General features: G+C 42.9%; 2 protein-coding genes, 2 long non-coding RNA genes and 2 pseudogenes across 25 annotated transcripts; 3 read left to right on the top strand and 3 right to left on the bottom strand.

The window, feature by feature from the left end:
* Positions 1-54,862: 54,862 nt before the first annotated feature.
* On the bottom strand, positions 54,863-96,420 carry LOC100912066 (uncharacterized). 7 transcript variants are annotated; one of them, XR_015622838.1, is made up of 8 exons: positions 96,253-96,420; positions 82,533-82,676; positions 70,782-70,993; positions 63,534-63,679; positions 62,966-63,158; positions 61,728-61,780; positions 58,392-58,456; positions 54,863-57,945 (listed from the first exon to the last, which is right to left on the bottom strand). XR_015622838.1 is itself a non-coding variant. In XM_087555054.1 (6 exons), exons 3-6 carry the CDS (start codon positions 63,617-63,619, stop codon positions 61,345-61,347), a joined length of 324 nt encoding a protein of 107 aa, XP_087411180.1. In that variant the 5' UTR covers positions 63,620-63,679; positions 70,782-70,993; positions 96,253-96,420; the 3' UTR covers positions 60,995-61,344. The 7 variants fall into 7 exon arrangements, 1 of the variants encoding a protein (XP_087411180.1); XR_015622839.1 differs by lacking the exons at positions 54,863-57,945; positions 58,392-58,456 and adding an exon at positions 60,995-61,375; XR_015622835.1 differs by lacking the exons at positions 62,966-63,158; positions 82,533-82,676.
* Positions 96,421-96,513: 93 nt separating this feature from the next.
* On the top strand, positions 96,514-240,787 carry Lclat1 (lysocardiolipin acyltransferase 1). 16 transcript variants are annotated; one of them, XM_087553681.1, is made up of 8 exons: positions 96,542-96,651; positions 97,946-98,009; positions 113,410-113,515; positions 149,838-150,006; positions 155,056-155,254; positions 174,514-174,660; positions 181,679-181,795; positions 237,097-240,787. In XM_087553681.1, exons 4-8 carry the CDS (start codon positions 149,842-149,844, stop codon positions 237,597-237,599), a joined length of 1,131 nt encoding a protein of 376 aa, XP_087409807.1. In that variant the 5' UTR covers positions 96,542-96,651; positions 97,946-98,009; positions 113,410-113,515; positions 149,838-149,841; the 3' UTR covers positions 237,600-240,787. The 16 variants fall into 16 exon arrangements, with proteins under 16 accessions (NP_001418860.1, NP_001418861.1, NP_001418862.1 ...); XM_087553680.1 differs by having other exon boundaries at positions 96,542-96,672; NM_001431931.1 differs by lacking the exons at positions 97,946-98,009; positions 113,410-113,515 and adding an exon at positions 128,392-128,468 and having other exon boundaries at positions 96,514-96,651.
* LOC120093473 (small nucleolar RNA SNORA17) lies at positions 177,756-177,871 on the top strand (annotated as a pseudogene).
* A 10,024-nt stretch (positions 240,788-250,811) lies between the features above and the next one.
* Positions 250,812-255,598, top strand: LOC102547438 (uncharacterized). The gene is made up of 3 exons (XR_015622832.1): positions 250,812-251,079; positions 251,748-251,821; positions 254,817-255,598. It is a non-coding gene; the product is annotated as an uncharacterized LOC102547438 (long non-coding RNA).
* Positions 255,599-271,095: 15,497 nt separating this feature from the next.
* Positions 271,096-283,460, bottom strand: LOC134479330 (uncharacterized). Its single transcript, XR_015622833.1, has 3 exons — positions 283,164-283,460; positions 273,097-273,420; positions 271,096-272,588 (listed from the first exon to the last, which is right to left on the bottom strand). It is a non-coding gene; the product is annotated as an uncharacterized LOC134479330 (long non-coding RNA).
* Positions 285,491-286,517, bottom strand: Fam241b-ps1 (family with sequence similarity 241 member B, pseudogene 1; annotated as a pseudogene).

Below are 288,358 nucleotides of genomic sequence, written 5' to 3'. Positions count from 1 at the left end.
TTTCGATAAACCAGAGCACAGCTCAGCAGGTTTGAGTAGAAGGGCTGGGTGCAATGCTGAGGAAAAAAGTAGCAAGGAGGCAAAAAGTAAATGTGGGGAGTATGACTCCCCCAGCCAAAACATGTCTGGCTCCTCAGTGCTATTAGTCCCTTATAGTTTGATTGATTTTCTCTCTCAAGCCCTCACTGTGGCAAGTGCAGAAACACCAGCATGGGTCATTCGCAGCTAAAATCAGGCACATAGGTCTTGCTCCATCCTTTCAGATTTTAGCAGTATTAAGTTCAGTCAGGGTCGCTCCTTCCCTGACACTGAGGCTAAGGAAAGTTGTACCATTGCTCAATCTGCCCCTGATTCCTTTTGAGATGTGGCATGTCCCTGTTTGGCCCTCAAACATGACCCCTTTCCAGGCTGGTAGAGAATCCATTCTTACCCAACTCCTAACTGAACGGGCGGAGCGTCCTCTGCTCCATGCCCTGGCTCCTGCTGGAAGCCTTTGCAGACCTGTGCCTGTGTTAACATGCAGGAGGCTCGTGTGCACATTGTATCAATTCCCTTTCTCACTGAGGATGCGAGGAAATACTCTTGTGAAAGCAACTTAAGGAAGGGAGGGAGGATTTGTTTGAGCTCGCAGTTTATAAGGGCACAGTCTATCAACGAAAGCGTGGGGGGCAGCGGGTGAGGCGTTAGGTCACATGGGCAGTCAGGAAGCAGAGAAAGAGGAATACTGGTGCTCAGCTTTTCTCTCTCCCTTTTTAGTCTGGGACACTCACATTCAGGACGGGTCTGCCCACCTCAATTAACCTAATTTAGAAGATCCCTCCCAGATGTGCCCAGAGGTTAGCTTCCGTGGTAATTTTAAATCCTGTTGACAGTCTATTTTAAGCATCACATAGGCCCAAGAAAAGCCTACCTACCTCAAGAAGAGAGAAACCTACCTCAGAGGACAGGGATGGAGGCCAGGTGTCCTGTGCCTAGGCAAACTACAAGGCATCTACTACTTTGTAATTGCTGGGCCAGGGAGAACTCCCCACTGCTCTCCCAGAAGGGGCAAAGTTTCCCCCTTGCCTGAACTCCCTCCTCATAGGAATCTGTCTACCCTCCTTACCCCCAGAACACTCCAGATCAGTGGCTCTCAACCTTCCTAGCACTGAGACTCTTTTAATCAGTTCATCATGGATGGTGACCCACAACCATAAAATCATTTTTGTTGCTACTTCATAACTGTAGTTTTGCTACTGCTATGAATCATAATTTAAAGACCTGACTCCCAAGATATCTGATATGTGACCCCCCTCTCCAAGGAGGTCACGACCCACAGGTTGAGAACTGATGCTTTAGCTGCTCTAACTCTCTGAATTCAATCTCTCTTCTCCAGATGACAAAACATTGATCTGAGGGGACCAGGACATGGGGACAACTGCTTAAAGCTAAAATGTCACATAATGTACCCTTAATCATTCCTGTCTGTCCCTTGCATAGGAATCTTGGGTTTCTTGGGCCAAGTAGTTGCTGCCTTGGTTTCTGCCTCCTTTGATTAAGATGACACATTTGTTAATACTCTTCAAGCCAAAGGCCCTGGGAAAGGCTGGCTGATGGATCAGAACTGGTCCTGGGCTCTGAAAGGCCATTGATAACAATGACAAAATTGCCATAGTCCTATTATTTTAATCAAATAATCAAAATCTTCCGCAGTAAGTTCAGAGTACAAAGCCTTCCCCTAAACTTTAAAGCTTTCCTCCTTATGGCCCATCCCAATTCTCTTCTCCCCACCCGTCCCCTAGCTGTAACTTCCCAGGTCTTAAAGTGAACTTCTTCACTCAGCTGAGCCTTTGTGAGTATTTGTTCATGCGTGTGCTTCATATGTGTACATGTGTGAGTGTGCGTGTACGTGTGGAGGCCAACCTCAGTGTCCTTCTTCAGGCATTGATTGCCTTCTTTGGCTGGGTTTTTGTTTTGTGTTTTGAAACAGGATCTCTCGTTGCCCTAGAATTCAGTGAATAGGGAAGGAAGGCTTGCTGGCCAGTGAGCCCCAACAACCCTCTCTGTCTTTCTGGTACTATGATGGCAAGTATCCCCACCACCCAGATGTTTCCTTTTGTTGTTTGCTTGTTTTTGTTTTGTTTTGTCTGAGGCAGGGTTTCTCTGTGTCCTGGAACCCACTCTGTAGACCAGGCTGGCCTTGGACTCGGCTCCCAATGCTGGGACTAAAGGCGTACATCACATATTTCCTTTGTAAAATGTGGGTTCTGGGGTTTGAGTCAAGTCCTCATGCTTACAAGGAAAGAACTTTACTGCTTGAGCTGTGTTTCAGGTTCCCTGAGTCCCTGTACCCATTCCTCATAGTTCAGTGACGGGTACCCCAATTGCTCTAAGCAAATCTCCTTTAAGGAACGATCCCTTGGGAAATGAATTCTCATACAGAACCTAACACATCAGAGTAATAGGTCTTAGTTACCTCCCTTTCCCTGCCCCAGCCAGCTGGAACCCAGGCAGACTCCTGTGGATGGATGCCTTTTTCTCCACCAGAGCTCCCCCTCCCTTCTCACAGAATACCTGTCAATCACAACTGACCCATAGAGCTACAAGCTACCTATTGAAGCCAGCCTGAGCTACTCATAGATGCCCCTCTTTCCTGGCTCCAAAGCTGCACGTCAGCACCCTAGGCACCACCTAGGAGCCTCCTCACTTGATGCCGGCTCCCTTCTGCCTTGGTCCTGTACTACCTGACTCTTAGCTCAGTGGTTCTCAAATTTCCCAAAGCTGCATCCCTTTAATACAGTCCCTCATGCTGTGCTAACCCCCAACAATAAAATTGTTTTGATTGCTGCTTCAGAATTGTAATTCTGCAACTGTTATGAACTGTAATGTAAGTATCTATGTTTTCCGATGGTCTCGGGTGACCCCTGTGAAAGGAACATGACCCACAGGATGAGAACTGCTCTCTCAGCTGTTCCTATTTCTAGTATTCTGTCCGTTTCGGAGACACTGATCCCTGGCCTAGTGTCACATTCTCTATCATCTAGACCTTTGTAATCAATACTGTAATGGACATTCACGGAGTGCTCTATAGGTGTGCACACACGTCTGTGCATCCATGTTTGTGAATATCAAAGGGGGCCAGGATCATCTTCAATAAACTATGGCAGAGAAGTGAGGCTCTGTCAGAGCCAGCAGTTCTGGGCTTGGCTCAGTCGGAGAGGGCACACTCACCAGGAAAAAGAAAAAGCAGAGGCTTCCACACTGCACACTGGCTGAGTAAGGATGCTTGCCCAGACTCGGGGAAGGCAGAGGCCCATGGAATCCTAGAGTTCTCAGACTTTTCACAATGTGCTCTGTGAGACTTCGCATGGAGTATTTGAGCCTGTGAGAACCCACTCCAGGCTTAGTAAAAAGCTTCTGTGGGACCCCCTCCCCAGGGAGGGCATGAGGAGGCAGAAGTGTGGTCCCCCTACCCTGAAGTAGAAGTAGATAGTCAATAAAGGGTCCCTAAAATAGGCAAGCCACAAAGCCCAGACACTGTGGCTCCTCTGAGGGAGATGGTGCTTCTTTCTTCCCATTCCACCCTCTCACTGGGCTTCTATGTGAAAGCCAGACTCTGTGCTGAGCAAAACAGAAGGTGAATTGAGGACTGAGACAAAACGGCTGCTGAGGAGACATCCAGAGGAATGGTGGGCAGGAGAAAGGGCGACTGATGCCGTGACTCTGGGAACACTCAGGAGTCCAGGGACACTTAGGGAACTGGACTGTAAAAGTGTGATCATGACTAGTCAGCGGAGATTTCTCAGGAAAGTAAACACATGTGATTTAAATTTAGCATGTGCACATGTGTGTGTGCCTGTGTGTATGCATGTGTGTATGTGTGTGTGCATATGGGTATGTGTGTGTGTGCATGTGCATATGTGTATATGTGAGTGTGCATGTGTGTCTGGGCACATGTGTGTACATATGTGCATGTGCATGTACATGTGCATATGTATGTGCGTGTAGGTATATGTATGTATGTATGTGTGTGTGCATGTGTATATGTGTGTGTGCATGTGTGCCTGTGTATATGCATGTGTGCATGTGTGTGTGTGTGTGTGTGTGTGTGTGTGCATGTGCGTGTGTGTAGGACACGAAAGCAGAAAAGGAACTATGGAGAGAGAAAGAAGTCTAAAGTGAGGCAGGAGGCTAGGACAGGAGACAGGAACAGAATAGAGAGGACGTGAAAGCAGAAGTGGGAAAGAGGGGACCAGGGATGGAGGAGGAGGAGGGCGGGCAGGGGGTGGAGCCTTGAGGAAGAATGGCAAACTGGGTGTGCACCAGAATGTCATAATGAAACCTGTGGTTTTGTATGCTAACTGAAAACAATTTTTCAAAGGAGATATTTAAGGAGACCCTTGGGTTTTAAAGCCAAGGAAACAGTTTGGGGTGACCAATGACCACCAAAAGGACATCGTCAGCCAGAAGTGAGCAAGTTCTTGCTTGTGGGAGCACAAAGAGCCATGGGTAGAAGCATATGAGGTCACAGGCGGCAGAGGGTGTCAGTCACCGGGCACAGATTTGAGGGCTTCGCTGGGTACTCTTTTTTTCTCCTGTCTTTGGGGGGAGAACGGGGTCATTATCACGTCTTCCACAGAATACAGCTTTTCAGACCATAAGTCTGCTTTGGAGCACTTGACAAAGGACAAGGGTTAATAAAGGGTTAGGATGCTTTCTTCTACCTCAGAAAATTAAAGCACGTATTTCCGGTCACGTGGTCGGCTAGTTTACAGCCCTGCGGTTGCTATTTTATAAGTAGAATAAATACTCGTTAAGAATCGGAATGTCTAAAATCAGCATCGGCAGGCAGCAAAGCCGGGTTCCTGAAAACCTGCTCGTGTCCAAGGTCAAAACACGCTGGGAGTGGAAATGCAGAAGTCAAAAGTCACTTGCTCCTGGGAGCGAGACGCGGACTGACTCAGACCCGGATGAGCACACTGGAGCTACATGGGACAAAAGACACTTCGTGGCTCCGCAGGTTGTGTTCTGCCAGCTTTGATCCTTTGACAAATTCAAACACTGCAATGAGAAGCTGGAGAGGCAGCGAGGCCTAACTGGGGTCATTAGAGGAAAGGTGGAGGGCCCAGCCTTGGGCTCGCATTGAGCCACAGACAGGTTAGGGGAGACCAAGAACCCCAGCTTCTTCCAGGATGCTTTCCAGAAACCTACTGGCCTCTGGCCGCTTCCTCCAGTATGGGCATTGTCTTCTAGCACACCATGCTGCGCCTCAGTACACACACACACACACACACACACACACACACACACACACACACACACACACACCCTGGATCGACCATTCGACCCATAACCCTCTTTCCTGTACTCAATAGTTTTATCCATTAATGTCTTAGCTAACTAGAAATAATAGTTTCATCGCTTCTCGGCCTTTTGGCTAAGATCAAGTGTAGAAATAATAGTTTCAGGGGGGCTGGGGTGGATCTTGTCTTGTGGTTCAACAAGATGTTCGCATCTCTCCTGCTTTTGCCCCCCTCCATCTCCTCTCGGAGCTCCCTGCTTTGATCCCCTCTGTCCCTAGTGGGTTGTATTTGGGAGTCAACCGCCTCTTCCAGAGACGCGGCAATGAAATAAACTCCTCCGAGGCGATGCAACGAGTCATGTGAGCTATTCGTGACTGAAGGAGCCATAGGCCAGGAGACTTAAAGAATGCTGATCGTGAAGAGGGCAAATCCCAAGAGGCCAAGTTTTCCAGGGAGAAATTAGTATCGAATACGAAAGTGTTGAGGACTGTGAGATGCTGTAATCTGGCTGCCCCTGCCTCCCTTTTGGTGAGTCGGGTTTACTTAATGAAATACAATGATAAGTAACCAAAATATTGGAGAGCCATGGCTTTACTGAGGGGACCCAGCCAACAAACACAGTGGAAAAATGGGACCAGTACCTCTCGCTCTGGGAGGTTATTTTATGTTTTTCATTTTAAAATCTCCCTGGGTGTGAGAGAACAGACCGCAGAGCCTTGGAAAGTTCTAGCAGTCCAGGGATTCAGTGGGAAACATCGGACTTGCCTGAACTGGATGCAGATTTTAAGGAAGGGGGCAGGGAGGCTATTCTGCAGTTAGACATTCGTATTTGTGAAGTTTTGTCCCGTGTTAGACATGGAATTTAAAAAAAAAAACAATAAAAACGTACACTTTCATTTAAATGATTGGCTGGTGTGGAGCCTTTGCTGGGAGGCTGAAGAGAAAACTGTTTGGGGGTGACAAGATGGGGAAAACGGGTCCCCAGTGATCCTCAGAGCCTGTAAAACGTGGTTATGCTGGACTTTGATTTGTGGTCCAGCTGGGAAGAATCACAAACGAGGCCAAAGGGCAACCGAGGGTCTCAAGCAGGCTTTGCACAGTGACTGTGTCTCCCCACAATTCCCAAACCTGCCAGCCGTCTCGGGCCCTGAACGCCTCAGCGAGAACTTCCTCTTTGCCATCTTTCAGACGGTATCCTTGAGGACCTGTCTGTGTGGCCACATAGCCCGTGCTCTGCATCCTGGGAGATGGCATTAGGGTGAGCTCAGTGCTGGCTTTAGCATGTCCCCAGCTGGGGAGGAAAGTAAGAGCAAGGACCCGGGGACTGTAAGTTGGCACAGTTCTGCTTATTTCTCTGAATTCCAGACACACCCAAGCCCCAGCCCTACACACCATAATTAGTAACTACATCATTTTGTGCACCAAAGTATCCCGAGCTTCGTAGACCAGCCTAAACTGCCCTGGTTGAGCCTTCTGTCTTGAGGAGAAAGTGGGGTTCCTGTAGGAAGACGGTAGGGCCTAAGGAGAACAGAGGCCAAAGGTTGTGCCCACGTGTGAGCATAAGGGAGAAGCCCCCCAGCATTCTCACAGGGTAGGAAACCTTTCTAGAGCAAAGAATACCCTAAGCCAGAGCATGTGAAGGGAAGCTGAGGCCCAGGCAGGGCCTGCACAGAAGGGCAAAGGACAAGGGTTTGGACTTCAGGACAAACAGACTGACTCTGCTGTCTGTCAGTGTGAACCACTGGAGCACTGACTGAGAAGCCTCGAATTCTTCCCTCAGCCATGGAGGGGTGGAAACTGCATGGAGGGTGACTGTCCCGGGGTCTCATTGCTGGAAAACTTGAGGCCACAACCAATCTCTGGGTTTCTGTCTTTCATGGTCTGCTTTTCCTAGCTCTCCTCCAGCTACCAGCAAACCTGGAGGCCTCGAATGGTCCTAACTCAGCGCTGATGTGGTGGAATAAGAACGGAGCAGAGAAGGCCAGCCCAAACAAATACAGAGGGTGGCACATGGGGGAAAACACAGGTCCTTAAAGTTGGACTAAGACTTAGAGATCAACTCAAGAGCATTGTTCTGGTGACCATTGTTAGGACTCCAGTCCTCCCCACAGTGGGTGGGACCGACCTCAGACAGACAGGAAAAGACCTCCCAAGCTGAGGCTGAGAACAACTGAATGCCCTAAATAAAGGCCCCCTCGGTGGACGGTGGACGAGGCTTGTTCCAGGCTATAGAGTGGAACTTCGCTGTCAGCTAAGGACTGCCCCTTCCCGTCTATAGTGGTTTGAATGAGCAATGTGCCCAGGTGTTTGAACACTTGGTCCCCAGTTAGGCCTCAAATGGTCCTGGCCGTGCCATTCTGGAACCCACTCTGTAGGCCATGATGTCCTTGAACTCAGAGATCTGCCTCCCAAGTGCTGGGATTAGAACCACAGGCTAGTGTATTTTAAAACTGTACTCGCTAATGTGTATGAGTTGTACCTATTAGCACATTTTACTGTGTCGTTCCCACACACGACTAGACCATGAACTCATCGTAAAGCTATTTTCTTTATCCTCCGCTCTGGCTTTGCCATGTCCCTTGTGTTTTTCTAGGAGTTCCTCTATTTTCCAGGCATTTACTTGTTTTTTTTTTTTCTTTTTCTTTTGTTCTACAAAGGAAAGAAAGCACACTGGGTGGTTTCTTCCTGTATCTGCCAATCTTACCAAACGTAATGACCTCTACTTCCATCCACTGTCTTGTGACTGACAGGAGTTCATTCTTCTTTGTGATAGAATCACACCATTAAGCACATACAGCCCATTTACCTCATTCCTTCATGGGTCACACGCACTGAGGCTGACCCCATATCTTGGCCATTATGACAAGGGATGCTGCAAATATGGCTGCATGCGTTATTTCTATTCCCTGCTGGTTGAGGCAGCTTCGAGTATGTACCCAGGAGTGGCAGAGCTGAGTCATAGGCTCCTCCCATCATCCTTACTCTCTGAGGGACTTTCACACTGATTTCTGCAGTGCCTGAGCTAATTTACATCCATGCCAGCAACATGTAAGGTTCCCCTCCCCCACGTCCTCACCAGCACTCGTTACTTATTTTAGTCGTCATTTTGACAAGCATCCTGTGGAATCTCAAAATAGTGTTCCTTTCTGTTTCCTGGTGGCTAAAGATGTTGAGCATTTTGTCATTTGTCCTTTTGGCTATGATACATCTTCTAAGATGTGGCCCAGGTCATTAGCCCGTTTTGTCAGTTGGCCTGCTTCTTCTTTTGTCATTAATTTTTAAAGATATAATATAGTCTTAATGCTTGTCTTCAGTCAGATGATTGGCTGGCAGAGATTTCCTTCCGTTCTGCTGCTTTTCTCTTCAGAGATGCCTACTGATTGGTGCCCTGAACCTTCCGAACACTGTGTGTTCAATGTTAAACCCAACATCTTTTTCTTCCAACTATGATCCCTGTCTTAACTAATTCACCTGGTGCCCCAAGAAAGAAACCTGGTGTCCCTTCCTCTCTCACTTCTCACCTCTGACTGGTCTGCAAAACTGGCTAACTCCATATTTGAAACACTTTCCCACCACCCAATCTGACACTGTCCTCCTCCCTGTCCTCTGGTCAGTCACTGGTATTTCCTATGCACTGGTCAAAGCTACACACGTGTGCCTTTCTTTAAGCCTTACATTGACTCTCAGGATAGAGATAGAAGATCTAATCAGAACACTGGGGTCCTCCATCATAACCCATGACCCCCATCTCTTGCATTCTCTCCTTCTTCTTGATTCCCTATGGTGTCACTCTGCCATCGAAAGCACATTCTGCGTCCCCCCAAATGCCTCCTCACCCCTCCTCCCTCTCTCAGCTCTCTTCCTTCCTTGTATTTATCATAATGCAATAGTCTAATCGAATCTCTGTTTATTGACTGTCCTCTCACAAAAGCTCCATGGAAATAAGAATTTCTGAAGTTGTGTAAATTATGCATGGCATAAACGGCTCTGCTTTAGTCATTTTAAGTGTAAAATTCAGTAGTATTGAGCACATCTACTCAGCCATTACTATTATTTATCTGCAGATCCTCTCTAATGGGGACTCTGTACTCTTTAGATAGTAACTCATTACCCCTCCCTCCAGGCTTTGGTGGCCACTACTCATTTTCTCTGTGTGTAAATTTGCCCATTCTGAGCTCTCCATGCAAGTAGAATTATATATATTTCTTGTTTCGTGCCTAGCTTATTTTACTTAGCATAATGGTTTTAAGGTTCATTTACTATAGCATATATCAGAATTCCATCCCTTCTGTGGTCAATTAATATTTCATTTTATGCACACGCCACCCTTTATTTATCCACTCGTCTGTTAGTGTACATGTGGACTTTTTCCACATCTTGACTCTCATTAGCTCTTGTACTCCTGGTGTATAAGTATCCAAAAATAGAAGTCTGGTCATCAGTAGTAGTCAACAGTCTGGAATAATGCTGGCCCACAGGCCCCCAACCCAGTACTTGTCCTGTGCAGCTTTGCCTAAGTGTAGACTGTTTCCTCTGTCTAGAAATGCTTCCATTCTTGTCCTCGAAGAAACGCTTTTGTCGTACTGTGTACATTCCTTCCCCAAGAAGCATTTTCTGATAACTGACCACATACACACAAGTATATACGTTCTCTCTCCCTCCATCCCTCCTTCCCTCCCTCCCTTTCCTCCTCTCTCCCACACTGTTCCACAGACACTCTAGGAAACTGTTCTCCCTGCAGCTATGCACCAGACTGTCATTTAGTTAATGCACATGAAGAGATGAGAATATACATTAATCTGATACCTTCCACAAGCTTTGTTAAATGTCTATCCATGGAGCTGACACTCTGTCTTTTCCCTCAGTCATTTAAAACATTATAGAATCTGTTGACATAGAAACAAGCAGGACAAAGTTTACCTGTCTGGGTCACATCCCTACTTAAAGAGATTGAGAGACTACCTCCCTGACACACCTAGGATAGTCCATATTTATATCTGTACCCAGTTAGACATTGCCACTCATATCTAATACTTACACATACTTATGGGGTACAGAGTGATCATGTATCATGTATTCAGAGTGTTACACGTCAATCAGAGTAATTACTATTTCAGTCTCCCTAAATATTTATCATTTCTTCATGCTGGCAACCTGTGACTTCACCTCTAGTACTTGATAAAATATGTATTAACATACTGTGAATGGTGCTGATTCTACTATGTTAGAGAACATTGTAAGTCATTGCCCCTATAACAAATAAATGTATTTTGAACCCATGATCCAATCCCTATAGATCTTCTCCATCATAACCTCTGGTGATGTTTACGGTCTTCTGTGCCTTTATGAGGTCAGCATTTTCATATCTACATATGAGCTAGAGCATTGGTGTGATTCTCACCAGGGCCCCTTTTACAATGTGCTGAATTAAATAATATGACTGTGTGAGCACGCTACAAATGGGCAAAGCTAACTTTCATTGCCCCACCCTGAGAAATGTCAGCTCCCCTCGCCAGGTAGAAGACCCTGGACCTGAAACCTTAGACTTTATACTTCTCCAGATTTCCAGCTCCCAATAACTGCCTTTACTAACTGAGGGGAATTTCTGGAAGCTGCTATAGGCTACTGTGTTTATGTGCACACCAGACTGATAAGGGCATGGAATGGCTTCTCCTTTCACAGGTGACAAAACAGATCTGTGCGTTCACAGCTCATCAAGTGTTACCATGAAGAGCCACCTCTTCCACATGGGTCTTGGGTGTTTTCCAATATCTCCCCATACAGTTGCACTGGATTTGCTCCCGGCAGTAGTAGCCCAAAAGCCTGGCACAGCCCTGAAATTGATGCTGGGACCGCAGGCACACGCTCCTGGTAAGCTGCCTCACTTCCTTGTCCTGCTCTTGCCACACCAGCTCTTTGTTCATTTATCTTTGCCTTGGGATTATTTCTAAAAACAAAACAGAGACACTAAACTACCTTTTCTCTTTCTCGGGATTTAAGGCAGTGGTTCTCAACCTTCCTAATGCTGTGACCCTTTAATAGAGTTCTTCATGTTATGGTGACCCCCCAGCCATAAAATAGTTTCATTGCTACATCACAACTGTAATCTTTGCCTCTGTCATAAATCATAATGTAAACATCTGATAGGCAGGATTTCTGATATGTGACCCGCAGGCTGAGAAACACAGGGCTAAGGGCTATTGTTACTCATTGCCCTTTTCCTTTCTCGTGTCCTCCATTCCCAACCAACTCTGTCCCACAAGCCTCTGCCATCCTCCTGTCTATGTGCTTCTCCTGCCAGGACCTGATTCTTCGGAGTCATCACTAGTCTACAGTAGATGGCTTTACAGTTTGAATGAGTGGTGTCCCTTATGGGCCTCTCCATCACTTGGTCCACATGCAACGGTGCTGTTTAGAGAAGTTTATAGAACCTCTGGGATATGTAGCCTTGGTGGGTGTAGGCCACCAATGCTGGGCCTTCAACAGCCATAACTGCCTGCTTTAGTTGCTCTCTGCTTATTGCATGATAAATTTATGATGAGACACCAACCTATGCTGTAGCCATTTTGAAACTATCTTCCTCAGTGGTCATCATAGACTGTATCCCGCCCCAAACCTTGAGTTAAAATAAGTCTTTTCCCTCCTAAATTGTTCTGTCAAGGCATCTTGTCACAGTGAAAGAAAAATAGTAAATACAACTAGGATCGAGGTGTGAGGCTTGCTGTTGGCCACGCCTGGCTCAGAGCTGGCCACCCACATCTCAGACCTTAGGCTTGGCTCAGATTCTGCAGAAAGTCATACAGCAGAAGCAGCAGATCAAACCATCCGGAGATTTACTCCTGGGTCCACCTTCAATGGTCTCCTCTGTCTATTCTGCAAGGAACAGAAGCCACGGTGGTGATTAGAACAACAGGAGGAAGGAAATAACCATGTCCGAAAGCCTAAAGAAGTAGCAGTCTTAGGTCTCGTGGGGACTGGCTTTCCCATCTACAGGGAGCGAGTAGGATTTTCATCTGTATTTAGAACCAAATATATTATCTATAGTAATAGAAAGGAATGATCAGTATAAAAAGAGTGAGAGGGGGGTAGGGTGGTACTCATAATTCTCCTCTCTGGAAATCACCTGGAAGATGATGTTTTTCTCCCTGGTCCTCTCTGATGTGAACTCCCATGAACTCCCACTGGCTTCTTTTCCAGTCAGCAAGCATCTCTTTCCCATTCTTCAGACTTATAAAGATCATTGCTTCCTTGATCTTTTTCTGTGGGGGAGATAGCATCCCAAACCTCTAGGTATAAAAACCTCTAAAAACATTTGTGTGTATCTGTGTGAGCACGTGTGTGTGTGTGTGTGTGTGTGTGTGTGTGTGTGTGTGTGTGTGTGTGTGTGCATGTAGAATCCAGAGATCAACCTCAGGAGTTGTTCCTCATAAACTGTTTATTGTTCTTTTGAAACAGTGTCTTACAAGTCCATAGCTTAGTACAGACTTGGATGTCGACTGCGTTCCTCAGGCATCCCCCTATCTCCCACTCCCAGATGCTGAGATTTCAAGATACTTGTAATGTCAACTTTTTCCTTGTAGTTCTGAGGATCTTTGAGGTCTTTGTACTCAAGTATTTTACTGGCAGATGCATTATCTTGGCCCCAGAAGGACATTTTAATGTTATTATTTTGGATGGATTAAGGAAAATACCAAATATGAGCTAGATATTTAGAAAAAGAATAAAAGAAAGAAGAAAGCTAAATATTCAGCTAAGGGGGTGGAAAACAGTTGTCTCTGGAGAGTTCTCTCTGGAGAGGTATGGCTGGCAAACTCTTATTAATTTTTCCTAACCAGTCTGGTGACAGTAGCTGCATTTTAAGCCATATACAACTGTGATAAAATGAGGCATTAGCTTCCAAGAGGGAGAGAAGGCATGCCGTATTGATCCGACCGTAAACCCAGTTTATGTGCTGAACTTTGCAAACGTCATTTTTGAGGGTTCTATATTGCCCCAGCATGAAGAAATATCACACTTCCTGTTTTTATACTTCCCTGCTATGGAGCATGGTATTTTCCTATAAATTCTATTATTCGGGCAGCATTTTGATGAACAGCTGTGTGCAGGAGCCTCTTCCTTATCTGAGATTTGCTTTATGAGAAAGCAGAAATACTAGCTAGGCATGCTGGTAGTGGCCTAATATCCCAGTTCAGGAGGCAGAAAGATCACGAGTTTTAGGCTATCCTGGGCTACGCAAGTCTCTCTTACAAAATAATAGAAGAGAAAGGGAAAGAAAGAAAAAGACCTATGAGCTTGCTCATTCCCCCATATTCTAGCCAACTTTGATTAAGCGCTTTGTTTAAAATCCCAAGTGATGTAGCAGTTCTGAAGATGGGAGCAGAGAGACTACAGGATCCTCAGCACACACAGGGTAATTAACAGGTGAAGGGGGCTGCTATTAAGCCTATCTGTCTGAAGGCCAAATACTAGTCACAGCACATCCCGTCTGGAAGAAGAACTCATTATTGACAGAGCTGGGTTCTAATCCAACCCTTCCCACTAGATCAAGTTCCTTGTCCATGAAACACAAGTAACTCACTACCGCTCACACGCTGTGAGAACATGCTGTGGGAACGAAGGCTGAAAATTCTAGAACGTTTCATCTGGTTGCAGACTTTAAAAAAAAATCCTAGGTCCAATAGTCTGTAGATGACACTTATCTAGAACTTACCTGTGGCAGTTGTTCTACATTAAATGTTCTGCAGGGATGATCTCATTCAATTTAATTCTGCCCACCACTTTCTGATGTGTGTGTGTGTGTGTGTGTGTGTGTGTGTGTGTGTGTGTGTGTGTGTGTGCTCGCGCACGCATGCACGCATGTCCGAGTATGTTAGTGTTGAGACAAAAAACTGTATCTATGGCTCAGGGAGTGGTTGATATGAATTTGAATACAGCAGTCCTGCCTCCAGAGTTTCAGGTCATGTTTTTAAATGGAGACCTTATTTTATTTTATTTTATTTTATTTATTTTATTGCTGAGCCCAATAGATTAGTGGACTGTTGACAGTGCAGTTTCAAAGAGGAAAGGGCCGTCAGAACCCTCAGGATCACGCAGGAAGCAACAGGGTTGGCCAGATGTGAGGAAAGGATGTTTGAAGGAAAAATGGTGAGAGGGTGAGCAGACCAGCCGGATGCTGCCCTGGCTGCTTTCTGTGATTTGCTGAGCCTCTGGGAGCATGAGAACTGCTCCTTGAGGCCTGCTTGCTGCCTTGCCGAGAGTGGTTTGGGCTTTACAAAGATAGCTGAAGCTGGGAGCTCTCAGGAGGATATTTTGGGTCCTTCTGGGCTCAGAGTTGGTTCATTTGTATGTAAGAGTTGGGCCCCCAGAGGGCTCCTTTGTTAGGTCTAGGATGTAGCTGAACTAGAGAAACCATCTCTCTGGCACCAGAAAACCTCCTTTTACCAGTACATTAAGAAGAAAGAATGGAAGATAAGAGTTGAAACACTTATAAACTAATCTGGACTTCCTGGTACTGGATGGCCCCCATCATCAAGAACTATCCTAACAATAAAGATTCCCATTCTTATCGAAATGTAAGGTATGTAAAGACAGGGATCGGAGGGGTTGGGGATTTAGCTCAGTGGTAGAGCACTTGCCTAGGAAGCGCAAGGCCCTGGGTTCGGTCCCCAGCTCCGAAAAAAAGAACCAAAAAAAAAAAAAAAAAAAAAAAAAAAAGACAGGGATCGGAAAACACACACGATGCCTGGCATACAGTAAGTAGCTCTTGAGGTGGAATTTTAGAATAAGTGAATGAATGAATGATGAATGAATGGATGAGTCTAGGCTTTCTATACTGTAAAGGACATACAGAGGTGGATGCCTGGTAAATGTATGCATGTATGTATGTATGTATGTATGTATGTATGTATTTATGTATGTATGTATTAAATCCGGTAAACCAGAGGGCTGAAAGGAGAATGCTAGAGAAACAGTTTCTGCACAACCATAATGGCCAGGACCTGGAGCTCTGTAATCATGATGAGCTCTTCCTTAGGGGAAGGGCATTCAGGTAGTGCCTAGTAGAGAGTCCCAGATGCCACAGTCACTGTTGGCTTCATCTTCTGAAAATCTATGCTGACCATTATTCCAATATTAGGGATCTCCCTAGGGACCAAATGGCTTCCATATTCAGCTGTCTTGAGAACACACTGAGCAGACTCTGGCTTTCCATCCTCACATGTCTGTTCCTGGTTCTGGGGTCATCCTACACATCTGCATTTTTCATTTACTGGACAGCATACCATGAGCACTATGATTGATGCTGATCCCTTCAGAGTTTGCAACTGTCTCCAAGTGGGAGAGTAGCACAGACTCCTGCTTAACAACTTCCAAGCATCTGTCAGAATTGGAGATGCTAAAAGTAAGCTGGAGGGGTGGGTATTAAGAAACCTGTAGTTTTGCAAAGAAGTCTGTGCACCTCCAAGAACTCTGCAAAAGGCTGGGAAAGAACCACAGAACTATGGAGACATTCAACAGAGAATTTGCTGACCTCAAGGGACATGAAACTAAGGGGCAGAGGCAAGGGACCCCTGGACTGCATTATGATAAATAATAATTTTAAGGGACTGAGGAGGTAGCTTAGTTTGTAAAGGGCTTGCTACACAACCATGGGGACCCAAGTTCAATCCCCAGAGCTCACATTAAAAAGTCAGGCATGGGCATGGTTCTTTGTGTCTACTTGTAATCCCAGTGCTGGGGAGGTAGAGAAAAGGCTATCTCAGGTTCAATGGTCAGCCAGTCTAACCTAACTGACAAGTCCCAAGCCAGTGGGAGCCCCTACCTAAAAAAAAAAAAAAAAGTGGACAGGTCCTAAAGAATAACACGAGAAGTTATCCACCAGACTCCATGTACGTATGTGTGGGTGTTTGGTGAGGGGGATACATACATACTCACTAAAAACAGATTAAACGTGTCTTATGATCATTAGGGACAAGCAAAATACAGACAACAGAATAGCACACTTCCCATTGGAACCCCTCCCTCCTCTGGAAGTCTCCAAGGTCCCCAAGCAGCCTAGCTTTATGGTGGGCTGTCCTGACTTCTCTTCTCCCCTCCCAGCCCATTGGAAAGGCACCAACTGACTCTACAAACTACACCCACAGAGAAAATAAAAACAAAATGACTAGAAATTAGAGAGCTGGGGAATAAGAGAGACAGAAGTGACTTCAACCCCAGGGAAGAGCAGAGAGGCTCACCTCTCACCCAGAGGCTGTCACATCCACTTCCTTTTCCAGCCCCATTCCAAAAACATCTCTCCACATTTGCTCAGGGATGGCTGTTGCCATGGCTACTGCATGACAGATGCTTTTTGAATCTGGTATGTGGAAAGCTCTTCCAATTTTGGACCCAACCTGAAACAGGTGGCTATTTTTAGTCACACGCTACTGTATGCCTTAGAAAAATCAATTATTTGCTTTGTATTTAAACATCACCTTTATCCCCACCCCCAGTCCCATTTCATTCTCTAGTGGCTTGAAGCATTTGGAGGAATTTTTTTGGTGATTACTACAACATCCTAATGCCTTGAAAGATGCCATGATGCAGAATATAAATGTCTTATTTCAGACACAGTGCCCTCTCCAGGGATCCAAGAGAAGACCCTAGGCAGCATGCATCATCTTCCTCTTCAACCACAAGGAGAATCTCTTCAATCAACAGCAACAACAGCAGTGACAACAATACCACATATGCACATGGGCACACATACACCACACAAACCACCCATGTGCGTGCACATGTGCCAGCGCCTTGTTGAAGCTTCCTGCTTTGGCCTTGACCTCTAGTTTTGTTAAGTTCATTCATGTGCCTGAATTGGCTCATTGGCAAAATGCCACTTTTGAGTTTCCCTGCCCAATCACATATTTGTGCCAACTCCTCCTGGTCTATAGTTTAAATAATCCAAGATCTCCTTCTTCTTAGACCTTACATTTAACAGCTGAGGCATGAGGGTGGTCATGGACCACACGGTTCAGTAGAGGTAAGACACCAAGAAGCACAATAATGACAGAATGGCAGAGTCCTGGGATGGTACAAGCTTTCTCGTGTGATAGCCAGGGTCGTATGGAAGTAATAGGTCTCTGAGTTCTTAGGAAGGAAAATCAGGTTGAGAAGGACCTTGTGCAATGCAGAAGAAATGGTGAGAGATGGACTGGGAAATGGAAATGTCACAAGAGATTTTTCATTCCTTTCTCGAGAAATACTGAGCTATGTTTCCCCAATGTAAGGGAATGCCAGGGCGTTGAGGTGGGAGTGGACGGGTGGGAGTGGGAGCATCTTCATAGAGGCAGGGGGATGGGAGCATAGGAGAGGGGGAAAAGAGGATAACATTTGAAAAAGAAATCATATAGTATCCAAGAAAAATAAAATTAAAAAATGAAAAAGAAAAAAAGAAATACTGAGGTAAATCCATTAAGGCAAAGAAAAACAAAGACTCATATTTGTCACTGGAATCTAAAATGCAGAAGGAGGAGAGCGGTGGTGGACATAAAGGATTGCAGAAAGTCTGAGAAACAAGGAAGAGGCAAGAGGAAATGTTAAAAAGAAAAGAAAGGCTAGAAAAGAAAAAAGAAATGTCAGTGGAGCAGAAGTTGAATGCATAGAATAGATAGCACAAATACTCAGAAGGCTAAGAATAACAACTAAATGTTGGTTGAATGTTTTTCCAAAGTCGAAGATGAGTAGAGTAATCCATTATTTATCAAGGCTAAGTTGACCCTTTCGGTTCAAGAACGGCAATCATGCACGAAAACAATTACACGGAGTGTATACCAACAGACTAGCTTCTTGACACTTGTTAAAAGAGAAACGGAGGTAACATGAAACGGAATGGCCAGTAGGACTCAAAAGCCTAAATAATACAGTAGCAGAACAGTGAAAAGCGGAGTCCGGACTGCGCTCTGGAGAGCCAAGTGGTCAGTGTGGACTCAGCCAGGAGATCTCAGGACCATGGATAGCTCTGAGCTGCTCTATGCCTGGGTCAAGCTGCCCCTTCCAGGATTTGTTTTTTCCATGTTATGGCTTATGTGTGTCTGAGTTAGGGTTTTCATTGTTGTGAAGAGACGCTCGGAGCAAGGCAATTCTTATAAGGACAACATTTAATTGAGGCCGGTTACAGGTTCACAGGTTTAGTCCATTATCATCATGGTGGGAGCATGGCAGTGTCCAGACAAGTATGGGGCAGGAGGAACTGAGAGCTCTGCATCTTGTTCTGAAGGCAAATAGAAGACTAGCTCCCAGGTAGCTAGGAGAAGGGTGACACGCTCCCTCTAACAAGGCCAAACCTACTCCAGCAAGACCACAACTCCTAATAATGCCAAGCATATGCAAGCCACTACAATTTGTATTCGGTATTTTGTCTGCATATAGAGGAGGCCAGAAGAGCACACCAGATGCCCTGGTACTGGTGTTACAGCATCATGTTGGTGCTGGGAACTGAGCCTAGAACTTCTTTAAAGAGCAGCCAGCGTTCTTAATCACTGAACCACTGAGTCATCCTCTCCAGTCCACTGCTGCCCTTTTGACATGATACTATCTTGAGTTTTCCTCCTTCCTGGTTACCATTTTGGGTGTTAAATGGACCCTGCTTTTATTCTGAATGATAATAATCATGTATCTGACAGCTCTGCTTGGGAGTAGTATTAAAGAGTAGAGAGGAAACCTCTGAGTTTGGAGGCACTAGCTAACTGTGTGGTCCTGCTGAAGGCAAGTGTGGGAAAGCCTAGTCTTGTCCTTTGCAAAATAAGGTTAATAAAGTTTTATCCACTTCCTGAAAAGACCAATTAGGGAAATTAAATAAATTATGCATGGGAAAGGATTTTAAGACTGTAACACGCCTGTTAATTGTGTCTGCTTACTAGAATTAGCTCCCTACAAAATGAGTACAAGACTTCCACAGAAACTCTGCGGAGTCAAGACACATGGTAGGAGAGGATAAATGTCCAACAATGTTACTGGTGTTTTTAGCATGAAGCGGGGCTCTGGTGGCCTCAACAAGTTCTGTTCAGTCATTCATTTATGGTAGGTCAATTAAAGAATCTATAATGGTGGAAAACAGAAAGGAGTCCTATACAATATGTCTGTTTTGGGAAGTTCAGTGACTGGTGTACTGACATGAACTCACATTTAAGTACAGGGCAAGAGGTATGTGTAATTAAAGAGTCTGGCCAAGGGAGCTACCACTCAACACAGCCCTTCATTATCTCACTCGGGTCTTTCAAGGTGAGCCAGTAAGATGTTAAGCTGCTAGTCCATTTGTTGCTGAGGTTGCAACATCCTTATCCAGGGAAGAGGTGGGGTCCGTTCTGCAACGTTTGCCCTCAGGGTGGAGAAGCAAGGATAAGTACTTGCCTCTGTGCCTTGAGCCAAAAAGTAGGCAATGAAACGGAGGCAGAACTGACAGACTTTCACCTGCTTTTACTTGGTTCGTTGGCCCAGGTAGAGCCAATGCTTTTTAGCCAAAGGATCTTCTAAATAAATGTCTGTTTCAATTGTTCTGTGTCTCCTAAGGCTGAAGTAAAACCCTGAGAGGAATGTGAATCTTGATCTGGGTGGAAAACTGAACAAATACGAAGAAGAAATAGAAGTCAAAAGAAGATTTGCAAATGGTAATGATTTTGCCACGACAGGAAAAAAATCGAAAGGAAAAAATTGATTAGCCTATGTAAATTAAGGGGTAAAACTTAAATAAACTTAAATAATTCCCGGAGTAGCACTCGTCTTTCTCAGTTTGTATAAGTGGGCTTTCTGATCAGTGCACAGTTCCTTTTTTTTAATTTTTAAAAATTTTAGTTGTAATTTTTGTGTTAAAAATAGGTGATCATTATAGGAAAATAGATAATATTTAATAAATAAAAGTATCAAATAATAAATTATATTAAGTAATAAAGTATTATTAAATAATGTTAAAGAATTTTTTTCAATCTACAAAACAAAAGACAATTAACCAAATATTTGTGCAGCTTTTCTTTTTCTTTTTCTTTTTTTCATTATTTCTGGCTTATTTGAAATTCTTTTTTTCCTTTTATTGGATTTTTTTATTTACATTTTAAATGTTATCCCCTTCCCTGCCTGTGCCTCCTGCCCCCATTTATATGAGGATGCTTCTTCACCCACCCAACCACTCCCTCCCACATACCCACCCTGACATTTCCCTACATTGGGGCATCAAGCTTTGACAGGACCAAGGGCCTCTCCTCCCACTGATGCCCAACAAGGCCATCCTCTGCTACATATGTGAATGGAGCCATAGGTCCATCCCTGTGTTCTCTTGGGATGGTGGTTTAGTCCCTGGGAGCTTAAGGGGTCTGGTTGGTTGTTGTTCTTCTTATGGGGTTGCAAACCCCTTCAGCTCCTTCAGTCCTTTCTCTAACTTCTCCACTGGGGACCCCAGTGTTCTCGGTTTAATGGTTGGCTGTGTGCATCGGCCTCTGTGTTTGTCAAGATCTGGTAGATCCTCTCAGAAGACAGGTATATCAGTCTCCTGTCAGCATGTGCTTCTTGGCATCCACAATATTGTCTGATTTGGTGACTGTATATGGGCTGGATCCCTAGGTGGGACAGTCCCTAGATGGCCTTTCCTTCAGTCTCTGCTCCATTCTTTGTCTCCATATTTCTTCCTGTGAGTATTTTTCCCCTTCTAAGAAGGACTGTAGCATCTACACTTTGGTCTTCCTTCTTCTTGAGTTTCATGTGGTCTGTGAATCGTATCTTGGGTACTCCTAGCTTCTGGGCTAATATCCATGTATCAGTGAGCACATACCATGTGTTTTCTTTTGTGACTGGATTACCTCACTCAGGATGATATTTTCTTGTTCCATCCATCTGCCTAAGAGTTTCATGGAGTCATTGTTTTTAATAGCTGAGTAGAATTACATTGTGTAAATGTACATTTTCTGTTTCCATTTCTCTGTTGAAGGACAACTGGGTTCTTCCCAGCTTCTGGCTATTATAAATAAGGCTGCTATGAACATAGTGGAGCCTGTGTACTTGTTATATGTTGTAGCATCTTTTGGGTATATGCCCAGGAGTGGTATAACTGGGAACTAAGGTATTCTCACTATGTCAGATTTTCTGAGGAACCACCAGAATGATTTCCACAATGGTTGTACCTGCTTACAATCCCAACAGCAATCAAGTAGTGTTCTTCTTTCTCTACATCCTCACCAGCATCGACTGTCACCTGAGTTCTTGACCTTAGCCATTAAGACTGCTGTGAGGTGGAATCTGAGGTTTGTTTTAATTTGCATTTCACTAATGACCAAGGATATTGAACATTTCTTTAGGTGCTCCTTGGCCATTCAATATTCCTCAGTTGAGAATTATTTTAGTTCTGTACTGCATTTTTTAAAAGGATTATTGGATTCTCTGGAGTCTAACTTCTCCAGTTCTTTGTATATATTGGATATTAGCCCTCTATCGAATATAGGATTGGTAAAGATCTTTTCCCAATCTGTTGGTTGCCATTATGTCCTATTGACAATGTCCTTTGCCTTACAGAAGCTTTGCAATTTTTTTTTTTATTAACTTGAGTATTTCTTATATACATTTCAAGTGTTATTCCCTTTCCCGGTTTCCGGACAAACATCACCCTCCCCCCTCCCCTTCCTTATGGGTGTTCCCCTCCCAAACCTCCCCCCATTGCCACCCTCCCCACATAGTCTAGTTCACTGGGGGTTCAGTCTTAGCAGGACCCAGGGCTTCCCCTTCCACTGGTGCTCTTACTAGGATATTCATTGCTACCTATGGGGACAGAGTCCAGGGTCAGTCCATGTATAGTCTTTAGGTAGTGGCTTAGTCCCTGGAAGCTCTGGTTGCTTGACATTGTTGTACTTTTGGGGTCTCGAGCACCTTCAAGCTCTTCCAGTTCTTTCTCTGATTCCTTCAACGGGGGACCTATTCTCAGTTCAGTGGTTTGCTGCTGGCATTCGCCTCTGTATTTGCTGTATTCTGGCTGTGTCTCTCAGGAGCGATCTACATCCGGCTCCTGTCGGTCTGCACTTCTTTGCTTCATCCATCTTGTCTAATTGGGTGGCTGTATATGTATGGGCCACCTGTGGGGCAGGCTCTGAATGGGTGTTCCTTCAGTCTCTGTTTTAATCTTTGCCTCTCCCTTCCCTGCCAAGGGTATTCTTTTTCCTCATTTAAAGAAGGAGTGAAGCATTCACATTTTGATCATCCGTCTTGAGTTTCCTTTGTTCTAGGGATCTAGGGTAGTTCAAGCATTTGGGCTAATAGCCACTTATCAATGAGTGCATACCATGTATGTCTTTCTCTGAGTGGGTTAGCTCACTCAGGATGATATTTTCCAGTTCCAACCATTTGCCTACGAATTTCATAAACTCGTTGTTTTTGATAGCTGAGTAATATTCCATTGTGTAGATGTACCACATTTTCTGTATCCATTCCTCTGTTGAAGGGCATCTGGGTTCTTTCCAGTTTCTGGCTATTATAAATAAGGCTGCGATGAACATAGTGGAGCACGTGTCTCTTTTATATGTTGAGGCATCTTTTGGGTATATGCCCAAGAGAGGTATGGCTGGATCCTCAGGCAGTTCAATGTCCAATTTTCTGAGGAACCTCCAGACTGATTTCCAGAATGGTTTTACCAGTCTGCAATCCCACCAACAATGGAGGAGTGTTCCTCTTTCTCCACATCCTCGCCAGCATCTGCTGTCACCTGAGTTTTTGATCTTAGCCATTCTCACTGGTGTGAGGTGAAATCTCAGGGTTGTTTTGATTTGCATTTCCCTTATGACTAAAGATGTTGAACATTTCTTTAGGTGTTTCTCAGCCATTCGGCATTCCTCAGCTGTGAATTCTTTGTTTAGCTCTGAACCCCATTTTTAATAGGGTTATTTGTTTCCCTGCGGTCTAACTTCTTGAGTTCTTTGTATATTTTGGATATAAGGCCTCTATCTGTTATAGGATTGGTAAAGATCTTTTCCCAATCTGTTGGTTGCCGTTTTGTCCTAACCACAGTGTCCTTTGCCTTACAGAAGCTTTGCAGTTTTATGAGATCCCATTTGTCGATTCTTGATCTTAGAGCATAAGCCATTGGTGTTTTGTTCAGGAAATTTTTTCCAGTGCCCATGTGTTCCAGATGCTTCCCTAGTTTTTCTTCTATTAGTTTGAGTGTGTCTGGTTTGATGTGGAGGTCCTTGATCCACTTGGACTTAAGCTTTGTACAGGGTGATAAGCATGGATCGATCTGCATTCTTCTACATGTTGCCCTCCAGTTGAACCAGCACCATTTGCTGAAAATGCTATCTTTTTTCCATTGGATGGTTTTGGCTCCTTTGTCAAAAATCAAGTGACCATAGGTGTGTGGGTTCATTTCTGGGTCTTCAATTCTATTCCATTGGTCTATCTGTCTGTCTCTGTACCAATACCATGCAGTTTTTATCACTATTGCTCTGTAATACTGCTTGAGTTCAGGGATAGTGATTCCCCCTGAAGTCCTCTTATTGTTGAGGATAGCTTTAGCTATCCTGGGTTTTTTGTTATTCCAGATGAATTTGCAAATTGTTCTGTCTAACTCTTTGAAGAATTGGATTGGTATTTTGATGGGGATTGCATTGAATCTGTAGATTGCTTTTGGTAAAATGGCCATTTTTACTATATTAATCCTGCCAATCCATGAGCATGGGAGATCTTTCCATCTTCTGAGGTCTTCTTCAATTTCTTTCCTCAGTGTCTTGAAGTTCTTATTGTACAGATCTTTTACTTGCTTGGTTAAAGTCACACCGAGGTACTTTATATTATTTGGGTCTATTATGAAGGGTGTCGTTTCCCTAATTTCTTTCTCGGCTTGTTTCTCTTTTGTATAGAGGAAGGCAACTGATTTATTTGAGTTAATTTTATACCCAGCCACTTTGCTGAAGTTGTTTATCAGCTTTAGTAGTTCTCTGGTGGAACTTTTGGGATCACTTAAATATACTATCATGTCGTCTGCAAATAGTGATATTTTGACCTCTTCTTTTCCGATCTGTATCCCCTTGATCTCCTTTTGTTGTCTGATTGCTCTGGCTAGAACTTCAAGAACTATATTGAATAAGTAGGGAGAGAGTGGGCAGCCTTGTCTAGTCCCTGATTTTAGTGGGATTGCTTCAAGTTTCTCTCCATTTAGTTTAATGTTAGCAACTGGTTTGCTGTATATGGCTTTTACTATGTTTAGGTATGGGCCTTGAATACCTATTCTTTCCAGGACTTTTATCATGAAGGGGTGTTGAATTTTGTCAAATGCTTTCTCAGCATCTAATGAAATGATCATGTGGTTCTGTTCTTTCAGTTTGTTTATATGATGGATCACGTTGATGGTTTTCCTTATATTAAACCATCCCTGCATGCCTGGGATGAAGCCTACCTGATCATGGTGGATGATTGTTTTGATGTGCTCTTGAATTCGGTTTGCCAGAATTTTATTGAGTATTTTTGCGTCGATATTCATAAGGGAAATTGGTCTGAAGTTCTCTTTCTTTGTTGGGTCTTTGTGTGGTTTAGGTATAAGAGTAATTGTGGCTTCATAGAAGGAATTCGGTAGGGCTCCATCTGTTTCAATTTTGTGGAATAGTTTGGATAATATTGGTATAAGGTCTTCTATGAAGGTTTGATAGAATTCTGCACTAAACCCGTCTGGACCTGGGCTCTTTTTGGTTGGGAGACCTTTAATGACTGCTTCTATTTCCTTAGGAGTTATGGGGTTGTTTAACTGGTTTATCTGTTCCTGATTTAACTTCGATACCTGGTATCTGTCTAGGAAATTGTCCATTTCCTGAAGATTTTCAAGTTTTGTTGAATATAGGTTTTTATAGTAAGATCTGATGATTTTTTGAATTTCCTCTGAATCTGTAGTTATGTCTCCCTTTTCATTTCTGATTTTGTTAATTTGGACGCACTCTCTGTGTCCTCTCGTTAGTCTGGCTAAGGGTTTATCTATCTTGTTGATTTTCTCAAAGAACCAACTTTTGGTTCTGTTGATTCTTTCTATGGTCCTTTTTGTTTCTACTTGGTTGATTTCAGCTCTGAGTTTGATTATTTCCTGCCTTCTACTCCTCCTGGGTGTGTTTGCTTCTTTTTGTTCTAGAGCTTTTAGGTGTGCTGTCAAGCTGCTGACATATGCTCTTTCCTGTTTCTTTCTGCAGGCACTCAGCGCTATGAGTTTTCCTCTTAGCACAGCTTTCATTGTGTCCCATAAGTTTGGGTATGTTGTACCTTCATTTTCATTAAATTCTAAAAAGTTTTTAATTTCTTTCTTTATTTCTTCCTTGACCAGGTTATCATTGAGTAGGGAATTGTTCAATTTCCACGTATATGTGGGCATTCTTCCCTTATTGTTATTGAAGACCAGTTTTAGGCTGTGGTGGTCCGATAGCACGCATGGGATTATTTCTATCTTTCTGTACCTGTTGAGGCACGTTTTTTGACCAATTATATGGTCAATTTTGGAGAAAGTACCATGAGGAGCTGAGAAGAAGGTATATCCTTTTGCTTTAGGATAGAATGTTCTATAAATATCCGTTAAGTCCATTTGGCTCATGACTTCTCTTAGTCTGTCTACATCTCTGTTTAATTTCTGTTTCCATGATCTGTCCATTGATGAGAGTGGGGTGTTGAAATCTCCCACTATTATTGTGTGAGGTGCAATGTGTGTTTTGAGCTTTAGTAAGGTTTCTTTTACATATGTAGGTGCCCTTGTATTTGGGGCATAGATATTTAGGATTGAGACTTCATCTTGGTGGATTTTTCCTTTGATGAATATGAAGTGTCCTTCCTTATCTTTTTTGATGACTTTTAGTTGAAAATTGATTTTATTTGATATTAGAATGGCTACTCCAGCTTTCTTCTTCTGACCATTTGCTTGGAAAATTGTTTTCCAGCCTTTCACTCTGAGGTAATGTCTGTCTTTGTCTCTGAGGTGTGTTTCCTGTAGGCAGCAGAATGCAGGGTCCTCGTTGCGTATCCAGTTTGTTAATCTATGTCTTTTTATTGGGGAGTTGAGGCCATTGATATTGAGAGATATTAAGGAATAGTGATTATTGCTTCCCGTTATATTCATATTTGGAAGTGAGGTTATGATTGTGTGCTTTCATTCTCTTTGTTTTGTTGCCAAGATGATTAGTTTCTTGCTTCTAGGGTATAGCTTGCCTCCTTATGTTGGGCTTTACCCTTTATTATCCTTTGTAGTGCTGGATTTGTAGAAAGATATTGTGTAAATTTGGTTTTGTCATGGAATATCTTGGTTTCTCCATCTATGTTAATTGAGAGTTTTGCAGGATACAGTAACCTGGGCTGGCATTTGTGTTTTCTTAGGGTCTGTATGACATCTGTCCAGGATCTTCTGGCCTTCATAGTTTCTGGCGAAAAGTCTGGTGTGATTCTGATAGGTCTCCCTTTATATGTTATTTGACCTTTTTCCCTTACTGCTTTTAATATTCTTTCTTTATTTTGTGCGTTTGGTGTTTTGACAATTATGTGACGGGAGGTGTTTCTTTTCTGGTCCAATCTATTTGGAGTTCTGTAGGCTTCTTGTATGCCTATGGGTATCTCTTTTTTTAGGTTAGGGAAGTTTTCTTCTATGATTTTGTTGAAGATATTTACTGGTCCTTTGAGCTGGGAGTCTTCACTCTCTTCTATACCTATTATCCTTAGGTTTGATCTTCTCATTGAGTCCTGGATTTCCTGTATGTTTTGGACCAGTAGCTTTTTCCGCTTTACATTATCTTTGACAGTTGAGTCAATGATTTCTATGGAATCTTCTGCTCCCGAGATTCTCTCTTCCATCTCTTGAATTCTGTTGGTGAAGCTTGTATCTACAGCTCCTTGTCTTTTCTTTTGATTTTCTATGTCCAGGGTTGTTTCCATGTGTTCTTTCTTGATTGCTTCTATTTCCATTTTTAATTCCTTCAACTGTTTGATTGTGTTTTCCTGGAATTCTTTCAGGGATTTTTGCGATTCCTCTCTGTAGGCTTCTACTTGTTCTCTAAGGGAGTTCTTTATGTCTTTCTTGAAGTCCTCCAGCATCATGATCAAATATGATTTTGAAACTAGGTCTTGCTTTTCTGGTGTGTTTGGATATTCCGTGTTTGCTTTGGTGGGAGAATTGGGCTCCGATGATGCTATGTAGTCTTGGTTTCTGTTGCTTGGGTTCCTGTGCTTGCCTCTCACCATCAGATTATCTCTAGTGTTACTTTGTTCTGCTATTTCTGACTGTGGCTAGACTGTCCTATAACCTGTGTGTCAGGAGTGCTGTAGACCTGTTTTCCTGTTTTCTTTCAGCCAGTTATGGGGACAGAGTGTTCTGCTTTCGGGCGTGTAGTTTTTCCTCTCTACAGGTCTTCAGCTGTTCCTGTGGGCCTGTGTCTTGAGTTCACCAGGCAGGTTTCTTGCAGGGGAAAAATTGGTCTTACCTGTGGTTCCAAGGCTCAAGTTTGCTCGTGGGGTACTGCCTAAGTCCTCTCCGCTGTGGCAGCAACCGGGAAGATCTGCGCCGCTCTTTCCAGGAGCCTCCGTGCACCAGGGTTCCAGATGGCGTTTGGTGTTTTCCTCTGGCGCCTGGATGTGCACAGAGTGCAGTCTCTTCTGGTTTCCCAGGCGTGTCCGCCTCTCTGAAGGTTTAGCTCTCCCTCCCACGGGATTTGGGTGCAGAGAACTGTTTATCCTGTCTGTTTCCTTCAGGTTCCGGCAGTGTCTCAGGCGCAGGGGTCCTGCCGCTCCCGGGCCCTCCCCTACGGGAACCCAGAGGCCTTATACAGTTGCCTCTTGGGCCAGGGATGTGGGCAGGGGTGGGCAGTGTTGGTGGTCTCCTCCGCTCTGCAGCCTCAGGAGTGCCCACCTGATCAGGCGGTGGGGTCTCTCTCCCACGGGGTTTGGGAGCAGAGAGCTGCTGCGGTCCGGGATCCGCCGGTGTGGGACTTCCGATAAACACAGGAAGTGCCCGGCCTTAGAGGAATTTTGCCTCTGTGTGTCCTGAGTTCACCAGGCAGGTTTCTTGCAAGGGAAAAGTTGGTCCTACCTGCAGTTCCAAGGCTCAAGTTTGCTCGTGGGGTACTGCCTAAGTCCTCTCCGCTGTGGCAGCAACCGGGAAGATCTGCGCCACTCTTTCCAGGAGCCTCCGTGCACCAGGGTTCCAGATGGCGTTTGGTGTTTTCCTCTGGCGCCTGGATGTGCACAGAGTGCAGTCTCTTCTGGTTTCCCAGGCGTGTCCGCCTCTCTGAAGGTTCAGCTCTCCCTCCCCGAAGCTTTGCAATTTTATGAGGTTCGATTTGTTGATTCTTGATCTTGGAGCATAAGCCATTGGTGTTCTGTTCAGGAAATTTTCTCCTGTGCCCATGTGTTCCAGGCTCTTCCCCACTTTTTTTTTCTATTAGTTTCAGTGTGTCTGGTTCTATTTAAGTGGAGGTCCTTGATCCACTTGGACTTGATCTTTGTACAAGGCAATAAGAATGGATCGATTTGCATTCTTCTACATGCTGACCACCAATTGAACCAACACCATTTTGTACTGGATGGTTTTATCTCCTTTGTCAAAGATCAAGTGACCATAGGTGTGTGGGTTCCTTGCTGGGTCTTCAATTCTATTCCGTTGATGTACCTGCCTGTCTCTGTACCACTACCATGCAGTTTTTATCACTATTGCTCTGTAATACAGCTGGAGGTTAGAGATGGGGATTTCCCCAGAAGTTCTTTCATTGTTGAGGATAGTTTTCGCTATCCTGGGTATTTTGTTATTCCAGATGAATTTGCAAATTGCTGTTTCAAACTTTATGAAGAATTGAGTTGGAATGTTGATGGGGATTGCATTGAATCTGTAGATTGCTTTTGGCAAAAATGGCCATTTTTACTATATTAATCCTGCCAATCCATGAGCATGGGAGATCTTTCCATCTTCTGAGATCTTCTTCAATTTCTTTCTTCGGAGACTTGAAGTTCTTGTCATACAGAGTTTCACTTGCTCAGTTAAAGTCACCCTAAAGTATTTTATGTTATCTGTGACTATTGTGAAGGGTGTCCTTTCTGTAATTTCTTTCTCAGCTTATTTATTCTTTGAGTAGAGGAAGGCTACTGATTTGTTTGAGTTAATTTTATATCCAGCCACTTGGCTGAAGGTGTTTATCAGCTTTAGTAGTTCTCTGGTGGAACTTTTGAGGTTACTTAAGTATACTATCATATCATCTGCAAATAGTGACTTTTTTACTTCTCCTTTGACTTCTTTTTGTTGTCTAATCGCTCTGGCTAGGACTTCAAGTACTATATTGAATAGGTAGAGAGTGGGTACCTTGTCTACTCCTGGATTTTAGTGGGATTGCTTCAAGTTTCTCTCCATTTAGTTTAATGTTGGCTACTGGTTTGCTGTATATTGCTTTTACTATGTTTAGGTATGGGCCATGAATTCCTGATCTGTCCAAGTCTTTTATCATCAAGGGGTGTTAAATTTTGTTAAATGTCTTCTCAGTGACTAATGAGATGATCATGTGTTTGTTTGTTTGTTTACTTTGTTTATATAGTGAATTACATTGATGGATTTCCATATACTGAATCACTCCTGCATCCCTGGGATGAAGCCTACTTGATCATGATGGATGATCATTTTGATGTGTTCTTGGATTTAGTTTGTGAGAATTTTATTGAGTATTTTGGCATCGATACTCATAAGGGAAATTGGTTCTCTTTTCCTTATTGGGTCGTTGTGTAATTTAGGTACAAGTGTGATTGAGGCTTCATAGAATGAATTGGGTAGTATTCCTTCTGTTTCTATTTTGTGGAATAGTTTGGACAGTATTTGTATTAGGTCTTCTATGAAGGTCTGATAGATTTTATCACTAAACCCATCTGGTCTTGGCCTTTTTTTAGTGGGGGTACTTTTAATGACTGCTTTTATTTCGTTAGGAGTTATTGGACTGTTGACATGGTTTATCTGATCTTGATTTAACTTTGGTACCTGATATCTGTCTAAAAAAAATTGTCCATTTCATCCAGATTTTCAAGTTTTGCTGAATATAGGCTTTTATAGTGGGATCTGATGATTTTTTGGATTCCCTCAGTTTCTGTTGTTATGTCTCCTTTTTCATTTCTGATTTTGTTAATTTAGATACTGTTTCTGTACCCTCTGATTAGTCTGGGTAAGGGTTTATCTATCTTGTTGATTTCCTCAAAGAACCAGACCCTGGTTTTGTTGATGCTTTGTATGGTTCTTATTGTTTCTACTTGGTTAATTTCAACCCTGAGTTGATTATTTCCTGACTTCTACTCTTCTTGGGTAAATTGCTTTTTTTTGTTCTAGAGCTTTCAAGTGTGCTGTCAAGCTGCTAGTGTATGCCCTCTCCAGTTTTTTTTTAGAGGCACTCAGAGATGAGTTTTCCTCTTAGTACTGCTTTCATTGTGTCCCAAAAGTTTTGAGTAAGTTGTGCCTTCATTTTTATTAAATTCTAAAAAGTCTTTAATTTCTTTCTTTATTTCTACCATGACCACTATCATTGAGTAGAGCATTGTTCAGCTTCCATGTGTATGTGGGCTTTCTGTCCTTTCTTTTGCTACTGAAGACCAGCCTTAATCCATGGTGATCTGATAGGATGCATGGGATTATTTCTATCTTCTTGTATCTGTTGAGGTCTGTTTTGTGACAGATTATATGGTCAATTTTCAAGAAGGTACCATGAGGTGCTGAGAAGTTATATTCTTTTGTTTTAGGATAGAATTATGTATGTATTTATACATATATAATTACATACATATATATATATATATGTTAAATCCATTTGGTTCATAACTTCTGTTAGTTTCAATGTGTCTCTGTTTAGTTTCTGTTTCCATGATCTGTCCGTTGATGAAAGTGTGGTGTTGAAGTCACCCACTATTATTGTGTGAGGTGCTATTTGTGCTTTGAGCTTTAGTAAAGTTTCTTTTATGAATATGGGTGCCCTTGCATTTGGAGCCAGATATTCAGAATTGAGAGTTCATCTTGGTGGATTTTTCCTTTGACATGTATGAAGTGTCCTGCCTTATCTTTTTTGATAACTTTTGGTTGAAAGTCGATTTTATTCAACATTAGAATGGCTACTCCAGCTTGTTTCTTGGGACCATTTGCTTGGAGAATTGTTTTCCAGCCTTTTACTCTGAGGTAGTGACTGTCTTTGTCACTGAAGTGTGTTCCCTGTATGCAGCAAAATGCTGGGTCCTCTTTACATATCCAGTCTGTTAGTCTATGTATTTTTATAGGGGATGAGAGATATTAGGAACCAATGATTGTTGTTTATATTATTTTTGTTGTTAGAGGTGGAATTCTGTTTGTGTAGCTATCTTCTTTTGGGTTAGTTGAAAGAAGATTGCTTTCTTCCTTTTTCTAGGGTGTAGTTTCCCTCCTTGTGTTGTTTTTCCATCTATTATCCTTTGTAGGGTTGGATTTGTGGAAATATGTTGTATAAATTTTGTTTTTCCATGGAGTATCTTGGTTTTTCCATCTGTGGTAATTGAGAGTTTTGCTAGGTATTGTAGTCTGGGCTGGCATTTGTGTTCTCTTATTGTCTGTATGACATCTGCCCAGGATCTTCTAGCTTTCATAGTCTCTGATGAAAAGTCTGGCTTAATTCTGATACATCTCCCTTTATATGTTACTTGATCTTTTTTCCTTACTGCTTTTAATATTCTTTCTTTATTTAGTGAATTTGGTGTTTTGACTATTATGTGATGGGAGGAATTACCTTTCTAGGCCAATCGATTTGGAGTTCTGTAGGCTTCTTGTATGGTTTAGAGAAGTTTTCTTCTATAATTTTGTTGAAGATATTTACTGGCCCTTTAAGTTGGGAATCTTTGCTCTTTTCTATATCTATTATCCTTAGGTTTGACCTTCTCATTGTGTCCTGGATTTCCTGGATGTTTTGGGTTGGGATCTTTTTGTGTTTTCCATTTTCTTTGACTGTTATATCAATGTTTTCTATGTTATCTTCTGCACCTGAGATTCTCCCTTCTATCTCTTGTAGTCTGTTGGTGATGTTTGCCTCTATGACTCTTGATTTCTTTCCTAGGTTTTCTATCTCCAGGGTTGTCTCCCTTTGTGATTTCTTTATTGTTTCTATTTCCATTTTTAAATCCTGGATGGTTTTGTTCAACTCTTTCACTTGTTTGTTTATGTTTTCCTGTAATTCTGTAAGGGATTTTTGTGTTTCCTATTTAAGGGCTTCTACCTGTTTATCTGTGTTGTCCTATATTTCTTTATGGGAGTTATTTATGTCCTTCTTAAAGTCATCTAACATCATTATGAGATGTGATTTTAAATCAGAATCTTACTTTTCTGTGTTGAGGTATCTAGGACTTGCTGTGGTTTGGGAGAACTGGGTTCTGATGATGCCAAGAGCTTTGGTTTCTGTTGCACTTGCCTCTTACCATCTGGTTATCTGTGGTGCTAACTGGTCTTGCTGTCTCTGACAGTAGCTTGTCTCTCCTGTGCTCTCAGGTGTGTCAGCACTCTTGGGAGACCAGCTCTCTCCTGGGGAGACCTGGGTACAGAGAACTGTGTCACAGTGTCAGCTGTGGGTGCAGATGGAAAATGGAAGGATCTCTTAGCTTTTCAATACCCGTGAAAAGAACTAGCTTCATCAAGTTCTTTAAAAAGCAGGTATGGGATCATCACACTCATGCTCTGCTGTTTTCTAAAATACCTAAGAGGTCAGAAATATCTCATCATGTAGGCAACAATAAATAAATCTAGGGGAAAAATTGTAATATTTATCTATAAGATGAATTGTGTAAATATATCATACTATTTGTCCATTCCCCTAATGTTAGATATTTTAGGTCATAACTAATATTTCCTTATTGTTATTACAAGGAGTGAGTGAACCTGTGAATTATACTAGGTAAAGAGAAACCCTATTCATTGCTGGAAGGAAAGTAGGCTGGTGTGGCCACTGTGGAAATCGGTATGGAAATTTCTCAAAAAACTGAAAGTGAAACCACCATGTTATCCAGCTGTACTGCTCGCGGGTCAACAGCTAAGAAATAGAATGATCCTAGACGTGCACCAATCAATGAACGGATAAAGAACCATGGTATACCTGCATAAAATTATGGACTTTAATTCGGTCATAAAAGAAAATGGAATTATGACCTTTGCAAGACTATGAATGCAACTGAAGATCATTATGTTACTCAAAATAAGCCAGCCTTAAAAAGGACAAATTCTGTGTGCTTGCTTTCATATATAGGCTATAGATTTACATTTCTCCCCCGCCTCAACCCACGTATGTGAGAGTGGTGGTAAAAGGGGGACCATAAGAGAGGAGGAAGAGACTTAAAGAAAGAGGGGAAAGACAAAAAATAACATAATGAAATAATGTTTTGACTGAAAGGAGGGGATTATGTCGGGGGTGTAGGAATCAACCAAAGTTGGGAAAGAAGGTTAAGGGAGCAATGGTGAAGCAGAATGACCAATAGCAAACAGTGACATGTGTGTATGAAATGTCATAATGAAACCCATTATTCTGTATGCGAAATTTTAAAAAAGTAAACATAAAAAAAAAACTTGAAAAGAGGAAAAGGTTTAAACTGAATATATAAACTCAATGAGTCCCTGCTAAAAATATTACATGGAAAAGTGTAAGAATCCGCAAGAGACATTGCACGACCGCAGTGCGCATGTGAATATTTAAAGGCCCTGGGATCGGGTTGTTTAGTTAGGTGCACCGGCTATGGAGCCGACCCAATAAAGCCTGTGAACGTATAATACGGAACAATGAAACCCAGATGGTTTTTATCCTGATAATCTAGCATAAAATTTGCAAAAGGTGGTGGAGAAACAGGCTAATAAAAAAGGACAAGCTATTCATGAACTAGAGTTGGTTACAAAACATATCTTTCTGATCAGGGAGTCCAGGTGCCAGAGCGACAAAGATGCGGAGAATTACCACAGCCAGCACTCGGTCTTTGCGTAGCGTATGTTTCTCTTTGTATGAGATGAGGAACTGGAGACACAAAGCTAAGCAACCGACGCTCGTGTCTCACAGGGCCTTGGAGTAGAGTGATGACCAAGAGGTTTCTCTCCTGATGAACAGGAAAGCATTTCCACAATCTTGGTAACTTGGCAAGATCAACTAGAGACTGTGCGAGTTCCTATGAATCAGGAAGAAATTAAAAATTATTAAAGGAATCATTAAAGGTATCACAGCCCCTCCTCTTTCAAGATAACTTGAAGAAGTGGGGCATGTTAAAAGAGCTCAAAGGGAGGCATCGAGCCAAGGACTTTAAATAACAGAATAGCTCTTCCCTTCCACAGAAGTGATCAATGCAGACCATTTTCTCCCATATAAAGATGAAGAAAATGGAACAAAAATAGCAAAAAAAAAAAAAAATCAAAGGACAAGTGAAGGATGTTTCCATAAACAGAGTTTTGGGGATGGACAAAGAGCAAAAATGGTGAACAAGAGAAAAGGCATTGGCTACAGATATTCAGGACACAGCTTCTTTAAAAAGATAAGTTTCTTTGTTCTTTTATTTGTATAAGTATTTTGCCTGCTTGTATGCATGTGTGCAATGGGTATGCCTGGTGCTTACAGAAGCCAGAAGAGGGGATTGAATCCCTGGAGCTGAAGTTAAGGATGGCTGTGAATTGCTATCTGCATCCTGAGACCCAAACCCAGGGCCTCAGGAAGAGCAGTGGGTGCTCTCAACTACTGGGCCATCTCTCTAGCTGGTCCCCAGGGCTCCTTTCTTAAAATTGGATAGCTTTTATTTTGTTATTGTCAACTGCATACCTGTAAACAATGCATCTTGATCATATGCGTCCCCGATTCCCCAGCCACTCCTCCAGGCACAGGAACTCATACCTCTCTCTACTTTGTCTTCTCCTTTCTTGTACATAACCCAGGGAATCTAGCTAGTGCTGCCCACTGGAATGTTGAGTGGGTCTTGCTAACTCCATAGTTGTAGAAGGTGAGTGAAGCTGCTTACAGAAAGTTCATGAGTGCAATGGCTATGTCGTGTCCAGAAGACAGGATTTCCCAATGTTCTTCGGTTCTTCAACTCTTCTATTTTTTCTGGCCCCTTTTCACTGGTGGTCTTGTACCTTAGGCAGAGGATTGATACAGATGTCCCACTTAAGGCTGAGCACTCAGAAGTCACTTATCTTCAGCATTTGGACCAGGCATGATTCTCTTAGATATGATTTGTCCCTCGAGGATACATGCATTGGAAACTTGGCTGTCCACTATGATGGCATTAAGAGACAGTAGGAACTTTAAGAGGTAGGATGCATTGGGAGAGCTAACCAGTGGCTAATAATGCTGCATCTAGGAGTACTTAAGGTGGTCCTTGGGGCACCCTGAACTCTCACAAGAGCAAAACTGGTCCCTGAATCATCCTCTGGCTTCCCATTCAACCATCTGACTCTTGTGTGACTTTTCCTAGGGAGATATAAACAAATGTCAACTTACCCATAACTGGGTACCAATGACAGACCCAAGAAATCACTCCCCCCAACTCTAGCTTAGTGAACAAGCAAATGTCTTAGGACTACTTACAGGAATATGGGTGAGACTTACTTACAGGAGTTTCACCAGAACATCCACCCTAGCATCCCTGCCTGGAGCTCCCTGTATGACTTTTAGGCAACTTGGCTGATTGGAGAGTTTCTTCTCCTCAGCAATTGTTCCTGTTTTTATAACTCTGGAGATATGCTGTATGAATCTTGGGGACTTCTTAAGCCATTTAAGTTTTATTTCCTGATTCCTAAGCCTTCCTCTGGAAGCAAGCATTCACTTAGTGTTATAAACCACTGCTCACAAAAGCTCTCACTGTGGCCGTCTGCCCCAGTGGAATGAAGCCATTTTAAGGGCCCTGTCAGCATGAGTACTATGCTATTCAAACTTTCCATCTTCAAAACTGTGAGCTAAGTAGAACTCATTTCCTTATAGGTCCTGAGCTTCATGCATTTCATTATAGCAAGGGAAAATGAACTCGCACAGAAGCAAACCACTGGTCCAAGAACTTGTGACTCCTCTAAGTGGGCATAGCTTCTCTGTGGTCTTTCTGCCCTTTGAGGCATGAGCCATTTTTACCACTCTGGAGTTGTAAGGACCTGCTCTTTATAATGAATGTGCATAACTCCAGAAGCCAAATGCTAACTCTGCTGTGGCAATGGTGTCAGGAAAGGAGAGTTTTCCTATGGAGAAAATGTAGCACAGGGGAAACTCATGAGCCCATCCCTGGGTAACTCTAAAACAGCCCTCAGCTGCATGGGCCAGCTCAATGACCTGCCTCAGACTTAGAAGACAGGGTCTCAGAGGATCTCAGAGCTCACACCTTAGAGGCTGGTTTTATACATTAGGCAGTCTCTTCAGTTTTCACAAGATAAAAGTTTTCTACTGATTGGTTATGCAGTAATGTAATAATATAGATACATGCATTACTAAGCTACACTAAAGTTGGTTAAGATGGTACATTTTACATGCATGTTCTACTGCTTTAACGGTGTCTTTAAGAAGGTACAGAAACTTTTGCAGTGAAATAGGAACTACAGCCCTGACCAGGAAAGCTGTCTTGGTAGATCTCCATAGACTCTACAGAGTACCTTTACCTGTCTTTCCTTTGATTCCTGGCCACTTTCATCATTCCAGTTTCTGTTCTTGTTAAATGAGACAAAGATGAGTGTCGAGTCCAAGGAGGTGAGAGGCTGGGATGATCACAGAGCTTGTCATTCCACAGCCAAGGGTTCGCCTTAGGATTCTAAATGAGGTGAAAGTGCCAACGGAGAGACCGGCAGATGACAGCCAGGGGCGCTCACGCCATGGCAGATACAAGGCTCTAGGGTAGTCATGCATTTTCTTTTGACAAGGTTTCATATAGCCTGGGATAGTTTCAAACTCACACTGTATCCGAGGATGGAGGGCCTGATCCTCCTGCTTCTGCTTCATCAGTATTGGGATTACAAGCAAGAGTCACCATTTCCAGTCTGTGTGGTGCTGAGGATGAGGCACGTAAGGCAAGCACTCTGACAGCTGAACTGTGTCCCACGCCTCCTCTCTAACGTTTAATCACACGCCTATAAAGTGAGCTGGACTCTACTGTGGTATTACCATTGTGGGAACATCTGCTAAGAGAGGTTCACTAACTTCTAATGTTACCCAGTTCCGTGAAGAGAGAGCTTGCTCCAAACAATAAAACACGGGGCATGAAAGAACAGCTGCAGGCTGAGGACCAGAGGGAGAGTTGACCAGGTAACAATTGTTGTGCCTCTCATAGTCCTTGGGTACTGAAGAACCTGGTGACAATTGGAGGAGGGAAAAGGGGCAAGCCACAGGTGCAAGGGACAAACTGCTTTCTCAAAGGGAAGTGGAAAGGGAACAAAGAATTGCCACCCCTGAGACACAGACAGGAAAACAAAGTTGCAAAAACCTGTAATTACAGTGTCAAGAGAAGTGGCCAGAGGAGAGAAAGGGCTGCTTTGCCGGGGGGGGGGGGGGGGGGGGGGGGGGGGGGGGGGGGGATGCAAAGGCATTTTTTCCTCCTGTGCTACATTTATAAGAAAGCATCAGACAACATTTGTGCAAACTATGTAGGTCAAGTGGGGGGAGGTTATAAATACATTTGACATTTAGCTAATTTTAAAACAATTTTAAATGCAAAGGGATCAAATGAAACAATGCATGGGAAATGCTTAAATTATAAAGTGTTTTTGCAAAAGGAGAGTGGTACTTATTTTTATGAGTGTATTTATAATAAAACTGCAAGGACAAAGAAAACTCAGGCCAAGAGCTTGGGCCGTAGTTCTGCAGGCCTCAACTCGTGCTGTGAGTCCCTGGCCCCTGAGCTTTCTCTTTATCTTGCTGAATTACAGCTCCACTCCACCTCTGTCTCAGAGGGCTGATGTGGGACAGCTGTTCAACAGCTGGCCTGCACTTACCCCAGGTGGTGGCATCTTAGGAATCAGTTGAGCAATTGCTTTGCTATGTGTTGTTTGAGATTTGCAAAAACCCATCACAATCTTGAAAGTTTCATGTCAGCCCTGAATTAGGTGGTGAAAACTGATGTCGTGAGCAGGAACAATGGGTGCAGGCTCCAGAGGAGCACTGAGCTGGTGCTGGAGGAGGATTGGGAGACAGCTGGACCATGGAGGGACCTTCATCACACTGGGAGGAAAAGCACTGTGTTCTCTTCCTGGGAGGTTCTATAATAATTCACTTTGCTGTATCTGTATCATAGCCCTCTGTTTTCTGGTTCTTTCTTCTCCCTTTTCTGTTCTGATTTCATCCTTCCTCCTTCATTGACATCCCTCTTATGCTCTTTTCTCTGCCTTTCATTATCTTAGCGTTTCATTGCTGTGAACAGACACCATGACCAAAGCAACTCTTATAAGGGACAGCATTTAATTGGAGCTGGCTTACAGGTTCAGAGGTTCAGTCCATTATTATCAAGGTAGGAACATGACAGCATCCAGGCAAGTATGGTACAGGAGAACTGAAGGCTGCTAGGAGAAGATTGGCTCCCATGTGGTTACCCTACAGTGACACACTCCATCTAAGAAGGCCACACCTCCTCCAACAAGGCCACGCCTCTTAATAGTACCATTCATTTCCTTGGCCAAGTATATTCAAACCACCACATTCATTATTGATGTTTACTTTCTTTCTCACTCTGTCTTCCTCTCATCACTTACTCTTCTTATTCTGGCCAATGAATATTCATAGGCATATGTAACGTGAGGCTGAGAGATGGGTTGGGGTGGGGCAGGGCATGGATTTGAAGTAATGAGTTTCCTTTAAGCCAAGTGTCTTATAGACAGCTTCTCCTGCCTGCTAGAGGTCAAGCTGAGTGATGCAGGCCTGTGGAAGCAACGGGGCATGGAACATTCAGCTATCACTTCCTTCCAACAAAACCTGTTCACTCAGTCCCAGGCTTTAAACAGCACACAGCACCCAGGCTTTAGTGAACTAGCAGGAAGCAGGCCAGCTCTGTGGAGTCTTCTGTTCAGCCTTACCTGTTGTCCTCAGAATCCCTGGCTCTGGGATCCGAGTGATGAAAGGGTTCATTAGGACAAAGAAAATCGGAAGGAGGAGATTTCCAGGGTCCTCACTGCCAAAGGAGTCTATTGAAACACTTACTTTGTAAAGGTTTGGGGGGCAAGCAGTGAAAGGACTTTTAAAAGTTAAAATAATCCTGTTTCTCCATGAATATGTCTGCCAGTCAGGCATCTGATGGCATGAGGGCCCAACGTCCCCTCCCATCTGAGTTGGTACCTTGCAGACTGCTCGAAGCCAGTTGACATTTCAAATGACCTTTAAGGTTGGCTGGGTAAATATGCTTCTTCCCCCTGAGCTTTCCCAGGTATTTGAACCTGGAAGCCTAAGACATCATTCTTCCCTCCTGGCGAGCAGTGCTTTGAAGCACTTTGTGGATGAAAACCACAAAGGAGAGAGACAGCTCGTCTGGGATAAAGAAGTAAGAAGCTCTCCACTGGGAATGACTGCACTGGTTTGGTGTGGTTTTCATTGTTGTTGTTGTTGGTGGTGGTGGTGGTGGTGGTGGTGGTGGCGTCTGCTGGTGGTGGTTTTGATGAAGGTAGACTTAACAAAAAGGTGAGAAAATTACAAATGCAAAATTCAGGTGGAGCCTCACTGAGATCCTCTGGATTGAAACAGTCCCTCCTAGGAGAAATGAGGTTCTTAGGAACCTGGAAGGAAGTTCACGACATTTACAGGGCTCAGGAAGCAGAGAAAATGTCATAAATCTCAAAAAATTCCTGAAATGAGATATTCAAAGCCCTTCTCCAAGGTTATGAAGGCAGGAACAACTGCTGGGGAGACATGACTCGACCACCAGCTGAGTTGCCTGCAAATCACACAGGAAGCTCCAAGAGACATAGGTATGTTGTATCAAGCTCTTCCATGAGGCAGATGGCTTGCAGTCATCCCTGCTGCTCTAAGTAACCACAGTGAAGTCACTGGTTTACTAAACTAGACTTACCTAGACTCCTTTCTTTGGCCTGAAGTTACATCAAGTAGATAACTCCTTGCTCACATGTCCCCCCCGGAAAAGTCACAGCAATGGGTCCTAAGGCCTTAGGTTACATTTTCCCCATAAACCTGCTCCAGCCTTGCAAAATACTGACTCCTTCTGGGGCACAGAACTTCTCAGGCCTAAAGCAGCTGAAATGAGCTCCCTGCTCCAGCCATCAGGCCCTTTCTACAGGACATCTGCAGTCAGCATAGTGCCAGACATCTTGGCTCAGAATTTGAACTCTGTGGCCCTTGTTTTTCCTGTCTGAAACATCTTTAGGCTTCATCCAATGCACCAAGACCGCCTCTTTACCTGGTGCCAGGCACTGGAGTTAGAAAATGGAATTTTGGGACTTAGCCTGTGAGGGATTTGTAAAATAATAAAGGTAGCAAGCAAACAAATGGAGATTAGAATTCAATACTTGGTTCATTCACAAAGGGCTTGAGAGACACCCCATAAAAGGTGACAAATTCCTTCTGGAATGGAAAGAAGGAAAACTGCCAAGGATTTTGGAAGGATAAGGAACAATTGATGACCTGTAGAATACATACATTTCTCTTATAGATACATAACTATAAAGCCCCGGCCTGGTGATATTCACCTGTAAGCTTAGCACATAGGAGCTAAAAGCAGGAAGATCACAGGTTCAAGGTCAGCTTGTGAAAGCTACCCAGTGAAAGCCTATCTCAAAATAAATGAACCAAATGTGACGATACTGGAGAGCTGTGGGACAGCTCTTGGGTGCCATCTTGGCGTGGTGGCTTCTTAGGTGACATGGGGGTGAGGTTTGTAAACTGTATAGAAAGCCTCGTCCAAAAGTGAGGATGGTTATAATATGCAAGCAGTTGCTCCAAGGATTAAATAAGAAAACGAACAGAAGCACTGCCGTCCGGCACTGAGTAAGGTGCGAATAATTGTTGACCATTAAATGTGTATACTGCTTTCAAGCAACTATACATATAAATTATCTCATATATGTCTATGGAAGGATATAGAATATGTTTCCATGACTGGCAGTTTTCTCTGTGTGGCTGGACCAGAGTATATTACCAGTTCATACTGATAGACGTGTCTAATGTTTCTACCTATTCTAACAAACAAACTTCATAGCTTTGTGCCTTTCTGTATAGGAACCTTCACAGTAGTAATTCCAGGGGCTTAAATTGCTGATTCCGTGGCTTTACCTCTTTAAGTTTTCCACAGATTTTGCCAATTGCTTTCCAGATAGGGCATTCCATTTTAAATGCCACCTGTAAATGAAACTGTTTCCCCACTAGTTACCGACACTAGGTACTGCCAGTCTTTAAGCCCTATGCATGCTGGCTTTATTAGAACAGAAAAGAACAGGAACCAACCCACAGAAAGTGAGGAGGCAAAAGATGTTTGCAAGGAAGCTGAGGAGATAAGTGCATTGGTAAAGTGCTTGCTTTGCAAACATGAGGACCTGCAGTTTGCTTGGAATCCCATTGAAGCAGAGACTGAAGGATCCCTGGGGCTCCCTGGCTAGCCACCCTAGCCTAACTGCTGAGCTTTAGTTCAATAAGAGACCCTGTCTCAAAGCAGTTGGGTAGGGAAGGATACCCAAGGTTGTCCTCTGACCTCCAGATATGCATGGCTAATGCATGTACACATACCCAAGCACACTCGTACCTGTGCGAATGAACACACATATACAAGTGAAAAGGTAAATAAATAGAGAGGTACATGAAAGAGGTCAAGACTTTCACGGAAGGTTGGGAAGCTGAGGGCACAAGTTTAACTGGATTCTGAGCATACTGACTAACGGTTTTGTGGGTCAACTTGACACAAGCTGGAATTATCACAGAGAAAGGAGCCTCAGTTGAGGAAATGCCTCCATGAAATCCAACTGTAAGGCATGTTCTCAACTAGTGATCACAGGAGGAGGACCCAGCCCACTGTGGGTGTTGCCATCCCTAGGCTGATAGTCTTGGGTTCTATAAGAAAGCAAGCTGAGCAAGCCAGGGGAAGCAAGCCAGTAAGTAACATCCCTCCACGGCCTCTGCATCAGCTCCTGCTTCCTGACCTGCTTGAGTTCCAGTCCTGACTTCCTTTGGTGATGAACAGCAATGTGGAAGTGTCCTCCCCAACTTGCTTCTTGGTCGTGATGTTTTGTGCAGGAATTCAAACCCTAAATAAGACACTGAACAGACAGCCCCATATCTAGGGTCAAATCTCCACAACCTGCCCCCTCAGGTACTAAGTATTTAAGACTGAGACAATAAATACCAGGATGGTTCTTGAGACATTCACTGCCATGACCTTGGAGGACGGGGGACTTTGAAATCAGGACATGCCACTGTTCCTTTGGCATCAGGCCATGATTAGAGTCTTTGCCAGACCTCCGGACTTGGAGCTTATGGCTGGCTGGATAGACAATCCAGGGATTCAGAGCTACATTTTGGAGACATAAACTTGGCAGTGCTTTCTCCCGTGTGGCTCCCGGGATATTAAAGAAGTTCAGATTCTGACTTCCTCCCTTCCTCCCTTCCTCCCTGCTTCATTGTGGAGCAGGCCTCTTTGGTCATCATCTATCCTCTGAAGCACTCTAGGGTAGGAGAATGGCCGTGAATTCAAACCAACTTGCTTTAAAATCTGTGGCTCTGCGGCATACCAGTCAGAGAGCTTTGAACCTCAGCTATTTCATTTAAGAAATGGATAAAATATCCTCTCGTATAGGGAGACCCTTCTTGAGATGATTGTGTGACAAATCTATGGCAAGGGCTAGGATCAGGAAGGAATGGATGGTCCCTAAGCCACAGGGATGATGTTCCCTGGTTTCTTACCAACAGTTGTGAGCTAGACTTTACTTTAAACAAGTCATTGTGTCTAAAGTAGATTTTCTCTAGAAAATAGATACGTGCACATGTAAACACGCACACATACGTCTATTTTCTGAAACTGTTACTCACAGCTAGGCTTGGGCATTCAGGAGGCCAAGGCGAGAGGGTTGCAGGTTCAAAGCCTGCCCAGATCTTAAACTGAGTTCAGGCCAGCCCGAATACAGATTCAGCTCAAGGCTATCCTGGGCAACATAGCAAGAGCCTGTCTCACGCAAAAGATAAAAGCAAGGGGGGCTGGAGAGATGGCTCAGCCGTTAAAGGCTAGGCTCACAACCAAAAATATAAGATAAAAGCAAGGGATGCAGAGCAGTGGTAGAGAGTCACTCTCCAGTAAAGCAAACAAATAAACAGGAAACAAACTGCAGTGTGCAGAACTGGGATAGCCCTGAGTGTGATTTCTAAAAACACTGACTTGTATGCTTCCAATGGGTGACATGTAGTATATGAAAATACAGCTTAATAAAATTGTTATGTTAAGCAAGAAATGCTATTTGTTGGGGTTAGTTCTCTACCATTGGTTTATTTTGCTACAAAGAATGAATGGAATTACGGGAAAAAAAATACATGTAATTATCCACTGAAACCTCAGTCTTTATATGCTTTCTTTTTTTCCAGTTCTTGCTCTTAATCCTCTTCGAGATAGCTGTCCTGTGGGGGAAATGTGGGATTATTCAAATCAGATTGCAATGGGAGAAAATGTCAATTTGTTTTGAGTCTTTTATCAGCTAAAATCCTTTACTCAGATTGTCTTGGCTTTCAACAAAAGACCTTTTGTCCCCCTATCCCAGGAATCTATGTTGGGCACCTCGCTTAGATATTGTGCTTCCATACACTCTCCCTGGCTGTAATAATGCCTGTATCTTTTAACTCCCAAGTTCAAAAACCAGTTTTGAAGCCAACGGATTTTTATACGAGGGCCGCAGAAGGGTTCTGAGCATGCGCAAAGGGCAGCCTCGAAGCAAATAAGACCAAGCAAACAAAACAGAGCTTAGGTTCCACACAGACTGGGAAGAGAGTAGGGGGAACCAAGCTGTCCGCTTTAGCTCTGACTCCAGGAAATCCAGACAAGGTACTTCTGAATCTGAAAGAGCGTGGAAACAGTGAAGGGTCCGATCCAGGGTCAGCTACCTGGGCGGAGCAAGATCAGCGTGCAGGGTCTTTGGGAATTTCTAAGAAAGAAAAAAATGGCGCAGCTGTGATCCAGAGAGGCTTCTCTGTTGACAGAGACTGAGGCTAGGAGACTATGCCAGGATGCGTCTGTCTTACTGGACCACACACAGCCTGTTGAACATGCGGAACAACTGTGTGGAGCGTGTCATTGTCCCATGAGAGACTTTCCCCCCTGCTGCCTGCTTGTCACCTCTCAATGAAATAAATGACATTTCTCCAAACCCCGAGACCTTGCTGGGCCTGTCCCAGATGCCCCAATTACCCAGCACCATTATTCTTACTTCAGAGGAATAGGCCCTAGGAAAAGAGGAGGATTCCAGCAAACGCTGGCTGCACATACCCTTTGAGCAGAACCCAGCTCTGCCCAGCCCCGAAGCCTTGTAGCTGTACACAGATCCATTGAGCACATCTAAATATTCTTTTTTTTTTTTGGTTCTTTTTTTTCGGAGCTGAGGACCGACTAAATATTCTTTGTGGGGATTCTGAGCTCAACTCCTGCTCTGTCCAATTCTTGCATCAGTTGCTGCTCTGTTCCTTGGCACCACATAGGAAGCATGAAGAACCATTCAGCTCATTCTTTGAATCACTTGATGTTTTCCAGACTCCCTCAGCCTAGGGGTAGCCAAGAGGGGGAGACACAGGAATGTGACCCCTACATGATTTGTCACCTCTGTCTTTGCTTTGTCAGGAGAGTTTCCAGCTCGAAGAGCAGAAGAATTGAAGGCGGAGGGGTAGAGGGTAGGGGTGCAAGGAAGGGCAGATTCTAATGTCTCCAGTGTGGAGAATGAACTCATAGCGATGACTTCTCAGTATGCCCCTTGCTTAGAAGAATGTCCCTCTCCTCCAAAAGCCTTTGGAAAGAAGGAAGGGGCCCTGAGATTAAGATCAAGGGACGGTGAACTCTCGGCAGTCAGGCTTCAGGGATTGAGCCGCTCTATGCTGGCATGTATGCCCAAGTCAGGCCTGGGCTCACCCAGCTGAGACAAGCTGGGCATTTTAAAAGTATAATGAAGTACTGTTATGATTATGGCCCGAGGAAGAGAAAGATGAGCAGAGTAAGACCGCTTTACATGCTCTTTCTTCATTCGGTCAAATATCCCCTGATGTTGGAAAGGGAGTGGAAGCAAACACTGAAGCTGTGAAAAGAGGGGACAGGGTGCCTGAAAGAAGGTCCCTGTGCAGAAGGCTAGGGGTATGTGGTGTGTGTGTCTGGTGTGTGTGTGTGTGTGTGTGTGTGTGTGTGTGTGTGTGTGTGTGTGTCTGAGTGTGGTGTTTGTGTGTGACTGTGTATGTGTGTGAGTGTATGTGTGTGAGTGTGTGTGAGTGTATGTATGTGTGTATGTGTGTGTGTTTGTGTCTGAGTGTGGTGTGTGTGTGAGTGTATGTATGTGTGTATGTGTGTGTGTGTTTGTGTCTGAGTGTGGTGTTTGTGTGTGTGTATGTGTGTGTGTGTGTGAATGTCTGTGTGTGTGTGTCTGTGAGTGTGTGTTACTGTGTATATGAGTGCATTGTATGTGTGTGAGTGTGTGTGTGTGTGTGTGTATGTGTGTGTGTGTGTTGGGAGTTGAGGGGCATTTTCTGCATGCCTGGCAGATGTGTTGGAGGCTGTGGAACACCTGCATTCCAGGCATGGGCGTTCCCTAACAGACAAGTCCTGACATAGAAATGGAGTTCCTTTGTCTGTGTTGCAGGTTGGCTCATGCCTGAAGTGTTGGGCTGAGCTTTGACAAAGGGGAGGTCTTCCAGCTGGCAGACACTCTCCGTTCATTGCCATTGGCAGCTCTTGCCTTCCAAGCCTGGTGCCCCCAGCTCCAGGGCTCATGGGCTGCAGGCTGGGATGTAGACATCTACCCTGTGTGCTTCACCAGGATCTGCCTGTTCCCCTGGGAACCCATCCTCCTTCATTCCATAGCTAGTCCTCTACTTCTGAGCTCCAGAAAGGCCTACCTGTCCCAATTCCGCAACCCTTTTCTTTCTGTCCTGTTTTAAGAATTCTTAGGAAGAAAGGGCTCACTTTCAGTTGAATTTAGAACTGGGAGAAAGTGAGCAGAAACTGCTGGAAGCTAGGACCTAGAAACATCTTCCTGAAAAGGAGATCAACTAGGAACCTAGCGATAGACAGTCACCAGGGCTTACCAGTTCCTGAAGAAAGAACTCCCTTTGGTGTCAATAACTGGGAGATTTATGAGCCAACAGATCGTCGTTGAGCCGTGAGTTGGCTGTTTGTACTTCAGAACAAGGAGAGCAGACAACGGACGCAAGACAAGGCTGAGCTGTTGACTTCAGTTTCTGTTAAAGTTTACAGTGAAATATCAGGCTTCAACCTGAGTTCCTCCACTTTGTTCTCTGAGCCCAATGTTTCTCCATTGTAACCGGACTCTCTACCTGCCTCATGTACCAGGCTGAGAGACACTTTAGCTCTGTCTAGCTGCAGATCCCACCATTCCTCTTTCCACACCATCCCAGGACATCTCTATATCATTTCCTTGAGTCTCACTCCATAGCCTCAGCTCCTCAAATTGCATTCTCAGATCAATGGGCTTTATCTGGGTTTGAACTTCCCTCAACTTTGCTCTGTTAGTGTCTGAACTGACGATGCACATATGGTTACCCCTGAAGTGTCTCTGTGCAGCCAGGTCCATTCTCCATCATAGGAACAGAATGAAGTTTTTCTCACTGAGCTTCACCCCTAAAAGCTCTTCTTGACTCAGACACACACCTGAGAGACTCTTTATGTGTTCTTATCTATAGAACCACCATATAACACCAAAGCCATTGGGTGACTGTCCCAGAGAGAGGAATTTTAGCCCATTCAGATTGCTTTTATGCATTTGAAAGTTGCCCTTAACTTTAGGAAGAACATTGTCTTAGAGTTTCTACTGCTACGAAGAGACATAATAACCACAACAGCTCTTATAAAGGAAAATATGTAACTAGGGCTGGCTAACAGTCTCAGAGGTTTGGTCTATTATCCTCATGGTGGGAAGCATGGCAGTGTGCAGGCAGACATGGTGCTGGAGAAGGAGCCAAGAGTTCTACATCTTGATTCACAGGCAGCAGGAAGAAAGAGTAACGCTGGGCCTGGCTCAAGCATCTGAAACCTCAAAGCCCACTCCCAGCAACACACTTTCCCCGACAAGGCCACACCCACTCCAACAAGGCCACACCCACTCCAACAAGGCCACACCTACTCCAACAAGGCCACACCTACTCCAACAAGGCCACACCTCCTAATAGTGCCACTCCTGCCGGCCAAACATTCAAACACATGAGTCTACAGGGGCTCTTCCTAGTCACACAACCACAAACAACTTTAACACCCCTCTAATGTCTCCAATAAGCGTAACTCTTCAGGTCGGCATACATCTATGAACGGATTCCTAAGAATGACAGCTAGGAGGAGTCTGAGTAGCTGGAGTAAATTTGGAGTGTACTTTAGGGAGGACACACACTGCCCAGGTCTGGAGCAAACTCCTGAACCTCAGAAGCCTGGGAACAAAAATCCTTGCTGACAAGCAAAACTGTTTTGAGGAGTTGAGATATTTCCTCACCGGGGGAGATTGTCTATTATGCCCAATCAGGAGGTGGCCATCTTTACAAGACTGGTAGAAAATGGGAAACCATATTTAATAATGGCAAATCTATCAAGAGCAAATGGACACAGTTCACATCCTGTGGGCAATAAACTTCCACAGGTGAAACGTTACGAGGTTTCAGGGGGAACTTTACGAGCTTTGAGTGAGCCCTAGTGTAAACTGAAGCCAGCCATGGAAAAACAATGTAATGTGGATGGTGTGAAGCAGCCTCTGAAAGTTCCTGCCACCGCTACCAATGCAAAGAAACCACTGAGGCAGGGGAGAGACGTGCTAGGCTTTCTACATTGCTAGTGATTTCAGGGACAGAAGAAACATCAGCCACATTTTTGCCTCCCTGAGACTAAGGATTATCAGAAGTCTCCCTTGTCTCTCCAAGTACCTAATACATTATAATTGTGCCTGTAAATATAGGGAATACATGTTGAAGGTATCTAGGTATGTAGGCCCACAGGCTTTCATTCTTCAGGAGACTTTTCAATGCCATAGTTAGAACAGGGACTCTGAGTGAGATGAAGTACTCCAAGGTCACATAACCAATAAACAACAAACTCAGATTTAAGGCTATGTTTCTCTGTCCCAGGAGCCCAAGTCCTTTCGACTACATTTGTGATTGCCAGCCTTGGGGATTTCATCAACCAGCAGTTTCAAAACACTCCAGAGGACTCTGAGTGAATTGCCAACATTTTATTGAGAGGATAATTTTAAAGTTTAGGAGTTGTTTAGGATAGGATATGACAGCGTGATGTCAAAGGGGGAGGGGGGAACTCATCTGAACTTTACGAAGTAACCCATCCCTTGAGATGTATGCCCTTGGTGTGCACCTGTAAAAATACCACCACCTCAGCCACCAGACTGGCTCTTAGACTGGCCACCCTGCCCTGCTCACCCTCTTGATTCCCTGTAACAGCAGTGCAACAGCAGGGCGCCCCACACGCAGTGGGTGTTTAGGACTTGCCATTGGCTAAGCAGCACGGGCTGCTCTTTTGTTAAGTCCTCTGGAAAGATTTCACAGGCACAACTTTTCACCTGTGTCACAGAACAAGATGACTTGCCTCCTCCTGTTGAGTCTTGTGTTTGTAGCTTAGCAAAATCTGGACTTAGTCAACACCTCTTCCTCACCTCTCCCTCTTAGACGGCAAGATCTCACGTCCTGGCCAACAAGCCTATGGGGACAGCTTCATTTCTTTCCACTATTGATATTGCACCACTGCCCCCTGGCCCACACACTCCCCCTCAGTGGTTCTTTAAGAGAACAGATAAAAGGACTCTGCAACCCTAAGAGGTGAGTGGGCGCCTTGCTCTAGAGAGTGAAAGTCATTCACTTTGTCCTGTTCTTCCACTTTGATTCTCTATTCTTGAATCTTGGGTTTTTCCAAACACAAAGTGAAAACTATTGGGCCGAAACCTTTAGAAGTTTAGCCTTGGCAGTGTATGTTTTTCCTTCCATCTGCTGATCCAGATCCTCCCACATCAGGGCTTCTTTTGTTTGAGGCAAGACTGGGATTTGGGGACAGATTCAATGGTGGAACATGCTGTAATGTGATCTCCTGGCTGTTTAGTGATTCTACGTGAAGGCCATTTCAGGGTGGAATGTCAAAGTTTACCAGACATTATCTTGGACAAACTCTCCTTTTTCCATGAGACCAAATCATTATCCTCCAAAGCGATACTAATTATGCACATCCACCAGATGCTGGATGGCTTTAGCGGAAAGCAGAGGACCCATGCTGGGGGTCACCCACCTCACTGGGGTTTTTCCTTAGCTCAGCTTCCATTGGAGGGCCTGGCTAGAAGCCAGGCTATGCCCTGGAATAAATGACTTGTCAAGTCATCAGCTATAGCCCCGGGTGGTGCTCCTGGCTCTACTTAGCCTTTCATTTATCTTTATAGCAGTGAAACCAGCCTGTCTAGAAGCCTACCTCGCTGGGGAGAAGGTTAACTTACAAGGTCCAAGTTTAAAAAGAAATGAAAAAGATCTCTGTGCCCTCTAATTTTAGAAGAGTTGCTCTGTGGCAGCCATCAGAGCAAGGCTGTTGAGATGTCATCCTGAGACAGGGAAAGGAAGGAGAGAGGCAGAGGCTGGTTGCCCGCAGAAGTGACTCCGGTTGCTTTTTCACATATAGATCAAAACCTTGCCGAGCAGTTAACCCTCAGCAAGGAACTGACATGTTTAGCAAGCGGGAGACTTTTGCAAACGGAGAGGACTTGGCAGAAGCCACTGCTGCTCAACTGTGCGTGGCATCGGTCAATGCTGGAAGCTTCTGTCATCATATAAATATCCCAAGATGGACTTTGGCTCCACTCTGCAGACATCCAGGATAATTCCCTGGGACCTAATCCATTTTAGCTCGCAGTGTGCAAAGTTTTCCCAGTCCCTTGAGGGGCTTTCTCAGTAGAGAAATCTCAGTAGATATAGTGGTGGAGAGAGGGTATCTCTGCCCGATCTTTTTCCTTGGATATGCCTCTCCTGGTTAGTTATCCCTGCTGATGAGTGGATAAGTACAAAAAATGTAAGTCTTGGAGAGTGACAAGATCACAAAGAAAGATACAGAGTCATGCATGCAAACAAGAACTATCAGGAAAGACAAAGCAATATAAGTTGGTTCAGGCCAGGCATTCAGGGGTGAGTGACCACCAAAATAGTTTGGAGAGCAGCCAAGGGCATCAGTGTCCTCAGGCACTCTTCAAAATATGGGCACACCTCTTGGCTTTTCTTTTTCTACTGCTGGAACAAAACACCCGAGACTGGGCTGTTTATAAGGAAATTTAATTCCTTATACTTCCAAAACATCCAACATTAAGTGCTTCTGGTGATGGCCCTCTTGCTGTCTCATAACATGGGAGAGGTCATGCTATCATGAGAAAGAAGGAACATGGCAATCCAGATTGCTTGTCCTCTTACAAAGGCACCAAGGCCATTATAGAGACCTCATCTTCATGATTTCACGTAACCCCACTCAAGGTCCTGCCTCCAAATTCCACTGACCTATGATGTACAAAATTGTGCTTCAAACACATGAACTGTTAGGACATACATCAAAGCCCCTGAACTCTAAGGAAAGAAAGAAAGCAAGGATGAACACTGCCCACATGGCCCAGGAACCTTCTGTAGTCAACAGAGAACTCAAACAGAATGGTCTATACTTGTTTAGTAATCAGAGTAGAAAACGCCTGGGCCAGAGAGCTGCTCAGTAGTTAAGAGCACTGGCTGCTCCTCCAGAGGACTGGGGTTCAATTCCCAACACCTATATGCCAGTGCACAGCTGTCTGTAACTTCAGTTCCAGAAGATCTGGTGCCTTCACATCAATGCACATTAAATAAAATAAATTATTTTTTAAAAATGGTTAACTTCTTCTTTAAATGTAGAAAAGCTATGTCTTACACTAGGGAGAGGAGAGAAGGAAGGGCAAGACAGAGAAGATAAGGAATACTGAGTAGAATGAAGGGAAGACCTCACCAAGAAAAGCCCAGGCCTTCTGAAAAAGAGCTCCCCTGGCTGGCTTGCTCTAAGGAGTCACGGAGCAGAGAGGAGAAACTGAAAGCACAGAAAGAAGCCTACTTTTCAGGGTCCACTTGGTCCTTCCCCCAAAGTGATCTGTTGAGCCACAGGGAGCTCTTCCTGCTCCTGTCAGCTGAATCAACCAACTTTGAATGCAGAAGTAGCTGAATCTAGGAGCTAGCATCCACCCCTCCTTCTTTATTAACTTTGTGAAGGCACCTGAGTTCAAAACAAGAGTTAACACTGGAATGTCCCTAAGGCCAACATCTCCTGCTAAGGACTGGTTGCCTCACACCTCCCCAACAAACACTGAAAGGTGTGACTGACTGGGCAATGCAGCCCTATGGCCACTTTTGGAACCTGACTCTCCTCTTATGTCTGCCTACCTTTCTGTCCAACAGAATCTGTCTGCCTGTCTGTCGGTTTGTCAGTCTGTTTATTGTCAGGGTTTTAGGCAGGCCAGGCTGGCCTCAAACTCTCTCCGCATTTGAGGATGAATTTAAGTTTAAAAACTTTTGGTCCTTCTCCTTCTACTTCCCAAATACTAAGATCACTGGTGTAGGCCACCGTGCCTGGTTTAGGTGTTGCTGGGACCCAGCACATCCACAGCATCCTCCAGGGATGTTCAAGATGCTTCTCTCCTTCCTTTTTGTCTAAAGGTATCCTTAATGTCACTAGATAGGGATATGGAATAGACCTCCAAAAGAGGCTTTGAAAATTGAAAGTCAGGCCTGGCCAGGGCCCTCACCGGATGTTGAGTGAGCACAGGAGGAAACAAAAGTGCTTGTGTTAACAGAATGTCATTTTCCAACATGAGTCAGGCTCGGCGCTGAGGCAGGGAAAGGAGAGCAAATGCCTTCCCATTCATCACTGTGGACACGGTTATTTTTAGAGCCAACACCAGCTCAGCGCTGGGCTCCAAGGACCCTGCTGTGGAAGGAAACAGGGCTCAGCTGATGATAGAGTTGATTGGAGGTAGAAAGCCTGCATGCATGCCTGCATTCCTATATGCATGTAGAAAAGAGGGAAGGCTAGCATTCCCCTCTAAACCGTAGTTCCTAAACATAATCCCCATGTGACCATGGGAAAAGACATGGAGTATGTAGGTGATCATTTAGAGCAGTGGTTCTCAACCTAAGTGTGCAAACCCTCTGGGAGCTGAACGACCCTTTCACAGGAGTCACATATCAAATGTCCTGCATATCAGATATTTTTGTTACGATTCATAACAGTAGAAAAGTTACAGTGATGAGGTAGCAACAGAATAATTTTATGGCTGGGAGGTCACCACTGCAGGAGGAGCTGTATTATAGCATTAGGACAGTGGAGGATGGCTGCCCTAAAGCCTCTGGTGTTAGCACTGGGGAAGCTTCTCCTCTCCTAGAGGAGAAGCAGCAGCTCTGAGTGAGGCTGTGAGTGCAAAGGCCCTGAGCCATGAGGGTGAGTGGTATGGATAGGGGCTGGGGCCAGCATGGTTGGATGAGCTCCAACTACCAGGGTACACCCACAGGTCCATACTCCAAAAAGTAAGCCTTGCCTGGAATTAGAAAAGCCCTGTTGCAAGTGTCTGGCCCTCTTTTCTATGAGCTATAGGAAAAGGAAATCCTGGGGTTGAACTTGGCTCTGACAAGAGGTTGGACTAAGGGTGTGGTCCCATTCTTTCCAGGTCTCGTTTGAAAGGTCCTTCAGTCCTGCCTCTGCCTATGCTAACCCATCCTTGTTGAAGATGCATACCTACTCAGCCTGACAAATTCAAAAAGCAGCACAGCTTGTGAGAAGGCTGTTTCTTCTAGGAAGCCACAAGGCTTCCTAGACATCCGTCAAGGTCTATGGGAATGTGGTTTATACTACACAAGTAGTATTAACTTTTAAGGGCCTCGGAGTTGATTCATTTTCCATTAATAGCTCAACTGCCCCCGAGGTTCTGGCCAATTTTAAAGCTTCTTACGGGCAGGGAAGGTTGAGATGACTTCCTGCATGGTCATTGGATGGATTCCTAAAATCCAAAGCAAGTGGATAGAACATTCCACAGCACGGTGTCATGACTGCTACCTCTCCCAGGGAAGCAGAAAGGGCTCCTGTGGAAAAGATAGCCTTGAACTCAGTTACAAATGAAAGTCTCTGCTGCTGCTGCCCTGATAACACCCAAAAGATGGATGGTTCAACTGTTCCAAGCCCCCAGATAAGAGATGAACAAAAGGGTGGGGTGTTGGAGGATGGTTTTGTGATCTGTATAAAGGTTGTCTTCATATTATTCAAATGCTGATTTCTCTACTGGCAAAGAGTTAGTATAGGGCAGACTTTGGTATTGTGAATTTTTATGAATTTTTATTTTATGTCTCAGTCTTCTCCACACCTCCTGATTGGTTAATAAAGAGTTGAATCAGCCAATTAACTAGGCAGAAGAGAATTGGGCAGGACTTCCGGTTCCAGTTAGGGGTTCCCAAAGGAGACAAGAGGGTAGAGAAGGACCAGAGGAGAGGAAGATGTGGAGAGACCATGAGGAGTCGCCATGAGCAGGGCGCCAAGGGAGTCTATACATGGATGTACGTGGACCCAAATGAACTAGAGCAAGACTCAGACGGAGGATAAAGGAACATGTGGCTGGGAAATAGGCAGCCTTAGAGGGTTAGAGTAGCTCAGAACCAGCTCTCTGTGTCGTTTAGGCAGGGGCAAAAATGAGCTAAAGAGGGTATAGAAATACCCAAGTTATTTGCGAACAAAGGGGGCATAGAACCTCCTGCCCAAGAGTTACTTTTATAGTGGACCTCTTGCTCATCCATGTTCGACCCTATCTTTTCTTCTATAGCTACCACAGGCAAGGACTCTGAGTCAGCCTTGAGACCGGGCAATGCACTGGGCTATCCTGAAAACCATGAAAATTACAAAAAGGCGGACAAGCTGTAGAGGAAGTAATACTGTCTGAGAAGCCAAGTGCTTCAACCGGCTCTGTGCCCGGTTGATGACCTTGAATCAACCACCCACCTGTGTACAACCAGAAAAGGAATGGCTGGGACTCCATGCTCTTGAAGTTCCACTTCAAAGTAGCACAGAACAAAAACAAGGAGGCGGGTGGGGCACCTAACAAGAATGCCGTCTAAGAAAGCTCTTGGGCTCAGCATAGGAGTCAGCAAAAAGTTTGTTAATAGCCAAGAGATATCCACCTCTCAGATGCCAAGCACTCAACACCAGTCTTCATAAGAACTCTGCATGGTAGATAGCATTTTCCTATTGCACAGATGCCTATGTGGACACAGGGGGCTCAAAGATATCAAGGCCACTATGTAGCAAAGGTAGGCTTAAGTTTCTATCTTCCTGAGGTGGAAGCTCATGTACCTTTTGCTACACAGTATCCCCCCAGTGGTCCAACAAGAAGAATGAAAGTCTGTTTTCCGTCCATCGAGGATCCTCTTAAAAGTCTGTTCTCCATGTACTCCATTTTTTCCTTTTATAACTTTATTTATTATTATGAAAGAGCTGCAATTCTACATCCTTGGAACTGTACCTGGGGAAATGAAGAACAGCGTGGACAAGTGTCTGCTGCCATGTGCCACCATTTCCTCTTGTACAAGTCACTACCAGATGACATCAGCGGCAAGTCAGTTCCTATGTGCATTGGTGCTTCCAGAAGAGGGGGCGACTCAGATGCCAGCCTGCCTCTTTCCATGCATCTAAAACCAGCCAGCTCCCTGCTCCTCTTTCCTCTGAGTTGCTTTGGGCTAGAAGACCCTGGAACGGTGGGTCAGATTGTTTGTCTATGTCCCCACTGAGGCTTAAAGGTACAGCAATTATGGAGCCAATGTAGGCTCACTCTGCTAAAAATGCCTTTGCCCCCTTTCTCTCTGGCTTGCCCTGCCCTGTTGTATGAAGGCTGTTGACTATCTCCGTGTTACCACTATTCAGGTTTTTGTCTCATCCTTCTAGTCTCCCTCCCTCCCATGTCTTTGTCCATCTTCCCCTGATCTTTGTGCCTTTCTTCCCCTTCTTTGCCCTCTTTGATGACCATGTCTAAAACTGGTGAGACACAAGCATTGTACACACAGTCGATCCAAGTCCTTTCCCTGTGCACTACAATGGTCTTTGTGATGCCACCCTAGCACCAGGCGTGAGAGCTGGGAACACACTTGATCCCTAGCACTGCCTCATGTTGAAAAGCTGTGTCATTGGGAAAGTGACTCCCGCACTGCAGGTTCTAGACACAGCCATCATTGAGAGTTCTCCAAGGACCTTGGCCATAGTGGATGGTACCGAGTTGCCATGTCTGCTTTTGTTACCCCCCTCCTAGCTCTCTGATGTAATTAGGAGGCTGTTCGTTCCTAGGGACAAGGAAGGCATCTCAGAGCCTCGAGGTACTGCCAGCATTCTGGATCAATCTGCCACTCTCCTCTTGCCTCCATGTACACATGGTCAATTTCCATTTACAACAAGGTCTACGTTGTTCTCCTGCATGCTCGAAACAACTGAGCCCTTTCTCTTGGTAGGTGGCTGAATGACAATTGAAACGAGATGCTGGAATAGATATAGGCGGCATCAAGATATGTTCATTTCTGGCCTAATGGCTGCCTACATGATCCTGTATGCTGTTTTCTCTTTTGTGTCTTGGTTCCCTTGTTTATAAAATAGGCTTGTAACAAGAAGAAACCAATACATAATTGGGGAAAGAAAACTCTATGTAAATAATATTCGAGGTCCTCCTGCTGTTCGCTTGACAGCAGTTCACTTGGAAGGTTCAAGATCCTTTTGATCTCAGACGAGAGGGACCAGCTGCTGAGAGATGAGCCTGATTTAATCCAGAGTTAACCTTCCAGAAGATCTCTGCAGATAATTTGCAATGCTTCTTTGTAGGGTAGGACAAAGGTAGAGAACGATTTGTGGAACTGGTAACAACCATACAGCCTAAGTCTGACGGAGCCGTTGTCTTTCCTGCTTCATTTGTCTCCTGAATGGTGTTGTTATGCTATAGATAAAAGAGCTGTGCTTCTGACCACACCAAGGTCTTTTACTCTGAGTGTTTACGGCAAACGATGGAAGAATTGCTTACTCTGATGCTAAGCAAAATTCAGAGTGGAAAGTATCCATCACATTTCTGACCCTCCTCTTCAAGGGACATTAAGATGATGTTGTCCTGTAGGGCTGGTGCAGGGAGGGACAAGTGGAGGATGGGGGCTCCAAACGAACATACCGGACTGCATGCAACTGTCTCTTCAATCCCCCCTCACGTCTCCACAGCCAGATTGGAGCAGCCTGTGGAAAAAATTCCTGTCTATTTTCAGAAACAGATAAAAGCATCCAGATTATGCAGAGCAAATCTCAGCCCGAAAGCAGCTGGAAAAATCTGTTTCTTGCCACTGTCAGTGACCCTGTGACCCTTCCAAGTAATGACATCCAAGCTTATTCCCTCCCTCCTCTCTTCTTCCCAGCACTGACCGACCCGACCCATCCACTGCACATCTGGTCCTTGTCGGCACTGTCAGGCCATTATCCCTCAGACACCGAGCGATAGACAGTGGAATGGGAGTCGTGCTTGCTTGGATTTTAAAAACAAATTATCAGCTGGTTCAAGGACAGGTCAGTGTTAAATCATGTCTCATTTGGTCCAGAGTATAGGGGAGCATATTTACTCTGTTGTATGTCTTCTACCCTCACTCACTGTTACAGGGTAGGACATCAGTCTCAGGTAGGCACATGCTTAGATCCACTTTTGGATAGGCAGTAGACTAGAATTGCCTGAGACAGATGTTTGATCTCCTGTAAGCACATGGGGCTTTAGACACTGACTGGATCATCACGCTGGCGCTCTGGTGCAGGAGGGATTATCTCTGGCTTTAGAGAAAGTCTGCCGAGGACCAGCTCCATCGTCCAGGATGCTTGTGTTTGCAATGTCATGTTCTGCATGCACAATGCTAAACACAATAAAATAGGCTTATGCCCAGTGCTTGTGAGAGCAAATGTCAGCAAGTACACCCTTGGAGGTCTATGGCTAGTTCCTCATCTGGGAGGCATTAGGGGCTCCATGGCTCCAGATTGAGAATCTGCCTTTCTTTCTGTGGGGCACTCTGCTGAACAATTCATTAGGCACCAAGACCCTCTCCAACTATCCCCCACTCTCCACCTTCAGGCAGTGGGTTTGCCATCCAAATAGGAGCCAAATCCATCTAACTTCCCAAGGAGACAGATTCGACAGCTCTTCCCAGAAGAATGGAGCGGGTCTTCTTTTGTCCCTGGCTTCCTTATCCATGGATCAAAAGCCTCTATAAGTGGGAAGAAAAACATCTGTCTAGCAGGTAGATGTACCTAGTCCTTGTAGCAAAGAGAGGTTCAAGAAAGGAGATATAGCCTGTAGGACCAGAGCCGGGCACTGACTCCGTTCCACGTGCTCAGAAAACTGCAGGTAGGATTTGATGAAGGATCCTGTCAAGCTCCACTAAAGTTCAAGGACAACGTTTCTCTTTCCCAGCTTTCACATGGAAGGCATCTTCTTCGAGATAAGAACCATGGATCAAAGCAGAGAATGGCTCTGGTGTTTAAGAAAAAGGAATAGCAGAGAGCTGGGATCATAATCCAGGCACAAAATGGCTACTTTTGAATGCTTGATACATCTCTCAGCCTTTGTTTAAGTCAGTCCTACTTCCCAGAATGCTCTTCAACACCTCAAATATGTGTCAAGTTCCTTTTCATCCTGTAAAGCCCTCATATCACACACACACACACACACACACACACACACACACACACACACACACACACCTCTATGAGACCTATAGGATCTCTAGGAGCTCAGGCCGGCCTCTAATCTGCTCTGCACCTAGGAGTTCCTGCCTCTACCTCTGACTCTCTGAGATTACAGGCATGCACCACCACACCTAGTTTTAATGGGTGTTGGGCATTGAACACAGGGCCTGGTACATGCTAGACCTAGAGAACTAGAAGAACTCTACAAACTGAGTCATAACTCCGCCCTACCTTATAGTGTTTCTCCTTCAGAATGGGTACTGGCTCTCACCGCTTCTGATCTTCAGGCCGTTGCTCTACTTGGTGAAAAATGGGTATGAATCCTCCAATGGAGCATAAAGACTTTGATAACAAAGCCCACATCATATCGGTATCATGCCCCACCCCTGCATTTCTGTGTTGGAACCCAGCAGAAAATGTGCCTCTGAACCACATTAGCTCATGGAAACAGCAGGTCCTGACAGTTAACTAAATCCATCACGATGAAACATAGGAGGCCTCCTTACTCTTTCTTTTGAGATTAAGTTCACATAGCATACAATTAACTATTTTAAGTGGTCTTTAGGACATTTGAAAGAATAGGGCAGCCATCATTCCTACCTCCTCCCAGACCATTTTCAGTTTCCCCCATAGAAATGCTCTGCCTGTTTAACTTTTATCTGTCTCTCCTGGTTCCTGGCCCTAGGGAGCCTCTAACCTACTTTCTGTCTCTATGGACTTGCTTATTCTGGACACTTCATATAAATGGAATTATCCAACACACAGCCTTTTGTATACTTATCATAATGTTTTAAGGTTCATCCGTGTGGTAACACGAATTGGTGCCTCGTTTCTTTTCCTGGTTGAATAATATTCTGTTATGTGGGAGAGCACGCTTTGTTTACCTGTTCGTCAGCTGATGGGCGTTGGAATGGCTTCCATTTCTGGGTTGGTATGAATAATGCTTCTGTGAGTGTCCATGTACGAGGTTTCGTGTGGACATATGTTTTCAATTCTCTCGTGTATATATTTATGAGTGGAAATGCAGGGTTATGGGTAGTTCTATGTTTAACTTTTTGAGAAACTGCCAAGCTGTTTTCCAGAGCAGCTGTGCCATTTTATAGTCCCACTCGCAATGTACAAGGGCTCTAATTTCTTCACAGCCTCACCGTCTCTTGTAATTTTGTTTATTTTTATTATAGCTATACTAATGGGGATGAAAACCAATGTAAATTCATTTGGGTTTTGAATTGCATTTCCCCCTAATGACTAATGTTGTTGAGATTGTTTTAATGTGCTTGTTGGACATTTGTATATTTTCTTTGGAGAAATGCCTATTTAAGTCCTTTGTCTTAAATTGAGTTGTATATCTTGTTGTTGAATTCTAAGAGTTATTTATATATTCTAGACCTTAGGCAGATATATTAGTTACAAATGTTTTCTCTTATTTTGCAGTTTGAATTACTTTTGCCTTCTAGATAGTGACCTTTATGTACAAGTCTTTAGTTATAATAAAATATTCTTTATTTATTTTCTCCTTTATTGCCTGTGTTTTGGTGTCAAATTTAAGAAATTGTTGCCTAATCTAAGAACATGGAGATTTATAGCCATATTTCCCTCTAAAAGAGAAGGGCTTTGACTCCTATATTTAGGTTTTTAAATGCTATTTTGAGTTTATTTGTGTGTATCGGATTGGGTAAATTATTTCTTTTGCATGTGGGTGTCCACTTGTCAAAAAGTCTGTTCTTCCTTTAGTGGATAATTTTAGCACCATTGCTGGAAACCAACTCCTTACTCCCTTATTAAATGATTAATTTTTTAATTCATCACTTAACAAAAGGTCATTCATTTGTATGGAAAACTGACAGTACTGAGACTTAAAGTATACAATGATCTCAACCTGACTCCTTCCCACACATACCAAAATCCATCAGAAATAAGTCAGCCACAAGCAAGGCTGAACATTTTCCACAAATGTCCTTACTGGTTCAAAGCCCTTGGATTTCTAAGCTAGCATCAATAGTGTAGACCTTTATACAATTTTATCTTTAATAGTTTAAATAACATAAACCTAGAATACTGTAAGGTGTGTTTTGTGAACAGAGCATATGTACAGGTAATAAAAAGAGAGGTGACTTTTCACCATTCAAAAACGAACACATCTTGCTGGGATCTAGTATAAGTACAATACAAATGAGGGTCACTCCTTATCTGTGAGTGATTGGAAGAGAATCTTGTCTCCTCTCCACTCTTTTGAATCCAATTCTTTTAGTCCAGTGGCTGATGTACAGAGGAATGAAGATGGGTTATGTTGCCTTGTAGCTACACCCATGTGTAGGAATGAAGAATGAAGCCGTGTGACAGGTGTTAGTGTGTGTGTGTGTGTGTGTGTGTGTGTGTGTTTGTGTATGTGTGTATGTTTGTGTGTGTGTTTGTGTTTGTGTGTGTATGTGTGTGTGTTTGTGTGTGTGTTTGTGTATGTGTGTATGTTTGTGTGTGTATGTGTGTATGTGTTAGTATGTGTGTTTGTGTGTATGTGTGTATGTTTGTGTGTATGTGTGTTTGTGTGTGTATGTGTGTTTGTGTGTGTATGTGTGTATGTGTGTGTGTTTGTGTGTGTGTGTGTGTGTGTGTGTGTGTGTGTGTGTGTGTTAGGCTAAAGGTGGTATTAGGGTATTTTCCTCAACTGCTTCTGCACGTTTTTCTTTTTTTGGAAACATGGCCAGTTGCTGACCACCATTTGGCTGTACTAGCTGTCCTACAAGACCCTGGAATTGAAAGAGCTTAAACGGGGAGCCGCATTTCTTACTCCAATCGTGGGATGGGGTGCCCCCAGGAATCACGAAGTAGCCATCTTGATGTAACAGCAGGAGGTAGCTTTTATTAACGAGATCCCTATTAGCGGGATCCCGGGTCGATACGTATCCCACACAGGAGACAGAGGAATCGACCCCGAGCTTCCAAACTCGGGGGTTTATATAGGGGTATTCGCGTGGTTACACATGATTGGTCAATTCAAATGGTGCACAGTTACTTTCGGTGCGAAATTACATCAGCAAGGTGTACGTGCTCTCTAGCAGCTCGGCAGGCAGGTAGGGTGGCTCATCTCACTCAGGGGGGTGAAGGAAGGGGAGGGGGTGGCTACAGATGATCAATGTCCTTGGGGCTGATAGCTGGTTTGGCAAGTCCTCTCTCTGGCTCTCCCTCAGGCACGTCCGGCCCTGCACATCCGGACTCTGACAATGAGTAACCTTTTTAAAACTCTAGTTCTACAGAATCTGCCAGTATTTGCCTCCTGGGTGCTAATTACAAGTACATCCCATTGTGCCCACCTTTCTACATGGATGCTGGGAATCCCACTCAGGTCCTCATGCTTGTCCAGCAAGCCCTTATTTTGTAGCTAATTTCACTGCATGCAGTTTCTGAATTTCTGTGTTGGGTCAGTAATTTGTTTACAATTTCAAGAGTATAATGTCAAATGTTAGACTTAGCACATTTCTATAGGAAAGGTGGTGTTTGTGAAGGTTAATTTCAATTGTCAACTTGATGACATCTAGAATTACCTCGGAGATGGGTCTCTGGACATACCTGAGGGGTATCCTCACTGTGGGTGGCACCATTCCCTGTGTTTGGTTCCTAGACTGTATAAAAAGGAGAAAGTAAGCTGAGTACAAACATTCATCACCCTCTTCATCCTGACTGTGGATACCATGTGACCAGCTGCTCCAAGCTCCTGCCTGGCTTTCCCCTCCATGGAAAGCAGTGTGAGCAGGAGTAAATCCTCCTTCCTTCCTTTCTCCCTCCCTCCCTCCCTCCCTCCCTCCCTCCCTCCCTCCCTCCCTCCCTCCCTCCTTCCTTCCTTCCTTCCTTCCTTCCTTCCTTCCTTCCTTCCTTCTGGCTTTTGTTGGATTGTTTTATCCCACCAACAGAAAAGTAACTAAGGCGGAGTTTAGTGTGTATTTCCCCATGGGGTGATTAACTCTTTGAGACCCAAGGTTGCATCTTCTTCATCTCTGTAAGCTGTGTGCCTGGAACTGTGTGTGGTGTTGCAGGACTGCTGGTCTGATTGTGGGCATGTGGTGATTTAACTTAGAGTCAAACAGTGACCCAAAAGTTGGCCCCAAGGAATCTAAGAAGTAGAAAGGAAGAAGGACAAGAGAAAGCACTTACTTCCTTCTGGTATTTTCTCTCAGCTTCCAAGCCCATTGCAAATGTAAGCCCATGGGTGTCAACAGCTCCTTTGAGCTCCCTGTCACTATAATGCAGCAGCTGGGCACATAGCAAGGGAAAGGTGCCCGCTTTGTGGAGTAGGCGCTGTGGGGTGCTGTTTAAGAATGCAAAAGAGGGAATCTGGAGTCTCAGGATTGCCACGATAGGAAAGGGGAAAGGAATGTTTGAAACAGAAAGTGGCATCAGAAAGCCAAGGAGCAGACAAATAATTGGAATTTGAACTGGAGGGCTAAGATGGGGCAGGGTGATGAGGGAATTCATCCACAAGCAACAGGTCAAAGTGGAAACAGCTTCGGTGATGATAGCTCAGTAATAGAGCACTTGCTTGGCATGTGTGAGGCTCTGGGTTCAAACCCCAGCGCTACAAAATCAAAATTAAATCAAATCAAGTAAACACAGAAGTAGCAAAACTTAAAATAGGAATATGCTTGGAATTTAAATTCAGCACAACGCAGAGAGGGCTTTCCTACTCTTTGGCTTTTCTTCCTATCTATAAATAACATAAGGAATTCAAACAACTCCATCTTGAGAAAACAAACAGCCCAATTAAAAGGAGCAAAGGGCCTGGGATGCAGCCTAGTGGTAGAGCCACTTGCCTGGCAGGCCCAGTCCCAGCAATGTACAGAGAAGAAAAGCCACTCAAAAGATGTGAATAGCATATCTCAAAGGAAGACATGTGACCGCTAACACCAGTGCTCCGCTCATCAGTAATCGCTGGTGGTGGGAGGGGGGGTGGAGATGGTAAAACCCCACTGAGACATCACTTCACACCCGATTCCTGGAACCCACCTGCATGAAAAAAAAGCCAAATATAGCAGCGGGTAACTGTAATCTTAGCTCTCCTAAGGTGAAATGGGAGGATTTGGAATCTCACAGGCCAGTTAGCCTGGGGTACATGCAGCAAACAGTAAAGAAAAACACTTTGCCTCAAACCAAGTGGGGGATGAGAACCAACTCTCTAAAGTTGCCCTTTAAATTCCTTGAATGTGCCACAGCATGTATACAACTGTGCATGCACAAGCACACACACGCGTGTGCACACATGCACGTGAAACAAGCACACACACACACACACACACACACACACACACACACACACACACACACAGGTGCGCCATTAATTTTGCCTGCTGTAGCTTTTAATAAGGAAGTTCCCCCATGGACCTTTTCCTGTGGTCTTGTCTTGTCCTCTGGTGGTCTTTGGAGAGGAGATCGGATCTTGAAGGTTCTGCTGCTCTGAGTGGCTTCATCCTCTCTGTGACAGGTTCCGAATCCAAAGAGATTGCTTGGAGACACTGGAACTGTGAAAGCTAGAAAACGATTGGAGAAAATGGTTTACTTGAAGCGTGTCCAGGGGAATTTAGTATGTTCTTTTTTTTTTTTAAGATTTATTTATTATATATAAGTACACTGTAGCTGTCTTCAGACACAACAGAAAAGGGCATCAGATCTCATTAGGGATGGTTGTGAGCCACCATGTCGTTGCTGGGAATTGAACTCAGGACCTCTGGAAGAGCAGTCGGTGCTCTTAACCACTGAGCCATCTCTCCAGTCCATCCAGGGGAATTTAATTCCCTGGCTATTTCCTGTTACTCTCTGGCCTCTGTCCCCCATTAGCCTCTTCCAGGCGTTCCCACCACCTTGGTGTTCTGCTTCATCAGGGACCCTTAGTTAATAGACAAGGACTATGGGCAGAAGCCTGTGATGCCATAACCTCTCCCATTAGGTTGATTTTTCTCAGGTACGTTGTGGCAGTGACAGAGAATGAGCACAGTCCTGATCATTTTCGATGGTTCTTCTACTGTTTCAGAATTTAAGGCTATTTCTCCACTGATTGGGCAAAGTCTCTACACTGACTTCTTTTTTTTTTTTTTTTGATGTGTGCAGTTTTGCCCTATAATTGGAATATATATATGTATATGTCATTTTAGACAATTTGCCATGTTCTTTATTATGTAATATAAAGTATTGATCTAAATAAAACAATTTCCTAAATAAATACCCAAGGATATCTGCATCATAATTAGATAGATAATCTCCCCTTACTCTTTTTTGTATCCCATTTCAAATTTATATCGTGAGGTCGAATTCTGGGTTCTCTATTTGTAGCTATATTGATACATTTTCCTTTGTTTGATAAGAATCTCCCACTTTGTTTATTCTTCTCTCTATCTTGGGTACTGACTGTATCCACTAAATTATAATGTGCTCAATTAACCTTTATCGGCTTGAATTAAAAGTAACATGTAAGTGCCTGCCAAGTTTGAATCTCAAGTATTTTTAATTAAAAAAATCAATTATTGACTGGATGTTGAGCTACTACAGTCCTTGAGGTATTCACTTTCATCTAAGACAGCGACTTTCAACCTGTGGGTTTCAACCTCTTAGGGGATCAAACAACCCTTTGGCAGGGATCACATATCAGACACCCTGCATGCCGGGTGTTTACGTTACGATGTATGTCGGTAGTAAAATTATGGTTATAAAGCAGCATTGAAGAAAGCTTTACGGTGGGGGTCAACACAACATGGGGAGCTGTGTTAAATGGTCGCAGCATTGGGAAGGCTGAGAAGCCCTGTTCTAGAGCAGCTCAACTCCTTGCCACTGTCACTTCCTGCGACGTTCTCATGAGAGGTGTGGGAATTAAGTAGCGTGTGAGAATAAGGAAGTTTCCAGACTCCTTTGGTGTATTTGTGACTTCATGTTTGTCCTCATAGCCTCCCCAGGAGACAATCACACTCTACCGGCAGAGGAAGCTCATTGGCCTGTCCATGTTCACGGAATTGTGGTTCAAACCCGGATCACTACCTCTAAGGCCCACAACCTCACAGCTCCCTCACTGTACAGAACAGACCCCAAGGTTTTGTGTCTTACTCGTCTAGACAATATAGCTAGACAGACAGTGAATGTTTTCTGGCTAAATAGAGACATGGTGACCTCGGTTTGGAAAGGGCCCATAGGTAGATCACCGAGAATAAGATTTCTTCTCTGAAACAAGGTCTTGTGTGTCCCAAGCTGTCTTTTTCTGATCCTCTTGCCTCCATCCAAATGTTGAGATTACAGTCATATGCCACCATACCTTGTTTATGTGGTGCTAGGGCCTTGTGAATACTGGACAAGCCCTCTCCCAAGCAAGCTACATCCCCAGCCCACCGAGAATAAGACCTGAAGAGCACAGTAAAACTCCATGATACAAACAAAACAAAACAAACAAAAACAAAACAAAACAAACGATCAAATAAAAACCTCACAGCACAGGCTACCGTATAGAGCCATGCCAGGGCTGTAGGACTCCAGGCTCCCTGTCAGATACCAGAAGATAAAAGGGGCACCTAGAAGGATCTCGTGCCTGAGATTCAGAACGAAGATTTCTCAAGGAAAGTCTCTGAGATTGGTTGGACTTGAGCATAGAGAAGCTCTTTTTAAATATAGGCATTGAGTTGACCACAGGGGGCACAGGCAACATAGCAAAAGGACAGGGCTATAAATAGCAGTTGCATCTGGAAAGCCAAAGACAGGCCTGGTCTGAGCACAGGATGGAGAGGGCCTCTGAGCGAGATCAGTGTCTGCCATTCTTCCTTCCCCTGCAGAGCACATCTCCCTCCAGCCTCAACTCCAGCAGAGAGAGGACCTGCACAATGTCACTGGAAAAGTCTGAGCTTACGGAGGTTTCTCGGCCCCTGTTCTAAGGAGTTAAAGTGGAACAGAGCAAGTCAGTCCCAGACTGGGGACTAGGGCTCCTCTGGGTCTCTCCCAAAGGGCTATAAGCTTTTCTTTTATTTATGCTGGGTTGTCTGTCTTTGTTCAGTTCTGTCTGCTGAGCCAGATTGGAAATGGTTTGCTGGGGAAAATAATGGTGCTGTCTAACATGATGTAACAAGATGTCATCTCCTGACTCCAACGCCTAAAACGGATTTACAGGAAGGAAAGGAAGGGGGGAAAAAGAAGCACAAAGCCCCAGGGAGTACTCGGCTCAGATAAAAACCACGAGGGTTTGTTTGTGAATGTCAAAAACCTGTGTGTTATTTATTCTACTTATATGAACAAGAGAAGAGGGGTGTGTGTGTGTGTATGTGTGTGTGTGTGTGTGTGTGCGTATGTGTTTTAGGGGGAAATGGATTTAAAACATAGACTATAGAGCTTGGAGGCAAAGTGTGCAGGAAAACTGAAACAAATTTTATTTCTCATTGCACACCTATATAAACATACCATAGGCTACACACAATCACAGGAACATGTGCCTCAAACAATATATACATAGCACATGTACATACAAATTCTATACTATGTAAACCTCACTCAGATATGACACGGTCTCGCCATCCTGCCATACTCCCAGCTGCTCACACACACTCCCCACACACATGCACACACATAAACACACACACACACACACACACACACACACACACGTTTGTAATCGTGCTGAACTGTGGGGATGAGGCTATAGTCCAGTCCGAGCCTTCCTGATTTACATGTGCAAGTTTCCCACATGCTTTTTAGGGTCTCCATTAGGAAGACCTGTACTAGAAAGACCAATTGAAAGAGGAGAGGGACAAAGGTCTTTTTGGTTACTTTCAAACAGACAGTGCTTCCAGAAGGCCCACTCACATCCAGTCTTAGCATAATGTAGAAAAGTAACATGAATCAGGGAGGAAAGGATGAGTTCCTTGGTTATGCATGATTCTCTCATGTTCTGTATTCTTTCTGCATTGGAAGCAAATTCTTGAGGAGCCTCTTGGGACTGTCAGGACTTCGGGGGTGAATGGTACTCTTTGTCTGTCTGTCTGTCTTTTTCTCTCTCTGTCTTTATCTTTCTGTCTGTCTCTCTGTCTCTGTCTCTGTCTCCGTCTCCCTCTCCCCCCACCTCTCTCTCTCTCTCTCTCTCTGTCACACACACACACACACACACACACACACACACACACACACACGCTCACACACACACATGGGAGAAGAATCCCATAGCTCTTTTTGTTCCAGATGTTCTTTAGCTCAGCAGCAAAGCAAAAGTACAGGGTGTGGGGTGAGCACTGTATGTCAGTGACCAAACTACAAACAACTGAGCTAGCATTATGCATTTTCCACTGCTCTGGCAAAAATTAAGCCCATATGCATGTATGAACTATGAAATACGAACTGTGTAATTTCATTAAGTGGCTCTTATTTTACATTTGAAAGTGGCATCATGTGTTACAAGGATGATTAAAATCATCATGATAATGGTAAAAAAATGGGCATTTTCTTAGGACATTTTACAGCAAGTTAAAAGATGCTGTGACAAACTAAAAGTGAGGCTGCAGATAAAAGTAAGATCGTGTGTGTGTGTGTATATGTGTGTATGTGTGTGTATGTGTGTGTATGTGTATGTGTGTATATGTTTATGTGTGTGTGAGTGTGTGTATGTGTATGAGTGTGTGTGTGTGTGAATGTGTGAGTGTGTGTGTATGTGTATGTGAATGTGTGTGTGTGAGTGTGTGTGTATGTGTGTGTGAGTGTGTGTGAATGTGTGTATGTGTGTGAGTGTGTGTATGTGTGAGTTTGTATGAGTGTGTTGTTTGAGTGTTTGAGTGTCTGTGTGTGAGTGTGTGTGTGTGTGTATGTGTGTGTGTGTGTGTGTGTGTGTGTGTGTATGAGCACACACTGAGAATTGAACCCAAGGTTTAAAGCACACTAAGTATGCTATGAATATCTGCCTTTATACTTTAGTGACTTTAATAGCACTCTTTTTCCTGCTGTTTAAATAGAGCCACATTTTCCCATGGTACACTAGCTCCTTCAAGTTATGTAGCAGGCCTGGCTGGCTCTCCCACCCAAAGCAGCTGCTTCACCTCTGAGGACTTCCCTGTTTTATCCCAAGCCTCTATAACAGTGTCAGCAACATTATTGGATTTCAATAACTCTTTATGGGAGATACAGATGATTTAAAAATAAGTCTGTATAATCCCAAGGTGCCATATCTAGTCATCTGAATGTATTGACATGCCTGTCAATCACAGCATATTTCTATACAGAAGCAGCTTGTTCATTCACTTATCTACTCGGTCTCACCTTCATTCATCTATCACCTTCATTCATTCATCCATCATCTTCATTCATTCATCCAGTCTCACCTTCACTGATGTCTCCATCTATTAGTTTTGCTCAACACATTCTTAAGCATTTGTTCTGGATCCGGTAGAGACAAGTAAATCAGAATCTCAAGCTTAAAGGGTGTTACCATTTAGAAAGACATACTATAGACTAAGGGACAAAGCAACTGTGTCAGTAGAAGCTTGGAAGACATCTGTGTAAGGAACAGAGAGTTCTGACAGGCCCTGTGGGCCTTGGAGATTACTTAGAAAAAGGGCTCCTGGGTCCCACAGCACAATCCGTGTCAGGAAAGTAGACTCCCTCTGCTCTCTCACTGTCCAGAGCTGATCATGGCCTTCCTCAGCAAAGCTTCTGCCCTCTCCCTGTCCCCTCCCTGCCTCCCAAGCCCTCTACTCTCTTACATTTCTTTTATCCTTCAAAAACCATTCATTGGTCTAGACTGAGCTCCCCTCTCTCTTGATGACTATAGAGCTATTTAGCCCTTGAACATACCTTGTTTTAAACTGTCCTGTCACACTGCTTCAGGTTTATCTCTATTCCTATGTCACCTGTCACCAACACATGCACACACACGCGCGTGCACACACACACACACACACACACACACACACACACACACACACACAAACCTGGGCCATAATCTCCTGAATTGCAATGAGTTTCTGACTGTAATTTATATCGCTTCCTGTGTGCTAACACCAAGTAAAGGATAGTGAAAGGCACCTACTATGGGCTTCACTCTCCAAAGTGTAGGCTACAGGGCCTCCAGAGCTGACATACACTCCTTTGACAAAGAGCAAGCCATCAATGATAGTTAATCTTAACTTCCAATTTGATTGGATTAAGATCACAAGATACACTGGGCAGTGTTGGCACATGCCTTTTAGTCCCAGCACTTAGAAGGCAGAGGCAGATGGATCTCTGAGTTCGAGGCCAGCCTGGTCTATAAAGTGAGTTCTAGGACAGTCAGGGCTATACAGAGAAACCTTGTCTTGAAAAACAAGACAAGAAAGGAAACAAACGAAGAAAGAAAACAAAGAAAGAAAAGAAAGGAAAGAAAGAAGAGAAAAGAAAGAAAGAAAGAAAAGAGAGAGGGAGGAAGGAAGGAAGATTAATCACAAGAGACTAGTTATGCTCAGGGTATGGCATTGGCATTTCCAGAACCAATTAGATTATGGGCTTTCTAGCATAATGAATAGATCAATCTCTTGATATATTAGCATTATTATTAACATCACTGAACAGTGATGAATAGTGGGAAGTTACTAAGGACATGTTGTAGGGCTGTATCTTGCCTTGGTCCCTTCCTTATCCCTCCTTCTGTTTCAGCCTGTAGGCTGATGTCTATATGTAGGTGAGGGCTGGTACAGCTAGGTCAAGGCCATGAGAGGACAGTAAAAAAACATAAGGCAGGGTAAAGCTTTTGTAAGGTGGGAAAGAAGGGGAAGAAAAAAGGAGAATCAAGATGGAGACTGAGAAAGATGACCCAGATCCGGGTGGTCCTGAATTGCTAAGGTAGTTATGTATATTTCTTAAGGGATGGATTTCTGAGGACAAATTTCTTATCTAGGTGGGCGGTTTTTATCCTTATCAATTGGTTGTGAATTTATTGTGTGGATGTATTGTGGATTGAGAATCTAACATATAAATCTGATTGATAAATTACAGTTTATTGAATCATGATTTCACTGGGCTGTTGGGAGTATGAGCAGAGTCCGTGGCAGGGAGCCATGATAGGCCAGCCCATGCTGGGCTTCTAGAGCCCTGATTTTACAGGGTAGCTGGAACCAGTGAGTTTGTGGCTAGCAGAGAGCTGCTGGGATAGATACTAACCAGAGATAAACTGTGGTCCCACGGGTGCCAGAACTAACACTAGAGACCAGCGTGGCAAGGTGCCACGCTGGAACGGTCCACAGACCGCCCGGGTTAGAGAATACTTGGGAGCAGCGTAGAGTCGCTGAGAAAGAGGCCTCGCAGTGGCCCCAAGGGTGCCGCCACTAGAGAGAGTGCAAAGTACCACATAGTGCCATGCGACCCTAGGGTGCCAGCGCTAGAGAGGGTCACCAGTCCCCCAGTTGGTTCAGACACATGTGAGCTTGTCTTCTCTAAGGGTCTATGTAGGTAGATGCAACATGATTTGGGAGGTGTCTGGACCTACTAGTACTAACAAGGAAATACGGAAAGAATGAGTCATGATCCCAGGCCCCTGCATTCAGACCACTGCACTAAAACTGAATCATCTAAGGCAGAGGATACATCAAATGATTAGCTAAGCAAGTGTGTGTTTCCTCTCTGCCTGGTCTGGGCAGATGTTCATACCGGCTTTAGCTTTTCCCAGACAGTCACCAGGAGTGCCAAGATACCAAGTCAAGCCGCCAGTCACTTGTGCATGTGAGTGGGACCAAGTCCCTTTCCATTGCAGAGGAGACACTGAGTAGCGTTTCGTGTACTTCCTCTCACACCAGGTCACAGTGGCCCAGGCCTTGGAGCCTGAAAACTGTTACTTCATCCAAGAAAAGGCTGACCAGTCTCTGAAAGACACAAAATAAAGCCATCCAATTAGCATCCTGACCAGATAATTCATAATAGCACACATTGTGTATGCCGATAAAATATTTCAACTGAGTGGAATGATGGTTTAGTAATGTCTCCTATGTGCCTAGTTTAGACTTTTAGAGGAAAATCACATTTTTAAGCTAGGAGAAAGAAGGCGATGAGGATAAATAGAATATTTTTTTTCTTTTTTTTTCTTTTTTTTTTTTTTTTTTTTTTTTTTTTTTCTTCGGAGCTGGGGACCGAACTCAGGGCCTTGTGCTTGCTAGGTAAGCGCTCTACCACTGAGCTAAATCCCCAACCCCAAATAGAATATTTTTGAATGTGGAGGTAGCCTTGAGTGGTTAAGGTCAGGCTCTGGATTTGATCATCAGCTCTAATACTCCCAAATTCCTTGGGTTTGCTACAGTCCAGTTTTCTCACCTGTACAATGGGCATAAAAACAGAGTGTTCTCTGTAACATTAAAAGAATGATTATAAGGGGTTTGCAACCCCTTAGGAAGAACAACAATATAAGCCAACCAGACCCCACCAGAGCTCCCAGGGACTAAACCACCAAACAAAGAGTACATATGGAGGGACTCATGGCTCCAGCAGCATATGTAGCAGAGGATGGCCTTGTCCAGCATCAATGGGAGGAGAAGTCCTTGGTCCTGTGAAGGCTCATTTCCTCAATGTAGGGTAATGCCAGGGCATTGAGGTTGAAGTGGGTGGGTGAGAGTGGGAGCACCCTCATAGAAGCAGAGGGAGGGGAGAGGGGAGGAAGGGGATAACATTTGAAATGTAAATACATAAACTATCCAAGAAAAATAAAATTTAAAAAAATGAGCAAACAGGGCTGGAGAGATGGCTCAGTGGTTAAGAGCACTGACTGCTCTCTTCAGAGGTTCTGAGTTCAATTCCCAGCAACCCCATGGTGGCTCACAACTATCTGTAATGGGATACAATGCCCTCTTCTGGTGTGTCTGAAGACAGCTACAGTGTACTCATATAAATAAAAATAAATCTTTTTTTAAAAGAACGATTATATATGTATTACCACAAGGTTATTGCCTAGGTGATCAGAAATTGTTTAATATCCATCGTCATGGTGATGATGGTGATGATGAAAAGAAAAAAGATTCTTGTTTATTTTCAGGGGAAGGGAGATGGTTTGGGGGAAGGGGCTAAAAGGCTCTGTTTGCAAATGTCTCCTTTGCCCAACGTTAAGTCTTTCCTTCTCTTTCAGTGTGCAAATAGAAGGTGTTAAACTTTCTGGTCACCCAGTATATATCCACTGGTCATCAGATTCAAGGACTATGTTAAGAAGCTATGACCCAGAGTGCATCTGGGCTCTTGTAAAGATCTGAAGAGGTGATGGTTCAAAGTCGAAAGCACCGGTCACATGTATGGGTTTCAAGTCTGTGCCACCTCTCACCTTTGATTTTCAAGGATTAAAAAAGCCAACTCTATTTTTTTTTTTTTAAATCTAACCCTGTTGAGGTTCGACAAATAATCCTTATGCCTCCTCACGTGTGAATTGCCAAGTTGCCGTCATCCAAAGCAAAGGTTCCCTGAGACTTTTTCTAAAGCTTTTACTTGGTTCTATCAATCACCCTTGGGACTCGGGGTCGCCATATGCCCGTATCCTCTCAGGGATATAGGCGACTTTCATGTTAAAGGACCCGTAGCGTTCTTTTGCTTCCGTTTGACTTGTTGCTCCCACAAATGACCCCTTCCGAGCATCTGTTTGTCTTCATTCCTGTTTGATTCTCATGCTCTCTCCTTCCCTCCAGCCACACGCGGTTCTGCTGTGTGTGCACTTGCGTGGTCCCACACTTGTCCTTGCCAATCTCAGTAACTAAATAAAATAAGCCCCTTTTTACTTGATCGCTTTGTCCTTTATTACTGCTTTGCCCCTGCCATCGCAACGCCAAAAGAAAACCTGAGTATGTTACCCTGGCTGCCAACAGAGAAAGTAGTAACAGGTCGCTCTCCAAAGTCTCGTCCCAAGCAATTGTCAGCATTCTCTGTCTACTTTGAAAGGCTTGGTTTTATTACTCCCCCCCTTTTCCCCTGCCCTTTAGCCAACCCATGCTCTGCTGTTACTAGATTCCCTCTTGCCCCTCAGACCCTATCTGAGAGGCCCCTTTCAAGTGGGGACCCAATATGTGAGTCACGAGGTTGCTGCTTGGCTGAGTTCCTGCCTGCCTGCTCTTAGACAGAAACCTTTGATAACCTGAGCTTTTTTTTTGCTTGCAATTTCACAGCATACCCGCTGGAGCTTTTATCTCCGTGACTGAGCCCAGGCAATGACTATTCCTCCTTTGTTATCTCGTTCCTGAGCTGTCTGTCTCATGCGGAGGACACTCCCTCTGACTGCTATCTGAGTCTCGCATCTTTTTCTTCACGGGTAGAAATGCTTTTGTTTACGTCCCGTTCTCTGTCTCCCGTTCAGAATCTGTCTGATTGGATTTCCAGGTTTTGTTTTTGTTTGCTTCTAAATCTGATGGAACAGGAGAGAATTGTCCGGTGTTTTCCTTATCAGTGGAGAGGACACGGAGTGATGGAGCCGGACCACAGCTTGCTCGCAACTGCTCCTTTGATTTGATTATCAGGAGCAATGCAAGACACTCTGGTTCTTTACACTTGAAATTGGCTATGGTTCCAACCTGTGGGCTCCTTCCGATTTGAGCTCATCTCTTGGGCCCTGAGGGCTAAATATCAGACAGTACCGCTGGAGTCGCAGCATCACATCAGAACTCAACGTCCTAATCGTAGCTTCCTCATCCCCATGGCAGTGTTCCAACACAGACAAGAACCTTCCATCTCATAAATCGAAATTAAATTGATGGGCAAACTTTTTAAAAATATCTTTTATTTATTTATCTGTTTTGATGTTTGCCTGCCTATCCTTGATGACTACAGAGACCGGAAAAGAATGTCTGGTCCTCTAGTACTGGAGTTACAGATAGTTCGTAGGTTGCCACGTGGGTTCAGGGAATCAAACTTGGGTCCTCTGAAAAAGGAGCCATTGCTCTTAACCACTGAGCCATCTCTCCAGTCCAAATGATGGTAAATTGTGATAACTACCCCCTATATGTTCTTCTTCCTTAATCTCTGGGAATGGGGACATAGGTTGTACTTCCTGTGTGCCAGTAACTTTAAGTAAAAATATTAATATTTAATGTTTGTATTTAACCTGCTCTATAAAGAATCCCACTTCGCTATGAAAGTTTCTGTGACGTCTGGTACCCATTATAATCTGTGGTGGTCATACTTTGGTGCTTACCCAAACACGAGATTATGGAAACACGAGACTAAGACACAGGCTCCTAAGCTTGGTCATGGTTGGATCACATGGGAAATGAGTCCATTTCCCTAAGAGAAAGATAGAAGAGTACTATGTATCTGAGTCTGGGGATGTGAACAGGATTTCATAAAGGAATATGGGAGAAGGCACTTCAGAAATAGCCTGAAAGTTGATGGTGTGTGGAGAGCTAACTAGACAGGTAGAAGATACAGTGTACTCGGCAGAAATAGGAGACCATCAACCCGTTAGAGGCCGAGTGTGTTCTCATCTGGACGAAATTCAAAACATCCTTCAGACACGTAGAAGAAAGTCTTCAAAGTGTTTGAGCACTCAACCTTAAAATACACACAGATGACCAAGAATCATATGACATCTGGGGAGATCTCCAGGTTTTAAAAAAGAGTTCAAAAACTAGAGGTGGAGAGTCTGAAAACAAACAAACAAAACAGCAGGAAGACACCAGATCTCTCAACAATGAAACGCAATGAAATGAACACTCTGTAAGAACAGACATCTTTAACATTTTTGAACAGATTTAAAACAAAAAACCCTTAAGTAAGATCGGAGTTTGTAAAAAAAAAAAAAAAGCACATTAATGAAAATCACATTAATAAAACTTGGGCTTGGGAAATAGCTCAGTTATTTGAGTGCTTCCCTAGCAACCCCTGGATTCAATACCCAGCACCATGTAAAGTAGGCATGATAGCATAAACCATAGTCTCAGCATTCCAGAGACAGAGACAGAGGATTAGAGGCTATGGCCATTAGCTTGATGCCAGCCACGGCCACACTCAAACAGGCAAACAAACAAACCAAGTTAATGGAACTCTTCAAGAAAAGTAAAGAGTTTAGTAGACAATGAAATACAAGCAACAGCAACAGCGTCAACCATACAGGTCTAATCCCCAATAATAAGAATTCCAGGGCTGGAGAGATGGCTCAGCAGTTAAGAGCACTGACTGCTCTTCCAGAGGTCCTGAGTTCAAATCCCAGCAACCACATGGTGGCTCACAACCCTCTGTAATGAGATCTGATGCCCTCTTCTGGTGTGTCTAAGATAGCTACAATGTTCTTTCATAGAATAAATAAATCTTTAAAAAAATTTAAAAAAAGAATTCCAGTACATAGACTGCTCAGATACAGTTAGCAAGATACATCATGTTTACTTAAATTTGAACTTCTGACAATGAAATAAATTAGGGCAATGAAATAAATTAGGATAAATAACATGTTTACAGTAAAAAAATGTTGCAAGGCTCATAGTCATAATAAAAAGTCACTTGCTTGGTGACACAGACATATAATCTCAGCACTGGGAGGCTGTTTACATAGAAATTTCAGGCTAGCCTTGCTAGATAGCAAAATTTTACCTTTTTAAAAGTTATTTTTTGGTTGTCTGATATGCACACAGAACTGTGCACCCTGTATCTTATCTATCAGCCTTGCCAGAAAGAAGTGAACAGACATATTAATGGGAAGAAAATTATTAACCAAAGAAATCAATAAAATTTCCCCAAATCAAAGGACCTAAGCACCCAAATTTAAAAGGTTCCATTAAGGGTTGGGGATTTAGCTCAGTGGTAGAGCGCTTGCCTAGCATGCGAAAGGCCCTGGGTTCGGTCCCCAGCTCCAAAATAATAATAATAATAATAATAATAATAATAATAATAATAATAATAATAATAAAAAGGTTCCATTAAATAGGCAGAGAAGGTCATTTTTAAGGGCCCAAAGGATGGCACTGGATTTCTTAACAGCTGATAATTTCTTTTGAAATTTGGTGAGACAAACAATGCTATATTCAGAAATGCAAAATTCAGAAAGCTCACCTCTCAAAAACCTCTTGTTGGGAAGTCTACTCCATCAACTTTAAAAGTAAATGGATACAGCTTAGTAAAATACTTGATTACCATGAAAAAAGTTGTAGGTTGGATCTCTAGCAGTAAATAAAACTAGGAGTGGGCTGCATGACTCCAATCCCAGAATTTATGAGGTGAAGCAGGAGGATCAGGAGCTCAAGGTCATCCTTGGTGACAGAGTTGAGTTCAAGGCCAGCCTAAGCTACATGAGAACTTTCCTCAACATAATCGACAAGTTCTTTCTGTCCTGGTAAAATGAGCCAGTTCAAGCCAGATTAGTTTATATTCAATGAAGGTTTATTGGGGAGCTGTTCTCGAGCAAGCGAGTTCACTGGCCCCAAGGATGGAGGCCGGGGAAGTCACCACAGGAAGGAGAAGAGAGAGGGGGGTGGGAAACGGAGTGGGGAGAGAGAGAGAGAGAGAGAGAGAGAGAGAGAGAGAGAGAGAGAGAGAGAGAGACAGAGAGAGAGAAACAGAGACAGAGACAGAGAGACAGAGACAGAGACAGAGAAACAAGACGTCTGTATTATATAGGGAAGAGCGTCTGGTAGCAGAAGGGCAGCCCAGTCTCTGGGCTGGAAAGTCCAGGGTTGGGGGCAGGGTATGATACTCAGTAGGGGCTGAAGGATGCTGGGAGAACCTGGAAGCCAGATCTGCTTTGATATATAAAATATGCACCTCAGTCCCTTGTCCTAGGTGGAAACCAAACCATAATAAACACAGCAGCAACAATAACAACCACAAAATAGATCCAACGAAGAGTAGATCTACATCAGGATACTAGCAAAAAAGATTCAGGAAGAGTTTTCAGTGACATGTGTACTTTGAAGCTGAGAAATGAAAAGTAGTCAGAAAAGATAAGCAGAACAAAAGGATGACTGGAGGGGCAGCTAGTAAGTTAGATACATTTTCAAAGCTTACCAAAAAAAAAAAAAAAGCAGAAATTTATTCGTGGAAAACTACAGAACCATAAGATGAGGCAATCATAAACTCAAAGAAAACCATAAAGCTATTCAAAAACTTTTTAAAAGCATAGTTGTTGATCCTGTATTAATTGTGTGTGTGTGTGTGTGTGTGTGTGTGTGTGTGTGTGTGTGTGTGTGAGTGATGCTGGGGATTGAGCCCAGAAATTATGTAATAGGATGAATAATTAAAATTATTAAAGTTGGATATGGTGACACATACCCACAATCCTGGCAGCAGGAGGATCACTGAGAATTAAAGGCCAGTCTGGGCTTCATAATGAGACCCTATCTCAAAAGACAAGCAAACGGGCTGGAGAGATGGCGCAGTGGTTAAGAGCACTGATTGCTCTTCCAGAGGTCCTGAGTTCAAATCCAGGCAACTACAAGATGGCTCATAACCATCTGTAATGAGATCTGATGCCCTCTTCTGGTGTGTCTGAGGACCGCTATAGTGTATTTATATATAATAAATAAATAAAATTTTAAAGAAGTAATGAAACAAAAAAAATTGGAAATTACCCTGGGTAGCATTTTGTGAAACAGAGAGTGAAGAAATGCATCAGGAGATGGGCGGGCGGGTCCAGCTCCTGCAACCACTGTAGTGAGCAAGCAAGGAGAAGTTAGAGAAACAGAGCCTCTCCTTATGTGACCTTTCCCCTCAGCTCTGTCTGAACGTCACGCCCCTTTCTACAAGCCCCGCCCCCTTCCCTTCCAACACTGTTGAGATCCCTTTTACTGTGGCTTAGCAACTGCAGGAATCTCCAGGTGGTTTGCAGCCAAGCGCGCTGTCAATATCCAGGCAGGCCCAAAGCCAAGATAAGGGATTTTCTGGGATGCTGTTATCTAGATTCATTGCTGCTAGTATTCACAACCGCTACCATCGCTCCTGACACAAACACGAGCTTTATGCCTGCCATCTTACCAACTCGCTCCAGCGCAGGCAAAAGCATTTCCTAATTTCTAGACATCAGCACGGGGAGCCAGCATTTTCTGGTCCTGTTCATGGCATTTTTGCTAGTTATTCCTAGTCTCTGTTAATCAAATTCTTTCCTCCTTTTGAGTTCCTTCATTCCTCTCTTGCCTGTGCTGTTGACATTGGCTGTAGCAATGGAATTTTCCAGTTTCCTAGAAACTGTAGCAGTTTTAAGGGTATGGCTCCTCCATAAACTCTTTATTTCTGTTACAGCCTGGGCTCTGGAGCTCTGCATGAAACAAACATTTCATGAGATACAAGGTTTGTGTCTGAGTAGACAACGCCATCCAAAGCACCAGTTAGCAAGGAAAGCCCTCCACACTGTCAATCCGTTTAGTTTGTTCTAATTTATAGTGCTTGGTTTGTAAATAGCTGTGGGGGATTGATGGCAGCAAGAGTGGACACGTGGGAGTGGGGATAAATAATAGTGCAAGAGGACCATTTAAGGCAATGAGACATGGTTAAAAGAAAAGGCAGGTTACAAATCACTAAATACACGGCAATGACCCCATTTCTCTAAATACATGTCTATGCGTGTGTGTGTGTGTGCACAAAGCCAGAAACATTAAACAGCGATTTTCTGAGACTGAGGGATTTATGAAAGATTTGTGCTTAATTTCTGCTTGCCTAGTTTTTTCCAAACAGACATGTGCTGTTTTGTAACAATAAGAAAAACAAGTTATTTAAAACATAAATAAAAACTGCAAGATTCTGGGCAAACACCATATGTTTTGTCTGAATTCCACAAACCCCTTTATGATGGGCCAAGCGCAGGCCTCGTTAGTAGAGGACTAGGGACAGGGAGTGGAAGCATTCATAGGTGGCAGCAGGGGACTTCCAGCCTAAAGAGCTAGCAGATCCATGAGCCTTATAAGAAACTCACCAAGGAGGTGATGCTGAGAGCTGCTAAAACCTGACAGATAGATGTTAAAACTGTGCCTGGAAACTGGAGCCCCACATCCATTGACATTCGTGTGCATGTGCCCACTGAACACCTGTGGCCATCAACATTGTGTTGAGCAGCAGGCAGATGGGACAGATGGGGTGGGGGGAACCCCTGGAAGCAGCTGTTACTCAAGCCTTGCTGGCTGAGGACGCTGCTTAGTCAGCATGGCTTAGGATCTGTCTCCTAGTCCATCTGAGCTGTTCTATATACAAAGGATGGTGTGGCTCAGATGTCTCCTCACCTACCCCGGTCTACTGCTCCAGGTGCTGCTGGCTGGGACGCCTAAGGCCACATTACTGGTGGTGAACATGGTCTCTAGCAGGGTGCCCTTCCTGGTTAATAGACTATAGCTTTTACTTTGTGTGTCTTGTCTCCCCTCTCCCAGGCTGGCCTCGGACTCACTAAGGATGAAGTGTAATGAGGTCTCCTGTGTGATGGGAAAGCACTCTTCTGAGTGAGGTACATCTTTAGTGGCCCCCAGTTTTTAAATCAGTTTGACAAAATAATGGGTTTCATTATGACGTCTTCAACCAGATGTTATTGTACCTTGCTTTACACACACACACACACACACACACACACACACACACACACACACAGAGAGAGAGAGAGAGAGAGAGAGAGAGAGAGAGATTCTATTTCAGTTGGAAAATATGCAGTATTTTGTTTTCTTTCCTCTCACCTCATTTTCCCTTCCACATTCATGGTGTGTGTGTGTGTGTGTGTGTGTGTGTGTGTGTGTGTGTGTGTGTGGTACTTGTGTGTACTTATTTATATATAAACCTAGATTCTGCATCCGAGAGGAAACATGCAATACTCATCTCTCAGTCTGGCTTACTTCACTTAACACACCAATCTCTAGTTCCAGTCATCTTCCTGCAAATGACATAATCTCATCCTTCTCTGGGGCTGAATAAAGCTTCCTTGTATATCTATCACATTATCCGTCTATCTGTTGATGGGCTGAATGGGCCGGGGGCTCCTCCTGTGACTGCCCATGAAGGAATCTGGGGTGGAAGCTCTTCAGAGTGACTTCGGTAAGTACACTAATCCGCTTCACAAGGTTTGCACGCTCATTGCCTGGTTACTCCCCGCAAAGCCCACCTTTAAATCCGTCGTGTTGGGGATTAGATTTCATCACATGAACGTTGAGAGGACAGAAGCACAGAGTCCACAGAAATCTGGGGGTGCAGGGTGGTAGGCGTAGTTATGCTGTGTAGAGGGACTGAGAGCAATGCTGCCACCACCGCTGCCGCCTCAGCTGACGCCGCCAAGATGCAATGGGGACTCCGTTTCCTTCACAGAGCCCAACATCAGCCTGCACAAACCAGCTCCTGCATCATATTTCTGTCTTGGTTAAGAACCCGTTAGCTAGAATGACTGTTAGACTTTATTTTAAACAATTTCACAAGGTTATATAATGCACGAATATGCAAAGCTCTTTACCGGACGCCGCGTTCACTGTGATTTCGAGAGGAGGATAAGGCAAGTACTATTATCTCCTCTTCACAAGAGAATAAATTGAAGCTTAGGGGAAGTAATTGTTACTATTTAGTATAGTAATCGAGCCAGGGCTGGGGGTAAGCTATCCTGACCTTCAATCTCAAACTCTTCCCCTTACATTGTCTCATATTCATTTCTTCGCTCTCCCGCTGATTCAGCCAACCTCGGTTGAACTTAGAAGCTTATCACAAGCAGGTGTGTTCAGGAAATCAGGTGTGGACCCCAGTAATTACAGCCCAGTCTCCGGCCTAGGTCAATGAGTCTCCATTTGGAAGGCACTTAGAATTGCCTGGGGAGGTTTTAAAAGGTACCATAGCCAGATCCCATCCCTGACCAACGCCATGCTATTTTAAAAGCTCTGCAAGTGATTCTAACATGTAGTGAAAGCTGGAAACCATGGCTCCTGTGAACACAAACGTAGTCGCCACCTCAGTTCCTCTATGAGGCAAACAGCCCCAGTTGCAATGGTTGAGAATCAACTGCTTCTAGCAAGGGCTCTTCTGGTCTTACACTCTCTGAGTTGAGAGGTTCCTCTTTTTTCCATCAGATTGTCTCTGAACGGTGTGTGGCTTGTTGACTGTCCAGGGTGATGACTTGGTCATTGTTCAAGATACCCAGTGTTCTGGACAGCAGCTAGGGGCTCTCAGATCCCTGTGTAGATTCAGGATAGAGCAATGTGGTCTGTTTAAGAGCCATGCTCACTCCTTGGTATAGTCGGTATAGTCTGAGTTTCCATTATGCAAATAGAAATATGTGAGTAGAAACGAGAACCAGGAACTTAGAGTAGGTTTCAAGAATCCTGCCCAAGTACATGCTGTAACTGGCTAGGAAACGGAATCTTAGAGAGGGGAAATGACTCGAAACGATTAGACAGCAATGCAAAACAGGGCACGATTCAGTGCCCTAGTATGGCTGCAGGCCACAGCTACCTTACTCTCCTGGTGCTTGTGAAGGTAATGTTTCTCACGCATCCCAGGGTAGAAACACTTTTCTTTCCAGGTTGATTGATATTTGAATTTTCCTTTCCCCTGAGACATAACTGGAACAAATTTATAAGCCCAATTAGGTGGACTAGTAAGCACCTCTCATCTCCTAGGTAGACTCAGAGCAGCTCCATGAGGTTGGAACTATATACTATTCTCATTTCACAAGAGGGTAAAACCAATCCCCTCACTTGCAGAGTTGGGAAAGGCTGCGGAACTCAACGGTACCCGGCTCGGTGTGTTATAGTTACCATTTCTGAAACCGTGAATAAATCCACAGTCTGCCTTTAGATCCACAGTTTGCCTCCAGATCTATGGGCTATTGTTTTTTTGATCGTGAATTAAGTATTGGCACATCTGCCATTTTCTTCTTTTTCCTTGCTGATCATCTCTTTAAATTCTTAACTATATTGACGTGAGGAAAACAAGCTGCGTATGATTCCTCAGGTGGGAGAGACCAAAAGGATCGCAAATGGCTAAGTGGAGTAGGTCACACCTGTCAAACTTGGGAGTCTGCAGCAGGCAGAAGATTGCAAGTTCAAGGCCAGCATGAGCTACATAGTGAGGCAGACCTGATCTCAAAAACACACAAATAACAAGGAATTCCAAGATGAATCCTACAGCTATCCCATCTGATCAGAAACCCAAGGCAACCCCAGCAAAGATGAAGCAGCCACAGTATCTAGTGTTTGTGCTGGTTAACGTTTACTCACAATTTGATGCAACCTGCAGCCAAATGAAGAACTCCCTCAATTGGGTAGCTCTGTGGCCACGTCAGTGAAAGATTGTTTTGATTGGTGCAGGAGGGTACAGCTTCCTGTGGGTGGCACTGTCCCTGGGCAGGTGGGCAGGGCTATAGAAGAAAGCTAGCTGAGCAGGCGCCAGAGGGCGCCAGTGAGCAGTGTTCCTCATTGTTTAACGCCCGCTTGCCTTCCTGCCTCCACTTCCTCCATGTACTCTTGTAACCTGGAAGTGTAAATAGACATGAACCCTTACCTTCCCCAGTTGCTTCCGGTTAGGGTGTTTGTTTTGTTTTGTATTTAATCACACCAACAGAAAGGAAACTAGAATAGTATCCAATGGAAAACTCCAGTGTCGACTCCACATGAAGAACCTTTTTCAAGACATTTCCAATCAAATCTGGGAATAGAACATACAGCCTTCGAAACACATGAACACATACGTGACAAATGTTGAACACACATAAATGACGTTCTCTTGCATTGGAAGGAAACTTTAGCAACAGTTTCTGATTTGGTACACTGTCAGTAATTTCTCAGGGAGAAGCCTATTTGATAGCTCCACTCAGTGGCTCCCCTTTCCCCCTCCCCCACCCCCAAACAAAATAGCCACTCGCTGTCCTGAAACTAGCTCTGTAGATCAGGCTGGCCTCGAACTCAGAGATCTCCCTGATTCTGCCTCCTGAGTGTGAGTCTCAGAAAGTCTGGCTGACCAGTAGTCTCAGAGAGAAAAGGAAGGGAATGACCATGTGTTGAGCGTCAAATACAGGAGTGAGCGTGCATCCTGGTCACACTGCTCCCAAGTGTCTAGCTCTCGGGCTTCTTTCCTTATAAAGTTTTAAAAATCAGATTAATGAGCTATAAAAGACACGCAGCACTTTGCACATGTTTAGAGCGTGCAGTATAGGTTTCGACATACGTCAGAATTTGAAACCCACGAAGCTCATTCAATCAGCAGAGATAGTGCAGTCCCTCCCCGCCACCTCCCAAAATGCCTACGGCATCATTTCCCAGAGCTGTAAAAATGTTGCTTTATGTGGCAAAAGTGACATTTTACATGAGGGATTTCCTAGATGGAAGCAAGCAGAGGGTGACCAGACTTAGATAAAACTGTGATAATCAAAGTGGGGGACCGGAGTTCTCTTGAGAGATTTGATGATGCTAAGAAGCTTTGAGGGTAGGGAAAGCGGTCGCAATGCAAGAAGTGCAGGTGGATCCCAGAAGCTGGAAATGACAAGGTCATGGAATTGCCTGTCTTGGAGGGCAGGCAGCCTACCAGGCACCTGGATTGGCCCTCAAACCATCCAGGCACTAACGCTGTAACCTATGACTGCCTCCTTACACGGCAAAAGAAACTTTGAAATTGCAATTAAATGAAGGATTTTGAGATGAAGGGATTATCCTGGCTTATCCAATGGGCCTTAATGTAATCATGGTGTCCTTATTAGAGTAGGACAAAGGGAGGTTTTACTATGGCAGAGCAGAAGGGGCTGTGATTTGGAAGCAGGGATTGGAGTGGTGTACTTGAAGGATAGAGAGGAGGGCCATAAAATAAACAGTAGTGCTCACCGCCAGAAACTGACAAGAGGCAAGAAATGAAATCTTCTTTCTCAATGCCCCCAGAAAGCAGCAGTGCTCCCAATCTCAACGTCTCCAGATGACAGCTGTGCTCCCAATCTCAATTCCCCCAGAAGGCAGTAGTGCTCCCAATCTCAATGCTCTCAGAAGGCAGCAGTGCTCCCAATCTCAATGTCCCCAGAAGGCAGTAGTGCTCCCAATCTCAATGCTCTCAGAAGGCAGCAGTGCTCCCAATCTCAATGCCCCCAGAAGGCAGCAGTGCTCCCAATCTCAATGCTCTCAGAAGGCAGTAGTGCTCCCAATCTCAATGCTCTCAGAAGGCAGCAGTGCTCCCAATCTCAATGCCCCCAGAAGGCAGCAGTGCTCCCAATCTCAATGCTCTCAGAAGGCAGCAGTGCTCCCAATCTTAACGCCTCCAGATGACAGCTGTGCTCCCAATCTCAATGTCCCCAGAAGGCAGTAGTGCTCCCAATCTCAATGCTCTCAGAAGGCAGCAGTGCTCCCAATCTCAATGCCCCCAGAAGGCAGCAGTGCTCCCAATCTCAATGCCCCCAGAAGGCAGCAGTGCTCCCAATCTCAATGCCCCCAGAAGGCAGCAGTGCTCCCAATCTCAATTCCCCCAGAAGGCAGTAGTGCTCCCAATCTCAATGCCCCCAGAAGGCAGCAGTGCTCCCAATCTCAATTCCCCCAGAAGGCAGCAGTGCTCCCAATCTCAATGCCCCCAGAAGGCAGCAGTGCTCCCAATCTCAATGCCCCCAGAAGGCAGCAGTGCTCCCAATCTCAATGCCCCCAGAAGGCAGTAGTGCTCCCAATCTCAATGCCCCCAGAAGGCAGTAGTGCTCCCAATCTCAATGCCCCCAGAAGGCAGCAGTGCTCCCAATCTCAATGCCCCCAGAAGGCAGCTGTGCTCCCAATCTCAATGCCCCCAGAAGGCAGCAGTGCTCCCAATCTCAATTCCCCCAGAAGGCAGTAGTGCTCCCAATCTCAATGCCCCCAGAAGGCAGCAGTGCTCCCAATCTCAATGCCCCCAGAAGGCAGCAGTGCTCCCAATCTCAATGCCCCCAGAAGGCAGCTGTGCTCCCAATCTCAATGCCCCCAGAAGGCAGCTGTGCTCCCAATCTCAATGCCCCCAGAAGGCAGCAGTGCTCCCAATCTCAATGCCCCCAGAAGGCAGTAGTGCTCCCAATCTCAATGCTCTCAGAAGGCAGCAGTGCTCCCAATCTCAATGCCCCCAGAAGGCAGCAGTGCTCCCAATCTCAATGCTCTCAGAAGGCAGCAGTGCTCCCAATCTCAATGCCCCCAGAAGGCAGCAGTGCTCCCAATCTCAATGCCCCCAGAAGGCAGCAGTGCTCCCAATCTCAATGCCCCCAGAAGGCAGCAGTGCTCCCAAGCCTTTGGCATTACTTCCATGTCAGAGTTTGAATCTGAGTTATCCCCGGTAGGTTCATGTTTTGATTCCTTATTCCTCATCCAGTAACTATTCTGGACAACTATAAAAGCTTTGGGAGGTAGGGTTTGGCTGAAAAGAAGTCACTGAGTTTGGATAGTTACAGCCTAGCCTTTATTTTCTGTCAATCTGTGTTCTCTGGTCTACCAGCATGAGCTCCGCCATGCCTTCCCTGCTAGAGTGGACTGAAACTGTGAGGCTAAGTGAAAACTGTCCCCTTCACCTCATTTCTGTCAGGTGTTCTATCTCACTGATACAAAGTAAATCAACACACCCGGTCCCTTAGATTTGGAGGCTGAGCTGCAAGATGCTACATTTCTCTTGTTTTAAGCCACTCAGGTTCTGTCAGATTTGTTACATCATCAACAGGAAACTAATACACTAACCCTAGTAGTTAGCTGTAAAAGGTCCTATAATATTTCTGGAAGTATAGTAACATTAAATAACAAAATATATTTGTAGCAGATCTTTTTTCCTTTAATGTTTCCATATACTGAAAGCGTGTAGCCTATCATGTTTATATAGGGTCTGTATTAGTTTGCTTTCCTAGTACTGTGATAGAAAACATCCCGGCTAAAAGCACCTTGAAGAAGGAGGAACTTATTTCATCATAAAGTTAGAGTCTATCATGGAGGGAAGACAGAGCAGCAGCTCAAGGCGGGAACTTGGAGGCAGGAACAGAAGCTTCAGCCACAGAGGAGTACTGCTTACTAGCTTGCTCCTGTCTCACTTTCAGCTTTCTTTTACCTCTCAGGATCACCTATCAGGGATGGGGCCATCTACAGTACACCAACCACACCAACTACCAATCAAGAAAACGTTACACAGATGTACCCACAGGCCAATCTGATGGAGGCATTTCTGGAACCGAGGTTCCCTCCTCCCAACTGACTCTGGATGACAAAACCAAGCAGCATATGGCCTCACTATATAGTATAAGCTGGCCTTGAACTCATGTGTAGCCTAGTCTTGTGTCATCATCCTCTTGCCCCAGGCTCCCGAGAGCTGTAATCAATAGGTATGGGCCTTGACATCTGCTAAGCTATACTTCTGGCCAATCCTAGCACAGGAACACATGTCTCTGGTAGCAAGCGTGACAGGAAGATGATAAGTGGTGGCTCAGTTTATTTTGTGGGAGGATGTAGAAAGAGAGCTCCTGTAGGAAAGAAATAGTAATCCCACAGAGCTGGTCTCTAGGGAGAAGAACAAATGTAGAGAAACCCACTTGGATTTGCTTTAAAATACAGATCATGGCTACTGGGAGGTGGTGGCACATACCTATAGTCCCAGCGTTCTGGAGACACAGGCAGGCAGACCTCTGAGTTCAAGGACAGCCTAGTCTACAGAGCTAGTTCCAGGACAGCCAGGGCCATACAGAGAAATATATGTTGTGTTTTATAAAAATATAATGAGAGAAGGACTGTGTTTGGTGGCTGTACAGTCAGGTATGGGGGAAAGGGGTGCCTCAGAGGGCCCATGCTGAGGCAGCCTGATTCAGAGCATGGGGAAGGGAGTTGAGGAAGTAGAGACAGAGAAAGACAGAGAGAGTAGATGAGTAGAGACGGGCCATGAGCATGTGGAGAGAGGGGGAGCATGAGCAAGAGGACAGATCCAAGGAGTACACATGGACAGACCCACGGCTCCAGCTGCATATGTAGCAGAGGATGGTGATGGCCTTGTTGAGCACCAGTTGGGAGGAGAAGCCTTTGATCCTGCCAAGGCTGGACCCCCAGTATAGGGGAATGTTAGGGCAGGGAGGTGGGAAGGGGTGGGTGGATGGGTGGGGGAGCACCCTCATAGAAGTAGGGAGTGGGGGGTGGGGATAGGGGGTTTATGGATGGGAAAGCAGGAAAGGGGATAACATTTGAATTGTAAATAAATTTTAAAAATGCAATAAAAAGAAAAGAAAAAAAAAAGAGCCAAAAAGCAAGAGAGAGAGGAGGGGTAAGTAGCATCCCCTTTTATAGAGAGTCAGACATGCCTAGCTGTTGCCAGGTAACTGTGGGGCGAAGTCTAAACAAAATGCCAAATATATATATATATATATATATATATATATATATATATATATATATATAGGCATTTACAAGCACCATGTATTTACATGGTACACATGCATACATATAGACAAGACATTCATACACATAAGATAAAATGTATAAATCTAATAATTTACACAGAAGCCATAGTCTCCTCAGTTATGATGATGCCAACAGATGAGGAGGTGACTCCCATGGAAAAGCAGTTCATATTCATGGTTCCCTGTACTTGGCAACCCATCTAGAGCTTCGTTCGGAAGCAACAGGGTAAATTAAGAGGCAGAAGTAGCCGGAGAATGGGGCCAAAAACACTGTGGTTTCCAGAGGCAGGGATGGGTGAGGCAGGACAAGCAGGCTTAGGAGCGGGTTGAATTCAATGACTTCAGCTGATTCTGAAGTACAAGGTTGTCTTGTTATAAGATAGTGTCAGGTCCAAATCCTGGTGGTTAGATAAAAGCCTGCACTGCTAACTTACGGAGCCAGTTTCCTTGTACCGAAGGAGCTATTTGCTTCTCACTGGCTGAAGGGACTGATGGCTATCTGTGCTGCCCATTAGCACACCAGAGCTCAGGCATGCTAACTCCAGGCTCCCTCACCGTCACGAGAACTGGTTACACATTTCAGAGTCCGTCCTGGCTCTTCTCACCTCCTGCCCTACTGCAAACTTTGCCAGCTTGTGGGTTTCCGTCTCCCCAACTTCTTATTGCTCTTTAAACCTTGCTATTGTGGCCCTGCTCTTTCTTTCGCCCTCTCTGTGTCTTCATCTCTTGCTCTTCCTCTGTCTCTCTTCTCTCATGGTCAGGTCAAGTCTGCTTATCATGTACAGTCTGCAACTTGCTCTGTCTACTCTGGACTCTTCCAGATGCCCCTGGCTGCTCTCTCCCCAATATCTAAAATAAAAACTGTCTCCTCAACCATACTTTGGAGCTGCCAAGTTGCCAGTTTATACAGATACCTAGCCTTGCAGTGGCTCTTGCAGAGGGATATTGGCTTGGAGTGAAGACTTAAGGAATGGGGTGCTCCACATTGGTTGGTTTGCTTAGGAAAGGCTCCTGGCTAGGAAGGTTGGTTGCAGTCTCTGGGAATTAGCTAAACAGGAAAAAGCAGCCCCTTCCCAATCTTGAGACTCCAGATACATCTAGAAAACAAAAGTAAAATATATAGTTAACATGCATTTGTGGTTGACCATCCTAGACACGTCGGGTGGCCAACAGAGGTCATTCAGTGGGCTCACAAATAAAGACTGAAGAGACTGCCACAGGGTTTGTGATATGCTTGACCCAGAGAGTGGCACTATTAGGAGTTGTAGCCTTGTTGGAGAAAGTGTATCACTGTGGGTGGGAGTTTTTATTTTTTAAGACTTATTTATTTATGAGTACATTGTATCTGTCTTCAGACACACCAGAAGAGGGTGCCAAATCCCATTATGGATGGTTGTGAGCCACCATGTGGTTGCTGGGAATTGAACTCAGGACCTCTGAAAGAGCAGTCAGTGCTCCTAACCACTGAACCATCTCTCCAACCCCAGGTGTGGGCTTTAAGACCCTCATCCTAGCTGCCTAAAAGCCCGTCTTCTTCTAGCAGCCTTCAGATGATGATGTGGAACTCTCAGCTCCTCCTGCACCATGCCTGACTGGATGCTGTCATGTTCCCACCTTGATGATGATGGACGGGATCTCTGAACCTGTAAGCCAAACTGATTAAATGTTGTTCTGATAAGAGTTGCTTTGGTCATGGTGTCTGTTCACAGAAGTAAAACCCTAACTAAGACAGGGTCTTAAAGGTTATTACTGTTAGGAGGAATAGTGTGGGGAAGATACTAGGTAATTCTACTGGCAGATAGGGTAAGAATGTCTCAGAAAGAGGACATCAGCTCAGGTAAAGATGCTTGCTGCCAAGCCTGACTACCTGAACTTGATCTCCAGGACCCACTCATAGTAGAAAGGGAGAACTGACTCTTATACACTGTCTTTTAACCTCCACATGCCACATGCAAACTGTGGCAGTATGAGTGTCCCCTCTCCGATAAATTATTCCAGTAGAGAATTTCTCAGGGAGGTTCAATTGGTCTGAGAGGGTTAGTTCACTTGTGGCATAGGAAGTCCATGTGGTTGTTATCCCCAAACTCTCTCCCTTAGCCACTTTCCACTAGAGTTTAGCTGGTTAGACACTTGCTTACCACCTCCTTACAGATAAAGGCCAGGGTTTTAGATCACTGGGCAAAAAGGGTACATGTGTTGTGGAGTTTCTGTTTAGACCGCTGCCGCTGCCCCATGGAAAACTACAAACCATGAGGCAAGTGGTGATTCCAGCAGTGATCTCTGCTTAGGAGAGTGGAGGAACAGGGAGTTCAAATTCAAGGTCAGCTTTGTTTAGCAAGAAACTGTCTCAAGAATACAAAACCCAGCCAGAAACTAAACAAAAGACTCCCACAGAGAACACCTACCTCTTCCTTGTTTCCTGTTTCTTGTGTTAACTGTGGGAAGCAAAGCAGGGTGAAGGAATCTGGACTCCGGTGGCATCCTTGAATTATACAACCAGTTCTGGTTGGCCTATTCTGTACTTGAATACAATACTTGAATAAATGGCCTTGGAGTTTAAGCCACTGTGGGCTGGATTGGCTACTTATCACTGAGGATTTCCTTTCAGACGTCAAGGGCCTGCGCTAAGGAGTAAGAGAAATGGTTTTGTCTATGTGCAATGAATTGGCCTCTTCCCCATTTTGCCCAAGTGAATGGAGATTTATCAATGTATCAGTTGGAGCTCTGTCAAGAAACCAATAGCCCAAGAAGGGATAAATAAATAGAATAGAAGGGAGTTAGGAACACTGCTGGACTCCTAGGGAAAAAAGAGAGAGGGTGGGAGGGAGAGCAGAGAGGAAAAGAGGAAGAGGAGGAGTAAGGAAGGAATTGATCCACATGGAAGGAAATAATGAAGGCTGTTTAAGCACCTTGAGACTAAATATAAAGGGTTAAGGAGTCCTGCATTTGGACCTCGGCTTAAGGGACAAGCAGAAGGAGTGGCTTGTATAACCCTGGAGAGAAAAGCCTTAGGTATGGACCTATGGCCTTAGGCACTTGCTAAACCACTCTCTGACACACACAACCCCCCGCCCCCACACACACTCTCCAGGAAGATGCACTTAGGAAGTTCCTGTGTGCCTCCCGTGCTAAAACCTGTCCAGAGATGCCCACTGAGTGGATTAGCACAGAGCAGGAAATGGAGGCCAGTGGAGCACAGGAAAGGGAATCACCAGAATTTTATCCTAAGGTGAGAAAGAGAGAGAGAGAGAGAGAGAGAGAGAGAGAGAGAGAGAGAGAGAGAGAGACCGACCTATACTTCTTTCACTCACTGTAGCATCCAAAGTCCTGAACTGTCAAAGACAACACTTGCCTCTCAGGAAATTAAAACATCCTACTCCAAATGCTGTTTGAACCAGGGATGCTGTGGGCTGCAGGAGGGGTTGTTTTAGGCCTTCAGTTAAATGTCCGTGGCCTTTGCTAGCTCTGTGTGTCCCTTCTACCGGCACCAGCTCACTTGACTCTTCTCTGAAGTCTATTACTGGGCACATATCCTACCTTATTACTATCACATTTGGAAGAAGATAAAGGAGGAAGAGGAGGAGGAGGAAGAGGAAGAGGAGGAGGAGGAAGAGGAGGAGGAGAAGCATCGGCAGCAATTACATGGTGATATAGGTATTTAATAGTAATGAAACACAGTAAGAACTAGAACGTGGGGTTTCCTATTTGTGATCCTGTTTCCCTGAGAGAGTGTCCTATTAAATGTACCTATTAAATCAAAGACTCACGAGATTGAGCTGTTTATCAGCTGTAATATTGCATTGTAGGAAATCAAGAAAGATTTAGAAACTGCAGAGAAATTACCCTTCTGGGTAGTAGAGTAGATTAATACTATCCTATAAACTTAGGGGTACATTTTTATTTTCTACCTTAAAATTAAAAAGACAAGATGTATACCCAGATAAAACTCTAATTATAGAACAGGGAATACGGACACGCCAGTTTGCTGGTAACCATTCCTCTACCCAGAAGCAACTGTTGCAAGAGATTCTCTTGTGCCTTCCCAGAGACTGCCAGGTTTGCACGGTCATATTCAGACTCCAAGAACACTGACTTAGGGTTCCTAGGGCAGTGGATGTTGTCAGGGTTCTTTCAGTCATCCTCTTCCTGATGCTCTGAGCTCTGGTCGCTAATGAATCCCAGTTGCCCCTCTTCTCCAGAAGATATCCTTCAGAAGAGTGTGGGCTGCCTTGCTATGCTGGTTCTGTACCACATCTTCAAGTTACCCATTCTTTTTTTCCCCTTTCCTTTTATTGGATATTTTCTTACTTACATTTCAAATGTTATTCCCTTTCCCAGTTTTCCCTCCAGAAATCCCCATCCTTTTCTCCCTTCCCCTGCTTCTATGAGGGTTCTTCCCTACCCACCCACTCCCTCCCTCCCTGGCATCCAGCCTTTGGGGCTAATATCCACTTTTCAGTGAGTTTATACCATGTGTGTTTTTTTGTGACTGGGTTACCTTACTTGGGATGATATTCTCTAGTTCTAACCATTTGCCTAAGAATTTCATGAAGTCATTGTTTTAAATAGCTGAGTAGTACTCCATTGTGTAAATATACTACATTTTCTGTATCCATTCCTCTGTTGAAGGGCATCTGGGTTCTTTCCAGCTTCTGGCTATTATAAATAAGGCTGCTATGAACATAGTGGAGCATGTGTCCTTCTTATATGTTAGAGCATCTTTTGGGTATTCATTTGGAATATAAAATAACTCAGGATAGTGAAAACTATTCTCAACAATAAATAAAAGAATTTCTGGGGGAATCACATCCCTGACCTCAAGCTGTATTACAGAGCAATAATGATAAAAATGTATGGTATTGGTAGATTGATGGAATAGAATTGGAGACCCAGAAATGAACCCACACACCTATGGTCACTTGATCTTTGACAAAGGAGCTAGAACCATCCAGTGGAAAAAAGATAGCATTTTCAACAAATGGTGCTGGTTCCACTGGCAGTCAGCATGTAGAAGAATCCAAATCGATCCATTCTTATCGCCCTGTACAAAGCTTAAATCCAAGTGGATCAAGGACCTCCACATCAAACCAGATACACTCAAACTAATAGAAGAGAAAGTGGGGAAGAGCCTCGAACACATGGGCACAGGGGAAATTTTCCTGAACAGAACACCAATGGCTTATGCTCTAAGATCAACAATCAACAAATGGGACTTCAAAAATTTCAAAGCTTCTGTAAGGCAAAGGACACTGTCATTAGGACAAAATGGCAACCAGCAGATTTGGAAAAGATCTTTACCAATCCTGCATCCAACAGAGGGCTAATATCCAATATATACAAAGAACTCAAGAAGTTAGACTTCAGAGAATCCAATAACCCTATTAAAAATGGGGTACAGATCTAAACAAAGAATTCTCAATTGAGGAATATTGATATCTAATGGCTGAGAAGTACCTAAAGAAATGTTCAACATCCTTAGTCATCAGGGAAATGCAAATCAAAACAATTCTGAGATTCCACCTCACACCATTCAGAATGGCTAAGAGCAAAAACTCAGGTGACAGCAAATGCTGGCGAGGATGTGGAGAAAGAGGAACACTCCTCCACTGCTGGTAGGATTGCAGACTGGTACAACCACTCTGGAAATCAGTCTTGAGGTTCCTCAGAAAACTGAACACAGTGCTACCTGAGGACCCAGCCATAGCTGTTCTTGATAAGTGACCAGTAGAAGAATGTAACACAGGGGTATCTACTCCTTTGCCTCAAGGCTGAGCAAGCATTTGGAGTGATCCTGCTTCAGGGTTCCCATTGGTTCTAGCTGAAGCTTGTCTCCAGCTGAGACTACATGGTTGCTTTTCTCTTTCATCTCCTTAGTAGTCTTGTTTCTTTCACCCCACCTTCTTCTCTTGAGAGCAAGAGTCTTGTAAGCAGATCTATGCCTCAGCCCCCATTTCTAGGAAGCCACCAGCAGGAGGTGTCCTAGGAAGCCAACTAGAGATGGAATTCTCAAGAGGAGAGGATGGGAAATGAGGACAAGTCCCGTTGCTAGGCAACCGATCCCATTGGCTACTTCCTGGGGTATCAACAGTACCCCAGTTGAGCTAGCGCAACAGCTGACTTTGCTGAAGAAGGGAAGGATGCGGGAGAAGGGCTTTAGCTGCACAGTCTTTGGTGATTGCTAGGTTTGAAGAAAATACTGCGAGGACTTGCAGAGGGATGGCTAATGTTAAGCAAGCGACACGTTGGAACTGGAAGACTTGTTCAGCAGATTTTTAAAAGACGCTCGACACTTGCACCCTAACTGAAGACTAGGCGTAGCCCCAGAAATTTAAGAGCTGGCAAGATTGTCATCTTGGACATATTTCCAATGCCGAAGTTGGGGTACTGACATGGGAACAACAGAACCTTGGAGTGAGGTTTTCTTGAGAACTTTGAACCCTCAGATTCAAGCAGGCCTCTTTGACTTTGTTGGAAGATACAGGGTCTACTTGCTTGGGTCTGTGTGGCAAGTCTCATCTTGACTTGACAATCAAGGAGGGAACCACCCACGGTCAGAGCTCTGGGAGCCAAATCCAATATACTGCTGGGATGATTCTTAAAATTTGGGAAAGCAGATGACTGCATTAAAAGAGAGATCTCATGTGGCAATGGCAATGAAAAAAATTTAGAGAAGTTTCAGATGATTGACCAACCGACTAGAAACTTTTCTGGCTTCCTTTGTCCCTCAGCAAGGGCCTGGATGACATCGCTTATCACCCCAAGCCTCCGGGCTCTGCCAGAGAGTAACAGCATCATTGAGTAACAGCTCAGAGGTGTTTGTCTTCTAAAAGCAGAACAGGGCTAATGGGACTGTTGTTACATTAGTAGCATTGGGGACTGCAAGATGCCAGAAGAGCTGAGACAGTTCTGAGAAGCAGTGACAATCTAATTACCATAATGGGTAGCAAGATTGAAGTGACAGCCAGGGATCTCAACCTGACCTTAAGATGGCTGATGGAACATAGCAGGGGGTCTGTGGGCAGACAATAGGGGTTCTGTACAATATATAGTCTCAGCAGGTGAGCAGTAAGTAAAAGAGTGGGGTCCGACATCACCCCAATGGGAAATTCTAATCTGCTGCCCAGTTTCAAGACCTGAGCCTATTACTCTTAGACTGCAAGGACTGAAGGAGAGGCTTCTGAATATGAGAACCCATGTTTCTTCAGTGGGTCCTCATAGTCATATAAATGCATATACATATACACAAAAATACATATACATAAAAAATATACTTTTTTCAAAATGAAGTTTCTTCATGTAGCCCTGGCTGTCCTGGAATTTTCTCTATAGATCAGGCTAGCTTTGAACTCACAGATCTGTCTGCTTCTGCCTCTCCAGTGCTGGGATTAAAGACATGAGCCACCACCAGCCAGCTTTTTGTTGTTGTTGATGTTGTTCTTAAATAACCACAGACCCAGGAAAGAAACATGCTCTGATTGTTTTTGTTTTTGTTTTTAGAGAAATGTTGGTTAAAGGATCTAAATTGATGGGGTTATCCTGGAGTCCCAAGTATCCATCTTCCTTTATTACTTTCCTTTAATCCGTTAGAACAAAAGAGGAATCTCCAGTAGAGAAAAGGCTACATATAGACTCCTCACATTCTCAGAGAACGCACAGCAGTGCATACTTGAGAGGTTCTGGAGGATCGCCATGCTCAGTTCAAAGCAATGACATGCCTTAAAAAAACAAAACAAAACAAAACAAAAAAAAAACCCTAAGATTTTCCAGAACTCTTGAGTTTAGAGACAAAAATGAGGTCCATTCAACCTCATAGGGATAACTGCATTTTTGTACTGGTGTTTCTCCTGTGTTGTATTTTTTGTTTTCTAATAAAATTGTGGCACATCTCAAATACTTAAACATTGAATAAAAGTCAAGGAGATGTAATGCTGATTCTCTCCGGGAAGGTACCTGGCATTTCGTTTTTAAAATTTAGAGTCTTGCTGAGGCAGTCCTCCGGTTCTGTTAGGGGACTGCTGGGGTTAAGGGCTTGTGCCATCACACAAGGCTACCCTGTACTTAAAAAATTCATTTCTCTGTTTCATGTTAAATAAGCAGATTAAATGTATAAACACACATGAAGAGCTGTTGAAAGGCTCTGTAGGCTATGAGTGGACGTTTATTATTTTTAAAGATTTCTCTTATTTGTTAAATCAGCAAGAAGGTATTGTGCAGGGGAACTGCAAAGAGGTTATATTAATCGGTCTCTAGCGTCCAGGGGCTTAGTCTGGTAGGTTAGGGGTTAGATCCTGTAGAAAGGAACAAAGACCTTTCAAGAAAAGTGTCCGAAAAAAAACAAAAAACAAAACAAGAAAAACCCAACCTCAACAACAAACAAACAACAACCAAACCAAAAAACAAAACAAAACAAAAAACCAACAACAACCAATCCGACTGGGCCATGCAGGAGAGGAAAAGTTGAGAGTTGAGCAAACACTGTTGAATTAGCCAACAGCTGTGCACCACGGAATGTGGATTTGCTCTTTCACTTGGGGCAAGAAAATAAGGCTTGTAAATTAAGTGTCTCTGATATGTTTTTCATCATGCAACCCCGGGTTGAACGAAGGTGAGTTTAGTTTTACACCATCAGGACCAGGATTCTAGAGCTGGCCGCGTAATTTGCTCTTTACTTGGAGCAAGAAAGTAAGAGTTGTAAATGACTGCCTGTGATTTGATTTCCATGAGGCAACCTCAGGCATTGACCGTGCCTTGAGTTTTGCGCCATCAGAAACTCAGGCTCTAGAATTGGCTGGATGCTAATTTGCTCTTTGATTCCGGGCATAAACGTTAGGCTTGCAAATGAGTGCTCTAGATTTGCCATCCTCTACGCACCTATTAGGTTCCCCGAAGACCACCGATGAGTTCTGATTTTTGGTTTCTTGCTCCTCTACCCTACCAGCTTTGGCAGGAATCTGCAGTGAAGTAGGCTGATCTGGGGCGCGGCTCCTTTAAAGGAGCCTAGACGACGCCCGGGGTCTCTCGGAGTTGCGGAGCAGGGGCGGAGCGCCCCGCTCAAGGGCTTCCCACGCAGCCGGAGACGCCTTGCGTCACAGCGCCAGTAGCCAATCAGTGTGGAGTCTGGAGGGACGCATTACTAAGGCGACGGGCTCGACGCCTCCCCGCTTCGGGATGAATTAGCGGCGGGTTCTGCTCGCAGGTTGTGACCCCCGTGAGTCGCAGTTTCGCCCCAGTGTCCCCGCGACGTCGCGCGTTCCCCCCGGCGTGTCCCAGGTGCGCGGCCCGCGGCGTCAGGTGTGGGCTTCGGCGCGGAGAACATGGCGGCGGCCAAGGGATTTTTCCCGAGTGGGCGGATGGGGAGCTGCGGCTCGACCGCTTTTCCCGAGAGCAGGCCTCCTCGGGTGGGCCCTGGGGGACAGTCACTCGCGGGAATTGGGTGGAGGGCTAGGGCGAGCGACTCTAGGGAGGCGGAGGCCTCCGGAGCCCAGCAGGCTGCGGAGGCGAGGAGCGTCGGGTGTCCGGTCTGTGCTCACTGACAACCACCTTCCTGTCCACACCACACCTCGGCGAAATGCGGGAGCTGCCGAGTCCCTAAACACCGCCTAAGGTGTACCAGGGGCCAGATTCAGGTGCACGAGCCTTCCCAGGGGTAGCCACGTGGAAAGCCCAAAAGAGAGTTTTTCAGGGTTCAAGCTGTTTGTTTCTTGCGGGCGACAGAGGTGTGCCCTAGGTCTAGGTGGCAGTGCCAGATGGAAAGATTGTCCACATTGAAGGCTGACTTCGAGTTCGATTTTCCTTTTAATCGGTGTTCGCTCTCGCTAAGGGCTGGCCTCCCAATTCACGGTCCTTGCCTCTGCACTCATATTGGTGCGATAACAGGCGTGCTTCACCACGCCCACCTGGCAGGTTTGGTCTTTCAGGTTGTATCTTAACATCTAAGATTATGTTTGACCAGAAGCAGTAAAGACAAGACTAAGGTGTTTCTTTGTGGTTGTGGAGCTGTTTTGTTTCCTGGATCTTGCCTGAAGGCTTAGTCGCCTCTGATTGGATCTGAGTTTTGCATTCAATTAAGTCCAGGAAAAGCATTGAAAAAGAAATAGGTGAAGGCATTACCAAGAAACAATGCTTCCCATTCAAATCCATCACGTATTTCTGCAAAGAAACAACCTGGCATAAAAAGTTAAAAAAAATTGGACTACTTTTAAAAATACTATTTTGTTGAAAGACTTTGCAAAATTCGTGTGTTTTAAAAATACTTTCGTTTGTGTACGTGAGACTGGACGAGTTTATATTCACCATGCGACATGGTGCAGGAGCTGGAGTTTCAGATGTTTTTTGAGTTTCCTAAGGTGGGTGTTGGGAACTCAACCCTGCTCTTAACCACTGAGCTCTATCACTGCAGCCCTTAGATTTGTGTGGTTTTGAATTAATAAAGGAATTGAAAAAAATCACAGAGCACTCACTTAGCTTTAGTCCTAAAAGCTTCTGCAGGGTGCTCAATGTATCTGCACTGTGATTTCCATGTGGCTTTAAGTTGAACAAATGTTTTGGATTCCTCTTTCCACAGGTCTCAAGGTTGGCTCCTGCAGATGTTAGGAGGGACTTTTCCAAACGGAATCTGGGGAAATAGGGTCAGTTTGGCCTAGGGTTGGGGTTGTATGTAGTAGTAACTAGGTTGCTTCTTAAAAAATGTGGTAATTATGTAACGTCTATGAGGCACTTGGTCTTTGAATAGAGATGACATTGAGGTTTTCTAAGCGGGGGTGGGGGGAGGAGACAGTTCCTATAAAAGACTTATAGTGTGGTAAGAATTGACATTGATTAGTTTGTACTACTCTGCTTGTTGGTATGTCAGGGGACTTATAAGTAAGGGTCAACTCAGTCACCCAACACCAGTGTAAAGTGAGCACTTTAACAGATGAGGAAACTAGAGCACATTGACATTTAAGTCATTTGTCCTTAACCGCACGGCTAGCATCATGAGTCCAGTCTGTGGCTCCTGCCCCCTTTCTCTGTCTTGTACTGCGGATGGAATGCAGGGGCTTGCACATCTAAACAAGCACTCTTATCACTGAACTGTCCCCAGCCCCATTTTTATTTTTAGAGACAGGCTGGGTGTGATGGCTATCCCAGTTGTCAACTCGACTATAACTGGAATGAACTACAGTCCAGAAACAGAAATGGAGGGCACACCTGTGATCCAGACTGGAAGACACAGGCTGCTGCTGCTTCTTTTTTTTTTTTTTTTTGGTTCCAAATCATGAGGCTTAGTGGCTCTGAAAAGCTTTGGTCTAGGCAAGGCGAAACACACCTTTAATCCCTGGAGAAGGAAACATACCTCTTGAGTTCAAGGCCAGCCTGACAGCAAGTTCCAAGAAAAGCTTAGGCCAGGCACACCTTTAATCTGGGTCACACCTTCTGCCGGAGGCCTATATAAGGACAATGCGTGAAGGCAGAGGTGGTGGTTCTTTGCCTGCTTGCATTTACTGCCAGCATATCTGTTGGAACCTAGCCTCGTGGGACTGAGAAACCACTAGATTCTTGGGCTTCCCATTTGCATCTGGCCATTGTTGAGTAAGTCATTTCAATAAATTACCTCTATAAGTTCTGAGACTCTAGAGAACAAGGGTTAGTCTTGAACTCTTTAGCTCAGGAAGGTCTTGAACTTGTGATGTTCTTCTTGCCTCAGCCCTCTAAATAGTTGCGTTTACAGTCCTACAGTCCTGCACCCCAAAGCCTGGCCCCCTGTGTTCTTCTGTACCTTCACTATATGTGTACGGGAATATCGTGTGCTAAGGGGAGTGTGTGAGCTGAGTGTAGTCGTCTAAACAGCTACTTTCACTCTTTGCTATCTGTGGTAGTTACTTTGGTGATTTTGGTTAAGTAGTGTGTTCATTCTACTTTTTCTCTAAGACAGCAATCTAATCTGTAGTGCCGTTAGTCTGAAACTTAATCTGTAATCCATGCTAGCTTCGAACTCTAGGCAATCCTAGACACTCGGTCTCCTCAGCCTCCTGAGGGAGAGGACTATTAAGAAAGTGCTGTCCTGTGCAGTCTTTTTTTTTTTTTTTTTTCCAGAGCTGGGGACCGAACCCAGGGCCTTGCGCTTGCTAGGCAAGTGCTCTACCGCTGAGCTAAATCCCCAACCCCATCCTGTGCAGTCTTGATGTCCAGTATTCTTAAGAACTGTTTTAAAATAGAGTTTTTATACTTATCAGGAAACAAAAGTCAATTTTAGTTTTTATTAAATTCTTTTGTGTATGGTGTGTGGATATGTTGGGGTTCAGGAATCATCACACAAACCACTCAGACTCAAGTCTCAGTTAAGCAAGAATAGTGTACTGAGCATACACCCCAAGACTGATCAGGGTCACAGCCTAGACCGAGAGAACATTTTTCAGGGCCAGTTTATAAGGGAAAAAAGCACAAAGATCCTGTACACAGGTGCAGGAAGTGCAGCCCTGTTATCAGCTCAGACTCCAGCTATTTTGGCGAGCTCCATAGAGCAGGTCTAACTGATCTATACTCTTATGGTTGTGGAATTTCTTAAGAGTAACAAATCTCAGAACATGATAGGTCATGTGGTGGGCATGACCGTGTTCTGAGTCAAGCTCTTTTTCTGCATCAATGACTGGCAGGCACGGGATGAAATGGGTACAGCTATACTAGGGGACAGGCTTCAACACGTGTGTATGTTTGGGGAGGGCATACACATGGAAAGGCTTTATCTTTTGAGAAAGGCTCTCACTGAGTCTGATGATCACTGACTAGACTGGGATTTATTGATTGATTGATTGATTGATTGATTGCTTTCATGCCCCTGGTGCTTTCTCTGCCTCTCTGAGCATCCTTTAATTTCTGCCTCCTGGTGCTTGGATTGCATACATACATGTTGCAGTATATTTGATTACATTGTGAACCCAGAGATTGTGGACTGTGAACCGGTTTCTAGTGTGGTATCTTTAGCCTTTGATCCCAGAACTTTCTGTTTGCTGTGAACAAGTACTTGTGGTGGAGGTCAATCTTAGCACACACCTTTAATCCAAGAGATAAATAAAGGTCAAGAGGCAGAGCAAGTAAGCAGCAGACAGGGAGTGAACGTAACTCAACAGAAAGGAGCGTCTTTGAGTTGAAGGGTATTTAAGACATGTGGAGAAGGGGAAAAAGCCTCCTTTTTCTTTCCTTCCAGGAGGTTAGTGGAGTAGGAAGGTCAGTTGGGTGCTTTCTCTGCCTCTCTGAGCAAGCAGGCTTTTACCACAGCGTCTGGCTCCTAAGTCTTCAGTTGATAGTTTAGGATTTTGTTTTAAAAGCAACACATGCACATGCTGCCAAACCTTGGGTGCTAGGGATCTGAATTCAGGCCCTCAGGCTTGTGTGGCAAGGATTTCACCCACTGAGCCATCTTTCCAACCCTGATTAAAATCTTTGAGAGAATAATTTGGATGAATTAAAACAAACCGGTTTTAGTACAGTTGATTGTTAAGATAGACTAATAATTTTCTCAGTGTTTGTAGAAAAAAATGGCATAAATAGAAGTGGCTGTGACATTCATTATTTTTATCAGTTTTTTTTGCCTCCTTGGAATGTAGAATTATTACCTAATCTGATCTTTGGAGTTCAAGGAGAGGCCCAAGTCCAACCTGAAGACTAGGTGTATGAATAGATTATTAACTTACAGTGTGCTAAGCACTCAGATGTAATGGTGGTGGGAGCAGAGAGCTGTGGGAACATGTGCTGGGCTGGGCCTAGCCGAGTGAGGAAGGGAGCTAAATAGAGCATGAGATGGCCTGCCTGTGAACGTGCATCGTAGGACACAGTCAAGGCAGGACACATGAGAACATGCATATTCTTTCAGGGGAGGAACCAGGCTGTTCTCAGCTAACACTCTTCTTATGCTGTGGGCAGTAAGGATTTATCAAGGCTTTAAGTTAGAGGTCCTAGTCCTTCTTTTCTGTCAGCTTGTCTTCCCTCACTGGAAAGAGGACCCTGAAAATGCCTCCGTCCGATTGCCGGTAGGCTAGTCTGTGGGTCATAGTTTTGATTGATTGATATATGGAAGAGCCTTTGAAGGGCAGTGCTACCCTGGACGATGGTTCTGAGTTGTGTAAGAAAGCAGGCTGAGCAAGCCATGGGAACAGGCAAGTAAGCAGCATTCATGTTTCTATGTCCTCAAGTTCTTGTCCTCAGATTCCTGCCTTGAGTTTCTGCCCTGACTTTCAAAACTCAATGATAAGCTGTGACAGAGACTTGAAAATTGAAATAAACCCTTTCTTCCCTCATTGCTTTTAGTAATGGTGTTTTATCACAGCAGTAGAAATTCAAACTAAGACATGGAATAATAGGACTCTTTTAGAACTCTGTTCTACTTGCTTGCTTGCTTAATTAATTAATTAATTATTTTTAGACAAGGTCTCTAGCTCAGGCTGGCCTGGAACTTGCTGTGTAGCTGGCTTCAAATACAAAGTTATCCTCCTGCCTCAGTTTATCATGTCCTGGGATTACAGACTAAGATGAGGTTCCATGCCTTGTTATGTTCTTGAAAGGTAGCCTTAGTGACAGAAGATCAGTTGAAGAGCATTTCATAATGCAGACCTGGTGCATGGACTGTGCATAAGTGGCTTCAGAGCTGAGTTCACAATCCATAAGTTTTGAAATCAGAAAAGAATATGACGTGGATTGGGTGTGAAGAGCAGGACTGTGTGAGAGGCAGAGGCAGGGCCGGAGGCGCAGGTGCAGAGAGGTGCAGAGAGGCAGAGAGAGGCAGAGGTCCTCTACAGAACAATTGTATACTTTGTAATTAATGGTTGGGATTGGAGGTACTGTTGACTGACTAAAAGGAAGGGCTAGCTGGATTCTTTGTAATGGTTCCAAGGGAGTGGAAAGAATCATATATGATACTTTCTTTTGGAAAAACTGAATCCTTCTGGGAGAATGGGTATTAGAATGGTTTTCTTATATTAGGCTTTTCTTGTTGTTTTGAGACCAGGTGTCGTGTAGCCCAGGTTGGTTCTTGATTCTCTATGTAGGTGAAGCTGATCTTTTTTTTTTTTTTTTTTTTTATTGGATTTTTAAAATTTATTTACATTTCAGATGTTACCCTCTTTTCTGGTTTCCCATCCATAAACCCCCTATTCTGTCCCCCCTCCCCCTTCTTCTATGAGAGTTTCAGCACCCATCCACCCACCCTTTTCGGTCTCCCCTCCCTGACATTCCCTACTCTGGTGGTGGAGCCTTGGCAGGACCAAGGGCTTCTCCTGCCTCTGGTGCCCAACAAGGTCATCCCCTGCTACATATGCAGCTGGAGCCATGGGTCTGTCCATGTGTACTCTTTGGATGGTGGTTTAGTCCCTGGGAGCTCTGGTTCGTTGATATTGTTGTTCTTATGGGGTTGTAAGTCCCTTCAGCTCCTTCAATCCTTTCTCTAACTCCTCCAATGGGGACCTCATTTTCAATTTGATGGTTGACTATGAGAACCTCTGTATTTGTCATGCTCTGGCAGAGCCTCTCAGAAGACAGCTGTATCAGACACTTGTCAGCATGCACCTCTTGGCTTCCCCAGTAGTAAATGGGTTTGGTGGCTTTATGTATATGGGCTGGATCCCCAGGTGGAGCAGTCTCTGAATGGCCTTTTCTTCAGTCCCTGCTCCAAACTTTGTCTCCATTTCTCCTCCTATGAATATTTTTGTTCCCCTTCTAAGAAGGACTGAAGCATCCTCACTTTGGTAGTCTTTCTTCTTGAGCTTCATGTGGTCTGTGGATCGTATCTTGGATATTCCAAGCTTTTGGGCTAATACCCACTTATTAGTGAGTGCATACCACGTGTTTTTTTGTGATTGGGTTACCTCACTCAGGATGACATTTTCTAGCTCCATCCATCTGCCTAAGAATTTCATGAAATCATTGTTTTTAATAGCTGGATAGTATTCCATTGTGTAGATGTACCACATTTTCTGTATCCATTTCTCTGTTGAAGAGCATCTGGGTACTTTCCAGCTTCTGGCTATTATAAAAAAGGCTGCCATGAACATAGTGGAGTTCTTGTTATATGTTGGAGCATCTTTTGGTTATATGCCCAGGAGTAGTATAGCTGGGTCCTCAGGTAGCACTATGTCCAATTTTCTGAGGAACCGCTAGACTGATTTTCAGAGTGGTTGTACCAGCTTGCAATCCCAACAACAATGGAAGAGTGTTCCTCTTTTTCCACATCTTGTCAGCATTTGTTGTCACCTGAATTTTTGATCTTAGCTATTCTGAGTGGTGTGAGGTGGAATCTCAGGGTTGTTTTGATTTGCATTTCCCTGATGACTAAGGATGTTGAACATTTCTTTAGGTGCTTCTCAGCCATTCGATATGGATATTTCTCAGTTGAGAATTTAGCTCAGTGGTAGAATGCTTGCCTAGCAAGCACAAGGCCCTGGGTTCAGTCCTCAGCTCCGGGGGGAAAAAAAAAGAAAGAAAAGAAAAGAATTCTTTGTTTAGATATGTACCCCGTTTTTTAATAGGGTTATTTGATTCTCTGGAGTCTAACTTCTTGAGTTCTTTGTATATATTGGATCTTAGCTCTCTATTGGATGCAGGATTGGTAAAGATCTTTTCCCAATCTGTTGGTTGCTGTTTTGTCCTAATGACAGTGTCCTTTGCCTTACAGAAGCTTTGCAATTTTATGAGGTCCCATTTGTCTATTGTTGATCTTAGAGCATAAGCCATTGGTGTTCTGTTCAGAATATTTTTCCCTGTGCCCATGTGTTTGAGATTCTTCCCCACTTTTCTTCTATTAGTTTGAGTGTATCTGGTTTGATGTGGAGGTCCTTGATCCACTTGGACTTAAGCTTTGTACAGGGTGATAAGCATGGATTGATATGCATTCTTCTGCATACTGACCTCCAGTTGAACCAGCACCATTTGCTGAAAATGCTATCTTTTTTCCATTGGATAGTTTTGGCTCCTTTGTCAAAAATCAAGTGACCATAGGTGTGTGGGTTCATTTCTGGGTCTCCAATTCTATTCCATTGATCTATCTGCCTGTCTCTGTACCAACCATACAGTTTTTATCACTATTGCTCTGTAATACAGCTTGAGATCAGGGATGGTAATTTCCCAGAAATTCTTTTATTTATTGTTGAGGATAGTTTTAGCTGTCCTGGGTTTTTTGTTATTACAAATGAATTTGTAAATTGCTCTTTCTAAGTCTGTGAAGAATTGACTTGGGATTTTGATGGGGATTGCATTGAATCTGTAGATCCCTTTTGGCAAGATGACCATTTTCACAGTATTAATCCTGCCAATCCATCAGCATGGGAGATCTTTCCATCTTCTGAGATCGACTTCAATTTCTTTCTTCAGAGACTTGAAGTTCTTGACATACAGATCTTTTACTTGCTTGGTTAGAGTCACACCGAGGTATTTTATGTTATTTATGACTATTGTGAAGGGTGTCCTTTCTGTAATTTCTTTTTCAGCCTGTTTATCCTTTGGGTAGAGGAAAGCTACTGATTTGTTTGAGTTAATTTTATATCCAGCCACTTTGCTGAAGTTGTTTTATCAGGTTTAAGAGTTCTCTGGAATTTTTAGGGTCACTTAAGTATACTATTATATTGTCTGCAAATAGTAACATTTTGACTTCTTCCCTTCCAATTCATATCCCTTTGACGACCTCCTTTGTTGTCTGATTGCTCTGGCTGGGACTTCAAGTACTATATTGAATAGGTTGGGAGAGAGTGGGCAGCCTTGTCTAGTCCCTGATTTTAGTGGGATTGCTTCAAATTTCTCTCCATTTAGTTTAATGTTAGCTACTTGTTTGCTGTATATTGCTTTTACTATGGGCCTTGAATTCCTGATCTTTCCAGGACTTTTAACATGAAGGGGTGTTGAATCTTGTGAAATGCTTTCTCAGCATCTAATGGGATGATCTTGTGTTTTTTTCCTTTGAGGTTGTTTATATAGTGGATTACGTTGATGGATTTCTGTATATTGAACCATCCCTGGATACCTCAGATGATGCCTACTTGATCATGATGGGTGATTGTTTCGATACGTTCTTGGATTTGGCTTCTGAGAATTTTATTGAGTATTTTTGCATCAATATTTATAAGGGAAATTGGTCTGAAGTTCTTTCTTTGTTGGGTCTTTGTGTGGTTTAGGTATAAGCGTAATTGTGACTTCATAGAAGGAATTGGGTAATGTTCCTTCTGTATCTATTTTGTGGAATGATTTGCACAGTATTGGTATTAGCTTCTGTGAAGGTTTGGTAGAATTATGCACTAAATCTGTCTGTTCCTGGGTGTTTTTTGATTGGGAGACTTTTAGTGACTGCTTCTATTTTTTTAGGAGTTATGGGACCATTTAGATTGCTTATCTGATCTGATCTTGATTTAACTTTGGTACCTGGTTTCTGTCTAGAAAATTGTCCATTTCATCCAGATTTTTCAGTTTTGGTGAATATAGGCTTTTGTAGTAGGATCTGATGATTTTTTGAATTTTCTCAGTTTCTGTTGTTATGTCTCCCTTTTCTTTTCTGAAGCTGATCTTTTTTTTTTTTATTTTTTCCTTCCTGGTATAAAGGAGGTTTATTGGGAGCAAGGGAGAGGAGTGAGTGATGTGCTTATAAAAAGATAAAGAGAAGCGGGTATATGTTCTATGGATGTGTAGTCAGGTATGGAGGAAGAGGGTGCCTCGGCGGGCCCATGCTGAGGCATCCCTTTCCCTGAGGGACCAGCTACAAGATGGTATAGTATAGAATAGAGTTTATTAGGGCATGGGGAGGGGAGTCAGGACTGTAGTAGAGGCAAAGAAAGGCAAACAGAGAGAGAGAAAGGCAAACAGAGAGAGAGAAAGGCAAACAGAGAGAGAGAGAGAGAGAGAGAGAGAGAGAGAGAGAGAGAGAGAGGTGGTAGAGGCTGGCCATGAGCACGTGGAGAGGGAGGGAGAAAGGGAATGGGGAGAGAGCGGGAGCAAGAAAGGGAGAACAAGAGAGGAGCAAGAGCCTGAAGCTGATCTTAATTCTTTTTTTTTTTTTCCACGTGGAAACGTTTAATGAGAGAAGAGTAGAAGAGAGGAAAGGCTGACCTCGGGCATGTTGGCGGAAAAGGGGGGTGGGGAGAGAAGGGTCAGGGAAGAGGGCACAAGAGCGGAGAAGAGTGAGAGCAAGAGCCTGATCTTAATTCTTGATCTTTTAGCCTTCGGCTCTCAATGATGGTATTCTAGACACACAGTTCTACCCATTTTATTTTGGGTATGTATATATTTGCATAAAAGTGATTTTAATGTGAAAGCAAATGTGGAAGCGATCACTGATGAAATTAGCTGGTTGTCAATGGATCATGAAAATGTTTATAGCATTAGAATAACTCAGTTTTCACAACCAAACACATTGCAGGGCGGTGGACTCAGGGTGAAAGTGGGAACTTGCTACAGTTGTAGGATTTCGTTTAGTTTGAATATATTGTGGAAGCTTTCAAATCTCAAACACAAATCAGCACTCATAGAGTAGCCAGCTTTATTCAAAGGACTAAGAAACCAGTGACCTTAAAAAAACAATGACTTTAAAAGTGATTCATGTTTGCCTTAGGTTTCTTTATAATCTCAAGTCACTCAGAGAGTGAAGAGCAAAATAGAGACAGGAAGAAGCTATTTGTAATGAGACACTACTGTACACCTTCCAGAATGGCTATATATAAAAGATGCTCCCTGCTGGGGGTGTGGATGTAGACCAGCCAGAACTCGTACATTCGCAGGCATGTAAAATGGTACTTCGTCACTTTGACCCGCTGAGGCTTTGTCCACTCGCACCTGTGCCCAGCTGCTCAATCCTAGCTACTATACTCCTGAGAAACTAATGCACTATTAACAATCACATAAAAGAATGTTCATGGTATCTTCATAATAACCACAAAGGTATCACAGCAGAATAGCTTAATAAATTGTAATATATTTTAAAAAATGAAGCATTGCAAAAGCAATAGCAGTCTTTAGGGATCTCATAGGCATCAGGAGGCACATTGAAAAACACGCACGACTGTTTGTGGAGGATGGAAGTCAGAGCAGTGGCTATTCCAGGCTGTTGGTCATAGTGGCAGGGAGTGGACGTGTTGGAGGCTCTGTGTATTGTAAGTGTGTAAAGGCACACATGAGAATTCCTTCCACTTCAGTTTCACAGGTCTATTTACCCGTTTCCTGCATAAGGAGCTTATGACAATTTGTGTCTCCTGGGGAGGAAGACTCATTTTCTTTGGGGTTGAGAGCATTGGTAGGTTGACCATGTTCTGGTGCATGACCTCACACCTGTGTGCCTACAGGCAATAGCCATCATATTCAGTGAGTTATTAAAAAGGGCGCTCAGGGACATAAAGGAAGTGAAGAAAGAGTGAAAGTGAATTTGATCAAAATATGTCTTATATATGTGTATATATATATGTGTATGTGTGTGTATATATATATATATATATATAAAACATGTTTTGAAAAATTTAAATAAGAATATTGTGTGTGTTAGATAGTTTTATGTCAACTTGGCACAGTAAGTGGCCCCCGAGGAAAGGGAACCTCAGTTAAGAAAATGCTTCCAGGGGCTGGGGATTTAGCTCAGTGGTAGAGCGCTTGCCTAGGAAGCGCAAGGCCCTGGGTTCGGTCCCCAGCTCCGGAAAAAAAGAACCAAAAAAAAAAAAAAAATGCTTCCATTAGATGGGATTGTAGGCAAGCCTGTAGGGCATGTGTGTGCACGCATGTGTGTGTATATGTGTAGATGTACTATATAAAACACATATGTGTATACACACACACATGTGTCAGGATGAGTTAATTTTGATTGGACAGCTTAATTGGGGTAGCCACAGGGGGGCTTTTGTTTGCTGGACTTAAATACTTTGATAGCTGGACCTTGATAGTCAGCCTCCGGAAGAACCGAAGTGGTCAAATAGGGGAACTGACCTTGCTGGCTAGCTTTGGGGATGGGGGAAGGGCAAGATCTGCCAGACCCATATTTGCCATGTTGGAACCTTCATAGTGCTGTGTTAGTTTATATTGTTTGGTAGTTTGGAATTTGGAATCACTTAGAAGACAAGATGCCATGCATGAATTTAGAGATCACCTAGATTAGGTAATTGAAAAGGGAAGATCTGCTTTAACTGGGCAGCACTGTCCCCCATTGGCTGAGATTCTGTATTTAATGAAAAGGGAGAAAGTGGGCTGAGCATGCTCTCTGCTTCCTGACTGTGGATGCAAGGAAACCAGCTCTCTCACTCTTCTGCATCCATGATTTGTCTGCAGTAATACAGTGGGACTGTGACTCCAAACAAACCCAGCCTCTCAGAGCAGCTCTGTTAGCTTAGCAGTGAGAAAATTAATTAATACGGTACTTCCTGTGTCCTTTGTACTATTGTAATACAAATGCTCTTAGGATCGTCTTCTTTGTGGTAAACTATAGTCTCTAGTGAAAGTTGGAGTTTGTAAAGTTAGGGATCATGCTGGCTAATTTTAGGTCAGCTGGACACAAGCTAGAATTATCTGAAAGGAAGACATCTCAGTTGAGAAACTGACTCCATTTGATCCAGCCATAAAGCATTTATTTTAGTGACTGATGGGAAAGGGCTCAGCCCATTGTGGGTGGGGCTCTCCCTGGGCTAGTGGTCCTGGGTTCCATTTGAAAACAAGCTGAGCAAAAGCCATAAGGAGCAAGTCAGCAAGCAGCACACCTCCATGGTCTCTGCATCAGCTCCTGCCTCCAGGTTCCTGCCCTGTTTGAGTTCCAGTCGTGACTTCCTTTGGTGATGAACAGTGTTGTGGAAGTGTAAGTCAGATAAACTCTTTTTTTCCCCAAATTGCATTTTGGTCATAGTGTTTTGTTAACAGCAATAGAAAAGAAACTCTTACTAAGACAGGGAGAAAAGATGTTAATTAGGGGTAGTCGAAGTAGTTTTTTTTTAAAGCTTGCCCCCTTGGAGTCAGGGTTTGTCTCCATAGCCAAATCTAACTTGGTATTAATGCTAAGTGGAACAGGCTGGTCTTGAGTTCCTGACCTCCCGAGTCCACTGGCTGAGTGCTGAGACTGTGGACAGCACTGCTTGTGCAGCCTGCGCTCTGTGATTGCATGCCTGCTTAACTCAATGTAAGTTAAAAGTGTACAGCATCCTTGTGGCTTTATTTTTTAGGGATTGATTGAACAAAATTATTTCCTGTACTACAAATTATGCCAAGGGTTTGTGAATATCCATAGAGTATGATTTCCTGTGACTGCTTAGGGCTATTCTTTCTATGAGTAGGATTATTAAATGAGATCTCCCCTTGACCTTTTCATATGATATTACAATTGTCTTTGCATTTATTGAAAGACTTCAAGCTTCATAATGTAATTTTGAAATTTAGCAAAAAGATGTTATTTCCCTTTTCCCTCCCTTCTGTCTGTCTCTCTGCATAGAGTCTCTCTGTAGCTGGGCTGGCTTTTGACCCAAGGTGCTTCACCCTTGCTTGGTGCTGAGAGTATGTTGTGGGCCACCACGTTGGCCTAAAACTCAAGTTGTTCATTCAAGCCAGTTGATTCAAAAAAAGGTGTTTTGTTCTCTAATATTGGGCGTGGAGACGAGAAACAGGGCCGAAGTACTTGACAGTAGGCAGGCCGTGCCAGATGGCCTTTCTCACTAGCTTCATGTATGCTAGTGATAGAACCAGCATGGCGTGGCTTCCATTCCCTCCTAAGACTACACAGACCAGAAGCCGGTTTAGCTTCTCTTTGTTACTGGGACAAGGAGTTCTTGTCTTTGGAAGGGACTGATCTTCATTGGAACTGAATCTTTACTGGAGTCAGTTAGTCCCAAAGTACTATTTATTCCCTTTTGAATCTAGAATTTCATCAAGTCTCAGAAAAAGGGGAGTCTTAATATTCTTACTTTAAATTAGGAACTCTTAAATGTCTGACTTTGTCTTTTGGGGCTATTCTTAAACCTTTTTAAGGGTCTTTCCACCCATGGGCACTTGTGCATTACTAGGAGGTTGATAGTTTCCTATAGCCATTGTAATAAATTAATACAAACATGGTGGCTACTTTCTCAGAGTCTGAAATGTTAGTCAAGATCAAGAGAAGCAAAGCTGTGGCACTGCAAGGATAGTTGCTCTTGGCCTTACAACCTGTGGCAACTGCTATATGTATTTAGGCCCTTCCTCAATATTTCAAAATAACCATCCCATTGTAAAATACTTAATATAACCAGCCATATTTATAGTCTTTTTTCCTTTTCTTTCTATATAACATTTGTAGCTTTCAGAGGTTAGGATGTACTATATGCATATATCTTAAATTAGCATATATTGTATAAAGTAATGAATTTGATTTTGACATTTTCATACATGTTCTGTGAGTTACTTTTCTTTTTCTTTCTTTTTTTTTTTGGTTCTTTTTTTCGGAGCTGGGGACCGAACCCAGGGCCTTGCGCTTCCTAGGTAAGCGCTCTACCACTGAGCTAAATCCCCAGCCCCGTGAGTTACTTTTCATGGTGTACAAAACAGCTTACAGAAGCAGGTTAAAGAGGAGTGTACAATTGGTCCTGGTATAGAAGGCAGGTGACAAAGTGTGAGCAGCTGCCACATTGTATCAGTCCTGACAGAGACTCTTCATCCTCTTCATTCAGTCCAGCACCCCAGCCCATAGGATGATGCTGCCTGTGGGTGGGACTCCCCGCCTCAGTTAACCCAGTCTAGGTAATCTAGAGACATGTTCAAAGGCCGGTCTTCTAGGTGAGTCTAGATCTGTTAGGTTAACAATATTAACTAATCATCAGTTGGCTGTTTTCACAGTATAAATCTGCCAATTTGCAAACAGGAACTCTTTTTACTTTTTAGTGTCTTCAGTACATTTCTTTAGTGTTTTATGATTTCTATGGTAGAGGCCTTTTGTGTCTGAGTAGGTTTATGCTTAGAATATTTTCTCCTTGGAGACTATTGTGAGTGGGATTATTTTCCTGATTGCTTTCTCACTGATTTGTTTTCAGTTTTTGTTTTTAATTTTTTGAGACAGGGTTTCTCTGTGTAGCCTTGGCTGTCCTGGAACTCACTCTATAGACCAAGCTGGCCTCGAACTCCGAGGTCTTCCGTGCCTCTTCTTCCCAAGTGCTGGGACTTAAGGTGTGTGTGAGCTATGGATCCTTGTATAATTTTGTATATTGCTATTTTGCTGGAAAGGTTCTAGACTTATGGATCATGTTTTTAGGGTCTCTAGTTATAAAATCATATCTGTAGGAAGGAATAATTCAATTTATTTTGTATTTGCGTTGCCTGTGTTTCTCTTTCTTGCCTCATTTGTCTGGCTATAACTGCAAACACTGGGCTGAATAAAAGTGGTGAGTATACTTACAGGATGTGAATATGCTTTGAAAGTCATTTAGCCTGCAGAAGTAATATCTGTTAATTCGTGTTTATAAGTAGAGAAAGAACATTAATTGCCTAAAATTACAAGATCTGAAAATGTTTGTTGCTCTTTTTTCCTAGCCACTTCCTTTAAACTAGTCACGTGCAGAGCCAGGTATTATGATATGTGTCGGTGGTTCTAGCACTTGGGGGCCGAGGCAGGAGGATTGGTGATTTGAAGCTAGTCTGGACGCCATAGTGAATTCCCATTCACTCTGGGCTACATGATGAGACTTGTTCAAAGCCCAAAAGATACAACCCGGCCAGGTGGAGAGCAGCAGTGCCACACGGCTGTGGTCGTGTTGCTCTGAAGGACACAGATACCAGTCTGTCTCCTGTTTCTACAGTTTTGTCAACTAGGAGTGCTTTAGTAGTGGATTTAAACAGCATTCAGGGTGTGGGATTTGGCTTTTGTTTACCACCATTTGCCATAATTCCCCTAGATTCATTGTAGTTATTGCCTGAGTTTTTTCTTTTCTCCTCCTCAGCACTCCTCCTTCAGATGGATGTGCTCACTTAAGGGCATCTGTGGTATTTCTAGCGTTTGACTCTTACAAACAAGCTCCTTTGAACATTTGTGTATATGTTGTTATGCGAATGTAAATTTTCACTTCACTAGAGTAAATACCCAGCAGGGTAGTTGCTGGGCCATATGGATGTTGTATAGATGTATGGGTTTATTTATGAGCCCTCAGCTCTGTTCCCTGGCCCTGTTCTTTTTTCTTTTCTTTTCTAATGTCAGTAAACACTATCTTCCTTGCTGTTACTTTGTACTGAATTTTGAAAACAAATGCAAATCCTGTTCTTTAAAATTATTTTTTATTCTATTTATTCTAAAGTACTTGTGTGTGCGTGTGTGTGTGCGTGCGCACATGCAGATCAGAGAACAACTTTCAGGAGTTGGTTTTGACCTCATGTGTGTCCCTGGAGTCAAACTAAGGCTGTCAGGCTGACCGTCTGGTATCTTTCTCTTGCATTTCCTCTTTTCTCTCCTTTCTCCCCTCCACCCCATCTCTATATTTGTAGCCCAGGCTAACCTAGAACTCACTTAGAACTCAACTGTATAACCCAGACTGGCCTTGAACTCATGGTTATCTTGCCTCAGGTTCACAAGTGCTGGGATTACATCATGACCTGCCCTATCTGGTCAGTTTTGAATGGCTTTTTCATTGACTGTGATATTTTAGGGTTTGTACATGCTGTGTCTCTTACTTTGCTGTTGTTGTGACAAAACAGCAGGACCATAGTAAGTTATGCAGAAGACAGTTAATGAGGCTTACAGCTCAGAGGGTTCAGAGTCCATGATGGCAGGGCAAAGGCCAGGGTGACATGAACAGCTGAGCGTTCACATCATGATCTGGAAGCAGGAAACAAAGAGAACATGCTGGGAATAGTGAAACCTTAAAGCCTACCCCTTAGTGAGACATCTTCTCTAATGAGGCCATACCTTCTAACCCTTCCCAAACAGTTGGGAGACCACGTTAAAAATACATGAGCCTGTAGAGGACATTCTCACATCAATCACCACACTTGGTACAGTATTAACAGTATTTAGTTCTTTCTATTGCCAAACCATTTTTTTGTGTGGATAGTATAACATTATTGTTGTTGTTGTTGTTATTTTGGTTTTTGAGATAGTGTCTAACTATATCGCCTTGACTGACCTGGAACTCATTATTCAAAGAAGACTGGCCTCAGATACATAGATCTACCTGTCTCTGCCCTCTGAGTGCTGGTACTGAAGGTAAGTGTCACCACATCCAGATTGCCACATTCTTTTTCTTTCTTTTTTTTTTTTCCTTTGGTTCTTTTTTTCCAGAGCTGGGGACCGAACCCAGGGCCTTGCGCTTCCTAGGTAAGTGCTCTACCACTGAGCTAAATCCCCAGCCCCTGCCACATTCTTTTAATCCATTCATCAGCTGGTGGATTCCAAGTTGATTAGCGTAGTGGCTATTAGAAATAATGCTGCTGTGAACATTCATATTCTAGCTTTGCATAGGTTTTTGTTTTCATTTTTCTTTTGTATACTTAGGGCTAGAATTGTTGGCTCACAGGATAATAGTGCTTGAGCTTTTGAATAACTCCTAGACTGTTTTCTAAACTGGCTGTATGAGTTTACCATCCTGCCGCAGTGTGGCCAGGTCTGTTCCTTGGCATCAGCACTCGTTCCTATTTGCTTTTTTGTTATATCTGTCCTAGAGAAGTTAAATGATCCTAGTGGCTGAAAGGTGTTGTCCTGTTAGGGTTTGATATGTATTTTTTGATGGCAAATTAATATCAGTCATATTGTCCTATGTGTATTTGCATATGTGTGTTTTCCCTGGTGAAATGTTATTCATATATTTCTCGTAAAGCAGATTTATTGTTTTTGATTATGAGTATGTGTATGGTCTTTGCGCATGTGCTGATGCCTGCAGAGGCCAGAGGTGTTGGAGTCCCTGGAGCTGGCCTCTCCTTGTAAGGTACTTGGCATGGGTGTTGAGTAGTGATCTAGGGTTGTCTCTAGGGTCGTCTGCAAGACCACTTCCTCGCCTCTGGTGCATCCCTCCAGCCTTGCCTTTGTCTTGGTTAATTGGGTTATTGCCTGTTATCAGCTGCAGGAGTTCTTTATTTGCAATGTCAGAGGGTTGTGTACCTTATCAGAGGTTTGCTTTATGAAAGTTTTATTTTGTAGATTGATTTTTCGTGTGAACTATAGTTGATTTTGTAGAAGTATTTATCTAGTGTGCATAACTCATTTAGTTCTAGGAGGTTATAAGGTGATAAGTGGTTTCTTTGTACCAGTCATACCTTCTGCAAACTGGACATTTTGTTCTCTTCTCTGGATGGCATCTTTTGGTGTCTCCTGTTGGCTGACACTTCAGTGCTAAGTTCATGATGAGGGTGGTTATTGTACTTGTCTTGTTTCTTTGGTAATGTGGGTGAGGAGGGGGCCCATTATGTTTTTGGTTTAAAATATTTGCTGTAGGGTGTTTTTTTCCAATTGCTTACCGTCTTATCATTCTTTTAGTTTTTTTTTTTTTTTTTTTTTGAGAACTTAGTTGGCCAGTGGATATGTTTTTCAGACTTTTTCTTTCATTTTGAGAATGCCTCACAAGAACCATCTAGGGCAGGCAGATTTATTTATCTTGGCTCATGGCTTCAGAGGTTTCAGTTCATGGAGTCTGCTTCCATGTGTCTGGGCCTGTGGTGTGCAGTGCATCGTGATGGAAGGGTGCATGAAGCAGACCTCCTCAGCTTGTAGTGGTGAAAAAGTAGAGGGAGAAAATGGCTCCCTCTCCTGGAACAGGGGTGAGCTTTCTCCTGTTCACCTTTCATTCCAAATAGGCACTCAGCCCATGGGATGGTCCTGCCCACAATCAGGGCACTCTTTTCCTGGTAGTCAGTTCTTGTAGGTCTATTCTTGTAGACATGACTAGAGGTGGGTTATGGATCTCCTAGTTGCTTCTGTTACACTGACAGTAATATGCATGGTCATAGCAAGTAATGGATTGTTCTCAAAAGCCACTTTTGTGGTGTCACAAAAGTGTATGTATGTGTGTGTGCTTACTTTTCTTGAACCTATTATTATGTATTGATTGTTGACTATTTAACTAGCTTTGTTCCCTGGATTAAAACAGTTTTTAATATCGTTGAATTCTTTTCTAATGCCTGCTTGAGGGTGGGGGGAGACAGAGAGAGACAATATTGTTTTTCTGGCTTCTGCATTAATGCTTCCAATTCATCATGTGTTTTTAAGAGATCTTGTGTAGAACTAGTTTTAATTCTTTAGTCATTTGATAGAGTTCTGATGAAACGGTCTAAACTAGATTTTTTTTTTTCAGAAGACTTTTAGATCTGAGTTCAGTTTCCATGCTTATTATGGGGGTATTTAATTTTGAGTGATTCATGTTACTTGGTGCTTTTGAGGAATTGGCCCATGGACACATAGACAGGATTCCTCATTCCTGCTTAGCAGGTTGAAAGTTCTGGTGTCATGAGGCTGCTTAAATCCAACTGATGTGATAATTGTCTCATTACTGCTTCCCTTATGGTCTTAGCTAACACCTTGGGGTCAAGGCTGTGGCCTTTACCTACTCTTGGCATCAGAACCTTGACTCTAGAAGTATATCACAGAAGGCAGGTTTTGAGGATTTCTATTCTTGCCCAATGTCTTATAGTTTTTATTGCTGTGATAAAACACCATCAGCAGAAGTAAGCTGGAAAGGGAAGGTTTATGTTGCTTACAATTCTGTATCATAGTCCATCACTGAAGGAGGTCAGAACAGGAACTCAAGACAGGAACCTGGAGGCAGAAACTGAAGCAGAGACCATGGAGGAGTGCTGCTTACTGGCTTGCTCCAATGGCTTGCTCAGCCTGCTTTCTTACACTATCAGTACACTCTGCTCAGGAATGGTGCCACTGAATGTACTGTGCCCTCCTACACCACTAATTAACCAAAAAAAAGTCTTACAGGCAATCTGATTGAGGCTTTTTTTTTACAGTTGAAGTTCCTCTTCTTAAACAACAATAGCTTGTGTCAAGTTGACAAAAACTAACCAAGACATTCTGTGTCCTATTCTTTCTTTCTCTTTGTTCCTATGAAGGGTTGACATGCCCCTTCAGCTTCCTGCTCTTGCTCTGCCGTGCTCTTTTCCCTGATAGACCATCCATCTGGAACCATTAGCCAAATAAACTCTTTATTCCTTAAGATGTTTTGTACATGATAGCTTTTAACCACAGCAACAGAAAAGTACTAGTATAGTATACTATAATATAGTATTCGATACTAATATAGTATTGGATATAGAAATTGGGGTGTGGCTGTGATAGACCTGACCACGTTGTTTTATAGAGCAGTGCAGAGAGTGACTCCTCGTGGAGTGGTGGAAGGAAGTGGTATGCATGATTAATTTCCAGTTGAAAACAATAGCCAGGTCTTAAAAACATATATAGTGTTATTGCAACATAAAACCTAATATATAACTATCCCTCATACAACTGCAAAAACATTTTAAATTTAGGATATATATTTCTAAAATATATTTATATAACAAAATATTTATATAATATTTCTATGTAAAATATGTTATATTTATAATTATATGTTATATAGATACATATATTCTATTTATAGACGATAAATATATTTTAATATATTTATATAATATATAGTATAAATAGATAGTACATAAATATATTTATATATTTAAATATATGTATTTAGTATATATGTTCATTCCCTAAGTTCTGCAACTCCAGACAACCCTGAGTAAATACATAAGCCCATAGGTATATGAAGTAAGAGTGGTTTTGTTGGATCCTGATCTTTACCTAGTTTGATTTGACTTTACTCTCAGGCAATGAGTATCAGAGTTAAATAGAATTGTAGGGCATCTGGTGTGCACCCCTTCAAGAACTGTGGCAGTGGACTCTGTGTACATTTCATGTAGCACCTTAGGAAGGTCATGGCTGCTCTTATCTCCCTGGTCCTTTTGGTAGGAAGGGTGCAGTCATAATTAGTTCAGGGCCACAGAACTAGAGGTCGTTTGTTGGGAGAATTTCCTGTTTTTTGACCACAGACCTCATTTCTTAACCTTTGTGTTGAGCCAACTGCCATTCTTACTTTAGGGATTAAAAACCCTCCTCTGAACTGGCAAGTGTGATCTTTGCACTTACTTGGTTTTGTTGAGACGGTCTGATATGGAGCACAGGGCACATGTGTATTTCCATGTGCTGGGGTTACATGAATGGGCCACACAGCTTTGCTATTGCTTTTGAGTTCAGAACTTCAGTTGCTCCCCCATCGCAGGATAATACCCATACTCTTTATGCAGTCACTTAAGTCCCAAAGTGACAGTACTGCCCAGACTTCGTATGAACTAAATAAACACTTGGTGTTTACAGGGGATGCAGTATGTGGGCTATGCCCCCTTGTAAACTGTAATGAGAGGTCAGGAAAAGGATGTTGGTATAAAAGTAGCCTGTACTAACCATGTGAGTGGTTCTGGAGGTCAGAAGAGGAGCATCTGGATGGAGGCTGTCCTGAGGAGACTGTAAGACCTGAAGGCTGTGAGAGCTGGGCTCCGCAGGTGATGCTCTATGCACAGAAGAATGTGAGTGGAAGGAAGAGGTTGGAGGGGATGGGATTCAAGCTGAGGAAGGAGGCTGCTGTATCTGACTTCCATGGAGGGCCTTCTCTTGAGTTAGAGTGGCCTCTGGTCTTCAAATGAGTTGAAAAGTTAGGCTATGTTTTTGCCAGCTGAATTTTTGCCAGATCTTGCTTCTTGCCCACTGTTTAAACATACTGAGTGCTGTTGTAGGGCCAACCAGCGATAGCATCAGGTGAGTGTGCTAGTCAAAGTTTACTAAGTACAATGCGTAAATATTATTTTGTTTTAACCTTTTATATGTTACCTGAGCTTACCAAAGGAAGCTTTAAATTATAAAAGTTCCAGAACTACTTTTAGTAGTGAAACATTGAAATAAACATGGAAATAGCCAGGCTATAGAAGGTAGTTCTTTAAGTTGGGTAAGTTGTGATAAATATTTTAAAGTCTGTTGTGTGTGAACTCATATGGTTACCATGTGTGAGTCGTTCAGTGGAGTGTGTTGCTGGCACTGTCCCAACTCTCTAGAGCAGAGGTATTTGCTGCTGGTCATTTGCCCTATGTCTTGAAGATATAGTAACTTTAGTTGATTTTGGTTTGAAAATTAGCTGTGTTATGTAACATACACTTTCGGGGGAATAAAAGCATAGAGTCTTATGTGTGCTGTGTAATTTTAGCCCTATAGTTACACGTTTGTACCCGCTGTTCTCAAACTTCTATTACCACTTCTTTCCCGTATCATGTTTTTCTTTGTTGTTAATTTACATGACTTCTGTTAATACATAGACATCATGTACAGAGTTCGGGGGATTTTCCTTTGACCAACAATAAAATCATTTACAGTTTGTAAGTTGCTCTTTTGACTGCACTGCTGACTTTCTAACTGTAGTGTATTCTTGTGCTTCACAGTTTAACATTGGCCACCCAGCACTCTTTACACGGCTGTTGATCTGTTAATCACCATTAGGTGCTTCTCTATTTTCTGTTTTCTGTAGGGGTGTGTGTGTGTGTGTGTGTGTGTGTGTGTCTGTGTGTGTGTGTGTGTGTGTGTGTGTGTGTGATATGCACACATATGTGCAGGTGGGAGAGGCTAGAAAAGGACATTTGATCCCTTGGAGCTGGAGTTCCTGTGACTGAGCCACGTGACTTGGGTGTTGGGAACTGAACTTGGGTCTGTACACATTCTTGGAGCAGTCATCCTCTTAATGGTTGAGCCATCTGGCCAGCTCCCATTTCTTTATTGATGGACATTTTACTCTTCGAATGTTCATGTTCACGTTGGACTCTAGTAAGTTACTTATTCATTTACAAATTTGTTGTTTTGGAACTGAATTCATGGCTTTTCTTCCATTGAGCTATCCCCCTGCCATCTGTGAAGATCTTTACTACATACTTTCTCGGTTTCTTTCTTTTCTTTAATTTTTTTTTTCTTGGTACAGTAGAAATGTGAATGGTATTTTTGGTTATAAATATATATGCACTTTAAAAGTGCCAGCCTCACTGTGTTGCTTTTTAAAGGAGCCCCATCTCTTAATGCCCATAATCATAGGGTGCTTGCCTCTTTCCCTCTGTGCTGACTTCTACTAGATATTATCACTGACAAATAGGAAAAACTAGTAATTGGAAACACATCTCATACTGCCTTAATTAGATTTTTGTATGTATTTTCTCATATGAGACTATTTTGATACCTTGCCCATTTTTCCTATTGTTATATTTTATTCTAATTCTTTAGTGCTTTCATAGTTTACATGTAACTCTTTAATTCATCTGGAATTTATTTTGATTTCATGGAATGAAAACTGCTTGATTCTGGAGGAGATTCAAGGGCTAGTGGGCCTTGAAATTGTCTGGAAAAATTTAGAGGGTAAAAATAAACTTGTTGCCATTGGAAAGTAGTTTGTTTCAGATTTATATAAAACCTTAATATTACCCAACTCTTTAAATTCTATTTGTAATGGAAGACCCTTCTCTATTACTGTAGCAGAGAGAGAGCTGGGTTCTCCGTGCACGTCAGATGCTTGCTTACAGGGAGTTCAGGACAAACCACATTTGAACTGAGTTGCATCCGCTTCATACAGAAGAGAGAAAACTCTTGTATTCAGAGTACATCCGTCCTTTGCCATGTGATAGCTTTTTCTATGTCTGATGCAATATTTGAGGTTTAGTGGGATTTGCTTAATGTTCCTGGGGAAGAGGCTTTGTAATCTAAGGTCTGGGGCTAATATGCATTATTTTCTGTGGCACAGGGAGTTATTGATTATTTGAGGCTCTGGAGTAGGATACCAATCTTGAGTTGTGTGGATGGGGCCTACAAGAGATCACCCGCATCCTTAGAAGTAGAAGGTAGAGGGACATAATGCACAGAAGAACAGGGGCAGTGACCACAGAGGCAGAGAGGTTGGAAGGAGATGGTCACAAGTCAAGGAATTTTGGTGGCTGTATGACGTAAGAGCTGTTCTTGCCAATATGGAGGAAGGATGACATACACCTGACTTGGTCCAGTGACACTATTCCAGATACTTGGTCCCAATATTAAAGGAAGTTTTAAACTGCTATTTAAGTCAGTGAGAAATGTATTACTACAGACGTAGGAAACTAGTGTATTCTATGTGAGGGTTAGCTGTTTCCTGCTAATAACAAGTTCTTATTATTTCTCTTGTATAATTAACTTTTCATTTATATTTGAGATGAATTTGAGAGTTATTTTTTAATGTGTTTGGAAAATAGTTGAATAGAAATTGTATTGCCTTTATAAAATTGTGTTGTTTTATTGCCAAATTCATAAATGTGGGATTCTTTCTAAATATCTAAATTGTCTTTCGTCTCTTTAGGCAGTGCTTTGTAGTGTAGTTCAGAGCAGTTTTTAAGTCTTTCACTTCTTTGGTTGAATTCATTCTTAGTGTACTTGTAAAATGCGACTTGTAAGTTCTTTTTTGGTTTACTTTTATCTCCTCCCTTCCTCCTCCTCTTCATATTTCCCCCCTCTTTTCTCCTGTCCGCCTGTCTGTCTGTCTGTCTGTCTCCCCCTCCCCCGAACTCTCCTAGGTAGCTAAGGCTGACTTAAATGGTAATCTTTGTGTCTCAGCCTCTCATTCCATTAGTAGTTCCTTTAATACTTCTGGATTTATATCCTGTAAGTAATGTGTAAGTAATGTGTAAGTAATGTGTAAGTAATGAGATTACAGGTATGAACCTCCATGCCCACACTTGACTTTTGTGTATTGAATTTTGTTCCCTATAACTTTTCTGAATTTATTAGCCCCTCTGGTATTTTGTAATTTCCTTCTAAGGTTTCCAGACTGAGGATCATGTTTTGTAGAAATCCCACTTTTCTTTCTTATTTGAATGAGTTTTAGTTACTTGTGTGACTAGTCTTGGGTAGAACTCCCTGAACACAGGGCTGAGGAGCAGTGGAAGAGTGCCCTTGTGTTCCTGGCTTTACTCATTCAGTCTTTCATCCTAGAATATGATGTCAACTCTTAGATTTGTAAATTGCTATGAACTGAGTTAATCGGTAAGCTTTGGAAGATAATTTATTATTTTTGTTAGTCTCGAATTTTAGAGTAGACGGAATTTTCATACCATTGTAATTTTGTAGTTGGCAGTTTCACAGTCTGGAGTACACGAAAGCGTCAGAGAAAGAGAAGTCAAAGCATAAGAAAGCTTAGGGCTCCATGGAATGGGGGGCCTCACCTGCAGTCCTCTGGATTCTGGCATGTGACGATTATTGCTTCTAATACTCCTTTTTTTAATCACTGCTCACATAAATGCAAGGTTTGCCTAGGTTAATCCTTCTAAGCTTTAAACATTTTTGCATGTGTGTATCTAGAAGTAACCCTTCTAAGCATTAGCCAGCTTTCTGATGCTTTTGCTTACATTGGAAAGAAGGCCCATAGCCACTAGTGCTGAGCCCGGAAGAGTGGAGGATGTTTTATGTCCTAGAGTTAGAGCATGCATAGTTCTTACATTTATTAAACTGTCTGATTATTTGCTTTGGGTTATTTTGATAACATTTTCATAGTTTCTATTCCAGTTTCTGATGGGCTAGGTCTTATGTGTGTGTGAGAATTATGTTTGTATATTTAAATGTAAGACATTCATTATTTGGAGTGTATAATACATTTATTATACTTAATACATATATATATGAATGAGACTTTTGTATGAACTTCCTTAGTGGAGCAAAACCCAAAAATGTCCTACTCCAGGTGGCTTGATGGACACAGGTGCGTTTGAGAAGCTTTTACAGGGAAAGTCTACCATCCTTCTTGTAAGGGAATTGTGCTACTGGATTGAGCATTTATTTTCCTTGTTGTGGAACTGTTTCAGAGGGTTTCTAAGTGCACAGTAAAGATGTGTGGTCATGGGATACTGGGGTTTCTGCAACCATCTTCATGTTACTACACAGTGATAATGGATTTTTCAGACTGAAACCAAGTTTCCTGTCCGTATCCAGTGCTTCATCCAGTGCTTAATTCACCCAGTCAACTTCATAAAGAGATGATGCTTTTCAAAAGCCAAAGGCTTGCATCGTACTTTGGGAGACGGAGTTTCTATTGTAATTCTCCTTCACTGTTAGGAGTTCCTAGTTGTATTGATATGCAGTACCAAGTAGTGTCTTCCTTGTAACAAAGTTGTCTAGAATATGAGGGTCTTGGCAGACATCAAAATAATCATGTGTTAAGGATTTCATGTAACTCATAGTCACTGTGGGATCAGGCACATGGTTAACTGGTTCAAAGGAAAAGTAAAGCAATCCACAAATTTATATGGGTTGAAAGAATGTTGAAATGGTTTGCACATGGAGCAGCTGTTTGGTGGGGGAGGAGGGGCTTGGGAGAGGCTGGAAGTCAGTTGAATCTTCTACCTGAGAGAGCGGAACCTGCTCTTCTCTTCCATAAGCCTGGTGCACAGAGTCCTGGAGCTGCTTCTCTAGAATGGAATCTGAGGTGGAGGGAGTGCTGGATTTTCCTGACATGCTTTTCTTTCCTTGTTACTGTGAGTTGTAGAGGGTGGAACTTTGGGGTTCTTGCATGTTACTCTGTGTGAGTGTGTGGTGTGTGTGCGTGTGTGTGTGTGTGTGTGTGTGTGTGTGTGTGTGTGTGTGTGTGTGTGGAGATTTGGGGCACTGGATTGTGTGAACTGTGGTAGGCAGAGTTTCAGTATTTGCATTCTTTTATCTGGATACTCTTGGAACTCCATGACTTTTTATAGCCATATCATTATGTTGTTAATGAAAACAATCTTAAAATAATTTGGCTTTAAATATTTGATTATATACAGATCTATGTTTGAATTTTCTTTGCTGGTCTTATAGAAACTTGGATAGTTTTGTGGCTTTTTTTTTTTGAGGGGGAGAAAGGGAAAAGCTGGTGGTTACAGGAAGGAGAAAGAGTAAAGGTGACGGCATTTGTATGGTTTTTAGAGCCAGCATGAACCGTGAGGTTACAGAGGCTGTGCAGGGGTTGGAAAGAACCCAGGCTTTTCAATACTACTACTTGCCTGTGGAAACACAGGTATGCCTCCAAGGGTACACCACCTTGGGTTTCATTTAATTCCTCCTGAACATTTTTAATGAATCTAGTGTGATCAGTTTTACCCTAACATGTTTTTGTAGAGTTGGCTGTAGTAGTTCTCTGTTTGAATAAATGTTGAGTAAATCTTTTCTTTTTAATGTTTTTCTCTGTGAGTTTTGTCTGATGCATGATGCCCTCTAGTGAATCTAGCCATTCAGAAACATGATTAAGGGGCAATAACCAATACAATTAAATCTTCAAAAGGACCATCCCAGCAATCCCTGCGTGCTGTGTTAACATGGTGAGTTTCTGACCCGTGTTCAGGCAAAGATTTGACTGTCTCTGATCATCTGACTGAATTCAGTGACTCTGGCAGAGGATATTTAGAATCTCTTTAGCTCAAAGGCTCTAGTTAGACCTCCACATACTGAGTATGTCTGGTGTGCAGCACTTCCCAAGGCCGAGCGAGTTTGAAAAGCCCTGTATGTAAGCAGCAGGCTTGGGGTTGGGGATTTAGCTCAGTGGTAGAGCGTTTGTAGGCCTGACTTCAAGTAGCTATGTGTGTGTGAGAGATGGCTCCCACAGCTGCTCATGTCCACTTGCCTCGACATTTAATGTGCACCAGTTAGTTTAGTTCTGTACCTCTAGTGTAGACATTGAGAGCCAGGCACCTGGTTCCTATTAGTGTTCTCAGCACTTGAGAGGTGTAAACAGGAGCTTCAGGAGGTCAAGGCCAGCTTAGGCCACTTGAGATCATGTTGAAAAACAATCACTACCAACTACTACCAACAGCAAACACACGGAAGTTTTTGATTCAGAAAACCTAAATAATTTGCCCAAGATCGTATGGAAAGTAGAGGAACCCTGACAGCTCTTGTAAGTTAACGATGGGGTTGGTAGCGGTCAGTGACTCTAGCTGCTTTCCAGGTTGACATCCAGCTTTTGAACAGTACCTAGCTGTCTGTATCAGGTGAGCTCAAGTCTCTTTTTTTTTTTATTTTTGTCAAGTCAGGCTTTCAAGTGACCCTAAGAGCCTGGAACTTGGTGTGTAGCCAAGGCTATCCTCATGATTCTCCTGCCTCTGCCTCCAGCACAAGGCCAGAAGGCCAGGCAGCTGCCATCACACCTAGCTTTTTTTTTTTTAGTTCAAGATATTTATTTTACTTCAAAAAAATAGAGATCATTCATCTCAGCAAATACTCATGAAAGTGAGTGTTTTTCACAGGAGTAACATAGGCAATGGGGAGATCTTTACAAGTGCTATTATCTTTTTTTTTTTTTTATTAACTTGAGTATTTCTTATATACATTTCAACACACCTAGCTTTTAACTGCTTTTACCTTGTTGCTCTTAAAAGTGTGTCTTCTTGTAAGTTTCAATTGCAGAAGTGATGGCTTAGGCTGGACACAATTGTATCACTTGGGAGCATGAGACAGGATTGCCAGACAGTTCAAAGCCAGCCTGAGCTGCATGGTGAGACCCTGTCCCTGATAAATACAAGTGCCAGATTCCTAAGCCTGTCTGGATATTAGAATTTTCTTCCTTTCTTCTTGTAAGGCTCTTTATAAAGATGTCTGTCTTTACTGATGTTACTTTCTTTAAAACCTTTGTGAGCTGGAGACCCTCTGGTCATGACTTTTTAGTTTTGGTCACTGACTAAATAGAAATTGCTTTCTCCATCTGTTGATACCTTAATCTCAGGTTAAAACAAGCTGTTTAACTATTCTAGGCTGTAGGCCAGACTGTTAATGTGGACACAATTTAGGATATTTCTAGTTCCTAGAATAATAAGGTGAACCTCCAGAAAATCAGATGTCATATTTTGTATAAGGAGATGTTTCTCATTTCTGGGAAGTTGTGTGTGTTCTGTTTGCTCTTTGTTACTGTTTTTAATGACAGTTACTTGCTCCAGTGCACTCATGTGGTCCCTAACTTACATCTCATTAAGGTATAGATTGATGACGATTGGCCTCCTTATTCTCTTCTGTTCCCTGTGTCCCCGCAGACTAGCTATCAGCATCTCCCCACTCTCTAGTTATAGTCAATTAGAAATGAGGGGCATGATGAGGAGGAGGGAAACTGGGAGCCTTCCTTGAAGGACAGCAGCTCAGAGGCGCACGGTGTAGGTTCAAAGTCGGGAAGGGCGGAGAGGGTTATAGAACATTTCAGCCAAAGGAGGAGCTGAAGAGAATCCCAAGTCCATTGACCTTTCGGTGAAATCAGAGCCATTTCTATCTGTGAAGAATGGAAAAGGACTTAAGGTATATGAATTAAGAAATAAATTGTGGTCTGAATTCTGTGGCCTATGACCTGGGAATCAAGTGTTGGTGACAGATAAAAAATAGGCATAAGCCAGTCATACAAGTGATTGACAGACAAGACGGGGATAGGAGGTGTCTCTCAGTCGGGATAGTTACCACACAGGTGGGGGTGATAGGAGAAGGTTGTAGAGCATAGCTCCACACTAGGCTTTGCCCATGGTGGTTGAAGACTGTGTTGCTAGTGTTCTTCTCAGGCACGTTTGAGATGATTGACATATGGGGTGATGTAAAACCTCCATCTAGCTATCATGTCTTACAGTTCCAGTAGGAAAACGCCGACTCGGAAGTGCGGTGCTTTGGAATGCGCTTGCCCATGAGCAAGACTTGTCTTTCCACATTTAGTTTTTCATTTGCCAGTCAAGTTTTTATTTGACAGCAGAGTAGGCAAGTATCTGTAAAGTAGACCTATTATGAAAATATTCCTACCCCAAATATTATCATTAGTCTTATTGGCTTCTGCAAGTGAGATAAGATTGAATTTTATTTGAAAAGCTTTTAATTAAGTAACTGTAGTAGCCATTAACTATAATCTTATTTTGCATAGTATTGGTACCTAAGATTTTATTTTGTATCACATAAAAATTAAAAATTTTATGTTAAAATTGAGATAGATTTTTCTGACCTGAGTGCCTAGAGGGGATATGCTTTGTGGGATCTTGTTAGGTTGCCTAATTTCTCTGCTGCTTCAGAGTCCTGTTCCATATCTGGGTCTTGAGTTTCTTCCAAAAACAATATTCATAATGACACTATTAATATAATTAAATCCAGAAAGGCACAAAAGAAGGTACAGGGACTAGAAATACACTTTGCTGTGTGTGTCCTGTGGAATACTGTGCACCTGTGAAGAAGGCGATACTTTCCCTCTGTTTTCCTACATGGCTGAGTCCTGTAGGTATGAGGAATGGAAGACTATGGGAAGTGCTGGAAGGAGGCCGCAGGGTCCCGTGGTGCTTTATCTTAGTCTGGTTGTGTTTACCTCATAAAATCTCATCAGATGATATATGTAGGGCTTATACGTTTTCAGCAGATAGGTTAGCCTTTAGTATTTTTATCAGCATGTATTAATTATACAAAACGATTTCATTACAACAGTTTCATGTCTGATATCTTCTGATCACATTCATCCCCACTACTCCTCTCGTTTCCTCTTGCTCTGCTGACTCCCCTTCTCTTCCTAACTGGTCTACTTCTATCTCACGTCTTTCTGCCCACAGAAGTTCATTAAGGTATTTACAGGATTGTGTGTGAGAGAGTATTCATGGGAGAGCATAGAAGAAATTGTTTTTTTCTTCTCCCAGCACCCCTTAACTACCTAGCAATCCCCCAAGGGGTGTGGGCCCTGGTGAACCATGCTGCCATGACAGGATGTTGACAAGCCCAGTCTTGTACAGACCTTGTGCAGGTAATTCTGGCGCCGTGACCCTGAGCGCTGTGGCTGTGTCTTGTGTGAAGGACAGCAGTGCACAGTACTCTAACCACCCCCCAGCCCTTAGATTCTTTCCCTCTTTCCCAGGACGTTCTCTGAGTATTGAATGGGGTTGATCTGGTTATGCTGAGCACTCAGCAGTCCAACAGTTGCCTATTCTAGGGGCTTGGACCAGTTTTGCATCTCTATAGTTACTGTTAAACACATGAAGAGACTTCTCTGACCAAAGCTGACAGCTGGAACTAAGGTGACTTCAGCTTATATCTGCAGGCTCTTTGGTGTTACAGACTGAAAATGTATACCAACACACACACACACACACACACACACACACACACACACGAAACAGGAGGGAGAGGTAAGAAAGGGTTAACTGGGGAAGTCTCGAGCTAGGTTCTAATCTCCACTACCCCACTAAATATCTGTGGGGTAATTTTCCTCTTCAAGCCATAGTGGCCATATCTGTAAAGTAGAAATAATACTTGCTTTCTGTATCTGTATCAATTGAGGCAGAACATGAAGGCACATCAGCAGCTAGAGAAAGTACTCTGGGTCTAAAGTGACATTGCCTGTTGTACTTTTGTGTTTGTCTAATGCTGCTTTTGCCTAGAAAGGATATAAATCCAGAAGTATTAAAGGAACTACTAATGGAATGATATTTTGATCCACTGAACCACATTTTTTTGAAGCTTTCCCCAAAGTGTCTATAGCAACTTAACTGCCAGCTTCTGCCAACCCTCCTTTTAAAACTAAGCCTTTCAGCAAGTAGAATCTAAGCTTTCCATGTGTGCTGGGTACGGTGCTAGGGGCATAAGTGGCAGTGAACAGTGTTGACAGCCCTTATAAAATAAAGGCAACATTAACCATGACAGCAACATGGGAACTCTGGCCATTTTGATTCTTTGACTGTAAGTATCTGAACATGGGATTAACCAAAGAGTTACTTGTACACAGGCCTATAAAATGATATTGTTATTGTTACTGTTTTGTGAACACTTCCTAGTCTGCTGCCTATATAGGCCCTCTGCCCTCTCAACCCTATACAAAAACTTTTACTTTCTTTCCACTCTTGTTACTCTTGTTTAACTATTTGGAGCTTTCCCAGTCTAAGCCTCCTAGATTGTAATTCCTGAGACTCCATAAAGTCCTGTTGAGTTTATATGCTCTGCATTTAAATTGATTAACACCCTCACAACCATAAGAACTAAAGGGAAAGCCAATGAAACCCTTAGAACTGTGCAGTCAGATCTGCATTTGTCTACAGGATGATGAAAGGACTGGATATGTTGGCCATTTGTCCAAGAAGGAAAGAAGGAGAATCAACAGTGGCATAAGCAAGAGGTGAGTATTTTGACAAAAGTGGCAGCAGCAAAGAAATGATAGACTAGATTGGAGATAAAGCTACCATGCCCCATGCTGACTTTAGTGAATCTAGAGAATTAGGGAAAGAGAAGAATAAACTTGGCTTGTGAGCATCGGGGTAGGTGCTGTTCTGTTTTATTGAGTTGGAGAAAGATTGTGAGCAGTGGACCATGTAGGAGAAGGGTGATAGTGTGTTTATTTTAGATATGGTAGATAGGACAGAACTATTGGATTGCTTACTGTCCAAGTGTCCAGTAAGCAAGTGTGGCACTTAGAGAGCATTGCATTGGGTATCTGTAGTGAGAGATCACCATATGGTTACCATGGAGAAAGACCAGAACAAGGTCTAAGGAATGGAATACCTCAGACTTTGAAGGTCTTATAGTAGAGGAAGAGCCCCTCTAGCTGGTAGAACCACTGAGGTAGGGGTCACAAAAGCTGAGTGAGACTAGCATCTTGAAGAGGGAATAAGCATGTATAGAATAACCCCAAGAGGTAGATTAAAATGAGGAAGAAATGCCTATTGGATGTAGCATCACGGAAGTACTCTGCTTTTGTCAGGTAGATTTGATGTGATGGCAGATAGGGACAGCTGATTGTGCTGACTGGAGAGGAAGCGGGAGCGTAAGGAAGTAGAGGCTGTGTGGTCGCCATAGCCTTTCTCTGGACAGTCAGTTTAGACGGATACCTTGATACCCTGACTTACACGAAGAATCTTAGCACCCCATTCTGTAGGGTTTGCATTATCCTGTAGGGCTGGAGGAAGTTAGCATTGACCTCTGATGCCTGGGAATTTTTGGTTAGGAGTTGAGATTCTGAATTTTAGAGGCATTTCCTATTTAAGAATAAAATTGAGGATTCAATATGTGTTAACTTCTGGAATTAGTATTTTAATAAAGGATGATTTACCTTTTTAGGAAAATAATTACGAGCCTTAAAAATTCTTCAAAGACCATTTCATCTTGAAACACTTAGAAATTCACTTTTTTTTCTTTTGGTAATTACAGTGTTGCAGTAAGACCAACATCTAAATAGGGATTGCATTTGGCACTTACTGAACTCAGCACTATTTCTGTGGTTTTGATTTTTTTCCTTTATAAATAGAATTTTAATCGGTGTAGGTTAGATTTTCCCCCAAGCCTGTTATAATTAGCAATGGCCGCAAGTTAACCCTAAGTAATGTGTGTAATGAATCTATTAATACTTAACACGCACTCCTACCATTCAATGAAAGCAAGTAGGATTTGAATTAAAGAAATACTCCGTAACAGTGCAGGAAGTGAATATAGCAATTTAAAGATAAGTTAATATAGCTTGCTTAGCCCTGTCATCGGGGACAATTTGTACTCATGTTTAAAAGTCACATATGTTAGAAACATGGTCCAACACACCATTGCAGCTCATTCACATACAGAATATACTGCAGAGTGAGACCATCACTGGAACAATGTCCAAAGCGTGTATGCCTGCCATGTCGGGCTCACTGCATTGGCCAGCATGGAGGTGCCTCTTTCTTTCCTTTTCTTTCTTTCTTTCTTTCTTTCTTTCTTTCTTTCTTTCTTTCTTTCTTTCTTTCTTTCTTTCCTTTTCTTCCTTCCTTCCTTCCTTCCTTCTTCCTTCCTTCCTTCCCTTTCTTTCTTTTCTGTCTCTGTCTCTGTCTCTGTCTCTGTCTCTCTCTCTCTCTCTCTCTCTTCCTATATATAAATAACGCAAAGATAGTTATTAATTTAGGACTGTGACTGAAATGTACTCTATCTAGGTTCAAATCTCAGCATTTTGGCTTTTCAGGTCATTAGTAACAAGAACAGAAGTTGTCATGGCGGTGGTCAGCATCAATCTAGGAGACATAGATAATAAAATCAACTTTGGTATTCTGATGGTCCCTGTCTCAGAAGTACAACATTGGATAAAACTAGGGCAATGTAAACAACATTTTAATTAATACAGATGTATTAATATTGGTTCACAGTAATAGTCATCACATATATGAATCTAATGTTAAGATGTTATATTAGGGGAATGTGGGTATGCGATATATGAGGATTCTGTTTTGAGTATTGCAGTTTTTCTAGCAATGCTTAACTATCAGGTGAAACATTTGTTAAGAAAACGAACATAGGGGGGTTGGGGATTTAGCTCAGCGGTAGAGCGCTTGCCTAGCAAGTGCAAGGCCCTGGGTTCGGTCCCCAGCTCCAAAAAAAAAAAAAAAAAAAAAAAAAAGAAAACGAACATAGGAGATACCTTATAACTATCTTTGGAAAATACAACCTGTCACTTTGTGACTTTTATAGGAACTGACTGAACCCCGGTTTCTTTATTTTAAAAATGATGTCATATGTCTGTCTAACTGGGTTGTTGAGAAGAGTAATGAGGCAAGGACACACGTCTTACTTTACATGTGCTGTGGCTTTTCAAAAGCAACTTAAAGAAGGAAGAATTTCTTTTGGCTCACAGTTCCAGAATACAGTCTACCATGGTAGAGAAGTCGCGGCAGCATGAGCTTGGAGCAGCTGCTTTCTTTGTGTCCACAGACAGGACTAAGAGCCTTGGATGCCTGTGCTTTGCGCTCTCTGTGTCTCTCCATCCCCTCGTGCATGTGTGCGTGCCTGCGTGCGTCGCCGCCCACCCGCCCTAGAAGACTAGAAGAGGGTAGTGGATCCCTTAGAGTCCTGGTTACAGGAGGTCATGAGCTGCCTATGTCGGTTCTGGGAAGCAAACTGAGGGAGGGACCTCTCAAGAGCAGCGTGTGGTTCTAAGTGTGGCACCATCTTTCCAGCTTCTATTCATTGTAACACACTATAGGACCCATAATGTCTTTTGTTCAGGGAATGGTATTCCCCATTTTTAGGGCCGGTCTTCTCAATCCCTCACAGGAGGAGTGCTCAGAGGCTAATCTAAGGTAGATAATTCAAATATACAGTTAACCTAATCATGATAATCCCTCACAGGGTTTGCCTGGACGTTTTCCTCTTCTGGATATGTACATCAAATAGGAAAAGATTCCTTCACTGTAATGAATATGGAGATGGGCCATGTAAATAGAAGCTTATTTTGGGTCACAGTTCTGAAGCTTCACCATCAGGACTGCGCACTCCCACTTGTTTGGGTCTTTGGAGATAGTAGTGTTTCATGGTATTAGCATATGGTGAAGCAAACTGCTTATAATTTGAACTAGAACACAACGAAATGAGGCTTTTTTCTTCTTCCTATAGGCAATAAAGCATATAAGAAAGACTATTGAATAGTGAACTAGGGTTAAGAAACCTAAACTTCTCAAATTGCTACTAAATATTACAGTAAATTAGGGCAATGTTTTTCCTTCTTAGAATCTTTGTTTACTGGGTGTGAGATGAGAGGTAGGTTTGTGTGGACTGTTTACTTGAGGCTAGAGTCCTCTGATAGCAATGAGAAATTTGCTTTAGGGCAGTTACTACCTTTCCAAGGTCGAGTCCCAGGAAAGTTGGTCTCCTTGCCTTGTGTTTACAGCACGTTTTGTCACCGGGTATAGATTGCACTGCATCTTTTATTACATGCCTCAGGAATTTTTAAGTGATTCAAAAAGTCAGATACACTTTCTAAGATGAGAAATTTGTTCGCATTTATCAATCAATAGAATGTGCTAAGGATCCTACAGGGATTTCCCAAAGAGGGGTTCTAGAAATATTCTAAGTATGGACAGCATTGTTGGCATATGACTGCAGCCTCCCCAAACTTCTCATTTGAGGGCACATGCCTCATTTAGAAAGAGTTCTGGGGGTTGGGGATTTAGCTCAGTGGTAGAGCGCTTGCCTAGCAAGCGCAAGGCCCTGGGTTCTGTCCCCAGCTCCGAAAAATAGAAAAGGAAAAAAAAAAAAAAAAAAAGAAAGAGTTCTGATTTGTACCCTCTGGTGGTGGGCCTCAAGTCTGTCTACTCTGCGCTCTGTGGTCTTAGGAGGTGGGGCTTAAGTCTGTTCGCTCCCTGTGTTCTGTAGTCCTAGGGGATGGGGCTCAAGTCTGTCTACTCAGTGTTCTGTGGTCTGACTTTGGAGATATTCATGTCACATTTTTAGTAACCTCTCACTATTATATAACAGTTGGCTTTGGCATTAACTGATTTACTGTGATTTTAAGATAATGGCATGGGAAGAATATGGCTATTGTTGAGAAATGTGTTATTCAGAATAAAATCTCTTAAGGCAGGTCTAGTTCCTTGTCTAGAACTAAAGTTTGGCTATTCTGTAAATCTAAGCTGCAAAATTTTAATATGACTAAATGGGCGTGATCAGAGTATATAGCATGCACACTCAGGTGAGAGCATAACAAAACCCGTGGTCAGTGTGCACACTGTGGCTGTGTACACTTCTGTGAGGCTAGAACACTAATATATCTGCCAGACATTTTAAAAAGTAACTTCACTTTAAAACTTGAACTATTTAGCAAATACAATTTGAGTTTCCCAGTTGTGTAGGTTAAACTAAGTTTAAATGATCTGAAATTCTGTTTGTGAAAATAACTTTTTAGATACTTTACTATAGCAACGATATGTGTTTAAGTTTAAAAAAAAAAAACAAAACCAACTTTGACTTAAGCAAAGTCTTTTCAAACCTGACTAATGATGTACAGACTGATATCGGTGGCGGATTTAGATAGTTGTTCCATTCAACACAGTGTGATCTTTCACCAGCAAGTACTTGACTATTTGCATGGCAAGATTAGATATGATAAGAGATATGCACTCCCTTTGGAAGCCACTAACCGCAGAAATCACCAGCAGGTGTTTTCCATCACAGTTGGCTTCATTTGTTCTGGTCCTCCCATGGCCTACTTATTTTAAACTGGCTGGAGAGATGCATGACTAACAGTTACAGGAACGTTTGCCACTTGTTGAAGCCATTCACTAAGTTTGCAGCAAGTGGAATTCTTACCGTTGACTTCCAGGCTGTGGGTTTCTTGGTACTTTTAAGGTGTGCAGTGCAGTGCCTTGGTTCCCAGGATGTTAGTAGATGTGGGGGGAAGATGGAAGAACTACTTTTTATTAGAGGGTACAAATTAGCTTTTATTTTAATTCGCTCCTATTTCCATTAGTTGCTAATACTTATAAATGTTCATATTTTTTAGTGTTCAAGGTTAATACTCTTAGATTTCTTACATTTATTGTTGAATAACACTTGAATTTTCTTAGCAGACAGATCATTTTACTTCTTTACTGACTTTTCCCCCTCCTCTTTTGTCCCCCTCTGTGGGTCTCATCACTCTATCCAAGGCTGGCATCAGACTTGAGGCAGTCTTCCTGTCTTAGTCTCCCAAGTTCTGGGCACCAACATTCTCCATTTTTCTTGCTGTTTATAATGGTAACAAACGGTACCTTCTAACCTAATGGGTAGTCAGAGACACACTGTGTATATTATATATTATGCCACTTTTTTAGCTTAGTATTTTTACTAAAAAGGGAGTTTTATGTTCACGCTATGTAACAGAGTGTATTTTAGTTTGCTAATTAACTTTTTTTCCTTGTTTTTTTCCTTTTCTTTTTTTCTTTTTTAAAGACAGGCATTCATCTTGTTTGTAGCTCAGGTTGGCTTGAACTCACACCATTCTTCTGCCTGAGCCTCTCCAGTGTTGAGATTACATTTTTGAGCCTTCACAGTTTAATTTACTCTGCTCTTCAACTCCTTTTTTGGGGTTTAGTGTGTTTTTCTTGCACATCGCATGGTTATACAATCAAAAATGGTTCAGTTGTTGCTTTCTAATTTTTATCTTAATGTTTTATTAACATATTAATTGTTCATGATAATTGGGTTTAATTATGTCATTTTATGCACATATGTAATGTGTTTAGATAATGTTCACCCACTTCCTTCACTCTTTCTTGCCCCCCCATCAATCCCCTTCTTCCAACATTCTCCATTTCCCACCTTCATAGCTTAAGTGTGCATGTGATTTAGTGGGTCTCATTGTGAAAACTTACAGGATTGTGGGTGGGAGTTTGTTTACAGGAATGTAGGCTCCTTACCAGTGGCTACCCTAGTGAAGAAAATGTCTCTTCTCCCACATCACCCACCTCAGTCTTGTTGGGGCATGGAATCACACTAGCCCCTCTCCATTCTACTGGACAGAGGGTGTTGCCAGGACCAATCGTGAGCAGATCTTATATGGGAACCACAGATGCTATGAGGGTTTGAGCACGAAAGTCCTGCTGTGCCCAGAGGTCAGGATTCTAGACTGCTTTCCCCTTTCTTTGTCTCAAATTTGTCCTCCTTCTGTGACAGTTTTTCCTGAGCTTTGAAAAGGGCATTATGGTGTCCCATGTATATGGGTATTTTTGTCTCTGTACTTTGACATCACCACTGCCCACTGCACAGAAGAAGACTCGACTACAGCCGACTGCCGCAGCACTGTAGGCATAAACATCGCTACCCAGAAGACGGTCTGACTGACATCTTGTGGACTTGGATTTGGAGTGTAGATAGTTTCTGCTGGCTGCTAAGCTGCTCTGCCCACCTCTGGTAACTCATGCTGCATTGCCCGTCTGAATGTAGGAATAGTCTAATAGCATACACTGGCACACTGACGTGTACATAGACCGACCAAAGGTGAAGTTAAGTCCCCCTTACTCATGGGGTAAGACTGAGTTGTTTTGTAGTCAGGAAAGGCCATTACTTTAGTCACAGACTTAAATAACATATTTAAACATATTTTAGTATAAAATTAAGATGTAAAATCGATTTCCTAACATCATACATTAAAGTAATAGAGAATTGAGTAATATGTTAACATTTTTACTGAGTTATGAACTTGCACTTATTTTTTTCAGTTTGCCATGGACAGGTAGAGCTTTGGCACGTTTGGGAAGCCATATGCCCAAGCATCCTCATGCTCACTGTTGTGGAGACAGTGTCCAGACCGCCCTGCTCACTGTTGCCTCTACTGTGGCTCATGTCTGTCCATCTGAGGCTCCCTTCCCAAACCCTTTGACTCTCCTTTACAGTTCAGTTTTGAATTCTCTTTAAAGATGCCACCAGCTGTCCACTACATGCTGTTCTGTCCCTCTCTGAGAATGAAGCTTGTTTCCTTGTGACTGAGTTCTAGACAGTGGAATGTGGTTAGAAACAATAGGCCTTGTTCCTTCACATCCTTAAACTTTGTGCAGGATGAACATGAACCAGGACATGCAGAGCCTAGAGCCCTGAGTGGCTCTGAGGGAAGAGAAGGTTCCCACCCACCTGAGTCTCCTGTAACTGTTATATATCACAGTGGATAGTTTTAATTGTCAACCCGACACCTTACGGGATCACCCCCAGGAGTCTCAGTGAGGGCTTGTCTGGATCGGGTTAGCCTGTAGGGATGATTGATATCTGCGAGGGATTTTTTAAAAATAGTTTCTAGATTGTTGCTTGTTGGTGTTGTGGTTTTTTTTTTTTTTTTTTTTTTTTTTGGTTCATTTTTTCAGAGCTGGGGACCGAACCCAGGGCCTTGCGCTTCCTAGGTAAGCGCTCTACCACTGAGCTAAATCCCCAGCCCCGTGTTGTGGGGTTTTTACAGCAGTATATATATTGAATTCTGCCTTTGTCAGGATCTTAGGTTATTAAAGCTAGAGAAAAAGCTTAGATGTTTATTTAAATGTTAGACTTTGCACTTGAGGTCATTTCTGTTAAACATCTGAAGGATATTTTACTTTTTTACAAATACTTTTTGTTGTAAAAATAAAGTATAATGCATATATTCATGACAGTTTCAGACTTAGTAACTTTTTTTAGACTTAATAGTTTCACTTAAGCACATTTGTTTTTATTGATTTTAGAGTGTATTTTGTTTTGTTTGATACAGAGTCTCTCTTCATAGTCAAGGCTAATCCTGTACTGTATATCAGTTTCTCTTGCCTCTGTCTCCTAAGTGCTGGAGTTACAGGTGTTGCCCTGCATTTGTCCCTGGCTATGTCTTTATTAAACAATACTCAGTTCATTGGTTAAACCTCCACTTAAGCCAGGCTTTGCTTTACCGGTCTCAAGTTTTTCTCTTTCCTTTTCTGTTAATGAGTTGTAACACCATCTTTACAGGCCCATTTCTTTTCATTTTAAGAAGTGTTTTTTAATTGTGTGTGTGTGTGTGTGTGTGTGTGTGTGTGTGTGTGTGTGTGTGTGTGTAGAGCAGAAGAGGATACAGATACAGAAAACTCTGGTTTCAGGCAGATTAGAAGTAATGTTCACATGGCTGTCAGGAACTGTGCTTCACTCTTCTGTAAGAGTGATTATACACTTGGTCACTGAACTGTCTTTCCAGCCCCTGCCCTCTCCCTGGTCCCATTTATAACTGATGAGATACAGACTGTGTGCTTCTCATTATCTACACTATGGATTCCGCATAATCTGGAATTCTTGTTACAGAAACATGAAGTTCTGTGTTGGAAAGAACACGGGCTTTTGAGTTAAAAGCATGTGGGTTTAAATTGACTGCTTTCTGCTGGCTATGCTGTCTAGGCATTTAAGTGTTTTTGAGGTCATGTTCAGCTACAAAAGGGAGTGCTTCGAGAGTTGTGAGGATTGTGAAGCAAAATATAAAATAGTTTTATGACAGATCTGTTTTGACTTCTAATGATTTCCGAAAGGATTCATTTTTAAAGCACTTGATTTAAATAGAGCCAAGTAGTTCAGAAATCAGATTGAGGAGGAGGGCTTACCCCATTTTAAGGCATTTTTCTATTGCCAAAATTTTGTGCTGGTGACTTTAAGTGAAAGTCAAATGAGTAAACAAACTGCACAGTCTCAGAAAGCCTCACAGCCTCAGTGCATCTGAACCTCTGATGCCTGAAGCCTACGAGCCTGGCCTGCTTCTCAGGTGATGCTCCCTAGTACGTACCCTGGAGAGGAGAGGCCCAGGCGTGGATGAGGTGGCTATAGGGAAGGGCAACTCCGGGTTAGAGCTGCTCTGTGTTTGTTCACACGTGAGTTTTCATGGGAGTTTTAACAAACCGTTCTAATGCCTCTTTGGGCAGACGAGGTTCCATGTGTCATAATGCCTTAATGATTGCACTGTGCTGCTCTGGAAACTATTGCCTTTCCCACCAATTAGCAAAGTTATACTTTTAAATACTTTTAAAGATACTATGACTTTTAGTTCTTTTTCTGCAGATCTCAGAATTTTTGTTCCCAAATGACTATTTTTATAGGTCTTCACGTTAATTTCTTCATTTATGTTTTTATTTGCTAATGGTAGGAACACGCTACATGAAACACTCTTGAAAGTACATGGACAGAGTTTCGGGTCATTCTCCATCTGCTCCTTACTTCCTCTCTGCTAGTGTAAGGAAAAGGGTCACATATGTAATATTTTAATAGTAAAGTAGACGTTCCAGATATTAACCCTATAATTATTTGTACAAAATACAGTTTGTACATGAACTGAAATCTAGCCATTGTTTTTCAGAATAAGTTATAAAAAAGTGTTTTATACTAGTTGCAGAGAATTTTGTGGTTGAATTCAATCTGATATGCTTTGGATAAAAGTGGCATAATTCTGTTTATATTACAAGGCACTATACAAAAATTATGGCATCCAAGGTGGTTTTGAAATAAAGTCTAATAGAAATATACTAACAATACCATTCCATAATCTGTGAGAAGTGGATCTTGTATCGCTACATTTTCTTTAATATTCTATCAGGGTTTTTTAATTTCCCAATTTAGAAGTGTTTTCTAGAAAAGAAGGTGCCTGTGATGTCTTTGGTTCCACTTGTTACTCCGGCACTTGGAAAACTTGTTCCATTAGTGAAAATGATATGGCGTGACTCCTACATGGCAGGCTTCCTCAGGTCCTAAAGGCAGTCTCCAGACTTGCTTCCAGCAGAGGGCCTTTGAGGCTGCTGGTGAGTGTTTCTCTAAGGAGTAGTTCCTTGTGTCTTTCTAAGTTATAAAGTCCCTACCTGATAAAGACTTGAAGAAAGACTACATGTACATGGCTCTACACACCTCAGCATACAACTCTGGGTGTCTAGTCCTTGACTATACCAAGGTTATATTATTCTGCCATGAGACTAGACTGTAAGAAAGGCACTGATTTGACTCTTTTCTTTTTGCTCCTGTGTATTAAAATGAGTACTTGAAATTGTGCTTGTTTAATTATAGTAACATGTAACTTAAAATCTTTCATTAAGGGCAGTGGTGTGACTATGGACTGTACAAGCACTGTGGTCAGCTTGTTGTTTGAAGAAGTGTACTTTCATGAGGGAACTAGTCATCCTGCTGACCCAGTAAAATCAGAAATTCTGTGTTTGGAAAAAGAAAAAGAGACTGAAGCCTGAATGTTAGCTCGCGCATATCTAAAACATAGGACCAATGTTTTCTAGTACGAACCTTCAGACTTTAGTGATTAACATTATTATTACTCTTAAAGGTATATATCAGTGATAGGCTCTATGTAGGTAAAAGATTAAAAGAAATACCGAATTCCGATAAAAATTGCACCGTTTAGAAAATAAGCATTCACTGTCACTCCGCAGTAGTGTTGCAGCAGTGTTTGAGTGCATGGTCTTTCTTCCTGTCAGTGATGTTACATTATGTATTTTCTGGTCTCCTTTTGGTCTCTGGCTTTATTTTGCATATTTTAACTTTTCAGTTACTGAATGCGAAGTCCTCAGAGTGACAAAGTGGTTTTGCATATGCATAGGCTGTACTCTGACAATATCAGTCCTCATTCTGCTCTTATAATCCCCTTTCCCCATGCTTCTTTTCTTCCATCATTCCACATATGAAACATGCTTAAAATATCTTTATTCTTAGTTTCTGAGGTGAAAGTTCTTTATGATGTCTCAAGATTTCTCTTCCGTCAGGAGTCGAGATCTTCACAGTAGAACTGACTAGAGTTATCCCTGGGTTGGTAATCCATTTGACTTCCTTGTTTTCAGGTGAATTATGTAAAGTTTACAAGTCACTGCTTATAGGTTGGAATTGCACAGTTATCACCCCTGATTAAATGTGGAATCTTTCTTTTTAGTTCCCTAAATAAACTTTGAACTCACAGTCACTTTCCGTTCCACTGACTTACTCTTTGTCTCTAAAGCTTTGTCTGTTCTGGGCAAAGCTTTAGTACCTAGGAGTCTTTGACTGACATCTTTTACTTCAGCATGGTGTTGTGGAGCCAGTCTGCACAGTAGCCTGTAGCAGTTCTTAATTCCTTTTGTGGTTCTGGAGACACTGAGAGTTGTGACATATTGTTTACTAATTCAGTAAGTGATGAACTTTTGTGTCATTTCCACTTTCTGACTGTAATATTAACACTGCCTAGGAATTGTGATTGATTTTGTCTGGATGTGTGCTTTCATTTCACTGGGTGTGCACTGAGGAATGGGGTTCCTCGGGCATACTGTAACTCTATGCTTAACATTTTGAGGACTGTAATAAGCAACTGGAAAATACCAGCCAGGAGGTATCGTGGCTGCCCTAGTCATCCTTTCTCAGATGCTTTCACGTTGGAGGAGGTATCGTGGCTGCCCTAGTCATCCTTTCTCAGATGGTTTCACGTTGGTCATGTCCCACTCAGTGTGGGTGTATGTGGTTTTTAACTTTTAGGTCTTAGAGAGATCTTTCTGTAATAACAGGAAACAGTTTTTTTTTTATGTTTTACAGAGAAATATTGGTGACATTTCACTAAAAACTTTAATGTTAATTCATATTGCTTGAAATAATTTGGAAGCAACAGAAATTGACAGAAATCCAAGACTTCAACAAAGCTTCTTTGGACCCAGGAATCACCCAGGGTGGTGTGGACCATAAAGGACAGCAGCAGCACCTGGCCTGCCTCTGTCTGCCTTTGTCCTGGTCTAACTGTGACTGTACCCCCATTCACTTGATGTTTAAACCCATGCTCAGTTTCTCCCTTCATGAGACACAGAGCTACCTGCAAAGGAGGGGGCTAGGGATGTAACTCGGCTGCAGAGAGCGTTGCCAGAGTGCATTTAGTTAGCCAGGGCTCGCCCCAGGGATGGATGCTTGCCAGTATTCACAGACTCCAGAGGAAGTAGAGGCACAAGGAGCCAAAGTTCAAGCTACTGGGTGACAAACAGAAACATCAGTGACCGTCAAAGCATGCATGAAATCTGGTAAAATCATACTTACAGAATATGAGGTCATGAAAAAAGCCTGAGATAAGGGAAAGAAGTAGGGATGGGGATTATGGAAGCAGAGAGCTGAGTGTGGGAGAGGACGGACTTCCTACAGGTGAGTTCTAGCAGAGGACATGTTTAAAATGCAAGGAAAAACAAACTTCATCCCCAAGAGGCTTGTTCTACCTTATACTCCTTCAGCAGTGAAGGGAAGGGCACTGTCAATTTCAGAATATAACGGGCAGAGCAGGCACTGACCATTTGTATTTTCTTATAAGCACCGTGTATCTGATTGGGTTGTTTATAAACTATCCAACTTAAATTATTAGATGTACAGTTTTTATAAATATTGCACAGATAAAACACATGTATTACAAAAGTACAGTTCTGTGGAACTTCATGAAGTTACTTGATTGGAAAGTAGGGCCAGCATCAAGTCAATGAGATAGCATTTCTGGTGTTCTCTCCAGGACTGCTTATCTATTTTGAAATTTTGAGTAGAAAAGATCTTAATATGACATATACTTTACTCCTTTGCATACTTGTGGATACATTTTAAGTAAAAGATTGCATCAGGATTTAAGAACTGAGTATCTATGTGTATCAAACATTTACATGTAATATTTACATAGCTAAGTCTCATATAGACACACAATTCTGTCTGTCTCTAGATGCCAAAGGGTAGATAATGAATTAAGCACTCATTTTGTCACTCCCCTTGCTGCCTAGTTCTAGGAACTGTCAGAGTGGACTTCCCCAAAAGCAGTTAGCAGGCTTCGTGACTGAGTCTGTTGGGTGTTAAAAGTTCTTGCTTAGTGTGAGTAGCTGTAACCTAAGCTTGGCCCCATTCTGCGCCTTCATAATCCTGTTGTGTTTTATCAGAATGGATCAATGTGGTTCGGTTTCTTGTAAGACCTTTCTAACTACTATGCTTGTTTATCTGTGTTTTTTGTGCCTGCGAAAATCGTATTTTCTCATGCTGCTGTGGAAAGAGAGAGGTGACACGGTTTTCCTCTCCCTGTTACAGTGTCCCTGTCCTCCCTGTTACAGTGTCCTGTCCTCCCTGTTACAGTGTCTCTGTCCTCCCTGTTACAGTGTCTCTGTCCTCCCTGTTACAGTGTCCTGTCCTCCCTGTTACAGTGTCCCTGTCCTCCCTGTTACAGTGTCTCTGTCCTCCCTGTTACAGTGTCCCTGTCCTCCCTGTTACAGTGTCCCTGTCCTCCCTGTTACAGTGTCCCTGTCCTCCCTGTTACAGTGTCCCTGTCCTCCCTGTTACAGTGTCTCTGTCCTCCCTGTTACAGTGTCCCTGTCCTCCCTGTTACAGTATCCCTGTCCTCCCTGTTACAGTGTCCTGTCCTGTCTTCTCCAAGTTCAGGCTCTAGAGAAGATCCTAGGCTGTCTTTCCAGCTTCCTCTGCAGACTCATGAGTGTTCAACCAATACAGAGACATTTTCTGTTTTTGACTTATTTTTGTTAAAAGAAGCCTTTGTCTTGATGATTTGCTTATTAAAAAGAGTATATTTTTATCTTCAGGATATTTTGAATGGAATTTTTAAATAGTTTCCTGATACCATGCTTGACTAGGAAGTAAAGATGAATAACATCCTAATGGCGACATTAGGTTGTAATTTATTTTATATTAGTAGTCTATATCCTGAAATAATTTAAAGTTATAATAAAAGACATATGTGACAATGCCATAGAGAATAAAATAGAAGACGTCAGAGAAGAAAGAGGTAATGACTGTGCTCTGGGTTTCTGGAAAGGATTGTTCTATTTAGCTCTGATCTTTCTGTCCTTTGACACTGGAAAATAAATATAGCTTTCCTTGGGCCATAAAGAGACATTCCACTTTATTGGGTAAGACAGATGTATTTATGTTACTAGGTTCTGAAAAAAAATTAGGTGGGTATTTGTTTTGTGCATAGAGAAGTTTATATGTAAGCTCTTCCGCACCAGTTACAAGGAAATGTAGATAGATGTGTCCACATTTATCTGTAAATAAACGGGCTGTACAAATTAGTATGCAACATGGATTTAAGAGAAATTCCTTGGCTCTGAAGTATTTCACTGTGTTAGAAAACAGTGGTTTAATAATGCTTGGGCAGCAGATCTTTACGAGTTTATACAGGAACACATTGATAACCTTAGTAGCAGGCTCTGATTGTCTATTCCCCCCCCCAAAAAAATATATATCTTCATATATAATTGATTTTATTATGTGAGTCAAGATGTACATGTTTAATAGTTTTGCTTAAAAAATTATAAACTTCTCTGATACATTTATCTCAGCTAATTCTTAAGGATTGTATTTTCTATAAAGTAATCAGGGATTATAATATATTCCTAACCATGGATTAATTAGCATGTTCTTGAAATTATTGTAATTAAAATGCTTTAGGTTATAAAATGCATGCAAAAGTAAATGAATTAAGGGTGAAAGCTCTTTTCTGTTTCATTTAAGAGTGGGGGAGATCTATAAAATATTCTTGTTATTGCTAATGTAATGTGTATACATGAAGAATGGATATTGATAGTCTTGGTGAACATACATGTAGTCGTAATCCTTAAGAAGTAGAACATGACCAGTACTTTAGTAGCCTCTTGTATGCACTGCCACGAATATAATCCATTTATGTGGGTCATTTTTATTTTTCTATAACAACCACTGCCTACCTACACATCTGTCTATCTGACTGTCTATCTGTCTACTTACCTATCTAGGTAGGTGTTTGTTGTTGTTTTAATTAAGAAGCAAACTACTCTGCTACTGCCATTATTAGCTAAAGACTCTCAGACTCTCAAAGGTGCTGTGGCAGTTGGGAGTCATCATAAAACTTTAACTTCTAGAGAGTTGGCCAGATCCTCGACTTGGGAAGGTAGTGTTCATACCTGAGTGAGTTCCAGTAAAGAGACTTGCCAGTGAGGGCACGTGGGGGGCTTCTAAAATGTTGGCTGTCCGATGGGAACTTGCAAATAGAAACATCACACAGCCTCATTAAGGTAGCCCCTCCAACAAATACTTACCCAGTCCCTACCTCTGTCTCTCCGAGTGAACATGTACATAGTTAGGATGGCCTCTATGAAGCTATGGACCTTCATTTAGGTTTTATACCTTCATCATCGATTACTTTTTACATACATAACCACTACAGAAAAGAAAACCAAGTGACAACATTGAAACTAGGATTACTAACTTCGTATCTTCCATGACTTACCATTTGCCTGCATGCCGTCCTTATCACCTGATGTTGCCTCTCATGGTCCGCATGGTCTGCTGTCAAATGTCCCACACTCAGGCCCTGCACTGGATTGCATGTATGCATTCTCAGCACTATCTGCATATGAGGGAGAACATGGACTTTCTGTTTTTCTGAGTTTAGTCACTTCTCTTAATTCTATGTGTTCCAAGTTCATTTCCTGTAATTTCATATTTTTATTTTTATTTCCAGCTAAATAATATTCCGTTGTGTATGTGTGCCAGGTTCTCACTACCCGTTCATTGGTTGGTGTGCGTTTAGCTTGTTTCCATTTTCTCGATTTTTTTTATATAGAGCAGCACTAAACATGAATGTACAAACATTTCTATGATAGGTTCCTTGTGGCAAATACAAGAAAAAAATGTTACCTCATTTAATTTCACTGATCATCAATGACCATATTTTACAAAAGGTTTTTCAATGGGAATTTTGCAGAATCTAAACTCAGTTTAGACTTATATTAATAATAGAATCACGACTGTCAAGTACATAAGATATTTTATGGAATATATGTAGTTAACTAAATTGTTTCACTATAATACACATATACTTATGCATATGTATACACACGCACACGCACACGCACACACGCAAAGTTACTGGTTTTCCTATTCTTTTGAAAATAGATGGGTGTTTCCGAGCCTCCTTCATTAGTAGGTGGAATGTAGGAAGTGCGGCTTCCTTGTAATGGAGATGTTTGGATTTGTGGTACTTTACTGACCACTTGTCCTAGTGAACAAATGAGTTGTGGATCACTGAAGCACCACTATTCGTGTATTATAGACTTGTCTGTTGTTTACTGCAGCCTTGAATTTGTTCACTGATCCAGATTATGAACTTGTTAGCATTTCCCAGAATGGTGATGCTTCCTCGTGACTTATGGTGGGACTCTGTAGTGAAGGGAGTGTCCTCCTCCACTGCTTCACCTGTAAATAGTCCTCATCTAATCGTACACATTCCAGGCTGCAGTTTGGATTGGGTGGGAAGGTGAAGTGTTTGTTTTAGGATACACGGCACTGTCAAGGGATACAGCCAAGGCCTTTTCTTTAAATCCTCAAGTGTGCGGATCCACTATAGCATGATGCAGTCTAAGAAGAGGGCGTGATGCAGGCTAGATTAATGGTCCTTTGAGAGGAGGCTGGCCAGTTGACTGGAATCATTGTTACTAATATGGCTTATTTTTAGCTGTTAAAGGCTAGTACATAGAGTAATGGGTTTTATTATGATGTTTTATATCATGATTTGCTTTTACAGCCTTGTAGTATTTAAAATTCAACTTTGAGTTAGAGCAAGATTACAGATTTTTTCCATGTGACAGATGTTCGAGTTGTATATAAAAAGTGAAGTCCGTAAGCTTTATTTTGCATTGATGGAGACTAGTCCTAGTACCCTGCAAGTTTTTCTACCACTGAGTTGGGTCCTTCAGAGCTGCTCTGATGGTGGCATTCACCAGAGCCCAGGTAGACCTTAAACTTGGATTTTTTTTTTTTTTCTTTCTGATTTGCTGAGTAGAGGCTGGGATTGCACATCTACACCAGCAAGCAGGGCTAAATCTTCAGATCTTAAGTAGGTAAACCTCAAGTGTGCCGTATAAAGTGTGCAGATAAAAAGATGACTATATTCAAACTAGTCAAGGCCTTAGAGTAGATGTGCCTTTGGCCTCCTTACATTACAGGGGAGGCGTCCAGGTAATGGACTGTGGCATGACCGTTTGGTTACTAAATGGTGTGCTGTGTGTCTGACATGCCTTGAAGACCGATAGTGGTATGTCTCAATCCTCTCTCTCTCTCTCTCTCTCTCTCTCTCTCTCTCTCTCTCTTCTTTTTTTGTTTTTTGCCAATAAGTCTTAGGAGTTATCTATTTTAAAGTTTAGAGAAGGCTCTCAGCAAAGACAGACTGTCCACGCTTGTGACACTTTTAGCTGTTGTCTTAGAATATGAGTCATATTCCTTAGTTTTTCCCATTCCTTGTGTCAAGCAGGATGAAGGTGCTGTTTTCCCCATCCTGACTTGTACATAGCTTTCTCCCTAGGCCCCTACTCTTGTGTGTTGCTTTGCCAACATTGTGCACCTTGTCCCTTTATACTTCAGTGATTTCTAAATCTCTATGGCTTGTGTTTTACATTTCCACAAACTTGTATGTTTTTCTGGGGAATTTTCTTTCTGTTCCCTCCACCACTTTGTCCAGGAAGATGCCTTCTTGAATACCTCAATTATCCCTGCCCCCAGTGAATGGATGCTTCATGATATACCACTATTATAACCTGCTTTACAGCGAATTGGTCATGTTTGTGAACTTACCTTTCCAACCAGACTGAGAACAGTGCACATTGTCAACATACAACAAGAAAGTATGAAGTGAAGTGTAATTGGTTCCTTTCTAAGGACATGTAGATATCCTCAGTGGATTCCACTAGCCCATATCAGGGGGTTCTCCTCACATTGGAGTACTCCAGAGATAATATAAACAACTGAATGGGAAGCATAAGTGGGCCATGTCTTGGTTCACGTACTCTGCTTTGCCTTTTGTTTGGCATGGCAGCCACAGGAAGCCATACCTTATTTTAAGCATGTGTCAATCACTGCCATGGGTTGGCATTATTAGAGTCATGCTCATGCTATTAGGTAGGGCATCATTAGGTAAGTGAAGCTTGTATTAACTCCATAAAAAGAGAGTGGTTGGGTGGGAAAATGTTGGCTCACTTGGAGTAGGCGTGATAATATAGTCTGCTGTAGTACAAGTTGGGAATCTTATTCCTCCCATCCCTTCAAGGTCTTACTGGGCAGTGTTATGTGAGACACTTAAGATAAGTTCCTGTGAACTTCTAAAATTCAGAATACTTTTAAAATAAAGTTTTAAAACTTGGTTTATAATTATGTTTTCATAGTGTAATTCTTTTAAAGTGTGTGCCTAATTAAAAAATTATATAGTCTTGAAAAAGATATATATATCTTTTTCACACACACACACACACACACACACACACACACACACACACACACACACACACATATATATATATATATATATATATATGCAGACTGAATATAGACATCAACACCAAAACCCCTAGAGCCAGTTCTCAGTTTTTCTAGTTACCGGCTGTTTCTTTCTTTTTTTTTTTTTTTAAATTTATTCATTTATTATATACAAGTACACTGTAGCTGTCTTCAGATACACCAGAAGAGGGCATCAGATCTCTTTACAGATGGTTGTGAGCCACCATGTGGTTGCTGGGAATTGAACTCAGGACCTCTGGAAGAGTAATCGGGTGCTCTTAACCGCTGAGCCATCTCTCCAGCCCCCTTACCGGCTGTTTCTTAATACTTACTGTTACTGATACTTAACATTTTTGTGCCACAGAATCCTAATGTATAAATAAGGAAAATAAAAATACCCACACCATTAGATTGTTGTAACTGTTTAAGCCTATTCAAATCAAATACACGAAACTGTATCTGGTGTATTATAAAGGCTTAGAAAAATATTTTGGATTATTATTATTGACATCATTTGAAGACTAGACTTTCCTAAGAACATAACTTATTTCAGCTCATCATTTTAAACCTTTTTATCTGCAAAGCAGAACATCACTGTGTAGCTTGGGCGACAATAAACTGACCCTCTAGCTTTAAAGTCAGGGCTCTTGCCTCCCTCCCAAGTGCTAGATTATAGGCAGGTGCAACTATGACTGGATCAGATTTAAAATGTCCAGGGCTGGGCAAGTTGCCGAATGACAGAGTGTATACTTGGTGCGCATGGGTTCAATGCTGAGCTCTAAAGACAGAAAGGAGGCCAGTCAGTGGACTTTCCCATGGACTTTCCCACCAGTGTGCACCCTACCGTGCTCACCTGCCAGGCTTCCCATGTGCTGTCCTTTAGCACTCTGGGCATCTTCCCTCCCCAGCTACGGATGTTTCCTCTCCTGTGGGTTTGCCTTGTAGGAATGTTCCCTAAAAGAAATGTCCCTTGAACCTGACATCTTTCATTCAGTACAGTGCATTTGAGAATAAGTCAGGTTGCCTGTGTTGGGCATAGGTCTTCATTGGTGATTCAGAATCTACACACCCTCAACTGACAGGTTCTAGTTTTATGCAAGTATGAGAAATGGTGCTCCAAAGGATTATGTAGAACTTCTGTGTAGAGGTAACTTTATGTGTACTAGAGAGTTGGTAGATTTTCTGAGTGTCAGTGTGGGATTTTGTACAACTGCCAAGCTGTTTTCCAGAGCTCTGTATAATTGTGTTTCCACCAGAGATGTATGTTAGTTTAGATTGCTGCACATCTGTGCCAGCCATTGACCTCCTCCTCCTCCTCCTTCATTTGCCTATTCTACATAAGTGTGTAGTTATTAACCTAATTGACCCCCCGCTTTAGGACTTGAATGTAGATACAGAGAAAAGCTATGAAATGCAGGCAGAGAACACATACAAGGGAGAAAGGAGGAGGGTGGACTTGGGCTTTACAGGCATGAGGCCCCGAGTCCATGCCTAGATTTGTGAAACCTTTGCTGACTAGCCCATGGCTGGCACACAGTAGGGATTTATTTACATGCTTGTTGTTTCATAAAAATGAGTAAATGTTGAAGTAACTTGAGATTAGGTTTGCTCCATTATATTCCATTGTAGTCATGTGATAGATCCCTTTATGTAAGGTTGTTTCTTTACATGGTTAGTGGTTAATATTGGTCTCTGTAGGAGGGAGGTGGCATTAAGAATTGGAGTGTGCACTAGGCAGGACTGGATGCTTTGAGTTTCATTAGGAAAGTTGTTTTAGCCTCCATGAGGCTTAGACTCATTACTATACCATGGGAAGATCTCATTTGATGGTAGCTAGGCCATTTTTTTCCTTATAATCACACCACACCAGACATTGGTATGAAGAAGCATGCAAGGGATTTTAAAAATAAAAATATTGCCCTAGTGGGATGTAAAATGTAATTCATAGCAAATGCCTAGAGTTGGCTGGTGGCTGACGGGAAGAAAACACAGGAAAAGGTAGATAGAGGGTTTTCAAATAGAAACAAAGCATTGTAGGTGGTGGTGGTAGTTTGTGTATGCCTAAGAAACAGGTCTGAAATACTGAATTTAAAGCCTGTGTTCCTTTTTTTTTTTTCCTGTTAAAAAGTTTAAGATGAAGATTGGCACGAAGCTGCTGTTGACATTGTTAATGCAGAGCAACTCAGAAAGTAGGGTGGAGAGTGTGTGAGAGCACATGGCTCCCACAGTGCAGTGAGAGCTGGGGCTTCAGTCATGCTTCGCTCCTCATTCCCTTCGCCCTCTCCTTATTCCTGCTTTTTCTACTTTGCAGGGTTTTATGTATGTACCATCAGCTATTGCTAGAAATTTAAAAATTTAACCTGGTGCCAAGTTAAACCGGTTTATGTTATAAAACCAGATATTGGAATTTTCATTTTCAAGTGTTTCCAAGCATTTGTTTTAAAATATTCATGCTGGATTTTGGTTTCAACACCCCTAAAGTAATACTTTGGTTGATGTCTGGATAAAGCTAGTGGAGGGCAGTGACTTACCTAGCCAGCTCATAAAGAGCCAGTCTAAGACCAGGTGACCAGAAGTGTGCTTTTAGAGTCTGTTGTAAAAAACGAACACTTCCAGACTCTGTTCTGAATTTTACTGCACTCCGTGACAGTGCTGTGGCTTTTAGATGTGCTCACCCATATGAAGCGGTCTTATAAATCCTCACCATTATTTCTGCTTTTAGGTAGAAAACAATGCCTAGACTAGGAAAGAAAGAAAGAAAAAGACTTTAATGCTAACTTCTTTTACCAGACAGCATATTTTTCTGAAGAATAGACATTTATGTACTTTTTTGAGACTATCAATTTTCAGTGCACTGGCAACTTATTAGGCTTATAGCCAGGGAATCTGCTGGCCTTCATCAGTTACTCTGGGTAACCTTGTCTTTAGAGATTATTATATACATAATCGAGATGAAATTGGAACAGCAAATGCATAGTAATAAAATATATTCTGTTTTCGTTTTATCTTTCAGAATCATGGTGTCATGGAAGGGAATTTACTTTATACTCTTCCTGTTTGCGGGAAGCTTTTTTGGAAGTATTTTTATGCTTGGTCCCATTTTACCTTTGATGTTTATAAACCTGTCATGGTATCGCTGGATTAGCAGCCGTCTTGTGGCTATGTGGCTAACACTTCCTGTGGTAAGTTACACACCAGAGAAGGGTCAGTCTGCTTGTACTGGGGTGGCCTATCTCTTGAACTTTGTTAGCAATGGATATCTAGTTTTTAGGAGAAACATAAATCTTCTATGTTATATAATAAGCATGCCAGATGTAAAAGAGAAGTGAAATAGATAATAGAAATATTCATGTTCTTAAAGCAGAACCTCATAAAGATCCTTACAGAAAATAAGAATTTCTTTCTATGTTCGTCATGCATTTTCTTTTATATTTCGTATAATGAAAGGTATAATGTATATCTAAAATATGTACATATTAAAGGTTGAAGAATTTTATATTATTAAAATTTATTCTGTATATCCATTTTGTGTTTTACAAAACAGTGATACCTAGTAAGATACTATGGGGTCAGGGAAAGGATATCAACAAATTGAATGAAAAAATTTTGAGTAAAAATGTAACCCACCCCATGAAGCTTCAACATCTTTCTAAACTCACACAGATGTGATTATTTCAGTTCTTTCCAGTAATTACAAAATTAGGAGCATACAAAGGACATGTGAACTCTTTGTGCAGATGAGGTGAGCAACATGGGTAAGATCAGAATGCACACAGTGTTCAGTAGTCAGTGGCATGTGGCACTCTAGGTCACCGTGTTGGTTTCCAGTCCAGGCTCCTCCCTCCTCTGGTACTGGGAAGAGGCTACTGCCAATCAGTGGGCAGTGTGTGCTTGTCTTTCCCTTGAGTAGTTAGTCTCTTGGGGATTGTTCCAGTCCTTTCTCCATAGCAACAGTGAATTCTTCTGTCTGCTCAGACTGCTGGGTTTATCAGGGAGGCCATGCATTTAGTGGCTGACAAAGAAAACAAACAGGATACAGTCTTCCCTAGTTGGTAAAGGACTCTTTCCATCCTGGTTCATCGACATCCGTGAGGTAGCAGGCAGAGCACCTGCCCACAGGGTGAAAGTGTCCTGCAGCTGCTGTGGGCCCTTCAAGTTCAGGTTGACTTCAGTAGTTCCTGAAGTGGTACTTGGAGTAGGTCTTCTAGACAGACAGTTCTTAAAAGTTCCCTGTAACAGCCCTGTGTGTGTGGTAGAGGTGGCTCACGCCTTTAATCTCAGTACTCGGAGAGGCACGTGGATCTCTGGGTCTGCGCTAGTCTGGTCTACAGAGTGAATTCCAGGACTACTACACAGAGAAACCCTGTCTTGGGGCGAGCATGGGAGGGTTTCCTTGACTTTTAAATTGTTTACAATGTTCTTGTTTAAAAATGAATCCTGTGGCGAGTGAGTCCATCACTTAAACTTGTGATTTAAAATTTCTATACAGATGTGTCTGTTTTATAACTGCAGTACTGCAGTCTGGTCCTTCCAACTTCTGGTCCTTTTTACCAAATTCCTTTCTCTTTTATCCATACTTGCAGTTAAAGTGGTCCCTTCTTATTCTATGATGAAATACTCTGACAAAGGTTGTGACATCTTCAACATCCTGAGTATCCATAGATGCTCATCTCGGTGCCTGTCCATCAGCAGCACCTTGCAGGGTGTCTGCCCTGCTACACACTGCCTAGTCTTGGCTGCTCTCTGAGGTGGACTCTAGGCACCCTTGAGCACCCTCAGCTACATTTCCTGATCAGGCTCTTTTCAAGTAAAATTTCATTTTCACAAGTTGGAGCCCTTAATGGATAAAGTCTATCTTTTTTTCTTTTATTTTTTTATTTACATTTTAAATGTTATCTTCCTTTTCTAGTTTGTCCTCTGGAAACCCCCCCCATCCCATCTCCCCTCCCCCTTCTTCTATGAGGGTGCTCCCCACTCTCTCTCCTGCCTCCCTGCATTTCCCTACACTGGGGCAGCGGACCATGACAGGACCAAGGGCCTCTCCTCCCATTGATGCCCAACAAGGCCATCCTCTGCTACATATGTGGCTAGAGCCTTAGGTCCATCCTTGTGTACTCTTGGGATGGTGGTTCAGTACCTGGGATTCCAGGGGGGGAGGGTCTGGTTTGTTGATATTGTTGTTTTCCTATGAGGTTGCAAACCCCCTCAGCTACCTCAGTCCTTTCTCTAACTCCTCTATTGGGTACCCTCTTCTCAGTCTAATGATTGGCTGCGAGTATCCGCCTCTGTATTTCCCAGGCTCTGGCAGAGCCTCTCAGGAGACAGCTCTATCATACTCCTGTCAGCATGCATCTCTTGGCATTCCCCAGTAATGACTGGGTATGGTGACTGTATGTGGGATGGATCCCCATGTGTGGCAGTCTCTGGATGGCCTTTCCTCTGCCCATACTTTGCCTCCTTATTTCTTCCTGTGAGTATTTTGTTCCTCCTTCTTAGAAGTACTGAAGCATCCATACTTTTGTCTTTCTTCTTGAGCTTCATGGGCTGATATTAGCCCAAAAACTTGGAATATCCAAGATTTAATTTGCAGGGTAAAGTCTTTCTCTTCTGGCACATTTCCTATTACCCCAGTGCACAGCCAGGTGGTTCTGTGGTTGTTTAACTTTTTTTGAGCTCTTTTCTCCTCAATAAACTGCATTCTCTCTCTTTTTTTTTTTTTTTTTTTTTTTTTTTTGGTTCTTTTTTTCGGAGCTGGGGACCGAACCCAGGGCCTTGCGCTTCCTAGGTAAGCGCTCTACCACTGAGCTAAATCCTCAGCCCCTGCATTCTCTTTTAAACATGCACCTCCCATTTGTCTCTGTTGTCCTGGCTGTCCTGGATCTAGCTGTGTAGACAGGCTGGCCTCAAACTCAGAGATCCTCCTGCCTTTACCTCTGTGTCTGCCGCCCCAGTATTAGGATTAGTGGTGGGGGCTACCACCACCTGGCTTTTATTGTTTCTCTCTCTCTTTTTAACTGTAAACCTGGGTAAATCTAATAAAAAGTAGCCATGCCACAGAGACAAATGGTCTCTTGTCTGAGAATTTCCTCTGCCAAACAAAGTAGTGATTAGCTTTAAATTCACTCCACCAATGTTCTCAGGACATAGGCAGAACAAAGCCAGATTCTTAGATGAAATTATGAACAGACAGATGAGGAGGTCTACTTTGTGGGGTGACAGTCCGTTACCCAAAACATCCTCTTCAGCTATGAGTTTTACCCACTCTTTTCTGCTATTCACTTGAATGAAAAAAAAAATTTTTTTAAATGGGATAGAACTTGACTATTACTCTGTTATATCAGAAAAACAGAGATCCACTTACCTTGGCCTCACAAGCCCTGGGGTTAAAGGCATGTGCTTTTAGTTTTTAAACAACAACAGCAACAACAGCAACAACAACAGCAACAACAACAACAACAACAACAAGAACAGCAACAACAACAGCAACAAACCATTGAAAAGTGCTTTAATCAGTAATCTGTGTGTGTATTTCCATGTGTGTGTGGTGTGTGCGTGCACAGAAGAGCATGTCCTGTAATAATTTCCTCTACTGCTGTCCACTCATCCTTGAGTTAGGGTTTCCCAGACTAGAAGCCAGCAGACCTCAGCAGTCTGTCCGTCTGTCTCCATGGATGTTGCAGTAACTGCAGCTGTGGAGCAGATCAAGCTGCAACACTGCCAGCCCTCGTTATCACCAGGGAGCTACTTCCTAGCAATCCTACCCAGTGTCCTCTCTCGGGAAGAAGTAGCCGTGGGTACAACTTTGTAGTTGTTTCTTTTACTGAGTTCATTTTCCTCTCAAGCCCCCTGCTCTTGTAGAAAGCCTTCCGTGTGGATATAAATCTGGGGTTTGTCTTTGCTCCTCTTTCAGTGTGGTGTCTGTGCTTCCTTCCACCACAGATGCTCATGTTCAGTGTTGTTGAATCATTTCGTGAGATTTGAGGGGCGGAATTTTCTCTTAACCCCCTCTGAGCAAGCTTTTCTCCATTAGTTATAAAATAAAATAGGACTTACATGTAAATGGTTTGGAATTTAAACTGAAGTTGGGCATAGGGATATGCTGTAGTCTTGGTTTCTTGGGAGGCTGTGGTAGGAGTTTAAACCTAGATTCTGGGCAATATAATAAAGAAGGAAAAATAAAAGGGCAGCACACTAGCTCACTTTGTAAGAGCTGTGGTCTAATACACACTTTCCTTCTGAATATTTAATCTAAATTATAATCACAGTCATTAGAAATATTAATTTAACAAACATGGCAAGCATTTCTGCATCCATTTGTATCAGGCATTCGCTGTAGATGGTAGGCGGGAAGACTTTAGTAGACAGTTACTTCAGTTTTTATGTATTCTTTGTGTAACAAAAGACCATCTTACAAAAAAAAATAAATTTAGAGCTGGGTTTGGTGGTACATACCTTTAATTCCAGCACTCAGGAGGCAGAGACAGGTGGATCTCTGTGAGCTTGAGGCCAACCTGGTCTATAGAATGAGTTCCAGGACAGCCAGGGCTACACAGAGAAACCCCGTCTCAAAAATCAAAACCTAACAACAAAAAAGAAATTTAGTTCCTTCAGTTCTATATTCAGTTTTATTTTTGATTATTCTTTCTAGAAAAATTGGGTAATAATCATACCATTATATCCTTAAAATTACCCAGTAGAATTTTTGTACCTTTTTAAACTTAATAATGTATTTTAAAGGTAGTTTATATTTTTCTATCAAGTAACTTCCAGAAATTAAAATTAGTGGAAGAGATTGGAAGTGTTGAAAGCACTTCCTAGTTTCACCCCAGATCAGAGCACCCCACCCCCCAATTTTTATAGAAGCTAGAGTATGAGAGACTATGTTTTATATGTTAGGAATCATAGGACATATATCATGGCATGATAAAATTTACCTATGGAAAACTTTTAAAAGCAAGTCATTATTTAGTTTGGACTTAGTTTTGCTAAGACAATTTTTTTGTTTAGTTAGTTTTATAAATATCATCCCTTTTTTTGGTAATATAAAAGCAATATATCATAGTTGTGACAAGGTTAGCAAGAAGGAAAAAGGTCCAGAACTCTTAATTCTTTGTTTCCTTTTACTATAGTGAATACCTGATAAATTCATAAACATGGTTATGAGTGATTTCATAGGTGACTGAAAGCCCCAGCTGACTTGCTCTATGTTTGTGTTTTTTTATTTTTTGCAGGCATTGTTGGAAACCATGTTTGGTGTGAAAGTAGTTATAACAGGAGATGCATTCGTACCTGGAGAGAGGAGTGTCATTATCATGAACCACCGGACAAGGGTGGACTGGATGTTCCTGTGGAATTGTCTAATGAGGTACAGCTACCTCAGGCTGGAGAAGATTTGCCTCAAATCCAGTCTCAAAAGTGTTCCTGGATTTGGTACGTTAATCATGTTTCTTTAAGTGCTTAACTCATTTTGTATGTGATATGCCTGCTCTAAGAACAAATGAGGTAGGTTAAACAGTATGCTATTTATTCTCAGCTTTCCTCATGAAGCTAAAAACATTTCTAGTTTGTTTTTCTCTTTAATGGCTTTGCTATGTGATTTTGTCTTAATCTCTGATTTAAAAATACCTTACTCTAGAAGGGAAAAACTAGGATGAAGGAAGCAGATCACTTCTAAGGGCAACCGTTTAAAGGATGTGAATTTAATGGATTGGTTGCTTTCTTTAAAAACTTCATTTACAAATTAAAATGACACAAACTCATTCTCAGGCTGTCAGAATTAGCCACTCTCTCCTCAGCTTGCCTGCAGACAAGCTCATGAGGTTCTACAGCTGCAGACTTGATCTTGCTTTCCTCCTTAAAATCGTGTCCTCTATTAGTCTCTTCGTTTGTAGAGATGGCCTCTATTTTCATCGATACTCTTTTTTCCATTTTTTTGACTTGCCACCTTCTACTTTTCGTGTACTTCCTTTCTTGTGTGTGACCAAATATAAAAATCATTTACGGGAGCATAGGTGAGAACGTGCTCACAAGAGTCTAGGTACTTTGCCAGTGGCTGCACTACTGAGAATTATGCAGGCTCCTCCAAGTGTTAGTGCATGGTAGAGCACACAAGCCTCTCCTTTTCCATCACAGGGTGTTACTGGCCCAGTCTCAAACAGGGAACCACAGCTGCTGTGGGTACTGAGCCTTGCCATCCCAGAAACCAGTGCTTCACAGGGCGCAGTCCCCTCTTGTTGCTCTTTCATGGTGCTCCCTGAGCCTCAGAGGGGGATAATAAAAGAGGCAGGTATCTGGATATTCAGGAGTCATTCCAGTCATGAATCCCTGCAGTTGCTGTGGCTTCCAGAAAAAAATGTTTCTCCAACTAGACTCACATCTCATAAGTGTGGTTGCTTAGAAGACATTTTGAAGGCACTCCATGTGCATTTAGTAAAGCAACAGTAGAACAACAGCAGTGGCTTTCTCACCATGAGTTGTGACCTCCCATCCATGGGCTTTGGACTGCTTACAGTGCTTACCTAGGCCTAGCTTCATTTCCTCTTCGGGAATAGGCATCAAATCAAATCTCACTATAGCACATGAAAACACACACATCCTTCCCCCTCCCCCGCCCCAGTTTGATTTCTGTGTCCTGTGATTAATGCATGTGGCATCCTTGCCATCAGGTTCTAGAGAAGAACCAATTGACTGGCATCTGCCTGTATTTATTTTGGGGGCTTGAGTGGCTTAAAAACTTAAAGGAGATGAATCATTTCTTGTACTGGGGTTTTTGTTTAATAATCTGTGTCTTCTGGGAGCTGATTAGCTCATATGCACACAGAACTTTCATTTCAGACACTTTAAAAAATGTTCTGGTTAACTTATTGGGTATCAGAATTCCTTCTTTTTTTTCTCCATACATTGTAAATATTGGTTGACCCTCCTCTCCACTTCCTCTTCTCCTCTCTTCCTGCTTCCTACCATATCAGATCTTTTTACTTCCTGCTGTTTCTTCATCCTGCTCTCTTATTCATTCTGCCACACAACTACTTCTCTTTAAAGAGTCTTTAGTTTTCTCTATTCCTGACCAATTTCTTCTTCATTAATGCACATGTACATAAAATAAAAGCTAACTTTGCATATGAGAACATGTAGTGTTTATGTCTGTGATCCCAAGTTACCTCACTTAATGTATTATTTTCCAGCATTATTTTCCTCCACTAATACATCCATTTCACATTATTTCATAATTTCATTTTTCTTTATGACTGAAGATAATTCTCTTATGTATAAGACTATATATTCTCCACCTGTTCGTCAGTTCATGTCTCCCTACTATTGTAACAAAGCAACCATGAACATGGATGCACAAGGCTCTCTATGGAATCCTATAGATATGTACGTACCTGGAGTGCCGTAACGGGGATTGTTTTTAGGTGTTTTAGAAACCTGCACACTGATTTATATAGTGATTACATTCTCATGGTGATGAGTGAGGGTCTCACCAATATCTCTTGTCATTTGTCTTCTTGATAATAACCACTCTAGCTAAAATGAGATGGACTCCCAATGTCGTTCTAATTTCCATTTATTTGGGTAAGGATGTTGAAACTTGAATTATGTACTCCCTTGTTTTGTTTTCCGAAGGCCCTTTGTGTCTTCTGTATCCATTCCCTATTGGGAGGAGCTCATGAGGAGTTCCTCCATGTGGGCAGTCTCTGCACTCAGTAAACTATGTTGCTGTAGTGACCTTTCAATTTCTTGATTATCTTCCCGTTAGCTTAGATGGCTGCTCTTACTTTGTAAGGGGCTGAGTCCTACAGAGAGACTGCGTACCTGGGCCTGGATCTTGAAGTGTTCTCTCTGCTTTTCCTCAGTTTGAAAGTTTCGGACTTTATGTTGACGTCTTTGGAGCTGATGTCTACACAGGTGGCCGATTAAGATGGAGCTTCATTGCTGTCCTGGTAGACCAGGCTAGCCCAGCACCGCTTGTTGCCAGTGTGCATTTAAGGGCGCATACCTATGCCCTCTGTTCTACTGTACCGATGCGCGTGCTTTTATTGCTGATGACCCTCCTGTGCCATTGTCTCTGCCCAGGATCGCCTGGAATATGGCTTCTTTCCTACTTCCATGTCAATTTTAAGACCCTCCCCCCTATTTCTGTGAAAAATGGTGTTGGAATTTTGATTGAGATTTTATTTAATTTTGGCAGATCAGCTTTTTTGATGTAAGAGACTTCACTTCCTTAGTTAGCTTTAATCCAAGATTTCATTCTCTTTTTTTTGAGTTTATTGTGAGTAGCATTGTTTCTTAGCATGTTTGTCATTGGTACATATGGAAATCACTGATCTTTATGTTGATACCGCACCGTGCCACTGCGCTGAGGGTTCCTTGCCAGCTTTGTTTTCTGCTGAAATCTTGAGGGCTCCGATGTATGGTGTCATGTGTGTTGTGTTTATAAAAAGATAAAGGGATGGATTATGTTCTGTGGAGGACTGGGGAAAGGAGTGCCCCTGTGGGCCCGTGCTGAAACATCCCTTCCCCCTGACCAGTCACAGGACAACCAACGGTATAGTGCAGAGTTTATTCAGGGCATGGGGAGGGGGATTAAGAGGGTAGGTAGTAGAGCAGAGAAGGAGAGAGGTAGAGAAATAGAGGCCAGCCATGAGCACATGGAGAGGGGGGGGGGAGGGGGAGAAAGGTGAGGAAGAGGGGGCAAACAGCCCCTTTTAGCATGTCAGGCATTTCTGGTTGTTGCCAGCTAACTGTGGGGGTGGAGCTTAGAATGTTAACAATGTGTACATGGGGATGCCTTAATAATTTAGTTGGGAGATTGCTTTTAGCTATTTTTTAAAAATGGGTTATTATAATTAGTTTTAGTGTTGTTATATCATAGATCTGTATAGGACAGAAGCAGATAAAACACTCAACACTATAAAATGGATTAAATATTATGTTGCAAGTATCTGAATGAAACACTTTGAATAAGAAATACAAAGGATGGCTGAGACACCGCCGGAACCTGAAAGAAACAGACTGGATAAACAGTTCTCTGCACCCAAATCCCGTGGGAGGGAGAGCTAAACCTTCAGAGAGGCAGACAAGCCTGGGAAACCAGAAGAGACTGCTCCCTGCACACACATCTCGGACGCCAGAGGAAAAAGCCAAAGACCATCTGGAACCCTGGTGCACTGAAGCTCCCGGAAGGGGTGGCACAGGTCTTCCTGGTTGCTGCCGCTGCAGAGAGCCCCTGGGCAGCACCCCACGAGCGAACCTGAGCCTCGGGACCACAGGTAAGACCAAATTTTCTGCTGCAAGAAAGCTGCCTGGTGAACTCAAGACACAGGCCCACAGGAACAGCTGAAGACCTGTAGAGAGGAAAAACTACACGCCCGAAAGCAGAACACTCTGTCCCCATAACTGACTGAAAGAGAGGAAAACAGGTCTACAGCACTCCTGACACACAGGCTTATAGGACAGTCTAGCCACTGTCAGAAATAGCAGAACAAAGTAACACTAGAGATAATCTGATGGCGAGAGGCAAGCGCAGGAACCCAAGCAACAGAAACCAAGACTACATGCCATCATCGGAGCCCAATTCTCCCACCAAAACAAACATGGAATATCCAAACACACCAGAAAAGCAAGATCTAGTTTCAAAATCATATTTGATCATGATGCTGGAGGACTTCAAGAAAGACATGAACACACTTAGGGAAGCACAGGAAAACATTAATAAACAAGTAAAAGCCTACAGAGAGGAATCGCAAAAATCCCTGAAAGAATTCCAGGAAAACACAATCAAACAGTTGAAGGAATTAAAAATGGAAATAGAAGCAATCAAGAAAGAACACATGGAAACAACCCTGGATATAGAAAACCAAAAGAAGAGACAAGGAGCTGTAGATACAAGCTTCACCAACAGAATACAAGAGATGGAAGAGAGAATCTCAGGAGCAGAAGATTCCATAGAAATCATTGACTCAACTGTCAAAGATAATGTAAAGCGGAAAAAGCTACTGGTCCAAAACATACAGGAAATCCAGGACTCAATGAGAAGATCAAACCTAAGGATAATAGGTATAGAAGAGAGTGAAGACTACCAGCTCAAAGGACCAGTAAATATCTTCAACAAAATCATAGAAGAAAACTTCCCTAACCTAAAAAAAGAGATACCCATAGACATACAAGAAGCCTACAGAACTCCAAACAGATTGGACCAGAAAAGAAACACCTCCCGTCACATAATTGTCAAAACACCAAACACACAAAATAAAGAAAGAATATTAAAAGCAGTAAGGGAAAAAGGTCAAGTAACATATAAAGGGAGACCTATCAGAATCACACCAGACTTCTCGCCAGAAACTATGAAGGCCAGAAGATCCTGGACTGATGTTATACAGACCCTAAGAGAACACAAATGCCAGCCCAGGTTACTGTATCCAGCAAAACTCTCAATTAACATTGATGGAGAAACCAAGATATTCCATGACAAAACCAAATTTACACAATATCTTTCTACAAATCCAGCACTACAAAGGATAATAAATGGTAAAGCCCAACATAAGGAGGCAAGCTATACCCTAGAAGAAGCAAGAAACTAATCGTCTTGGCAACAAAACAAAGAGAATGAAAGCACACAAACATAACCTCACATCCAAATATGAATATAACGGGAAGCAATAATCACTATTCCTTAATATCTCTCAATATCAATGGCCTCAACTCCCCAATAAAAAGACATAGATTAACAAACTGGATACGCAACAAGGACCCTGCATTCTGCTGCCTACAGGAAACACACCTCAGAGACAAAGACAGACACTACCTCAGAGTGAAAGGCTGGAAAACAACTTTCCAAGCAAATGGTCAGAAGAAGCAAGCTGGAGTAGCCATTCTAATATCAAATAAAATCAATTTCCAACTAAAAGTCATCAAAAAAGATAAGGAAGGACACTTCATATTCATCAAAGGAAAAATCAACCAAGATGAACTCTCAATCCTAAATATCTATGCCCCAAATACAAGGGCACCTACATACGTAAAAGAAACCTTACTAAAGCTCAAAACACACATTGCACCTCACACAATAATAGTGGGAGATTTCAACACCCCACTCTCATCAATGGACAGATCATGGAAACAGAAATTAAACAGTGATGTAGACAGACTAAGAGAAGTCATGAGCCAAATGGACTTAACGGATATTTATAGAACATTCTATCCTAAAGCAAAAGGATATACCTTCTTCTCAGCTCCTCATGGTACTTTCTCCAAAATTGACCATATAATTGGTCAAAAAACGGGCCTCAACAGGTACAGAAAGATAGAAATAATCCCATGCGTGCTATCGGACCACCACGGCCTAAAACTGGTCTTCAATAACAATAAGGGAAGAATGCCCACATATACGTGGAAATTGAACAATGCTCTACTCAATGATAACCTGGTCAAGGAAGAAATAAAGAAAGAAATTAAAAACTTTTTAGAATTTAATGAAAATGAAGATACAACATACTCAAACTTATGGGACACAATGAAAGCTGTGCTAAGAGGAAAAGTCATAGCGCTGAGTGCCTGCAGAAAGAAACAGGAAAGAGCATATGTCAGCAGCTTGACAGCACACCTAAAAGCTCTAGAACAAAAAGAAGCAAATACACCCAGGAGGAGTAGAAGGCAGGAAATAATCAAACTCAGAGCTGAAATCAACCAAGTAGAAACAAAAAGGACCATAGAAAGAATCAACAGAACCAAAAGTTGGTTCTTTGAGAAAATCAACAAGATAGATAAACCCTTAGCCAGACTAACGAGAGGACACAGAGAGTGTGTCCAAATTAACAAAATCAGAAATGAAAAGGGAGACATAACTACAGATTCGGAGGAAATTCAAAAAATCATCAGATCTTACTATAAAAACCTATATTCAACAAAATTTGAAAATCTTCAGGAAATGGACAATTTCCTAGACAGATACCAGGTATCGAGGTTAAATCAGGAACAGATAAACCAGTTAAACAACCCCATAACTCCTAAGGAAATAGAAGCAGTCATTAAAGGTCTCCCAACCAAAAAGAGCCCAGGTCCAGACGGGTTTAGTGCAGAATTCTATCAAACCTTCATAGAAGACCTCATACCAATATTATCCAAACTATTCCACAAAATTGAAACAGATGGAGCCCTACCGAATTCCTTCTACGAAGCCACAATTACTCTTATACCTAAACCACACAAAGACACAACAAAGAAAGAGAACTTCAGACCAATTTCCCTTATGAATATCGACGCAAAAATACTCAATAAAATTCTGGCAAACCGAATTCAAGAGCACATCAAAACAATCATTTACCATGATCAAGTAGGCTTCATCCCAGGCATGCAGGGATGGTTTAATATACGGAAAACCATCAACGTGATCCATCATATAAACAAACTGAAGAACAGAACCACATGATCATTTCATTAGATGCTGAGAAAGCATTTGACAAAATTCAACACCCCTTCATGATAAAAGTCCTGGAAAGAATAGGAATTCAAGGCCCATACCTAAACATAGTAAAAGCCATATACAGCAAACCAGTTGATAACATTAAACTAAATGGAGAGAAACTTGAAGCAATCCCACTAAAATCAGGTACTAGACAAGGCTGCCCACTCTCTCCCTACTTATTCAATATAGTTCTTGAAGTTCTAGCCAGAGCAATCAGACAACAAAAGGAGATCAAAGGGATACAGATCGGAAAAGAAGAGGTCAAAATATCACTATTTGCAGATGACATGATAGTATATTTAAGTGATCCCAAAAGTTCCACCAGAGAACTACTAAAGCTGATAAACAACTTCAGCAAAGTGGCTGGGTATAAAATTAACTGAAATAAATCAGTAGCCTTCCTCTACACAAAAGAGAAACAAGCCGAGAAAGAAATTAGGGAAACGACACCCTTCATAATAGACCCAAATAATATAAAGTACCTCGGTGTGACTTTAACCAAGCAAGTAAAAGATCTGTACAATAAGAACTTCAAGACACTGAGGAAAGAAATTGAAGAAGACCTCAGAAGATGGAAAGATCTCCCATGCTCATGGATTGGCAGGATTAATATGGTAAAAATGGCCATTTTACCAAAAGCAATCTACAGATTCAATGCAATCCCCATCAAAATACCAATCCAATTCTTCAAAGAGTTAGACAGAACAATTTGCAAATTCATCTGGAATAACAAAAAACCCAGGATAGCTAAAGCTATCCTCAACAATAAAAGAACTTCAGGGGGAATCACTATCCCTGAACTCAAGCAGTATTACAGAGCAATAGTGATAAAAACTGCATGGTATTGGTACAGAGACAGACAGATAGACCAATGGAATAGAATTGAAGACCCAGAAATGAACCCACACACCTATGGGCACTTGATTTTTGAAAAAGGAGCCAAAACCATCCAATGGAAAAAAGATAGCATTTTCAGCAAATGGTGCTGGTTCAACTGGAGGGCAACATGTAGAAGAATGCAGATCGATCCATGCTTATCACCCTGTACAAAGCTTAAGTCCAAGTGGATCAAGGACCTCCACATCAAACCAGACACACTCAAACTAATAGAAGAAAAACTAGGGAAGCATCTGGAACACATGGGCACTGGAAAAAATTTCCTGAACAAAACACCAATGGCTTATGCTCTAAGATCAAGAATCGACAAATGGGATCTCATAAAACTGCAAAGCTTTGTAAGGCAAAGGACACTGTGGTTAGGACAAAACGGCAACCAACAGATTGGGAAAAGATCTTTACCAATCCTACAACAGATAGAGGCCTTATATGCAAAATATACAAAGAACTCAAGAAGTTAGACCGCAGGGAAACAAATAACCCTATTAAAAAATGGGGTTCAGAGCTAAACAAAGAATTCACAGCTGAGGAATGCCGAATGGCTGAGAAACACCTAAAGAAATGTTCAACATCTTTAGTCATAAGGGAAATGCAAATCAAAACAACCCTGAGATTTCACCTCACACCAGTGCGATTGGCTAAGATCAAAAACTCAGGTGACAGCAGATGCTGGCGAGGATGTGGAGAAAGAGGAACACTCCTCCATTGTTGGTGGGATTGCAGACTGGTAAAACCATTCTGGAAATCAGTCTGGAGGTTCCTCAGAAAATTGGACATTGAACTGCCTGAGGATCCAGCTATACCTCTCTTGGGCATATACCCAAAAGATGCCTCAACATATAAAAGAGACACGTGCTCCACTATGTTCATCGCAGCCTTATTTATAATAGCCAGAAGCTGGAAAGAACCCAGATGCCCTTCAACAGAGGAATGGATACAGAAAATGTGGTACATCTACACAATGGAATATTACTCAGCTATCAAAAACAACGAGTTTATGAAATTCGTAGGCAAATGGTTGGAACTGGAAAATATCATCCTGAGTGAGCTAACCCACTCACAGAAAGACATACATGGTATGCACTCATTGATAAGTGGCTATTAGCCCAAATGCTTGAATTACCCTAGATCCCTAGAACAAAGGAAACTCAAGACGGATGATCAAAATGTGAATGCTTCACTCCTTCTTTAAATGAGGAAAAAGAATACCCTTGGCAGGGAAGGGAGAGGCAAAGATTAAAACAGAGACTGAAGGAACACCCATTCAGAGCCTGCCCCACATGTGGCCCATACATATACAGCCACCTAATTAGACAAGATGGATGAAGCAAAGGAGTGCAGACCGACAGGAGCCGGATGTAGATCGCTCCTGAGAGACACAGTCAGAATACAGCAAATACAGAGGCGAATGCCAGCACCAAACCACTGAACTGAGAATAGGTCCCCTATTGAAGGAATCAGAGAAAGAACTGGAAGAGCTTGAAGGGGCTCGAGACCCCAAAAGTACAACAATGCCAAGCAACCAGAGCTTCCAGGGACTAAGCCACTACCTAAAGACTATACATGGACTGACCCTGGACTCTGACCTCATAGGTAGCAATGAATATCCTAGTAAGAGCACCAGTGGAAGGGGAAGCCCTGGGTCCTGCTAAGACTGAACCCCCAGTGAACTAGACTATGGGGGGAGGGCGGCAATGGGGGGAGGGTTGGGAGGGGAACACCCATAAGGAAGGGGAGGGGGGAGGGGGATGTTTGCCCGGAAACCGGGAAAGGGAATAACACTCGAAATGTATATAAGAAATACTCAAGTTAATAAAAAAAAAAAGTTATTTGAAAGAAAAAAAAAAAAAGAAATACAAAGGATGGTAGTTGGCAGGAGAGTAAGATGAAATATAAGGATCCATTAAATTAAAGAACATAGAGGAAAATGAAAATCATACCAGGAAGTAGAGTAATAAGGAAAATGGATAGCTGCAAGCATTTTAGTCTGTATTATAAGGCTCTGGCAGAGCCTCTCAGAAGATATCCATATCAGGGTCCTGTCAGCAAGCACTTCTCCCTAGTATAGGGAAATGCCAGAGTGTTGAGGTAGAAGTGGGTGGGTGGGGGAGCATCCTCATAGAAGCAGCAGTAGGGGGTATGGGAGAGGAGGGAAAGGGGATAACATTCGAAATGTAAATACATAAACTATCTGTAATGGCTGTTTGTGGTTGTCAACATGACTACATCTGGAATGAACTACAATCTAGAATTGGAGGGCTCACCTGTGATCCTGATTGAGACTGGGACATACAAGTTTCTGACCTGGATCATGGCATGGAAATCTTGAGGAATAGTGACAATGAATTCCAAGAGACTAAGGCAAGGAGATCTCTGAGCTCACGGTCATCTGGAACAAAGCAAGTCCCAGATCCAGGCATGGTGGCACACACCTTTAATCTGGGATACACCTGCTGGAGACATGATTAGTGGTATCAAAATGTACAAAATCAATGTAACCTTTACATAAGGACATTGGAAGTAGGAAGAGTCTCACTTTTTCATCTGCCTGCCTGCCTTGTGGGACTGACCCACTGCTAGGTCTTTGGACTTCTATTCACAGCTGCTGCTGACCATTGTTGGAGAAATGGACTACAGACTATAAGTCAACAAATTCCCTATATAGAGACTACCCATAAGTTCTGTGACTCTAGAGAACCCTGACTAAGATACTATCCAATTTAAAAAACAAAAACAAAAACAAAAACGGAGAGAATCAAAATGAAGGCACAGTGATGCCTGGGGCACAGTTGAGTAAAAGGCTGGGCTAGCACTGAGTATCCTTCAAAAGATTCCGAGTTTCCAGTGCTCTAACATCTCAACTTTTTTAATTATCTACTTTACTACTGTATGTGCATTTTTTTGCTTGCGTTCGTTCGTTAGTGCATGTGTGTGTGTGTGTGTGTGTGTGTGTGTGTGTGTGTGTGTGTGTGTGTGTGTGTGTGTGTGTTGTGTTGTGTTGTGTTGGATTCTCCCCTGTAACAACCATGTGGGTGCTGGGAATTAAAGCCAGATCCTCTGGAAGAACAGCCAGTGTTCTTAAACACCCTCAGCATTTTAAAATACTAACATGATGCTACAAGCAAAGCATTCTATTCCTGACTTTACATGGTTAGTGTATCAAAGTGTACAAAATCAGTGCAACTGTTGTTTTAAATTATTTCAGGCTATGAGTATAAGATTTATATGAAAGTCAACTTAATTCAGACTTGGGTTGCATTATGTATATGAAACACTTCTACAAAGAAACCCACAAAATAAAACACTACTGGTGCCAAGCACTTAAGACAAAGCACACTTAGCTTATACTTGGGGACCTTGGGGGAAACAAAATAGTATGACTTTAATATTTCAAAGGTAATTCTTAAAAGATAACTGAAGAAAAACTGCAAAATAGAAGAGCAGGGAGGGACTGTATTAGTCAGAGTTCTCTAGAGTCACAGAACCTATGGGCAGTCTCTATATAGTAAGGGGATTTGTTATGATGACTTAACAGTCCAACTCCCCAACAATGGTCAGCAGCAGCTGTGAAGGGAAGTCCAAGGATCTAGTAGTTGCTCAGTCCCACAAGGCAGGCAGGTGAGGAAGACTCTTCCTTCTTCCAGTGTCCTTGTGTAGGTCTCCAGCAGAAGGTGTGGCCCAGATGACCTTGAACTCAGAGATCGCCTTGCCTTAGTCTGCTGGGATTCATAGCCACTGTGCCTCAAGATATCCATGATCCAGGTCAGAAACTTGTATGTCCCAGTCTCAATCAGGATCACAGGTGAGCCCTCCAATTCTGGATTGTAGTTCATTCCAGATGTAGTCATGTTGACAAGCACGAATAGCCACCACAGGGACTTAACTGAAAATTCGGAGCCTAGTCACCACTGGAAGTCTCTGAATCCGTGGCATATTCAGAAACATTTCTTGTCCTTTCCATTCCCTGCCTTCTTAAAGACACTACCCCAGACCAGCACAGGGCTCCACACTTCCTCACACCTCATACTCTTCTTTGGAGCTTGGGATCACAGAGTGTCCACCATGGCCTGCTGATAACTTTGAATTTGTAATTTAAATGCAGCCTAGCCGAGTCTGTTTGTATATTGCTTAAAGGGCTTGGCTCTGTTTCAGGAGGACGGAAAGGAAAACCACAAGGACCACAGTGAGTGGTGAGGACTGCAGAGGACGACATGGCAGCTAGGATGTAATATCCTGGGCTCAGAGTCAGCCTTGGGGCCAGACATACTTTATGTGTGAGACAAGCCTGGCTTGTTTAGGTCTAGACTTGTAGCTGGCTCTTTTGTTACTAACAGTCATAAACATTGTGGGTAATGTGCTTCCCACCATCTCTCCAAGCTGTGAAATGTGCATTGGCGGTTAACTGCTTGTCCTGAGTTGAGTTTTATAAAAAGTGTCAAATGAAGTATGTTGAACAGTTGTATTGTCTAGAGGACACATGCGACAGGTGATTTCAAATCGGCAATTCTGTTGGTCAAAATTAAGGTATCCTAACAGTTGATTCTGGAGTTAGCGTGCCAGATTGAATTTGGGGTGTGTGTGTGTGTGTGTGTGTGTGTGTGTGTGTGTATGAGAGAGAGAGAGGCGAGGCATGGGGGTATGGGGGGGAGGAAGTAGGTACCTTGGTGAAAAAAAGTTTAGTTCAGTTAAATTCTATGCTATGCTAATATTCTATCAGGATGACATATTCTGGGATTACATTGAGCTAAGGACACTGATACCACTTCAGTAAATGACCTGTGATTTTGTTTTGGATGTGTGGGGTGAACCCTGAGCTGTGTGGAGGTTGATCAGTTTGCCGGGCTTCGAGGTTGTCAGTCGCTTACTAAGGCTCCTTCTATCCATCCATCCTTAAGTCGGATCCCTGTTACTCGGTACCACATCCTTAGGTCTGCTGAAAATCAAAGAACTTCTTTCCCTGTAATTTTATTCTGAAGTTATCTACGAAATGTGCTTATGTAGCAGTAATTTTAGGAGAGGGCAGTAAAAGAATTGGGTAAACTTTAAGGCTTTTAGTCTGCTTTGTATTTACTGATGAGGCATGAACACAATACAAGGCCAGTTTGGAGCCAGCTTTCCAATAATAGTAAAAGGACACAGAGATGGACTAACCTTAGCTTCAATAGATAATTTGATGAATGTTTTGAATTACTTTTACTCTTCTGACTAAGTATGTGTAAATTGTGATTGCATTTTTAGTGCTAGGATGAGTTAGGCCTTATATCTATTATAAGATTGTCATTTTTAAAAGTTTGGCTGCCATTTTTATTTCTGTAATAAATTTTACAGAAAATATTTTTCTTATGTTTAAAGTTATATATTTCTGACAGGCGACAGTGGTGCACACCTTTAATCCCAGTACCCAGAAGGCAGAGGCAGGCAGATATCTTGAGTTTGAGGCCGGCCTGGTCTACAGCGTGAGTTTCAGGACAGCCAGGGCTATACAGAGAAACCCTGTTGTGAAAAACCATCAAGCCTCAGATATTTATGAGTATCCACAGTTGTGTCATGGATGCCACCAGAGGCACATTTCGGCCACCAGGAATTAAAAGTGTCTACTGAAGGTAGGATGTAAGGTGTGCCTTACCAGTTCTCACTCAGTGCTTTCAGCTCCCGAAGTCAGTCCTACAGCTCACGTGAGTTCTAAGTAAAATATTAGGTTTCCATATTACATGGTTACTACTTATGTAGCTTTAATTAAACAGAATTTTCCATCAACAAATAAATGGTCTGAAATATTTTATATGAATATTTTTTTATTTACTGGAACTAGAAAGACACTAAAGGATGTCCCTGATCACTCAGTTTCTCAGGGTGTTTCCTTCATAGCACTTTATTCAAATGAAAGGTAGATTGGCACTGGTTAGCCGAGTAAGCAATCAGTAAGTTTGGTTTTGCCAGTCTTTCTGTTAGTGTTCATTTTCTAGGACATTACTGTTCTAGGATCCGTCTGAGGGACCACCTTGCTTTTAACCACTCCTGCTCCACCTGAGAGCAGGGTGACTGTGCTTTACATGGTGCTTATGGGTAGGGTGTCCTTCGTTCTGAATGTCCATGGAGGTTCTCCGTTAGATGGTGGTCATGAGTCTGAGGAGTAGTTAGCACAGAGGTGAAGTGCCAGTCTCAGATCAGAGAGGTCCATGATAGCAGGTGATAGCTATCCCCGTCACTTGAGTGATGTGGCTTGGTGTCATGTTACTGTATTCTTTACACTGTATTCAGAGTATTCATCAGTAATAGTCCATGCTCACCACCTTTATTTTATCATCTGGCTTATTGTAGAGTACTCTCATTATTACTGAAAACTTTGTAGCTTTGGGTGGAGAAATTCTTGCAGGCCGATGCTTCTGCCTTTTTGATGGACTCATCTTGTTTCTTTCACCTGCTTGTCCTCTGATGCTCTAAGACTCCGCCCTACTTCCTTTCTCTCACGAGGTCTCAACTATGTAGGCCAGGCTGGCCTCCTGACGGCTGTGGTTAGAGGTGTGTGCCACCCTGGCTGGCCGCAGTTACTGCTCTGAGGGAGCAGCATTGCTTGTCTTCCCAGCACAGAGCAGAGAACCACATTCCCTGGTTTGTGGCCCCTTCCTTTCAAAGGCAGCAGTGGCAGGTTGAGTCTGTAACCTTTTGTTTTGAAACTGAGTCCCTTCCCCTTCATCTTTTCTACTTTTAAGGGCTATTATGATTCTTTCTGTTCACTGATTTTCTAGTCCTAAACTTAGCTGCTTTGTGACCTCTGCTGCCCTTTGTTTGTAATATAACATCAACTGTTCGAGTGTTGGCGTGTGGATATGTTGAGGGATTTGTCGTGGTTCTGCCTTCCAGATTGTAATTGCTAGCATAGTCTGGGTCCTGCAAAACTAGTGACATACTTAGCTTGAGAATTTGATAAAGGTATATATAGATAATAAAATACCTAGAAAATTGATCAATAGTAAATCTAAAGCAGGAAAACCCTTTTGGCCTGTGTTAGAATGGAACCCCTAAATTATCCCCAAAATGAGAAGCCTCATCTTGCCAACAAATGCCCTCAGTGAATTGTTTATTTTTTCAGTGTCAAACAAGAGTGTATAGCATCTGCCAGGCGGTAGGATAATTTCTAGGATAATCACTATGCTGTACAGTATAGTGGGATGTGCTGTGTGTGCATTTTTGGGTTTGTTTTCCTTCACAATTTTGTGGTTTTTCAAATTGGGAATTTTTTTGTAAAATTGGTTTGCTTTAGAAGATGTTCACTTGCTTTGCCTTTTGTTATGAGTATGGCGCCTGCGAATCTAATAGTGTAGGCATCTGCCCTGGAGGACAGGCTGTGATGTGCGTTAATGGTCTCTCACTCAGGTTGCTCTCAAAAGCCAGGGCTTTGTGGAAATTGATGTGCTCAGAAGAGGAGTGGAGAACATTTGTGAATTTCAGGATGGTGGTGCTCCCCTGACTTGGTCTATGTGACACTTAGCATCTTGACTGAGGTTGGCATTCTGGGAACTGTAATTGCTTGTTAATTAGTTTCTGGATTTATTTGTAATTACAAGCTATATAACCTGTAGTCAAGCACCCGCTCTGTCAGCACTGTCTCTCAAGGTCTTTCTGAGAGTCTTCACATAAACTCCGCATCTCACTCCTCAGTGAACTGGCCATCTTCAGGTAGCCTGTCTTGGTTTTATCCTTACCCCCTGCTCAGGACTGAAAATACCATTGCAGGGAATGCTGGTCTACCTGCTTTGGATTCTGGTGTGTTGTTCTAGTTTCTAGTGCTACAGAAGATACCGAGAGGGATGGTATTGCATTAGCAGATACAGAGACAGCCATGATAATGTCTAAGCTATCACCGAGGTTCAGTCTGAGAGGATTAGATAAACAGTGCAGATGTTTTATGATTCGTTAAGTGTAGGCCATTTGTGCTAAAATGAATGGATGGAAGAAAAATAATGGGATATATGTATACTTCTTATTACAAAAGGATGCATTAAGTTAAAAATACATGGTGGTGGTGTATGGTGATGATGTACTCCTTCAGTCTAAGAAGACTTTTTTTTTTTTTTGCTGTCTAAGAAGAAGGGAAGATGGTAAAGGCTCCAGGGCAGGGATCACAGCCCCGTAAGAGATGTAAGAGAGGTTGGGTTGATGTAGCCATTTCCCCTGTATTTATTCACGTGTTTGTGTGTGTGTGTGTGTGTGTGTGTGTGTGTGTGTGTGTGTGTGTGTACTTGTGGATGACATTGTGCCTATGCAAATAGAGGCAGTCACTTCTCTCCTACCATGTGAACTCTGGGGATTGAACCCAGGACCTCAAGCTTGGCTTCAAGAACATATACCTTCTGAGCTGTCTTTCCAGTCCTAGAATATACTTTATAAATGTGAGTGTGATATAAATAAACATTTGAAGAAACTATACAGCTTTAAAGAGCCAAACATTTAAACAGTTGGGCATGTAATCTGAGTAATGGTTCTTGGAGCATTTACATAAGTTCAAGAGCATATTATTGGAGAAAAACTGTTTAGAACACAATTCACAATGATTTTATAAAGGTTTATCAGTATTTATGTTTTTTTTTTAAATTTTGTATGTCCCTGTGCATAGGTGTGGACTTGTGAGTCCAGTTCCTGTGGAACTCAGGTGTCACATCTTTTGGAGCTGGAGTTAAGAGTGGGCGTGGTCTGCCCAATGTGGGTGCTGAGAACCAAAGTTAGGTCCTTTGAGAGAGCAATAAGTTTTCTTAGCCACGAAGCCATCTCTTCAGATCCTTCACACTGATCTAAAACATGTGATGCTATACATTTAAACCAGCACAGTAAGGATAAATAACATGCTGGGAGACTGGGCATAAGGACATGTTGTTGTGAGCTGAAAGCCAGCCTGAGCTACAAAGTAAATCTGACTCGGGCTTGGGCTACACTGTGAGATGATGTCTCAAAACGGAATAAAAGTAATCAAACGAAAAGACAAGAAGAAAACGAACTAAAACATAGCTTTGGGACCAGCCCTTCTGTGTCTGAAGCCTGGCTTCCACTCACTTGCATCTCAAAAGTGTTATTAGAGATAGTACTTTTCACCTGATTCATAGTCGTCTTAAGAACTAATGAAATGGTCAGAATATTACCAAGTACACTGTCAGCATTCACCAAATGTTGTTTCTATAATTGTACTGTTTATTCATAAAATAGCTGGCGTGGAAAATAACCATTAGCAAATATTAAAAACAAAAGTATGGTTGTTGAAATAAATCAATCATTGGGACAAAAGAGAAAATCCTAAAAGCTTGAGAGTGGGCAGGCTATTGCATGGATGAGGTTGGGTTTGGCTTCTTCCTGGCTGCTAGCCGCATTGACCACACTGAGGGATGAAAGGCTGTGGGAAATGTTCTGAAATTCTGAGGAAACAGTGATTTGGAACCTCAAATTCTATTTTTAGTCAAACCAGTTGAACCAAAAATACATTTCAGGAATGTGAGGACAGAAACAATTTTCAAAAAAAAGTATTAACAGAAGGGCACAAGCAAAGAGGTCGGCAAACTTGGGGTCAGATCTAAATATCAAAACCATTTCTGCCAGGTTTAGGAATGTGATAGAAAAGTAAGCTCTTTGGAGCAGTCAGGTGATTCTTACAAATCTGGTAACAAGGATGGTAGGAAGCATACATCTTGGACATTATTATTACTTAACTTTGTAAAAATTGAAATTAAATTTAAACTGGAGTCTTTTGGTTTACACTGTGATAGAAATAAGATCTGTTTTGGTTGGTGGAGATTAATAATTGAACTCAGTATTGATGGCGTTCCACAGTTCAACAGGCTTACCAAATACAGAAAGCTGAAACACGCTAAGAAAGAAAATGGGATGTGCTATTTCCAAGCCAGTCGAGCAAAGGTCAGTGGACTGTCTGCCAAGGGGCAGGGCCGTGGTTCATACTGTGGGCCATGCTGTCCCTGTGGCAGCCATGCTGTCCTGTGGCACCTAATGCTCGCTGACATTGTTAAACAGAAATAGTTATTGATCATATAGATGAACAAATGGGATGCCTGAGTTCTAGGGAAACCTGGATTTTAGAGCACAAGGGAAGGGGCACAGAAAACTTAATTTCAATTAAAGACAGAAAAAAGGGGAGGTGTAACAGAAATAACAGGAAACATGAAAAATGTCCAGAAAAACATACCTGTAATAAAATGATTGGAGCAAAGATTTCTAGGAGAGATAAGAGATTCTCAGGTTGGACTTAGCCTGAGTTTTAGGGAGGCAGGAGGTAGGTAAGCCACAGCACATCTGTATTCCAGAACAGCACTGCTTGTTTGCAAGGCATTACTACCCTTCATCCCTAGCACCAAGATGAGTGTTGTAGTTACCATGTAAGTGTTAGAGAGGAAGACTCTCATGGAGATCATGGAGACGGACCCATGCATAGGCTGGCAAGACTGGGCCTAGAGTTAGAATCAGGATCAGACCTGTGGCTCAGCTGCAAGAGGTTTTGGCCTTTACTACAGATGCCATCTTTAGTGCACAACTCACAGTGTTTACTTTTCCAAGGTCCTAGGGAAACTGTGAGAGAGATATTCAGTTGGCCTGAGAGTTGCTGTGTTGGGCCTATGCTTCTCATTCTTTGTGAGCCTTTTACTTAGGGTACATAGGCTACCCTAAGTTAGGCGTCTTTTATAGAAGCTCCAAAGGCTATGGCCAGGGAAAGATCAGCAGGCATCTGAAACACAGATCAGCTCATCAAGGCTACCTTTTCAGCACTAAGGTGGGTCTGCCTTTGAGAAAGGCACTGTGCCACATATGCACTCCAAGGAATGTGCATAGCAGATTCCCGTTTCATTTAAGTAAAATCTGAAGTGACTACCATTGAAAATAGCATTGCATTTAGTTTGAGAGTACAGAAAAGAAAATATTATAGAATTCTTGTGAGAAAATTGTTGACTTACCACTTGGTAAATGGTAGTACCTTGAGATAATAGTGGCAAGCTATGGCTTAAAGGAAGTTTTAAAGAATTTAGGCAGTGATAGCTTTGATCCCAGCACTCAGGAGGCAGAGACAGGTGGATCTCTGAGTTTGAGGCCAGCTTGGTCTGTAGAGTGAGTTCCAGGACAGCCAAGGCTATACAGACAAACCCTGTCTGGGAGAGGTGGGCAAACAAGCAACTCCAATACTTCCAAAATTAGTACTAATTAAATATATGGTATGTCATAGAATGGTTATTATAAATAGAGTAAAAAAAATCAAGACATGAAAGTTATCTTTAGTGCTATGTGGACATTGCTCTTACAGTTTGTGCAAATGCTTCTCATTCTTTTCCAGGCTGGGCCATGCAAGTTGCTGCCTTTATCTTTATTCATAGGAAGTGGAAGGATGATAAGAGCCATTTTGAAGACATGGTTGACTATTTCTGTGCCATCCATGAACCACTACAACTTCTCATCTTTCCAGAAGGAACTGACCTCACAGGTAACATAGCCTGGGTTTGGGCCACAGAATTTAAGAACGCAGAAACCACTAGTCAAATCTTCTACAGAGTATATATCAACAAAGTGGATGGGCAACCCCTGAGGTCACTCAGTTAATGGTACCCAAGCCTAACCTGCTGGTACAATCCTGAAGTTCCAGCTACTCAGGAGAATGATGCAGCCTGAACAAGTTGGTGAGTCAGTGCTCACAATACAGAGTAACGAGATGGCTGGGGATAGCGCTCACTGGTGCACTGTTGGGAGGCCCTAAGTCCAGTTCCCAGTATCATGGTGTGAGGGGAAGACCAAAAAGAAAACAAAATTTAAAATATAATTTTATTATAAAAATCCTTACAAATAAATAAAAGTATCACACAGTCAAATTACTGAGACTGAAAATATATGTCAATGAACATTTAAGTCAATTCAATACTGTTAGAATAGGTGTTCAGAATGAAAGCTGAGAAGCTTTACAATAATTTGACACTTTCATTATCAAATGTATTTTAGACAAGTTATTTTAGTGTATAAAATATATTTGATATTGAGTCAGATACAATGTTCATTCTTTGAGAATTTCATACACGAATATAGTTTACTTTTTAGTATGTCTACTCCCCACTCCTCCCTTTAATATATCTTCCAGATCTACCTCCTTCCCAAATCAAAAGCTGTGTGTGGTAGCTAAGCCTGTTTGGGAGCCCAGTACTTGAGAAACACAGGCAGGAGGATTGTCACAGGGTTCTGTCAGCCTGAGCTCAGTGAGCTCCAAGCCCACGTAGGCTGGTGAGTAAGGCTATCTCAGAAACAGTTAGTAAAGCAGACCAGCCAGTCACTGCCTCTCAAACCAGGACTTCTGTTCCAATTTATTGTGAATTGAATTTATTATGGGCTACCACAAGAGGTCATTATTTTTCATGGTCATCGTTCTAGAGCTTTATATTTTAAGCCTTAGAATATATTCTTCAAACATCAGTTTCTATCTTTACATAAACTAAAATTCCAAAATTATATTGAGGTAGAGTTCACCTCTTCTACCTAGTCTGTATGTTCTCTTCTAAAGTATTATTTATCCTGCAACCCCTTTGTCTTTCAAGTAGTTCTCCATATAAGAAAAGAATCTAAAGTTAACTAATTTTAGATCTCATGACCCTCCACTGATACTCAAATATCTTCCTACTACAAAAGAAGCTTTGTCTCTTGAGAAAAATCATCTATACTTGTGTTGGAGATGGGACACAGAAGAGCATATTCAGAACCTTTCTACCTCAGCAAATGAAAGCAAGATTAATAAAACACCTTATAGTCTGTCACATATACCAAAGTAGTGTTTTCCCAGGGCAAACATAGCATGGATAAATGTAGAACTTTTCCTGGTGGTTTGTTTGGCAGGCAGGGGCAGCTCTGTAGAAAAAGGTCAAAGGGCCTTTCTAGAGTGAAATAAGCCATACCTTCAAAGGGTGAGTCAGCAGAATGTAAGAGCGTGGTGTGGTATGCCGTATAAGGGAACACAGACCTAAGTGGGCATAGAATGAAAGCCAAAATGGACAGGTTATATGGCAAAGAGGAATATAAACTTACCTTCCAAGACCTGTAATGCTGAACTAAGAAGGGTGGCTCTTAAGTTCACACTATGGGCTAACAAAAATATCTCCAATTTAGAAAAAGTACCATTTAATTTAAAAACGTTTTTAATTATTAGAGTTAAATTCAAATTTGGATTTTTAAACCTTAATACAATATTTTATGTTCTACTTTAAATTCTGAATCTAATTGGCTTGCATATTTTTAGATTAGTGTGTTTCACGGCTTTACATATATGCGTTTTCTTCATATACTATAACTGGTTATACCGTCCTGATAAGGGAAGAAGTATGTACTGGGAAAGTAAACAGCACTGAAGTATACACAGAGGTCGCTGTACTCCTCAGCCTGTGAATGAACAGCATTTGAAGTTTTGGTTCATTTTGCTCATCATTTGGTCCCGGGTTCTCATGTACATGCTTACATTCATGGGATATGTGTGTGTGCGCACACACACACACACACACACACACACACACACACACACACACACACACACACTGGCTCCTTTATAACCTTGAAACCAGCAAAGAGAACGTGTGTTTGTCATTTAATTTCTTACTTATATTGTCATCTATCATTTGACCTTTGAGATGATTGTACAGCTGATTGTGTATTGTGTATTGTGTAAAGGTAGATTTGAGGAGAGGGCAGAGTTTGCTGTAAGGGAGTGGTTCTTGCCACAGCAGACCTTGCAAGTTCAGATTGGGCCAGTGTTGCGTTCTGGGAAGAGGAGCAGTTGAAACCTAAAGGTGGGCTCCAGCAGATGCCGTCTTCTGTGTAGTGCAGGTGTTTCTAAGGCAGGTGATTTACGTAAATCTCAATTGCATCGTGGAGTAAGTAATCTGCCTTACTATCTTTATCAGTTGGAATAGTAATCCTATCATATAACAAGTACCTTTACCAAAACCTCTCAAATAAATGTTTATACCATCTCAGTTTCATTTCTGTTGTTGTGATAAACACCTAACTGACAGCAAGTTAGGGGAGAACAGGGTTTACATCACCTTATAATCCCAGGTCACAGTCCATCACTGTGTGGAAGTCAAGGCAGGACCTTGAAACAGCTAGTCACATCCCAGTCAGCAGGGGACATAAATGCGCCCTTGCTTGCTTGCTCTTAGCTAGCTTTCTTCTCTCTTATATTTTTCATGATCCCAACTGTAGGAAACAGTGTCACACAAAGTGGGTGACAGTCCCCTAGACATGCCCACTGGTCCAGATAATCCCTCATTAAGACTTTCCCTGGTGCATGTAGCCTTGTCAGGCTGACGCCATAACACTTATTAGGCTGTAGTTTTTAGTTCCCCCTTCCTGATTGGAAAGGAAAGCTATTTCTAGGTTTTAACAACAAAATTACAAAGACCTGACACTTGCAATAAAGTTTCTTCATTTAATAAATATCCTAGTATCTTGAAATTTCATATACAAAATTAATTCCTTCCATGAAGCTTATGTTATTTGAAGAAAGTGATAATAAGCTAATAAGAATCTGTGCAGTTGTCATAGGAATGTGTACTGAGTGCGGGTGTGGCTGCTGTGTCATGTGTGTGTCAAGAGGTGGCAGACAGGGGAAAGGCTGTGAGTCTTCTGACCTACAGCCATCTGAACAATTAGCAGCCTACATTCCCTGAAAAAAGTGAGTCTAAGATGACCACCAGTTTGGCATCAGGCAGGGCTGAGGAGGAGCAAGCCAGAGACTAGAAGGACCTCACCTAGGACCACAAGTCCTGGGCAGAAGTGAGCCTGACATAGACGGCCCTTGAAAGGAGTCAGCCATGTGCTGGGTGAGGAGCAAGCCTGAGATGACCACCAGACTGGCATCCTAGGGCCTAGACAAAGAGGTAACCTGAGATATCCACCAGTCAGTCTAGTGCCTTCAGACCTGGAGTTGGGAGTGCACACCATGCCTGAGATGACCCCTGCCCAGCACCATAATATGTGAGCAGGACATAGCACTCCTGAGAACACTCCTGAGGTGTCCCCAGACACGGGCACTACTAAGAGGAGCAAGAATGTGGTGGAGAAATGGAAGAGAAAGAGAAACAGAAGGATGTGGGCACAATGAAGAAAGGCAAAACTGGAGGCAGAGAGGGTAGTGAGAGACAGACTGACATGAGTAGCTGGTGAAGTAAACTGGGACTATGGTGGCATTCAGTCTGTGCTGCCACTGGAGGCCACATCAGGCCTGTGGCCCTGCAACAGCAGGATTCTGTTACCAAAGGCCAGGCAAATGTTCCTGGTCTGGGCTGCCAGCCAGGGCCATATTGATGTCTGAGGGCTATGTAGACCTGACTCTACTCTTCATTCAGGCATTGTGGGAGAGCTGACTTTGGAGGCAGAGCAGAACTGACTCCACCCAAGCCAGCTGCAGTATTTGAGAGAGTGCCCAGTACATTGCTGGCCCTGGGGATATGAGCATGGCAGAGCTGGCCCTTCAACTTATCTCCTGTGAGGTGGTGTGGATGAGGGGACCCTTCTCTCCCCATGGGAGACCCGGCCCCCGGGGTCATGAGAGTAAGAGCTGTGCTGGAGATGGGGATTGCAGGTGAGCTGGCCATGAGGGTGTAGAGCAAGCAGGAGGGGTGGCCCTGTCTCCTGTCTCCTGTATGGTAATGTGGATGAGGGAGAGAGGCCCTCCTTCTCTCCCTTGTCTCTAGATAGCCATGGCAGGTGAGAGCTGGTGATGTCCCTCAACAGCTGCAGTACTTGGGCCCTGTACCTTACCTGGGCAGCAGGGTAGAATAGGGGTTGTGGCTGAGCCAGCCATGAGGGTGTAAGATCAGGAGAGCTGGTGGGCTGAGAAACCTCTCAGGCCAAGATCCAGGACTTTGTATTGGCCCACCCCAACATCTGCCCCATGGATAGCTGCTGGAGTGTGTGAAGGGGCCAGTCTTACAGACCCCAAACCACAGGATCTCCATGAGACAGGGCAACAACAGGCTATCTGAGAGGAGTCTCAGGGAGGTTCCAATATTGATAGAGTAGCAGAAGCCAGAGGCCTTGTGACAGACCAGCGACTCGTTGCAAGGAACATTTGCAAGAAGTGTGGACAAAAGGGACTACTGTGGGACTCACTGTGACACCCTTCAGCTTCCACAATGAGGTTTTTATCTGTTGGGAGCCATGTTGCAAGCATGGAAGGTAGGCTGAGGGGAGGGAGATGAATGGGATTGGGGTCCATGATAGGAAATTATAAAGATGAATAAAAAGTTAAAACAATTAAAGGGGAAAAGATAAAGCAGGATGGGAAGACAGAGTAAAAAAAGGGTGCTAGTCTATAAAAGTGGTCAGGGCAAGCCTTAAGTTTCTGCTAAGTTTTTGGTTAGGTAGGGACCAAATGAATAAGGTAGAAGACTTCATGTGCAGCAAAAGACGTGGATAATAGAATAGCAGCTGCACAAGCTGAGGTTGGAGCATGCCCAGTTGGCTTGAGAAGATCAGAGTGGCCAGCGGTCCCATGGGTTTGGGTGGAAGGAGTGGGAGGTTGCAGGGAATGAGCTGACAGGAGGCTGTGGTTGGAAAACGGGATGCTACTGCAGTTATTAATAACGATGGCCTGGGAAGGAGTGGGTGAAGTGAGGGACGGAGCATCACCACAGTGATTTGTCCCATATTGTGACTGTACACTCTAGCATTATGTGTATTTATAACTGTATCTACAACAGAATTGAGTTGCACATGAAAATCTCCAGAATCACTGACATCCGGGACAACAATCTGATGAGTAGTTATATCTCCCTGGTGTCTCTGGGACTCCTAATCCCCTTTAAGGTCTGTAGCTGGCTGTAACAGAACTGCTGTCACTAGTCTGCCTGTGCCCAGGACATTCACAACAGATGCAGAATAAATAGCTTGTTGATTTCCATGTCCAATGGCTTTTATTGTTGGAGTAGCTGTGAGCATTTGACTCCGTGCCTCTGTTAGAAATGACACCGCACCTTTTCTAAGAGTATATGCTGGTACTGTGTTGTGGGATGCATCTGTGATTGCTGGAGGGCTGATCTTGAATTTACTCCCCAGAAAGTTATGTTTATATAGATATTTTTCTTGTACTAGTCTGTAAATTTCCAAGCAGAGCTGAGAATTACATGTCCTAACATTTACTGTCATCAAAAGGTATTTGATGATCTCTACTAGTCAAGGCCACATTTTTGAACACTTTATTTTCCAGTTGTATTTGCTGAGTAACCAGTTTGGTTCTTCTTGGAATTTGTAAAGTGACCTCATGGAATGGAAAAAGAAGTTATTGCCAACAATTGGAATATATACTTGTCTCTGTAACTATATTCAGCCAAACCATGTTCAGATGTTTGTACATGATGTGCTAATCATGTGCCTGCTTGCTTGTGCAGTGGTTCTGGTTAGTAATATTAGCCACTCTGTGCTTGAGCAAGGCAGATACTTCATTTTACTTTGAAAGCCTAAATTATTGGGTTAAAGAAAATGTTGATTTGATTGCTATTTATTTCTTCTGGGTGTCTAGAGCGTGTGTTTTATTAATTTTTAGTTTTATTAGTGTTTTATATTACATTTATCCTTTTCAGGATTTTATGGTTATTAATGCTGCTGGGGATTGACCCTAAGGCCTTGCACATGGTAGACAAGTGGCCTACTGAACATCCTCACCTCGAATAAAGATGATCCCTAATGAAAATTTTTTGTTTTTATATATGTTTTCATTTTATCAGTTTTTTTTTTTTCTTTTTTCTTTTTTCTTTTTTTCGGAGCTGGGGACCGAACCCAGGGCCTTGTGCTTGCTAGGCAAGCGCTCTACCACTGAGCTAAATCCCCAACCCCTCATTTTATCAGTTTTAAAAAGGCCTTCTAAATAAATTTACAGTTTGGGATATAAATGTAAGGAAAGTTATTAAGGCTTTATTCATAACATAAATTTATATATCCATCCATCCATCCATCCATCCATCCATCCATCCATCTCTATCTACCTGCCTACCTACAGATTGAGATATTTGTAAAGGATTATCTCAAATGTTTGCATGGTGGGGCTGGAGAAATGGCCCAGTGGTTAAGAGCGTAGAGGACTTTGTGTGGTGCCTAGCACGCATGGCTGCTTAACACCCACCTGTAACTCCTCTTCCAGAGGATCTGATGCCCTCTTCTCGCCTCCTTAGACACTGCTACTGCCACACAGACATGCAGACAAAGCACTCATACACATACTTGGAATGTGTGCATCATCTTTGTATACTGTGTAACAATAGAAAAGTGCCTGGAATTCACTGTGTACACGAAGCTGGTTGTGAACTCCTATAGATCTGCTTGTTTCTGCTTCTTGAATTCTGTGATTGAAGGTGTGCCCGTCATGCCCGGTCATAAGTGCTATTTTTATACAAGAGATTCTTAATGTTTTTCCTTAGCTCACTGTCTTCTTTTTCCCATATGGCTTCTAACAGTCTATTCTTTTTGTCTAGAAAATAACAAGGCTAGGAGTAACGATTTTGCTGAGAAGAATGGACTTCAGAAATATGAGTATGTATTACACCCAAGAACCACCGGCTTTACTTTTGTGGTGGACCGTCTAAGAGAACGTAAGTACTTACCTTAGATTGTGTGGTTTGAAATAAATGTGACACAAATTGATGAGCTGTATATGTAGATCTGAGACATATAAATCCAGTGACTTGTGATGACTAGTCATCTTTCTCTTCTAAATGCTACATGTCATAAAATTGCCTGTGCCTAACATGAAAGGCCTTGAAACCTTAGGTAAGAGAAGGTCTTTCCCTAAATGGCATCACTGTTCTTTTAGAGTCTGATGTGCTTTAAGATACTATAATTTGCTAAATGGAACTTTTTACATCTGAGTACCATGATTTTGAAGAAAAATTTGTTACCAGCCTAGAATCACATCAGAATGGTAAGACCAAACCTGTCCATGGTCAGTTTGGGTTATTTTTGAAATTCTGTGATTGTAAGTAATAAGGTGTGGACTGTGGGGTTGCGTTTTGCTTTGCCAGTGGATACTGCATACCTCTGCTGTTGGCTTGTAGAAACTCATAAAGGGTGGAGGTCTTTGTCTTTGTGGCTGTGGAAAGTGGTGGGAAGGCATTTAGGTGGTGTGCCTGTGTTCTAACTTTTGTCTCTCTCCTCTCTCTTAGGTAATAGTCTCTTTAACTTAGACTTACTCTTTTCAGTCCACAGTATGGTTTCTATTTTATGTATTTAGTAATTTCTTTAAAAAATACATGTGACACTGGAAAGCAAGCACATTACCGTATTTCTTAGTTAATGGAAGATGACTTTGGGACATATTCTTTATGCGATTATCCTGAGTAATGGAGAAAATGGAGAGGTTGTTTTATAGTTGATGAGGGTATATTTGTAATGTTCACTGTTGTGAAATATAGAAAATATTTACTAGCAAGCTGGTTGTAAACTTTGCTGCACACTTGAGCAGTGTATATTGTTTAGTTGACACTCAGAACACTAGTCAGTAGCCACAAGTAATAATTGTTTTCTGCCAGATCTGGTGACTGCTTCCCTATACCCAATATATCAGTAAAGAGAAGAAAATTTCAGATGATCTCATTGGTCTTGGTTGGAAAACCAGATGATAATTCTGTTTATTTCATTTAGAATTGTAGACTAGAAACCTATATACTATATTGAAAAGAGGAAGCATGTTGATTGTTAAAATTGTAATAGCCACTAACATTGAGTTTTTACAAGTATGGGGCATTGTGCTAAGTATTTGTAATGTCTAAGTTTACTTCCTCTTTACAAGCCTCCAGAGCAGTTGTCATGTGTCAGACAGAACAAGGGCAGACAATAAGGGGAAGAAAGCCATTGGTTGCTGGATAGTGGGGGACCAAGTAGCATGTGCTTCTTCATTTATAGTATTACTGTAGTTAGTCTTCAAACCACACAGACACCTTAGAAACATGAGCGAGCTGGTAGTTTTAAGAGAAGTTTGAAAAGAAAGAAAGGCAAAAAGAGTATACAAGGGCAATGGTCTCAGGCAGGAGTGGGGTGCTGTGCGGTGACAGCAGGAGAGGCACCGACTGGGGAGGCACACTCGGGAGTGTTGAAGACAGATTTGGGCTCTTGGCAGCAGAAGGGGGTTTGAGTGAACAGAGTGAGATCCGCACCACAGCTCAGCAGTAAAGAGGGTCACAGAGTGCAGAGCATTCTTTTAGGAAAGGAATGTGGGACTCGAGGAGGCCAGCTCAGCTTTCTGATCTTAGGCCTTGAAGATCTGCTTTTACTGTACACTGTGAAGAGAAAGCTTGCTGTTATAACAAATGACCATTATAATTAATATTTCAGTACGATTCCAATGGGCCTCCAGAAGCCACACGTTAAAATGAATCACCATAAAGCACCGTTTTTATGGTTCTTACTTGCAGCTGAGCTTACTATGGCTGCTGTCTGTTGCTTAGTAAGTGCAGGCAGGCAGATGTGAGCTCAGAACATCAGGACTTAAGGATAGAGCCAGAGCAAGCATTATTTAACTACAGCGGAGAGAGAACAAGGAAAGGAGCCCATGTCTCTTTAGAGTCTGTTTTACCAGGGCCCAGAACACTTGGCAATGTGACACTAACTATGTGACGTTTTGTAAGTAGGTTGTTTCTGCATCAGTAACTGCAGGGTGTGCCCTGAGTGCCTTACTTTGTAGCATCTGTGTACTTGGTTTATCATCCTGCTAGAGTCTTTCTTTTTTGGGGGTGTGGAATCACCCCCAAATGAAAATAATCAGCATTAGTTGTGTTGACTTTTTTAAAAAGTGCCAGAACGTAGTTAAGTACAAAGTATTGTCCTAGCATGCTTTTCAAAACATTATGTATTATACTCATAGCTACAGGTGATTCATACAGGCTCCTAATCACAGAAACTTCTGTATACGAGTGTGTGTGTGTGTGTGTGTGTGTGTGTGTGTGTGTGTGTGTGTATGTGTAGATAGACTCAAAACTAGTTACCAACCTAGGTGAGATTTTCTTTTCAATTATATGTTGTAATAAAATATATAATGTAATTTTCAACCTTAACCATTGTCCCCAAACACTATTCATCATAATGCCTGGTGATTTAAAATTTTGTTATAGATGGGTCTATTGTAATAATTATTTTCACCAGGAGGAGGCCCAGGTGAGCACATTGGAAAACCTGAGAATTATTGAAACAAGTTCAAGTTGGCTAGACTACTCAGAGATAAAAACTTGAGCTGGGACTATCTTCGAGAAGTTTATAGTCTTAATGGGTAGAGGTAAGAATGATAGACATTGAGAAATGTCTAAATTAACATGTATGCTAAGTGCTAAGTTGTATGGCATACAGAATGCAGGAAGTTTGCTAAATAGTCCAGGCTTTCATTTCAAAAAGTCCTGTGGTACTAAAATACTCCAGTGTGTGACTCCTGTAGGAGGCTGAGTTCCTCTTGAACACTGGAGACTGAGCTGGATAGGCAGAGGAACAAATCTTCATGGATGACAGAGTCCAAGAAAGGGAGGGCCAGTGTGGCTCAAGCAGCCACCTTACAAACATCAGCCTTTGGGAGCTGAAGACAGCTTGTAGAGTATTAGTTAGTGCTTTAAACTGTTACTCTAAACTGTGGTACCTCAGGCAGCCGTGGCTTTAGTTAGTCTGTTAATACACTGAGTCATCAAACAAATTTATTATTTAGATTTGAAATTGGTATTTTTTTTTTTTAAATTTCAAACCCACTCCAGATTCCTGTTTATGTATGGCTCAGATGTAGCATGACTCCTGCTTCAGAAGAAAGGGAGGGTATATAGTCTTTCCGTGAGTCTGGGTGGCGCTGAGGTAACCTTAAGAGAAAGCAGACTCTCACCAGGGAAGGTGGGTCACACTGGAGCAAAGCCCTTCAGTGTGCTCAGGAAAGAGCATTGCATCCTTACACACACTGTAAGGATGTGTGTGCCTGAAGACCTGTGTCTTCTGTATTGGTTACTGTAGCCACCTTCGCTGTGAGTAAGCAACAGCAGTGCATTCACAGGCAGCTCGGCTTCAGCAGCATTGTGAAAGTCCTTCAGCCTCTGGAATGGGAGGTTTGATTCGCACCTACCTGCTTCCAGTTATCTGTTTGTTGCAGTGGCTTTGTATAGGAAGTAGTCAAGCCAAGCATAGGTCACCACCCTGTGTAGCACACTCCATTTCTTTTAGTCAGTGAGCCTCTCCCTTCTCAGCAGTGTATGAAGGGGGGCATGGAAGACAGGCAGGCATACAAACAACTGAAATACTGGGGCATTCTAACCCATGCACCCTGCCATTTCATGGCACTTCTTAACTGCTGGGAGCCATTTACAAATATGCCAAGACCTTTCCCTTACGTTTAAAATGTGATCGCACATCTGCAAGGTCTTCCCACGTCTGCAGATTACTTCAGCTTTTATTTCATAATTTATGCATATGAGCTACATATAAACAGAAATTTGGACTGGTTTGAAATATTTTTTTAAATATCAATTTCAAATTAAATAATAAAAGCTGAGCCAGTTTGTTTGCTGACTCAATCTAGTAATAGACTAATTAAAGTTATGGCAGTTAGATTAACAGTTGGCTTTCTTTTGAGGTCATGTCATAAGGAACAAATCCTGTCTGTTGATTTTGGTGTATAAGCACAACAACACTTAAGAGGAGATCAGTGAGTGGATTGAGCACACAGCCCACCTAAGTGACATGGTGATTTAACGTTGGAATAAGTGGTAGCAAAAACAAAACACAAAAGCAGAGAACCCGAGCTTTTTGATGTAGACAGATCCTGCCTTCATCTTTTTACTGAAACAGTTTATGACAGCCTTAGAGGAAAATGATGGAAGGCTATACTTTATATCATGCAGCCCTCTAGCAGGTAGCAAATGCCCTTCGAATTCCAGGCCTTGAGTTGTAGGTGTTTTTCCTTCCCCTCCTTGCTTATCTGATAGAATCAGCCATGGTGTTGTTTACAATCATAGCTACTTAGGCCCAGGCTCGCTCACTCACTCTGCAGTGGCTTCATAGTCCCCAAACCACTGTTGTATATTCCACGCAATTCTCCCAACTGAACCACGTGCCATACCTGTACAGACAGGCTGCTTCCACAACTTGTCTAGAGTCATGTGGCTTATGAGAAAGATTGTATGTTAGGTTCGCTCCTTGCTAAAACTCATGCACTTAGTCATGTAATAAGTTCAGAGGTTTGCTGTTCTAAACACTACAAAAATTGTTCCTTGTTGCAACCTCCTTAAACAGATATTTTACTCTGAGCTCCTTGAATGTGTTACAAATTGTGTGTGTGTGTGTGTGTGTGTGTGTGTGTGTGTGTGTGTGTGTGTGTGTGTGTGTGTAATATTCTTACCTTAAGATTTCACACCAATTATGTCTGGTACACTGTACACTAGGTACCTTGATTGTTACTGTGCGTTTGCTTTGCACTTTCTCCAGAGTAAACAGCTGGAACTACCCCCACATCGTACTGGAAGTGCCCATTCTTCCAAACTGGGGCTCCATTTTCCCATGTTTTAGACATTAAGTCTCAGATATGCATCATAAATTTATGTTTACAGTATAGGATCTTCCATTAAAAAATAAAGGTATTTTTATTATAAAAAGCACATTTATTATTACAAGCAGGGAAATTAGTTATAAGAAGATAAGAAAGTCACCCGTAGCCTTACACATGTGCCCTGATGGACAGTCCGCTCCCCTGGCCCCTGCTTCAGCATGTGTGCACAGCAGACATTGGGGTCCAGTCGTGTGTCCTGTCTTAGAATGATTTTTAAAGTTACAATAAACAGTTTATAACATATTTCTCTTTTGTTAGTATATGCACTCTGTTCTATCAGACTATTGTTGAACTAGATTCCGGTTTTGCTGATCATTACAAATAATATCACATGAATATGGTCAGTTTCCTTAGCCTAATTACCAATGTGTGTCAGTTTTCTCAAGGTTTTTGAAAAACTCTTTGTCTTACTTTGATCCTCAGTTCCACTGAGAATGCTTTGAGACCCTCTCACAGGCATGCTCTGTCCATTGGTGTGAGACTCTCTCCCTCCCCCTTCTCTGTTCTTGCCTCTGACTCGCCTACTTTCACTTCTCCTTTCATCCACTCTGACACTGCTGTTGGCAGCCCTCAGTGAAGTCCCACTCTAGGACAGTCAGATATGTGTCTGTTTGTTCAGAAAATGTTCTCAGATGCCTCTGTTCTTGAGAACTGTAGAGTTTAGAAAACAATGATAGTACATTGTCTTAAGAAGTAATGCCTGTGGAGGCCAGTAGAGGGCATCAGGTCCCCTAAACCTGGAGTCACAGAAAGTTGTGAGCCATTGTGTGGTGCTGGGAATTGAACCCAGGTTCTTAGAAGGGAGCCAGTGCTCTTAACTGCTGAACCACCAATGGGAAACAAAAGACATGGGAGAAGGTGGCCTTGTCTACTTTGTAAACTTCACTTTTCTAAATGCTCTTTTTGGCAGTGTGAGGCAGACCCTGACTTACTTGTCCATTCTCTGTTACACCTTTTACTTTTGCATTATACCCCTGGTTACGTCTGTGCATGTTAAACCCTATAGTTCTCCACGTTAATTTGTAATCTTCTGTTCCTCTGTTCCTTTTCTAAAGACCTTCCCTGAGATTGTTCCCAGTTTCTGCTCTCTGTGTAGTGAACACAACTCTTTATTGAAGAGCTGCTGTCATGTGTCCCAGGTCACCAGAGCAAAGAGCTTTCTCACAGACCTCACTGTAGTTAATGCCACTACCACCTTCGTTCTGGAGTTAAACCCTAGCAGATGCTCATGTGACAGGACTTTTCTGTTGTCAAGTGAGATGGATGGCGGCCTGAGGTGGAACAGATCCCTGCCTTTGTGTGTTTGATTTCCTACTACTGCAGGATAAAAGAGTGATCCCTCCCATTGTGTAAATACTTTTAGAAGAGAAATGTAGAAATGTTCCTGAGCTGAATTTGAATTTGATTATAAAAATCTATATAGAAATGTGCCTTTAAAAATTTTCATTGCTTATATTCGTTATACTTGGTATTCTATTACATAGAGTTAATTTCCAACAAGTCTGCATTGCACATCAAGACTGTGGTTCTTCTTAATGTTTCCAGTGTTAGAATTTCTATCAGCCAGTTTTAGTTCTGAGGTTTTGCCACAGGAACAGCTGGACAGGTTTGTGTCACTCTGTAGCAGTAGCCTCCAGAAGAAGAATTTTATCGTTGATCTGATACTGTTTCTCAATTACCATAAGTCAAGATGTGAAGAATGCCTACTCTAATGGAGGGAGGGCCTAATATAAAGTCTGCTGATTTATAGCACTGACCAAAGTCTTCAGAATGTCTCTATTATTACAGTTACCATTGTTAGAAATGAGTGAACATTTTATACTTGATGTAATTTACTCCCTTGAAACTTCTGTCTATCCCCCACATACTGGTGTCCTGTTAGGGTGTCTCTATTAAGGATAACAACCTGGAACTTGCTGATTACTGATGCCTATCAAATGTTTATTTTGAAATTTAGAATTGTGGAAGAAACATCTGTAAGTAAATTTTGTGGTGCTGCCTTTCTTTGTGTGACGACTTGTTGGAGTGTGTACTGACCATGAAAGTCTTGGTACATGCACTGACATTCTCACTGTTCTCCCTCTGAAGGCAAGAGTGAGAAAAGAAAGCACAGTAGAGGGTGTGCTGGAACCTAGCATGTGTCAGCTGCATGGAAACACCGTAGGGACAAAACTTATGGGAGGGCTGCAGGTGAGGATATGACGTGTGTGTGTGTAACAAGACTCTTAAGCTTCCTGTTTACATGAAAGTTTGTTCTCAGCAAAGGTCAGATTTTGACCTGAATAACTCTTAAAATCAGAGAACTCATTTTAACAGGAACATTTGGCTGCCTTTTGGCTTTGTATATAACTTGATTGCTGTGTTTCTTTTTTGGGTTTGTCCAAAAAAGGTTTATCTTGTTTGCTGTCAATTTGACATGTGTCTATCTGTCTTTCTTTCCTTCTTTAATGAAGGTTGTAGCTTATCTCTTTTAGCCCTTTTGGCGTTGTAGATTTTATTTGTTCTTATTAAAAACATTCTTTCTGCATTCTTTTTTAGATCATATGCATTAAAAAAGTCTAAGATTTGCAGTATTGTGAAATAATGCTAAATACTCTCAAGTCTTGATAGTATGTGTGTACATATAAAAAAACAACACCAAATGTATAAATTGTTACTTGCATTCTGCTTAGGCTATCTTATGTATATCGTACAATACGAACTGATTTCTATATTGCCATGCTAATTTAAGAACCTCTTACAAGAGCCTTAAATTTGCGTGATTTCTTTTTGCCTTCGACCATCAACATTGTCTCTTGCCAGGGTGATTTCTTGACGTAAGGACTGAAATATTTTTGTCTCGCAAATACGTATTTGTAATGTCTTACGATTTATTATATTTAAAATCTGTATTATATGGTTATAATACTTTTAAACAACTGGCCTTTGGCTGTGTGACAGCACTACAAAATTTCTTAGCTTTAAAATCCTAGGTATTTGTATTGCATTATCTATAGATTAAGTGTACTTAGATTGAAGTGAGTTAGTCTCCCCAAACTCAAGATAAAATTATATTAATGTGGGATCCCATGGAGATACTGGACAGAGCTTTTCAGTACAGACATTTTAAAAACCCCTCATTCATGGGTATTTATGATATATCATTTCTGTTTTCTTAGAATTTTAAATGGTCTTTACCAGAAGATAAACTAAATGAAATGTGGTCCCCAGTGCCAACGTCAAGTGTGTGCTTAGGGCTTGATGGGAAGGCATGGTGCTGTCCAGGCTGAGGAAAACAGAGTTAGTCAGACATTCCTCAACCAGTGCATCAGGCTTTCCTGCTTTCCTCATTTCATCAGGTCTTTGTGATTCACAGTGGCCGTGAGCTTTATTCCCTCTCTAGTCTCTCGTCGTTGGCATGCCTGGCCACCGAACTTCTGCATTGGTAGATGGAATGGATGTCATTACAGAAGACCTAGTAGCCCAGCCATGGCACAGCGCTGCACAGGAGTTCTTACTCCTCCTGTCATGAGTTCCTGGAAATTATCCTGAATCTATAACCCATGCGCCTAAAAAGGATTTGACATTTTTTTTTTAGAGTTATAAGATTGCATGTCTTCATAGAAGAGTGTCTTAAAGTTCACAGTAAGCTTTATAATGTTAAATTTAAGACTCCTCTGACCTCCATGAGCCTATGCACATACACATATGTACATACAAACATACAACATACAATTCAAACAAATCTTTCAAGAAAGTAAAAACCTTTCTCATCTGTAAAAAGCATCTTTATTCTATTATTAGGGTTCTTTTTTAATTCAGGTGTATTGAAATAGCGTCTGTGTTATTTTTAATGGAGGCTCATTTGAATAATTCAGGGATGAACAGTGGCAAGGTCTGAAGTAATGAAGAAACACTGGGACTTTGGCTTTGCTCTGAAAAGATGAATAGAGAGTGTTAGCTGGTCTGGATATGCTGTTTTTATACTTGTATGGATTGAAGGTATATATGTGTGAATAGTCTTAACAAAAACGTCTTTGTGACTATATGATTTTGTGTTTACTTTTAATGAATAATAGCATGCCTTCCCTTCAAGGCCTGTATATTGTAGTTAGTGCCATAGGATCAAAGTATGCTGGTGACAGCATCAGCATAAAAAATTGTGATGAACACATTTAGAAAGTGTATGGTCGAGTAGTACAAAGTGCTATGGTGTGATCAGTGTGTAAAGTGTATGATCCAACAGTACAAAGTACCATGGTGTGATCAGTGTGTAAAGTACAGTATATGATCCAACAGTACAAAGTGCTATGGTGTGATCAGTGTGTAAAGTACAGTATATGATCCAACAGTACAAAGTACCATGGTGTGATCAGTGTGTAAAGTGTATGATCCAATGGTACAAACACAAGGGCTTGAGTTTGGTTCCTCGGCACCCACGTAGTACACAGAGCACCATGGCACAAGCCTGTAGCCTGAGCACCCAGGAAGCAAAGACAGAGGAGTCTCTGGGCCTTGTGTCCAGCCTGTCAGCATTGATGTGTCCATTAATGAGTGTGGAGGCTCAGCAGGAGACCCTGTCTTTAAAAAGTGGAGCTAAAATTGATTGAGGAAAACACAGGCCTTGACAGCACACGTGCTTATGTGCATGTGCACCCAATGCGTGCACACATCTCAACGCACAGACATATATAATGAGTTACTAAATAGAGCAGGACCATTATTACAAGCAGATTAAGACATAAAATTAGGGAATTAGAAGTGAAATTGGGTCCTGATGATTTGAATGGAAATTTTGGGAGGGTGTCGTTGCTCAGTTAGAGATACTGTGTAGAGACTGACCTGGCCTGGCTGGAGCCCAGCGTTAATCCTTAATATTAAAGAGTTAGAGAAGTTAGGGTTGGGGATTTAGCTCAGTGGTAAGGCCCTAGGTTCGGTCCCCAGCTCTGAAAAAAAGAAAAAAAAAAGAGAGTTAGAGAAGTTAAGTTACAAAAGTGGTCTTAGTTGTCATGAAGTTTATCTTTAAGCAAAACAGAAAATTAAAGGAATAGGAAACCATGTCATTTGTAAAGGTAGCAGCTCTGACTGTAGATACTCAGGACGGGTGACTAGCTTGTCCCTTCTCACTATTCTGTGACAGTAGATACTCAGGACGGGTGACTAGCTTGTCCCTTCTCACTATTCTCTGACTGTAGATACTCAGGACGGGTGACTAGCTTGTCCCTTCTCACTAAGCATTTACGACTTGTTTTTGGCTTTGTCATCTTCATCATTATCCCAAAATAGTGCCTTGTTTTCAGATTTCTGCAGTAATTATGTTCCATTTAAAGGAGACCCAGTGAAAGTAATTATACCCCATGATTTTTACATCTCTTTTGAGCCACAAATGAGATATTTACAGAGCTGTGATGACGTATAGTAGGAGTAAAGTATGATTCATCTTGATTCCAAAGATGTTAGACAAGAGTCACTGAAGAAATGCATTATTTATCTCTTTACAAAGTGGATAGAGATTAAAGAAAAAAAAAACCTTGTCTTTTCTACAAATGGTCATATTTTATATCTGTAAGCTTTGCTTTGGTCTGAATCAATCTTTACAGTAGTAATGAGTCTGATTGAAAGGCTGGGCACACACAAAGGATGGGTAAGCTTCCTGTATGTTATCTCTCAGATAACTGGTTTCTAGGAGCCAGGAATACCCTGGGGCCTAAAATTCTGAAAGAATCCTTTTAGTACAACAATGATCATAGTTTTGGTGACCTTAGAGAATAAGGTGCACAGGACTGAAGTACCAGAAGCCAGAGTGGAGTGCAGTGAAATGATGTTAGTGGAGTTATGTGTAAGGGAGTTTGCTGGTGAGGAGAAAGTAAGGGTGGTGTGGAGAGCATAGTGTTTTTGTAGGCACTTGTGCCACCGTGACTGACTTTGTATGTAGGTCTTGGGGTTTTGAACTCAGATCCTTAGGCTTGTACAACAAGCACTCTTTTCTTATTCACTAGCTAGCCTTCAGTATGACATCCAACTATATCATCCTCTCTTGTCTCTTCTCCAAATCGTCCCTTTCTTCTCAAACTCTCTCTCTCTCTCTCTCTCTCTCTCTCTCTCTCTCTCTCTCTCTCTCTGTGTGTGTGTGTGTGTGTCTGTCTGTCTGTCTGAGAAACCTATGATGCTGGATCTGGTTTATTTTAAATACAATAGTTTTCAGTTTCATCTTTTTTTTTTTTTTTGTAGATGACATAATTCATTCTTTTGGGGATGATAAAATTTGGCACTTTCTTTACCTATTTACTCTGTTAGTATGTACCTAGATAGACTTCACAACTTGGTTATTGTGACTAGTGCCTCCATAAACATGAACACAGAGGTGTCTCTTGTTAGTCTGATTTAAGATTCCATTGTAATCCAGGAGCAAAGTTCCTTGATCAAATGGAATTTCTGCTTTTCTTTCTTAAAATATGGTGTGTGTGTGGGTGTGTGTGTGTCTGTCTGTCTTTTCCTTTCCTTTTCTGCCTTGTTGAGGTAGGGCTGTTCTTGTTTCTGTTTCTGTGCTGTATTCTCCAGGCTAGCGGGCCCACAAAGGTGCTAGGCAAGTCTCCCGTCTCCTGTTCCCATGTCTCTCTGTCGCTGTAGATGTGTACTGCAGTATCTGTCTTTTTTCAGTGGCTACGTTCCCTAGAGCCCCATCTGCAGCCCCACTTAGTTCTTGAGAACCTTGCTCACTCGTTGCTTTAGTGCTTTAGTGCCATTGTGGAGTCACTTCTGGTCTTCAGGAGCTGAGCCCTCAAGTTAAGCCCGTGTTAACTGCTGTGTATCTTAAGACTTTTGGGACAAGAATCATGGGTCTGTCTTCAACTCTGCTATCTCCTCAATGCTTCTTCTTTCTACCCACACACCCAGCCCAGCTGTACTCATAGGGCAGCCGTGCTAACTTGGCCTATGTTTAATAATGACTGACTGAAGAAAACAAGCCCACTACATACAACCAAGTTGTGTGAAAGAGCACTAGGAAATTTGTCAGAATTCTCTACTAGGTTAATAACCCTTGAATATCAACTTGAAAAATATTATTGTATACAGATGGATAAATTCTCTTGCCCAACAGAGTGAAGTGTATTTGTAGGTGGTTATCTTAACACAAGGGCTTACGGTATCCAGTATTTATCTCATCGTTCTCTTAGCCATCAGCAATACTCTCGCAGTAGTGCAGTCCACTACTTATCTTCTTTATACACTATATACAGCATTTAGTTTGGCTTCTCTAAATGGATACTGATGCCATAGTGCTTATAAGCCAGAGATATATATATTAACTAACTAACTAGCTAGCTAGCTAGCTAACTGACTGACTAGCTAGCTAACTAACTAATTAATTATGGTTACTGTTCTATTGCTGTAAAAAGACATCATGACTCAGACAAGAGAGAGAAGGAGAGACAGAGGGAGAGAGGGGGAGAGAACAGAGGAAAGAGATTGTACGAGGGGTTGTCAGGCTTTTGAAACTCAAGTGATATACCTGTTCCAGAAACACCATACCTTCTAATCCTTCCTGAGCAGCCCATTAATATGAGCCAAACACTCAAATATATGAGCCCAGTGGGAGCTATTCTCATTCAAACCACTAGTCACCATGTTATGGTATTTTTTTCACCATACCTCTGACTTATCCACTTGAATTTGAAATATATATGCATGTATACATATATACACATACACACGCGCGTGCGCGCGCGCACGCGCACACACACACACACACACACACACACACACACACACACACATTATTCTTGTTTCCCATCCCACTTGTATTCTATATTCCTGTATTCTATCTTTTTTTTTTTAATTAACTTGAGTATTTCTTATATACATTTCGAGTGTTATTCCCTTTCCCGGTTTCCGGGCAAACATCCCCCTCTCCCCTCCCCTTCCTTATGGGTGTTCCCCTCCCAACCCTTCCCCCATTGTCGCCCTCCCCCCAACAGTCTAGTTCACTGGGGGTTCAGTCTTAGCAGGACCCAGGGCTTCCCCTTCCACGTATTCTATCTTTTGAACTGTACCCTTACCAGTATCCGCAGCAACTTGGCCACATTGCCCTGAGTAGAGCACACGTGGCAGAGGCAGAACCCTGAACCTAACAGTGGTCTTCCTTCTCTAGGCCTGCATTGGCTTTGACTCTGTTGGAGAAAATCCTCCAAACAGCCAGATTACTGCCAACGTAAATTCTTGTAGCTGTGACAGGTACTTTGTTGATGGAAGCAATAGATATTTACTCTTAAAAATCTGGATGGTAAATGCCTGCGCTAAAGCAGATGGATGGCTAAGAAAACAGTGAGAGGTTTTGAATACCTTGAACCATTAAGTTAGGATAATCACCTTCAGATAGTCCAGGTTTCGTTTACAAAGGTGTATGTATGCCCACACATACATGTTTATTCATAATTGTGTCTGCTTTATCTCTGTGAGTCAAAGCAGAGGGAAATATAACTACACGGTACAAGCGTGTATTTACTTTGAGGTGGGCTTTGTAGTCCAAGATGGAGCTCAGTGTCACCCACCTTGGCCCGCCAAGTGTATATTGCAACTGCACGCTGCTGCGTCCATCAAGGGTGCACTTTATTCAGAAATGTCATAGTTACTCCCTCTATTCTTAACATTTTTCCTTTTAATCCATCTCATGCCTTTGGCAGATGTTTAGTGATAGGCCAACATTCGTCCTTGCCCTTCACCCATATGTGAAGGGTCCCTGGTAATAAATCATGAAAGCTCAGGTGTGATCCATGCTGCTTTTACATTTAGATGACTATTGTTGTTTTATTTTAGGAAATTACTTTGCTTTGAAAGAAAGATGATAGTTCCGACTTCCCATGAGCCAGAGGGCGCAGCAGCAGCAGCCTTGACGTGGTTTTGCTGGCACACTGGATTTCACTTAAGCCATCCTTCACTCTCAGAGTTTGTCTTGAGAGACTTTTGTAATCCACTTTGCCTACGGGTGTTTGGACTAACTTTTTAAATTTTTCATTTCTATTTTTATATGTATGTGTTGGAATATTTGTTTAGCTACCTCACCCTACCTTCTAACCTTGTTCCACCCTAATCCAACTCCACAACTCTAGGTGGGAGAGAGAGGCTAGAAGGAAGGGGAACATAGACCTTTTTAGGAGTATCTGGTACCTAGGGGCAGGTCCAATCTTCATTGTCAAAATATTCAGAAATTCAGCAATAGTAAACCGGCAGCCAGCAGCCACCACAGGCCCTCTTGGGGCTCTCTCATTTATACCTTCTCTAGAGTCCCCAGGATTAAATTATCTGTAGCTTGAAGAAATTATATCCCTCCTAGGGTATGAGACAATCATAGTTAATGACAAACTGAAGCAGCCCTATCTCCTATACCAAGGATTAAAGCAAACATATTTATAAAACATAACTGAGTTTTTAAAGAAACCACAATTCTTACTATGTGTATGCCCTTGCACAAAATGAGTTTATATGTAACATGTGCAGTAGCCTGTGGAGTCTAAAAGAGGACATTGGGCCCCTTGTAGTAGAGTTACAGGTAGTTGTGAGCAGCCACATAGGCACTAGGGACTGAAGCACACCCTGTGCCGGACAGCAAATGCCCTGACTGCTGAGCCACGGCTTCAATCGCCAGAATCTGGGGGTTTTGTTTTGTTTTGTTTTGTTTGCATACTTCACCCTACATAAACTTGTGATTCAGAACATTTGTGGGTGAAGATGTAACTTGAAATCATCACTTAAAGTTTTTCAAAAGATATTTGTTTTCAACTTCTATCATTGACCTTAAAATACTCTTAACCAGAATTTTTAATGGGTGCCTTTTGATTTCAGAGTGAAGATAGTAGCTTCATTATTCCTTCACTGAAAGCACTTTCGTGGGTGGCACAGGGAAAGCACTGTGTGTTTAAAAAGTGTTGAGTGAAATAGAATAAAAGGTTTGACTTGCCCTACCAAGAGGCAGGAGACCTAATTATTCCCCACTCATGCATGAAATTGGGCCTAATAATATTCCAGGAGAGATGAGACAGGCTCTTACCTGGAGGAGTAGGACGCAAAAGCAGAATGCATTTACTTTGGGATGGAAACTTGACACATCATCATCTTTGCACATCACTGTGCAAAGCTCAGTAAAAGTTTGAGGAGGTGAAAATATATTCAACATACAGATTACTGATGGTGGTTCATCACATATGCAAAACACTTAGACAGTTAAAGGTGCCACGTAGCATATTTTTAAAAGGGTAAGTGCTAATAAGCCAACATTCAACCACCAGCCAAGGCCAGCATGGCTCCTGTTGCTTATTGAGATGTTACACATGCAGTCCACTCGAGATTCATGACATCACAGCATTTATCAGTCATTAGATACGTGAATGCTACTCTCATGGTTTAGGGCATGGCCAAATGGTTCAGGGGTCTGGCATGCTGGCTTAGCAGATGAAGGCACTGGCCCCTAAGTGCCGGGATTCACGTAGTGGAAAGGACTGAAAGCCTGCAGGTTGTTCTCTGGCTTCACTTGTTCTGTGGCACTTCCTCTGCCAAACAAAAGCAAAATAAACCAATAAAATATGTTTTTAGAACAATTTAAGGACCAGTTTCCATAACTTAACTTGGAGCTATTGATAAACTGATGATCAGGTTACTTAAAGGCCCCCATTGAGTCTGTAAATGAAGATGTTTGTCTCACGATTGTCAAGATTGTGACATCTATGTGACGAGCTTAGCTCAGTGCCGGGACCATATTATAGTCATTCCTAAATACAGCATTCACCGTGGTTATTCCTGCTTATCTCCTGAGCTCTGAGATTGAAGTCGATAGTAAGAAGTGTTTTTTGTTTGGTTTGTTGTTGTGTTTGTTTTGTTTTAAGGCAGGGTTTCTTTCATTGTATAGCCCTGGTTATCCTGGAACTTGCTTTTATAGACCAGGCTGGCCTCGCATTCAGAGATCTGCCTGCATTGGTTCCTGAGTGCTGGAATAAAGGCAAGTGCCACCACGGCCCAGCTAAGCAGTGAATTTTTAATTGTTTTTGTCTGCCTATCAACAGCCTGTGAGCGCTGTGCTAGCCAGTGATACAAGTCTATGTATCTTTTTTTTTTTAATCTATGTATTTTCATACATGTGTGTATGTGATGCCATAGCTTAAATTTCGGATTTTAACAACAACAAAAAAATCTCTATCAGTTAACTAGAGCATTCTAAATATGCCAGGTTGTTTCTGTTAAGAGAGAGCTTTTGGAACTATTTTTATCACATTCTATACCATAGCAGGCTTCTTTAATTCTTGCTCACCACTCTTTACGGATGTTAAAAACAATTAAAAATGCACCATACTATATTGGCTTTCTTTGTTGTAAATGCGTCAAGTAGTCTATGAATAACTACACTCCTTATCACCTACGTTTAGTGCATGCTTTTCTTAGACAGTTTCTTTCAGTCTGGTCTGGCAGTGCCATTTTGTAATCTCAACTCCTTTGGAGGCTGAACCAAGAGGATCACAAGTTCAAGCCTTGTCTGGGCTTCAAGGTGATCTCTCCTACCACACCATTAATGGTGTGAGGGTTACTGGTTGTCTTTATGATCCCAGATCTTGCCACTGGAAATAGCATGCCCTAAGCACTCTATAAAGGGGGACACGTGAATACCAGCTACTCTGGTTTCCTCTCTAGTCTCTGTAGCCCAGCATGTGTCTTACAAAAACAGGGATGCAGCAGTAAGAACAGGATGGAATTCTGAAAAATAATAAGAGAGAATTTTCTTTTTCCTACCTTAGTTATGTTAATGTATTGCAAAGTTCTATAAATGTGACTTTCTTAATTCAAAATTAATTATATTGTTTCTTGGACTGAGCTGAAGTATATCATTTCTTTTATGAAGTGGGGAGCGGTTACCCAGCAGAGTAAATAAAACTTAGGAAAGGTTGTATAGTCCATTCATGTATTTTAATAGCATTTGTTTAGATACACAAGTGACAAGGGCCATCTGTCTATTCTCTCTAGTCTCTTATTACTGCCAGCCTACTACGAGCACACATGCAGCACACTTGTACACAAACACAGACATGAAATGTAAAAAAAATACATCCCTAAAAAAATTAAAGAAACTTCTCTTACTAGTTAAAAAAACCGAAGTGCCTGGCTTTTCCCCTCGCCAACTTAGCTTTTGCTTCAAAAGAATTGAGGTGGCCATAGCAGGTAGGTCTCCTCTGGTGAGCCTGTAGGAGCTTTTTGCTGACAAGCAAAGGATGGGCAAGGAAGTGGCTTTAAGAAAGCTCATGCTGGTGGATGAGCGCCTTTTGCTGTTCTGTTACTGGATCTCACCAGCAAGTTTGGTGCAGATTCCTTGGGAGAGTTAAGTTCGTTCATTTTGTGTCAGATCGCTGGCTACACAGAATTGCAACATATAAGATAAGGCTTTGAGATGTTCTGTTGTGATTTTGTCTTTGAGTAAATCAGCCTGAAGTTGAGGCTCTGGCCACCTGTCTCTTGTCCCTGGACACACCTAGAGCCATTCTGTGTCCTGACCCTTTTCCACAGTCATCCTCTCTGTGCCTCATCTTCCAGTAAGAATATGTCACAGACCTAGGCAATGTGATTCTCCAAATTAAAGAAACACACATTTGGCATCAGCTCTGATTTACAACTATAAAAGACAGGGGTGACTCTGGGACTGGCAAGTGTAAACATTAAAGCTTCCTTCCTGGCCGCTCTTTGAAACACCACATTGGTCCTTGCATACTGTTTTCTGGACATACCTCTCACCACAAGATCAATTCCAGCTCTTCAGCCTTTGATTCAAATTGACAAATTGTAAAATTTAGAGAAAGAGATGGGGTGCGTGAGTGAGAAGTGTGCAGCTGCCTCTCGGGGCAGTGAGATCAAATCACGACGTAGGCTCTGAGGGTAAAGAATTGCACTAGTTCCACGCTTTCTCCTCCTCCTCCTCTGTAGAGCAGGGGTTTACCATTCCTCTGTAAAGGAGACCTAGTATTCGGTGAAATAAATAGTACATAAGAAAGTTAGCATTGATATACAACCCAAGATATTGAGGAAACTTAGAACAATCCCTGTCCAGAATAAATACTTAAAATGGCCTCTGAGTACTTCAGTTTTTGCCCTTTGTCATATATAGTAAAGTTTCAAGAATTAGGTAAACGTTTGTAGGTGGAGGCACGATACAGTGAAGGAAATCTGAGAGAAAGTGCAGTGGTCCAGCAGCAAAGCTGAAAGCTTCTGTACAGGAGAATAACAAGGGTCTAGAAAAGCAGACATTAGCAACGTGTCAGAATGCTCCAGGTACTACTAGCAGAAAAAGCGAGAGTCCCTTAATTTCTGAGAAAGTGGTTTCAGAGTGAGCAGAGCCAAATTCTCCAGCAAGTTGGGAGGAAACAGCATTTAAGCATTCAAGATTCCCTAGGTTTATTAAAATCCTTACTCTTTCTTAGTGAGATGCCGCTACACAGTCTACCAGAAGAATGAAGGGAACAGCCAAGAGGCTGGGAAGAGAGCAAGAGCATCTTACAGGGAGCAGTCCTCAGGGTGGAAACAGGAAAAAGCCGAGGTAACAGGTGCCCAGCCCTGGTCCTCATTCATTGGACCAGAAGTGGAGTGGAAGGCTCCAAGGAGAATTTTCCCAAGAAGATGAAACTGATAAGCTAGCTGATGTTTGAATACATGGAAAGAGAGGTGTACCTTTGGCATATCATTTAGGTATGAATACTTAATAGGTCTCTAGAATATTCGGCAAAGAGAAAAGTGAGGTTAAGTGTAACTTCTGAAAAATGATTAGTGGGACAGAAAAGAAATGTAACTGCCTTTCACGACCACTGTGAGTATTTCAGAAGATAAATAGCTATTTAATGTGCATGGTAAGTTGTGACCTTATGAGATTGAACTCTATTGGGACCGGGAAGGGATGCGGTCTTTCTCCTCCCTGGGGTAGCAGAAGTACATGTACCAGAGGCTTTCTGGTTAGCTAGGAAGTGATTGTTCTTTCTGGGTCACCATAATATGACCTTTCAACCTCCTCTTCTGTGCTTCAGCATCTTGGAAGGAGCAGGGTCAGACAGGAATTTGTGATCTCTCTGTGGAGCGGTAGAGTGGCGGCTTCAGAGAAGAGGCTGAAAGGGAGACAGCTGCACTCGTCATGGTCCAGTCACTGAACATTTTAGGCTGTGCAGGCATGTGCTTGCTTTACAGCTCTGTAACTGAGCTAGAGAGAACAGATGAGTGGGTCAATGAAACTTGAAATTGAAACTTAAATGTCGTAGTACCTTCATGTCTCCTAGTGTTCTGAGAATTTCATCATTTAAAAGAAAACAAAAAACAAAAATCTATTCTTAGTGCACAAGCTCCTCAGAAACAGGTACAGGTGACCCATGGGTTGTGCCTTACTGACCCTGCCTCAGCCACCCAAAGAATATCACACACTTTTTAGACAAACTAAAGAGCAAGAGCCTAGGCATGAGAGGCAGACTGTAGTCTGCAGCTTCCTCAGGTGAGAAGGTTTCTTCCCCTGTGCTAGCTTCCCTGTGTGCTTGCAGTGTTCCTGCAGGTAGAAGGCCCTGGGTCCCTTCCAAGGACCTGGCCATTTAGTTCTCACCTTACACGGACCTCTAACAGTTAAAGGAGCTATTCAGATAAAGTCTGCAATGTTTCCAAATTCATTCCACTGGGTTTGAAGACAATGCTTGGGGGGAAAAAAGGTGTGTGTGTGCCTGTGTGTGTTTTAAATTAAGCATTTATAGTGCCAAGGTTTGCAAAGACTACTTACTAGCCTAACCGTGTTTGCACACAGCAGTATTTTCTAATTTAAATTCAGTCATAATCTCCAAATTGCCCTAGCTTAGACTAGTTGAAGGTATAAACTCCATTTCATCTCATTTTTGGCCACTTGCATGCAGCTGTCAGTGAGTAGTCTTGACGTCAAAAGTCTGTCTCTTTCATTAAAATGTTAATTTCATAGCTTTAATTCCCTTTGTGAAATATACCACTGCAGGACAGTATATGCAGATGTATTGTAAGGCAGACTAGTTTGCATGCTGTGTTTTTGGTTCATTTCTCTAGGTTTTTTTTCCTCTTACTGCTATTCTTAGAAATTGCTTTAGTGCTTAAAATGTGTTCAAATATATAAAATAGATATGTAAGCCAATTTCAGACTTTCAGAATTAATTTAAAAGAGTCCAGAAAGCTATTTTCCTCATCAGGAACAAAATTACCCATTCTAAGAATAAAGCATGTTTCCTTTCCGCCTGTAGCGCTAAGCTGGTCTTGTGGCAGTGGCGATGAACTGAGGCCTGAATGAGTCCAGTGTCTGGTAGAAAAATAAAGAGCATAGTCCTCATGGTCCTCCAAGGGCCCTGTTTTACCTTCCCCTGGTTTTGAAAGGGAACCAATATCAAGGTTACAATTTGAGTTCTGACTGATGACCCACAAAAGGAAAGTTAACTGAAAACACTAACCAAGGGACTTTCGGTGCTCTCATGGAGGAAGCTAAGGCTGCCTGGGTCACCCCCAAAATAATTAGGATAGTTACACCCTGGAAAGTAGAGGCAGAAGCCTTCTAGAAAGGCTTTTGTCCTAGGGTCTTTGCTCATTTCCATGCTTGCCATTGTCCTCCATCGATGACACTGGTGTTTTCTGGTTAGTCTTCTGGGCTGCTTGCCTTTCTTTCCTTTTCTGGTCTTCTTTGTAAAAACCATTCCTCACAGGGCTGTGAGCACCACGCAAGCTGCTCTCCCTAGTGGCTGCTTGGGAGTATATATACCTCCCTTGGTGACTCAGTGTCCTCTGGCTAATGGTTTTCAGATGCATGCTTCTGCTTAGCCTGTCTCCTCCCATCTGATCTTCCCCATGTCTCCATAAAATGCACTGAATATTTATTTTAGATATTGTTTCACAAAGTCAAGTAATGTCTATTATGAACTTTCTTCCTGTCTTCTCTTTTTTCTTAAGAAGTGCCATCATTTTTGCATACTCTCACACTAGAAATGTCCCAGGAAATGGTACACAGAAGTTGAGTGCAGGGCACCAAAAAGTTCTTCTTATACTGATGAGTGCCAAAAATGTTTCATGTTCTAGGCCAAACCTCCTGCAGATTTAAGTTTTCCTTACACCTCATGATATCTATAAGAGTCTGTTACCCATTAACAGTGAAGCAGTGAAATTAGAATTAGCCTTCAGTTAGGTAGACTTCAGCCACCACAACAACCACACAGAGACTGATGTTATCCGTCTTTGGGTTTGGGGACTAATTTAATGGTATATGCCTTTAATCCCAGTACTCAGGAGGCAGAGGCAGACTGATATCTGAGTCTGGTTTATACAGTTCCAGGACAGCCAGGTCCACGCAGAGAAAGCTTATCTCAAAAAAAAAAAACAAAAAAAAAAACAAAAAAAAAAACAAACCCCAACAACAAACTATCCCTTGAAATATCCAAAATTAACGTAATTCTAGAGGGCCCTGAAATCATTCTCTTCTTAAGATAATAGTATCTAAGTTACAACCTCGGGAAGATTATTACTTATTGGCTATAAATAGATCTCCTGTAGTTACTTTTTAAAATACAAGTTTAGATAATAGCACCTCACTCAGAATTCCTGTTGGGTGGATCTTGAAACTCTTTTCTCAGTCATTACGAACGATTAAAAGCTCATAGTTAGATACACGAAGAAAAGGACTGTCTTAATTTTCTAGCTGATCTTGACCCAGGATTGGGTTCCCTCTGTCTTGACATTCTTAGTCTCTTTAATAAAAGGATTTAAGAATGGACTCAATTTTCTAAGTGTTGTTTGTGGCGGTGGTTTTGCTTTTGCTTTTTAGAAAGCTGCAATCTCAGTAGCTGCCTAGAGAAAGACAGACAGACAGACAGAGAAGAAAATGACAGTTTAAGATGGCACAAAGGTCAGACACATGGCCAACCAGAGCCTTATGTCTGAGAGGGAAACTTGAAGGAAAGAGTAAGGAAGTGCAAAATGTTGGTGAAACACAGCAGTTTAAGAAATGAGAAATGAGAAAAGGAAGAGTTATATTTTCCTAAGCGATGCAGAAAGGTGGGCAGGCTTACAAAGCTACATGGCTGTAGCCCAGCTACTGCACTGGGCGCAGATTCTGAGAGGAAAGAGAGACTCTCATGAGATGACTGATTATTCCACCTATCTCTAAAGCTTGTCCAAGGTGAGTCCACCGTCCTAGAATTGATCCCTTACATAGTGATCAATACTCGGCTGGAGTGTTAGGTCTATACCCAGGCTGCGGTCCCCTTCTCTCTACCCCTAACTTCTCCATCCATCCATCTGTCTGTCTATCTACCTATCCACCCACCCATCTCTACCCATCTGTATCCATCCATCCATCCATCCATCCATCCATCCATCCATCCATCCATCCATCCATCCATCCATCCTTCCATCTATTGGTAGGGAGAGGGAGTTGAGACAGGGTTTCTCTGTGTAGCCCTGGTTGTTCTAGAACTTACCCTGTAGACTAGTTTGACTTCAAACACACAGCGATCTGACCGCCTCTGCCTCTTGAGTGCTGGGACTAGAGGTGCCCCACCACCTGGCCGGAGTATTTTCTTGACCAGGAATTTTTCTACTCTGACATTCTGAAAATATTGGCACAGGTCATTCCAGATAGCTAGGGCATAAGACTTATGAGTGCCCCAGATTAAAGTCACTATTTCAAAACCTAGTTTGTTTCAGTGAAAATGATTGTCACTAAGTTTGAGAAATCTTCATGAAGGCAAACAGGCAGGACAGCCACCTGTCTAGCAGTATTGAGTAATTATCCGTCGGGATTGAAGAAAGTGGTGTAGAAACAAAGGTAAAATACTCAGACGTTGCCCTTGAATAACTAGTGTAGTCTGGTAAAATTTCTGAATGAGTTGTGAAATTTTAAAAGCAATTAAAGTCCACAAGATCTGTGATATTTGAGGCAGTTTCAGATATTTGTTGTCATTTAGGTGCTTCCTTGCATTTTGGCAGCTGGTTATGTGACTTAATATAAAACCATTCTGAATACTAATTGGGTCCAGAATGACTGGGACCCCTTAGTGTAGACAGCTTAGTGTGAAACTGATTTGTGCCTTGCATTTTGACCAGGATCATCAGTTCCCCCAACACAGTGAGCCTCCATCTATCTGTGCTCGCCCCAGAATACTGAAACAGGTAGCCCTAGAGTGAGTGGACTAGGCTGTTCTCTAGCTGAAAAGCACATCCACAGGGGTGAGTTCAGCTTTCTTTGTAAATGTGCAACCCACTGTTTCTGAGTGAGTCTCATGAATGTCCTCTTCAGCAAACAACACAACACGCATTTATGTTCACACACACACACACACACACACACACACACACACACACACACACCACACACCCCTACACCTACCTTTATGGGTAAGAAAATTGGAAGTTTCAACTAAAAAGAGATGTGAAAGGTGTCAGATCAAAGAGACTTGGATTCACTCTTGAACTGACCTAGTTGAGGCAGCCATTTCTGCACTGCACATTAGCACTTCTGTTTCTAATGGATGGGTTTTCACCAGGTGAAAATAGACTGCTATAGAGGCCCAAGGACACAGAGAGACAGCAGCCCACACATTTATGTGACTGTTCTACTCCTTGATAAACGCAAGTTGGGTTTTGTTTTTTGGGTTTATTGTTGTTGTTTTGTTTTGTTTAGTTTTTTTACAGTGAGGCTGGATATAAGAGAATTTAGTAAAAAACAAAACAAAAACCCAGGTTCATTCATTTAGATAGCAGAATAGAGGTTAGTGTCTGGGGGTAAAGTTCTTGCTGTACAAACACAAGAACCCAAGTTCAGGCCCGTGTGCTGTCACCATGCACCATGTATACTGTGCGTATACCCTCATTGCTTGGTGGATGAAGGACACCATTGACACTTCAGAGAACTTGTCTCAAAAAATATGACAGAGAATGACCTTTAGTCTTCAAACTCTGATTAACTAAGCTTGTGGTTAAAGGATTTGTTAGATTTTTGCTGTAATAAAATTAAGATACTTAAGTTTGTCTAAAGAGTTTTGCTGGCAAATATAAATAGTATAAAGACCAATTGTATCTTTAAGGTGTTAGCATTCAGAAATTGTGCTCATCAGGAATATCAAAGCACAATGCAAGAACCTTTACTTCAGTCCTTTTCTGTCATACAGAGCCAAAAAGCCCTGGGTTGTGGGACCTGACTTCATAATCTCATCCTTCCTTAAGCCAGCCTCAGATCTTGAAAAATCATGTAATTCCTCTTCCAGTTGAAATTGAAAATGAGAATTCTGAACTGTCCTTTTCTTGACATTCTCCAGGGCCTCAAGTATTATAGGGGCCTAGGTTGCAATCCGCTCCTCACTGGTGTAATAGCCAAGTTAGTGCCAACTGTCAGGCCCACTGTATGGGGATCCTGTGAATGATGAGGAAAACTGTAGGAGAACACCAGTGTGTGCCTTTCCTGTGCAGCTTCTTTGCTCTCAGTCCTCACTGTACAGAAAGATCTGCCTCTACAGGTGTTTGTATGAAGAGTGTGTTCTAGGACATCATGGTTAAGAAGGCCAGGCAGCCTGCCCTCAGGGGTCTATAACCCAGTCTAAGAAATACTGCTTAGAGTAATACTGTCTCCACCCGAAAGAAAATGGAGCATTCTGGAATTGAGGCTCAGGTTTATGGAAAGGGCTAGTACTGTCCTCCCAGAAAGCCTCAGCATTCAGGTGACTGACCCAGCATAAAGAGCACCATTCATAATAGTCAAGATTAAAGGGAAATGGAGGTCAAAGCACGGGCACTCCTGTATTCTGAAACATTTGATAGGTATTATTTGACCTACATCCCAAAATTAAATTGTTGACAGAAAACCACAGAATTCTAAATAATCTTGTGTTTGGAACTTTTGTATTATTCCAGCTTAGAATAGGTTTTACTGGCCATGAAAGCCATTCTTCCCTTCTTTTCTCTCATTCCATGGAATATTTGAAATCTGTATTGTTCAGCCAGGCAGTCACCTATCTCAGGTCTTAGAGGAACTTGGGCAGTATGGCAAGACCCTATCTCCAAAAAGAAACAAATGAACATAAAATATATTGTCCCATGGCTGAGGTAGAGAAGGTGACCTTTAAATGCTGCCCCTGTCCTTACAGCTTATCCTAAATACGCATTCTACAGACAGAATGAAGGTGGTCAAGATGGGAGGAGGGGACTGTACCAGACCTGGTTTTCTTCCAAGGTGTCTGTCACTTAAGAATACTAGTAATAAGTTACTACCGCAGTTTCAGGGGACAGAGTTCACCATAGTCCTTGGTTTCTGGGGCTTCACCATTACTGGCATGGATGTGGTCACTTGTACAGTTTTTCCTGATACCCCTTTTTCTTATATTGTTTCTTTCATCTTCCATAAACAAATCTTTCTACTAAATAAGTATTTCTCTTGCTCGTGTTCCTTCATGTTTGGCTATATGCTCCTGTATTATTTTTATTTACTTACACAAATAGGATTGTGATCCCATCTTTTTCTTGATGGCATCTCAAAAAAACTATTTATTTATTTATATTTTTATTTTTTGGCATTTTGTTTTTAACAACATTTGTTCATGTCCTTGGCTTCTGTTAAGTGTCTTCTCTCTGGTATACTCCTTATGCATGTCTGTCTCATTTACTAAAGCTGCTAAAGACAGATGTCCATCCAGGAACCTCTGTCCTCCATAGTCATTAGCACATGAACACCCTATTAGTTCTTTTTATGTGCTGAGAACTCCCTGTGGGTACTGCCCAAGAGTAGAACGGTCGCTGGAGGTACTGGCTGGCTTTGTGTGACTTGCTCAGTACTCCCTCCAACTTGGCTGTCCTTCGAAGGCTCTCACTGCTCTCTGAGGGTTTGCCCACACTTCTGCCAACGTGTGGTATTATCTTGCTTTCTGTCCCTTGCCACTAGAACAGATTAAGATGGAAACTTGTGGCTTTGATTTCCTGTTGTCTAATATTTTTTGGGGGGCACATATAATTGTTTAATATACATTCTTATTCTTTTTTTTCTATGTTCATAGCAGATTTATCTTTTTTTTATTAACTTGAGTATTTCTTATATACATTTCGAGTGTTATTCCCTTTCCCAGTTTCTGGGCAAACATCCCCCTAATCCCTCCCCCTCCCCTTCTTTATAGGTATTCTCCTCCCCATCCTCCCCCCATTGCTGCCCTCCCCCCAACAATCTAGTTCACTGGGGGTTCATTCTTAGCAGGACCCAGGGCTTCCCCTTCCACTGGTGCTCTTACTAGGATATTCATTGCTACCTACGAGGTCAGAGTCCATGTATAGTCCTTAGGTAGTGGCTTAGTCCCTGGAAGCTCTGGTTGCTTGGCATTGTTGTACATGTGGGGTCTCGAGCCCCTTCAAGCTCTTCCAGTTCTTTCTCTGATTCCTTCAACGGGGGTCCTATTCTCAGTTCAGTGGTTTGCTGCTGGCATTCGCCTCTGTGTTTGCTGTATTCTGGCTGTGTCTCTCAGGAGCGATCTACATCCGGCTCCTGTCGGCCTGCACTTCTTTGCTTCATCCATCTTGTCTAATTGGATGGCTGTATATGTATGGGCCACATGTGGGGCAGGCTCTGAATGGGTGTTCCTTCTGTGTCTGTTTTAATCTTTGCCTCTCTATTCCCTGCCAAGAGTATTCTTGTTCCCCTTTTAAAGAAGGAGTGAAGCATTCACATTTTGATCATCCGTCTTGAGTTTCATGTGTTCTAGGCATCTAGGATAATTCAAGCATTTGGGCTAATAGCCACTTATCAATGAGTGCATACCATGTGTGTTTTTCTGTGATTGGGTTAGCTCACTCAGGATGATATTTTCCAGTTCCAACCATTTGCCTACGAATTTCATAAAGTCATTGTTTTTGATAGCTGAGTAATATTCCATTGTGTAGATGTACCACATTTTCTGTATCCATTCCTCTGTTGAAGGGCATCTGGGTTCTTTCCAGCTTCTGGCTATTATAAATAAGGCTGCGATGAACATAGTGGAGCATGTGTCTTTTTTATATGTTGGGGCATCTTTTGGCTATATACCCAAGAGAGGTATAGCTGGATCCTCAGGCAGTTCAATGTTCAATTTTCTGAGGAACCTCCAGACTGATTTCCAGAATGGTTGTACCAGTCTGCAATCCTACCAGCAATGGAGGAGTGTTCCTCTTTCTCCACATCCTCACCAGCATCTGCTGTCACCTGAGTTTTTGATCTTAGCCATTCTCACTGGTGTGAGGTGAAATCTCAGGGTTGTTTTGATTTGCATTTCCCTTATGACTAAAGATGTTGAACATTTCTTTAGGTGTTTCTCAGCCATTCGACATTCCTCAGCTGTGAATTCTTTGTTTAGCTCTGAACCCCATTTTTTAATAGGGTTATTTGTCTCCCTGCGGTCTAACTTCTTGAGTTCTTTGTATATTTTGGATATAAGGCCTCTATCTGTTGTAGGATTGGTAAAGATCTTTTCCCAATCTGTTGGTTGCCGTTTTGTCCTAACCACAGTGTCCTTTGCCTTACAAAGCTTTGCAGTTTTATGAGATCCCATTTGTCGATTCTTGATCTTAGAGCATAAGCCATTGGTGTTTTGTTCAGGAAATTTTTTCCAGTGCCCATGTGTTCCAGATGCTTCCCTAGTTTTTCTTCTATTAGTTTGAGTGTATCTGGTTTGATGTGAAGGTCCTTGATCCACTTGGACTTAAGCTTTGTACAGGGTGATAAGCATGGATTGATCTGCATTCCTCTACATGTTGACCTCCAGTTGAACCAGCACCATTTGCTGAAAATGCTATCTTTTTTCCATTTGATGGTTTTGGCTCCTTTGTCAAAAAGCAAGTGCCCATAGGTGTGTGGGTTCATTTCTGGGTCTTCAATTCTGTTCCATTGGTCTGTCTGTCTGTCTCTGTACCAATACCATACAGTTTTTATCACTATTGCTCTGTAATACTGCTTGAGTTCAGGGATAGTGAATTCCCCCTGAAGTCCTTTTCTTGTTGAGGATAGTTTTAGCTATCCTGGGTTTTTTGTTATTCCAGATGAATTTGCAAATTGTTCTGTCTAACTCTTTGAAGAATTGGATTGGTATTTTGATGGGGATTGCATTGAATCTGTAGATCGCTTTTGGTAAAATGGCCATTTTTACTATATTAATCCTGCCAATCCATGAGCATGGGAGATCTTTCCATCTTCTGAGGTCTTCTTCAATTTCTTTCTTCAGAGTCTTGAAGTTCTTATTGTACAGATCTTTTACTTGCTTGGTTAAAGTCACACCAAGGTACTTTATATTATTTGGGTCTATTATGAAGGGTATCGTTTCCCTAATTTCTTTCTCGGCTTGTTTCTCTTTTGTGTAGAGGAAGGCTACTGATTTATTTGAGTTAATTTTATACCCAGCCAGTTTGCTGAAGTTGTTTATCAGTTTTAGTAGTTCTCTGGTGGAACTTTTGGGATCACTTAAATATACTATCATATCATCTGCAAATAGTGATATTTTGACTTCTTCTTTTCCGATCTGTATCCCTTTGACCCCCTTTTGTTGTCTGATTGCTCTGGCTAGAACTTCAAGAACTATATTGAATAAGTAGGGAGAGAGTGGGCAGCCTTGTCTACTCCCTGATTTTAGTGGGATTGCTTCAAGTTTCTCTCCATTTAGTTTAATGTTAGCAACTGGTTTGCTGTATATGGCTTTTACTATGTTTAGGTATGGGCCTTGAATTCCTATTCTTTCCAGGACTTTTATCATGAAGGGGTGTTGAATTTTGTCAAATGCTTTCTCAGCATCTAATGAAATGATCATGTGGTTTTTATCTTTCAGTTTGTTTATATAATGGATCACGTTGATGGTTTTCCGTATATTAAACCATCCCTGCATGCCTGGGATGAAGCCTACGTGATCATGGTGGATGATTGTTTTGATGTGCTCTTGGATTCGGTTTGCCAGAATTTTATTGAGTATTTTTGCGTCGATATTCATAAGGGAAATTGGTCTGAAGTTCTCTTTCTTTGTTGGGTCTTTGTGTGGTTTGGGTATAAGAGTAATTGTGGCTTCATAGAAGGAATTCGGTAGTGCTCCATCTGTTTCAATTTTGTGGAATAGTTTGGATAATATTGGTATGAGGTCTTCTATGAAGGTCTGATAGAATTCTGCACCGAACCCATCTGGACCTGTGCTCTTTTTGGTTGGGAGACTTTTAATTTCTGTTTCTATTTCTTTAGGAGTTATGAGGTTGTTTATATGGTTCACCTGTTCCTGATTTAACTTCGGTACCTGGTATCTGTCTAGGAAATTGTCCATTTCCTTCAGATTTTCAAGTTTTGTTGAATATAGGCTTTTGTAGTAGGATCTGATGATTTTTTGAATTTCCTCTGAATCTGTAGTTATGTCTCCCTTTTCATTTCTGATTTTGTTAATTTGGACACACTCTCTGTGTCCTCTCGTTAGTCTGGCTAAGGGTTTATCTATCTTGTTGATTTTCTCAAAGAACCAACTTTTGGTTCTGTTGATTCTTTCTATGGTCCTTCTTGTTTCTACTTGGTTGATTTCAGCTCTGAGTTTGATTATTTCCTGCCTTCTACTCCTCCTGGGTGTATTTGCTTCTTTTTGTTCTAGAGCTTTTAGGTGTGCTGTCAAGCTGCTGACGTATGCTCTTTCCTGTTTCTTTCTGCAGGCACTCAGCCGTATGACTTTTCCTCTTAGCACAGCTTTCATTGTGTCCCATAAGTTTGGGTATGTTGTACCTTCATTTTCATTACATTCTAAAAAGTCTTTAATTTCTTTCTTTATTTCTTCCTTGACCAGGTTATCATTGAGTAGAGCATTGTTCAATTTCCATGTATATGTGGGCATTCTTCCCTTATTGTTATTGAAGACCAGTTTTAGGCCGTGGTGGTCTGGTGTGATTCTGATAGGTCTGCCTTTATATGTTACTTGACCTTTTTCCCTTACTGCTTTTAATATTCTTTCTTTATTTTGTGTTTGGTGTTTTGACTATTATGTGACGGGAGGTGTTTCTTTTCTGATCCAATCTATTTGGAGTTCTGTAGGCTTCTTTTATGCCTATGGGTAGGTATCTCTTTTTTTAGGTTAGGGAAGTTTTCTTCTATGATTTTGTTGAAGGTATTTACTGGTCCTTTGAGCTGGGAGTCTTCACTCTCTTCTATACCTATTATCCTTAGGTTTGATCTTCTCATTGAGTCCTGGATTTCCTGTATGTTTTGGACCAGTAGCTTTTTCCGCTTTACATTATCTTTGACAGTTGAGTCAATGATTTCTATGGAATCTTCTGCTCCTGAGATTCTCTCTTCCATCTCTTGTATTCTGTTGGTGAAGCTTGTATCTACAGCTCCTTGTCTCTTCTTTTGGTTTTCTATATCCAGGGTTGTTTCCATGTGTTCTTTCTTGATTGCTTCTATTTCCATTTTTAATTCCTTCAACTGTTTGATTATGTTTTCCTGGAATTCTTTCAGGGATTTTTGTGTCTCCTCTCTATGGGCTTCTACTTGTTTATTTATGTTTTCCTGGAATTCTTTCACGCATTTTTGCGATTCCTCTCTGTAGGCTTCTTCTTGTTCTCTAAGGGAGTTCTTCACGTCTTCCTTGAAGTCCTCCAGCATCATGATCAAATATGATTTTGAAACTAGATCTTGCTTTTCTGGTGTGTTTCTATATTCCATGTTTGCTTTGGTGGGAGAATTGGGCTCCAATGATGCCATGTAGTCTTGGTTTCTGTTGCTTGGGTTCCTGTGCTTGCCTCTCACCATCAGATTATCTCTAGTGTTACTTTGTTCTGCTATTTCTGACAGTGGCTAGACTGTCCTATAAGCCTGTGTGTCAGGAGTGCTGTAGACCTGTTTTCCTCTCTTTCAGTCAGTTATGGGGACAGAGTGTTCTGCTTTCGGGCGTGTAGTTTTTCCTATCTACAGGTCTTCAGCTGTTCCTGTGGGCCTGTGTCTTGAGTTCACCAGGCAGGTCACTTGCAGCAGAAAAGTTGGTCTTACCTGTGGTTCCGAGGCTCAAGTTTGCTTGTGGGGTGCTGCCTACGAGCTCTCCGTGGAGGCAGCAACCAGGAAGATGTGCGCTGCCCTTTCCGGGAGCTTCAGCGCACCATGGTTCCAGATGGTGTTTGGTGTTTTCCTCTGGTGTCAGAAATGTGTGCAGAGTGCATTCTCTTCTGGTTTCCCAGGCGTGTCTGCCTCTCTGAAGGTTTAGCTCTCCCTCCCACGGGATTTGGGTGCAGAGAACTGTTTATCAGGTCGGTCCCTTCAGGTTCTGGCGGTGTCTCAGACGCAGCGGACCTGCTGCTCCTGGTCCCTCCTCTACGGGAACCCAGAGGCCGTATACAGTTTCTTCTTGGGCCAGGGATGTGGGCAGGGGTGGGCAGTGTTGGTGGTCTCTTCCGCTCTGCAGCCTGAGGAGTGCCCACCTGAGCAGGCGGTGAGGTCTCTCTCCCACGGGGTTTGGGAGCAGAGAGCTGCTGCGGGCCGGGATCTGCGGGTTTGGAACTCCCGCTAACTCTCCTGTTGTCTAATTGAAAAGGGGTTTTGTATGTCTGCTATTTTGTGAGTTTCTTCTCATCGAACTGCCTGTTTGTGTCTTTAATGTTCCTAATGAGGTGTTGTGTGACTCGTTCATTTGTACTAACTAGTTGCTCATTCGTACTAACTAGTTCTTCCTCTCTGTGTGTTTTTTAAATCATTTTAAGATATCACAAACATGGTTTTATTATTTAGTTACTGAACAGGTTTGTTTGTGTGATTAAACACAGGCTGTCTTTGGCTCAGGCAGGCCCTTCCGCCCTGTCTGCCTGCTGCTGAGGCTATAGCCTGGCCGCCATGCTGTCTTAATATAATCATAGTGATAATCTTTGCCTTGCAACCACAAGTCCTTAAAGTTTTGTTTAAAGGGAAGTCTTCCTTTCCCAAGTGTTCCTTGGCCTTCAGTTTCTTCTGTTAACAGACAGATGTAATGCACTCCTTTCTTCTTGAGTCCTTCCACGTCTTGTTTGGTAGTCATCTCCTTTCGTTTTTCCCAATACCGCACACTAAACAGCTTGTTATTCTACCCTGCTTTGTGATGTCATCTTTACTATAAAATAAGTTCTCATTTACCCATGTGCCTGGCTTTTGATTTTATTCTGTTACTTTGCTGTTTCTTCTTTTTTCCTCTTAAGACATCTGTTGTTTGTTTCTCTCTCTGTAGCCATTGAAAACCTATGTCCTCTCAGTCTCGGGAACTGGTTCTGTCTTGTTTTATCCAGAACAGTTTGGACATTCCCACTTATCTTTCTCTGAACTCAGAGCACTTATTTCCTGTCACTCTCACTTCTCTTCTCTTGAAATTTTGTATTTTTATTCATTTCCTGTGTTATTGCATACTCTTCCTATGTTTATAGCTTGTATTTCAGCTGGATTAAAAACTTTGAACAGGCATGGGATTGCTTGCATGCCTTTGAATCTGTCTTGGCGATTTTAACTAACAAGGCACCAAGCTTATCACCAACCATGATTTAGTAAACTCCCGTCTGTTCTCTGATGAGTGCATGAGATTATAGTAACTAATTGTAAGCAGATGAGGGCAAGAAGCAGTTTAGGAAGGAGACACAAGCATGGTTTCTATATGCACAGATATGAACATCCTGTAGGATTTTTTCCCTCTAATTTTTAAACTTCCTATTACACTTGACTTTCTCTATATTGTAAAAGAGAAAGCATAAATTTACCAATTCTCTTTATCTTTCCTCCTTTAATTTTAGTAATTGCATTTTATTTAGGTTTCTTTAATGAATTGTGTGAAAAGCTATGTGCTCAATCAATCATGTACAGGGTAAAGCAATACATTATAATTAGGATCCATTATCATTTAATTAGGCGTTCCATTATTGAATTAGTGCCTCTGGCTTCTCCTGGTCTCTGACTAATCCTGAAACAGATTCCTTTTCTGTGGACAAATATTAGCTTGTAATAATTAGAGTATTCATCCAAGCTAAAGCTTTTCATGAAATCTCTTTCTGATGAAGGCAGTTCCTCAAGTACAGGCTGATTTAATTTAATATGATTCATTCACTTATGAATCAAGTGTGGGGGAATTGTTAGCACTAGAATACTGGCCATATTGAGATAATCTTTACATTCACAGGTCTCTGGGGTATTTAAGATCTTGTCTTAGTAGTTATGCAAGTCTAGGTGTAATGTCACACTGCTAATTCGAGAATACTATAATTGCTAGAACAGGCTGCCATTGAATACAAATGCTGATCCTGTTCTGTAACATGTTGGAGGCCTAAAGTCATTGCCTTCCTGTGTTGGGTTTGAGAGTTGACTTTCGTTCCAACAAGGTGGTTCTACACATTTAATGTGCCTCTTCTATTTTTACCACAAGTGCAATGTAGCTATAGCTGTATACCCTGAATTAAAGGTCTCGTGGACGTGAACATAACTTGGTAGGGGTTTGGTTAAGCAGTAAATCACTAAGCAGTGTCCTAGCCCTTTCTTTAAGGCTGCTTGACTTAGTCATTATTGCTTCCTTACCCATCATGCTTCTGCCTTTCTTCTGTCAGTGCTGGCTGTTAAGTGGGTGTTAAGTTTCATTGGTGGGATCCTTTAAGCTCGCACCACCATCATTTCCCCAGTGTTTTTTCCTGCTTTAAGTCTGGTCGCATCTCCTGCTCTTAAGCTTTAGTTCGGTCTTTTTCTTCTGACCTCCTGTCCAGCCTTTTTATTCTTGGTGCTTTTAGTTCAAACTCTTTCCCCTTATATGTAAATGAAAAGGTTTGCATTGCTGCATGAATAGGGATGAACTTAAGCAAACTAATAATATGAAGCTAAAACATGTGCTCTGATTTGCTTCAGGGGGAAAAAAGTCCAGAAAATGCTGTGCCAAGGAAGGCCATTGTAAGCAAACTGAAGGATTAGTCTCAACTGTAAGCTTCAGGAGGCCTCGGGCAGAAAGTGTGTGTGTGTGTGTGTGTGTGTGTGTGTGTGTGTGTGTGTGTGTGTGCGGGAAGCCTGCACCTGGGTTCATCCTGTCAGCAGAGGGTGAAAGGAATACCAGGAGAGGGAATAGAGAGAGACTTTGACATCCATTTCCCTTCTCAGGTCCCATTTCCAGCTGTGCACCATAATTAACATGTTTCTGGGAACCCTGAGAGTACCCCCCCCCGTCCAGTCCCCCTTCTTTCTTCTTCATCCCCCCACTCCTTACTCCCTCCCCCTCTCCCTCTCCGTTGTGCCGTTTTCTGCCCTTAGAAGATGTTCTCTGAAAGCTGCCATACTAGAAACCTAAGTTGAAAGGACAGGGACTAGACAGAGAAAGAAGGTACTTCTATGGGGTCTGGGAAGCTGAGGGAGCACAGGCCTAATTAGAATTCCTCAAAGGCCTGGTGAGTCTTTAAGAGCTGGGAGCTGCACAGCAGCAAAGAGCGTGCCTTGACTGGGTCCACAGAAGGTCATTGACAGGCGCATTAACTGATAGGAGGAGGGTCTCTAACTCAGGGAAGGGGCACAGTCAGAACAAGAATGCCATCCTTAAGGCAGCAATTACAGCACTTGGAAAATCTGTCTGCCCTGATTAAAAAGTTCTGTGAGAATATTTTTCTACTTAGTGGGGGGCTCCATGTGTCTTACAGTTAGAAAGGGGAAAAATAGCACAGTAGAGAATGAAAAATGCTGTAAGGAGGTTAATGATTCTATTTAAAGACATTCTTGGGAATTAATTAGGAAACAAATGCTCCTATGATAATATCTGAATAGAGAGGCTGCTTTCCAGAATACTTAATGAAGTTTTTCTGTTATCAGAGGAAATTGATACACAAAAGATAGAGGATTGTATTCTAGAATTTGAGAAAATGATTCCATCTTAAAAATAGCATTATTTACTTAGCATTGCTAAATATACCATGGCTAAAAAGTCGTCATCCAGGGGATAGAAAAGGCAGAGGGACCTATCACTCTCACTTAGCTCCGTAAACTTTCGGACCTTCTGTCACTGTGTGGAAATCCTGGTACTTGGGGCTTAGCTTCCATCACACCACACTTGTGACCTTGACAGCCCACTGTATTATGTGGATTTTATCACTGCAGGGCAGCTGGCAGCCCATGAAGAGCACAGCTACAGAGCAATGCAGCAGTGGTTATGCAGATAGGGGCAGAAGGATCACCAACTACTCTGGCCTTCTTCTGTTTTGCAGGATTATTAATCTCAGTCACTGTCTAGCTGAGTCTCAACCTTCCCTTCCCACTTGAGGCTGTTAGAAAAGATTGCTCTCAGGCTGAATCAAGCAGAGGTATCCCAGAGAGGCGTAGCTCATTCTATCCATATCTGCATGTTGGGATGTTGATTCCATAATTTACTGAAGTCATTGGGAAATTTCTGCTTACATTCTGCAGGAGAAAAAGATGGAATAAATAAATCTATAGTGTATCAGTCGTAGAATGTGACAAGGAATTAGGAAACCTGCCATTTTCAGTAGGGTAGAGCCAGGGCTTCTGCTAGAAGAACAGACAACTTATTCCTAGCATGTGCAACAAAGAACCTTGTGCTCATTGTGGCTAGAGCAGGGTATTGGGCAGTAGGAAATAGGAGCAATTGGTCAAAGCTCATAGGTGGCATAGTTTCTGAGGCTCAGGGGCCTTCTCAGGGAGACGGTAGCTACTAGACAGAAGAGTAAGGAAGTTAACATGTTGTGTTGTGGCTAACATTCTGAAAGTGTTACTTGGCCATTATAGTAAGAAAGTGTGTGCAGGTAGCAGAAAAGCTAACAAAAACCATTTATAAAGGAGTTCATAGTGATCCAGATGAGACAGATAGTGTGAAAAATAGGTGAGGTGAGAAATGGCGGCTTTGGGATTATATTTTGAAGTAGTACCGAGAAGATTTTTTTTCAGTTGGGTTTTGGATATATGAGGACAAGGGTAATGCCAGGATTGCTGAGGAATGCACAGGTCTTAGCAGAAAGACTGGGTTAAGTTGAGTTTAGGTCACATTGATTTGAGATACTTATTAGACATCCAAGATGATGTAAGATCAGTGGTCAAATATATGAGTCTAAAAATGAAAGACCAGCTGGAGTTATAAGTTTGGAAGTCAGAAACACGTATTTGGTATTGAGGTCAATCAGGGATAGAGAGGAATAGGAGCCAAGCCCAGGGCGTACGGTGCTCAGAAGTCATGTGACCCAGCAGTCCTCAGAGATGCCAGAGTGCCTGAAGAGAGCGGTGTGGCTGGGCTACAAGCACGAAAGGCCAAAGGGAGCCAGTGGATGGAGCTCTGTGACAATCACTGATAGAGTTGTGCTAGAGTGCTGTGCTACTCTTCTGTTGCTGTGATAAATACCATGCTCAAGGCAACGTGTAGAAAAGGATTTATAATGCCTCTCAGTTCTAGAGTGTAAGAGCCCTCATGACGCATAAGCGTGACAGCATGTGGCAGGCATGCAGCAGGGACAAGAAGCTGAGCAATCACATCTTTTACCACAAGCACGAAGCAGAGTGAACCGCATGCTAGTCAAGGCTAAAGTCTCTCAGAGCTCATTCTCAGTGGCTACCTCTTTAGCAAGACTGCACTTCCTAACCCCAACCCCAGCACTGCCACCAGTTGGGTACCAAGTTTCAATTGCCCGAGCCAATGGGGGATATTCTTACTCTTACCACCACAAATGGCGAGGCCTCACGCTCATTTGGCAATGATTGGCTCACTACAGTGGACACTGAAGGTCATTGGCATACAGCTCAAGAAATGTAGCCCTGTAAGTAGCCAGAGAAATGAGTGATAACTAGAAAGGAGATAAAACTGTCTAGAGCGATGGTGAGAGAAGTTATAAAACAAAGAGTGCATTTGTCATTTGTTGTGTTGCTGTGACAAACAACCTCACAAGAGCCTAAGAAAGGAAGACTTTATTTTGGCACACAGTCCTAGGGTGCAGTCTAGCATGGTGGAGAAGTCATGGCAACAGAGCCTTGAGGAAGTTGGTCATGTCACATTTGCAGTCAGGGAACGAGACGTAAATGCTGCTGCAGAGCTCACTTCCTGTCTCGGGCCCCCAACCATGAGATGGGGCCTCCCACACTTAGGCTGCTCTCTCCCACAGTTAATGTAATCCAGAAAATCCTTCACAGACATGCCCAGTGGATGTTCCGCCAAGTTGGCAGTCAAGATTAGTGTCCTAACAGGAGCTGTTTGGGGAGGGCAGCAATACTGAGCTGACAGAACACGAGATAGATCCTGGCAGTGGGCGTTAGACAGGCAAAACACTGTCCTTGTAGTAATGGCTGAGCTTCCTGGGAAGTGTGAATATGGGTCTGTGTTTGACTTTCTGGTAAAAAGGAAGGCCCAGTACTGTGGTAATGTAATAAACGAGAGCTGTCTGCTTCTAAACCATCATCGGCAGACACGCTGGCCTTCATCGTCGTCCTCAGTTTTTTCTTGGGGTTTTTGTTTGTTTTTGTCACTTCTAATTCAGTGACCTGCAGTTGCTTCATATTCAATGTTATTCTTTCTAGGTACTATCAAGAAAACACACTTATGACCCTGAAAATCCCGGAAAAAAATAGTTTTAAACTGTCAGGTTACATATGGCATAATTAGGGAATTGTATTGTTCACTAGACAGGAAATGTAAATATAAGGCTCAGCTTGTGAGCATGGCGGTGTCCATTTCCATGAGTGAGCAGGTAATCCAGTTTCCAGTGTAATCCTAGCACAGGGAAATCCTTAAACATAGTGACTAAATGGGGATGATGAATTCTGGGTTTCAAACATATACTTTGTTTTCTAATGTTTTGATTTGACAAGTATCCAAGTTGTTTTTAATAAAGCTCTTTTTAGCTTATTGCACATATAACAAATTTGTTAAATTACTTAAATGTTTTCAGGGCAAATATTGTAGAAGCGCCTCCCACTCCCCAATGTAATGTGCCTTCACGCACCTGCTTGTGCCACGGTACTTCTCCAGTTGGCTCTCTTCTGCCACCCTGTGGGATGAAGGGACACTGTTCATGTCATCAGGCCTCAGTGTACCTGTCTCTACCTACTGAGCCACCTCAGGGGCCCAAGAAGCATTAAAACCTAACATAAGAGTTAAGAGTTTATAGTTATAAAATGTATTCAATTAAAGTATACAGTTGGGTTTCTGATTATTACGTAGCATTGTATACCTTAATACTTAACCCCTTAGTCAAAATATAGAACATTTTATCACGCCCAAAGTTCTGTCCCAGGCCTCTCTGCACAGCAACACTGGGCCCCGGTCATGACTAATCTGTTGTCTGTTACTATGGCTTTACCTTGTCTAGAGTTTTGTGTAGACAGAATTATATAACATGTAGCCTTATGCATCTGGTTTTTATGTAGTAAAGGTGCTTTTAACTTCCATCCGTAGTCCCGAATGTCTTCTTTCTTTTCATTACTGAATGACATCCCATTGTATGGAATATATCAGTTTGTTTACCTGCTCACAGACTGACATGTGGTTTATGCATACTATACCAAATTGCTAAGACCATTTCCGTATAAGCATCTGTATGAACTGAATTGAATTAAGTTGTTTTCTGTTTTGTTTGTTTTGCTTTGCTTTGGTTGGGAGTGTACAATACACAAGCGTGTGACTGCTGGGCCTCTGCCAAACTGTGGGTTTAGGGGGAGTTCCAGGTGTTGACTGTAGCTGTTCTTGTAAGCAGGAATGGCGTTTCTGTTTGTCTAAAAAGCAAAGATATTAATTTGAGCATCTTTATATGGGTTTGTCTTTGATAAAAAATTTTTGACTATCAGGTACAAGTCATTTGTAATATATATTATATTTTTAAAAATATTCTATTTATGGCTTGCCTTTTCATTCAGCCTAGTTCTTCAGTCAATCCCAACCCTTCATATGCTAAGAAATCAACAGTAAACAAAGAAAGTCGATCTGTGATGGAGTAGCCTTTCTGCAGGTGTTAGTTAGGGTAGACATAAGATTTCAGAACTGACAGGGCCTCGGACCCTTGCAAGGAAAAGGTCCGTACTGTTCCTAGCTAGTGGAGCTTCCAGGGTCGTCAAAATCTACAAAGACTCTGTTTCCAATTAAGGCCACATCCTGGGGTTTCTGAAGGCATTTGAGACATAAGCTCTCCAGAACACTAATGGACCTGCCTCATGACTGTGCTTTCCCTCTGCACTCGATGTTTGCCCTCCTCCCTCAGTCCCGATGGTAAGCCTGAATCCCCATTACCACATTGGGATGTGGAGCCTCTGGAGCTGATCATCTAGGAAAGCCAAGCCTCAGCAAAGACATTAGGATGGGGTGGGGGCGGGGCGATTGGAGGGTCTCTGCTTATTTTCATGTTAAGATACAACAAAAAAGAGAATACGTCTGCAGACAGATGCTGGGCTGGCAGGTTCCTTGGTATTGGACTTTGCAGTCCCAGACTGTGTGATGTGTGTTAGGTTACATAGGCTATGGTCACCTGATATTGCAGACCAAACTAAGATGTGTGGCAACTCTAGGACTGGTAGATAGAGTCTCTTTCCCTTCAGTTTCCTGAGTCTGGAGGAGGATTTGCAAAGTTCGAAGCTACCTCGTAAGCTTAGCTCACTGGAGGCACCTCCCAAGCCTGATCCACTCCTCTGCTCAGATGCGGCAGCTATGTCCCAACAGCTGGGCTACATTTTCATCCTGGCTTCAGCTTTCTGAAGTAGTTTACTAGCATATACCTTTACCCCTGCAATGGCAGCCCCTCCCCACTCCACTGCCACTTTGAGAAGTATCAGTACTGAGAGGCTTCTCACTGCTAGGCTCAGGAAACCTTACTAGGCACTATAACCCATGTAGAAACCTGATTTTTGTGTCCTCCCCCTTCTCTTGCTGTAGAAAGATTTTTTTTTTTTTGGTCTGAGAAATAAAAGCAAGCACAGAAAGAGGATGGCTACCTAACATGTTCACTTCCTGTGTCAGTGATTGGTCCTGAGTTTTCTGTCTGGATGAACATGGGGTAAGCCACAGCCACACAGAACAAGGGTTTGTACATCTCTAAATAGATAGCTCCTGTCATCTCTTTCCTCTTTCTAACAATGCATAGCATAGCAGCCATCTGGGTTAGCTTTGTGCTGTGATGTGAGCATCTGCCAATGAAGGAGACGAAGAGGAAGGGGAGAGAGGGAGGAAAGTGAAACCGGTTGGGTCTGTTGTATCAAAGTGGTGTGTGATTACGGTGTTGGCATAACCTCTGCTGTGTTCTCCAACACTTACCCTGTAACGTACATAAAGCCTATGTTTTCTAACTTCAAAAGTTACTCTATACACTGCATTAAAGAGGTTCTTGGAAGAACCAGAGACTTTTGTCTTAAAATTGAGCCACACATGCCCTGATTCTTACTTAACCTCTCAGGAGAGATGAGTCCCAGAGCTTTTTTCTCTGCTCGCAGCAGCAGCGGTGGCAGCAGCAGCAGCGGCAGCAGCAACAGCCGTAGCCTTTGTTCCTGAGAGCTACACATGCAAGAGAAATGACTCTCTCCAGGAAAGCAAGCTGCCTTGATTCAGCTCAGCAGTCTTCCATCAAGCTGAGGCCTCACATTCCGAATGGGAGATGGGTTTCTGAGTGCCTGAAGTGACTTAGTTTCTAGGCATTGAGCAGGAATCCAGGCCAAGCGATAGAACAGTACCAATAGTGGTTTGGCAGCTGGCTTGAGACCAGAATGGACTGTAGTGCAGAACCAGAGTTCAGGAAAAGACAAAACTCACCTGCAGCAGATACTTTATTTTTTCTAGGTATCTTTCTTACAAACCCAGCAGCTTGTCCCTACCTCATTAACTATACCTGTCTGTCCCCAGCAAAACTTACTTTTCATTTCAAAGGAGGAAAGAATGAATTAAGAGAGCCTGCTTCCGTTATATGAAAAATTGCATACACCATAACCTCTTTTTGTATTGAAATCATTTTATTGCTTTTTTTTTTTTTTTTTGAAGTTGAGACTTCCTGCTGTAGTTTAGATGACTACCACCAACTGGAAGATGGTGGTGACCTTCTGGTTTGGCAGTCAGATGGCTTAGGCTAAAAAAGTGTGCATAAGCTCTACAGCTATAACAAAGCTGTGTCACAGCGTGTGCACCAAGATAGGGATGATGGAGCCTGTGAGCTAAAAGTGGCCTTTTGTATAGAGCATTGACTTTCCACATCTAAGACAGCCTCCCCCCAAGAGACACACGTGGCCCACTCTGCAGATGAGGAACTGAGGCTGGGGAAAGCTATTTTGCAGAAAGTACAAAACCATATCAGTCTTGACTGTTGCTCCGGCTCATGATCGTGCCTCTGAGAAAGTTGATGAGTGGGGTGGGAAAGCTCCAGTCACAGGGAACTGACTGCTGGCAGACGATTTCAGTGCTCTGAAAAGAGGCATGGCGTCTCTGTGGTAGGATATGTAAGTGTGACTGTGCCCTGGAAAAGACCAGAGGCAGGAATCTTTGGTCTCCAGTGTACCCGACACATTCATAGCTGGATTTATGTGCTAAGTGCTCTGTATATTGCTGAATGAATAGTGCTATTATCATACCTAGTAGGTACACAGTAAAGCTGTGTCCAATATGAAAGCACGGAGACCATAATCATGCACCCCAACAATAACATCTTAATTGTTTCAAAGGCGAGAAAGCTCAGCATACGGTGCATGTGCTGACACTCCCTGTAATCTGCTAATGATTTGTGTCCTGAACTTTTTTTTTAATCTTTTTGTGTGTATTTTTAATAGGATTTTTTTATTTACATTTCAAATGTTACCCCCTTTCCCAGTTTCCCATCCATAAATGCCCTATCACATCCCCCTCCCCCTTCTATGAGTGTGTTCACTCACCCATCACTGATCCCTTCCTGCCTCCCCAGCCCTGACATTCTCCTACACTGGGGCATCCAGCCTTGACAGAACCAAGTGCCCAACTACATAAGCAGCTGGAGCCATGGGTCTGTCCATGTGTGCTCTTTGGGTAGTAGTTTAGTCCCTGGGAGCTCTGGTTGGTTAGTATTGTTGTTCTTATGGGGTTGCAAACCCCTTCAGCTCCTTCAATCCTTTCTCTAACTCCTCCAGTGGGGACCCCCCTTCTCAGTTCAGTAATTGGCTGCAAGTATTCGCCTCTGTATTTGTCATGCTCTGACAGAACCTTTCACCCTCTCAGAAGACAACTATATCAGACTCTTGTCAGCATGCACTGATTACTATCACCAATAGTGTCTGGATTGGTGTTTGTATATGGGATGGATCCCCCAGGTGGGGCAATCTCTGAATGGCCAGTCTGTTAGTCTCTGATCCGAACTTAGTTTCGTATCTCCTATGAATATTTTTGATCCCTCTTCTAAGAAGAACTGAAGCATCCACACTTTGGTCATCCTTCTAGAGCATCATGTGGTCTATAGATTGTATTTTGGGTAATCCAAGCTTTTGGGCTAATATCCACTTATCAGTGCATACCATGTATATATTTTTGTGATTGGGTTACCTCACTCAGGATGATATTTTCTAGTTCCATCCATTTGCCCATGAATTTCATTAAGTCATTGTTTTAGATAGCTGAGTAGTACTCCATTGTGTAGATGTACCACATGTTCTGTATCTACTCCTCTGTTGAAGGACATCTGGGTTTTTTCCAGCTTCTGACTATTTATAAGTAAGACTCCTATGAACATAGTGGAGCATGTGTCTTTGTTATATGTTGGAGCATATTTTGGGTATATGCCCACGTGTGGTATAACTGGGTCCTCAGGTAGCACTATGTCCAATTTTCTGAGAAACCTCCAGACTGATTTCCAGAGTGTTTGTACCAGCTTGCCATCCCACCAACAATGGAGGAGTGTTCCTCTTTAAACTCCATGTCCTTGCCAGCATTTGCTGTCACCTGAGTTTTTGATCTTAGCCATTCTCACTGGTGTGAGGTAAAATCTCAGGGTTGTTTTGATTTGCATTTCCCTTATGACTAAGGATGTTGAACATTTCTTTAGGTGCTTCTCAGTCATTCTGTATTCCTCAGTTGAGAATTCTTTGTTTAACTCTGTACCCCATTTTTTAATACGGTTATTTGATTCTCTGGAGCCTAACTTCTTGAGTTCTTTGAATATATTGGATATTAGCCCTCTATTGGATGCAGGATTGGTAAAGATCTTTTCCCAATCTGTTGGTTGCTGTTTTGTCCTATTGACAGTGTCCTTTGTCTTACCGAAGCTTTGCAATTTTATGAGGTCTCATTTGTCGATTCTTGATCTTAAAGTATAAGCCACTGGTGTTCTGTTCAGGAAATTGGCTCTTCCCCACTTTTTCTTCTATTGGTTTGAGTGTATCTGGTTTGATGTGGAGGTCCTTGATCCACTTGGAATTAGCTTTGTACAGGGTGATGAGCATGGATCGATCAGCATTTTTCTACATGCTGACCTGCAGTTGAACCAGCACCATTTGTTGAGAATGGTATCTTTTTTCCACTGGATGGTTTTAGCTCCTTTGTCAAAGATTAAGTGACCATAGGTGTGTGGGTTCATTTCTGGGTCTTCAATTCTATTCCATTGATCTACCTGCCAGTCTCTGTACCAACCATACAGTTTTTATCACTGTTGCTCTGTATTACAGCTTGAGGTCAGGGATGGTGATTCCCCCAGAAGTTCTTTTATTGTTGAGGATAGTTTTTGCAATCCTGGGTTTTCTGTTATTCCAAATAAGTTTGCAAATTGCTCTTTCTAACTGTATGAAGAATTGAGTTATAATTTTGATGGGGATTGCATTGAATCTGTAGATTGCTTTTGGCAAGATGACCATTTTTACAATATTAATTCTGCCAATCCATAAGCATGGAAGATCCTTCCATCTTCTGAGATCTTCAGTTTCTTTCTTCAGAGACTGGAAGTTCTTGTCATACAGATCTCTCACTTGCTTGGTTAGAATCACACTGAGATATTTTATGTCATTTGTGACTATTGTGAAGGATGTCGTTTCCCTAATTTTTTTCTCAATCTGTTTATCCTTTGAGTATAGGAAGGCTACTGATTTGAGTTGTTTTTATATCCAGCCACTTTACTGAAGTTGTTTATCAGGTTTAGAGTTCTGTGGTGGAATTTTTAGGGTCACTTAAGTATACTATCATATCATCTTCAAATAGTGATATTTTGATTTTTTTCCTTCCCAATTTGTATTGCTTTGACCTCTTTTTCTTGTCTGATTGCTTTGACTAGGACTTTGAGTACTATATTAAATAAGTAGGGAGAGAGTGGGCAGCCTTGCCTAGTCCCTGATTTTAGTGGGATTGCTTCAAATTTTTCTCCATTTAGTTTGATGTTGGCTATTCGTTTGCTATATATTGCTTTTACTATGTTTAAGTATGAGCCATAAGCCCATGATCTTTCCAAGACTTAACATGAAGGGGTGTTGGATTTTGTCAAATGCTTTCTCAGCATCTAATGAAATGATCATGTGGTATTTTTCTTTGAGTTTGTTCATATAGTGGATTATGTTGATGCATTTCTATATATTGAACCATCCCTGCATACCTCAGGTGAACCCTATTTGATCATGATGGATGATCATTTTGATATATTCTTGAATTTGGTTCTGAGAATTTTTTTCTTTTTTCTTTTTTTTTTTACTTTTCTATTTTTCAGAGCTGGGGACCAAACCCAGGGCCTTGTGCTTGCTAGGCAAGCGCTCTACCACTGAGCTAAATCCCCAACCCCCTGAGAATTTTATTGAGTATTTTTACATTGATATTCGGAAGGGAAATTGGCCTGAAGTTCTTTTTCTTTGTTGGGTCTTTGTGTGGTTTAGGTATAAATGTAATTGTGACTTCATAGAAGGAACTGGGTAGTGTTCCTTCTGTATCTATTTTGTGGAATAGTTTGCACAGTATTGGTATTAGGTTTTCTATGTAGGTTTGATAGAATTTCACACTCAACCCATCTGGTCCTGGGCTTTTTTTGGTTGGGAGACGTTTAATGACTGCTTCTATTTCTTTAGGAGTTATGGGACAGTTTTTATGGTTTATCTGATTCTGATTTAATTTTGGTATGTGGCATCTGTCTAGAAAATTGTTCATTTTCTCCAGATTTTCCAGTTTTGTTGAATATAGGCTTTCATAGTAGGACCTGATGATTTCTTGAATTTTCTCGGTTTCTGTTGTTATGCCTCCCTTTTCATTTCTGATTTTGATAATTTAGATACTCTCTCTGTGCCCTCTGGTTTGTCTGGCTAAGGGTTTATCTATCTTACTGGTTTTCTCAAAGAACTAGCTCCTGCTTTTGTTGATTCTTTTTTTTTTTTTTAATTAACTTGAATATTTCTTATATACATTTCGAGTGTTATTCCCTTTCCCGGTTTCCAGGCAAACATCCCCCTCCCCCCTCCCCTTTTTTATGGGTGTTCCCCTCCCCATCCTCCTCCCATTGCTGCCCTCCCCCCAACAATCTAGTTCACTATAGTTCTTTTGTTTCTACTTGCTTGATTTTAGCCCCAAGTTTATTTCCTGCCTTCTACTCCTCTTGGGTATATTTGCTTCTTTTTGTTCTAGAGCTTTCAGGTGTGCTGTCAAGCTGCCAGTATATGTTCTCTCCAGTTTCATTTTGCAGGCACTCAGAGCTATGAGTTTTCCTCTTAGCACTGCTTTCATTGTGTCCCATAAGTTTGGGTATGTTGTGCCTTCATTTTCATTAAATTCTAAAAAGTCTTTAATTTCTTTATTTCTACCTTGACCAACTTATCGTTGCGTAGTTGTTCGGCTTCCATGTGTATGCAGAGTTTCTGTCTTTTTGGTTGCTATTGAAGACCAGCCTTAGTTCTGGTGATCTGATAGGATTCATGGAATTATTTCAGTCTTCTCGTATCTGTTGAGGCCTGTTTTGTGACAGATTATATGGTCAATTTTAGAGAAGGTACCATGAGGTGCTGAGAAGAAGGTATATTCTATTTTTTTCTGGATGAAATGTTCTATAAATATCTGTTAAATCCATTTGGTTCATAACTTCTGTTAGTTTCACTGTGTCTCTGTTTAGTCTCTGTTTCCATGATCTGTCCATTGATGAGAGTGGGGTGTTGAAGTTTCCCACTATTATTGTGTGAGATGTAATGTGTGTTTTGAGCTTTAGTAAGGTTTCCTTTATGAATATAGGTGCCCTTGCATTTGGAGCATAAATATCCAGAACTGAGAGTTCATTTTGGTGTATTTTTCCTTTGATGACTATGAAGTGTCCTTCCTTAACTTTTTTGATAACTTTTGGTTAAAAGTCGATTTTGGTTGATATTAGAATGGCTGCTCCAGCTTGTTTCTTGGGACCATTTGCTTGGAAAATTGTTTTCCAGTCTTTTCCTCTGAGGTAGTGTCTGCCTTTGTCAGTGAGAGATGTTTCCTGTATGTAGCAAATTGCTGGGTCCTCGTTATGTATCCAGTGTGTTATTCTATGTCTTTTTATTGAAGGATTGAGTCCATTGATGTTAAGAGATATTAAGGAATAGTGATTGTTGTGACCTGATATTTTTGTTGTTAGAGGTGGAATTATGCTTGTGTGACTCTCTTCTTTTGGGTTTGCTGCAATAAGATTATTTTCTTGCTTTTTCTAGGATGTAGTTTCCCTCCTTGTGTTGGAATTTTCCATCTATTATTTTTTGTAAAGGCTGGATTTGTGGAAAGATATTGTGTAAATTTGGTTTTGTCATGGAATATCTTGGTTTCTCTATCTATGTTAATTGGGAGTTTTGCTGGATATAGTAGCCTGGGCTGTCCGTGTGTTCTCTTAGGTTCTGTATGACATCTGCCCAGGATCTTCTAGCTTTCATTGTCTCTGTTAAGAAGTCTTGTGAAATTCTGATAGGTCTGCCTTTATATGTTACTTGACTTTTTCTCTTATTGCTTTTAATATTCTTTCTTTCTTTAGTGTATTTGGTGTTTTGCCTATTACGTGACAGAAGGAATTTATTTTCTGGTCCAATCTATTTGGAGTTCTTATATGTTTATGGGCATCTCTTTCTTTAGGTTAGGGAAGCTTTCTTCTATAATTTTATTGAAGATATTTACTGGTCCTTTAAATTGGGAATCTTCACTCTCTTCTATACCTATTATCTTTAAGTTTGATCGTCTCATTGTGTCCTGGATTTCCTGGATGTTTTGGGTTAGGAGCTTTTTGCGTTTTACATTTTCTTTGATGGTTGTGTCAATGTTTTCTATGGTATTTTCTGCACCTGAGATTCTCTTCTATCTCTTATATTTTGTTGGTGATGCTTGCATCTATGACTTCTGATTTCTTTCCTAGGTTTTCTATCTCCGGTGGTCTCCCCTGTGCTCTCAGGATTATCCGCACTTCTGAGAGTCCAGCTCTCCTGCCTTCCCACAATGGGATCTGGGTATAGAGAGCTGTAGGACTGGGTCAGCTCTGGGCACCAGACTTTTAACATTTTAGCAGCCATGTTGGGACCAGTAGTGAAATAAGAAGTCTTTCTTCCATTCATATTGTATTTTAAGTGTTTTTTTTTTCTCATCATTTTAGCAAAGAATGACAATATTCACAAAGTACATAGATTTTTTTTGTGAAAGAATAGACTAGAAGGGTCTGTGTCATCAGTGATACAGTGCAGATGTACATAGTGTAGGTGATGGTTGTAGTTTTGTCCTGGGATGAAAGGATGTCACTTGGCTCTTAAAGAACTATATTTGTTTACTGATGCCCATTTTGGCTTTGTACTGTGTATGTGAAAACCCCAGGAGCAGAGACTAACCTCTGCATACTAGTCTGCTTCTAGATGGCCCTGCCATGTAGTTAGCACCTGTGCTTGTGTGTGCGTTTCTACTAAAAACAGGCTAATTTAATGGCATGATGTGGGAGCTTTTTAAAATCTACCTTTCTTTTTTAGATTTATTTATTTATTTTATGTGTATAAGTACATTGCTACTGTTTTAGACACACCAGAAGAGGGCATCAGATCTCATTACAGAGGGTTGTGAGCTACCATGTGGTGGCTGGGATTTGAACTCAGGACCTCTGGAAGAGCAGCCAGTGCTCTTAACCGCTGAGCCATCTCTCCAGCCTTTTTTTTCCTTTTTTTTTTTTTTGTTTTGTTTGTTTGTTTGTTTGAGACAGGGTTTCTTTGTATAGCATTGGCTGTCCAGGAATTTTCTCTGTAAACCAGGGTGGCCTTGAACTCATAGAAATCCTCTTACTTCTGCCTCCTGAGTGCTGAGCTTCATGGCATGTACCACAGCCGCCCAGACATGACTTCTTAATGGAACACAAATATTTGTCAACCAGATTTCTGGTGTCACATACAGTATACGTACATATCAGAATCTATGGTGGTGTGTATAGTGCATACAAACCGTCTATGCAGTTCTGTCACATAGCTAAGGTTTGGATTCTCATATCTGACTGGTGAAGTCCACTTATGGAAGATGTTCTCATGCCTACAACTTAATTTGAGTTTTCAGGTTCTCTTTGCTTTCCTGTTTTGTTTTTTGTTTTTTGTTTTTTTTTTTTAAATATTTGAGTACTAAGATTTGATCTGATCTTGGGGGGTAGTTAGCTAGTAATTTTTATGGAGGTTGGGAAAATTTTGGACCCTACCATGCATAAATTCTGAAAAGATCATTGGTTGCTCTTTTGTGTGTTGTCGTTGATAAGACAGGATGACAGCTTACAGAGACTGCTCTCACAGAAGACCTGAGGTCAATTCCCAGCACTCACACATATCACTCCAGCTCCGGGGGATCAAATACTCTCTTCCTCAAAGTCAAGCCGTTCATAATAAAACTGAGGGAAAACAACATAAAAATTAACTACTCAAATACAATCATATTAAACCAGAGCTCTAGTAACAGGTTGAATTGTGTATTTAATGTGCTAAGACACTAAAACCCACATTTTAGTTGGAGCCAGAACTATTCATTTTATTAAGTAAATGTTAATAATGAAAACAAGAACAGAAAATTTGCTGTAATGCTGAAAACTAAACACGAAACAAGAAGGATAATATGTAGCCCTTTTCCTTGAATGGAAGACTTAAAATGGCAGTTGTTTCAAAATTATAAGGCAAATGCAATATAAGTAGAGTTTCCAGTTAGACTTTTCTGTTGTTGTTTTGGCTTTGGAGTTCTGTCATAGTTGTTTCTGTGCTGAGGCACCCTGACCAAGGCAGCCTTTAGGAGGAGTTTAAAGGACTTACCGTTCCTAAGGGTGAGTCCATGACTGTGACGGTAGGGAGCAAACCACCATGAGGTGAGAGAGGATTGGTTTCAGAGTTGGATTAAATGCTCTCAGAGAGTTTATATAAAAGATAGTTGCCAAGGTCAGATCAGTTATAGTGACCACAAAAGTCGTGCCTACCTTAGCAGCTGCTGAGTCAATAGAAAAACCAGCGTGGATTTGGAGTAGGAAGAAGTGCGAGGCTTGTAGAGCAGCAGAGGGAAGAGACTAGATTGTGAGATACTCCAGCTACACGAAGTTAGGTAGCAGGAGGGAAGTGGTGTTTTCATCATGCAGAGAAAGATACAGTTCCATACCCTGTAGGTCCAAGAGAGTTGGGAGGAAGCATTAAAACACTAACATAAGGACATTTCCTGATAATTTACACAGTTGTATTGCATGCTATCAATAAAGGTAATAATTAGTATTTGTAAAAATATTTATAACAAAATGCTCAGAGAATTAATAGTCTGACAAACTTATGTTCATTGAATTAATAATCTGATAAGAAAGGAGCTAGCACATGGACTAGAAAGGAATAAAGAAGTAAATGCAGGACTTAGACTTGAAAGTGAAGCTGCATTCACAGAGGAGTAACCCCAGTCTCTCTCCCTGAATCATAAACCCCACAGTTTAGATCAGCAGTCACAAACAAGCCACAGCTTCCCTGCAAATGTATGTCTGTACCCCCAGCTCTGAGGGGAATGGAGCAACAAGATGTCTGGAGTCTGCCAGCTTCTAGCTGAGACCTGAACCCTGGCTAGGAAAGAGACGCTGCCTCAGAAGAGCAGGCTGAGAGTGATGTAGAAGATGCCTTGCACCCTCTTTTGACCTCCCTTCACGATACCTACCCCACACACATAAATTAAACAGAAAAACCTTGATGATCAGGAGGCAAAATACTAACAGGTATAATAAACCTGTTTACCTCACAAAACAAACAGACCTCATAGAGACTCTAGGAAATGACAAATAACTAAATTTTTATATCTCATCAAAGACATAAAAGACTTTGAAACAAAATTGCATGTTTCATCATCTTTCTAAAAATACAGTACAAGCATTAGTTAAAACACAAAAAAGTAGGCCATTTATTTCTTGTGTGTATTCAAACATTTCTGGGAGTCAGTTTTTCATATGTAGCAAAAATCTCTTAATGCATTCATTTACATTCTTTGATCTAGCTAATCAGCATACTCTAGAAAATTACCATCATTGATTACAGAAGTATCTACTTGTATTAGAGTTTCCATTGCTGTGAAGAGACATCAGGACCAAGGCAACTCTTATAAAGAACAACATTTAATTGGAACTGGCTTACAGATTCAGAGGTTCTATCCATTATCATCATGGCAGGAAGCATGGCAGCATCCAGGCAGACATGGGGCTGGAGGAGCCATAGGTTCTAAACCTTGATCAAAGGCAGACAGGAAAAGACTTCTGCACTGGGAAGAGCCTCAAAGTCAACATCTGCAATGACGCACCTCCTCCAACAAGGCCACACCTCCTCCAACAAGGCCACACCTCCTAATAGTGCCACTCCTTGGGCCAAGCATATTCAAACCACCACACCACTTAATGCTACTTAATGTAAATATTCAAATAATGTAAATATTCAAAGACTAGGGACTTTGATTCTTTAAAGCACTCATCCATAAAGTGATGCTTTAGGAAAAGTTAAATGACATGGATGGAAAGTATAAAACAGGGTTTTAGTCTGGGTTACTTGTTGTATGTCTCCATCTCTCATCATAAATTTTCAACTTGGACCAGGAAAAAAACCAAAAGCAAAATATAAAACAAAACAAAAACAGAGAATAATGTTCCAAGTAGGAAATGAAAAAATTTTCTCTAGTAGCAAGCGTGGTACTGTTTGAGTCCTAAAGCCAGTTGATATTAAGTGGCTCATGCATACTCTTATTTTGAGGCTGGAAGGTGTCTTATTTATTCCTATTTTCAGTCTGAATATTCTGACTCCATTTATTCAAAATGGTGTTCGGGTGGGGTAAACAGTGCCAGCATGTCACGGTTTGTTAACAGTACAGCCGGGTGTCAGCTTTGGTTCAAGAGAAAGGTTGCGTAGTTATGAAACCCAGCTTCTGCCCCAAGTGATAATGATTTTTCTATTTTGTTTATTAAATATGAAAATTTAAAACCAGTGGCTTTCAGTATTTTAACATGAAATGCATCATGGGAGATAAGTTGACATTATTTGTAATTAAATGTGCTGTGAATACCAAGGGAGAGGTGTCTTCTTGTTGGCTCTCCTGTTATCTCTTTATTCTAAACACTATAATGCTGTTCTGTACATATGCTCATTTATAAAAATAGTAGTCTCCAAAGTTCTAAATCTCAAGCAATCTGTAAGAGACTTTCAGACTATTACCCTTTCAGGAACAAAGGTTCGTGGAACCCAAGTTAGAAAAACAAAGCATCATGAGGCCAGCCTAGTCTCACTAAACAATTAGGTGGTGTAGTAGATTCTAACATTTATGAACTTACTGTGTGATGTGTTTTATAAAACAAAGATACGTTTTGTAGAGTGTGGCATGGTGTGCTGCCCATACTGAGGCTCCTCCCCGCCCCCCAGGTACCAGGTGTAAGCAGATAGATGTAGTATAGAATAGAGTTTATTTGGGGACAGGGGAAGGGAAGTTGAGAGAGAGAGAGTAGAGGGAGAGAGAAGAGAGTCAGAGAGGGGAGAGGCCAAACAGACCCTTTTACAGCAAAACCAGGCCTACCTGCCTGTTGCTGGATAAATGTTGGGCAGAGTGTAGAAGGAATGCCATCACTGTCTAAAAACTCACTTTGCATTTTCCCCCTAAATTTTTATAACTTCCCAACAAAGAAGACATGGCTCTCATATTTTCATATTTCATATTTTCAGATAAATCATAATCATACTGCTCACATGCAAATTTCTAGAACCTCTTTAGGTGCCAAGATTTTAAACAAGCAAATATGTGGTTCTTATTTGAGTATACAGTGGCAGCTGGGTCTCATGGCTGGCGGGGCCACTCTAGACCTTGTTCATTTGTTTTTAAAAAGGGGTGGGGGGATCTTCATTGGAGCTGGATGTTGAAGGAAGTTGGATCAGGCATTTCAGCAAGAGAAGCAGAAGGGATTCAGGAGACGGCCTTGTAAAACAGCAGTTGGAACATTTATCTCGAGTAAAAAAAGGCCCAACCAGGAGGCCCCTGATTGACAACCTCAGATTCTAGGCAAACAATGCTAAGGATAATGGTAGAGAGGGAGCATAGTACAAATGTAGTTTTCCTACAGACAGCACGCCGATGAGAACTGCTTTAGAGAGAATGGCTGTGGCTTCTCCTGTTGGCCTTATGGCCGCTGACAGTGCTAGCTGTGACACTTACTGGGCCTCGAGCTATTCTCCCTGGACATTTTAGATGACTCTCAACCGTTCACTGGTGCTTAGAGATACAGAGCCATCACTTCTATAGCTCCTTACCTCACCCCATGCTGTGCATGTTAGTGAATCGAGGCTGTCTTGAGTTACTGTCATTCTGTCAAAACATACGAGTTATTTACTAAACATCATCACCCCCAAAACATGAAGGGACACACGCATGCGCACGCACACACACACACCCTTTATATGGAAAAGTAATTTAGTTTCTCACTGAAGCAAGTAAGTTTTTTACAGTTTTGATAACAATTTCTGACAACCAATGGATATTTCATAATAAATTTAAGGACCACTTATAAGAGCTAAGGGACTGGCTCAGTGAGTAAAGGGCACTTCCTTGGTAAGATGAGGGCCTCAGTTCGAATCCCCAGCACCTCTGCAAAGGCTTGACATGCCCTGTGTGCCTTGAACCCCACTGCTGGGGAGCACGGACACCCCAAGAACTCGTCCAGCCAGTATGGCAAGCTTCAGGTTTATTGAGAGACTATGAGAGAAAAGCAGAGAATAGCTCAAGGCCCAGCATCCTACTGTGCCCTCCATATGTATGCACATGCTCATACATGTGTACATCATACACAAAGATGAATTGTGTAGGAGAAGGGCTAAGACACTAAGAACAGACAGATTCAAAGATCAAATGGGAAACTGGTGCAGCATGAGGAGTAGAAGTGAGAAACTATACAGAGCTGCAGTCTGGCGAAGGTTGTGAGCGTGCAGTGCTACGGAGATGCCAGTAACTGTGATTAAATAGGTTTGGGTGAAGGGGGAAAGCAGAAGGAATTTTTTTGAGATAAATGAAATCTGAACATAATTTTGATTCCGGCAATGACATGGCAGACCATCTTTTCTTCACAGAGAGAGAGAGAGAGAGAGAGAGAGAGAGAGAGAGAGAGAGAGAGAGAGAGAGAGAGAGAGAGGAGATGAGGGTGGAGATACAACATCCAGCTGCACATTGGCTGTGGTGTGTGTGCAGCAGACCTGAACAGAACCTGGCCTGTGTGTGCAGAGGGAGCCAGTAACAAACTGACTTTGTAGTCAAGGAAAGGGCTTCTCCTAGGACTGTCAGGAAACAAGTTGAGATCTAGTCATCCTAATGTAAATCATGGTATATATAACCAAGACTGACAGTTCTAGAAGACTCGAAGAGCATTTGTAAGAGTGACTGTTCAGTTGGAGTTATGTGTGGGATTTGATGTGGTTGACCTCATTTCTTTGCCATCATCGCGCTACTGAGGTAAAACTTCAGCAGTGAAATACACTCAGTTTAGGTACTGATAGAGGGAGACTGCACTGTCACACCTTGGTCCAGAATATCTCTGTGCGCTCTAGCTTTCCTGTGCCTTCTAGGTATTTCCTTCCCATGTAGGAACCACTGCTGTCACACAGGTAAGTCCTGTCTGAATCATCTATTTCTGATGAAATTCAAATCCTCATCTAGTCTGTTCACTAAAGGGGAGAGAGAACTAGGGGATGGATATTGTCAAAGAACAAAATCCATTGTTTTATATAAGTAATAAAAACACTTTTATAAGCCTAAAAACCAACAGTGCTTGCCCCTGGGCAAACACTAGACTTCTGGGCCCCATGTGTACAGTTGAATGGTATCCACTGTACTCTGCAGATCTTACAGTGCACCAACTCTTTAACCTCAAAGGCCAAAATAAAATAAGCCTGGCTCCCTCTGGCACTCCTCCTTTACCACCACACCACCTCAGTCTTGTTACCTTTTATGCAGCTCTAGTCCTTTGGCTGCCTCTCTGCCTGGTCTGTCGTTAACAGCTGCACTGCTGCTGCCCCACTGCCTCCAGGATCATCCCTGCTTAAAATCTGTGGCTACTACCAAGATGTTTCTCTACCACATACAGTGTACAGGAAGGCCTACACCATACCACGTGCCCCAACCTGTTTTTAATGTCCCATTCCCAGTGTTCAACCCTGTCCATCTGCAGAACTGGCTCCTTCCCTCTCTCATCTCCTATGTCCCAAAGGGACAGTTTGGGACTTTGTGCATCCTTGTTTTCCTGACTATATTGAGAACATTTTGAAGGACACTGGGACCATGTTGGCTGTTTCTTCATCACCAACATCTGGCTTGTGACTTCAAAAACAACCTCGCCAGAACAGAATACCTATGCACAATGGTGTTTCGGATCAGAATCAATGTTGTGGTTGGTAGGTAGGTAGGTAGGTAGGTAGGTAGGTAGATAGATAGATAGATAGATAGATAGATAGATAGATAGATAGATAGATAGAATGGAAAATTTGTGTCTGACAATTTCTTCACATTTGTGATTTTCTGAGGTTCTTTTGCAGCAATTACCATGGTCATTTTAAGGGGAAGGAGAGCACGTTTCTATTGCCTTTGAAGAGATAAATGTGTTAATAGACAGTGTTGGTGTAACAAATCTTGTGGCTGGGCTATATCCTTTAATTCCTACCTCAGATCCAGCTCCCTGTGTGTATTCCTGCAGTTCTAGAATGCAGATTACCATTTCTGGGAATGAAGATCATTTCTTTCTAAAGGTCTTTGTGGTAATTAGCAAACAGGAAAAAAGGCTAAAAATGGCTGGTAAATATTGACCTAAGTACCCAGAAACACTGGTATTTTTAGCCCTTGTTTGTTCGTGGTGGTTCACTCTGTCCTGATTCTTCATGCTTGTGGCTCTGGCTTGCAGAGTGAATCAGCATTACCACCCTGTTGACTGTTGCTAAAGCGAAGCTATTTTCATCTTTCCAAAACCTAGGTAGGAACCTCGATGCTGTCCATGACATCACCGTGGCATATCCTTACAACATTCCTCAAACCGAGAAGCACCTTCTGCTTGGAGACTTTCCCAAGGAGATCCACTTCCATGTCCATAGGTATCCAGTCGACACTCTTCCCACGTCCAAGGAGGACCTTCAGCTCTGGTGCCACAAGAGGTGGGAAGAAAAGGAAGAGAGGCTTCGGTCCTTCTACCAAGGAGAAAAAAACTTTCACTTTACTGGGCAGAGCACAGTTCCACCGTGCAAGTCTGAGCTCAGAGTCCTTGTGGTCAAGCTACTGTCCATACTGTACTGGGCCCTGTTCTGCTCTGCAATGTGCCTGCTTATCTATCTCTACAGCCCTGTTCGGTGGTATTTTATAATTAGCATTGTGTTCTTCGTGCTGCAGGAGAGAATATTTGGTGGACTGGAAATCATCGAACTTGCATGTTACCGCTTTTTACACAAGCACCCACATTTAAATTCAAAGAAAAATGAGTAAGACGGTGGCGTTCCCTGTGAAAACCTAGGATTGTCACGGGAATGTCATAGTCTTTGTAAACTGAGATGAGTTTTGCATGACTATGTCAAATGTTTCTACTGTCGTCATTCTTTGTTAAAGACATTTTGCACTTAATTTTGTGGGGGAAATATTGCTATGGTTTCTTTAAAAATCTCTGAATGTAATTCCAATGCTGTGTATGTAGCAGGGGTCAATCGCTGTGAATGACTAGGGCCAGAGTATTAGAAACAATCACCAAGCTGTTGAGACAAGATGCAAGCTTTTCTGAAAGACCAACCTGTTTCTGACAGACTCAGCTCAGAGGCAGCCCTGGCACCATGAACGCCAGCCCTAGGAGATCTAAGCAGGTAGTTGTCTGCCTCCCCCACGGGGCACAGTCCATTCTTTAGTTCTTTTACACCAATCAAACCCAACAGTGGAATTGTCTTGTCTGAGACTGGTCACCATTAATAGGGACCTTGTGCTGAATGAGACAGGAAAAGACCCTCTCCTCACCTGGAAATCATAGAGCACCATCAGGCTCTCCGCTTGGCTTTTAAGAGACAGAAACCAGTGCAGCTTGCTTTTCACTCACTCAGTCCTGCCCTCCTGATGGTTACCAGGTATGACTTCATCTTTAGTGTGCACTGCTACATGTAAAGATGCATTAGAACAGCATCTGTATTCCAGACAGAAACTGGAAGGCAGTATATGTCCTAAGCATGCAGGGTGTCTACCTTCTGCCATTAGAGCTACAACGAACATGCCCACAGACAGGGTGGTTAGCTAAAGCACCCACACCCTGACAACCTTACCCTTAAAACCAAAAATGCTAAGTTAGAATGAACTCATTCAGTGATAGCAAGGACGCTCTCTCTTTTTAGTCATCTATTGAGTTACATCTAAACACACAATGACCAACTGCCTGCCAAGTATTGCTGTCTTTTGGAAGCAGTGAAAACATAGCAAACCAACAGCACCCAGTGTCCTGGGCAGGGGAATCCTGTGGCCATTGTTTCCGCTCCACTGGACTGCCTGCTCCTATCTGTGTCATGTGATTGGGGCAGAGGCACATAAGCTTCCCACTGTGTCCGGCAGTCTCAGCAGCCATTACTGCCCTGTCCTGAATGATGGCAGCGTGCATCTGCCTGGCAAGGACTTAGCTCACCAAGCACACTCTGAGGAAGCCCTGTTGGGGACAGGAGAACACCATGAGCATATCATGGTTAAGTCTGGTGTTTGGTGTTTGTGCATGTGTTGGTGGGAGGGTGCTAACTGGTGCCTCCGGAGAAACACACCAGCCCATGTTTAACTGCTCCATCGAAGCTCACTTTACTCCTGGCCGGACTTAATAGTCAGTAGTCATGCACACCTGCTCTCAACACAGCTGTTGGGCTTTATAGTTTTTAAGGTAACACACACACACACACACACACACACACACACACACACACACACACCACACACACACACACCACACATACACACACACATACACACCACGCACACGCACACACACACACACACACACACACACACACACACACACACACACACCACGCACGCACAATCTCTCCCCCTTTTTCTTTCCCCAATGAGAAAGGCTTCCTCTGAGACTTCCGTGGATCACATTTAAAGGTGGAAATAGCTAGCAATCAAAATTGCATTTGTTCCCCAGGTAAAGGGAGATGCTGTCGGCTTTGCCCACAGTGGCTGGGCTCCATTAATGGTGACGTCCCTCTCATTGTGCACCCTCAGACTCTCTGTCTCTTGTTCTTCTTCCCTTCGACCTCTTCTGATCATAGAAAACATTAAGGTAGAAAATACCTTAATTTTACTTTATCTACCCAAATTCATAATACTAAGTATAGCACTAAAGCTAGAGAATGTGGATACTCTACTTGCTTAAGAGAAATTTCTCTGAAAGGGGGAAAAACCCTTTTAAATAAAAGATTTTAAATTATAATTACTTACTTATACCTACATGTTTAACTTTGTTAAAATTGTTTATTTAATTTTAAAAATACACATATAGCTAATGCTTTGAGCTAAGAACTGCTTTAAGTCCGTACTTGAGCATCAGGTATAAGCAGATGTGGCCTTGATGGTTGTCAGCCTGAGGAATGCCCCTGCCACACCTTCAGCCAGGGCTCAGTAGCTGCAGCCCTGCTCCAGCAGACCCTGCCCTGCTCCCTGTGCTGGTGAGTAAAATGGACGGAGAAGTGCTCACAGTGCTAGTCGGCTAGTTGATCCCATTCTAGGAGACTTTACAAATAGTGGGTGTGGGTTATTTATACTGTGAACCACTTCACTTTAAAATATGGACCCATATAGAGGAAAGAACTGGCTGGGTGAGGAGTTCCCACATTAGGTGTCTTTGAAACAAACCCAAGGAATCCTAAACTTTAGTCAGCCAACGTGGCAGGGCTGTGGGGAGACTGAAAGGGAAATAGAAAAATATCTGCAAGAGCTCATCACCGAAGACTCTCCCTAAAATCCTGCCTCCCTCCGCATGCTCACAGAACAAACCCGAGAAGAAGCAGCATCTTCCACTCAACATGTTCTGATGGTGACCGCTGCACACGCAGGCCGTATGTTGGTACCCAAGTCTGAATTCTGCAGACAGGTTCCTATTTCACCGGCTCTCAAGTACAGTCACGACAAAGACTATCGAGGGAGCCTGTCGGTGTAAAATTGTTTACATTTCTTTCTATAAAATAATGTGCTTTCAGTGCCTTAGTTATGGCTCCCTTTCTTTTTCCTGTTCTAAGAATTCTATACCGTGTTCTTGGATAAAGTCTCTCCTTGTCACTCACTAGGAGAAAAATGGTGTCCCAACACCAGTCAGTGGTTGACAGAAGTGACAAAACCCTATGTTGAAACATGGAAAAGATAGCTCGGTGCTGAGCTAGTGGCTGCCTAGAGTTCTTACACTGTGGAAAACAATTGCTTGGCCACGCAATGAACTTTACACCACATGTGGCCCTAAAGGTGTCTTGTACCCACCTAAAATTTTTATTTCAGAGTCTTGGTTTTGGTAACTCATTTTTAAAAGATCATTACACGGAGAACACCAAGTTTTAAAACTAACTCACAGAATGGCCTTAGCTTCAGTGTCCACTGGGATGTTTATGAATTACCTGTAAAATGCATCCAGAATAAAGTGGAGTGAATTACATGGTTCAAAAGCTGTTGTGGTTCTGTTTTTTTGGGAGCGACACAGTAAAGGTCACAGGGCTGTTGCTCCCATTGTTGCTATGGGCTTAGCCGAGGCCATTGTTAAGGAGTAGGACAGGTGTTAAAATGCAGTCAGTGTTCACTGATTGAAATGGGGAGGCACAGTGCAGTTGAGTTCATGCCCCAGTGTCAACAACCTGATTTTCTCAGGGCAACTGTCCATTCCATAAGTGTGGGACACATGTGCTTAAAGGAGAAGGAAAGGACTCCACCCCCGTTCCTTCCCTCACCTCACTGTCTGGGCGTGTGGTTCCAAAAGCAAGCCTTAAACTAAAGTGTGACAGATGTACAAAGAACTTCATTAGCTGGAAGGACACAGCTTCAGGGAAAGTTGTAAGCTCTCCAGTGAGCACTGTGTGCGCAGGCCCCGATGTTCTCTGGGAGAGACTGTTGGTCCCAAGGAGGGGGACTCAAAAAGAACATGGATCGCAGTGCCCCTCATACCCATCTTGCCCCATTTTACTGAACCTCAAAGGCCAATCATGGACATAGAAAGCTCTCGACATCGTATTTCCTTTCAGATTAGCTTTTCCTTGTGCTTATTATTCCCACACGGAGCCTAAGCAAGCCATGTTTTCCCCGCATCTTTCTCAGCTCACAGAGCCCACTGACCTCAACACACCACTATTCAAATCAGCCCCCGGGGCTTTTTTTTTTTTTAAAGATTTATTTATATGAGTACACTGTAGTTTTCAGACACACCTGAAGAGAGCATCAGATCCTATTACAGATGATTGTGAGCCACCATGTGGTTGCTGGGAATTGAATTCAGGACCTCTGGAAGAGCAGTCCATGTTTAACCTCCAGCCCTGTCCCCAGCGCTCCTTAATGCCTACTGCACAGAGTGGACTCCTCCACCTAGCCCAGGTCCTTCTAACTGGTGCACCTCCTCGTTCTCCGGCTTCTTCTGTAGAGCCTTTCATATCCACATGGGTGCTCAAGCCGCTCGGAGTCCTCGGACCTCATCATATCCCCTTGTCTCTTCCAGTACCTGTGAAAGTGCTTCCCTAACCCAAGTCTTAGCAAATCTCATTTATTCCAGGAAATCTTACCCCTCTCTTCGAGGGAAGTCTTTCTTAGCGCTCTCCTAGCTATATCACAGGCTGTCTTGGGTCACAGTCTTTCCAGTCTCCCCTGCTCTGTATTACAAGCTTCTGAAGAGCTAAGATAGGGTGCCTCATATTTTTTTCTTTTTTCTTTTTTTTGTAAAGTCTTTTTTTTTTTCCACCCCCTGGACCTGAGGACCGAACCCAGGGCCTTGCTTGTGCTTGCTAGGCAAGCGCTCTACCACTGAGCTAAATACCCAACCCCCTCATATTTTTTTCTAATGAATGCAAACCACTCGGTCCAGCCATACACATTCTTCATAGTAAAGTTTCTGGAAGCTGTTTGCAAAGCATTGTCTTAAAACAAGTAGAGTGCAGAGGTTTATGGGTCCAAAATGAAAAACAGCAATTGAAGAGTGGAAGCTCCTTGAGTTCTGCCAGTATTTTAGTTAGAAAGCCAGGCGTGGTGGTGCATGCCTTTAATCCCAGGATTTGGAAGGCAGAGGCAGGCAGAGCCAGCCTGGTCTGCATAGTGAATTTCAGGAAAGCCAGAATATATAGGGAGACCCTGTTTCAGAAAAACCGAGTATATTTTTTCTAGCATATGTGTGTGTGTTTATAGATATTTATATACATATATTTATTAGAAAATTATTTTTGATTGTCAATATGCGTATTTTATTGGGATCTGAATGACCAAAAGTAGAAAAGCCAGCTCAAAATGTATGCCCGTGAGAAACATTTCTAATAGATCTCACCATCTTCCATTGTCACCCCTGAAGGAGAATTCACCACCATCTAATATCTGCACTGACTTTATTTTCACAATCTTGCTTCTCAAATACACTGCCCCAAACATGGTGATATACTGCACACTACACTGAGCATGAAAAACTTAAATGGGAGGCGGAGGGTTGATGACATCATCCTGAGTTCATGAAATTAGATGACCAAATTCTGCCTAGGAACCCGAAGCTGGAGTCATCTCCAAGATAGCACATTAAGTGAAACAGGAAAGGAGATTAACACATGCAGCCGTGCTACACTTTATCTAAGGGTACAGATATAATCAGGGGCTGAGCTGGGTGCTTCATGCCCATGTTCAGTCTCCCAGAGCCAGAGCCAAGAAGATTAAGAGTTCAAAGTCAGGCGTGCCTACGTAAGGGGGCACAGTTAAAGAAATCATAGCAAAGGGTGAAGCTGCTGAAAAGCACTTGGGGAGCAAATACAGTAACCTGAGTTCACACCTGAGGATCCAGAAGGCAGAGGGAGAGAACGGACTCCTGAAAGGTGTCCTCTGACCTACACACACACACACACACACACACACACACACACACACACCATGGCTTACAAGTGTGAGCAAGTACACACTGTTTTCAAATTATTTTTTTAACATGATAGAACATACATTTATGCTAAAATTAGGAATAATATAAATCATGACAAAAGAGCTACCATCTTCTGTTTACTGTTATAACAAATCACCACAAACTGTGAGGAACCCTATTTCTCATAGGTCAGGAAGCTGGGAAGTCCTAAGTTGAGAAGGCACCTGCAGGGACAGGGTCTAATGAGGAGGGTCTGGTTTCCTAGGTAACTATTGCTGTGTTTTCTCGTGTTTCGTGTCTTCCTATGTCCCCTTCAGGAGTGGTCTCTTTTATATGATGGCAGTGGTACTAACCCTGCTCATTGGTCCTCTCTGCAAATTAACAACCTCTGACAGGCTCCACTTCCTTACCTCAGCACCCTGGGGACGTGCGCATGAACTTTCAGACCACAGCGGTTATGCTTGGTGACAGGCGGAAAGTCCCAACAGTAAACATGGTCAAGACAGAAGAACTACAGGGGGCGGGGCACTGACATTATTTTATCATCATATTGTTAGCAATGACGCAAACGTATTCTCTGAAAGTACTGTATTTGTTATAGTTCCCATATTACCAGGAACTGAGGGGTTTTTTTAGCATAAAAGATACAGAAATATAACATTAGAACCCCTATAATCCTAAATGATTTTAAGTAAAAACAAACAAATTAAACAATAACAACAACAACAGCCGTGAGATCTAATTCTCTCCATTGAAAAAACTAATAACCAGCTAGTGACAATGGCAGTCTTAGCATTATCTAGTCTTATCTAGGTTAGACAGACCAGTAAATAATGGGACCATTTCGAAATACCAAAAGCCAAGGAAGTTTTCAAAGACCATCGAAGCCAAGTCAAAGGAACCGAGGGATGAACTGCAAGAGACTCCTGTAGCCACAGGGCAATAGAATGATGGTACCATAACAGAGAGGTGAATACGGGAGATAGGGTGGAACCCGGAAGGAATGACACTCCACACTCGTTACCCTCGTGGGTACATTGGACAGTTTGTGGAACCGTCTCGTTATCATGAAAACTGCCACCCAAAGGCAGACAAACGACAGATCACTCTGCATGCTGGCCTACTTTTCTATTTCAAACTGTGTGTCCAGCTGAACAGGCAGGGTAGAAAATATTCTTCCTGTAAAGAAAGAATAATAGAAATTTCCGTAGAAATAAACCCACACATATATCCATGGTCAGAGGCATTGAGTATGCATAGTGGGGAAAAGACCTCTCCAAAAACAGTATTGAGAAAACTGTATTTACGGGGAAGTGGAGAGAAGAGTAAACCCACACCTGACACCCCAACCAATGGAAAGACAGTTAAGGCTTCTACCGAGAAAGTATGAAAGTCTGAAACTGTGAGACTAGAAGCAAAGGCGTAGGACGTGGACCTTGGCAATGATTTCTTACACATGATATTCTCAGGCAACGTGATCAGAGAGTCAGCCAATCAACAGAACGAAAAGATGACCTGCAGAATCAGGGAAAACATCCACAAGCTGTACTTTTGGTAGAGGATGAGTTTCCAAACTATTTAAGAGTTCCTACAACTCAATAGGGAAATGCCGTGTGAGCCAATTTGAAATGCAGAAATGGTACTCGAGCAGACATTTTCCCAGTCTCAACAGATGAATGGCCGAGCGTCGCAAACAATCCTCGGCATCAGGTCAGGACTGCGCAGGTCAAAAGTGTGGTAACTGTCACCTCACAGTTGCAAAGACAGAGAAATTTCAACTCATGGACTCGGTGGGGATCAAAATGGCAACCACCATTGAAGTAACATGAGGAGATTCCTTTAAAAAATTAAAATTAGGATTCCTGTGAACCACCTGACAACCTTCCTCTACTTATATAGTCAAATAGCTGAAATCAAGGGGTTGGGGATTTAGCTCAGTGGTAGAGCGCTTGCCTAGGAAGCGCAAGGCCCTGGGTTCGGTCCCCAGCTCCGAAAAAAAAAAAATAGCTGAAATCAAATTGATACCCACAGTAATGTCTACTGTGGCTAAAATAGGGAAGTCAGCCCAAAACGAGATTAACATAAAACTCACATGCACACCACACAGGACAGAACTTTAGGCATTTGGAATAAACTTGGAAGACATTATGCTAAGTGAAATAAGCCAGCCAGAAAATACAAATAGAATTCCTTCCATCTAGTAAGTATGCTAAATGCTACACAAGCTTTAAACTTGCGTGGCTTACACTGAGTAGTTTTGAGCAGGTTTTGGAAGCCACCAACCAGGGTTGAGTTTCAGCAGTTGCAGCGCAATGGCCAATGCATCAAGCAAGTCTGTCTTGCCTCAGGTGCTGCTGCCCAGAGGACCCTGTAGAGAGGCTTGGGGATATTTTTCCAGGTCAGCTGCTAAAGCCCAGCTTATTAGGAACCTTCTAAGCAAATGCCAGCCCTTCACAGGGAATAGGTAGAGGCCTGTTGAATGCTTGGCAAAAACCTTCAGACTCTAATTCCACCAGTGGAACCCTCCAAAGGCTTGCTCTCCTTGGGAGTTCCTGTGCCACAACTTGGACAAGAACTAAGATTTGTAGGAAGCGACAGGGGCTGGAGTGGGCTTGGGGGCGGGTGTGTGTGGCTGGAAAAGGGAGTAGGGGACGAGCTAGAGGGATAAGCAAGAGTGCTCACTCTCCAGTCTGGCCACAGGCTGTCTACTTCCTTCCCTGAGACCAGGTCTCACAGTAGCACTTTAAACACCCACAGCCATGCCCCATGCCCAGGCCCTGGGACCCCAGGCTTTTTTAAGCTCTGCAGCTGACTCTAATTAGGAGCCAGTCTGTTGCCCTCAGCCATCAGAATTGAGACTTGGGCCTCTGGCTCCTTGTGTATAAGATGAGCATTTGGCCTTAGATGTTCCAGAAGCAATAGGGAATGTGCAAGTTGACTTGTAAATAGTTCGAGCATTACTGGATGCGAGGCACTGGCCTAGAACAGGAGGAAACTGACACGTAGGGTTCTTTGCCTTTACACCCTTACGTTCACTCCTTTCAGAAACAGAAACAAACAAAAACCCAAAAGAACAAAAAAACCAAAGCCACTGACGATGATGTGCCACCTTCCAGGGTATCAAGCCAGCTGGACAGAGGTGAAGAGAGGAGATCAGGGATAGCACCCTGTGCCAAGGCTTAACAAACCCTGGTGCCAAAGTTTGTGTGCAGGCAGGACTGACTGCCCTGTGTCCCCAACCGGTGAGCACAAGCCATCAATTCAGACACCACAAGCCTGCCTCCCCACTGCCCAGAGTGTCACAGACAGTATGATTTCCAGGAACCATCCTCAACTGACAGATGAGCACAGTTTCCCTGTGGCCTGTTAGGACTCTCTTTACTGACAACCAGGGCATTTTTGTCTCTTTCGCTAACATTTTGTCCCAAGGGTGGGCTGGAGAGAGAATCTGTCTTCTCTTCTATTCCTACATCTGGAAGACTGAAATTACCACTGGAAATGCCCTTAACTGGGGCAGCCATGGTCAGGGACTGGAGGACAGACTCGAACCCCCTGGTCAGCTCCTATTGGGTACAGGCGTTGGCCTAGAGATACCAATGGGCTATTGACAATGGTTGTGGTGGTTTGCATTTGCTTGGCCCAGGGAATGACACTATTAGGAGCGGTGGCTTTGTTGGAGGAAGTGTGTCACTGTAGGGGTGGGCTTTGAGAGACCTTCCTCCTAGCTGCCTGGAAGTCAGTCTTCTCCTATTTGCCTTCAGATGAAGATACAGAACACTCATCTCCCACACCATGTCCTGCCTAGATACTGCCATGTTCCTGCCTGAAGTCTCTTCACAGCAATGGAGACCCTAACTAAGGCAATGGTGATCAGGGGCAAATAAGGGGTTGGGTCTGTTGCCAGGAGACTAACCCCTAGCCAGGCTTTGAGGAAAAACAAGCTCGTTGTGTGTTGTTGTAAAATTATAATAAATAGAACTGTCTTTTACCCCCGCTAGATCCAGCACCGCAGTGCCCCAAGATACCTGGTAGACATCTTAATCTCAGTCAGCAAAGCCTCTCACCTGCTCTGCTCCACCCCATATCACACTGCCGATGGCCTCTCTCTGAGCTTGACAACAATCTCTCTACCTATCTAGTTTCCAAGGCAGGTTATCACCATGCCAGAAATATTCATCTCAATTCCATGGCGGCTTAGTGTCCCAGCCACCACATAATCTCTTGAACTTTAATCACCGTATGAAAGAACACACAATACAATAACCTCTGATCCAATTGATAATATATAATTTGCTCATCTAGACATACAAAACCCCATATGCGTCCATCCCTTAAGAATATTCGTAACAACCTGTAAAGGTACAGAGTGGAATCTTAACATCCACCTCCATGTTCTCTTGGCGGCTTCCTCTCCAGTCTCCTCCTTCCTCAAACTTTTCTCCCGCCTATCCTTCCTTCTCATCCAATGACAGAACTCGTTCTATCTTGTACCTGCCTTCACCTGTATGATATCCTACAATTGTGAACAGGAGAGGAGCTTGAGAAGAGTTGAGAAGGCCCTCAGTTTGCTCCCTTCCCTGCCTGGAGATGGCTTCATTCTTTTCCTGGTTGTCTAAGACCCCTCTATCAGCTGCCTGGGGGAAGCATACTGAGGACCTGTTTAGCAGAGCCACCAGGATGAAGAGGTTGCTGTGGAAACTGGCCAGAAATCAAGGACAGGCTGTGTGGGAGAAAACTTGGGCAGTCATCGGGGTCTGCCTGTGTATTCGGTTGAGTGTGGTAATCACCATCTCAAAGTTCTAATAGCATTTCAACAAAGACTGTCCCTTTCCCTTTTCCACTGAGTCTCATGATTTAGAAAACACCTGTGAGGCTGCTATTGGAGGCCTGGGAAAGCCTCCTCTGGAATTGTTGTACATAGCCATCACCTGGGATGTTTAGAAAACACAGGTGTCTATCCCACATGGGCTCCACCCATCTCCGCCTATGCTCCACCCCCGGGGAAGATATAGGCAACTACCATCTCCTCACATGATCCCCACTCATCAGGTTGGAGCATAGAGGCATGTCTCCCCAGCTCAGGGTAGGTGGCTGGCCTTTGAGAAGTCCTGTGGGGCTGTGGATCCCCTGCTTCCAGTCTGTCCTGGGTGTAGCCCTGTAGTATTGTACTGATCTACTGCTCACCAGACCCGAGGGCAGAGACTGGATCTGATTTCTCTGTGAGATATGCTAGTGCCCTAGATACACTCTGTCCCCTCTAACTCATTCAAGCTAAATCCAGAAAACTAAAAGACAAAGGAACAAAGAAACCCTCATACAAGACCTTGTTTTATCCTTAGTTTCCTCTGCTAGGGGCTATAAGATACCCCTGGACTGGCCAACACAGATCAGCTCTTTTCTCTCCAACCACAGTGGGATATAAGAGAGCAGCTATGTCTCCTGGTTGGAAGGAATCTACTGTCCCTAATCTCTGGCCATAGCTTGACAATGACACTTTTATCACAGCCCCATTCAAATCATCATTCAAAGATTTGTTAGCTGTTTTAAATGCCCTATGCCTTAAAAAGATGTATAAACAAGCCAAATTTATTTTTGTCATAGTCATTACTTTTCTGGTGTGTGAAGTGCACTGCCTGCCCGTGTGTTCTGGGAAGTCCTTCTGTATTTACTGGTGTGGAAGTCATCAGGGCTGAGCCTGCATTCCCAGCACTGAGCCAAGCCTGAGGTGGGAACAGGCTCTTGAAGGCCACATTGGGCTCTATGGTGGGGCAAGGTGCTTGGCAGAGATCTCCTGATCTTCTAGCAGCTTCCAAAGGAAAAGGATTTGGAGGTGGTGGAATACAGTTATGTATTCTTTGCAGAAAATAATAGTCTATAAAAGGAAAGAAAAATCTAGAATATTCTAGATTTTTTTCTTGGTTTTTACGCTTGAAAATATTGCTCAAGACCTTGAATAGTTTTATAAAGATTACATGTAATCAGCACCTACTGTGGCAAATATTTTAAGTACTTACATAATATCTATTATGTTTCAACATAATCCATTTTTGTGAAAATAGCTGCTTTCTGAAGCGAACAGAAGCTGAGTATGGAACGTGGCACAGTTTTGTAATTTTTTGTGTTACTAGAAGAGGAATTCCACCATCTGTGGATTATCACATGTGAGATACCTTCTAGAAAATTCCACCAGGTATTTATGAGAGGACAGGCACAAACACTGTCTTAGTGTTTTCTCAGACAGCACCTGCCCAGATGGCAGGACGCACAGGGAAACCATTGTTGATCTGAGATCCTCCCTGATAGGGAGCAAAAGGAATCTCTAGAAGGAGCAAATCAGCTCACCAATCGGACCAGGAAACAGAGAGGAGGTCGAGACGGGAAGGGCAAGATGCCCCGGTGACCTACTTCCTCCAGCCAGGTCCTGCCTTGCTTGCCAGAAGTCTGTTCAGATTTTGAGCCCATGGAGGGCTAAGTTTATCCTTTAGATGAGAGCCGGGATGACATTCCTCTCTGGGAAAAACTCCCACAGACTTACTCAGAGTGTGTTCTCAGTCCCATCCAGATGCCAAGATGGGCGAGCAACGGGAATCATACTGAGGCACAGCCAGAACAGTAAGGCTGTCAAACAGCACATAATAGAAGGGAATTACAGCTTGCAGAATACAGTGAGCAGGCACCAGCTCCAGTGGGTGTGAGGAAATAAACGTGTAAACAAACGGGGAAGGGGAAGCACTTTGGGCCGTCGTGGCATTCCAGTTAAGTGTAGGAGTGAGGGCAATTGTGAATCACCCTGTGGCAGGAGTAAATCACCATGGGAACAGCGTTCGTGGCAAAACCCAAGCACTGATTCAACATTTAGTGAGTAAAGATATATGCTTGGAATCAGGCTGCATGCATATTGGCATGGTGTCTTGCCACTAGATGAGTTTGTTATGAAGGAAAAAAATAGTCAATACTTAGCTGCCCGGAATCAACATCATTAGCCTAAGTCACGCTGATAGCACGTACGCTCTGAGAAGGGCACCTTTATCAGATCTCAAGGAAGGCTCAGACAGTCCCCAAATGGGTGACATCTTATGACCTAACTGGCCAGCACTCGTCAAAGAGGGACTGGGGAATTGTGGGTGGAGGAGGGTTAAGAGATATGACAAACCAACGCAAAATGGGATCTTGATAAAATCTGAGTGTACTCCAACTGTCCGGCGTTATTTCCTGTTAATTTTTTGGTTTTGATAACTGTACCCTGGGTACGTGTGGTGTTGCTATCTCTAGGAGCTGAGTAAACTGCCTTGAGGCTCTCTCCCCATGGCTCTTTCTCATTCCTTCCCCTCCCACCTTTACTCCGCCTGCCTGAGATGAAGTCAGATTTTCCAGGGTAGACCGTCATTTATCCAACGCTCGCTGCCCATTCACTTTTCAGGAAACATCCCCCACGGTCTTCCTATTGAAGCTAAGGAGCAAAACAGCTTGGGGGTGGGGTGGGGGTGGGGATGCCAGGCCAGTGTGTCATCCTTGGCTGGATGAAAAGAAGGTCAGAGGATGTGAGCCATGAATGGGGCCTGCAGATGTTCAAATGGAGGTGGTGTTAATCAGACAAAGGGCAGTTTGTATGAACCAGAATCAGGCCTGGCCTGTGAGGGAAATGTAGTAGGGGCCAGATTGTTTCCAATCTCTGCTGTTCAGAGGTCAAGGGATGCAGGCCTACTGTGTATCACCAACTCTTCTGTGTAGGCCGTGTGTCTGCTGGAGTCGTAGGCAGGAGTCCAGACCCTATGAGGAAACTTGACAAAAAATGTGATGAAAATCCAAGACCTTTTCTGGCCATCCTTGTGTTTAAACCTCATAGCTCTCCATGCTGGAAAGAAGGTAGGTTGAAGACGGTAAAGTGAGGTCCCTTTGCTCAGTGTTAGGGAAACAGGAGTAAACTAAGGGGTAGACGCAATTTAGTTGATAATCTCAGTCTCTTTGCCTATGTTCTCAGTTTGCCAGCCTTTGTGAATAGTTTGCTTCAGCGAGGGGATGGTTGGATGGGGTGCAGTAGTCATGAGGGAGAGAGATGGGTGCGGGTGCAGAGAAATAGGAAGGGAGGGGGTTAAAGCTAGTTCCTGGAGAGCTTGAAGGCTACAGCAGAATAGATACAGTTTATATTGTATGCAGCTTCGATGTAAGCGCATCTGCCTCTGGCTTGATGTAGCCATTACTCCAGTGCTGCTTGCTGTAGAGGTTAAGAGAGGCAGGTTCCTATGAGTCAGCTTATGTACTCAGGGGACTGCCAGATAAGGAGTGGGCTTCTGTTTGCCATGTAGTGAGATGTGTCTGAATTCCATGCTCCCTTGTCCTCTGCCAAACTTCCTCAGGCCCTCACTTACATTCCTCATTGTATGTATGGTGGCTTCTCCCTCCTTCCATTCACCTTCATGATGACCCAGGTAAAAGTTTCAGGTTCTGGACCGTACCTCACACCCACAGCTGGTGTCTGCTCCAGCATCATGGCAGAGAACACCACGCTGTGGCTAATGTCTCTGACATTCCAGGCAGCCTTGGACAAGCGAAAGGAGAAGTGTTCTACACTGGGAAAAGTCTCCACCCCAGAGCAGACCTCGATATGGTAAGCAGTACTGAGGAAGAACGTTGCCTTCTGTCTCCTTCCTCTGAGAACCTTCCTTTCCCTGCTCCCTGGACCCTGGTCCTGGTGATGGTGCTGGGCTCTGCTTCCTCACCTTCCTGTACTCCTTTATCACTCACACCACAGTTCAACTTTGGGGACCACAGCTTTGCCCTACCTGAGTGGCAGAGCCCAAGCTCAAGTTCTCATCTTCAGAGAGATAAGGTCATAAAGTTAGGGGTTAAATCCAGCTTTTCTGCAGGCAGAAAACATCACAGAGAGAACACAATCCCTGAGCACAAAGGCCAATCCGGATTCTGCACCATCATCATGGACCCATTTCATGGGCTTGGCAGAGCTCAGGGCTATTGAACCTCCCTGATCCTCAGTTTTGTTAGAAGATTGGGTTGACAAAACCCAGTTCAGGGTTATGGTATATATAATAATGATCACATAGTATATAGTAAGTGGTAAAAGCATACCATTGCCTGCCATGAGCATCTGAACTAGCACAGGGCTGTTGACCTTCCTACATCTCTGAGTGACATTTGGAAGGAGAAAACGGTAAAGCTTAGTGGGAGAGACAAGTGTGCTCTTGTCAGAGTGGCCAGTTTTCAAGCCAGCTCTCTGTTGCCTCATTCAGAAGTTCTCATGGAAGGATGGCATAGGAAGGGCGTTCTGGCCCATGCTCTCCGATCACTTCAGGACACAGATGGAGAGAGTCCCATGGCACGTAAAGGACTTTGCTAAGTCTACAAAGAGCTAATTCAAGTGGCAGAGCTGGGCCCACAGCTCAGGATTTCTGAGTCTTGAACATCCAATCTCTTGGATAGCCTTCATTTGGGTTTGGAAGATCTGAACAATGAAGACGAGTGGACTGAACTCCCCAGTCTGTCTCTGATCTCAGTGCCAGGCTGTCCAGATGGGTCCTGAAAGACAGTTGCTGGATTTATTCTGGCCCCAAGCTTCCCACAAGAGGTCTACACCTCCAGGTTGGCCCCAAAGTTTGGGCTTCTCTCGTATTCCTGATGTGATTGTCCAGAGTTCTACCCCAACCAGCACATATGGGGTCCCATAGACAGATGAGGAAGACAGACTAGAGAGACATCTTGAGAAGCCACCAGAGACGCATAGAGCACATACTTGTCGAGTTGCCTTCTACACTATAGAAGTTGGTGTCTTCATGATGAAACAGACAAGGACAAGGAGACATTATAGTTTTGTTGGACAAGGCGTCACACACAGCTCGACATGAGAACATGAAATCTCACCTCCTCTGAGGGTGTAAGGACAAGGTGAGGACAAGCTTTACACGAGAACACAGTGTCACCTCATCTGACAGTATGCTGGTCTCACTAAAAACCTAGTGGTGTACTGCCATTGTGACTATTTCACAGCTTACACCCTCTTACAGAGATCTTGTGTAAATGTAGGCAGCTGGTCACAAATACCACAGTAGAGACCCTGGTAGTCTTAGCTTGAAAGGGAAGCCTACAGAGAATCCAGCCTCATCTTCTCCAGCAGCTGTGTGCTAGAGAGCTAGCTCAGGAGACGTGGAGCTTCTCTTTAGGGAGATTCTGTATTAGTAGTCTGGGAAACTTACTCAGAAAAAGAAGGTGGACACAATTTGAATCACAAAGACCCTCCTCCTCCTCGTGAGACGCACGGCCCGGTTTCAGAGCAGCATCTGCTCTACACAGCTGCTCCAGGAACTGCGTCATAAGGAGAAGGATGGGGACTGGAGGGAATCGGGTCTACATGAGTCTCCTAGACCTTATGGGATGCTTGGTAAGCAGTCTTCAAACCTCTAACCCCAGGACTTCTAAAGCCACCTGTCCCAACAAATTCAGTCCTTCAATTCTAACAGAAGGGACACTTGAGGAAGGCAGTGAACTCACATGGGAGGTAGGAGGAAGGATAGACTAAGTGAAGATATGTACCTGACCCTGGTCCCGATAACCATTCCTATCACAGAGGAATGAGCTGTGCACAGAGGGCCTGGACCTTGAATTAGAACATTCTAGATACCCATCTTCCCTACAACGCAACTCTTTGTAGGGGTCCCAGGAGCTGTAGCTGTGGAGAGCAGGTGCCTATGTGTTAAAAGGGGAACCTCGTTTCTCTGGGAGCAGAAAGAGCAGATCCCAGTTTCACCCCTAGGTTTCATTCTGGTTTCTAAGGACTTGCTGAGTTGGCCCTCTGCAAACCAACATTGCTATTGGGTTCTGAGTCTGTCATTTGTCCCTTGTGGACTCATCATTCTGTATAAGCAGAGAAAGGGTGCCTTGGCTCTGAAATAGAAGATGCATTTCATCAGTCAGCTACTCCCTTGATTGACGGTCAGTCAGTGGCTATCCAGAGATTCGCACAGAGGATACTCTCTTCCAACTAGCTGTGCACACACAGCCCTGTGCGCACATGAGTTTGAAGAGGATGGCTTCTTGGACCTTTCTTGTGGACTCAAAGCTATTCCCTTCAGCCATCCACCATCCCTCCTCCATTTTGCACTTTGTTCAACTCTTACCCAGAAATCTCCACATGAAACCCCAAGCTCTATCTGCTGCCCTCAAGGGTGATTTGCCCATGCTAACCAGTGCCCTTTGCCTTTCCAATATCTTTTCTTAGATCTCATAGCACTGGGAGGGTTTGTGTTCTTATTTCTCTAGAGAGCAGTAAGAACTTTATGGACACATTTTATCTTTACAGAGGTAGCACTGCAATCCGTACACAGTAGGAGCTTAATTACAGCTTGGAATAAAAGTATACCTTAGTGGGGGAAAGAGCTGCTTCCACCATACCTGGCCATGGGGCTTTGTTTTCTTATCTCATGGAGGTGGGAATCTCTGGATAGGTACCTTCTGGTAGGTCTTATCCTGAAAACCTATTGGTCTTTTAATATTCCTAAGAACAGTAAGTGAATACTGATTCTGTGTATTTGCATAGTGAACCCAGTGTCTCTGCCTTTCTCTTGATTCTTATCTAAATTTCCTCCACACAGGGAGAGCTGACCAGATGGGCAGGCGCTTTGTCTTTGTAGAAGCTCATTTCTGAATGGCCAGCAACCGTGCAATGTGCAAATCCCAGAGCTCAGCAGTGGAACACGGCAGGCCGGAGCAAGAGATGAGGCCCACGTGCAAAGAAACAAGGACCACTGTCAGCTAGAGGAATTCTCTAGATCCTTCCAGATACCGTGTTCAAAGCTCAGATTCTGATATGAAGGCATTTCTCAGCCCTGCATGTGGGAGTCATTTCATATCCAGTTCATACACCCCCACCCCCAGGTTTTCTTATGCCTCTGTCCTCCTTCAATGGATCTGGCTGCATTCCCTGCTCCTCAGCGTCTCAATGAGAAGCAGGCAGAGAGACTCCTGTGAACTCATTTGCTCTCCCAGTTCCCTCTGCACCTGCTGCCTCCAGGGCAGTGAATCCAGCCGTTTCCACAGCAAACAGTCATAAACAGCCGGAAGCAGTCCAGCACTTCCGGCGCAGAAGCAGGGTGGGGAGTAACTGCTTTGGCAGAGTCCATTTTCATACAGATGTTCTCATCCAGAAAACCGGAGACTGCAGAGCATGAAGTGGGTCGGGTTGCAAATGACAAGGCCTGCGAAGTGCATTAGGCTGAAGTTCAGACGATGACTCAGAGCTTCCTCAAAGATGACCTGCACCTCACAGCACGCCAACTGGGGGCCAGAGGTTTGGGAAAGGCGGGACACAGCTGAGGAAACTGAAACTGAAGAGGCCCACCCTGGTTGTGCAAACAAAGACCCAAACATACACCTACTGTGGTATCGGTCCATTCTATTGCTGCAACAAAACACCATGATCAAAATCCAAGTTTGGTTTTCGTTTTGCCCAAGTTTGGGGCAGAAAGAGCTTATTTGGTTTACATTTCCATATTGCTGTTCATCTTTGCAGGAAGTCAGGACAGCAACCTAAACCCTCTGCTGATGCAGAGGCCATGGAGGGGTGCTGCTTACTAACTTGCTCCTCACGGTTTGCTTAGCCTGTTTTCTTATAGAATGCAGGACCAGGGACGGCCCCACCTACAATGGGTTGGGCCGTTTCCCATCAATCACTATGAAAATGCCTTACAGGTCTGCCTATAACTGGATTTGATAGAGGCATTTTTCTTAATTGAGGTTCTCACTTTGCAGATAACCCTACTTAGTGTGTCAAATTGATACAAGGCTAGCCAACACGAGTGTGTGTGTGTGTGTAAGTTCACATGTGGATCCTCAGAGCCCATGATGATTAACCTTCATTGTCAACTTGACTGGATTTAGAATCACCATGAAACATACCCCTGGGCCTATCAGGGTGTTTCTAGAAAAGGTTAACTGAAGAGTGTGCAGTACACTTTCACGAGCTGGGGTCCAGATTGGATGAAAAGGAGACTGTCAGTTGAGCGCCAGCATTCATGTCTCCTTGCTTGCTGATAGAAACAATGTGCCAATGTGACAAGTCTCCACATATTTCACCTGCTGTGTCTTCCCTGCGTGACAGATCGTATCTCCTTGAACTACGGCTCTGTCCTGTCCTGAGATGGTTGGCTATTATTGTCACCCCAAGGCAGCTAGAATTAGCTGGGAAGAGAGTTTTAGTAAGCAGTTACCTTAATCAAGTTGGCCTGTGGGTATGTTTTTTGGGCACTGTCTTGTCCAATTTGGGTGACATCATTCCCTAGGAGTTTGGGGTCCTAAATTATACAAGAAAAAGCTAGACGAGGGAAAGTCGGCAGCAAGATGGATTCATTTCTCTCTGCTATTGACTGTGGATATGACTAGACAGGACAGTCATTCTCCGTTTTCGCCTATACCTCAACACTTCCTATAATGGCCTGGACCTCTATGGCTTTTGTGGGGAAACTGCCACTAGGTCTGCATTCAGGAAAGTTTTCTCAGACTTGAAAAATCTCTCAGTTGTAGACGACAAGTCCAGAGAGAAACTCTTGAATGAGAACTTGCCAGGGGAAGGGCCCCGCAGAGACAGAAGCAGGTGCCTGGAAGGAAATGAGCATTGGGGGACATTGCAGAATTCCCATTACTGACCACCACAAAGGTAAGGAGGTAGAGGGAAAAGTAGAGTCAAAATAAATTCCAGGATATCCAGGTGAAGGTTTAGGGCAGAAGGTGGGACCATTCAGGGAAACAGAGGCAGAGGCAGGGTTAGGCTCAGGGAGAAGAGGGGGTGCTGTGCCCAGCTATGTGTTTGAGCTGCTTGGGCAACAGATGAATGGGTGCACCGGCCCAGGCTTTGACATGCCAGAGAGCCAGACACAGACCTGGGATTCCCTGACAGTGTGTTGTCAGTCGGGATTCTGCTAAAGATGGAATGAATGGAGCTGAGCTTCCTCCCTGCCCCCTGCAAGCTCAGCTCCCAACCCCAGGAGCCAATTGTGGTTTGTGTTGTAAGGATCTCTGCCGTAAACCAATGGTTTGTGCTGCCCCTAAGTCTATACATTAAAATTCTAACCCCAGCCGTAGTGATGCTGTTTAAAGTCAAAGCTTTGAGGAGATTCTTAGGTCATCAGACTGAGCATGGGGTCCCCAGTCAAGGAGTTAGGGGAAGAACTGAAGGAGCTGAGGGGGTTTGCATCCCCATAGGAAGAACAACAATAGCAACCAACCAGACCCCACCCCCCTACCCCGGAGATCCCAGGGACTAAACCACCAACCAAAGAGTACACACAGAGAGACCATGGCTCCAGCTGTATATGTATCAGAGGATGGCCTTGTTAGGCATCAGTGGGAGGAGAGGCCCTTGGTCCTGTGAAGGCTCAATGTCCCAGAGTAGAGGAATGCTAAGGTGGTGAGGGAGGAATGGGTTGGTGAATGAGTGAGCACCGTCATAGAAGCAGGGGGAGGGGGAGGGGATAGGGGATTTGTTGAGGAGAAACTGGGAAAGGGGATAACATTTGAAATGTAAATAAATAAATAAATAAATAAATTAATTAAATAACAACAAAAAAAAGATTAGTGCCATTAGAAAAGAAACAGTGAGGGCTGGAAAGACGGCTCATCTAGCACATACACTTGTTGCCAAGCCTGATGACCTGAGTTCAATCCCAGCACTCACACAGTGTCTGCAATTTGCCCTCTGACATTCACATATGTACTGTACTGTGTGTGCACGTGCCTCCCTAACCACCACTCCTGGCCCCTGCCAAATAGCACAGTCTTCTTTTAAAGAAGCAAAATGTATTTAAAAATAATTGAATAAAAGAAACACAATGAAGCTGGGCTAATGGCACACACTTGTAATCTCGGCATCTGAGAGGCTGATGCAGGAAGATGATGAGTTCGAGGCCAGCTTGGGCTACAAAACAAGACCTTATTTCAGACAACCAAACGAAGCAAGCAGATGCTGCGTGCTCCCTCGCTCCTCTGCCATTGGAAGACACAGCCAGAAGACACTGACCACTGACTCCATCTGCCTTGTACTTGGATGTACCTGCCCTTAGTCCTGTGAGGAATAACAATGCTGTTCCAATCTGCAGTAAGGGGTGGTTTTGTTTTATCATCTCAAACGGACAAAGCCTTCTGCTGACTCACACATCTCCTGGAAGATAAGCCCCTAAACAGCAGAGCAACCTCTACCATACCTCAGAGACTGAGTGGCCGTAGGTGTGGGTCAGCTAGGCTGTGCTATCTTTCTGCCTGAGTCACAGGGAATGATTCTGTGCCTTCTCACTCTGAAGGAGCTTTGGGTGACGGGCAGAGAGAGTGGGTGGAGGCTGAGTCATGTGAGCCTCTTCCGCAGATGGTGGAGGAATGTGAGTCACACCACAGCTCCAGCACTTAATGAGAAGCAGCTTCGAAACCCCCGCAAAGGCCATGTCCAGGCACAGGTCTTGGGTGTCAAGCTTGCTGATAGCTCACCCTTAATAATAACAGAGGCGGTGTTAAAATTCAGACAGTCACCTGCATTTCCTCAACTGGTCTTAGGTTATAATATCTTCACTTATGTGTTTGTCAGGAGTCACCTACATGCATCTGCCCCCAGGCTCTGGTTGTAGACACTGGGCTAGCCTGTGCCATCCTTTCCTTGGTGTCAAGTCCATCTGAAAGAACAATTGAATAAGCAAGTGATTGAGTCTTTCCCCTTGGGGTTGAAGTTTAATATGATCGGCAAACATATACATATCCTATTTTGTATGCACAATAATTTTGGAAGACTAAGATATGTGATGCATGAATAATAGATCTTGCTTCCTGAAGACAGAGACTGAGGACTGGAATGGTAAACTTCCTTATCATCCTCCTTGCCCCTGTTCCCCCCATCCACCCACACACACACTTTTTCAAGTAGCCCAGTCTGTCTTCAAACTTACTATGCAGTCAAGGATAACCTTAAACCTCAGATTCTTTTGTCTCTTCTGAGTTCCCATTTTATGCAGTGCTGGGGATTGAACCTAGGACTTCATACAGTGCTAGCCATGTGCTCTACCACTGAGCTACAGTCCCCACCCCCAGCTCCCATTCTCCTCTCTCACCTACTTGGTAACACAGAAAACATAGTTTGTGCCTGTCCATACAGCTTGGTTTTGTATCCCATGTGCCAGTTCTCTGATTCACGCTTAGGTTTGGAGACACTGGCTAACTCCTTTCTTGGGTGCCACGTCATATTTTGGATCAGTAGTATCTGCAGTGTAGCCAGATGGGATGGAGCACTTAGAGGTGGACAGGGGTGGTGGCAGAATTGAGTGTGTGCTGAATGAGAACTCCAGATTATTGGAAACAGATATGGGACAGATCAGAGATTATTAGAGATAGAACTGTTGGAAACCCAGAACTGTGGGTAAGCTGGAACTGTGGGTAAGCCGGAACTGTGGGTAAGTCGGAACTGTGGGTAAGAGGAACTGGGGGTGTGCTAGAATTGTGGGTAAGCTGGAATTGTGGGTGTGCTAGAACTGTGCATGTGCCAAGTAGTCACGGTGAGCAGGTTAGGATCTCCATAGTGAAAAGACTCTTTTCATCCCTTGCACCAATGATGGGTGATTTTCCTGGTTGAATACATCCAGAGCCTCCCTTTTCTGCCCTTTCCCCAACTGTAGACCTGAGCCCTATTTAAACTTCCCAGTTATTGGCCAAGGAGGCTACAGGCAGAATACTAGGTACATTGGAGGAGCTTTGACCTGGGGGTTAGAAAACTAGGGCACAAGCTTGCCTTACAAGTTAATCTCCTTTGCATTCTGTTAACCTGAATTTGGCCTGAAGTGGCCCCTGAACTCTGAGTTCCTACACAACAAACAGTAACCAAAATTAGTTACAGTGTAAAAAAAAAAACCCTGCAACTTAATTTAAGAGTAAAGTTTTGTAATAAATAACCGAGTTGGAGCCAAGAACATAAGCATCAGCTAATCATGGGAGGCTGACTAGATAGTCTGCAGCACAGAGGGCCGGTCCTCCTCAGCTCACTTTCAGTGTGAGGCTGCATAAGAGGAGGTGGGGTTCTCAGCATATCTGGTCTGGTCGTAGCTTCACAGAGGCACTACCTCTGTTCCCGGCCTCCTTTATGCTGCTCTTCTCTTTCACGGTTTCCACATCTTGAATCATGCCCATGGAGCTTCTTGAGTTGGGAAAGTCTTTCTTCCTCCCCTTCCTTCCATCCTTAGATGTAGAGGGCCGCTATAACATTCGCCACCGCTAGATGGCGCTGGCTTCCACTGCGCCCCACGTGGAAGCCCAGGATAGCCTCCGCCATTACAAGATGGCGCCAGCCTTTGCTGCGCCAGCCGACTCCCTTTCAGGAAGTTAACTGTGCGCATGTGCAAGAGTGCCTTCGTGCCAGGTCTTTGCCCACTCTGGGGCGTGCCTGATGAGATCATGGGTAAACAACCAATCAGGTGTGGATGCGCCGCGCTAGGGTGTATGTAAGCGCACCATGTTGGCGCACTGAGGCTTCCTCTTTAAGATTATAATAAAGTTTGGTCACAGTAAGGATTTCTATGTACCCACGTGTTTCTTGCCGGCGAGAAGTCGTGCGTGGGACATTTGGTGCCGAGAACCCGGGACAAAAAAGCATCATCGCCGGTGCCAAGAGGAGGCTCCGTTTCACGGAAGAAGTCCAGAAGCTGTGAGTGGGGGTAAGACTCTGAGAGACTATGTTTAGCCTTGATCTGTTCCAGCTCAGTCCTCTGCCGGATGTGGCAGGAACCTTTATGGTTGCTCTGGCCGCCCTCGGGTTGTTTCTATTGACCTTTGAGTTTCTAGTTACCACCAAACGGCGTCAGAGGTCGCGTGAGAACTGCCCAGCTGTAACAGCAAAGCGGAAAGCGTTGGGGGAAGGGCGAGGCGGCACGTCAGAAACAGGGTTAGATAATGAATTAAAGAGCTTAAAGGGAAAAGGTGCACCTAAGAAAAAAAGCCCTTCCAATGCGGAAGCAAGAGGTTGGGGAAAGAACGCCCCGGGTGAGGAGAAGGGAGGAGATAAAAGGAACACAGCATTTTGGGAGAAAAATTTTGTCTTTGTGCCTGTTAGAAGTGTGCTTAAGCTCCGGCGCCGGCTCTCAGGACGCCGCGGCGTCCGTGCGCTGACGCGACAGCTTTACAGAGTCATACTGATCAGATTTGATAGAAGCAGACCGCTTGAAAATTTATTCAGGAGAATCAAACAAAAGGACATCTTAGTGACCGTGCACAGCTTGATGGAGTTAATGTAATTGGGTTGTGAGTAAATATATTCAGGGCTGTGTTTCACTTCCATACCATTGGCGAATGTCAGTCGTGCTGCTCAGATAATATATCTCAGTATCTTACAGGAATTGGGTTTCAACACGTTGGTGGACTAGTCCAGGAATTGAAACAATCCATCGCCCATATCGACTCCACTCGAGTGGATAGTCACCATGAACACCATCTGGTTTTTTCCCTCTTTGTCTATTGTTTGTCTCTGGTGCACCAGGATGTCCCCATGTCTGTCAGTGTATGTCTATGGTTTTTGTTTCTCGTTGTTTAAATGTTTTATGTATCATGTTCAAAAGAAAAAATGGTAAAAACTTTATCTGCCGGTCATTCACACCTTGACTTGGTTTTAACTCGTTTCAAAAAGGAACAAATGAATAAAAAACAGTTTCAATCAGGCCTTTGGAGCCCTGTGCCTGGTGCCAGGTGTCTAGATTAGCTGGAGAAGCTGCCCAGAGGCTAAGCGTCTACATGAGCTGATCTTAAAGGCGCCGACAGCTTCTCAGCTTCTTCGATACAAGAGTTGATAGCTGTTTCTCTTAGAAAGATCCCTGACTTATTATTTGACTCAACAGGTGACAAGGTGCTTCTCTTAAAATCATAGCTAAAAAGGTAAAAATGGTGTTTGGTCTAAATATTAAAGATATGTGTAGCCACTTCAATTTTGTTTCTCATTGGTTTTAAATGTATAAATATGCTCTACTTGCCTTGGTTATGGACTATTGGCTTTCAAGTTATTGGATACGGTTAAAAGGGTATAATATTGGTAACAGAAAGTTGACATAAAGCTGGTAATCTGGATGGAGTCATTCTAGATAACATGTGACATGGGCCAACCTAGGGAAACAGGTCTAAATTGAGGTAATGTTTTTATGGAATTCTTATTCTAGGAACCAGGCTTCTAAAAGAATTTAGGACAAAGTCTCTTTGTTGAGGTACTAGAGACTACACCATCGTGCGTTCATATATAGGAATTGGCAGTCAAACTTTGTATCTGCATTTTGATGCTAATTCCACTGCCCTAAGGACAGTTGCCTAGTCACGTACTCAGAACTCAGGTGACCTTGTGGCTGTGTTCTGGTGTTACAAAGAGAACTTAAAGATTGTGATTAAGGATTGCCAGTGTTACATTGACTAACTCAAACTTATTTTCAATTAAGGAAAAATCAAACAGGTAGAGATTGTTACAAGATTTACGAAGGATTGATGAGGTTTTGGAACTTGTGAGAACATTACAGCCAGTTTACTTACTCCAACTGCCATTTCAAGATAGATTTAGAGGATTGATTTTGAGTTTTCATTTCATGAGCTTGCTTACAGTTTTAGAGAGACCATAGAGTGATATCATTAAAAATGGCTAATAGCCTTATATTGTGTAATTTTGTAGCTTCTTCAGTGTAAGAAGTTAGAACTTAAATCTTTCAATGTATATGGAAATTGTTACTACAAACCTTTGCTCTCAAAATGAGCTTTAATATTTGGGGAGTAGCTGTTACACTACTCCAGATAAGAATATTTGAAGCTAATTTTAAGTGTCTAAGGATATGTTAATTGGCTAAGTACCTCACCCTACCAGAGGACTTAGGTCTTTGTTATGCACATTGGAGATAAAGCTTCAGCTGTGTTAGTACAGAGTTGTGGACTGGAGTCATAGAAGTATTTTGAAAAGAAACCTGGTAAAACATATCTTATTCCAAACAACAGTTAATTGGTTATTACAAAATACTGATATTTGGCCTATTACATATACAAATTTTTCAGACAAAATTGATAATTTTACTCTTTACATGCTTTTGTACTTCCTGTATATTTGTGCATACAACCCATAGGAAATGCGCTTACTGTATTTATAGGTGGTTCATCTAATGAAAAGGCTACATGTATGATTGGATCACTTGTTTATTCTCTTGAGTTTCTATTGCTTCAACACAGATTATTAAATTCCGTAGTTTAGCCACTGTTTTTAAATCAAACTTTCAATTCACATACTGATAGCCAATGTGTGGCTTGTGGTTTACAATTGATTTCAATTACTTAATGCTTTATTAGAGACAAGTTTTCTACATGAAATCAGTGAGTGATTTCAGTATAAATTGTCTGACAACTCACTGTCCTTTCAGTACTCTGGCTCAGACAACTAAACAAAACCATAGACCCAGCTCTTTAAAAATGGTAATGGAGTTGATAACACACCCTCACGAAAAGAGGAAGACTCCATTTGCTTGTTTTCAATTCCCAGCCCCACCCTGCCAGGGATTTCTAGTAAGACTGAAATTGGACAATATTTACAAGATTTGACATTTCTAATTAATGCTTATGTTTAGGTAAATAAAGTTTGTGAGGTGCTAGAGAAATGGCTTAGTGGTTAAGAGCACTAAGTACTGTTCCTTTATAGGACATTTAAGAACTCAAACTGGATTGCCTGGGCTCTTTAACAAGGGAGGACAATGATACCAGACAGATTATAGGCCTTACATAGGAACAATTAGTCAAAAAATCTCATTCTTTATATATCCAAAACAATAATGCTGGAGACAATAATTTGGTATACAAGTCAATTTATAAATACAAGTGCTCAGTGTCCTCAATTTAATCCTCGAGGACTTACCTTAATAAATAATATCTTTACTATATCTTAATAAATAAATAGGGGGAGTTATCCCTGTATGCTAAGTAATGCTCCTTTTATTTCAATTTTAAAATTTTGGATGCCAAAGTTTATGGCACCCTACAACTAGGCATACTTCTGCCTAGGCAAAATAGAGAGATCCACGTATTGACATGATCCTGTCCAGATATTTTATATGGGGAAGAGGGAATGTTTGTGTTTTTTCTACAGGATGCTACAAGAGTGTGCCAGCTGCCTGAGTGTTTGCTGAGACTTGCTGATCCTGGTTACATGAAGATTCAGCTCTCGTGGCTCAGGTCCCTGGAGTCATCCCTCTGCCCTGAGAGGAAGATGAAAGATTCCCCTTCATCCTTTGTCATCACAGAGATTTTGCCGTTGCTGCAGTCAGTGTTACTGCTGCGTGTGTCCCGTCCCACTATGGCCTGCTCTCTGACCCTCTGTACACTGCTGCTTGCTGGAGAAGACTGGACTCCAGCCGTTGCTGCCCCCTTCATTTCCCTAGTGACTCTTGCTGCCTTAACTGGTAACTGGTGTTGTCATTTTACAGACTGTAGCTTCACAAGAAAGCCACCTGCGTAAAGCTACAGTGGACTGGGGAACTCTGTCCTGGTTATACAGATCTCAGAAATGGTTCCATTGTCTGCTGGTTGTTCCAGAGAAAAATGACTGATCCTGAACTGTCCTGGAAAAGACCTTAACACTTTCGCTGCTATTGTAGCAGCCATTACTGCTGCAGACATTGTGTCTGCAGTGTCTGGAGTTATCCTCCCCCAATCTATTGTTAGACAAACACAGTGGGTGAACTTTCTGGAGTAGTTACTAACAATTGGGAATTCTAAATTTTATTATAGGAGCGGCTTGACTACGGCCCTTGGTGCTAACAGCTGAGGAGGACCAAATGAGGTGCCCACTACTTATCAGGAGTGGCTCTGTCTGGTGCAGCCCTATGCTGTGGATCAGTGTTCATACTATGGTTGGTTTGCAAACTCAGATCTCAACAGAAACGTGACAAGGCCGTTATTCACTCAAGCACTTGTGGCCATTGTACAAGGGGCCTCCCCTGGATTTTGGTTATCTTGCTCAGGAATTAGTCGGTATCTGAGTTCTCTGCTCCTGCACCCCATGGATCTGTGGATCCATTGCACTGGGAGGAGAGAGGTTCTCTTTCTGTATCTGAGTTCTCTGCTCTTACACCCCATGGATCTGTGGATCCATTGCACTGGGATGAGAGAGACTCATTGATCCTTTGATCAGCCCTTCCACATCGCTGAGGTTTCCTCATTGCACGTGATAGGGTGATCATGACTGCTATAAAATAATATAAATTATAAGGGTGAGATGTAGAGGGCCGCTATAACATTTGCCACCGCTAGATGGCGGTGGCTTCCACTGCACCCCATGTGGAAGGCCAGGAGAGCCTCCACCATTACAAGATGGCGCCAGCCTTCGCCGTGTCAGTCGACTTCCTTTCAGGAAGTTAACTGTGCGCATGTGCAAGAGTGCCTTCCTGCCAGGTCTTTGCCCACTCTGGGGCGTGCCTGATGAGATCATGGGTAAACAACCAATCAGGTGTGGATGCGCCGCGCTAGGGTGTATATAAGCGCACCATGTTGGCGCGCTGAGGCTTCCTCTTTAGGATTATAATAAAGTTTGGTCACAGTAAGGATTTCTATGTACCTGCGTGTTTCTTGCCGGCGAGAAGTCGCGAGTGGGACACTTAGAAATAAAGGGCATTTCTTTGTGTTACTGAGTGGGTTCCTTGCCAGTCATTTGTGGCAGGCAGGAAGCAAAACTGTCCCCATCCTTATCCACTGTCAAACGTTGGCAGGGCACTGGGATTTCGCCCAAACCTTTGGTTCCCAGTCCTTCAGTATTTTAGTTCTGACTTTCTTGTATGAGAGGAGTCTGGGAAGTAGTGTTTTGCATCTGGTCTCAAGTGTCTGTGCACTATTTCACTTTCAAGTCTGTTGACATCCTTGTAGGGCACCACCATCTGCCTTCATCAGTCTTTCTCAGGAGCTTCTGAGGGCAGGTATTGGGAAACAGTGTGTGAGTGAATCCTTCAAGAGTTAGCAAGTGAAACTATCCAGAATTAAATAGAGCAAATTCTCTGCTTTTCAATGGTACTTGCACATGCTCATGCATTGAACGAACACCAACCCATACCCCATATCACAACATATCATAGGTCTTAACCTCATACAACAGCTCACATTCAATCATTGATCTTAAAATTATCAAACATCTAGGAGAGAAAACAGGCAGCAGAAAATCCTAGTTTAGTTGGATCAAACAAAGACCTTAAAATACACGATATTGGGGCTGGGGATTTAGCTCAGTGGTAGAGCGCTTACCTAGGAAGCGCAAGGCCCTGGGTTCGGTCCCCAGCTCCGAAAAAAAGAACAAAAAAAAATACACGATATTAAAAGCACGATCCGTAAAATTAATCATTAATATGTTTGACTATATTAAAATTAACTCCTCTGCTTTTCAAAAGACACCATCCATTACTGAGATCATAAGCCCAAGACCCAGATAGAACATGTGCAAAGCAGAACTATGACAAAGCACTTGTATACAGAATACAGAAACTATGTGAAACACAACAGTAAGAGAACAAACATCAGGCTGGAGAGATGGCTCAGTGGTGAAGCACACTGGTTGCTCTTCCAGAAGTCCTGAGTTCAATTCCCAGCAACCACATGGAGGCTCACAACCTCTGTAATGAGATCTGATGGCCCCCTCTTCTGGGATCCGATCCCGTCTTCTGGTGTGTCTGGACAGCTACAGTACAGTCATATACATAAAATAAATAATTAAAAAAGAACAAACATCAATAATAACAACAAATTGTAAATGCCAATGATCAAGAGACTTAACCAGACATCGTACTAAAGTGGGAGGCAAGCACAAGAAAAGAAATTCATTATAATAATCATTAGGCACCTGTCAAAGAAAATTTTAACAAAATGCCACTATGCATCTATTAGAAAGGCTAGCATGCTGCTGATTCTGAGCTGTGGTAGCAAACATGAAATAAAATGGAAGTCTTATAGACCATGGAAATATAAAATAATGCAACTGCTTTGGGAATTACTTTGACCATTTCCTAAAGTGTTCAGCATGCAGTCACGACTGAGCCATTCTAACCCAAGACATTTACTAAAACAAAGGACAGCATGTCTATGACAGACAGGTACACAAACATGTTTACCAGTTTTATTTGCAATAAATGTCCATCAATGGGAGAATGAACAAGCAGGTTGAAGCATAGTTCATACAATGGAGCTCTACACCATAGTAGTAAGGAGTGGACATGTATGTATCTCAAAATAACTTGTCTAGGTGGAAAAAGCTCAGTGATGTAAATATGCCTTTCATGATTACATTTGTAGAAACTTCTGGAAAATGCCAGCTTACTTTTAGTGATGGAAATCAGACCAATGCTTGCATATAGTAGGCAAGTGGGAAACAGCCACAGCACCACCTACTCAGCCTCCAAGCTAGACATTCCATAACTGAACCAGCAGGATTATTTTAATTAGTCTGCAGATTAATGGGCTTCATCCTGACATTTTCATACATGTGTGTCATGTGCTCTGCTCATTGTGAAAGTATTTCCCTAACGTGTGGGATATTGCTAAGGCGGAAATGTACTATCTGTGTTAGAAAACTGGGGGGGATAAAAATGAATGAACTAATATCTAACTTACAAAATAGAAAAGGGAGACTAGAGTACATCCTAAAAGAGAGTAAAGATAAAGAGAGAATAGCACAGAGAACAGGAGTGGATACATGTAAACACTAGCACACAGCAGGGGAAAAAAGGTCAATTATGTCACATCTGGTTCTCTCAGGAGATGAGTGAAATGGGAAAATCACTACCAAGATTCATCAAGAAAAAGAATAGCCATAAATAATATTAGGAAAAAATACAGAGATTAAGAAAAGGAATATGAACAAATTCATATGAATAAGTTAAAAATTAAAGATAAAATAGACAATCCAGGGGTTGGGGATTTAGCTCAGTGGTAGAGCGCTTGCCTAGGAAGCGCAAGGCCCTGGGTTCGGTCCCCAGCTCCGAAAAAAAGAACCAAAAAAAAAAATAGACAATCCAGAGACAATAGAAATAAAATATTGTTCAAGGATAAATACAAAACTCAGATATGTATTTGAATAAACCTAGTAAATGTAAGTAAACCTAAGAAAGAATTGTCATCTAATGGCTTAATATGTTATTCAAACTTCATCCTTCCCCTTAAGAATTTCAGAAGCAGATATATCTTTTAAAACTATGAATACTCATCTGGTGTGAAGTCGTGCACCTTTAATCCCAGCCCTTGGGAAGTAGAGTGAGGTGGATTTCTGTGAGTTCAAGGCCCGTCTGGTCTACATGGCAAATTGTCACACAAGGCTGCAGGGTGAGACGTTGTCTCAAAAATAGCAAAATGAGATTAAAAATAAAGAGCATAAAAATCTTGAACAAGATATTAGATAAAGAAATTTATCCACGTGCAAAAAGAAGTCTCTCGAAACCAAGTGCAGCCCAGGGCTGTAAGGCTGAGTTACTACTGGAGGCTCAACGAGACTCCCTGCATGAGCAAACGCAAAGGAAAGTTATTTCAACAGGAGGCAGAAAATTAACTCGCTATGATTCATCCCCATTCACAACCAAAATTATTGGCTACCTAGAAGGAGAAGGGAGCTTCCTCAAACTAGCAAATGGGATCCATGCCCAGTTCTAGCCAACTTCAGACTTAACGAAGAATAAGTAGATGGATTCCCATTATACTCAGAGGTGAGGTGAGAACAGCAGGTCCTGACCAAGATTCGAGGCAAGAAAAATAAGCCTAAGGATCAAGAGTGGCTGGGAGGAAGAAGGGTCCTCCATTTTGTAAATAAAGCAACTTTGATAGAATCTAACAATAAGCGTTATGAGACACTAAAGGAGTTTTCTTAGTTCAGAAGCAAAAAATACATATGTATGTACAACATTTACATATTATGCTAATCCCCAGCAACACTGAGTGAAGGTAAATATTGTTTAGAAGGAGCTCTACCTCACCGAGTATTCATTTTTCGTGTCACAGTAGTCAGTGCCTCAAACCCCAGCCAGGGGCATTGCGTTCTTGTGCATGTGTTAGTTCGACGTGCTTCCACTTGTTGCTGAGTCAGACACTTAGGCTCCTCTTCTCCCAGCTCGTGGTTTCCCCTTCCCTTAAGCACCTTAGAGTCCCTTATATTCAGCTGGCAGACAGGGATGGACATGGTCACATGCTCTGGGACCACAGCCACACCTAGACAGCAAGAAAGCCGAGATCTCTTCCCCAAGCTGAGTGGACATTTCTATATATTTCACAGGGTAGAAGTGAGCTGAAAGACTTTTGCTGGGGGCTGGAGAGATGACTCAGCTGTCACAGACTAGGCTCACAACCAAAGCTATAAGACTTGTGCTGGATAGTGAACTACTGTCTCTTACAAACTGTATGCACAATGGGATTTGAGGCAGGGGTGGGAGTGGGGGATGGGATCTTGCTCTGGCTGACCAGGTTCTCACTATATAGCCCAAGCTGGCCTAGGACTCCAAGTAATCCCCCTGTCTCACCTTCTGAGTGCTATATCATCACATCTGCCAAAACGAAGTATTTAATTTTACTAATTAATTTGTCAAGGTAAAAACATACACTCATGTAGAATAGTAGACTTTAGTAGGCTAGCATGGTTGTGTGAACCTGTAGTTGCAGTACCTGGGTGGTGGAAAGCGATGGTTTTAATAGAAAAGGCCCCCATAGAGTCGTGTGTTTGAATGCTTGGCCACAGGAAGTGGCACTATTAGGAGGTGTGGCCATGTTGGAGGAAGTGTGTCACTGTGGAGGCGGGCTTTGAGGTTATATATGCTCAAGCTATGCCCAGTGTGACACAGTTTCTCCTTGCTGCCGGCAGATCAAGATGTAGAACTCTTGGGCTGTCTTCAGCATCATGTTTGCTTGCATGCTGCCTGCCATGATAATAATGAACTTTGAAACTGTAAGCCAGCCCCAAGTTAATTGTTATTTATTAGCGTTACCTTAATCATGATGTTTCTTCAACAATCAAACCCTAAGACATGGGCACAGGAGAATCCGCAGTTGAAGGTCATGTTTGGCTACATGATAAGTTTGAAGGCAGCCTGGGTTACATGAGACCCTTTCACAAACAAACAAACAAACAAACAAACAAATAAACAGAACCAAACTGTTTCACACCAAACCAAGCCAAACAACAGCAACAACAAATTGTTTTGATGAGCTAGTGACATAGACTAGTGTTACAGTAACTACCTGGCTTATTCAAGACTTGATCTCCCATCATCAAATTCAAAAGAAATTAAGTTATTGAAAGGCATCAAAGAAGATGTGAAGAAATGTGTCACAGGTTGGAAAATGCAACAACTAACAGTGTTAACGATCTCCTAATTAGTCTGTATGAAGTCTTGATTAAAACCACCTTCATTTTAAGGAACCTGAAACACCAAATGGTGTGATTCAATCGGATGAACACAGGAGGAACGACTGCCCAGGTGCTTAGAAGGGGGGTGGGCAGAGCCAGACACACAGACTTGCAAAGGCACAGTGATCACAGAAGTGTGCTGATGGCACAGGATGACAGAGTTCAGAAGTATCACTGCAAGTTAGTGTGACAGGATACATATATTTGGTTATCTGAATGGAGAAAAATAAAATTCATGTTCTGCCCCACTAAAAGGTAATTTCCAGATGATTTAAAATTCCATTTGTGAAAAACAGGACTTGTAAATGTGTCAAGAAATATATTTATACAACACTGAGAAAGGAAATAATTTAAAAGTGCTTTTAGATTTTTAAAAATTTTGTGTGTATGAGCACTTTCTTGCATGTCTGTCTGTCTGTCTGTCTGTCTGTCTGTGTGTGTGTGTGTGTGTGTATTTTTTTTTTCTTTTCTTTTTTCGGAGCTGGGGACCGAACCCAGGGCCTTGTGCTTGCTAGGCAAGCACTTTACCACTGAGCCAAATCCCCAACCCCGTATGTGTGTATTTTTAAGATATGAAAACCTTTCTACAGTGCTTCTCCATGTCCTCTTGGCCAGCTGTCATTATTTTCTGCCTTTCCCTTGCAAAACTCTGTCCACTATTTTAGACTCAATTCTGTTCATTTCAAGCTTCCCATCAAGGCTGAATCCCAAGGAATCTCATTTCCTCTTCCTGTGCAGCAGACCTGTCTGGGACGAGGCTTGTTGAAGAGGTCGGGAGGAATGGGCTCAGGCACATCTCACCTGTCACTCTGTCTGCACCTCAGCTTTCCATCTGTTCGTCAAGTTCTCACCGTATATGGCTTATTCTCTACCCTATTCACCAAGGTCTTGGGAGTGTAAGGAACTTCTGAGTTCACCCTTTCTGGATGTGGATACAAGGTTGTCCCTGGCCTCCTTCTGGGTCGGAGTGTTTCTGGCCATTGTTGGTGGTGTTAGTCATATGGTATCTCCATACAGTTGGTGCAAGAGGTTTTCTGCTCATCCTTCCATGGGTACTGTGTAGCTGAGTCCAAGCTCTCCCTATCCTACAACCCCAGTGTGTGTGTGTGTGTGTGTGTGTGTGTGTGTGTGTGTGTGTGTATGTGTGTGTGACTTCAGCCCCACTCAGAGCTGGGCATGCCAACACTTGTCACATGACTCCTGTTCACCCCGACCTCAGTGCTCTCTTCACACATCATGGGCCTTCTCAGAGTGTCAGTGTGGGCAGGGTTGTGTTCCTCACCTCCCTCTAAGAGACATTTTCACTGGTTCTGCTCCCGGAGCAAAGGCCGTGCCACCAGGCCTCTCTCAGAAGTTGGCACTGATTTCTAAGGACCAGGGAACCTCCCCAGTAAGGTATCTTGTTCTGTGTCCTTTCCTTTCCCGTCCTGGGGAAGACCTGAATCGCGTATCTGTTCTGAGGTCCCGTGCCTAGGGTTCCTCTCCACCTTTCCAGCAGCAGCCTCGAGAGGGCTTTGCATCTGGCTGAGCGAACATCGGTGTATCCTGGAATCAGGTTGCTAGCTTCCCTGTTACAGATCCTCCAAGAACAAGGAGTCCCCGATAGTCCCCTAACTAGGCTCTAAGAGTGGTCCCACTCTGTGCCATCAATGAGCTGCATCTCTCCAGGAAACCCTAAATCCATGACTTCCTGGATAGCCAGGTGAGCAGTGAGCTATCGGTGAGAGCAGTTCTCTCTCTGAGTCTGTAGACAGGAGCTGGTACATGTGGACTTCTGAATGACCCGTAGCATATTCAGGACACAAGGAAAAATCCCCCTGGGCATCTTGTTTCAATACTCACTCTGTCATGAACTCATCTTTGTGGCTCTGAGCTTGGCTTCTGGAGGTGCTATGTGGCCCAGTGAGGACAGGGAGGCAGTGTGGTGCAGTGGAAAGGGAAGTCCAGATTCATCTCTTGACCTTAACAGCTAGTCACCGACAGGCAGCATGTGGAGATGAAATGAATCGGCATTTGAGAGGGCTGGCGCTGTGTGATCTCTAAGTGTTTCAGATTCTTATCAGTATTGGGAAAGCTGTGTCTCCCTGTCTGAGTTTCCATGTCTTGGCTGAAGATGAGGAGCTCCCATTCCACAGGCTGAATCTGAAGCCTGATGGGGGATGGCTTGCAACACATGGGTAGCATATGGCCAGTCACATAGCTCAGCTATTCCTTTTCATCCTCCCAGCATCCTCACTGCCTGGCTATGGCCTATGATAACAGGGTCTGTCAGCCATGAATGGGAGCCACCATCTCTGGAAAGAACTGTACAAGGCAGACCCAAGTAGGGATGGAGATAGAGGAACAAGGACCACTGAAGCTTGGGGAAGGGATCAGCGGTCTATGCTGCTTTTCCTTTGAGCAGGGCGAGCCCTAGGCAGGGAGGTACAGGCTTGCCCATCCGATGCCTTCCTCATTGCACCGTCCTTCACACTTACCTCCTTTTCACTCTCACGATAGACTTTTCCTCATTCCCACAAGGATGACAAGGATTTTGTCATTCTCTGACACAGCTCGGCTTATTCATTCCTTCCTATGTGTTCCTCCGCCCTGCCTGGCCAATGGTGGTGATGTGACATCTCCATGGAAACAGATGTTGAGCCCACAGTTGCTTAGCGATGTGCTGCAGGATGATGTAATCCAAGCTGTAGTTTCCTGGGGCGGGTGGGGGTGGGAAGGTGGCCTCCTTTTGATGTGCCTGTACCCCCTGGGTTGGGAGGCCTGGGGTTAGTGGGAGGCTCCATTCTTTCCTTGGCTCTGTGCTTTTAAGGCAAAGGTGAAAAACAAAAAGGAAGTGGAATTTACCTATTTGGGAGGGATGACATCGGAAAGGGAGCAAAATGTTGAGAATCAGAGAACTGGGTCTGAGGCTGGGGCAAGACGGGGCCGGTGACATGTTCCTCTACAGTACCACAGGGTGCAGGTGTCATGGAAACTGTCCAGTGGGGATGTTGTAGCCAAACATGGAGACTCTGTTTCTTTCCACTCCATCATCATCACTGTGACAGCTACTGTGGAGCAAACACTGCTCCCCACAGAGCCCCCTTCATATCTGAGAGGCCTGGAGTGAGGGTTCAGATATAGTATCCAAGGGTACCAAACATTATAAACCAGGTCATCCGACCATTAAAATCGTGAACCGTGGTAGGCCTAGTAGTGCTCCCCTGAAGCACCACATCTCAATAACCCTGAGCATGCAAACACATTGGATCAAATAAGACTGTGTATGGCAGCTACCTGACCGCCACTCAGACGGACCAGGGCCCATCTGTGGTTTGCATGGTGTGCCTCCTTCTAAGCTTCCCGTGCCTGGGAACGGCAGGGAAACACTATGGAAGAGGTAGGAGCTGGTAGAAGGTCCTTATGTCACTGCGGGTGCTGCCCTTGGAGGAACGTGGGGGTCCTGGAATGCACTCTCAATAGAAGCCTTTAGAGAAGCCTAAATCAATCTCAACATTACTGCTTTTGCCGTTTGGTGGTATGACTTTTTTTTTTAAACTTTGAATAAAGTTAATAGAGGAAGGGTTAATAGAGGAAGTCCCTCACATCCATGTTCCTGTCACCTACCATGACATTCTCATCAGAACCAGTGGATGGTGGTGCCATGCCCTGGACATCCCCAGAACTGTGTTCTCAACCATCCTCTTCACTTATACAGTCAGACTGGTCATTCCAGTCAGAGAAGGAAGGTCATGTAGGTAGAACCTTTCACATGGATGTTGAAAAGGTTACAGCGATGAGATTTGAAAGAGTAGATTTTTCACCAGCTTTGAAGGTTGAAGGGGATACTTGTGGAGGAACACAGGTTATTTCTAGAAGACGAAAGAGGCAAGAAAATGGATGCTCCCCTAAGGCGTCTAAACAAAAATATACCTTGCGGGTCACCCAGTCTGCCTTCTGACCAAGGAGTTCAAAGACAATAAACTGTGCTGTTTTATTCTAACAAGAAAATATGGTATTAAACACAAAGCAGGGCATAGAAAACAAGAAATGTTCCAGCCCCCGACTTTCTTCCTGTATTAACCCCTTCAATGTTAAAAAGAAAAAAGAAAGCTTAAATGAAACCAGTCCAGACCTTTGACAGACTGTGTAGCCAAACCGAGCACTTCCATTAGCAAAAGAAGTTGGAGGAGTGGTGGCGGGGAGGGGCACAGGACAACTTTCCTCTTTCCTGAGTCCCACAAGATGGTAGTTGGAGCCATCATCTTGGACTTGAAGTGTCCTTGCTTGCTGACCCCACCCCCAGCTAACAGGGTGACCTTGGTTAACACACAGAACTCTAGGGATTCTGCAGATTTCTTCACCCTCCGACTTCTCCATACTTGTCCTTTGCTGGCATCCACATTCATGTGCACATACCTGCTCCCCCTATGTATAATGTATATATATACATACACATATGTGCACATATAATCACATACATACACATAATATACACATACACATCATATATACATATACACATATATACATCATATACATACACATACACATCATATACACATACACATCATATACACATACACCTACACATACACATCATCATATACACATACACACATATACACCATTTACATCATATACACATACACATACACATCATCATATACACATACACACATATACACCATTTACATCATATACACATACACATATACAGTCCATTCATAAATCTTCATACATGTAAATTTTCTAAATCATAAAGATAAATCTTTAAAGTCTAATAGCTCAGGGGATTTGATCTTGAGTAGGCCTGTCTGGAGCTCTTCTCTGATTTCAGTTTTGCTGGGGCAGATGTCTGTCAAAATATTTACTGTCAATTTTATTCTGTGGCTGTGCCTGGCTTCCAGGTGCTAGGCTAGCGACTGGGCAGATCCTCTGGACTTGGACAGCCTGCCGAGCTCACTGCCTTTCTGGACTCCTTCTGATTAGGGAGCCCCGTATGATTAACATCTCCTACCGACCTTCCTGCGTATGGTCAAGCTGTCCACTCAACACGCCTGGAAAAGGATCCCTCTGCACCTTTTGTACTTCTTCCTTGACAGACGTCCATCCACTAGCTGCATCATCATCCTGGTTTTTGGCCTCTCTCTTAATCATCCCTATTGATCAAGCACTGAGACTTCTAACTGATCCAGTGGTGAAATTGCATATTTCCTTTAGGAAATGGTGTCTGTGAATGTCCTCCCACTGCATACTGGCCTCAAGGAGACACTCAGAGCCTGTATGGAACTGCTTCATCTGGAACCACGTTCTAATCTCCTCTGGCCTCTTGAGCAAAGAGAAAGGTGCAATGTTTGTCCTGGAGAAAAGAAGAAGCCTGCAGTCACTCCCTGTATCCTCCATTCTGCTCCCTGCTATGGGCAGTTTGAAGAGTAGTGAGATGACGCATGCGCATGCGGCACGCAAACAAAAAAAAAAAAAAAAAAAAAGGAGCCTACGAAGAAAGCAGTAGCAGTGACCCGCAGAGATGGCGAGCGACTGCTACCCACTGAAAGATGCGTGTCCCGGGAGGATTATGACCAGCCAGCAGTGTCTATTTTCAAGCCGCTCAGGACGCCACAGGTTGGGAACCACTTGCTAATTCATTCATGGCATTCCTGGGGACCAAGCAATGCCTCCATCTTGGGATTGGCAAAGATGGAAATAGCTGGAAGGGCTATCTCTCTGCGTGCAGGGACAGGTCCTCGTGCTGGCTAGACGGTTGCCCACATAGTAGATCATGATGCCCTGGGTGAAGTTTGCTCCAGTCTGGACGCTGTTCTAAGTGACTTGGCAGAGGGCCGTGTGCACATGCACCGCCCTTTGTATAAATTCCACCTGGTCACATGCTAGAGAATAATTTTCTATGTTTGTATGCCCACAGGGCCGCACTACTTATAGACTGCTACACCTTCTATGGAAAACATATGCAAAACTAGAGCACCCTATCCTCACATCTGAAGACACAGTCATCCCAAGGCCCTTGACGCCCTTTATAAATGCCAAACTGATTATTAGATGACTAGTTAATAACTACAGTGTGGACCATCTGGGTGAGACATTCTACTGCTACCAAAGTACGCTGAGGGTGCCAAGTGTCATGTTTGAAAAGATGGAGGACCACGTACTTCAAGCCTGGAAGGTGAAAGACTGCTGGTGAGTGGCCCATCAGAGAGAGAGAGAGAGAGAGAGAGAGAGAGAGAGAGAGAGAGAGAGAGAGAGGAGAGGAGAGGAGAGGAGAGGAGAGGAGAGGAGAGGAGAGGAGAGGAGAGGAGAGGAGAGAAGAGAAGAGAAGAGAAGAGAAGAGAAGAGAGAGAAGAGAAGAGAAGAGGAGGAGGAGGGGAGGGGAGGGGAGGGGAAGGAAAGGGAGGGGAGGGGAGGGGAGAGGAGAGGAGAGGAGAGGAGAGGAGAGGAGAGGAGAGGAGAGGAGAGGAGAGGAGAGGAGAGGAGAGGAGAGGAGAGGAGAGGAGAGGAGAGGAGAGGAGAGGAGAGGAGAGGAGAGGAGAGGAGGTTCGGTTCTTCCCCAGAGAGCAGCAGCTGGACAGACCAGTAAGCTCTTCCTAGTTCTTTAATTTAATACTCAAAACAGCTCTGTGGGGACTTGTTTGTAATTAGCAGATAAAGATGGAGGCTGAAATCCCAATCTAATGGGAGGTGCTGGCCCTGCTTTTGAACCTGCATCCTTTTGTCTCTACTCCTAACTGCCAGCAAACTCTGTTTTTCCTGGTTTTTTTTTTTTTTTTTTTTTTTTTAAGACTACATGAGGAGGCTCATCTGAGTCACGGATGAAATCTCACTCAACCCTACCTCAGATCAGCTGACCTGGGCCAAACGCATTCTGGACTTCCCACGAGTATGGGGAAATCAGTATGCGAAGTCACACTACTAATAGTGTAACACAAAATGCTCACAGACCTTCTGGGTCCTTCAAGCACTGCCCTAGCACACTGGCTGGTTGGGAAGATTATGCATAGTGATGCCGATAAAGCAAGCAGACCCTAGTTCTCAACTGCCTAGCAATGTCTCCAGCCTCTGATGCTTACCATCGTGTCAAGACAGTTGGGCCACACTTGGGACCCCCTCCTCAGCGCAAAGGTGTGAAATGCTTGAGATATAACGCATAAGGCTATACAAGAGACCACATCTATTCAAATATATATATATATATTATATATATAATAGCTTCAGAATTCAGTTGCTAGCCCTACGCTCATTCCAGGATGGTGATGGGCTGAAGCAGGAATGTGACGTATTTTCAACACACACCCTAGGTCATGAAAGAGGACTTGGACTCTGACAGGTGACAACAGATCGCCGGTGCTCCTGGAATGTCTGAGCTCCATTTGCGGCACCCGTAAATGAAGCTAAATTTCAGTACATGGGCTGTGAAACTAAGCATGTAACTTTTCCCCATCCAAATTAACAGACCCTATGGATTCCACCCACCACCCCCTCGGCCTCCACATGTAAATCTATCAGCACAGAGTATGTTAGCCATTTGAATTGTCCTTGCTAAAATTTTCTGCAGGTATAGTGTTGGTGACCTGACTCCTTCTCTGTGTCCTCATCCTTAGATCCCAGGGAATAGAGAGATGGGACATGTCTCCATTTCTGTTCTCAAAGGATTTTTGGCCAAAGGGCCTCTGGCCTGCAGCCTAACTCTCTGCCAAGGGAAGTTACAGAAGGAAGCCTTCAATGTTTCCTTCCCAGCCCATGGAGACTGTCCGTCACCCCAGAAACAGAACCTGTGGTCCTGATGCAGCTTCTCCTCCAAGAGAGAGCATCCAATGTATCAGACGTCTGCCGTATCAAGGCAGTCAATGGACAGGTGACAAAGGTGCCAGATGAGGTAGCAGGCCGAGGGCTACTGGGAGATGAGTAACCGGTTATGGTTTCCTATGTTTAACGTTGTGCTATTGGCTGCTTTACAGATGCCACCAGAAAGAGAATGACACTTTCTCCTGTGCTTAATTTAAGATAGGGTACCATGGGAACAAACAAGGACTCAATCTATTCCACATAGACCTCAGCTTTGGGTCTCCTGTCTCCAAGTCTAGTCTCAGAACAACTTTCAGACGTCACGCAGATGTTGTGTTTGACCCAGCCCTGGAAGGTGCCTCCAAGACTTTTCTATTGTCATTCTGTGGTCCCTCAGACAAATGACTTGGTCAGAGACTCTGGAAGTGAGCACTGAACAACTCGTCTACCTTGTCACTTAAACGGTTTGCGGGTTCACCCCATCCTCGGGAGTAAGGCTGACTCTGAAGACCACGCCCTCTACATAAAAACACTTGAAGCTGCTTCCTCTGAGAGCAGACAAACTCTTTAAGCTTGGAGCAGCCCCAGGCTCTGGCCTTTCCCTGAGATCTAGACCAGAAGTTAGAAAACAACATCGCACACTTCAGGGTCTGGGCAAGGGGTTCCCGGTCACACAGGAGGGGAAGTTGCAGCTGCTGTCCTGACATATATGGTGCTGGGGAGAAATAAGGCATGGGCGTGACCTACTTCCTGGGACTGTGAGCTTCAGGAGACTCTTGTCTTGTTCTATGACCTCTGGGAGCCTTCTATAAAGGCGAGTTCTAAGGTGTTCAGAAACTGTTTCCTGACTTTAGTAGGCACCATGTGTAACATGGTGAACCAGTGGGGGGAAAGTAAGGCCAGAGGCCTTTCCGACTGCGTCCTTTGACTTAACAGTTGTTACTCAGTTCCTGTCACCCTGTTCTCTATCACAGCCCAGACAGTGGTGTGGAGTCAGCTTCTCAGACATGGGATGCGGGGCTTCCCCAGGGATGTGGGACTAAGGCTGCTGTACTCTCCTGTAGAAGAAGGCTCCACTTCTGCCCCATGGAGGTTAGGAGGCCAGAATGGGTCTACATCCAAGACAACCTGAGGGAGCCATTCCAGTGTGGATGGAGACACCTTTCTGTACAACTTTCTTAACAAAAGTAACATGGAATTTGTGTCTCGGCCAGTGTGTTCCATGTATCTACTCTTGGTCTCTGCTGCTGCCCAGAGGCCTTCAGATGGGCGAGCATTGCCGACTGCAGCACCAGGGAGTCAGAGCCACCCATTATCCTTGGACATGCATGCTGAAGCAGTGCATTTTGACTCACCATTAATGCAGGCCCAGGCTTGGGCTTGGTTACCCCAGATGCACTCAAAACACAGAAGAAGGGCAGGAAGTACCTGTCTGTGTGTTGGTAACATCTGTGCCAGGTATGGTGCTGAGAACTCAGAAACATCTTAAGACCTCCCTTTAGAGCACTGTCGTCCTCATTTTGTAAGTAGGGAAACTGAGGCACAGTAGGCTGAGTAAGACCACACTAACGTCTACATCCTCATCTCCAAAACTCATGTCTCACTCACCTTGTATGGAAAAAACAATATTGTAGAGACCGTGAAGTGGAAGGCCTTGAGATTAGAAAAGATTGGAGCAGTACAGTGGGTCTAATGTAAGCCATAGGGCTTTCCAAGAGGGTGGCTGGAGTCTAGAGTCAGGGAGATAGACCCACGGGAGCTGTTGCATCAACATTGTGGGACTTGAGGTTGAGGAGCACGGGCAGCTTCTAGATGCTGGGAAGGGCAAGGGTACCGAGCCTTGGAGCCAGGTTTTAACTTGGAGCTATGATTTTTCACTCAGTGAGACTGCGTTTGGTTTCTGACTTTAGAACTAAGAAATACTGAGTTTGTGTTGTTTCCAACCAGGGGCAGTTTATGTCAGTATCAACAGGAATCCAATATTCCGGGCATGATTTTCCCCAAGGCCACAGAGTTGGAGGGACAGAAGTTGAAAGAGAATCCATGGCTTCATGTTCATTTTTTTTAAAAAATGGTATCGACTGATGTTTACATTCCCCTAAAATTCCTAACTCCCATTGTAGCCATATCTGGAAATGAGCATTTTAGGAAGAATTCATGTTAAACGAGGCCCCAAGGCGAGGGATAAATCAAATATGATTAGTGACCTTAAATGAAAAATTACCCGAGAACCTTTTCCTTTCTATGTGTGGACACAGCAAGAGAGTAGCAGTCTACAAGCTAGGAAAGGGGTCTGCTCTAGAAACAGGCTCTGCTGGCCTGTGGCCTCAGATTTCTAGCTTTCAGAACCTTGAGATACAAATCCTTAGTATTTAAGCCATTCATTCTACAGTGTTTTATTGTGGCAGCTTGAGTGAATGGTCACAGAGGTTAAGAAGCATCTTGTTAGAGTTCAGGACCTGATGCCATAGGTCTGGTTGCTTGGTCAGGTAGGAAAGGACCTTCAAATCCAGAGGGGAAGTGGCACTAAGTCCTAGCCCAGAGCCAAGAATCTATTTACAAGTGATGGCTGCTGGCAGAGTGGGGTCTGTTTTCTCCAATGGGGTGTTGCTGGGGTGTCATTTACATGTCAGGGCAGGCTCTGTGCTCAGGGGCTGATTTTCTGCATGTCTTTCCAGTGGATTTCCCCCTTTCCTTCTTTTTTTTTTTTTTTTAAGAGAAAGAACATGAAGTTGGGTGGTGAGGTAGAATCTGGGAGGAGTTGGAGTTGGGAAAGAATATGATAAAAAAATACTGTTTGAAATTGTCAAAAAGGAAAATAACAACAAAAAGAAGGAAAGAAAGAAGGAAGGATGGGGAAGGAGAAAGGGAAGGAGGAAGGCAGAAAGAGAAGGAGGGAGAAAGGAAGGAAAGGAGGGAGGGAGTCCTAGCTCCAGCTGTCTGGGGGGAGAAATCCTGAGCATGACCCAAGCCCAGCTGTGTTGCTTACAACCACAGATGTCCCCATTGCTTTCTCTTGAAGGACCCACACCTACTCAGAAGCTCCTTTTCCCTCAGGGACTAGAACCAGTGTTCACCTCTGTGACCAAAGCTGGCTCAGACTCTAGCAGACATCAGGCTAGATTACCATGTTGCTGCTAAGAGTATGTGGGGAGAAAGGAACCTTCCATGACAAGGGACAAAGCCCTCCCTCTATTGTCTTTGGCCAGACTGTGATCATGGGTAAGTTACTGAGTCACCCTGTCCTCAGTCCTTCCATTCATAAAATGGGATGACAACATTTATTTCCTAGGGCTTTTGTTCAGCTCCAGAAAGGGAACTACTCATTCTGATCTGGCCCTAGCCCCGGCAGATGTGTCCTGAGGCCCCCTCTTCTACTCTGGGCCATTTCCCCTCACACTAAATAGCAGATGAATGCTGTTGCTCTGTTGGATCCCCCTCACCCCATACTCCTATTAATACAGCCAGGTACCCCACCCTGTGGGATGATGTGCCTACATTCAGGTCTTTCCTACTAGTTCAACCTCTCTAGAAAACCCCTCAGAGACAAATCCAGGGCTGTACCTCCTATGTGTATGCAAATACAGTTATGTTGACCATGAAAAAACATGTATATATTATATATACATATATGTATATAAAATGCACACATGTGTGCACATACTAATAGACAAATATGTGTGCACACATGTATGCCCTTTTCTCTCTGTGACTGCAGTTGCATTCCCTGGCACAGTTTTCTGCTATCGAGTGGATTATTCTGTGAGCATCCTTTAGGGTCAGTGTTGTGAAGTCTTCAGGTCTAATAAGCCTTGAAATCAAGTCATGCTATTCCTCCAACTTTGTTCTCTGTCTGTCTGTCTGTCTGTCTGTCTGTCTTCCTTCCTTCCTTCCTTCCTTCCTTCCTTCCTTCCTTCCTTCCTTTCTTTCTGAAGACACTTTTGGCTTTTCCAATCCCTTTGCTTTTCTGCATAGAAGTTTAACATCATCTTGTCAATATTCATAAAAAATTGTAGAGAATTTCACAAACACTCTAATTTTATTGGGACTAAATCAAATCCACATGTCAGTTTCGGGGGAAACTGACATCTTAATATTGGATCTTTTAACTCCATTTTTTATGTCTTTCAGAAGTATATTTAATTTTCACCATATGTATGTATTGCAAAAGTTATGCTAATTGTGTGAAGTGTTGAGTGTTTGGTTTTGTTTTCCAGTCTGGCTAGGGATCTGTCAACTTTACTTTTATGCTTTTCAAAGAACTAGACCTCCTTACTATCCCTCCTTTCTTCTCTCTTTCCCTCTTTCCCCCTTCCCTCCTTCTCTCCTTCCCTTCCTTCCCTCCCTCCTTCCTTCCTTCCTTCATCCCCTCCTTCCCTCCCTTCCTCCTTCCTTCCTTCCATAGCCATAAAAGATTCTGAGAGAGAGCCAAGTATGGGAGGATTGGGCCCCAGACAAAGAGGAAGATGGTCACATGTAATTAAAGGACCAGGTAAACAGTCACATGGCAGAATTTAGAATAGAATAACAAGGCTATTAAATTATAAACCAGTTGGGAAACTTGCCTAGCTATATGGCCAAGGTATTTGTAAATGTATTTGAATCTCAGAGTCATCATTTCCTTGAGTTTGGAGCCAGGAAGACAAACACGCACTTACAGAAAACTCCTTACTACTCCTCCCTCCCTCCCTCCCTCCCTCCCTCCCTCCCTCCTTCCTTCCTTCCTTCCTCCCTTCCTTCTCACGTCTTTGAGACCATGTCTCACCATGAGCCCAAGCTTGCCTCTGACTTGTGACAATTATTCTGGTTCAGCCTCCTGGGTCCTGGGATTACAGGTGCATGCGACCACGCCCAGCTTCGTTCTGTTTTTATTCTCCTGGGATTTTTCTGTTCCATTTTCTATTGTTTCTGTTGATTTCTGTCTTTCTTCCTGCCTCCAGTTTTGTTTGTTCTTCTACTTCGGCCTTCGAAGGTGGAAAGTTGGCCATTTACTTTGTACACATCTTCTTCCTAACATATTTAAAGCGCTTAGAGCACTGTCTTAAATGTCTCGCACGAAGCTAAAGACTCTGTGGGCGTTGTTTTCATCCAGTTTAAATTATTTTCCAATTTCCTGTTACCTCCTCTTTGACCCATTGGTTATTTAGAAGTGTCATTTTAAACTTTCCAAATATTTGGGGGATTTGCCAGATGCTTTCTGGCTTTGGTTCCTAGTTTATTCTGCTGTGGCCAGAGAACATACTTGGTGTTATTTAAATTCCTCTAAATGTGTTAGGTTTCTTTTTTTTTTTTTTTAAGTCCTGAATATGGTCTATTTTGGTGATTGTTTTCATGTGCTCTTAAAAGAAAATGAGTACCCTGCTGCTGCTGGTGAAATGCCTACAAGCGTCCCTCAGACTAAGCTGGCCTCTAGATCGTCAATGTCTCCTGGGACTTTCCTGACCACTTGCTGTATTTGTTGTCTCCAGGGGACCATGGTGGTTGTTAAGTAAAAGCTGGAGTTTCTTGTCCTCTTTTAGCTACATCAGACTTTCCTTTGGATATTTTGTAGCTCTGGCTTTAGTGGCCACTTGGGCAGGGTTGTCATCCTTTTTGGAGAATGACCCTACCATCCCTGTTACTGGCATCCTTTGTCCCTAGCAATATACTTTCTTCTGAAGTGTATTCTGCTTAATACTCACATAAGTGCTCCAACTTACTACTAAATGGTTTTACACAGTATATTTTTTTGATCAGTTTAGTGTGACCTATGTCTTTTTATTAAGAGACAGCACGTAATTTTGTCTCCGAAAATAATCAAATCTGGGGCTCAGTAGATAAAGGGCTTGCCGCCGTGTAGGTCCTCCACAGCCATGTCAAGAGCTGAGTGTGTCTGGGTACGTACATAACCCTAGTGTTGGTGTGAAATGGGACAGAGACAGGTAGGTTCCAGGACCTTGCTGACCAGCCAATCTAGCCAATTACAGAACTAGCTCCATGTTCAGTGATAAACTCACGTCTCAAAGGGGTAGAGGAGGGGGCTACCTAACAAAATCCTCAAAGCTAGTCATGGGAAGCGTCCCTTCTAGTCCATCTTCAGAGTCTTCTAAAATCATACAGTCTACTGCTGTTGCCCCTGGTTGTTTCTCAGACCTCAAAAGTAAGGTTCTACTGCTGATACCACACATTTCAGACACTGGACTTGAAGGGACCAATCTGGAAGCACCCAGAAGCCCCTACCTGAGAATAAGCTCTCACAGTACAGGGAGGAGCTACTCAAACCTTCATATAAGGATGGCTAAAATGGCAAGATATTCTGAAAGTCACGTTAGTGGCATTTATATCTTGAGGTAACCACAGCTGTCTATTGGACTTAGGCCCTTAGGTCCACTCAACCGGATGGAATTTATGCCTGGTACTGTAAAACTAGTCAAATACCCAGGGATATTAACACAGGAACCTTAAAGAAGTACCTGATACTGCCTTGTCCTAAGCCAGTATTCTTTCTAACTGTATTCTAAATGCTGAACTTTAAACCCACAGATAAGTAGCTCTCGTCTCTCAGCAAAGAATGTTCTTTTTGCAGCAGATGGGGTCCCTTACAGAAAGCCACAATTGGTCAACCAATTGGTCAATTGGAAATAGAAACTGATTGTGCGGTCACTAACCCCGATTAATACATCTACAGCACAAACCCTATTCCCAAGGTGTGATGAACATTTCAGAAGAGGGAGTAGAGACAGATTTTAAGAGCCAGAGGATGAGGATGTCTGCTGTGAAATAGTATCTTCTACATGTGACAGGGGAGCTGGACTCATGACATCTCAATAAATGGTTTATTTGCTTAAATAAGACCTGCACATTGATAACACCGTTTGACATGTAGAGGGGGGAAATGCACCGCATATGCCCTCACACACCACAGACACACACACCACAGATACACACACATACACAATAGATACACAGACACCACAGACAGACACACACACACATAATTAAAGAATAAGAGGTCATGAATTTGAGAGGGAGTGAGGGGACAAGGGATGAGTTGGAAAGGGCACAGGGTGGAAATGATGTAGATATAGTAATTCATGCATCAAATTCTTTTTTTTTAAAGGGACTCCAATTTATTTATTGAAAATATCACAATGGCTGGGCATGTATCACACGCCTTTGGTCCCAACACTTGGGCGGAAGAGGCAGGAGGATCTCTGTGAGTTCAAGGCCAACCTGGTGTACATGGTGAATTCCAGGCCAGCCAAGGCTACACAGTGAGACTCTGTCTTGGAAAACCAAAAGAAAAGGAAAGATCATAACACACAGAATGCCAATATCCCTTCTCATAAATAAAGGTTCTGGATAAAAAGACACCGTTAAAATGAAGGAATGCTATAAAACTGGACAGTTCCCAGCTGCTTTAAGCTCTGGGTTTGCGCCTGGAGGAGGACTTGTGCTCTGGGAGAATACAACATACTAAGCCTTTCTTACTCTGGCTTGTGCTTTGTAATGGAGACCCTATGTCCCCTAAAAACATTCCAGAAAAACATGGGACTCTATTTTTTCAGCAATGCTGGCCCAGAGAGTCCCTCTGCCTCCTGCAGCGGGGGAAGATCTACACTCACGGTCTCACGTCCATCATACCTGAGCACACCCAAGCTCCCTCCCCCTGTGCGTGATCTCATTCGAAGCCCAGTCGATCCTACTGAACACTGCCTGCCTCATGAGGCCCTGGAGGTCACCGCTGGCTCAGGTGAGACACCAGGTAGACCAGACCCACAAGCAGGAGGCCACGAACCCCCAGTATCATGAGCAGGAAGAGCAGGAGGATGGAGGTCACAGGCTCCACCACGTGGTTCCCAAGATGCCATTGTGGGAAGCCCATGTTCACCAGCTGCCGGTTCAGGTCACTGAAAGGAGATTGGGCAGCACCCAGTCGGGCACCTGCCTGCTGCTGGCGGGGTCCAGGGCCCCCTGGAGGTGCACTGTGGCCTCTGTTGAAAAAGCCCTGCCGGGTGCTGCTACTCCTCTGTTGGGTGGTAGTCCTCACTCGGGGGTCATCATCCTGAACGATCTCCCCATTAGCCAAGATCCTCACCATTATCCCTAGACGCTGTGAATTTCTGCTGGGCTGGACCTGCCGGGGCACCTAGGCAGGCTGGGCCAGGGAAGGAGCGCAGCGTGGAGCGCCAGGGTCGCGGTTCCGCGCAGCATCATCCCGCAAGCTGGGCCACCCGTGCCCCTGCAGCGCCTCGCTCAGGCGTGGCTCCAGGGCCCGCAGCGGTGGGGAGGGGAGCGGACCCGGACCCCCATCAAATTCTTAAAAAAAAAACTTTAAGTAAAAAGGTAGAGGGTGATAGAGACAACGCCAACTTCTGCCTCTACACACCTGGAAACACACGAACAAGATCTCTCTCTGTCTCTGTGTCTGTCTGTCTATCTATCTGTGTGTGTGTATGTGTGGGTGGAGGGGTGTATATCTGTGGTGTGTGTGTGTGTGGTGTGGTGTGTGTGTGTGTGTGTGGTGTGTGTGGTGTGTGTGGTGTGTGTGGTGTGTGTGGTGTGTGTATGTGTGTGTGTGTGTGGTGTGTGTATGTGTGTGTGTGTGTGGTGTGTGTGTGGTGTGTGTATGTGTGTGTGTGGTGTGTGTGTGGTGTGTGTGGTGTGTGTGTGTGTGATGTGTATGTGTGTGTGGTGTATGTGTGGTGTGTGGTGTGTATGTGTGTGTGGTGTGTGTGTGTGTCAGTGTGTGTGTGCATCTTTTAACTGGCATTTGCATTCATCTGCTTGGGCTTTATCACCACCTTATGGTGCCTTAAAAACCATCACCTAGTTTCCTTAGTCCTGGAAACTAGAAGTCCAGAGTTAAGATGTCAACAGCCAGCACATAATGGTTTCTCCTGAGACCCCTCCAAATTTATCTTTAGACTCTCACGTAAGCTCATTTGTCTCGGAAAAGCTCTAAACAGTCACATTATGAGGCACTGGATCAGATGTTCTCAGCTAATAGGTGTTAGTCCCCTAAATACAATCCCTAACTATAACAAAATTACAGTTATGAAGTAGCAGCAAACGGTTTATGGTTGGGGGTCATCAAGGCTTGAGGAACTGTGTTAAAAGGCTGCAGCATAAAGAAGGTTCAGAACCCCTGGGGTATTTTAGGGGTTCAGTAAATAAATTCCGGAGGTTTGAAAGTCAGCCTGTATGCCATGATGGCAGTTAATGTAACAGTAGATGTGTTTGAGTTAAAAATCTGTACTTCCGGCTCCCAGGGGTAGTTTTCTATGTTCTGTTTTCTTTAGTTCACGTTTTATTCAGCTTGAATATTATTTTTCTCCTCTATTTAGTGTAAAATTTACTTTAGCGGTTGCCCTGAGTCTTAGAACACCTTCAAAAGCCATGCTTATGCTTCACTGAGCTTCGAGGCTCTCCCCACAACACCGTCCCGGCTTCCGCATCTTCCGGGCCAGGACTGACCCGTTTACCTTCACGTGTGCCGTACGCCCCGAGACAGGGCAACTCTTTCAACCTTTTACAACAGTTTAAGATTTACCTCCATGTCTGCCCTCTCTGTGTTCCTTGCTTCGCTTTGTTATTCTTGGCTTCCGCTTGCTCGCATCTATCCTGTCCTGAAGAACTTTTTACTATTTCTGAGCGTGTAGGTCTGCCGGCAGCAGGTTCTCTCAGTCTCAATGTTTAACAGGATTACTTTTCGTTGGACATTTGTGGTGAGAGGTCCCATCACACGGAGTGGAACCCTGGGTGGCAATCTCCAGCCCTTCCCACGTCCCCTCTCAGACCTTTCCGGATCTCATTCTGTGGTCCTCCGGCTTGCCGAGTCCTGTCCTTCCTTCTTTATATGTTGTGTGGTTTTTTTTTCCTGCTTATTTCAAACTTTGCTTTTGGCTATTGATCTTAATACTTGACTATGATGTGCTTGAGTTTCTCCCCTTATTGCCCTGGCTCCCTTTCCTTTTCATC

This window comes from Rattus norvegicus, chromosome 6 (genome assembly GCF_021556685.1).
Source record: "Rattus norvegicus strain SHRSP/BbbUtx chromosome 6, alternate assembly SHRSP_T2T, whole genome shotgun sequence".
Lineage (NCBI taxonomy): Eukaryota > Metazoa > Chordata > Mammalia > Rodentia > Muridae > Rattus > Rattus norvegicus.
This window is presented reverse-complemented; position numbering and strand designations above follow the sequence as displayed.

Bases quoted from the DNA above. Each gene is read 5' to 3' on its own strand.
- LOC100912066 (XM_087555054.1), bottom strand. From the start codon at position 63,619: ATGAAGCCACTCAGAGCAGCAGAACCTTCAAGATCCGATCTCCTCTCC. The intron at 62,464-63,533 runs GTCCATGGGGGA...ATTCTTAAACAG, and splicing joins AGACAAGACCACAGGAAAAG to CACCCCACAGCGCCTACTCC. The intron at 61,376-61,727 runs GTATGTCCAGAG...ACTCATTGTCAG, and splicing joins ACAGTGAGGATACCCCTCAG to AGTCCGGATGTGCAGGGCCG.
- Lclat1 (NM_001431933.1), top strand. From the start codon at position 149,842: ATGGTGTCATGGAAGGGAATTTACTTTATACTCTTCCTGTTTGCGGGA. The intron at 150,007-155,055 runs GTAAGTTACACA...TATTTTTTGCAG, and splicing joins TGTGGCTAACACTTCCTGTG to GCATTGTTGGAAACCATGTT. The intron at 174,661-181,678 runs GTAACATAGCCT...CTTTTTGTCTAG, and splicing joins AGAAGGAACTGACCTCACAG to AAAATAACAAGGCTAGGAGT.